Source organism: Alligator mississippiensis, chromosome 3 (genome assembly GCF_030867095.1).
Source record: "Alligator mississippiensis isolate rAllMis1 chromosome 3, rAllMis1, whole genome shotgun sequence".
NCBI classification, from domain to species: domain Eukaryota; kingdom Metazoa; phylum Chordata; order Crocodylia; family Alligatoridae; genus Alligator; species Alligator mississippiensis.
In genome coordinates, this window is record NC_081826.1 from 92121437 (window position 1) to 92409794 (window position 288358).

General features: G+C 41.4%; 3 protein-coding genes and 1 long non-coding RNA gene across 29 annotated transcripts; 1 reads left to right on the top strand and 3 right to left on the bottom strand.

Moving 5' to 3' along the window:
- Window positions 1-7011: 7011 nt before the first annotated feature.
- AKAIN1 (A-kinase anchor inhibitor 1) lies at window positions 7012-27649 on the bottom strand. Of its 2 annotated transcripts, none has more exons than XM_019490587.2 (2): window positions 26577-27649; window positions 7012-13273 (listed from the first exon to the last, which is right to left on the bottom strand). In XM_019490587.2, the coding sequence occupies exons 1-2, from the start codon at window positions 26590-26592 to the stop codon at window positions 13086-13088; spliced, it is 204 nt and encodes a 67-aa protein (XP_019346132.1). In that variant the 5' UTR covers window positions 26593-27649; the 3' UTR covers window positions 7012-13085. The 2 variants fall into 2 exon arrangements, 1 of the variants encoding a protein (XP_019346132.1); XR_009460766.1 differs by lacking the exon at window positions 26577-27649 and adding an exon at window positions 14013-18115 and having other exon boundaries at window positions 13202-13273.
- Window positions 27650-29778: 2129 nt separating this feature from the next.
- ZBTB14 (zinc finger and BTB domain containing 14) lies at window positions 29779-54311 on the bottom strand. 5 transcript variants are annotated; one of them, XM_059724202.1, is made up of 5 exons: window positions 54048-54311; window positions 47949-48032; window positions 46121-47486; window positions 35464-35550; window positions 29779-33649 (listed from the first exon to the last, which is right to left on the bottom strand). In XM_059724202.1, the coding sequence occupies exons 2-3, from the start codon at window positions 47949-47951 to the stop codon at window positions 46143-46145; spliced, it is 1347 nt and encodes a 448-aa protein (XP_059580185.1). In that variant the 5' UTR covers window positions 47952-48032; window positions 54048-54311; the 3' UTR covers window positions 29779-33649; window positions 35464-35550; window positions 46121-46142. The 5 variants fall into 5 exon arrangements, with proteins under 5 accessions (XP_059580185.1, XP_059580184.1, XP_059580183.1 ...); XM_059724201.1 differs by having other exon boundaries at window positions 37335-47486; XM_059724200.1 differs by having other exon boundaries at window positions 29779-30679; window positions 33620-33649; window positions 35464-47486.
- On the top strand, window positions 53768-63187 carry LOC132249340 (uncharacterized). Its single transcript, XR_009460767.1, has 3 exons — window positions 53768-53858; window positions 60615-60708; window positions 61762-63187. It is a non-coding gene; the product is annotated as an uncharacterized LOC132249340 (long non-coding RNA).
- Window positions 63188-89801: 26614 nt separating this feature from the next.
- EPB41L3 (erythrocyte membrane protein band 4.1 like 3) lies at window positions 89802-232166 on the bottom strand. 21 transcript variants are annotated; one of them, XM_059724218.1, is made up of 26 exons: window positions 232002-232166; window positions 188415-188614; window positions 175990-176181; window positions 142502-142606; window positions 140348-140390; window positions 134337-134412; window positions 132010-132228; window positions 131642-131729; window positions 128037-128189; window positions 124155-124252; window positions 121609-121784; window positions 118414-118634; window positions 112708-113271; window positions 108400-108453; window positions 105628-105663; window positions 104748-104939; window positions 101218-101292; window positions 100701-100802; window positions 99222-99950; window positions 98591-98713; window positions 97691-98095; window positions 96749-96880; window positions 95862-95960; window positions 94166-94246; window positions 93782-93899; window positions 89802-92438 (listed from the first exon to the last, which is right to left on the bottom strand). In XM_059724218.1, exons 2-25 carry the CDS (start codon window positions 188601-188603, stop codon window positions 93789-93791), a joined length of 4263 nt encoding a protein of 1420 aa, XP_059580201.1. In that variant the 5' UTR covers window positions 188604-188614; window positions 232002-232166; the 3' UTR covers window positions 89802-92438; window positions 93782-93788. The 21 variants fall into 21 exon arrangements, with proteins under 21 accessions (XP_059580201.1, XP_059580196.1, XP_059580197.1 ...); XM_059724213.1 differs by lacking the exon at window positions 112708-113271 and adding an exon at window positions 105395-105460 and having other exon boundaries at window positions 96749-96883; window positions 98018-98095; window positions 131642-131744; window positions 232002-232159; XM_059724214.1 differs by lacking the exon at window positions 112708-113271 and adding an exon at window positions 105395-105460 and having other exon boundaries at window positions 98018-98095; window positions 131642-131744; window positions 232002-232158.
- Between the last annotated feature and the right edge of the window lie 56192 nt (window positions 232167-288358).

Sequence of the window (288358 nt, forward strand, 5' to 3'; positions counted from 1 at the left end):
CAGGGAACTTTATTAGGGTTTGGGAAAGATCTTCTAAGTGAAGCATTTACAAACTCCACCATATTGCTTGGTACTCTGAAGAATTGACTACAGAGAAAACAGAGATGGGGAGATGGACTAGTGTTTTATTTCCAACTCTAACCAGTGATCTTGAGTATGCATGTGTTTCCAACCGTAAAGCACGTCAGTGAAATAATTTTTTGTAACAAAATATTATGTCACAGCTACAAATTAAGTCAAACCTGGGCGTACTGATTATAGCAGGAAATCTCATTTTAAGATTTTTATTTCATTTTCATTGACGTTAAGACATTACCTTAATGTGGGAAACAGGAAAATATCCTTTTCTTAAAACTGATTTCTTGATAAAGGTTATTTATAAAGGTTCTGTTCTACATCAATGCACAAGAGCAACATACTGCTGAATTACCATTTGAGTGACTTTTGAATAAGGTTGTGAGAAAATATTAACAGAAATATCCAACCTTTCATACATAGGCTGCTTGAAATGTTGAGTTGAGACCTTGAGTTGCAGTCTTAGTAAGAAAAATACATTCACTATTGACATGAGGGTCCCTGGGTAACTCAGGGATTCAGCTGAACTCTGTGTGTATTGTGGCCAATCCTTACTGCCAAGATAGAGACTATGACTTGCATAATGTCTCAATAGAGGATGGTTCATGCTTCCACTGAAGTCAGTGATAAGAGTTGTATTGGATAAAAGCCAACCCATTTGAATCAATGGGAGCTTTGCCAGTAACTTCAGCAGGGTAGAATTGCACCCATTAGCTTCAATTAGGTCCTGTACTAGACAGTGATGCTAAAACTTTTTCAGCTGCAAGTAACTGTTAACTGTATATCATTCAAAATATTCATTTGTTTAAGAAGGCAGTCTTGAATAAAAATTATATTTTGTAGGTTTCATAAAGGAAGTGAACTGGAGACAACATTCAGCAAGCTGCAGCTGCCATTCAAACAAAAACATCAGACGCCTGTAATACAATTAAAATGTAAACACATCTGATTTCTAAATCTCAGCCAGCATCTGTAACTTTTTCGGTCGGCCTTGATGGATACAGACTAATTAATGCATAATGGCTGACTTGGCAAATTGTCCGTTACAAAGGACAGGTACAACTTGCCTGTAGAAAGATTAATTGCAATCCTCTCGTGCCCTTGACAGAAAACAGCTACATATTGAATTGTTTCTGGAACATATCTTTTAGAGCATATGTAAAGTCAAGGAGTGCTTACATGTTTTAAGGATCACTGTGTATGAGAAAATGGAAGTTTAGCTTAATTATACATAAGATGCACATTTTTAGAGTAGAGCAAGCTGAAAATATTTCTTATTTGAAAATGTTTTCTTAAAGCCATCAATGGAGTGTGGACATAATATTCCACATTCAAGTGAAATACATTTTACCTCCATTCCAATTTTAGTCAGATTTGCCAGTCTTCATTTTGCATGATACTCTAACCATAAACAAATAAGAATATATCTTTAAAAAAATACAAACAGAGGAAACCATGTATACCCAGAATATAAAGTTGCTAACTTGCAATGTATGTGTATCACTTGTGTATCAACCTTCCAGATGAGCACTGCGGGGCCAGTCAGCAAGTCAGATCCCACATGTGGGGTCAGTCTGCAGGCCTTATCCAGTGTGGGGTCAGTGCACTGGAACTGGCCAGGCACACCAGCCCAGCCCCACATGCTGGATTTGGCTGTGTATATCAGTCTGGCCCCACATGTTAACCTTACCATGTACTGGCATGATCTGGGATGTCATCCAGCCTATGGGGCTCTCCAGACTTCTTGAAATTTGGCAGTAGAGGAAGCAGCAATTGACATTGCTGCTGCTCACCTGCTGCTAAATTTCCAGACCTACAGAACACCCTCTGCATAGATGAAATGGCCTCATGGGCCAGACTCAATTCATTTTGAGCACCACTGTTATACATGGTCAGGCTATATTGCATAGACAATAGATTTCACATATTGTAACTTGCCCACAACAACAAATGTATTGCCTTTACACATGAACATAGAAACTGATGAGACAACATCGAATGCACAGCTAGGATATAATTTTATGTGTATTTATGTATATATATGTGTGTGTGTGTGTGTATTAGGGCTTTATATGTATATATATATATGTGTGTGTGTACAACATCAAATGCACAGCTAGGATATAATTTTATTTGATATATATATAAATAACATTGTAATAAATATATATAATTCAATAAAATTATAATAAATTATATAAATATATATCATCAAATACAATTATAACTATATATTATATAAATATATCTATATCATATAATTAAATTATAATATATCTAATAATATTAAATTATACCTTAGCTGTGCATTTGATGTTGTGTACGTATATATACACATAAACACATATATAAAGTCCTAATTCTAAAATCAACCAGGCACTTACTTCCTGCAAAGCAAGGTATCAGAATCTGGACTGAACCCCCCTTGTTCACAAGGCAGTTGTCTTTGGACACAAATGCTGAATCCCCGAGTGTGGTTAGGCTCCATCACACCTCCCAGGGACAGACTCTATCCTTAGTCACTTTTAGAAAAAGGACCCTATGGGCCAGCTGTCCTGAGTGCCCAGGAACAGTGGTGGCTCCATGAGACACCCCAGTTACTCAGACACACACACTGCAGAGTTTTACTCCTTTGGGAACTCCATATTTCTTAGTTTAAAACCTTGAGATATGGTACTAGAGGCAAGTAACACTTGCAATTTACAAAGATTTTACTGTTAAATCCAGTGATACATCAATCTTAGAGGAGGGAGGGGAGGTGATCACACACCACACAACAGTAGGGGATTCTCTTCCTCAGACTTCCCCCAGAACTCAGTGATTCATTAGGTTTTGGTCAGTGCTTTCAGGTTTTTTTAAAGTTTCCTCCTCCCCAGCCTGTTTGTTCTGGTTAAAGAGCAAGTTACTAAGAGCAGAAGCAACCCAGGTCCTTTTATAACTTCCAGTCTCATCTGCCATGTGACATATCTGGTCATTTCCAATTACCCTATCAGGTAATTGGTTACTTGGGTCTCACCTGCCTGAAGTGCATACAAAAAAAAGGTTTCTTTTAGCTCTGCCCATATTTTTAGTATACATTGCCAATGAAAGTCATTAATTGCTAGTAACTCTAAATTGCTTATACTGTTCACTGTGCAGTAACCCGTTTTTGAATTTTAGTCCAAGATGGAAGCAAAAAGATGGTTCAGTGCAGTCTTACAATCAAAATGATGCTGAGTTTGTAGTTTGACATATACACCTCCAGACATGCTAAATTGCCACACAAGACTGAAACATCGTCTTTCCAGTGAGATGTATTGAAAATAAATTGTATGTCCTTGTCCCTCTGAAGAATGTTTGGCATCTACCTGAGCAATGACACATCTCTTGTCATAAACAATCTGAAAATTCATTCAGTGGAAGTGCTTTCTGTTTCTACTGATATGGGCACATGAGTGAAATAAAATTGATCTCGAAAGATTAAGGAACTGAACAATTACACAGAACTCATTCTTTATTGTCTGCCCTCAGCGGTGGTGGGAACCACAACATAATCATATGCATTCCCAAATGAAATGTGACAGGCATTTTTAGAGACTGAAGACTGACATTTACTGATAACAACATTTGCACACCAAATGTTGCTAATATACAGGACTAGCAGAGCCACCCTGATTTCATAGAAATTAGGTAATACTGTATAATTAACTAGACCATATTTCTCGGTCACACAGAACCATAAGAAATAAGCAATTAACCTTAAACTTTGTATGCACATTCGATCATCCTAATCTAGGACCCTAATTTCATAGATTTCATAGACATTAGGGCTGGAAGGGACCTCGGAAGATCATCAAGTCCAGCCCCCTGCCCAAAGGGCAGGAAGTCAGCTGGGGTCACAGGATCCCAGCAAGATAAAATTCTGGATCTGTAAACATGTCCCCCTGCATGCACATCAAAGCAACTCACTAGTAGTATGGGACTTGTAAAACAAGCATTTTTATGCGTACAACTAAAGTCAAAATTGATGGTAAATTTATCATTACCGGGGCAAATGTACCTGAGAGGCTCGGCCCCTCATGGCTGTCTATCAGAGGGAACTGCACTCTTTCCACGTGTGGGTTGGCTAGCTAGTGGGGGAGAAAGTGATGCTTTATTCCTTGAAGATTCTGCTGGCTCTATGTCTAAGTGCTTGGCTTCTGGTGCTGCTGCAGCTGCACTTCAGTGGTGTAAAAAGAGAAACAATTAAGAAAACTGGCTGTCAAAGGCCCAAGAGAATTGGAGGAGAAAGGACTACTGGGCCTGCCATGGTTTGGAACAGGAGGGTTTACTGGGCCCCAAGGATGGCCTGATAGTGAGGGAACAGATTTCTAAACTCACATAATAGATACAGTTATAGGGGAGCAGTATGGGGCCTATAGTAGTGGCATCTGAAATTGGGATATGTCAGGTAAAATTCTTAAGTAGGACTGGTGATTATGGTTTAGTCACTAAGTTCTTCAGAAATCAGAATACACAGAGGACAAGCAGATATCGAGAAGGGGAATTAAATAAAAACAACAATGTAGGCCAGCCTAGACCAGAGTCAACTATCCTGTTGCCCTACCCAACATCCTACAAATCTCACACTTTTTATATTGCATCACAAATATCTTTCACACAAGGTACCTCATCAGTGACTCTCAATTCACCCTGTAGGCTCTGTAGCCTTCTGTTGCAATGCTGCCACCATTTTCTCTATCCCTTTGCAAGGATGTGGCAGAAACATTCATCCACTACCCTTTCAAGAGTTCTGGCCTCTTTGGTAGCCGAAACATGCTTAGCAATTCCTGGCTCCGTTCTTAAATAGCCAGAAGGGATGGAGCCAGAACAGGCCCACAACATTAAAGGCCTGATCCTGCTCAAGCACCTTTGTAATGATGCTCATGATCATGGTTCACTGACATCTGGTATGATATAAGCTAACTGGATTGGTTAAGGAGACAGGTGACTGTCTTGGGCCCCAGTGAGAAAATCCTGATTCGACTGGGGAGTTTGGACAGGGTTCAGATCCAGATCTCTATTCAATGATCAGATTTTGTCTTTGTCCTTGATAGCAGAAAAACAGAGGTTTATGGGGTTCTGTGGGGCAGCCTTACATCTGCCATAGAATGGGGCTTTGGAACAGTCTTGATCTCTGGTAAACTATTACTTCAATGGGCAGTTTGGTCACTTAACATCTATGTATCCATGGTATACTAGGTCCACACAATGCAAGAACTGCAACCACAGGAATGATAAATATCTTGGTGCATACATTACAGGACAGGGTGCTGATAGAGGGAAACAGAGAGATGGAGATGCCAATTTGCCTTTCAAAGTTCATGGGAGGAAAAAGTAGCAAGAAGAAGGAAGAGGTGATAAAAGTTGTAGTTAAGGAACTAGTGGGAGAACATTGTTATAGGTACCTAAATGTTATGATTAAAAAGACATTATTAAATAACAAGTTGAATAAAAGGAAAGCAATATTAATGACGTACATAGAGGGAATGATTTAGAGCAGAGCTTTCCAAACTGTGTGCCGCGACACATTAGTGTGTCGCCGGCAGCGTGTAGGTGTGTTGCACGAAATGCAGAAAATTTTGCGGAAGGGCACCGCGGAGCTCCCTTACTCGCGTCTGCTTCCCTTGGCCCCTCCCCCGGAACTTCCTAAAGCAGCTAATGTTAAAGCAGCTAAGCCTTAGCAGCTAAGGCTTAGCTGCTTTAACATTAGCTGCTTTAGGATCGTGTGGTGTCTTGACGTAGGACGCACGTGATTGGCGGTGTCGGAGCGGTACGGCGAGGAGCGTGGAGAATTCGGAATTCTTGTTGGAGACTCCTTTAATGGAGCAATTAACGGAGCAATTAGTTGTGAGTTACACCACCCCCAACTCTCGGCTGTACTGAGCGGAGGAGTCCCCCGGAGGTCCTGGACTGGGACTGCACCGAGCGGGCCGTCCGCCATCTTGGCCAATCGGAACGGAGCTCAGTGGAGGCCAGAAGCCTTGGAATCAGCGTGCTCCCAATCACCCCAGCAAGCGCAGCTGCAGGCTGTCACCCAGTCAGCCCACCTGCTGCTGGCTGAAGGTAGGCCACCCTCCCAAACCCAATGTGGCAAACAGCAAGCCACTCACCACGTGGCACTTATAATTTGATTTCTGCCATTTATTTTTATTTTTACTCTGCTGTAATTGTGGATTGACCACCCACTGGCAGTGTACCACCGGAGAGTGCTGGAACTGGACTCTGGACATAGGCATTGCAAATATTTGCAGCAATATAGCCTTGTAGTGAGACATATATATTTACACCATTTTTGTTGGACTTTTGCTTCTCTACTTCATGTGTTTTTGCAGCTGAGCTCCTACCTGGACCTATGTGTCCTAATATGTATTGTAAATACTTTAGTTAATTTTGTTTATTTTTCACATTTTCTCCTGGTCCTGATTCCTATCTTTATCTCACTTTATCACTGTGGGAGTGGAGCGCAGGTGCTGTTATTTTCATAAGAAAAAACAGAGAAAGATAAGTGCTAAAAACAGTCCTGTTATTTTCATATTTAGTTAATGCTAAAACCTAAAAATAAATTTGCATAGATTTATTCATTAAATTGCAGTTGAATTACCCATAAAATGGATAAGTTTCTAATTAAGAAAAGAAAAGCTGGTGAAGATGACGTTTGCGATGAACAAAATCTAGCCGCTATAGAGGAAACTACGCAAGAATCAACTGTTGAACGGTCTGTATTAGTACCTAAGAAGTGTAAAGGAAAAATTTCCAAGCCTCGTTTATACAATAAAGATTATATGAAACTGGGGTTCACATTTCTGGTAATGAAAACAATCCTTGTCCTCAGTGTTTATTTTGTGGGGATATACTTGCAAATGAAAGTATGGTACCAAATAAATTAAAGCGTCATTTTACCTCAAAACACAGTCATTTGTCAGAAAAACCAGTAGAATACTTTATTGAGCTTTCAAAATCTATAAAGAAGCAGTCTGCATCATTCACAAAGAGAATAAAGACATCAGAGAAAGCTCAAAAGGCAAGTTACTTGGTTGCTCAAATAACTGCCAAAAACAAGGACCCACACACTATTGCCAAAACCACCATAAAGGAATCTTGCTGTGCTATTGTTTGAACAATGTTTGGGCCCGAATTTGAGATGGAAGTTAATAAAATCCCTTTGGCAGATAACACGATTGGAAGACGTATTCAAGACATGTCTGATGACATTAAGCAGCAAATGAAGGATATTTTTCAAGACGATAATATGATCTTTACATTGCAATTAGACGAAGCAACAGATGTCAGTGGGTTAGCACAATTATTGGTTTTTATACGTTTCATTCATACTGACAGAACTATTGAGCAATTCTTGTATTGTCTAGAACTTCCAATGAGAACTAGAGGTGAAGATATATTTAAAAATTTAGATTGTTTCATGAAGGAAAATAATTTGCAATGGTTAAATTGTGTAGGAATATGCACAGATGGCGCACCCTCAATGGTTGGTTCAACAAAAGGTTTTATAGCTTTAGCAAAGAAAGAGAATGAAAATATTATAATTACTCATTGCTTTTTACATCGCAAAGCACTAGTCGCGCAAACCATTGGAAATGAATTAAGAAAAGTTTTGGACAAAGTGGTTCAAATGGTCAATTACATTAAAAGTAGACCTCTTCAATCAAGATTATTTGCTCATATTTGTGAAGAAATGGGGGCATGGTTTAAAAAGCTTCTACTACACACAGAAGTTCGCTGGCTCTCAAGAGGTCGAGTGCTTTGTCGTGTATACGAATTGAGGGAAATGATGCTTAAACTTTTTGTGGAAAATCAGCAAAATGAATTCTGCAATCTAATTCAAAACAAACTTTGGTGCACAAAATTGGCATATCTTGCTGACATACTTGAACATTTGAATAAAATAAACACCAGTATGCAAGGAAAAGGAGAAAATATCTTAACAGCGGTAGATAAAATTTGTGCTATGAGAGACAAAATAGCAATTTGGAAAAGGAAAGTGAAAGAAGGAAATTTTGAAATGTTTTCCAAAACTGCTGAGTGTGAGCTAAAATGTGATCAGCTTGCTAATTGTTGACCATTTAACATTGCTCGGAGAGAAAATTCAGCATTACTTCCCAAATGTTGAAATCCAAAACTATGATTGGATCAGAAATCCATTTCTTTCAACTGCAATGAGGAACTTTTCACTTATTGAAGAAGAAGAATTAGCTGACATAAAAAAATGATCGAAATCTGTTAATGATGTATGAAGAGGGTGACTTAGACAGCTTTTGGATTCGCAATTCAAAAATGCACCCAAACATAGCTAAAAAAGCGTTAAAAATTCTTCTGCAGTTTTCTACTACATACATTTGTGAAGTATCCTTTGCAACAATGGCAAACTTAAAGACACTGAAACGTGGAAGCTTAAAAATGCTTGATGACGAAATGCGAGTGTCTTTATCTAATATTCCACCAAATATTCAGAAACTGTGTTCATCCCATCAACCTCATACATCCCATTAAAATGGTAAGTAGTTATTGGTGTTATTCAACTTTTTTTAATTCTTGCACATACTTACATACTGTTACTCATAAAAGACAACATTGTATGTTATTATCTTACAAATCATATATTTTTAAAAATATAAATGAAAGGTTTTCATGAGATATGTTGTGTCCCCATACATTTCGTTATTACAATTTATGTATGCGTCCATATCTCTTATAACGGGTTAGTTTAACCTCCGGCTTGCTAGTAAAACTGAATTACTGTGTCGTGAAATGATGCATGTCTAAAAAGTGTGTCACCAACATGAAAAGTTTGGAAAGCTCTGATTTGGATGATAAAAGGATATAGTAAAACCATAACACAGAATGGGCATGTCTTCATCTGGATTGGTTCTTACTGTTCTAATGTGTGTATGTGTATACTTTTTAGTTAAGACTTAAGGGCCATTATATATTTAGGGGTGTTCCTATAAGAATGTTGGCTTGTTTGATTTTACTAGATATGCATTTAGGAAGCTTAGCGTTGTTATGATTAACAACTTTGGAAACCTGTGGGCTAGGTTGGTTCTGTAGTGTGATACACAAGTGTCTCCTATGTCCCTTGTGATACAAAGTTTTACTAAAAGAAATCAGCAGATGTGCAGGAGGTCAATTATATGATTAAACACAGGAAGGGTTTGGCCATAACTTCCTTACAGGACCAGTTTCATTTTAACCAAGAGTTTATACGTTGCAATCAGTACCTTGAATTGAATCCAAGATCAGGCAGGGAACATGACAAGGCTTCAGTAGACTGATGTAATATTCTCCTTCCATCTCACAACACCAGCCAAACAGCTGCATTCTACATAAATTGTGAATTCTGTATGGTTTTCAGTTACAGATGCATGCAGAAAACATTTTATGGGTATGTTGATATTTCTGAATCAGCAGAGTCCATACGTATATTTTACAAATTTGCAGCTATCAGCTTACATCAGATTTTAAACTTCTCAGTACACAAAAAAGTTGTGTTTTTGCCGCTTTTACTTTCAGCTTTAGTCTTGAGCAAATGCAAATAGGTTGCATTGTTTTAAATGGTCTAATGTAAGTAAAGAGACCATCTGCCACACACCGTTGAAAAATGCTTCCTTTCTTTCATAACATTAATTTGTAGCTGCAGCTTGTTTTGCATAAATATTTAATGAACAGAAAAGGAAAAGTATGCTGTAAAGTCCCTGAAGTGCTAGTCAAATAAGTAAAAAACGTGAACTGGTATTTTTTTAGTCTTGGATTAGCAAGTCCATACATGAAACCCAATTAAATTCTAAAAGGACAAAAATTCTACGAAAGCAAGTATGAGGAGAATGAAACACTTCCATTTTTAAGCAAGCAAAACAGAACCACAACCTGACTAATGAGAATAACTTGAAAGGAAACTCTGCTTTTGATAGTCCCTTGCTACTGTGAGCAGGAATATATTACCAGAGGACCACTTCTTAACCCACTAAGCACCTGGTTGTACAAACAGCTGTGTGGTTATGGATCCCTGTACTTTCACAAAGATTAGTTTTGGTCAGTGAGGTGAGGCAAGAGCCTGTGGGTCTACTCTCATAGATTCTACCCCAAATCAGGGCATAAGTGGATAACCTGTGGTTTGTAGCAAGTGCCATATTTTTTTCAAGCACATATTCTATCCCGAGTGCTTTCATTTCCAAAATGTGAATAACCTTTGTCAGTTTAACTTAAAAAATCCTTTACTAGAGTGTATTAATTCATTGACAGTTGTATTTGATGTTACCACATACAAAAGGACACTAAGATAATTTGCATATGTTTATTATTGTGGATAGAAATTCCATTTTCAGGTGCTGTTGTGATATTGGAAAGCCAGTTAGACATTGAAAAAAAAGACTTGAATTAACATGTTGTCTGCCCAGCTTATGATTTTATAAACAATTATGCAAGATATTCTAACTCTAGCTGCAATATTCAGTTTAGGTCTTAATAAAATCTATATGCAATATAATTAGTGTGTTGCCAAATTATGAACAAATGTATGGATATATCTCACACCAGAAATTAAACATAACTTGTTGTCATATCTTAGTCTTAGGTTAAGTGCTTAGGTTGAGTTCTACATTTATCTTCCCCCGGTCTCTTTTCTAGCACTCCGAAAAAGTTGTCTAGGGAATCTGAACATTGCTTTCCTTTTTCCCATCCATTCAAGTTGTGCAACACAAAACATTTCTTCGTTAAAAAGACAATGTAAAAACAACTTTATAATAAATGGAAAATGACACCTTCAGTGCTAAAATCTTTCCAGCTTACCATCATATCATAAATAGTCCCTGCCTGCTCACAAACTTGGCCATTAACTCTTGAGCCAGCTCTTTAAACTTTCTGAGAGATTAGTAAGATATTGATTGCCTAGAAAGGAGCCATCCCTCAACCCAAGGCTAGCACTTGTGATCTACTAACTTGTGCCTTCTCTTAGGTTTTGGATGTTTCACTCGGAAAATGTACATGGTAAAATGCACTATGATATGAGCAAGAGAAGGCTGTTTAGCGTTTGTCCAATTTTTCATATTTTAAGAGCTAAGAAATACTAGTTTTATCATTTGGAATTATTTTTCTTTGCCTGTTGAAATAGATTAAAATAGATTAAGTTACCTAAGTAAAATAAGATATATTATTATCTGGTGTAAATAATCAGTTAAAGACATTACAACCATGCAGATTTAGGAGGTTAGCATTATAGCATGTGTGGATATTAAGAAGTTAAGACTTCAGCCACTAGAAAGACCCCTGAAGGTTTTCAGCACTAGCTGTGGGATGTGCTGTGTAATAGCCAATTCATCCATAAACCAAAAGATTCTCTAAGAAACTTATCCATGAGTAGCAAAGGCAGTTAGAAAAGCTAGTCTCCCCTTCTCCAAATGAAATCGTTCTACGTAGACTATGACTCGCAGCCATTGGCCGCATCCAGATGTGCCAGGGCATGCACCTGCAGTGGCACAAATACTAGCAGCACAAATATGGTGTGGGACACACTTTCCTGCTGTGGGCAAACTGCCCTTGTCCAGCTCCTCCTGACCCCTGGCATGCTGGAGTAGCTGGAGTAGAAATGGACTATAGAGTCACTCTGGATGGCAGCCAGAGTGTCTCACTGGAGGACCAAACCTCCATTTGTGCCAGTGCATGCTATTGTAGCATGTGCTGTGCCGCTTTTTTTCCTAGCACTTTTTTTTTGCTACCTGGAAATCCCAGTAGCAAATTTTGTCCTCACACTGCAAATTTGCAGCATGGGCCATGTTTTAACATTCCACACATGTAGTTTGTGGCTCCACAAATCACACACCCCTGCTTGTCATTGTGTCCACTAATATAGACATTTTGTTGAGGCAACTGTATAGGTCATTCCTTGACCTGAATAACCTGTTCTTCATGTCACCGGCACAAGAATACAACCTACATTTTAATTGCTGAGCATAAATTGAAAGTAGTATTGAATACATTTTTCCCATGGCTATTGTGCATTTCTACAGCAATTTGGTATTAGAATGTAAGGGAATTTAAGTACCAACCCCAACCAAGTGTACTGCCATTTAAGTGAATTTATGTGAAAATTGTACAGAACTGAAGTTATTTTAGACCCAGCAAATGGAAAATGACTATAATGCCCAGATTAATTCACAGCATATTTTCATCCACCAGAATTTTCATAAATTTTAAATTAAAAATCTTTAAATATTTTAGACATTAGTTTTAATTCTTATAAATCTAAGCATAGATATGTTTGCAAAATCAAAGGAAGAGTTAGGCACCTGTATAATACCTCCCCTGTCTTCTTTTAATATTGACAAAATGAAAAGGCACAAATGACTTTTGTGCAGATTAAATATTTAGATCAGCTTCAAGATACTTAAAAAAAAGGAAAACCCAGTAGTTCTAGATCATAGTTCTAGACCTTACACTTTCTTGGGTTGAAATCAGATTAGTTCTTGGAAGTTTCCAAATCCATTTTACTGCTCCTATTTTGTGCAGCCCAGCCTCAATGAAAAAAAATACGGACTCATGTTTCAAGCTCTTCTCCAGCACGCCACAACACATAGTTCAGTTGACACAGATAATCCTTGGGAAGCCCATAACTGTATGAAGATATTTGCCTGTTGAATAGACACAGATGAAGCACACAACATTCATACAGAAATGCAGTAACAACAAGCTTTTGAATATAAAACTACCTTTAGAGAAGATTGTGCTTGAAACTACTTGTATAGCTATAGTATTGTTTTCTGTTATGTTTAAGAGGCACTGCATAAATATGAAGTTAGTCACCTAATGCACTTAATATTTCTCAGCTGAGGACTATTGCAGTTTTACTCTAGGTCTAGGTGCTGATTATACTTTGGTTTGCTTTACAGTAGTAACATTGCACTGGCAACAACAGCTGATACTAAAAGGAAGGCTGGAATTACTTCAAACTGGAGGACCAGAACAAAGGGTTCATGCCTTTACTTCTTTTCATGTTTCTTGGTTAATTCCCCTCTTTCTAGCTGGAGGCTCACACTGCTGTTTATTTTCTTCTCCTTTTGCTGATTCTCCTGGGAGACTTGTTGTACAGCTTGTAGGATAGCAGCTTGCACTATCTGCTTGCTGGCATTCTGCAACCTCACTTCTTGTTCATTTCCAGGTTTCTCACCTATCAAGGAAAAAATGTAAATGTAAAAAAAATGCTCCTACAAACGAATTAAATGTGCAAGGAAAAACTTCTTAACAATCTGTTAATAGAAAGGTACCCCCTGCTTGCTCTGCCTTCTGCCCTAAAACTGATAGTGTCCCTTCCCATGTGTTTCCACTTGACTTGTTAAACTCTTGGCTGGCTCTGCAGCTATTCTTTATGAAGGGAACCTGCTAGTTGGTTTGGGGGAAAAATTGCAAATAGATAGGACTTCTTTAAGTTACAGCAATTAGTGTGGTTTCAGTCCAAGAGTAGCTTGTTTGGCACATGACAGATTCTCCATTGTGTTTCTTGAGCTTAGGGGGACACTTAGGAAAAATCCCTTAGAAAATCTGACGGTTACAGAAAGAAGAACTTCAGAGTGGATTAAATGAATAAAAATTGCATAAAAGCCTCCATCCCATGTGCAAACAGAAACTTTTGCATGCACACACCAGAGCTGTTTTATCCACCCCTGAACTTCAAAATTTTTGCATCTTGTGATCAAATCCCTCTCATTCTTTTTTGTTGCTAATGTCAGATTGCTACACACCAGCTTTAACAATGCTCATATGCCCCAGGAAGGAAGCATGTTCAAGGTTATCATACTACTGTAAATCTTTGAACCAATAATTCTCACTTGCTTTGTTCCCATATCCTTGCAAAAAAATGATGAGGTGTTATTGTAAAGCTAACCCACTAAATGCTTGATTCTGCTTACATTTAACGGATCTGAGTCAGTAGTTCCACTTAGGTCAATGAAGTTACACAGGTGTAAAATGGAGTTTAGTGAAAGTAGAATCAGATACTTGGCAGGAAACTGAAGCCACGTCTCTCATGAACTAAAGGAGAGCAATGGCAGCATGGTCAATAAGGTATATTGGAGGAAAATCTTAGACTGTGGAGAAAGTGTATTAGGTATCACTTGCCCTGAACTGTTTGCAGGGGGATAGGTTCAAGACACATACGAAAATGTTCCTTTCTAGATTATTTTTCTACAGCAACTATCCTTTTATTACTCAAATCACCACTTTTGCTTATTCACCTGAAAGAAATCACAGCACTGACAATATCTTAGGAAAATTTACCCAAGGAAGATTTTTTTAATCCCTCTCCCTCTCAGGACCTATGGTTGTTTTTAATTCTTCGATGGTGTCTTACAGTACACTACTTCTGTTTCTACCTAAAGACCCATGACTTTTCATTTTCATCTATGAAATTTTGACTACTATTTTGCAATGGATATTTTATATAGCAGCTGTACAAGTAGGTGCACAGCCTTTATCTTTAGGGTTCAACTTCATCTCCTCACACAGGTATGCAATCAAATGTGATGCATGTTGATACATGATCACATAACTTATGGGAGAACATCAGAGATTATAAGGACATGTTGCATAAATAAAGGCTATGCATTTTAAAGAAGAAAGGAAGTCAGGGGTTAAAAGTTTAAGGTTCTGGTTTACAAGGAGAGCAATTTCAGCAAACATAAATACAACATATGCTCTTTATAAGATGTTTTTGTTTGCCTTTTCATAAACAGTGTTTAACATAATCTTCTTAAGAAATGTCTGAGTATTAATTTAGAATTCTTGATTAAAGATACAAGGATTAATTTCTCAGATCTAAGTACAATTTTAATTTCTGTAAATATTTCTAAGGCTGAATTAACTTTCAAGCAAATTAGTATTTTTAAAATGCATATTGATAGTACTTAGGTATATTTTCCATCCAGAACATTTGTCATAGTTTTTATGAATACATATATTTGGATTAGAAGACTCAGCCTTTAATAGAAACATCTTTATTAACCTCTGTTCTAGTGTGTTAGATGATGTATTATGCTACTTATTTGCACAAGGTGGCACAACAGTTTTGATCTTCACATGATTTAGTCTGAATAGAGATGTGCATATGAACAAAATATTCTGCAGTGTAAAAAAAACAATTTAAATCATTTAATGACAAACACTAAAATGAGATTCAGAGATCAACAACTGAAAGCTCAAATTAAATTTGAAACCAGGATGGAAGTGTGGGTAAAAGAAACTATGATTAAATGAAAACTAACTTAACCTTTTCATGTATAATATTAATAGACGCAGAGAAGAGAATATGTAATTGAAGTATGGTTTAAAGTGGCACAATTGTTTTATATCTTTATGGAAACAGTTACAAGGTATTGACCGTACTGAACTTGTTAACAACCTCTTGACAAATGGGCTCCTACGTGAATATGAAGTTTGTTGCAGGATCAGGTCCTTAGTTTGCAACACTCTTGGTTTGCACTGATGGAAAAGGACTTAACAGGGATGTTATTTTCATTAACTCACTTTAAATTGCCCAGCCTGGGCCTGATGGTATGTGGCCATGCAGTGCACAGACTCGAAGGAGGAGTTTCAAGTTGTCGAGCACCAGTTCATTGTATCTTAAAGTTCAGTAAATAATTCATAATGTAGGAAAGCAAGAATGGGTATGACAGGCCAAAATAATTGTCAACCTTGAAGCTGAAATCCCTACTTAGTTGGGGGGGTATGCTGCAGGGGAGTTTGTCATGGCTTAAGAAACTGCAGCTAGATGCAAGCAACATTATGACAATTATTGAAGTAAAGGAAAGCTTTACTTGACCAGGACATAAAGAACAGTTACTTCAGACATCTCTTCTGCACATCTCTCTAATGTTACACCTTTGAGAGACATTGTACCCTTGGTTTTACTTCCCAGATTAGTGGCAGCCCTGCTTCAGTACATCATAGATAGGCAAAAGGATTTAATTTAGTCTTGATGAATTGTGTTTGGGGTATCACAGATAACCTAAATCATTTATAAATAGGCAAACTGAGTTATCATAACTGAATGCCACAAAACTATTTACCTTAGTTACTTAAAAGAGGCCATTAAAGGAGTTGCATTTAGTCAGGAAACTTAAAGCAGAAGTTAATCCCATCATTTCTCTGTTTGCCAAAGTTCAGCCTTTGGTTTTTCTTCATACTGCATATTCCAAATAATTTGGTGTTTATTAGGAAGAGATGTTAACTTTTTAACTTCAATAGTTTCCCCATAATATCAGAAAAATTAAACTAGTTCCATGGCGGCAGTGCTTTAGAATTTGGTCTCACCCATGAGTATCAGGAATGTTGTTGTAGTTTCATGCTGAAACAGCATGAAACTACAGTTGCCTTGTAGGGTTGTGTTGTAGCCTCTTTGCTCTTCTTTTTAGCAGTCAACTGCTTGCTTGAGTGGGTGAACCAAATACACTGTAAGGGGTGCTGTGAAGTGGCGGCTTTTTCTTTCTTTTTTTTGCTAAGAGGAGTGAAAGAGAACTGTCGTTTGTAAAAGCTTCTGGTTTCAGTAATGCTTCCTTGTATTCCTTTTTGCTTGTAACCCCAATTATAAAGAAATGGAAGGTATTTTACCTGTTTTAACATATTTTATAATTTTATCTCTGAAAAAGAAAGGCTACGTCTATACCAAACTCGTGATTTGTACAAAGAATTGTGTCCTGTGAGGAAACAGTCCTATTGATTAGAAATCATTTGATCAAAAGTCATACTCTCAATCTGCCTGCATAGTTCATTCACAACTTGAAGTGTATTCAAATAGTGTATAGTGAAATTGTATATAAAAAGCACAAATGCTAATATCTGATGCTTATATTCCAAAGTATAGCATAAAAAACAAGAGTATAAAGAATTAAAACAAAATGGAAGTGTTAAAAGTTTTGTTGAGTCTGTACACCTACATCGGGGGTTTTATGATCCAGGGTATTATCATTGCTGACACACATTCATAGTTGTTAGGGCCGGAGTGACCTCAGTAGGTCATCAAGTCCAACCCCTTACCCTGGGCAGGAAAGAGCACTCGGGTCAGATGACATGAGATGCATCAGATTCTTTCCTCAGGTAAGAAAGCAGAAAAACAGAAACCTCTTGAAATTTCTTTAATTAGCCAGAGCATCTCATTTAATAAAATAGCCAATACAAATAAGTTATATTCTTCAAACATCAAGAGTATAGAAATTAAGATATTTTTAAAACTGTAAGAGCCAGGTGAGTTTGTATTGATCTATCGTAATAACACAGTATAATTACAGAATAATTACAGTAATTATTAATGATTTTTGCATCAGTTCTGATGTCCCCCGTCCCCCTAATTCCTGAGAATGAAGAGCTGTGCTTTGGTTTCTAGGTTTGCAACAGCAGCTGGAAGAGTGATATTTTCGTCTACCCACCAGACTAATATTTGGAAAACCTTACTAAAGGCTCTTCCCTAGGGTATTTTGTAACGTGTATCATGATTCTGTAGACATAACTCCCAGCAAAAGATAAAAAAGCTTCTGCATTAATTGCAAATTTAATTTGTTTCAATACTGAAAACCCAACCAAAATTAGTAGATTTTGAGAAGAGATTTAAAGGTTTCCTGGAGTCATAAATCAGGGCATGGATTAGTCATGTTGACTGCTGACAGACATAGAAACCCCCCTCCCAAACAGCATTTTACTTCCAGCTTGGCATGCCCCTTCACCAGGGGTGGGCAATTATTTCGGGCAGAGGGCCACTTACTGAGTTTTGGCAAGCCTTCAAGGGCCGTATGACAAGCAGCCAGAGGCAGATAAATATTAATTTTCTAAATTTTTTACAGGTCCCATGGGCCAGATGGAATGGCCTGGGGGGCCACATCCAGCTCGCAGGCCACATTTTGCCCACCCCTGCCCGACACTGAGTACAGCGCATGCCCAGAAGAGGAACCACATCAGTTTGACCTGGCTCCCCAGCATCTGTGTATAGATGGCACACTTCAGCAGGGCCTTTTGGTGCTTTTATCTAATAGCTGATTCAGTGAGGCTTTTATCAATCAGCTATTAAAGAAAAGTGCCAAAAAGCCTCGGTGAAGTATGCAATCTATACAAACCCTTGGGAGGCAGGCCAAAGTGATGTGGTTCCTCTTCTGGCAAAGCGCTATTTTTTTTTCCCCCATGTTTATCAGTGCTCGTTGATTTTATATTATGACTGACTGTGGTAGTCACCAGTGTCCTAAACATACCAACGCGCACATGCATGCTTAACTTGACACATGAATAATCAATTCCATTAGGTTGCTTGCAGGAACAAGGGCAGATTTTAGCTAAATCTCTCTGTAGAAGCCAATAACAAGAGATCTAGTTGTAGGCTTTAGAGATAAAGTATAAATTATGTAGATACAGTAACAAATTTATTTTTCTTTTTATTAAAGGTCTGTCTAATATTGACTCTCTATTTTCTAGAGGGTCACAAAGCTATGACTTACTGTGGAATATCTTGGGACAAGGCTAGTTAATCTGATGCCCAGAGGAAGGGGAAAAAGATATTTAAGATATCAAAAATACTTACAAGTAGTTTCATAATGTGGGGCAATTATTTGTCCAAAAGAGTCCACAAGATCATCTACTCTGGCTGCTGTTAGACATAACAGCCACAAAGCACCCTAAAAATAAATCCTTCAAGCTAAGGAGAAGGGTACCACCAATGCCTTGGCTACTAAAACGGCAACAGATTGTGTTAGGTTAAAGTACGCTCTGATGATTCTAGATAGAGGAGGAAGTAAGAAAACCACTGTGATCCTTACCAGTTTGACATAGGAAAAAAATTCTTTCTGGTTTCAAACCTGGCAGTCAGACCAGCCAGTCAGACACCCAAGAGATTTTCGGCACACCACCGCCTTAAGTCATGTTGAGCTATGGCTAATATTCAGTGCTTCAAGGGAAGGTTGGAGGGTGGGGGAATCCACCACCACACAAACAGAAGCTACATAATAAATTTATGGAGGTAAAAAAATTATTGCTAGCCCCTAGCGGCAACCAGTAAAAAGCCTGAAACATGGGATTCTTCTGTGTTTACAATTAAGATTTATTGATGCATTTGTTCCTAATACTGTAATTTGGGGAAGTTTTAGCATTCCTTTTTATTAAAATATGTAGGGATATCATAACCTTAGCAAAGCCTTTGCCCTGACTTCCAGTTCTGCAACACACAGTGCAGCCAGCATGGGGAGGGGTGGTGGGGGGAGGTAATCTATGTCTATGAAAGGGCTGCTGCGCGTTACTTCCAGGAATGGGATTATGTCTCTGTGCTCCACTTCCAGAACAGAGATGGAAGTATAAGCCATCCAAAAATGTCTGATGTAATACTTTGTCATTCATATCTTTAAAAAAAGGATCTGAATGTTGAACCTTGAATGTTCAAGTTCTAAATAAGCCAAATACACCGTTTACTAAAAATAAAACTGAGAACTCTGTCATTAATTATTCATATCAAATGTGTTCTTACCAGAGAGTAACTAGCATAGAGAAAAATCTTATGGAAGAGAAGGATTATACTTATAATGGGTTAGGAAGTTGGAGTAAATGCCAAAAGAGGCTTGCTGGAGGCGTGACACCCTGACAAGTGGTGAATAAATACAATAATCAGCACGGATGATTTCATGTGTTCAACAGTTTTTCTGAATTAGGCATAGTCTTTTGAAATATGCATCTCACAAGAAAAAAAAAGTGTAGAGTAGATGATCGTAGGGTACTTCTTGTCTAACAGAGCTAGAAGAGAACTACTAGGCCTAATTCATCCCAGATTTCAGGGTTTCTCGTAGGTGGAGATAAAGGGTATCTTCCAATAACATTTCTACAGATACTTGTGAGGTCAGATAAAACAAAAATATAGCTTACCTACTTTGACTTTAGATAAAAACATCCTGCAGAAACCTCAAGTAGTCTACTACTAGTCAAACTTCATTTCTGCCAGTACTGATACACATCTTGTTCCAATTATAGGCTTATAACACACAATACATTCTTGAATTGTACAAATTACTAGAAGGAATGTTACGTTGCCTCAAATGAGACTATATATAGTTATGTGAAATATGACTATAGGCAGACTCCTAATTTGTAGTTTGACCCAATATTTTGACTAACTTATCTATATTCTTAACAGAATGGATAGCATCCCAAGTCAACAAGAAGAAAGGTATATTTTAAAAGTCCAGATGTCACTATTTCTCAGTAAGTTAATTTAATTCCCATTAATGGTGCAAAACCTGACTATTAAAAACTGAGGTATTATTTATCCCTAGAACAACTACAGTAGACATTAGCAGAGCCATTTCCTCTAGAACAAAAACCCTCATTACTGACCTGAAGGCAAAAAATTTAGAGGTCAAGCTAAGTCACTCTCTTTGCTTTTTCACTGCGTACTTTTGTGTTCAGTAGATGCAGAGCCAGTGCCAAGAAGTATGCTAAAGGTAGTGTAATTCAGATACAATAAGAAGACCTAAACACGTCTCGTTCTACAGAGTCCACTGAACTTTGAGCACCTGGCTAGGAGTTCCGGTAATAGATCACCTGAGGATTCAGCCTACTATTCCAGTAGAGAAAGGTTCCTTCTCCCAGTATTTTGATAAAATAGTTTTTTTTTCTCAAACTTGAAATATATTAACATATTTAGCACAGTACCTTGCAGTATTTGACTAAAACCATAAACAAGTTAAAACTAGGGCAGCTATTTTTGACTTGCTCTTTAGTTTTGTTGATTTCATTGCATACTTCAGTAGCTATACTATTAACCACTTACCAAGTAATCCTGTGTTGATGCAGTTCCACAGCTAGGGTAAAGCTCATAGACCACATCTACCCCAGAAAATATTTTATGAGCATGAGAAATGGATACATCCAACAAAGGGCTTAGGTTCCTGAAGTAGTTCTTAGGAGGGGCTGATGTAAGAAATATCTTCAAAACAATAGTTACAGATAAGAAATTTTCTCTGCCCTAACTAATGTCTTAAAGTCTTGAGTTATTCATTTAGGAATCAGGGCAGTCATTGCAATAATATATTTAAAAAGTAAAAGATCATGAACTGGTCACATCCTATTACATACCAGGCCTCAACCTCAGCTTTTCAATTAGATGAGACCAGGATTATTCAGACCAGTAAGCACATCTGCTTCAGCATGCAGCTGCTATGTCTTCAATTGCAGTTTAATTAGATTCCTAAAATTTGCTTCGTACAGGATGCACTTGTGATCTGCAGTGTCATTATGCAAGTTGGCTACACTATTAGCTTTAAACATTGTAAAAACAGCTGTGCTGATGAAAATCTAGTTGAAAATCTACCAGGGTTATTGCTTCAGGAACAAGGTGGAGAAGTGAACACTGTGAATTAAAAATCCACATTATAGAGGTTATAGGAATGTGCTTATACAATGAGCCTCTTATAAAAATACTGCCAGATCTAGCTAACCCCTACCTTACTTCTCTCTTTCTCAAGATTGCATGGTCAATGTTGCATTCTATACTTGCCTACAATAGGAAGCAAACACTAGTACCTAAAGGCCTTAATATAATGGAAAAAGGAATAATAACCAATGCCTGGAGCACAGTGTTATACAACATAAGAAATTAAACACAAATGTAATTATGAGAGTGGTTAACCTTTGGAAAAAGCTACTAAGTAGTGTATTCTTTTTGATGTCTTAAAATCAAAACTAGATGCCTTTTTGCAAAACAGGCTCTAGCCAAAACACAAATCCTACTTCTGTCAAAGAAGTATTAGGTCTATTGCAAGGGTAACTGCATAAAATGCGATGGCTATATTATACAGGAGGTCAGCCTAGGTGATCTGATGGTCTCATCTGACCTTAGATTCTATGAACCCATCAGAGCAGAATTCTTGGAAGTTACTAGAATTATCTCATAAAGTCGGTTCTGGTATGCAAAGATTTTTATCAATAAAAATATATAAACTATATATAATTCATAGCGTTAGAACTTTATTTTCAAATTCACTTCTGAAACTGAAGTAATTCTCTTGCAGGAATATACATGTTATATAACATACACACATACTGATGGTTTAAAACCAAATGGTTGGAGTGATTCAAGTGAAAAATACTGTCAGAAAATGTCCTTAAAGAATGAAAGGCACTTTTTCCCCCCTTGGTGCTTAAATAAATTAAACATGACTGATTGTTTTTCTTCAACCTTTCCACATGAAAAAAGTTACCATTGGATTAAGAATCAACATGGAAGGCTAAACCTTCAAAGGCAATTTTTTTGTGAAAGTGACTGAAATAGGAGTTTTAAAAGAAAGTGTAATTCTCAATAGTACTGTAGGGTACTTCTTGTTACGTGCTTGTTAGGAACATTTGAAGGATGTGATTAAATGTTTCTTTGTGAAGGTGAAATAACTAGCCACAGTTTTATAAAGTAACAGGTAGTGGAGTAGGAATGTCACTTTCCAAAACTCATTCCTCAGTGTGGAATGAATTACGTTTATGTCTTCTCACTGCATATAAATTATCACTATCTTTTCATAATTTGTGCCTTGTGCTTCAAAACAAGCACCTACTTTAACAATTTTGTAATTATTATCCTGCAAACAGAACTTTACATTGTGGAATTGCCATAATGATGGACTTCGTTGATCAGCTGTGTGTTTGCATGGATTTTTTTAAGTCTAGAGTTCATTATTTTTTTCAAAAACTCCTAAGAAAAACTGCTATTTGCATAGTGATGATGTAACATTCCCTTTTGACCTGGCCTGAGACTAAAAGCTTTTTCCTCCTCTCCAACAATCCCAATTTACCTAAGACAAAGAAATAGCCAGAATATGAAAATACATTCCTCTTAAAAAGGAAAATCTTCCAATAAGATAGGAGTGCCATAAAACATCTGCACCACATGTATGATGTCAAGTGGCTACAATGTGAACTTTCCGTGTAAACTGGCTTTACAGTTCCCATACACCAATGCATGGCATCTAAATGGTCAGCAGATCAAGGAATGTAGTAAATTGTAATGAAATGAAATTGTAATTCAACTTAGATTCAATTTAGATTCAAATCAAAACAAACGTGAAAGTGTTATATTAAAACATGCCCTTTTGTTATTGGACTCGCTCCTTCACTTTCTGACACTTTATATCATCATTTATATCTGTCTTAAGCAGAAGGCAGGGCAATGTGGCAACCTATAGACTAACTTGTTCAGAGGCGTGAGCTTTCATAGGCTACAGCCTGCTTTTTCAGATACTATGAACACACTGAGAGCAGGGGTACTAAAGAGGAACTGGATATAGAAAATACAGCTCTTTCCAGTAACAGACTACCTAACTCCTATTCTCACCAAGCCATCCAGCTTTGCAATGGACCCAGATGCTAGCTGCGTCTCATCAACACAGACTACAGTCACTGTGCCAAACAACATGGATTATAATATATAGGGTCATTCACTTGCTCCTCTACCAATGTCAAATATGTCATAACTGTTTTATATCATTCCTATATAGTGCTGTCTACCTTGGACAGTTGGGATAATCCCTACATGAAAGAATGAATGGATACCGATTTGACATCAGTTCTAGAAAAACACAAAGGCCTATTACAGAACTCTTGAACCTCCCTGGACGTTCCATCACTGATGCCAGAGTAGCTGTTCTTAACCAACAAAACTTTAAAAACGATCTTGAATGTGAAACTGCTGAACAAAAAAACCATCCACAGACTGGATGGTGTTAAGTATCATCTCAGCAAAGATTATGGATTCTTATTGTGTTACCTGGACCCACTTTTATAACCCCTATTTCCCTCAATGAGTTACCTGCTTTGTTTATCCCTGATGATCCCTTCAATCAGCTTCGCCTAACTCAGAAATGGCCCCTTCTTTCCTCTCTATGTCCCTAACCTTTGCATTTGAATGACATTATGTCTTTCTATTTCATACCTCCACTCTTTACAAGTCCATTCATAGCATCTGACAAAGTAGGTTGTAGCCAAGGAAAGCTCATGCCTTTCTAAATGTGTTAGTCTATCCAGTGCCACACTGCCCTGCCCTCTGTCTAACTTCACATTAACACAGCTAACTACATTTCTTTACTCATCTGTCTTAAGTAAATAAAAAATGGTGTAAAAAAAGACCATATCAGAAAGCTAGCATTTAAACCACTTTTCAGAGGTGTAAAGAAAGGATCAGGCCCATTTTCTTTTAAACACTTAATGTCGCTTCTCGTTAGGTCCAATGATAAATTCAATGTGTTTTGGTTGGACTGCGGCATGCGGGGTGCAATAGCTAGAGAGATGGTAAATACATGTATAGGCAATAGCAATTCTCCAGAAAATAACTGTTTAGTGAATAGTCAATTGAGTCTACATTTTAAAGGTTCTACTTAAACCTGAAATAATTCCTTCCAATGAATAGTTTATGGAGGAAAAAAAGACCCACAACCACAACACACTGGTAAGTCAAGTCAGTGCTGTGCAATAGTTTAGTCATCATCTCATTTTATTCATATGCAAAAATTTAGAGCCTTCAGCTAAACAAGATGTACTGTGTTTAAACCTATTATATATATTTTCCTGAGACCAGTGGCAACTGAATTATTACCATTTATGTTAAGCCTAAGGGAATCACCACATAACCACTTAGAGTGGTTTTTGTTTCACTGTGAAAGACAAATAAATGAAATAGAATACCAGCTAATACTTCACAATGAGATAAGAGCTGAAAGCTTGAATTGAAGAATGAAGCTCCTAGCAAAAACGTAGAATTCATATTTTGTGGCATAGCTAGTATTAAAAAGCTATAGATTTACAAAATAATTTCCGGCTCTTTTGTATCCACAATAGAAATAATACCAAGTCTGATTTCTGAGAAGAAAAACTGCATAAAAATGCAGTCCACTCAAGCTTGCTCTCTCTCCATTTAGGACACTGTCAAGTTTCCATGATTGATTTATAACCTCCTATAAATCCCTATTCACTATGCTATCTACAATATGACACCAGTGGCTATGAAAGAATATTAGCAAGGAAATTAATGACTCTCCTTTATGTAATAGTAGTTTGAAAAAGAGTGATTGCATAAAACAAGTTTTTTTTCATTATGGATTAGGACAGTGAAAAAAATGTTTTGTGTAGCAGAGTAATTATTAATGGAAGATTTGCTGTCAGTTTATTGCTATGCTTTAGAAAAAGAAAGCGGGTGTTTTCCTAATTTTAGTAATAATCTCTTTCAGCAGTGCTCCAGTCTTATGACACTTTTTAAAAAAAATACTGGCTATGCTTAATGGTGAGAGACAGCTGAACTGTCAGATAAAAGGAATTAAGAAGAGGGCCAGTGATATTGAAAGGTGTGCTACAATAAACAGAGTCTGGTTCAGGAAGATAAACAACTTGATTCCTTGGTTTTCTTCATGATCCAAGACCATCTGTGCAGGAAAGAATCTAATTAGCAAGTAACTGGGCAGCCTGAGATACAAGACATGTTGGGATGGCTGAAAATGGGTATTTATTTCTCAGAATGCTCAGCCTTTCAACTTAATGTTAACCAGTTCCACCATCAAAAATATTATTTTATGAGTGAATTACATCCCTTAGCATCTTGAACTCCAATCTTTTCACTAACCAGGCCACCGAGTTTCTGAAGGCGGCAAAATAAACTACAGACTAGGAACTAAAAACTTGAACAACTGAACAATCTCAAGGTACCTCTTTTACATCCCTTTCGCTGACCTGGCGTTTTTGCTATGTATCTTTAAGCATGAGGTGAGAAATGGAAAGTTCCCTCTCACAAAGGTTTATATTGAAGAAGAATGATATATGATATGATATGATATGTGGTGTGATACAATAAAAAATGATATCCTGAAGCTACCAAGTGGCCCATCCTTGTTCCTCCCCACACAAAATGGGCTGAGTTTAAGGCCACTCTAGAGCAGGGCATTGAACCAGGGTATCCACGACTCTGTGCATCTTAAGCTTACAGGGCCAGTCCTGCCAATCGGGGCTTAGTTTTGTGTTAGTGAGGCTTGATTGGAGAGAATCTCCTATCTAGCCGTCCCCTTGAAATGCTCCCAGACTCAAGCATGTCCTAAGCGTCTGGCTGGCTGTACACACTGCCAGGCAAAAACTTGGGCAACCGAAGTCGCTTTGAACACTGGGAGCCAGGCGCCCAAAGCACTTAGGCGCCTTTATGATGCATCTCCCTCTCTTCCCACACCCTGGGCACAGAAGGTGCAGTCCCAGAGGTGACCTGGGTCATCTTCGGAGTTGAAACATCCCTAGGACCAATCCGCTGCCCTTCCTTGGGGGGGGAAAAGACAGGGCGAGCTGCCCTCTGGGGCATGGCGCACAGCCGCAACCACAGCCGCAGCCTCCTCTGGAGTTGCGGCTGAGCCCTCTGGCAGGGAGCTGCAGCCCAGAGCCCCCGGGGGAAGGGGAGGACGGGAGCCAGGCGGGGCGAGCGGAGGGGAGCGCCTTACCTGGGACGAACACCATGGTGCTCCCGGCCGCGGGAGGGGGCGCCGAGGCGGCCGCGGGGAGGAGCAGGGCGGCCGCGGGGCGGGCGGGGGAGCTGCAGGGACTCGCGGTGCGGCAGCACCTTGGACAGGTCCCAGCGTCGCCGGCCGCCCTCCACAATGCACCGCTCCGGGAGCGCGAGGCGGGGGCGCGGAGCTGAGCTCGGCTCGTCCCTTCCGCCCCGCGCCCGCCGCCGCTCAGGGAAACAGCTCGGCCGCCGCCGCAGGCAGGGGGAAGGGAAGAGCAGGTCTTCCCAGCGGGGCCACGAGCTAATTGCTCCTGAAGAACTCGCGTGCAGCGCCCCGCGAAGTGCTGCCTGCCCCCCGCGGAGCCCCTGCTAATTGGGTCAGGCTGTAGCAGGGGCCCCCGGCTGCACGTGTGGCCTTGACATGTGGAAAGCTCAGGTTCAAATGAAAGCTGCCTGGGAACTAGCCCTACAGGTGATGCCCATTTCCAAGCAGTAACTTTTGAGCTGGTTGCCTCTTTTTTTGTGCAGTTGGACAGCCCCTATTGTCCAAATGACTTTGCACGTGGGGTGGCTCCAAATTTATTTACTGCGATTCACAGGGAAATGGTATGATTGCTACTTTGCACTGCCGCCAGCCTACATTTATTGTGCGATTCACCAATGAACGGGGCAATCTACTTTGCATGTGTGGCCAGGGTAAATTTATTGCAGGATTCACTAATGAATGGTGTGATCATTACTTTGCAGCTTGGCCAGTCTAAATTTACTATGGGATTCACTATGAATGGTGTGATCAGTACTTTGCACGTGTGACTGCACTAAATTTATTGTACGGTTCGCCAATGAATGGTGTGATTGTTACTTCGCACCTGTGACCAGTTTAAATTTATTGCATGATTTACCAGTGAATGGTGTGATCATTACTTTGCACATGTGACCGATCTAAATTTTTTGTGTAATTCACCAGCAAATTGCATAATATATGTAACTGATAGCAGGGGCCGTGGCCTGCCTAGTTTTGAGCAGTGCAGGCCATTTTAATTTAAGAGAAATAGGAAAAGCAGGAAAGAGGGAAAAAGATCCCCTCTCCCTGTCCTACCCTCACCAGCCCCTTGTTACCTCCCAGAAAATTGCTATTTGGTTTTTATGATCAGTCACACCGAGCAATGGAACAGGAGCCCAACTTTCTGCAGAACAACTTTGTCCCTAAAATAGAAATGGCCACCACAGGCAGATCATAACTGATGAAAAATGACTTGTTTCCAGGCAGGTTCCTTAATTCAAAGGAATTAGAAACCATTGATTTAAAAAAATCAATTTAAGAGCATTGCTATAATAAGCAATACACTTTGCAATCATAACAGTTACGCACTCAACCTTTCAGCCCTTGGGCCAGGTGAGTGGTGCAGAGCCTGTCTGCAGACCGGATTAGACCCTGGGGGCCTGGCACCACCCCTTTTTGCCCCCCATACATTGGAATTGGGACCGGGAGGGGCCAGTACTGCCACCTCTTGCCCCAGTGTGCTGGGATTGGGCCCTGGTGCAACTCCCATCAAACCCTGCATGCTGGGATCAGGCACTGGATTCAGCATGCAGGGCTTGCAGCTCCCAAATGTCTGGAGATTTGGCAGCAGGGGAGTGGTGCCACTGCTCCCCTACTAACAAATTTCCAGACCCATGGGCCAGATAACATGGTGCCACAGGCCAGATCTGGCTGGTGGCTAGAGGTTGAGCACTCCTGACTTATAGAGATCCTACAAATTTACAGTAACTCCCCTCCTATTCCACTTACCCATCTTACATACACTGAACATGACTGTTTTTATGTTATGTTGTGAGAAAAAGAAACCAAATCCAAATTATTTCTTGAAATTGGGGGGGGGGGGGTTAATTTACCATTCCACATCAAAAACTTCACACCCAATAGTAAATTAGAACACCAACTCATGTAAAACATCACCTTCAAACTCAAATACTGATATTTTGGCAATAACTAATCTTCCTCTTTTTGGAGTTTGTTCTCTTTCTCCATGTTGCTCACTGCCTGCTCTCTAGGTTCTTCATCTACCATCTCTCTTGTTGCAACTCTTATGACGTCCCTCTCATGCAAAATCTTACCATCAGCAGTTTCAGCTTCCCTATCACCACCTGCATCCTTACCCTGACTTCTCTTTTGCTTTCTCTTTTTCCAGATGGCCACTCACATAACCTAGTCTTGCCTAGATGCTGCCCCAACTTGACCCTGAACTCACTCTCTTTGACCATCACCAGTGCATCAGCTTCAGAACAACCAAATTCTCATTTTTCATCAGTTCATACTTCCAGATCTCAATACTCTACTATATGAACTTAATTAACCAACTCCTAGTTGATAAGCATCCACATCAAATACAAGCAAAGCATGATAGTTTATAATAATTCACACTCTTGTTAGTAAGTCTGGATGTGAAACATATATTCTATCATCCTGAACCAAAACAGGAGTCTCTATCAGTACAAAGGCATACTTTTTGTTTAGTGGAACAAAATTTGTAAAGGTACTTTGAATGTCATGTAGGCTGTCTGGACTCTTCCTTCAAGTATTCAGTGAAGACATACCCAGACGAAAGGCAAAAAGAAGCTAAAAATCTGCTTATTCTAAAATAAACCTATTAATCTGCATTGTTATTAACCAGGCTAATGACAAATTACTGTTTATCATGAGATAATAGATTTCCTGAAGCAAAAGGTTTCCAGGAAGCCATGTATTATCTTGTGACACCATCTCCCAGTGAATTCTGAGCAGAGGCCTTGCATTTACTGAAAAACCAGGGACTGAAGTGTTTGTTGAAGGATGTAGATAATGGTGTTTAAATATTTATATATATGCATAGTTCAATATCTTATTTGATTACTGGAATTTCATATTTAGCTTCCTACATTTTCCACATAAGGCATGTGGGCATTCCATTTTAGAATCTACTTAGCTGTTCTGGCTTATGTTCATTACTAATAAAAATCCAAATTTCTATGCTAAGATAAATTTAATATAAAAAGCATGCTAGGTTTCTGCTTATCTTATGGAAGGACTGTAGTGTTCCAAATTGTGTCACAACTTTAATGATAAAAATATGATAAATGTGGAGATCTAACACAATTCAGCACAAATCCTCCTTCAAATGAAATCAATAAGCACTAAAATAAATACAAAGGCATCATTCCACAGTGAACGGACAATTTATGTTTGCAAAGTGGAGTTTTAAAGGAGAGATTTATCACAACATATAACAGCCAGGGGCAGTATTCAGCTAACAAACAGAGTAGGCAAGGATTATAGTTGATACAGTACATTAACAAAGAGAAATAGCATTAAAATAATTGATTGCCCATTGAACTACAAGTCAGCTTTTTTCCATTATGTTTGCTTTCCATATTTATCCACAATTTGTTCAGTAAATTCCATTGTTGCTCTTATATATAGTCTCCAACCTTGGAAGTTTCCAAGAGCAGATTAGATAGACATATGTTTTTTAGTGAGGGGCTTGGGCAAAGGGCTGGACTACATGACCTCATGAAATCCTTCATAGCCCAACTTTCCTCTGATCACACAGAAGGCAGGGCAGAGTGGCACCTTCTACCTGACTTCAGACTAACATGGCTTATTACCTCTCTCTCTCTTTATATATCAGTTAGCTTCTCTCTGGCTAAAGAGACCCTTGGTACCATCGTTATATTTTAAAGAATATTTTTTTTAAGTCTCAATGTATTTAGAGACTGACCTCTCAGGAACTGTAATATTTAGAAACTAGTCAACTAAAAAGATCAAGTTGGCAATGTCCCTTTAAATCACAAATATTTCAGTAGATCTCCTGCTATTTAAGCCTCATGCCCAGTCATTTCAATGCTATACTTTTACTTGCAATGTAAACTCTTTCATTGTAACATTGAAATGTAATTATTTTGTTTCAAAAGTTCATCAACTTAATAAAATACCCATTAATCAAGAAAATCATATTACATTAAGAAACCTCAAGATGAAAAAAAAAGTAGTGTCAAACATTTTTGCTAAATCATACTAACTGGAACGTAAGAAATTCATGTGTTGGTATTGAAGAATATCTGAAAAGAATAACAGGAAAGAGCTTAATCCTTCCAGAAAGCTGAGAATCAGAATTGCAGATGGGAGAAATAATTTTTAGAGAGCAATCATACTTGACAGTAGACCATGGCACATAAAGTAGGTATACAGAGTTTTTCCTAAGTTGTTTGTGCCATACCAAAACACTGCAAAACATAAGGGAGAGGTTTCTGAATCATTTAACAGTAAATGAAAATATTTTATAATACTGGAAATACTTAAGCAATACAAGAAGAAAGACTTTATAGGTCACATATTCAATAATATTGAAAGGTTTTAGATTTCTATAACAAAGCTTCCTCCCAAAGACTGAGAATGAACCACATTTTTAAATATTCTCATATCTAAGATAATTTATCTTTCTATCCCAAATTATCCAAAGAAAACAAAGAGTAAATTCAATGCTAATTAGTTACATAATCAGTAAATTGGCTAAACCATTTTAGATGCTTCATAAGTCTGAATATAGGGTGACTTTTAATTTCTTTTTGAAGTTCAATGAATGACTCACTAAGACTCACAATGAAAGCCTTAACCAATCAAGGTGTTGGCGACAGCATGTGAAACTAAGAGGCTTTTGTGAAGAAACTGCTGGAACAGAGTGTATATTTGAGAGACTAAATAAGTACATAAATTAGTAAACAATTTACATGAATATGAAAAACTGCAAGCAGTAAAAGTTCCAAGAAGTAACTTTTATCTTCAGAAATCTACATTTAAGTCCTGCAAAGACAATGGATATACATCTGTATAACTTTCAGTGCTTTTGTATACCAATATAAATTACACTGGGATCAGGTATGGAAAGATATGCACCTGTTCCAGGGTAACTACATAAAGGGCGCATCTACATGTGTGCCCAATTGTGCAGGTGTTACTGTGCAGTCATTTAGTACTTGTTTAGTACTGATGGCGCATGGGTTGTTCCCAACCTTATTGCGCAGGAGCAACAAACTACTGCACAGTAGCAATGGTGCCACAGTTTGTGCCTACCTACGGTGACAATGCCATGTGTAGACGTGTCCAATATAGACAATTATTCTAGCACCTTGCTCATAGGAATGCAGATAAGTCTTAAGCAAATGGTTACTCCAGGTTATGCTGTAGAATGCTGATATTTATACCATCTACACATGCACACATTTACTGTGCAGTAAATTAGTCTACTGCACAGTTAGTTACTAGTCATAAATACAATTAGTAAACTTACTGTGCAGTAGGGCACATTTAAATGCTGGACGGGAGCAAATTTGCTCTCAGTCAGCCCCTACCCTAGGGGTTCACAAAGAACATGGAATTCCCCCAAGGAGCTAGGAACTGAGCAGCACCAGAAGAAAGCTCTCTGTCCCCACCCTCCCACAGGAGCTGGGAGCCAAGTAGCACTGGAACTAAGGAATTCCATCTCCCCACCCAGTGTGGAATTGGCTGGGAACTATCCTGCTTCTGGGGCAGGTCCCAGCCAGCTCTGGGCTGCCCAAGGAGTTCCCCACCCAGCCCAGGGATGGCTGGGAACTGTCCCATTCTGGGGCAGGTCCCAGCCAGCTGTGGACTGCACAAGTAGTTCCCTGCACAGCCCAGAGCTAGCCTAGGGCCTGCCCGTTCTGGGGCAGGTTCCAACTAGCTCTGCACTTCATGAAGATTTCTGCACCCGGTCTGCAGCTAGTTGGGAACTGCCCCATTCTGAGCTGCATGAGGAGTTCCCTGCCCAGCCTGGAGCTGGCCGGAAACTGTCCCATTCCTGGACAGGTCCCAACCAGCTCCGGGTTGCACAAGCAGTTTCCTACCCGGAACTGGCTGGGAAATTTGCATTCTGGGGTAGATCCCAGTCAGCTCCAGGTGGCCTAAGAATTTCCCCAAAATGGGGCAGGTTCCTCTAGGCTGGGCAGGGAAATCTCCACATAGCCCAGAGCTGGCTGGGACCTGACCCAGAATGGGACAGTTCCTGGCCAGTGCCAGGCTGCATGGGGAAGCCCTGCTGGGCACAGGGCTTGTCCTCATGTGCACAGGGTGGGAAAGCTCGGCAGCAGCAGCTGTCTCCCAGTCCTGCACATCAGGCCCCCTCCAAGTGTGTACAAGGTGAGGAGACAGCTGCTGCTGCAGCTGGCAGAGCTCTTCTGGCCCCGTGCATGTGGGAACCAGCCCCATGCTCCCTGCCATCCCCCAGCTTAGCGCCCAAGGGGAACTTGGACCTCCCGCTGGCTGCTGCAGGGGGGCAGAGCAAATCTCCTCCCAAAAGGGAACATGTGTAGATGTGCTCCCAGGTAACTTACTACACAGTATTTTTACTATGTAGTAAGCCTACTTTGAATTAATAGCACATGTAGAATAGAATAGATATCAGTGTCCCACTGTCAGTGTTTTAGTGATTTTTTTTCTTCTTTTCCTGTTTTTTTTTTCCAAATCTGTCAAACTAAGATCCCTGGACAAAAGTTCATCCAGAGAGATGAATTATTTGAGTCTAGGACAAGCAGCTTAATAGCTTTGAAGGTAAATGGAATAGGATAGAATAGGCCAAAAACTAGTTAAGTTCCATTTGAGCATATAAAGAGAAACAGGATTCTGTCCAAATTGTTGAACTTCAATATGTGCTTAAAAGCTTTTAAGTGTCAAGCCAGAATAGAAAAAGGGAAGATCAGGGCTTTTAGGATCCGAGACGCATAACTTTCAATTTTGGTGCTGGGGGGGCAGGGAGGGGGAATGATTACCCCTGCACAGGCTGTGGTGATGACAGATAATAGTCTTGAGTAAATGTTTACTCCAGGATATGCTATATAGCAGCAGTGGCACAAGCTCCCTGGGGGCTGCCATTCTGGTGGCCCTTCTGAATCAGCATCCAGGGCTTGTATCTTCGTCAACACTTCCCCCCGCCCCAATAAAGTTACCCTACTGTAACTTGTGAAACTGCAAGCCTGTGTGCTCACCTGTGTCCTCTTTCAAACTTGTGAAGGTTTCTGAAAGACAGCACAAATAAATGATTTCATTGTAATCATAAAGAAATTAATCAATAGTGTCTCAGGAAGCATAAACAAAAAAAATATTGAGTCAAATGTATAATGAAAACATACGGAAAAATAAAATAATTTTAGGTAACAAGCACATTTCCAAGTAATAATTTCCATGAGCTACTGATGACCTTAGAATGTTTGAGCAAAGAGGTAGAAATAAGACTGAGTTATGAAAGGTCAATAAAAAGTATATTCACAACATGCCTTTATATAATCAGCAGGATAGGGAGTACTGGAGAGCTTAAAGTAAAACAATCAAGCTGGGAAACCATGAGGAAAGAAAAAACATATTTAACATTTTAGCTTGTTTTATTTATGAAAATAAATATTGTGCAGCAGATAACAAACTTTGCTGAAAGAGAGAAAGTATATTCTCATTGGAGACTGGTTACTTCCCAAAACATTACTTTATTAGAATATTCTATGTCTTATATAAAACCCAATATGATGTTGTTTAGAAGTTTAAGAGATTCTAGAGCAGAAGCGTCAGACATACGGCCTTCATGGCTGTATCATCTGGTCCATCAGACTCCTAGAAGGGCCTTGCAATTTGGGGGTGGGGCCCAACACACAAGCCTGGGGTGTGAGCCCTGCTGGGGCTAGGGTGGTGGAGGAGGAGTTAGTGGTGGAGGAACAAACAACAGTTGCATTAATCCCCTGCAGGTCCCTGATGCTGCTCACCCTGCCATTGGAGGTGGGTCCAGATCCAGCCTCACAATCTGGATCTGTCTTAGGAACCTAGGTGAGTTTGACACACCTATTCTAGAGTACAACCTGCACCACCCACCTAAACTTAAGTTTTTTCCTCTAAACATTACTAAAAAGTAAGCAAACAGCAAAACTGTTTTTAGTACATTGAAATGTATTCTCTTATTGTTATGTCTTATTCCTTTTTAATGTCCTTATTTCTTATTGATTTAAATCATGCCAGCTGGGCGTAATTTATTAAAAATGTGAATACATGTGTTAAAGATTTTTGAATGATAGGATCATAGAAAAGTAGGGTTGAAAGAGACCTGAGGAAGACATCTAGTTCAACCTCCTGCTCAAAGCAGGACCATCCCCACCTATATCATCCTAGCCAAGGCTTTGTCTAGCTGGGTCTTTTGGTTTAATTTCCCCAGATAGCAATAATAAAAATCAGGCTGGCATATAAAGTACACAGGAGGAAGGTCCTGCTTTATCAGAACCTATTACCTCCATCTAAGCAGCATCTTTTTTTTATAGTCTTTAATCAAACTTATGACTGAGAGAAGCTGTTAGAGAGTCATACAAATGGGATAGGGGAAAAGTTTGAGAAACTCAACCATTTAACATTTTATATACTTTTGTTATCATTTCTGTTAGAACAGGTAGTTTATTTCTATTTAAACTTTAACACTTCCAGTAAACACTAATCATTCTGGAGTTTTCCTTTTGATTGTCTATATTGCCTCCACTTCGTTTCAGCTAAATGTTATTGTTAAAACAAGTTGTTTAAACCCACAAGTTGTTTATCAACAGCCTGTTGCATTCATATATACATTTTAATGTAGTACATAAACAACTATGTACAGGAAAGTGCTGACATTTTAAGATAAGTGTTCTTGCTATTTATATACTTTCAAACTGTCAGTCTTAGTCTTTGCTTTGTACACATCCAGAACCAACATTAGGGTTGGGGAATCATGGCAGGACTCAGGTCATGGGGAATGGCATGAGGCTGTTAGGTAATATCTATGTAGTCATCCAATGTGCAGGTGGGAAAGAGAGGCTCTCACCTTAGCATCTGCTTGGGCTCCACAGGTCTAAAGCTGCCTCTCTATGCATTTTCTTCTGAGCTTTAGTGTTTCACAACATCTGTAATGCTTAATCCAATAATAAGAAAAGACATTAGGTTTATCTTATTTACAATAACTCATTTGAAATAATATAGCAAATGTTCCAGTTATTTTTCACTATTCATCAGGGAATCTAGTTTGAAAATATTCTCTCCCTCCATCTGACCTAGTGACCAAGAAATCCTTATGCAATTGCTTTTTTTCCAGTTTAGAACGTTTCTCTCTCAACAACCAAGGGGAAACAAAACTAGTTGGACTTTCCTTAATAGAATGCAAAGCAGTATCTATTAAGATATAAAACAGCCTTCAAAAGTAGTTTTAAGCATCTTAAACTAGCACAACCAATGATTTTAAGGCACCTACCAGTGATTATAGTAAGTTTTATTCATGTGACTTAAGGTGGAAAGGTCAAGACCTCTAATTTATGTTCCTGTTATAAAGTGCTAGGTCTTAATTTCCTCTCTTGAACTTCTGAAGTCAGAACTTTACTATCATGATTGCAAACCATCTAAAGAAATGTACCTGGCCAATCTAAGACTAGATTATAACTGCAACTGTTGATAAAATAGTGGTACTATGTAATGGGGATGCCATAAATTGCAGTCTTTGAGAATAAATCATGTAAAAAATTCACCGTTTTAGTTACCCCAGTTTAGCTACTTTATATGTTTGCCTGTCTGTTTTCCTTTGGAAATGCAATTTCACCCCATTTCCATGATCTTGCTATAAATCAGACAGTCTTTGATTTTTATTACTCTCTATATTTTAAGAAATGTACCAGTTCATTTCTAGCTGTGTCAATTGGACTAGTGCTATTAGCTCCTGATGTTATGATGTTCTACATGCATTATTTTTTCAATTTTTGTTTAACTTCTCTATTAAAATAGTGATTTTAGCAATATATATAATATTTGTTTATGTCATACTATTTTAATGTTATCTAAATATAAGGACTCATTATTATCAAAATGAAATGTTTCAATGTTTCTGAATCAATATTGGTGGGGGAATTTCTGTTCTGCAATAAAGGTCAGCTTTTTAGAATAAAAATAAATGTTGTACTGAAATTTTCCATAGAACACAGATTTTGTTCTCTGATTGGCTGAACTACTGAACTACAATCACCATCAGGGATTCCCGTCTAAATGGAGAGGACATAGCATCAACTTCATTTTCCTGAATGGATGGTAAGACTAGGATAGAGTAATTATGCTATTTTTCTGCTCTTGATTCTGCCTTTTTTGCTGAATGTATATAACATAGGCAAAATACAAAATATAGTCTATATTATCATTACTTATGGTTTCAATTTTTCAAGTTGAAGAGCATAAAAGTAAATCTGGAAACATATATTTAGACACTTAAAAGTAGTTTGATCTTTGTATTTAAAAATACCTCTGACTGAAAGCAATGAGAGCTTCTAGGAGTCAGTGCCTACAAAAATCAGAATGAATTTATATAGGTGCCTTCCTTTGCATCTGTTTCTATTCCTGCAGACCTGGCAGTGTGTTTCTCCTCCCCCAACACACAAAGCTACAAGCCTAAACACAGTCCTAGCCACAGTAACAGTTTACAGTTCAAGATCCTAATAATACGCTTCTTAATAGATAAGAGTTATTATTCTTAATAGATGAGAGTCCCATTTAAGTCAATGAAACAACATACCTACACAGTACAGTTGTATAAATATTTTAAGGGTTAAGGCTTAACCCTCAAGAAAAGTAAGAAAGAAAGGTCAGGAATGAAGAATTCATTCCTGATTTATAACATTATTATATACTTTGTGTACACCTAACTTCCCCACAGCATACCCAGTTTCTTAATGGATTTCTTGTAGCTATCATGAGTCTTGCCTTCTGATATTTAGCAAAACCGATTCACGAATTCCTTGCTTCCTTTAAAAAATGAATAAGAAAATGATTATAATTTTATTATATCTGCAAGGAGACAAATGAAAGTCCAGATGGTGCAATGGAATTTTTAATGCAATTTACACACTTTAACGTCACTGCACGCTAGTAAGACCTACGGCTGAATTCTGTTAGAGAAAGACATATATTCCTTAGATGTTTCTTTATCTTTTATGCAGAAACATCCTATCCCATACTGTTATTAAAAGGTATATATTCCAAGAGGAATATACTTTACTTATCTAAGTCAGAAGAGAACATATATTAGAAAGGCTAGTAGGGAAGTAGGACGTGTGACTAGACCAGTAGTTCTCAACCTTTTTCTTAATCAAGGCACCCCTCGGAAAATGCCAGCTCTTAGTTTTCACTCATATTTTGGCTACAGGAAAATAATACAGCAATTTTTCTATTGCAAAGAACACAGGAAGACCGCAACAGATCATATTTTTTTTTTAGGACTGTGGGTTATTATTTGAAATTGTTGCGTTTATCTTGTGAATCATGTTTACACACCTAACAGTGCTAACATTGCATGGCATTCTGTGGCACTCCTAAAAGGATATCAAGGCACCCCAGTGTGCTGTGACACCCCAGTGGAGGACCACTGCTGTAGACAATGGTGAAGTTAAGCCAGAAAAGTTAGTGTCTCAGTCAAATAACACATGCAGTAGCAGGCAACTGAGCTAGGACAAAATGAGTACAGGAAGTCCTCAACTTCAGATGTTTTCAGTTACAATGAACAGCACTTACAATTTTTATAAATTGACACCCTGTTTTGACTTTCTGACATCAGTTTTGACTTTACAATGCTTGATCTCACGCCACATCACGCCATGCCAGAAAATAGGTTTGCTGCGTTGCCCAACTCCCTAGAAAACATCTGTTCAAACTTCCTTGGACACTTTCTTTAAGAAAGCAGACAAGGCTCCAGAAAAACCTGCAGTCAAGACTCCTGAGAAGACTCCATCCAAGAACCCTTCAAAAAGTCCAACCAAGAGCCCTTCAAAGAAGTCCTTCTATATCAATATGATTGCTATTTACAATATAAATATATTAATGTAGCTATATTACTCATCTATAATAGATTGAGTACAAAATTCTGGGTTATTTTTGGTGAAAATAGGGTATTAGGCCTTGATTCAGGAACCAATCCCCCATTTATTACATTGTTCCTATGAGAAAATCAGTTCCAAGTTACAATGTTTCAACTTAGGATGCAGTTTTCAGGAACTAATTGTCATAAGTCCAAGGACTGCTTGTATGTACTTCTATACAAATATTAGAAGCCTACAATATAAGATAGATGATCTAGAATACCTGGTATTAAAAGATGATTTTGACATAATAGGCATCTCAAAGACCTGGTAGAAAAGTGATAATAAATGAGATATTGTTATACCCGATTACAAACTACATAGGAAAGGCAGAGTAAGAAGTGTAAATGGGGGAGTTGTGCTGTAAGTTAAGGATAGTATAGACAGTAGCAGCATAAAACTCTCATCTTAAAGGGAATCTACCATAGAACTTCTGTGGGTAGAAATTCTGTAGTTAATTAAAAGGAACATAGGACTAGGATTATACTACCAACCACCTGATCAGGAGGGCAAAGGTGATTAGAAAAACGTTAAGGGAGATTACTTAGAGAAATTGCAAAAGTGGGACAAATTATAATAATGAGAAACTCCGATCCTCACACAGACTGGGCAAATCCTTCACCTGGACAAGAAGTAAGAGAGAAATTTTCTGAAGTGGCTGTTATGACTCAGGAAAGAGACACTGGAGTCACTGTAGACAGTTCTTTAAAAACAGCTCACTGTATAGTGGCATTCAAAAAAGTCAATAGAATGTGGGGTGGCATTAAGGAGAGAACTGAAAGCAAAATGGAAAAAATGCCATCTCAAGGCACCATGATTGAAAATCACTGCTCTCGACACACTGTTCATATACTTTACCGCTACAGCAAAGGTTGGCAGCTTTTTACTAGCATGGGGAACAACTCATGGGCCACTGCTTCTCTCTACCACTCCAGGGACAGTGAGCAGAGGCTTGTGAGGGAGAGCAGCCCTCTAGGAAGTCTGGAGCAGCTTGCTAAAACAGACAAAGGGGATGGGCATGCCATTAGCAAAACGCAGAACAGATTAAACAGCTTAGGATCAATGCACCCCTAGTAATATGCAGACTGGATTGAAACTTTACAGGCTGAATCTGACTCCCAGGCTTTAGGATCTAGCCCATGGGCCCTGCTCTAAAGCATCTATTACTGCCACTGTAGAAAACAGGATACTGGGCTAAATGGTAGGGGCATGCGAAATGGGTTGTATTCAATTCAGGACCCCAGGTGCCCCCCCACCGCTGACTCAGGAAGCACCAGTTGCCGAGCTGGGGGTCCTGAAGGGGGGGGGGGGGGAAGGGAGGCTTCTGATCACTTCCAGGTCTGCTGCTGAGCATGCTGGGGACCTCCCCCCCGCCCACGCTCCTGTGGGATGCTCAATCTGCCCCACCACCATCGCAGCATTCATGAACAGCCTGGTACCTTGAGATACGTAGAAAAACATTTAAAGCTGTGTCTATGTTCAAATCACCAAATTTTTCCAAAACTCTCCAAATCAATGCAGAGGGTCCTGATTCAATTTGGAGAAATTAACGGGTCTCCTGATTCGTTTTGGAGATTCAACTACTGAATTGGGCTGAATCTCTGCCAAATTGAATCTGGGACCAAAGCTTTGCAAAGCCCTACTAAATGGGCTACTGGTCTAACCTAGTATGGCATTATGTTCCTTATGTTCTTAAATTATTAAGAAAAGTTTATGGGACATACTTTTTTATATACCAATTACCAACCCATACAGAGTAATACGAGGAGCTTCATATATGCTGATGATCAATATATCACCTCACAAGAGGACTTTGCCGCTGCTGAGAACAGACTGACATGCATACTGAACAACCACTCAGATTACTACAATAACCAGCTTTGTGCCAACCCAACCAAGACACAGGTTACAGCTTTTCACCTACACCACAGAGAAGCCAAGCAGAAATTAAAACATTATCTTGGATGGAATCCCAACAACTAATCACCCAAACACTGTGTATTTTAGGGTTACACTGGACCAAACACTTACCTTCAAAGCACATGTAGAGAAGATGAAAGGGTAACTCAGCACCTACAACACCATACTTTGAAAGTTGGTCACTTCACAGTGGGTGGATCTACACATCTCCATACGGTGATGGTGCTATGGCGTCATGCTATACTACTTCCTTTTGGAAGTACTAAAGCACGGCACAGAACAGGTGGTTACTACACCATGCGTGCGGCGCAGTTAAACTTCACTTCTACTTCCCCACAGCAGCGCACTATACTGGGGAGCACGCCGCTACAGTGATGTAGTTGGCGATCACGTGTAAACCCACGTGATCGCTATGTCACTGTAGTGCGCCATATGCTGACATAGTGTATTGTTATGTAGCTGTAGAGCGATGTGTAAATGCGCCCAGTGAGGAGGAAGCCCAGCTACATTAGGAACCACTGCTATTGCCTTGTGTTACTCCACTGCAGAGTATGCATTTCCAGTATGGTAACAATCAGTTCATGCCAAGAAAACATACCCAGTTCTAAATGACATGTCATGAAATAACAGGACGTCAAAAGCAACACCAAAGGATAGCCTGTACTTACTGGCTGACATTGGACCACCTGATATCAGACGAAAGGTAGAGAGCCAAAAAGAAAAATCACAGCAGATAGAAGACCCCAGGCATCCACTGTATGGTCACACATAACTAAACAGCTTAAAATATAAAAGAGTTTTGTGATCAGTGTTGAGCCACTGGACACAACAGCGGACAGGTCATGGCTGAGGTTATTAAAGGAAAGCTTACATGCCATAAGGTGCTCTGAAATGGACCTGTAACCCCAGAAGGACCTTACAAGAGAAGCAGATCTAGACTGGCCAACATAGCAATGCCTGACTTGCCTCTGCACATAAACAGGAAGATCAAAAACAAACATGATCAAATGGGGTTACTATAATGACACAAATATATGCAAGCGTGGTGAGGTACAGACCATGGAGCACATGCTCATTTGCTGACTCCTTGGTGAGAACTGTATGAAGGAAGACCTCACTGCAGCAATGGAAAGAGCCATCACTTGTGCATGATTGTGGAAAAAACATCTAGTTTATGACAAGGAAACAAGAAGACAATGATGACAACAACTAGTGGAGCTCTGATGATTTACACCAAAATCAGTGGAACTATAACAGTTTATATCATTTCCTGATTCTCCCTAGTGTACACTAAGGTAAGGCAGGTTTACTTAATTTACATTTTATTCTGGATCCTTTACACATTAGCAGTTTAAATTCCCTTTCCCGTTGTTGGAATGAATATACATAGTCTTAAATTTTCAAGGCAGTTCTAAGCCTCAAATCATTATCAACATAAATACTTGCCCAAGGGACTGGACATGGAACAAATCAATATATTTTAAAGCTTTTTATAATGTCAATGTATTTATGTTTGTGGAAGAATCCCATTATGCTCCATCTATTATGCAGTTTAATTTCAAAGATACAACAACATTCTAAATGTTGGACAATACAAGCAAATATTGTTAAGTGAAAGTGCACTGCAATAAATCTGTGCGCTAAAGATAGACTAGTAAAAAAAAAAAAAAAAATCAACCCAGAGTATATCGTTTGGCCTTTTCTTTTTCCTTTGTAGAAAGCCTCAGTCTTAAATAGCAGGTGTCATTCATAATCTAGACCAAAGGACAGTAAAGGTCTGATTTTCAAGTATTTTTTCATTCCAATTCCTTCACTATAAATGTAAAATAAACTAGTTTTTAATAAAATTGTTGTTTTGCCTATTTAATAGCTATTCGTTATTTGAGAAGCTTTAGCTTACATTCCTACCAATATAAATCAACGTGGTTCCCATTATATCAATGGAAATGCATCATTTTACACCAGAAGTGGTTCTGGCCTATTGTGGTTAAAAGTAGTGAACCTGCAAACAAAGGTTATGTACACTCACTTAACCCTAAGCACTCAAGGATGTTCACTGAAACCATACAATTCACTCGTATAACCAAAATTAAGCACATTTTTCAAGATACAAACAAAAAAGAATAACTTCCAACTTTAGCTATCCTGTGCATAGCCCCTCAAATGCCCCACCTTTTTGCCATTGTTATGACTATTTTTTATTCTCTATGACTTGTTTGGGAACACTGGGTGATTACCTGGCCCAAAAGAAGTCTACAGCTAAACTCCCATTAACTTCAGTAAGCAAGGGTTTCATCCACTGTATATGAAATACAATGACTGCAATATTTGTGTGTACTTATAAAAAACCCCAGAATTATGCAGAGGGTTTACTACAGCCTATAACTTTGTCTACATTTCCTTTCCGAGATCCTTTCACCTTAACAGGCACAAATTTCCAAGCCTGAGTTGAATTATTTTGTAAGGTAGGAGAAAAACAGCACAGTTGTGAGATGTTTTTTTAGAAAGAATCAAGCAGAAAATACAAACTACTGATATTATAAACAACATCAAAAGCATTCAATATATTTGAAAAGATCTAGAAAGGAAAGTAGTGTGTACAAAATATTGAATTTTAAAGTGAAAACAGTCCTTAAGGAAGATAAGTGCCTTGTGTTAGGATTTTGTAAATGTATCTGAATTTGAAAGGCACAGTTCATGCATATATAACTTTTTTAATTGAATGCACTTTTATCCCCCAAATTCTAAAGGAAATCAAGCAAATAGAAAAGCATACAGAAAAGCTCTTGAACATCTCAGCAGATCCACTGCCTTCAATTAGAATCTAAGCGTTCTTAAAGTTTTGAAAAAATAGGTGGTGATATTTGCAATTTTGGTTAACGATTCAGAAAGAAAGCAGACTACATTACTGCTAATGACAGAGGTAACAAAATTTGAATTTGAATTATAGCTTTTCTGAAGAACCCCATCATTATTAATCTCTGGAAAATACAATTAATCTAAAAATTATGGAGCTGAACAAACAAACTAAAACATAACATATAGCTTTGCTCACAATTCTAGAGCACCTGTCAAGAAAGTAACCCTACTGCTTTCCCTGGATTATTCCTGTGAATGAGGAGCTGTAAAACCTGAGCTCCAAATGATTCATTTACTTTGTAAAAGTCACACAAGACAATACAGTTTTCCTGCCTATATAAATTTTAATTATTACCATATGTTTAAATGTTATTCTGTCATTGCAATACTAGATCATATTTGGAACTTATGTTAATACAAGGAATGTAGAAGGGAAAAAAATGACAACTTTTAAAAATATTTTCTAAAAGAGCACATAAAACATTGTTTTAATAAATTCCTGAAAATGTGAAACTAAGATCTTTCTGATCCCTTAAAATGAGATGCACAGCTTATGTGTATTGTCTTACAGGGGATGAATGGAATTGAAAATAATAAATCATAAAATAACTAATAAACTTCACAAACAAAAGCAAAGAAAAATACAGATCCAATTTTGGACCTTCTATCTTTATCTATCCTTATATACAGGAACCTGCCAAAACATGCGTCCCCTGTAGGAAGCTATAAAATTAAACAAGTACATATTCTCTGATATCATGCAAACATAAAAATAATTTACAAGCTAACAGCACTCAATGTAAATGAAACAATATTTTGAAAAATAGAAAGCCCAAAATCTGAAGTTTACATATTCTAAAATATCCAATTTCTGTTTTATTTACAGAACAGCTTTCAAACCACTAGTAGCATTTTAATATAAATTGCTAAACCCGCTGATTATGTGACATACACAATGAAACTGTAAAAAAGTCTATTATTAGAATAAAATTTCATTTTCAGTTACAAAAAATGTTTTTCATTTCTATTTAGAAATTGAAGAGGCAATACATCATGCAATAATTTATAAATACTTGGTCTAACAACTTTCATGTCATAGGCATCTTAAATGACCAATTTTACAACCTGAAGTGCAAGAGTGCATTTTGCCAGTTTTTAATTGAAATAAAACATAGATAATATTTGCATTATTTACACACTTCAAATAATGAAGTCTCTGTGTTCCTTAGGATCCCTTTAAGAACATCTATTGTGAAGCTCTGACTCTCTCTTTTCTTGTTAACCACATACAGAGAGCTGTTTGTAGGCTCTATAAATTTTGTCAAGACTGTGATAATTTAATGAACAGTTAAAAGTTCCCACCTAAGACTGCCTGGATAAAAGTTTGATTTAAAAAACAGACTACCAGCAATCACAGATTCTAAGCCAATGACAGAATCATTGCCCAAGATCACCCCTAACATGGAAAGAGTCCCAGAAGGTAGTATTTTTCACAAGGAGATCCTTCTACTCATCATCCTATTAGAGATACCCCAACCTGAAAGCTGCAGGCAAGGATGCGGCAGCCTACATCTCTGCACCAGTTCTAGGTCCTAGCACCATATCTTCAACCACTCAACTCCATGGCTAGTTCCAGTTATAATAAACACTGTCTTGCCTTACCTGTCTTAGGGAGGGTGATGATAAAGCAGCATGAAAAACATACAACTGCAGGTTATATTACCTACTGATTGCCAGGGGGTCAGATTCAGCACAACGGGTGCATCTACACAAGACATTTACTAATTATTAGCTACGCAGTAAACATCTCAGTGTCTATAAATGCACCCCTATTAGGCTGGAGTGAACTAATTTACTCTGCAGTAGCATAGTACTTGTCAATACAAGTACTACCCTGTCGTGGAGTGAAAAACTCCATAGCAACGCACATATAAATGCTGAAGGGGCTGGCTGAGGCCTGCTGGCTAGCCCTGCACTGAAGCACCCTCATGTCACAGCCAGCCTTTCTGCAGCACAGAGCTAGGAGCTGCTCTGCCCTGGTTCAACATGCTGCGACCCTGGGCACATGTGCAGACACACACCTGACACACTCTGGAGCTTATTGCTAGATTGTCCACTGCACTCCACAATTTATCCTATTTCTACCCCGTCCCTTGTGGGCTGTATGAAATGTGGCTGGAAATTATACTGAAGCAGCTGACACACAATCTAGGCCATTATGAATATGAAAGGTCTAACTTTCAGAGAAGCAAATATCTGCAACTTCACTATACCCCAAATCACCAGGTGGATTAAAAAGATGGCAACTGCAAGTAAAGGAAAAGGAAGAATTAAAAATTAGAGCAAGTCAACACATGTATTTTACCATGAATTCTAAATGTTTTATATGACACTTGCATAACTACACCCAAAAATTCTCTTTCTGAAAAATAAACACGTTGCTCCCACGTATTTTTCTACAAATGTTGACATTATTAGATATAACTTAATTTACTTCCTTGTTTTAATGTGTACAATGTACACCACATTTAGTCAGTGCAGAAAGGATTAAAACAGTATCCTTTTGTTTATAAAGGACTTGATCATTTTCCCAAATAAAAACATGAGTTAGTGCATTATACACTAATAACAGCAAAAATATTTCATACTCTAAGAATACATGTGTTCAAAATACTTTAAAATAACCAAGCACCATGGTATGTTTCTATGCAGCAGCATTCAACCCCTCTAAAAATATTTTTTCTTGAAAAAATGGTGATCAGGCTAAACATGTATCAACAATTAATTTTTGTTCAACCTAATTTTTTTAATTACTTTTTGGATAAAGTTTTCTGCTTTAACTGCAAGCAATAGTTTCAAGTTGCTGCTCTGCTTCAGCCGCCATAGCTGCTGCTTGTAACTGTTCTGTTTCACTCTGGATGGCACTGGCTGTTGTGACTTGTTTTCTTTCACTATGCATATTGTTCTCATGCCTTTTTAAATCAGATGCTTTAGCAAATGCTTTTGTGCAGGAGCTGCAGACAAAAGGTTTTTCTCCTCTGTGTCTTCTTTCATGGTCTTTTAGGTGGGACTTGTGCTTGAAAGCTTTATCACACATATGGCACGCAAATGGCCTCTCATTACTGTGAACTCGTTCATGTTTTTTCAAATCTGGAGCTCGAATAAAAGACTTCCCACACACCTCACAACTGTAAGGTTTGTAACCAGTGTGTATTTTCAAATGCTCTTTCAAATGAGCTTGGGTGGTAAACCCTTTAGTACACATTTCACAAACAAATGGCCTATCAGCAGTATGGAGCTTTTCATGCTTTCTCAATCGTGCTTCATCAGAAAATGTCTTACCGCATGCCTGACAGGCAATCTGTTCCCTGTGGCCATAAAGCAAATACTCAAACTTCATGTCACTAGCTGCTGTTGTCCATCCTGGTGTCTGTTCATCTTTCACTTCACTTATACCATCATTAAATGTTAATGCTTGGGGAGTTTGAGATCCTAAGTCTTTTGATTCAGATGTTTCCATGGGCTCTACTTCTTGGCCGTAACAGTTTACTTTTCGAACCTCTTCACTTCCCAACTCTTTCAGGATCGCTTCTTGAACTCTTAGCGTAGTGGTAGGTGACTTTCCATCTTCCTGACTAGGAGGAGTTCCTTCCACTGTCACATCTGATGGGCTGTCATCATGATCTCCTATTTCCTCAACCTCATCATCCTGGTTATCGTTGGAGTCTCCAATAGAACGATTTATTTTCAGACAGTATTTACTCTTGGATTGGGAATTTTCTTCAGGACTAGATACATCACGCTTCTGAGAACACAGTTTATCCAAAAACCTAATACCAAGAATCTGACCTGATGACATCATCAAATTTACATCTTCTTTCTTAACTGAAATCTTTGCAGTATACATATAATTTAAAACCTCCTCAAATATATCAGAACGAAGAAAATCTATCTCTATTACTGACGAGCTATCAACTTCCAGTTTCTTAAAAAGCTTTTTGAAGTATGTACTGCAGGCAGCAAGCACACACCTATGTGCTCTGAATTTCACGTCCTCTACCACAATAGCTATGTCACAAAATTCTCCTTCCAAACGTTGCTCGTTTAATGTTTTCAGAAACACAGTTTTGTGATCGTCGTCATTATATTTAATGGTTTCAGACATACTGATGAAAAACTCCTGTTAAATAAAAGAAAGAAAATCTTGATTTCTTAGTAAGTTCGTTTAAAACACCAACTCACAAAAGACAATTATAAAAAAATCCAAACAAAAACTTTGACATAAACTGATCAGAAATATCTTTCACATTAACCCTTCATATTATATAAATGCTCAAAGTTTATGTTTCACCTAGTACTGTGTATGTGCATGGTAGAAGAAATTGCTAATTTTTAAATGACAATATTTATTTTTAACGAAAATATAAATTTACTCAAATATTTAATGCTACAATCAGTCCACAAAACTGACTTTCTCTGTGAAGAAAATGCCTGATATTACTGCAACACTAGCATTTCTTATAACAAAAGAAACCATTAACAAACATTTATTACACATTTTACAAGTTCTAGAACACACACAATAGCAACATGTACCAGAATAACTCAAGCTATATGTATAATATCATATTTTGGACCATACCATGAACAACGCAGAAAATTTTCTGAATAATCGATCATCAAACTTTTGACAGCAGACTAAACCCTTATTCTGGCCACCCTAAACCTGAAAGAAAGAATGTTGAGGAAGGTAAGAACAGATTATTCTGTCTCCATCTGTTTCTCAAAATAAATGATGCTTTTAGCAAAACTTAAAAGTTATCCAGGAATTAAAAGTGTAATAATGCATTTTAAGTAGTAAAAGCAATTCAAAATGTATTAAGGTAAAACCAGGTGCAATTAAGTTTTGATTTATCCAAAAATCTGAAAATTATTTCATTTTACAAGTTATGATAAAGCTGCAGAATTATGTGCTACAGGCCTGATCCAGAGCCCACTGAAGTCATACTGCTCCTACCAGTTTATCTGGAGATTTGATCTAGTCCACAGTCCAAAAGGACATAATTGCCCCCAAATTATACAATAGTAAAATAATCAGTTACGAGAAGCATGACATTTGAAATGAATAATGCAACAAAGAATAACATTGTATTTTACACTGCTGTGTCACCTTTCATGCTAACCTCTTCATGAGCCACCTAAAAGAACTTTTAGAAGACTAGGGTCACGATGTCTACATGTGCGTTTTAATGTGCAGTAGCCTATTTTACTGCACATTAAAGTGTTGCATTAAAAATGTGCTAATACGCTAATGCACAGTAGAATTAGTTATTGTGCATTAAGCATCACTTTAAAAAGTGTGTGCTTTTGCTACTGTGTATTAGGGCATCCCAAGGTGCATTTAGTAGTACCTCACATTAGAGATACTAAATGTAATGTGCATTAGTTAAAGAACATGTAGACGCACCCTGTATTACGTAAATTATATTTTCTCATGTTCTGGACTAATGTTTGGACTCATTTAATGGCCTCTACCGCAGGGTCAGCAACTAGCACCCTTCTATCAAATTCTCTCTGAAATACTAGTAAATGTTTAGGATTGTGAATGCAAAGAGATGACAAAGCCAGTAGGGAAATACAAATCAGCCGAGAGAGGGACTAACATTAGAGGGATGGGGGTGAAGAGGGGAACACAACTAGGTTACAGAAAATACAATGTTAGCCAACTAAGCCTGAGGGTGGACTACACTAACATCAACTTCTAAATACTATGATCCACATCTGGGGTGGCACCCTACAAACTACTATAAATTAAAATCCCATAGACTTATATTCAGAGAACCAGCAATTATCCCAGTTATCTACAGTCATCCCTTCAAATACCACTGCATCTACCCATAACTCTCACTGCACCGATCTGGAAACTACCTTTACTCAGCAAGAACTCCTGTGGACATATAGGTTGCATCTTTGAACAAGTCACTGAAATTACTTGTATTAGATTATTGCAAGTACTGTGCTATTGCAATACAAAAAGAAACCCTACACTCATTGCACCCTTGGTTGTCACATACCACCACCATATGTTGAAACCTGTAAGAAAGCTCATCAAATATTTACAGCCTATACTTGAAGAGGATCAGACTTTGAGATAAATATGCCTACCCTGAATATTCCTGGCTTTCAAACAACCTCCAAACCTTGCCCAACTCATCATCAGAAACAAACTCGCCACTGACACCAAGTGGGTTACAACCCAGCCTCAACACTAAGTGCAAAACCTGGCAATGCATCTCCAATGCAACCAAAACCAACACCCCCAACAATGAAACCAGCAGAACCCACATCCTACACCATGGGCAACTGGTGCTTCGTAATACTGGGGGGGCGCCAGCAGCCAACTGCCAAGTGGGTGGGGAGGGGGGCTCCCCCAGCAGCTAATCGCCGACTGGGATCCTGGGGAGGAGGGGGATCAGGTGAGAAAACTTTGGGGGGGGGGGCAGCTGAGTCTGCGGGGGAAGGGGCAGGGGGAAAGAAAAGGGCCATGGGGAGGAGGGAGCGAGGCTGGGGCTGACACTGGGCAGGGATCAGGTCCAATGAACCCATGCAGCTGCCCCTTCGCCTGTGCCAGGGGTCATTGCCCAGCACCGGTGTCCACCGCCCCCCAGCCCTGCGCTGGCCCTCGCTGCCTCCCAGCACCAGCCCTGGTCCGGCCCCAGCCCCGTACCGCCTGGGGGGGCCTGAAGCTGGAGCAGGGCCAGCTTCAGCTGCACCACCAGGCCAGAGGAGATGGGGCCCCCGGGAGTCAGGACCCCCACCCCACCCCACCCTGTCTAGGTCATCCCTGGGAAGAGCCCGGCAGCTCCTGCAGAGTCACAGCACTGGGGAACCAAGCGGGGCACACGGCCCCCTTGATCTTTGCACAGGGCAAAGGCGAGCTGCAGCTGTGAGGCAAGCTAGGCTCTGCCTGCTCTGCTCCTAGTTGCAGCCTTTGAAAGCGGCGCACCGCCATGTGTGTTCTGCCGCTGGGCGGGCCTGGCAGCGAGGCACATGGCGCTGTGCCATGCCGGTTTCAAAGGCTGTAGCAAGCTACAGAGTGTGCGGGCCAGGAGCGGTCCGAGGCTTTTGGGGGCGCACGGCGGGCTGTGGCCAGCAGCCCCGGTACGTGGGTCGGGGAATGCAGGCCAGCGGACTAGAATTAGGCACGGACGCGTAGCGGTTGATTAAAGATTATTTTACTTATACCGTAGATGGTCGCGGTGCAGGCAGGATTAGCTTCGCTTAAGTTGCAGTTACAGATAAGAAAGAAGAAGAGCAGACAAGAGTTCTAACCGTGAACTCTAGTCCAAGGCCGGCTGAAAGCTATAGAATCGCGAGCCCGTCAAATCAACCAGAGAAAATAACTCGGAGAAGAGCTCTGGATACACACACACACGAAGTTTGCTAGGCTCCGTGGAACGAGCGCGCAGGGAAGGGTTCATCGGGGGATTAGGCGGCGATGGGGAGAGGCTAGAGGTTGATCAGGCCCCTATATCCTTCTTAAGGCACACGCTGGGTTTGTTAGGCTCCGCAGCGCTTAGAGTTCTTCACAAGATGTGAAGTTCTCCTTCTCCTCCTCCAGATAGTTGTGGAGTCCTCCAACTTGGGCGGAAACCGCTCAAGCCTCTTATACGGCTAGCAAGCCAATCACTAGCCGCCACGTGGGAATAATTTAGAACTGGCCAATAGTGGGACACAAATTTGCATGCGAATGGCGGGAACTCCTTTGCACCGGGGTTTTCTCCATGCAACTGAGAATTGCACTGTGCAAAGAAAGCTCCTCGTGGCAGGAAATAATTCTGCAGTGCCAAAGCACATACAAAATCATACCCATACACAGAGCAGGCAGAGCCCAGCTTGTCTCACAGCTGCAGCCTGTCCTTGCCCTGTGCAAAGATCGGGGGGGGGGGTCCATGTGCTCCCCTTGGCTCCCCAGTGCTGCAACTCTGCAGGAGCTGCCAAGCTCTGCTTGTTCTACAACTCGGCTCTGCTTGGGCTCCATTCACCATGAATGGGGCCCCGACTGGGCCAGGCCGTGGGGCAATCAGAGCCTAGCAGCTCGTCAAGGGATGTGGCACGTTGGAGCCAAGGGGTTGGGGGAATGTGTTGCCACTCCCCCGCAGTGCACACAGTGGCAGGACCCACCGGGCTCCAACTGCCCCATAACCCAGCCTGGCTGGGGCCCCATTTTCCTTGAATGGGGCCCCGGCCAGGCCAGGTCGTGGGACAATTCCCACAGTGCAGCAGGGGCAGGGGTGAATGATTTGGCCCTGCACCTACCCCGCTCCCTCCTGTACTATTGGGTCTTGATATCCCCCCACCCCAGCCCAGAAACTAAAGGAAGAAGAAACCTTACCTACCTGCCTGCTGTGCTGGGTTGGCTGTGACCCTGGCTCGTCCCTCCCCACTGCTGCAGCAGCCTGTGGCCAAGATGCCTCTGGTGCTTCTCTCGGGGGGGCAAGGCCAATCTCAGGGGGTGCACGTGCACCCCCTACATGCCACCAATGTCCTACACATTTCTATCACAGAATGAGGTAACTCTCATCCAATGAGCTAAATGCCCTTGTTGAAACTATGTAGGTGAAACTAATCAAAAACTACCAGTACGCTCCAGAATAAACTATCACAGGGAAGAGATAAAGAACAGAGACACAATCAGCAGGATGCTTTTCACAGAACGACTCAGTTTCCGACCTTGAAAGCCTTGTACTCAAAGGAAAGCTACAAAGCACCTCCAAAAGACAGGCCTAGGAACCAGAATTCATAACCTTACTGGACACTAGAAAAAATGGACTGTACACAAGCTTTATGACTTATTTCAACTACCTGCTATCTCTATTAAACCCTCTGTATTCCATAAGTAATAGAGGACCCTTTTCCTTCTTGGTCTTGCTCTTCTACAGAATCAGGTTATCCATTCAATTACATTTCCCTTGGTTTTAAGCAATCTCTGCTCGCTTTTTTTTTTTTTTTTTTTTTGCGCCTACTTCCCAGACTTCCCCCATTCCTTAAGGGTGCATACACATGTGCAAGCTCTCTGACAATTAAGCTGACTTCACTTTTTAAAGTCAACTTAACTGTCAGAGCATACACACTTATGTGGAGCAGAACTGACTTCACTAATGCAAATGGAGATAATACAATTTAGAAGTGTATTATTTGGCACCGCATTTGACTTAGTTCACAAGAAAGCTGCCACCACAGCAGAGCTGTACATGTACACATGGATGCTCAGACGTGGCTTAAATCATAGTGGACTTAATTAAGTTGATTTAGGTTGATTTAGTTGTCTTATTTTAAGTTGACTTAATATGTGTGTATGCACCCTAAATGCCTCTTTTAATTTGCTGAGTTGAACACCCCCCCCGCCCCCAACCAGGCAGTTTATTCAGCTTAGCCTATGCGTATTTTTTTCCCCAGACCTAAAGAGCACTGCTTTGGGCCTGAAAACCTGTTGCATTTCTCCCTCAAGTGTATCATGAGCCCAGTAAAAGATACCATCAAAAAATGTCCTCGCCTCATAGATTTCCTGGAGCGTGGCAGCTACAACAGCACTCAAACCCAATGACTTTTATGACAGGCTGAGTTGCTGCTGTCTGGGATGAGAGCGGCTACTACAGAGGCGTTCTGTAACGATCTGCGCCAACAGCCCCTTGCACCACAGGGAAGATTCAGGGTTTGTAACGAAGGGAAAAAAGGTGCTGTTTTGTGCCGTTTTATTTTTGTTTTTTCTTTTAATGGACAAACTCTGCCTTTAGGCGACATGTCCATCAGCCTTTTACATCCATATTTCCACCAGAGAGGGAGCAAAGGAGCTGGGGACCAGGCCAGGAGCTGTCCAGTGTCAGAGGGGAGGCTGCGAGCGCCCATTAAGAACACGTACATTATATAAAGCAATCCAGACTCCTAGTAGAGATGCTACCTTTTACTGGACCAACTATTTAGACTGTGGATCTAATCAAAAATATCATCTCTAGTATGAGTCCTGATTGCCTTTTCCTCTAGACCACTACAGCTACAACCCAGATACCTGTACATTACATAAAAACTACGCACAATAAAAATACATACATTAAAAAATATGCAGGGCAATTTTTCACTGGGGGCAACACATGGCCAAGGACCGCCCAATTAGCTCATTTCACTGCGACCTAACATCCATTCTGGCCTGGCGGCCACCCCCACAGGATTCGCCAGTTCAGATATTCGTCTAGGAGTGTTGTGATCCCAACATGTCGCGGGGAGACACCGATTTAAAAAAACACAGCAAACAAAACGGGGTGGAGAGGGAGCGGCGGTAGCGCGCTCTGGGCGAGTGCCCGGGCGCGGGGCTGCAGCGGGCGCGAGCTCCTGGCGACTCCTCCCCGCGCGCGCCGGTGCCGGGAGGGGGCGCGCGCGAGCGTGCGCGCGGGAGTCCCCGGGGCCGGGCCTGGGGCCTGGGCCTGGGCCTGGGCCCGGGCCCGCGCGCGCCGGGAGCAGCAGCCCCGCTTCGAGGCGGCCTCGAGCCGCTGGGGTGAGGGGTGGGAGCAAAGTTGCGGAGCCGGCGGCGCGCGCCCCCTTTGTGCAGGGCGGGGCGGGGCGGAGCGAGAGGGGCGCGGCCCCGGCGCGAGCCTGCCTGGATGGCGGCGGCCGCAGCGGCGAGAGCGCGCGCGCAGCGGCGGCCCGGCCATGGCGGGAGGGGGAGGCTCGCCCCCGCGCTTACCTGCTGGCGCCGCCGCCGCGCGCGGTGGGGGCGGGGGCGGGAGTGGGGGATGGGAGCGGGCGGGGGTTGGGGGCGCGGCGCGCGCGTGCGTCTGTCCGGCCGCCGCCGCCCTCTGGCACGAGCGCTCAGTGCGCGCGCGCGCGCGCGCGCCGGGGGGGGCGGGGGACGTGCATGCGCGGTGCGAGCCGGGCGCGCCTCCCGGCGCGGGGGAGCAAGGGAGAGGGGCATAGACCCGCCATCCCCGCCAGGCAGCGTTGGGGGTGGTCGGGGTGCGCGCGAAGCGCCGGCGCCGCGCCTGCGTGTGGGCGGGCAGCGCGCGGGCACCCGCCGCGCGGCCTACTGCGCGTGCGTGTCCCGCGGCCGCTCGGCCCCGCGGCGGGGCTTGGTGTTCCGCCCGCGACCGTTAGGCCGGGCGGGCTCGCGCCGCTCTGCTCTGCCCCGCCCCGCCGGGGCTCGCTCCCGCGGGACTCCCGCCTGATTCACACGCACGCGGGGCTGTATCGGGTCTGCGAGTCGCACACGTGCGCGTACCTCACACACGCATACACACACGCTCTCACACACGTACCAACAACCCTCACATGTGGGCATGGCTGTACCCGCTCCCCCCCACACACACATACGTGACTATTTGCCACACAGGCACACACAGCTGGACCCCTTGCTGCACACACATACGCTGACATTGTTGTACCTCCCCCAAACTCTCTCTCCCCCTCTCACACACGCACACACCTCTGTGCCCCCTCTCTTTATCTATGCATATGCACGTGCACATGCATGGCTATACTCCCCTTGCACACACATGGCTGTATCCCCCTCCCCCCACATACACAGACACAGTTGTACTTCATCCAAACTCTCTCTCACACACATACACATGGCTGTGCCCCCCTCCCACCATTTATTAGCTACACAATTCACATGTTTGGGGCTGCTTTTCCTGTCAACAGCTTCCATAGCCTTCACACACATCACACGCCCTGTAGACAGGACTGGATGAGGGCAGCAGGGAAAACCCTGGGATAACACTTCTAGATATGTGCCTGGCATGTAGAGAGACTAAATGCTGCAAGGATAATACATGCACTGAAGGGGGGAAAAAACACACACCAGTGTGTTGCTAATGTTGTCTCTATTTTTGTTTGAAAAAAAAAGCAATCTCCGAAAGAAAGGCCAGATGTGTTCAATGAGATAATTTGTAGGTAAATACACATGTGAAATGTTACAAAACAGCCTCTCCCTCTTGTAAAAGAATTGCTGCATTTGACTCTCAGACAAGATTAACTTTCTCAAGTAATGACAGTCTGACAGAGAAATCTTTTGCCAGAGAGCATTGCAATATAAATGCCTTACTCAAAAAGTCAAACTTCAGCTATGGAAGCAGTCAAACGACTTGACTTACGACTTACCTAACTTCTGCCTCTATCCAGGCAGGCCTCTTTTCCCCATGCTATTTTTATGTAATTCTATATATGTTTTCATTTATTATCACTCATTGATTTATTTCTGCCTTAAGTCTACAGTATTTTAGTCATCAGTGGAAGAGCTGTATCACTTAGTGTTCATTGGATTAGATTCAGAAATAATTCCTAGTGTAGTGGTGACTTGCTCTAATGATGGGCTTCTGGCTGTTACCACAGTATAAAAAATCGTGTGTTAAAGGACTTCCATAGAAAAAAACACAGTTGCACAGTTCAGTACTACAGAAAATGGTTTGACTTCCCCCCCCCCCCCCCCCATCAGCTTTCTTCTCTGCGGTGTAATACTGTTTATTCATTAAACATTTGCAATCGTATCTGGTGAAATTCCTATTATATTTATGATAATACAATGCATATAAAGTATCCAGAATAATTTAACAGAAGCTTTGAGGAATGGCCTATACCACGGATAGGTGACCAACCTGTGACACATGCAGCCAAGCAACTTCTGTGTTTGGCATGTGGAAGATTGTAGAGGCAATGTGCAGCACATCAGGAGATGGGGAAGGAAGCAGAAACCAGTGCATCAGACTGGGCAAGTAGCAGAAATCAGAAGAGCAGACAGGGCAGAGGAAGGAGATTGGAGTAGCACTTGGGAAGGGTGCAGGACCAATTTGTGGCACAGCTGCCCCCAAAAATTGGCTACTACTGGTCTATATTTTTAGTATCATACTTCGAGGCAGGGTCGACCAATTTCAAAGTGGCTGGGGGCCACATGCTCCACAGGCCATAGTAGCTGGGGCCACGCTGCAGGAACAGCACTAGTTGGGGAGCTATGGACCGAGGGTGCACATCCTGTGCAGGTAGAAGTATGGGGGAAAACCACAAACATGGCAGGGGGTAGTATCCTGCAGTGGTGATGCATAGAGGGTGCGTGGGGGTTCACATGCACCCCCTGAGAGTGCTGAAGCATCCTGTGACAGCCAGTGCTCCCTACTTAGGTGACAGGCGGGGGGGCAGGCAGGAGCGCCAGTCCCCCCCCCCCCCCCCGTGAGTGCCAGCTGGGAAATGGGGGTGCCAGGAGAAGCGCTGCTGGCACTTCTGGGTGCCCTGCTCACATTCCCGGCGCAGCACAATCGGCCGCAGGGGTACCCTTCTGGTTGCTGACTGGCCACTGGGGGGTACATGCCCTCCCCCCCGACTCAGGAGGCACCAGTCACCCATGGTACCCTAACTGAGGTAATGTATAGTTAGCTTCCCACTTTCGCATCCAGTGAGAAGATCTTGGCTATACGCTGACTTTATGGAAATGAAAGGCTTCTCCCTAGCTTGCTCCTACAGCCATACGGCTGAGGGCAAGTGGAAATTGGCGGCATCCAAACTAGGGCTGTGCAAAACAGCACCACTTAGTTTTGAATTCCGTTTTGCCGTTTCAACAGGACAGTGTTTTGTTTCTTTTTGAAAGCACTGTTCTGCTTTGTTTCGTCTAAACTGTTTCAACACCATTTCAATGTTTCGTCCATAGGTTATAAAGGGGAAGCACAAAACTGCCTATAACTTTGTCATTTATTTCCTGATTCAGATGAAACTTGCACGGATGAAGCCACAGAGCCTGTTAAGTTTCAAGGAGATAGTGCAGGGGTTTCTGGGAAACTGTACCTCAAGCTATTGACAGGCCAAACTTGTGACATGTGTCACTGTGTGTGTGCGCTGAAGTGCAGCTGTTTTTCCATCCCTCCCCCAGAGCACTGGGATTGGAAGGGACCTCAGGGAAGGATCACTGTCACTGGCCAGCTACACATGTCAATATGAGAGCACTCCTTCCCTCCACTTCCCCCTCCCTCTCCTTAATTTCTGTTTCCGTGTAAGCAAGCCCAGCTTTGAAACTCAAAACGTTTCTAGTGCCCCCGTTTTGTTTCAAGGCTGTTTCAAAGCCTTTCGTTTCATTTAGATTTCGCTATTTCGAGTTCGGGCCTGCATGTAGGATGCCTGCCAAAGGATTTGGAAGCATCTGAAGCCCCAGCCCCAGGGTGGAGGATGCTTGCTGGTAGCAGGGCCACATATGGTTCTTGAATGATTCACAGATTTGGAATTGATTTGGCTGACTTGACTTGGGACACAAAAAATTTTCCTGAAAAAAAAAAAAATCCTGTTCAGGTAGAAGCTCCCTCATCCCTACTAATCCAGGTGGATGGGTGCTCCCTGTGTTGGGCTGCATCCTGCCTTACCTTCATCTTCCTGCATACTCCCCAGTGGTACTGCACTACACGGGCACTTCAGGCTTGCCAGTTCCTTCACTATCTGTGCCATGTCATGCTGCCCCACCTCCTGGGGTAAGGGTATGCAGCAGAAGCTGAGGGAGTGAGGGGAAACCCCAGATGCAGCTGCAGCTGGGTGGGAGCCTATGCAGCTATTATCCCCTTGCAGACCACAGGTAGGCCATCAGTTGGACAGCCCTGTTTCAAGGTGATATATTCTTTCCAGTTATTGACAATACAACACAAAGTTGGCAATGATATGGTAAGCTTGCAAACTCAGATCCAAAGACAAAGACTTGCTTATTTGTATGCGACAGTGCTAAGTTAGTGCCTGATTTTAATAAAACAAGTTTATGCCTCGAAGGAATAGGACTGACTTTATTTAAATTTAGCAGCACTGAACAATGAATAAACAAATTATACAAGGTCAATCAGGTATCAAACAATAATTAACCTTCCACTTTCTGCTTGTGGCAGATAACTAATATTCCCATTGAAACTGAAAGAAAAGAAAGTATTTTACTGTATTAAATTTTTAGTGATTTGCAAACAGTGAATTTGGGAGATTTTTTTTACTGTGGGGTCAAAATTCCCGAAGATTTTATTTTCCAGTTTTTGTGACATTTGGTTAAGCAGTTGAGATGACCAACAAAATTGGCACAACTGTAGTATATCACAAGGCAAAACGAAATATTTCTGCTGAAACACCAGCATATAAAATATTCCTATGATGATTTTCAAGAACATAAACTAAAGAGAAAAGCAGAGGAGGAAATCATAGATACTCCTGTGTATAGGACTATCAACAATTGTATATGAAGTTAGACATGTTTAAGGATAATACAGGAATATGCAAACAAAAAAAGATAGTGCAACAGAAAATATAAGTAGGTTTGGGCATATTTACCTTCTCTGCCACCATTGAGGCCAAGATAGAAGCGACCATTTAAATCCATCTCTGTAGCACACCTGCAACAGGCAATTTAGGCATTTTGTCAGAAATGATACATTGTCCCTCTATGATAATTTATCTGTAAAAGAAAAGAATTCACAACAAAATTCATGAGCCAGAGATCTGACTGAAAAGACCTTATGGTATCATAAATTGGAATCACAAATTGCCCTTCAGGATTTGCTGCTTATCAACCTGAAGGATCAGATCTTGTAAGAACTTGTGGTTTGTTCTTTGGTGATACTTTAATCATATAGATGTCTGTAGAGAAAAACAGGATTTGAAGGAGAGACACTTGATCAATACAGTACGGGGCACAAGTGAAGAATGGCAGTGCCATTCTTTACAATCAGTTGTGAAATACTGAGAAAGCATAATGAATACATGGTTCACCAAAATGCTGCAAATATCATTTGACTCAAATATTTCTCAATGCCCACCCTTTTAAATTTAGAAATCGATTCCATTAAGATCTATACATCAATGGGAGTAAGTCAAGTTTGCTTTTTCATACATTTTGTACATTTTAGTTTTTCATAAACTAGTTTCCCCTCGTATGTTTAAATTTGCTTCCTTTGAACTGCAAAAGCATATTGTTGAAGTTTGTGCTCTGTTTTCTTGAGTCAAATGCTTCTACTATGCAGAGTAGCAACTGAATAGGAAACAAACACAAAAGCCCCATGATTCATGGAAGGGGGGAGCAGACTTTTCAGCATCTTCTCTTACCTCGCCACAGAAAATAATGTGTATTTGAGCCTGTGTGGAATGTAGTGAATATATTAGGAGAGAGGAAATCAGGTAGGGAACAGATACCTGATGCAGCATGCTCCCCTGCCACACTCCCCTAACACTTTTTGCAGTGTTATTTCCCTTTCATAGTTTCTAGCATCCTCAGAGATAAATGTGCATGCTTAGGAGACAAATTGAGGCATGTGGAGTGTAGATGATGTGGAATGTCAGCACTGCCCTTGGCAAAGCAGCTTTTACAAGAATCAGTGAAGCAAAGAGCAGAGCAGAGTGGTTGGAGGTGTATAGTTCAACAGGGCTAGAGGATCCTTGAACTCAGCATCACTAAAGGGTTGTACATCCTTCCATATCTATTAAGTGGCCAAAATTTTATCCTCCCAGAGACCCCGATCACTAGAATGGTATTTTAGCATCTGCATAACAAGTGCTACTTTTTAATATGGACTTATCAAAGATGTTTATGTACTCTTTGTACAACATAAATACAATGCTATACAGTAATCTAAAATGATACACACGTATCCACTGTTGGAGATTGTGTATTATAATGCTCATGTGAATTTAATAGTTACAATTTTTTTTCAGTTGGGATCTCATCCTTCCATTCCATTTCAGCATTCCCCAGCAAAGATTTTATCTTTAACAACTGTTCAGCTGTTGCCTGCCTATTCTCATACTATGTTTCTCTCTTTCCTTGCTTTTTGCAAAACCTGTCTTAGGGTTTTCCTCTCCGTTTTTTCTTCTCTTTTACTTCTCCCCATCTCTTTCCATCTGAGAAAACAGTGAAGGCTGTATCTCTTCTTTGATACCTCCTCTTCTCCTAAATAACCCAGAAGGGTTCTTTAGTTTGGTCTTCAAGTTCCAAGCCTTTCACTTTTCCCAGCTCAAAAGCTCCAATCCCATCTTTTATTATTTTTATTATTTTTAATTCTTTGCTTGTCCCTAGAGTCTGGCTCGTAATTGGTTGCTCCAATTTCCCTGGGTTTGGAAGGGACCACATGAGGTCATTTAGGCTGCTCAAGGCAGGATCACCCCTGACTAAACCATCCCAGTCAAGTGTCTGTCTAACATGTTCCTGAAAATATGCCGTTTCTGTTTCCTAACGTGCCAAGAACTCTTGCCCAACTGTTCTTTTACACTCCATCACACACCCTGTTATTTCTCTTTTCTTTTTCTGTTGAGATAGAGGCTTCAGGGAATAACATTCATGGTGTTGAAGACTGAGGAGGACACTAAGCAAGACCATACTGCCACAAGAAGAGAGAAGTGGAGAGAGCCAGGTACTATATGCTGAAAATCTTTGACCCAACCAACCGAGGAGGGCATCGCAACATGAACAGGGCCAGAATTAGGATTATACATTCAGTCTAAATTTTAGCATGGTTTGGCTTTCATGAACAAATTAATGGAGGATTATACTTATGTTTGATAAAACAGTTAATATTCTAAGGCATCTTACATTTTGGAAGTGTTGAATATGAATTGTTATCTCTGTGCTCAGCCTCTGATTTGCACGTTGAGTAAATCATGTTGTGCATGCACCGCATAAAGCAGCTGGCTCACAAGGGTGTAATAGCTTCTTTTTATGGCTGGACTATCAGCAAGAACAGATTCCTTATGCACAGGGTTAGATATGTTTCTGATTTATACTGCACTGTGCCATCTGGTCCTACAAAACTAATATTCAGATTTTAGTTCTATTCCTGATTCAATTTCAAGGGAGATTTTTTTCAGCACACAGTTAATAGAAGGAATTATTTACTCATTGATCAAACATTTACTTAATGCCTACTCAGTCTAGTAGTTTGATTTTAGGATTAGGGCAAGTTTTTGGATGTCATATGTTTGGGAGCGAGTTTGAGGGGAGTGAGCCAGTTTAGCTTTGCTTCAAGGCTGATATGTGGCTAGGAAGCAATGCAAGCTTCTCCAATAATATCAAGTAATCTCATTTCAGTTACAAAATAAAATATATAGTTTTGCAACCATAGTTTTTTTCCTCATTGCCTGAGAATAACCAAATCTGCCAAATTGATAAACAAGTGCCACTTAATTATTTGGTCTAGAAAGCAAGCAAAAGCAGTTTTTGTTTTGTGATATTAATCCACGACATATCACCATCAAAACATCCATATGAGAAATCAGATTACTATATTGCAGTAGGGCTTATCCATTCTTGTCCATTTTCATCAATTCTTTGTTAACCTCACATTATCTTAGGGCTTACATTAGACTCCAAACTCTTGAGAGCAAGAACAGTCTGCTAAATTCTCCATCTCCTTTTATTGTCATTTACACCGAATACAACCACTATTTCAATTGTTTTACATCCACAGGAATGGCTCCAGGAAGGGCAAGAAACCCACTGCAGAAATTGAATGCAAGACCACAGGATTTAGATATCTGACTTTTTTTAGTTTGAACTAAAAGACTAGGTCCCTCAGACTTATAAATTTATTTCCAAATCCAGCCAGTATAAAGGGATAAGAACAGTGGTTTAATATGGGTTACAGAAGGCTATGAAGAAGAATAAAGCTCCATGTATTTTTGTTAAATATGTGTTGTAATGTACCTTGGATATTTGTGTGATACAATTGTTTCTTGCACAATTGATTCAGAGCACTGAACCCCTCTTTGTGAAATTGCATGGCTTAACAGCCAGGGTATCACTTCTTTGGCTTTTAAACAAAAAGACCAGGCACCAGCACGTTCATCACACATGCATACACAAACACACACACACACACACAGAAGCATGATGCATTACAAACATTCAATTCAAAACAAAAAACCAGTGCAATGAAGGGACTCATTCCTCTCTCTTTTTTTGTTTTCTTGTCATTGTACAATCAACAGCATTTCATAAAGAAGTTTGAATTTGCAGATGTGGGAATTCTGGGGATTTCATAACTAATGTCAATACATTTACAGATTCTCCTCTGAGTAGTTGGGAAGAGTATTTGGGGAGGCATACACCAAAGAGAGATGGAGTGCTTCACACAGCTGCCAAGTTTTGTTCAGTTACATGTTCGACAGTTTATGCAAATTGAATAAGCTACTTTGCATATTTGCAAGTAATCATGAACTTGAGCTTTAAAAAACTGTGTGAGATTTAGTAGTGGTGAAAGACAAGTTTCCCATAAACACTCCCACCCATCATGCTCCTATTCTGACCTGATAGGGAACTTCTTTTCAGGGATAAAAGAAGTATTATAGGGTATAAACATATGTAGCCAAATGAAGTGGATCAGCTGTGTCAGGATGTCCTAGTACAGCTAATGTGCTTCATTGGGCAAAATAGATGTTGCCCATTGTCCCCATCTCATGTGGGGGCAACCAAATATCTTTTAGACCGAAATAAATTTCAGATGTTTCTGGATTGGCCTGGATTCAAAATATAGGCCAAAAGCTCTGTAGCCCGTCATCACTGTTAAAAATCACTGATTATAAACTGCTAAGGCGGTGGAAGAGTGCATATGTATTTGGGGAAAATCTTGTATTAATTTTAGTGGAATAAATGGGCCTGGGCCCAAAGAGTCAAAGTTGCTAACTTGACTTTTTTGCTGTATAACATTTAAGAGTTGAACAAAACAAAGGGCTGCTAGTAGAGAGATTTCAACCTGCTCAGTACTGTGACAAGCAGAAATAATTAAAATTTGTTTTAAAACTTTTTTTTTAAAGGCATTGAAAAAGAAGGTAAACCATTTGAAATGTAAAGTGTTAGGTAAAGGTTTCAGTTTAATAATGTTTCTTTTTCTCTATAGAGAGCTTTAATAAAGAAAAATATATATTTAACAGTCTTGTAATAGATTATTAAATATGGTAATAAACTTTCCTCGTTGTGGAAAGAAAAAAATATTTGAAAAGGCTGGTTATCTCTGATTGTTCTTGTTGTCTTCTGTTGCTTTGAAGATACCAGGAAACAGCAAACAAAGAAAATGCAGCCTCTGTTTCTGGTGCTAACACTTATTGCAACCTTACTGCTACAGAAAAAACAGGCGCAATCCACTGACTTAGCAGCCATCAAAACTAGCAAATGTGCTTCACTGTTGAGTTCTTTAAAACCTTGTTTTTAGCTAGCACGTCTTTTGCAACAGGCCTGTGAGTCCGTTCCCCACCCAGCTCTGCAATCATGTTGCTGAGCAGGGAACAGTCTCTCCAGCCCCCATCCCATGATCATGCAGCAGGGGCTGGGAACTGCCCTGGTTAGGGGTAGGTCCCAGCCCCATGCCCAGATTGGGTGATCAATGTGCAGGGCTTGGAAAGATCTCCAGGGTGGGGCAGGTCCCATCCCCCTGCCCCGATCTGCCATTGGGGCAGCTAGCAGTGAGCCCCCAGCTGAGCAGGGATTCCCATTTTGGGGCTTGCCGCTAGCTGCCCCAGCAGTGGATCAGGGCAAGACGCTGGGGCCTGCCCCTCCCCTGCAGCTCTTTCCAAGTCCCCTACCCTGATTGGGGAGCCAGGTCCAGGAGTTCCCTGTTGCTGGGGCAGGGGTACATTGTCCCCACCCCAGTAGCAGGCAGCTCCCCAGAGGCAGGGAGCAATGTCCTGGCCCCAGCCAGGAGACAGCTGGGGTGGCCCAGTGCCAGTCTCCTGGCCAGGAGACACCTGTCTCCTGGCTTGGTGCTCCCTGGCAGCCCCTGGGCTAGCATCGAGTGGAGCCCAGAGCTCCCCCTGGTGGCCTATTTCAGAAGTGGCCCATTTCAGGGTCCCAGGAAGTGGGAGCAGTTTGCTGCCATTAGCTGCAAATCTGCTCTCTCTTGTCTGCACGTGTGGATGTCTGCCTAGGAGTGATTACTCACGAGTAAACTGCTCCCAGATCTAATGCACATTTAGACACACCCACTGTGTACTCGCCCTTTTAGTGTGGGCCTCTAGATGGGCAGATCTAGAATTTTGAAATGGGGTGCAGATGGTGTGGTGTTTCATTACATATTTTTTCAGTTAAAAATTAAGTGGAAGCTTTACTAATATGGTAAGGGCCTATGGCTGTATTATTCAGTTTAAGACTGAACCAAAAACAAATATTACTTCACTGGAATGTTAGAAACAACCTGCAGAGATGGGAAATCAAAGTGCCATTACCAGAAGCAGCTAACAGACAGCAGCATTACAGAACAAATGGTAGCTTTATTGGTGGAACATCAGGATCTTTAAATAGAAGAGAGGCTCATTAACTCCCCTGGAATGAAAAGTTTAGAAGGGATCAGGTAGATTACAATGAGCCACAAAGTCAATTGACTTTGACTTCCTCAGCACTGCCTGATTAGAAATGCTGCTGCCACTATGAGGCAGTTGCCTTTAAACTTTGTGTGGAGCAGGAATCAAAAGTAGGGTGCGAGAGCATCAGTGCGCCCCCACAGATCCATCCCCGAGTGTTAATGTCCAATTAAGGAGCCCCAAAAGGTGTGATAGACAACAGAGCCCATCTTTACGTTTTTACCAATTAGGCCTAATTTCTAACACACTAATTTTGGTCCATGAATTTTCAGTCCTACACTTCTTTTGCCTACCCAAGTTTTTTGCTGTACTACTCATCTTGGAAGGCAATTCTAAACATTATCCTCTTATTACTAGAAAAAAACTCAAATCTTTTGCCTCTTCTGTCATTTCCAAATGACAGGCTCTCGGTAGATTTTTTGGGGATTAGTTTCTATGTGTCTTACTCTTTACTTTATGTTACTGATATTTATCCAATTTCTATTACTCTGGTCCTCAAGGTCAGTTGCTTCTTGTCTGATTTTCCAGTTCTCCTCTTTATTGAAATGCCTCCCAGTTTCATGTTATCAGGAAATTTCACTAGAAAACTCTTATATTTTGTGGGAAAATCATTAGTGAAAACAAGATTTATCCCTAGACTGATCCTTGAGCAACTTGAAAATATCTAATTAAATCTTTCCCCTACTGCAGATCATTAGCAGGTTTGAATCCAGGGACTTTATAATCACAGCATGATTCTCTGCCAGTTGAGCTAAGGAAAGAACAGGTGGCTCAGATAGGCCTTTATCTTCTTTATGTTCCCATCCTTAGGGATGCAACTAATTGTATAATATACTGACAAAGTGGAAGACAACAGCAGAGTCAAATATCAGCAATCCTCCCTCACTTATTTTAGGTCTGAAAGGAGTGTACATTCTATCTAAGTGTCAGAGATGGGTATATTATTCTGAAACGCCATGTGGATAGTAAGATAGTACATGTCTGTTGTATAAGCAACCAGAGATTTATTTACAAGTATGAATTTAAAGCCTTGGTCACAACTGAGTGCATAGTCCCTTGGGACTGCAATGTAGAGGAGCAGAATTCTGTTTCTTATACTTGTACATAACATTTTACCTTGGATGCAAGGAAGCATGACAGGGTTATCTAATGAGTATTATGTGAGACCCATGGCAATTGCTAAGTTTTTCTGCATTGCAAAGCAGTTTGCATTTAGGTTCTTTAATTCAAAGCAATAACATGCTTTATATGGGAAACTGGATACTCAAACCTTAAAAGTTCTTAGGCAGAAGTACAGAGAGTATAATTAGTTAAATGCATAGTTATAGTCAAACTTCTTTAAAATATTTTTTTTTAAGTTACTCCTCTTGAGCTATAGACTCAGACAGGAAATTTAAAAAAGATGCATATATATGTTTAGCCAGACCTCAAATTCTTGAGTTTGAAGTAAAATGGTTTTATAGATCTTTTTTTTCTTCCATTTGAACTTAAAACCTTCATGACTTTTCTGTCATAGCACTATGCCAGTATTGAGAAACAAAGGCTTGAATGACATTTTATTTATATATATAAAGAATGATGGTGGACTTGTCATTTCACAGCTCCCTGTCATGCAGACTTACAACACTATAGAACTGGGGGATCAAACATACAACCCACAGGCCAGATCTGGCCCACAGAGCTACTCTATCCAGTTTACCTGTGACCCACTGAAAGTGAGGAGGGTGTAGCCTGCCACATATTATTTAGAAGCCCTTTGGCCTCATTGGGCATGGCCATTGGTGGCTATCTCCCCTGGACTCCTACCCTATACCCATTACCACCTCCAAATGATTACTATTACTGCTGGGCTTTCATTGCCTCTGAACCATCCCCCACCTCTGAACTCCTCACTGCTGACAGACCCCCGCAAACTACTGCCAGTGTGGCTACTGCACCCACCTTCATGCCCTGGGCTGGATCTAGCCTGAATCTGGCCCACCAGAAGCGCTTCAGTCTGGATCAGGCTTGGGGCCCTAGGTAAGTTTGATGCCCTGCTGTAGAGTGACTTCCTGCTTTGGGGGGCTTGATCTAGTGTCGACCAGTGTCAATAGGAAAGACTCAGTGAGTCAGGGGCTGGCATAGGAGAGGGCTGGATGTGTACCTGAATGAATGAACCAGATACCCTACTTATCCATCAGATATGAATGATTTTGTTTTTACAAATCAAAGCTCATTACTGCTGATTAATTACTTGAAGCCTATTTTTTGTAATTGTCCTCCTTGCATCTCAGGATAAGTTGATTGCCCAGGAAAAATTGTGAAGTATTAAATGCCTTGCTGAAATCAAAATACAAAAGCATTGCTACTTGCTTTGTTCCTGCTCATTAAGGGCCAGACTCTCTAAGAGTGGTACTGAATCACAACAGTCCTATTTAATTAAGACTACTTGAATCCTTTAGAATTAGTCAGCGTAAGTGCTACAGAAAGCTTGCAGTAACTGTGCTGAAGATGGCTGTTATATCTGTGTAGCCTAAGTCAAGAAATGTCTATGAACAGGTTATGAGACTGAAGGTCTCCCAAATACCTCATAGGTATTAATCAGCTTTGCTTAATTGACTTTACCCAGGAGAAATAGCAGGTTAATTGCTTGGTAGTTTTGTGGTTCTTCCATCCTTACCTACTTAATTATGGTTACTTTACATCCCAACTTTACACTCATTAGGAAAGTAGGAAGGTAAAGGTTTTTTGAAGACTGAAAAGTGATGTCAGAACAATTTACGATGCTGAAAAGCTTACTCATGGTGTATTTATTTAAGGGATTAAAAGGGTACTGAGCAAATGTTTTCAGTCCCTTTGCATTATTTTAAACAATAAAATACAAAGGCATTACGGAGTAACACAGAGGGAGAACCTTTAGCTTTTTGGGGCTGGTAACTGCAGCTAGGGCCAAGCTGACAGACAGCAGTCAGTAAACATTATTTGTGTGGATGCGCACACGCTTGTTTCTGAAGTTATCACTTTCTTATTTTTCAGCACTGGGCAATGCCCTTAAACACCCAAAGGACAGCAGTAAGGCAAAAGAAGGGTTGATCCTTGATACTGATGAATGACATGGCTGATAATTTAAAACAGTGCCAGGTATGTATCTTAGAACCATTAGGTCAAAAAACTGTTAGTTAAAATGTGTTGTTTTATAGATTCATAGATTGGGTTGGAAGGGACCTCAACAGATCATCAAGTATGACCCTCTGCCTAGGCAGGAAAGAGTGCTGGGATCAGATGACCCCAGCCAAATGCCTATCCAGCCTTCTCTTAAAGACCCCCAAGGTAGGGGAGATCACTACCTCTCCTTGGAAGCCCATTCCAAGATTTGGCCACCCTTACTGTGAAAAAGTTTTTCCTGATGTCTAGCCTAAATCTGCTCTCTGTCAGTTTGTGACTCTTGTTCCTTGCTACCCAAAAGGCACCGTGGTGAACAAAGCATCTCCGATCCCTTGCTGTGTTCCCCTAATGAATTTGTAGGTGGCCACAAGATCACCTCTCAACCTTCTCTTGTGGAGGCTGAAGAGGTCCAGGTCCCTCAGTCTCTCCTCCAAAGGGCTTCTCTTGTAAGCCCCTAACCCTATGAGTGGTCCTCCTCTGGACCCTCTCGAGTCTATCAACATCCTTCTTGAAGTATGGCACCAAAAACTGGTTGCAGTACTCCAACTGCAGTCTGATCAATGCCACATAGAGGGGAAGTATCACCTCCTTGAATCTATTTGTTATGCATCTGCTGATGCATGATAAAGTGAGGTTAGCTTTGCTGATGATTTCGTCACACTGACGACTCATGTTCATCTTGGAGTCCACTATGATTACAAGATTCCTTTCTGCTTCTGTGCTGCTGAGAGGGTCACTTCCTAGCCAGTAGGTGTGCTGGATATTTTTGCACCCTAGGTGCAGCACTCTGCACTTGTCCTTGTTGTACTGCATCCTATTGTGTACTGCCCACTTTTCCAAACTGTACAGGTCTGCCTGCAATCGTTCCCTACCCTCCAGAGTGAGCACTTCACCCCACAATTTAGTATCTTCCACAAACTTGGACAGAGTACACTTCACACCCACATCCAAGTCATTGATGAAGATATTGAAGAGTACAGGTCCAAGGACCGAACCTTGCAAGACCCCACTACCCACATCCTTCCAAGTCAATACCAACTCATCTACTGTCATTCTTTGGGTGCAACTACTAAGCCAATTTGCCACTCAACCGGCCCATATAAACATCTACGTCACAGCCTCTTAATTTATTTATGAGAATAGGATGAGATACCGTATTGAAGGCCTTGCTAAAGCCCAAGAAAACGACATCCACCTCTACTCCTCCATCTAAGCATTTTGTGACCCTGTCATAAAACAAAACCAGATTGATCAGGCATAATCTACCTGCTACAAATCCATGCTGGTTGCCCTGCTGCATTATTTTTCCTGCTGGACTCCAACAAATATGACCCTTCATAATCTTTTCAAAGACCTTTCCAAGGATGGAGGTGAGACTGACTGGCCTATAATTACTCTGCTCTTCCTCCCTCCCCTTCTTGAAAATAGGGACCATATTGGCCCTTTCCCAGTCCTCCAGGACCTGACTCGAGTGCCATGAGTGCTCAAACAGCCATGCCACATGGTTCTGCTATGACACCAACCAATTCCTTCAGTGCCCTCGGATGCAGCACATCCGGGCCTGCTGACTTGAACACATCCAGTCTATCAAAGTGACTCTGCACCAAGTTAGCGTCGACATTTGGTAGGCTGGCGTCTCTCTGATGCCCATCTAAGAACCGATTAGGAGACTTATCTTGAGCCATGTTCAGGAACACTGAGGCAAAAAACTCACTGAATAGCTCCCTCCTGTCTGTCACTAATAGCTCCTCCTTGTTCAGCGCCTTCCTTTTATTCCGTACATACCTAAAAACAGACTTCTTATTGTCTTTAATTTGTGTTGCCAGCCTCAGCTCTGTAGTTGTTTTGGCCTTTCTGACTGCTTCCCTGCAAGTGCAGGCCAAGTAGGTATATTCCTCCTTGATAGCTTCCCCCTGCTTCCACTGCCTATATGCCTTCTTTTTTACCCTTTGGCTCCCCTGGATTTCCCTGTTTAGCCAAGGAAGTATTTTGGCTCCTTTCCCCCTTTTCCCTCGTACTGGGATAGTCTCCCTCTGCACCTGAAGGATCGCTTCTTTTAGGAACAACCACCCTTCCTGGACTCCCATCTCGCCAATACTCCTATCCTGCAGTGATTCATTGATTAGAGTCCTAAGCACACTGAAGTTAGCCTTCCTAAAGTCAGGCATTTCCACCCTACTAGTTATCTTACCTACCCTACACTGTATGGTGAATTCGATTGATTGGTGGTCACTGTCCCCAAGGTGACCATGAATCTGCAGCTTCCCTGCCAGGTCCTCCCTCGTAGCCAACACCAAGACCAGTAAAGCATTCCCCATAGTGGAACCGTATACCTTCTGCATTACATGAAGGTCCTGCATGCAGGTTAAGAACCTAAGTGAATGGTTGGATTTGGCTGACTCCTCCCAGCAGATGTCAGGGTAGTTTAGGTCCCCCATGACAACCACATCCCTAGACTGTACGGCCTCTGAGAGCTGCCATAAGAATTCCAAGTCTAGCTTTTCCTACTGGTATGGTGGTCTGTAGCAGACCCCTACCACCAAGTCCCTTTCCCCATGACCTCCATGTATCCTAACCCACAATGCCTCAACTTTCTCCTCCTCTGATCCCATTTTGATTAGGGTAGATACATAATGCTCTTTTACATAGAGTGTAACCCCACCCCCTTTCCTCCCTACTCTGTCCCTTCTGTACAACCTGTAGCCCTCAATGCGTACTGCCCAGTCATGGGTAGGGTCCCACCAGGTTTCTGTTAACCCCACTAAATCAAAGTTATTGTCTGCAAGCAGACATGCAAGTTCTTCCTGCTTGTTGCCCATGCTCCTAGCATTAGTATGCCCCCCCATTCTGATGCCCATAGGGCCCCTTGTTACTTACCTGGGGTGTACTGCTGCATGTCTCGCAGTTTGTGGACTCTCTCCATCTCCTGCCTCCCCGTCCCCCATTGTACTTAGTTTAAAGCCTGACGTAGGAGGTCAGCCAACCTGTAAGAAAAGAGACTCTTACCTTTTGTGGAGAGATGAAACCCATCATGTCCCAGGAGGTCCCTTGCATGGAAGTGCGGATCGTGGTCCAGGAAGCCAAACTTGCACGATGGCACCAACTCCGGACCCACGGGTTGACTTCCCTGACACAGGTGACATGATGCCTACTGTGACCCTGACCTGGAGGATTGACAAAAAGATCACCTGTGCCCGTGTCTTCCTAAGCTTGGTCCCCAGAGCCATTCATGATATGGTCTGGACTTCTCCTAGCCGCATCATTTGTTCCCACATGGATGAGGACTATGGGGTAGCTGTTGGAGGGCTGGATGAGGTTAGGAATTCTCGCCATGACATCCCTGATCCTGGCTTTGGGCAGCTGGCAGACCACATGCACCATGGGATCCGGACAACAGATGGGTCCCTCTGTTCCTCTCAGCAAAGAGTTGCCCACAATGATGATGCAGCGTCTCTTCTTCTGCTTACCTGGCCAGCACTCAGCTCACTTGGTGATGGTGACAGGCCCCTCCAGTGCACTTTCCCCACCACCGCACACTCCTTCAGTGCAACCAGGGCCTCATATTTGTTCCCCAACTGCACTGGGAGAGGTGTCTCTGCAGCGAGAGGTCTGGCCCCTGAGATGACTATCCTTCACTCACCAGCATCTGCTTCAGGGCATTTCCTTACACCTTCTCTGCCAGGAGTCTTGTCCTGCAGAGAATGAAAGTACCCATCAGTCTCTTCTTTGGTTGACCTGATCCCCCACAGCCAGCTCACCTCTGCCTGGAGTTCCCTCACCTGCCCCTTCAGGGTCTCAATCCAGGAACATGTGAGACAGGCAAGGGAACCCCCGGCCCCCACACTACCCCCAGGCCTCAGAGGTCCCTCCAGGTAGCAACTGCAGACCAGGGGGCCAGGGCACTGCCAACCCATCCAAAGGGCCTTTCTGAGTGGAGGCCTCACAGGAGCAATTGTGGTTGAACAACTGTGGTTGAACAATTCAATGGAAATACATTACAAGGAGCTCAATTTTTAATTGGTTTGAGAGAACAAGAAGTGTATATTATTGCTGAATACCTCATGCTGCAACAAGTGAGCTTTCAAAATTCACGGTGTTTGCAATATAAAAGTAAAGTTGGAAACCATTCATATGGTAATAGTGCTATAGGTACTCTTGGCAATGGTGGCTGATGGTACACATCTCTTAATAAAATGAAACTTAAATGGCTTTTGTGTACTTAGCAATAGTTTTGGCTGCTTAACCACAGGCTTTCGGGACATTAGTAAAACACTGCCAAAATGTGCATTTAATTACTAAGCTGTATTTTTAAAAGGTTAGCAAATAGAAGGACTGGCTCCTTAAACTCTCCAATATTCACTTTTCCAGATACATGTATTTGCAATAGAATGCCTCAGGATGTATCAGTTCAGCACTTGTGGGAAGAAACCCAAAGGAAGAATGTAGGCCCAGATACATTTGACTACCATAATTGCGTATAAACTTTATAAAGAGAACACTGTTAAAAGAACTACACATTGTGTATATTTTCAGCAAGTTATATTTTATAACCATACTCTACAAACAACAGAATCTTCAGAATCTACAGAACGTAGCCAAAGGCAAAATAAGACATTTCCAATAATCAAGATTTCTAGGCCATGGGGAACATGTTAACATAGCATAGCCAATTTTAAGTATAAAAAGAAATTTATCAAACTCCCACACTACTCACAGTCAGCTTTGCCTAATGAACACTTTGGCCCTAAAAAACTAATGACTTCCTAGCCAAACCATTACTCATAACTAGATCTTCCAAGTTTTTTTGCTTGCTGTAACTAATCATTCCAAAAGCAAGTAAGGTTGAATTACTTTTTTACAATCACTACATGATAATAATGTATGCAAATGCCATACATTATTATAAACATCAATGCTTTAACAACCAAACCATATTTATTGTCCAGTACCAATCTATTTTTCAGGCTACTTAAGCACAATTTCCTGTCTTCTTGCCTTCACAGTTCATCTGCAAATATTATTTTGACATGAATGTGGAGATAGACTCTGAAGAACACCGGGAAGACATGCATGCATTTTCCTTCCTTCTGGAAAGCCTACGAACTAAAGGGACTTGGGGGTCATAATTGACCACAAGATGAACATGAGCCATCAATGTGATGCTGCAGCTAGTAAAGCAAGCAAAACGCTGGCTTGCATCCATAGATGCCTCTCAAGCAAATCCCAGGATGTCATTCTCCCAGTGTACTCGGCCTTGGTGAGGCCGCAGCTGGAGTACTGCGTCCAGTTTTGGGCTCCACAATTCAAAAAGGATATGGAGAAGCTTGAGAGAGTGCAGAGGAGAGCCACGTGCATGATCAGAGGTCAGGAAAACAGTGGCCACCTCTAAGTTTATCGGGGTGCTCACCAGGATCTGAGGGAACGTCTGTTCACCAGAGCGCCCCAAGGGATGACAAGGTCGCACAGTCACAGACTCCTCCATGACTGTTTCAGGCTGGACATAAGGAAGAACTTCTTTACTGTCCGAGCCCCCAAGGTTTGGAATAGACTGCTGTCGAAGGTGGCTCAAGCACCTACTTTGAACATTTTCAAGAGACATTTGGATGTTTATCTTGCTGGGATCCTATGATCCCTGCTGACTTCCTGCCCCTGGGGCAGGAGACTGGACTTGATGATCCTCCAAGGTCCCTTCCAAGTCTAACGTCTATGAATCTAAGGAACATTTCACAAGTAGGAACAATGGCCACAAATTGACAGAGAGCAGATTTAGGTTGGAAATTAGAAAGAACTTCACAGTAAGGGTTGCCAGAATCTGGAACAGGTTTCCAAGGGAGGTGGTGCTCTCTCCTAACTTGAGGGTCTTCAAGAGGACAAGCACCTAGCTAGGGTCATCTGACCCCAGCACTTTTTCCTGCCTAGGGCAGGGGGTTGGATTTGATGACCTACTGAGGCCTCTTCTGACCCTAACATCTGTGAATCTGTGAACAAGCAGTTCACCTGTAAACTGAATAAAAATGAAGTGCTTCTCAAAATTAGCAAGTCCTTGGACCTCAATCACAAATATACATGTACCATTCAGCAACAATTATTCATAATACTTTCTCCCTATGTACAATATAAACATAGTTAAAAAACCACGCGTGGCCAAAGATCCATATTTTTTGTATTATTTGTATTAGTGGCTCAGGGTACAGTCAGCCAAATAATCCCACATCTGGGAAAGAACCCTTCCATCTTTAGTAAATTTGATTGTGGATTATAGAAATGGCATGACAGAAGTCAATCGAAAAACTCCTGCAGATTCTAAAAGAATTTCATACTTCCCTAAATCACACCTGGTCTTACTATTTCTGGTATCATTCAGTGAGGTGGTAATCAGGATGGGATATACCTATAGCCACACAGTTAGAGACCATAGGCATCAGACAAATAACAAGGTGTTTGAAATGTGATATATTTCAAGAAGGAATCTGTTTTGTGAGAAAAGCAACCCAATTGTTGCAAATCAAATGTATGCATATCCATGCATGAAACTATACCTTGCTATAACTGATAAGGTATAATGTATACAAGTTTAGAAGCATATTAAAGCAGCTCAAAGTGCTAAGATTGTTCTTGCTTTAAATATATTTATTTGACAAGCTGTTTCTGATGTTTCTGCTAGACCTTCCTGTTTAAATTTCTGCCACAGTGCCTGAGGGAATAGTTCTAATGTATTCTGAAAATAACAGTCTAGGTCAACCTGATTAGGTGTCTAAACAACAAGTAGTCTATTTCCAATAAAACTCTAATGGACGCAAATCTGGCAGAGGTAAAAGTGAGGTAGCTGCACCACAGATCTCATCAGCTGCAAACATTACAGCATATAGAAACCCCATGATTAGTGAATTATTTCACTATCATTTCAGTAGCACATACTGGATGTGTCTACACATTCCCTGCAGTACCATTGTTACTATGTTACTGTGCTGTGCTGATGGCTGGGTGGTTATCTTCAGCTGTTACGTTGCCGTAGTGATGCACTATAGTGAGGGAGTGTATCACTACAGCAACATAGCTGTGGCATTAACGGTTGTGCCTGTTGATGCTACGTCGCCATAGCGCGTTGCCACAGTGACGTAGCGTCTTGTGCAGATGTGCCCACAGATGTACAACATTAATGGTATATTTTATCCCTAAGAGCCCTCTAATATGTTTTCAAAAAAATCTTATTTGGAGTATATGGGCACTTGCAAGGTTTATATCAAATTAGGAAACCCTCCAGTGCTAGATAGCATAAACAGCTGTACGAGACTGGTTACACTAGAATCATAACACCATGTACCGTAACATTATGCAGATTTGGTTTAATGAACTCCTGACATTCCCTTTTTCCTGCTTCTACTTCTTTTTCTGCACAGAATGTCAACAAGTTCTTCCAGAAAAAGAGACTGCCAAAATATGAGGTAACGTTTCTTTGTAATTTGCTTCCTTTTCCTTCCCATCCCCTCTCTCCTCCTCATCCTCTCCACCATAGACTTAGAAATGTTTTGTCCTCTATCCTAATCCCTCCTTTTATTTCATTCCCTTTAATCTCTCTCACAACTGCTTCCATCCCATACTCTTCCCCTTAAAATCTCACTCTCCTGTAGCTCTTTCTTTCACAATGCAAACATTCATTAGTGAGGAAAGTGGGATCTACCACGTCTTAAGATGGGTGAGATCAAGTGCGGCCCCTTCTCCCTTTCTTCTCTTGCCTCATTGAATGAGTTAAATCCTGGTCTGGAGTTCTTCCCCTCAAAGTCTATCTTAGACCCTCTCCAATATAACTTCTGTCCCTTGCACTATAGTGAAACAAATCTTCCTAGCCAAAACTCACAGCCAGTACTCCACTTTCATCATCCATCTATCAGAAACCCTCAACAATGCTCTTTTGCTTAAAAACTTGTCCTTCCTTAGCTTCCAGTTCTTTTTACATCCCTCTGATTACGCCTTCATTTTTTCTTTGGAGAATCTCTTTTACTCCCCCTCCAGTTTTCTCAGAATTTCCAGAAGAGTCTGCTTTTAAATAACTTTCTTTCTTCTTCTTTGCTTCCTTGATCCCCTTCTCTTTTCCTAAAAAATGAATTGCAGAGGAAAATCTCATCTAGAAAAACAAACTCAGCTGTTATCTACTGAAGAGCTGTTCTTTGACATCTCCTGCTGAATATCTGGCTGCATTGACTGGTTAGCTGATACCTAAAACTCATGACCACTGTCTTTCCTACTATTACTCTTCTCAGTCATTGTGGATAACAGCTTCATCCAGCTTGTCACTGCTGACTGGTCTGTGGCTCCAAGGATTCATGCTTGAGCTTCCACCTGAAAGAAATGATTGGTCAGGGGCACAGGTATGACAGGAAATATGGTAAAGGCCTTAAGAAGTTGACGGAAAGGGGCCTGGGTCGCATCAGTGCAATGGGAAAGAGGGTTATCAAATTGGGCATAATCTTTAACACAAACCTCTCTGTATGTTTTTGTGCCTAGACCATCTCTAAATTTTGCAGCTTTTTTCTACGCAAGATATTTAAGATGTAGTTTTCCCTGCCCCTGGGAAAACCATCCATCCTACTAGAACTCTTGCCTGGGCTCTCATCACCTTCAGGTTTGATTACTGAAGCATTCTTTTTCTCTAACCCTAACCCACTCTTGCCTTGCTCATAGCTATTCAGAATCTGCAGACAAGGTAATTTTTCTAGATTTCATGACCTTTTTCTTTGCACCAGTTCATTGCCCCACCTTTTCTATTGTATTAAAAATAAGTTACTTGTCTTCACCCACAATGCTCTCCATTGCTTGTCCTCTCTTCTACCTTTCCTTTTTTCATATGAACCTTCAATTCCACTGCCAGCTTCTGTTACCCACTTCCTAATACTTAAATGAGCCCTTTCCTGATTTCTCTCAGTTTGCCCTTCATGTTGTGGAAGGTCTCAGTGTAACCAACTGCAAAGTTACCTCATTATCCTCATTTAAAATAGCATTTTCTGTGAGGTCTACAAAAATGCTGACAATGTATTGGCCAAAGATAAGATAAGGTGCCTGCCAATCACACTGGCCAATGCTGCCTCCTTGTAACCCTGTCTGTCAGTGTCTACAACCTGTTTTATGCCATGATTGCGAGTCTGTTGGGGAAGGGACCAGCATTTTATTACAAGTTTGTAGAGCATCCTACATAATGGGGCCCTGGTCTAGGGCTGACACTCCAAGGTATTATGGTAATTGGAATTATTACTTACTGCATTTGCCTGAATCCAAGATGACTTTGAATTTAAGATGACCCTCCCCATAATTAGATTCTATACATATAAAATTTATAGATTTGTTAAATTATAACAAATTTATATATTTTTTCATGTATTAAATCTAATTATTGAAGAATCATAAATTCACCCCCACCACTACCGCTACAGAGGAAAAAACAGTGTCAGGGAGTCAGGTGGTGGGGAGACAAGAGACCGGGTGGTAAGTGGCCTAGCCCCAGCACCTTGCTCCCTCCTTGCCGACTTGTCCTTCCTGTTGCCAGGCCCCAATGCCTGCACACTCCAGCACCTGCCCACTTGCCATGTTTGTATCCCCTGCCACCTGCCCCCCTGAATCTGCCCCTCAACTTGGCTCCCACAGCCTGCTTCTTGTCGTTTTATGTCTTTCATAGTTTCAGTCCAGTTCTGGCCTGGGGCACGGAGCATGTGATTGCTCCAACCCTGGCTCATCCACACAGCAAAAACTGCAGTGGTGGCAGCTCTGGCATCCTTGAAAGCCAGAACTGCTGCCACTGTCACTGCTGCTGCATGGCCTGGCCAGAGCTACCCTGTGCTGCATACCAGAGGCTGGAATGGGGCTGCAGCTGTGATGAGCAGTAAGTGGGGGTGGGAAGGGAGCAGAGGCTGTTGGGAGGCAGGGGGGCCAGAGGTAGAGGGAGGGATAGATGCAGGGAGAAGGCCAGGAGCTGCTGCACTTCCACCTTTGACCCTGACCCCAAGTCAGGGCCACAGCATTCACCTCCCCCCACCCCCACCCCACCTTGTACTCGGAACCAAGACAAGGGGTTTTTCCCTCCATGTTGAATAGGGGAAAACTCATCTTGGATTTGAGTAACAGTAATAATAAGGAACCTGCATTTCACACCTTTTCTGTTCCTTAGGAAATACTCTCAAGTTTTGGTCATGTACTCCATGCTTCATTTATAAGTTCAAGATGCCATGGTCACTGGCCCCATCTACATGTGCTCCTAGGGAGCTGTTGTTGCTTTGCTTTGGAAAGTACTAAATGATGGTGTAATAACAGACTGTACTATGCCATGCTGGTGGTGCACGGTGATTTTTAGCTGCTATGTCACCATAGCAACATGCTATGCTGAGGGAGTGCATTGCTACGGTGACATAGTGGTTTTTGTAGATGCGCCCACTGTGTTTTAAGAATACTTTTGAGTTCTGCAACTGTATCAAACTTTTTACTTTATTTTCCATTATTTCCATTCTTCCTCAGCATGTTTCCAGACATGTTCCCAACATAAAACATTTCATAGAATATTGAAACAGAGTACAGGATATACAACATCTGTTTGATCTTCCTTAACTTGATATCACTGCATTCATGGATCTGACAAGATTTTATTATTTTTTTCATTTCTCCTGTGGGGGAAAAATGATATTGCAGTTGAGAACATATGCATACCTAACATATGAATTTCACAAAAAGGAAGTGTAGACCTAGCCCCAATGCTGCCTCTAACATTTGCTTAGGATTGACTCTGCTTATGTTTGAAGCCTATACTGTACATATGCTACTAAAATATTATAATTCTTTGCTTTGGGTTACTGCCCCAGCTCAAATAAATAAATAGAAAAAGGTTACTATAGTGTTAAGTTAATTATTTTGTTTCATCAATCAAAGATGTTAACTGTGTGACTGTGAGAGCGATATTATGAGAAATTTGGAGACCTAGAGTCTGCAAGAACAATACAGGCTTTTCCAAAACATAATCATTATAACCAGGAACCTTACACAAAGTATAAATATAAAAGTGTTATCAGAAATTAATAGCCGAGAACAAACAATACAAGTAATAATTAAAAGGGCTTGCTTGCCATAGTGTTATTTAAGAGGCTAACCCCAAGTTTCTTCAGTTAAAATTATTCCAGAGTAGATTTCTATTTTCTCCTTTCTCTGACGTCCCAACTACTTTGTTCACTAAGTACTGGGTACACGTCTCCATATGGCAACATTGCTAGGATGCCATACGTTAGTACTTCCTTTTGGAAGTACTAAAGTACAGCACAGTACGGGCAATTACTGCACCACGTGGGCAGAGCATGCTTCCATTTCCCCACTACATCCCCCATTGTAGCAGTGTGCTATAACTGGGGAGCATGCTGTTACGATGATGTAGTTGGCAATCAAGTGTAGACCTGTGTGATCTCTACATCGCTGTAGCACACTGTACAGTGATGTAGCGTGTTGCTATGTTGTTGTAAGGCAACATGTAGATACGCCCAGTCTCCCAAAACTTTTGTTTGAAGTTAAATCCTAACTTCTTCCAGTCTAAGCAAACAATAAAGTTCAGTGCCAACCACCCTTTACTGCACTGTTTGATCCATAGAGGAACATGATCTGTGTTTTATGGAGTTTTTTTGTTTATTTGGTTGATTGGTTTTATTTTTTTATATATATTTTTTGAGTCTAAAACATACAGTAGCTTTTTCTATGTAGGTTTGAGCCCTATAGGTCAGGGCAAAACTAGAGGGTAACTTGTGTGCAGGTCAAATGTTTTCCCTGTAGCTGGGGTGAGAGAGATATTTTCTTCAAGTCCTATCTTTTCTTATCAATTTGCCAGCAAGAGTATATACATCCTATCATGCTCACATTTCACTATATGGGTATGCCAGGAACTAAAGTTTGCATTAAGTTTTTCTTACATTCTATTATACTTATGGTACCCAGTTTTCTGCTGCCTTGCCTTTTAGGTAGTTGTTTATTCCCGGGTACAGGGATACAGAGTCATACCAAATCTATAAGGTGAATTTTTTTACTTAATTGGCACTTACTAGACACAGGTATTAATGATGACATACAGTGCAAATGAATGAAGAATCAGGTCCCATGGCTTGTAGATCAGCTATGTCCATGCTCATGGGCTCCTATTGTGCTATGTGCACTCTCTGAACTGTCAAAATTTTTCACCAACTATGACTTTTAGTTTCAGGTCTAAAAGTCTGTACTTTTTCAGAACTACTTCTAGATTTGACAAGGTTCAGTTTGTTTTAGCTGTAAGAAATACACTGCTATTATATTTAGGGTAGAAGTGCATGAGTGAATATTGCTGAGCACAGGTGCATTCATTGTCATATTAATTGTGTTTAACATTAACTTACCTGCTTTACAGTGTTACTTGCACAGACAGTCAGGATATCAGTTAGCCAACAAAGCTGCCACCTAGCTGCCACTATAAGGTTTTCAATAGTGCTTGAAATGCATTGCATTCAAAAGTTTGTCTAAGTCTATTCCAACCATGCAGCTGGTCCAGTAAGATTTCACCCATGATAAGCCTTGCCTCTTGCTTTATAAGGAGCTGTTTAAGTCCTGGGGAGCAATTAGAAAAGAGACTATATAGGGTTACCAGTGATGGAGACCACAAGTATGCATAGTTTTGCATTTATGGCTATAGAAATCTGAGAGAGAGAGAGACAGGAATGGAGGACAGCCTGGAAAGTCTTCTAAGCCCAGAAATAGGGCTCCTAAAATGTCTAATCAAAGGACTCTCAGCGAATTTTATTCAGACACATTGTATTATTGGACTTTTTGTTTGCCTTTGTCTGAGCTGATTTGTAAGTACAGTCAAGCAGTGTTATGGCTATATAAAATGTTTGGGAGGTGGTGGTAGCCTTAAAATCTAGACCCTTGGGATTATTTAGGCACATAAAATGTGGCTAGATGGTGTGTCCATCATCAGTTTCATGTTATATGAAAGCTGTAATAAATACAGTAATTATAAAAAAACTATAGCCATCCTTTTTTCCAAAGTACAACTTCAGTCATACAAGTGGTAAAGCTAATTTTTACCAGCATGCTATAGATAGCGCTCAATTCCCAGTGGAAACCACACAACGTGACAAAGAAATACATCATTAGTAGTCTTAGAGCATTAACATTTTGTGTGCGTGTATAGTATTAGTGACATTATTATAGAAATTAATATTAATGAATCAGGTTCCTGTCATGACCCACTTATTTCTGATTGGAGTTATGAAAGCAGCTCTTGTGTGGCACACAGGGATAGGATGGCTGTTAGACAAAGAAAGAATCATACACTTCTAAAGTTTGCTCCACCAACTCTATCTAGCCTTCACAAATCTCCATTATAGGAGAAGACTCTGGAGCAAGGCAGGAATGAACCATATGAAATTCAATGAGGGCAACATCCTACATTTAGGATGGAAAAATCCCACATGCGCATACAGAATGGAAAATAACTGGCTAAACTGCAATACTGCAAGCAAGGACCTGAGGGTTACAGTGGAATAAAACCTAGTAAAAGTTAACAAAAAACCCAACTGCATAGTAGGAGCATTGCTTGAAAGGGGAGAACTGAGCATCAGCAGAGGGGGACCAAAGGGGAAAAACTTCCATTCTATTCAGCACTGATTTGGCCCCACATGTGCACTGTGCCCAGTTTTGAGACTTGCACTTCAAAAAAGATGTGGAGAAGTTGGAAAGCAGCCAGGGGAAAGCAACAAAAAATGATTAGAGGTCTAGGAAACATGACTTACTAGATGAAAGACAGTGGGATTATTTAGTTTGTAGAAGAGAAGACTGAGGAAGAATTTGGCAATAGTCTTTCAATATCTGAAAGGTGATTATAAAGAGGATGAAGATAAACTATTCTTTGTGGCAAAAGGGGACAGGACAAGGAACAATGATTTTAAATTGCAGCAAGGAAAATTGAGGTTGGATATTAGAAAAAAATAACTTTCTTTCTATAAGAAAGTATTGGAACAAGATACCTAGAGAGGTTTCATCCTTGGTAGTTTTTAAGAGCAGATTAGACAGACTCTTGATTGAGATGATTTAGACCTGGGGTGTCAAGCTCATCTGGTTCTGCGGCCTGGATGAGTAGCATGGGACCGATCTATAGGTCAGATGAATGCTATGGAGCTGGCCCAGGACTATTCCTCCTCACAGCCCAGAAATCTTTTGCCTCTGATGCTTCTCCTCTGCTCCTCTTGCTTATTCTGCCTCCTGGGGTTTTTGATGCTCAGAGAACAATGTCCTCATTAGTCTTTCCAGAGCTTCAGTCCTTCGTATATAGAGACAAATGTGAACTCACATATTGCTGCATAACACATTGAAATATCATTGTGGGTAGAAGTTGGCATTTGTTTGTGTTCTTTATCGAGAGCATCATTAGCAGTAGCTAGCACAAATAATCATTAGCAGTACCAAAAATGCTTTCAGCAGTAGCTGTGAGTGCATTGGATATTACAGTTATTTCCCCCAACATCTGCCTATTATGTTTCAGGAGCATCGCTGGATAATAAGATGATTAGCTTGTCAACATCAAAAGGTAAGAATAAACATACACTTCAGCAGTAAGCACAACAAAACTGTATAGACATCAGGACTTCAGGGATGTCCTTATGTATACTCATTTGATTCCTAGTAGTCATGACTTTGAAGTAATGTTCAGTTGCACCGAAATAATTTAATTTGAGATGGTTGGATGGGTTTTATTTAATCTAGAATTTTACTCTGCTTTTGCTACAGTAACCTATTTGAAAGTTATTAAAAACACAGACATAGCATAATAAAAGCTATTTCATTATAGGTGTTACTAGAATAGACTGCAGTTGAATTAATGTTTTATTATTCTAGCCTTGTTTGGACCATTTATGCTGATCATATAAATTGTACACAAGTGTCATTTAGCAGATATTGGCTAAGCTACCTTGAAGAGATTACAAAGATTATTTCCCCATAAATCCTAAAATTGATTCAGTGGAAACATACCTACCTGTATGACACATGCTCTATATTGCTCTGAGGAAGAGATGCTACAGTACTCTTTTGGTTTAGTAAAACAGCTTAGTTTTAAGGGCTCCCCCTGGCTCATCCAACATGATGGTTTTTTCTTAAACCTAGTAGTGACTGTTAACAGTGTTTAGCCTTTAAAGATGAACATAGGTCATCTAGTGCAGCCCCCTGCCTAAAGCAGGATCATCCCTATCCAAACCACCCGAAACCATCCTAACCCCTTATTAAATCTACACAGGCAACTCTTTTACACAGCCACAAAGCATAACACCCTACCCTGCCACAGGTAAAGCAGGGGGACAGTGGTGGCCAATGACCACATTCACAGTCACCCAAAGCATGTACAGGTTTCCCTCACCAACCAGTTTTGAGTATCCATGCTTAATATTCTTACACCGTTTTGGCTACCCTGGTATACAGTTTTGAGTAACAATGGTTTTCCGTGGCTGCGCATCAGCCAGCCACTTGCCATTTTTCCCATAAGCCAACCACAGTTTTGCCAACCACAGGAACTTTCAGGAACCTAACATCAGCGGTTGGCGAGGGAAACCAGTCATGTAACGCTACTAGTATTTCAGTAAGACTGACAGCCCCTGTCCAGTCCTGCTTTCAGCAGTTAGCACTGTCTGCAGTTATGGGGGCGGGAGGCGCGGGGGGGAGGGAATCTACAGTGTTTGTTTCAATGGTCCTTTCACTCTACTTTACACATCTTTTTGGTTTATGACTGCTCCAGACAGGCCACTAATAGCCTCTCTCTCAGGGCAGCAAGTAGTCTAGTGAATGGAGAGGTCTGCAGGTATCCAAGAAGCAAGTTTCAAGCCTAGTGATATTCAAGTTCTTTACCTCTGTGGCAACCCTTAATTCTGGCTGGTGGAGGAAACCTAACTTGCCATTCCTCTGGGTGCTAGCCTAGGGACTCTGCATAAGGCAAGTAAAACCAGTTCTTCCCAGTCTTCAACTGTTTCCTATTATGCCTCCTTAAACCTCTTTCTTGACTATCTAGCGGGAGTCTGTTACTGAAGGAGCTCTTCTCACTCCTGCCTCCTCCTCATGCCCTGCATTTCCTTTGAGCAGTGCCTTATCTCTTCAGTTGTTGCAGAGCCAGCAATCACTTTTTAGCTGAAGAGCAGTTCATCTCCCTGTTAACTCTTTTGTGGCTAGAATAGTTCAAGATAGGCTCCATTCAAAAGGCTTCCCTTGTTCCAGTTACTCTGCAAATAAAGTAAGAGACAGTCCTCGTCTCTAAGAGCTCGCAATCCAACATGTATTTTCATGAACAACAATGCTGTAAGGCTGGATTGTGAATTTAGGCACAGCTCAAAGCAAAAGGCAGTGTGGTAACTGTATCATCTCAAAAGAAATACCAGGAGGCAGCGACTCACATGTGCATCTGAGGCCAAACTCACTTGGTTTCCTCCAAGTCTGTGTTTAATGATAACTTATTGTTGGTTCATAAACAATCAGGTAATAAGTGTATTCTGCATCCAAGATATCACATCTACCCAAAGAACCTTGCCTGCCTCATGCATGCAATGGCTGAGATACTTTGGCAATCAGGTCAGGACCAGGCCATGTGCAATAAATAGAGGTCAGTGATGGAAGAATTCTACCCCACACCAGAAAAAATTGTATTTGACTTCTATGACTAAGTGCTGCTGGTTAAATATGAACATGTCATTCTTTGGTAATGTTAGAGATGATGTTGTAGCTGTGATGGTCTAGGAATTATTCAAGAGGCAAGACAGGGGTAGATTTCCCCTAGAAAAATCCTTGCCACTTACACATGTCATTCTATGCAATTAAGAAGCCTACTTTTGAAAGGTTTGTCTTGAGGACTGGAAGATGAATGAAGAGGTAGCTAGGAGGAAACAAGCCGCTTTAGATGCACTGTCAATGAAGCTGAAGTCACCGAGAATTAGAGAACCAATGGCCCAGATACACTCTGATCTAGGAGGTGAATGAGAGGGAAGACAAATGAACAAGAGTACCTAAAAAGGGTTGAAGAAAAACTTGGGGAGATACAGGATGCGACACTGGACAGAAGCCTCTTCCCAATGCTTGCAGTAACTGCCCCTGCTACCCTTATACTGCTGCTTCCCCCACAAAATGATGCACATAATGTTTCCATTCATCTGTATTCGTATTTTCCTACTGTATAGGCACTTTACACTTCCCTCTCTCCCCACCCACTACTATCCTTACTCCAGAGACCTGCTATGTCAGTTAGCACAAATTATATTTTTCCCTTATGCACCAGATGTTAGGTATTGAGAAGTGATTGTCCAATGGCCATTCCTAGAAGCCAGGCACTGCCAGAGGCCGAGTCACAATCCTGTGTTCTGTCAGTGCTGTATCAATGTCAGCAACGGAGTCAGGATCCTGCTACATACATACCTTTGACTAATAGTTAAGAGCGTTGGGGACCCATGACATGCTAAACTTTTGTTGGGTAGACAGGAAGTCCCACTTGACTGCTATAAAAACATTTACACTTGCTTGAATTACATACAGCCATGAACTTTCTGCACCAGACCTCCTGTGTGAAACTGGACAGAAAACTAGTGAACTGGGCTCCTTAAGTCCCTGGGAGAAGGACAGTTAGAAGAGAAGCATATTACCTGTACCAGTGTCACTCCTTGTACAAGGAGACAGCATATTGTTGGCTGTGCTCTCCGGACTGGAATAGGTTTGGAAGACTTGTTAATGTTTTGTTCCTTCTCACTATCAAACCCTCCCTGTTGGGAAGAACTCTGGTTCTCCATGGGTCCTTTATTGTATTTTTTCTAACTTTTATATTATAAATTGCCTTTTAAACAGGGTTGTTTCTTATCCATCAAGGAGGACAATGTAAATGTGTAACAGCAACGAACATGAAATTTGAAACTGAGAACTATAATTACAAAGTAGAAATAATATTGTAAAGTTTGCAAAGCAGAAGCAGTGCTGATGCTATTAAAAGGCTTTGAAATCCATACAGAATTTTGCAAAACAGAAAAAATATTGAGGTTGCCATCTCTGAACAAGCAGATGGAGGAGCTCAACTACCATACAAAAGTTCCTTGAATATATCACACTTTCTTAAAAGAAGGCCCAGAGGAATATTCACTGAAGAGAAATAGAATGCTTTCTACGAGGGTGTAATGGAGAAAACAGATGTGACAGAACATCTGGTGAACAGCAAATTAGTACTGAAAAAATGAAAATTTTGTCTTCATTACTTTATCTCTAAGTTCACCACTCTCTCCAGTATATCCCATTAATCCTAATTATGTAAGGTACTAGTTATGTTAGAGATGAGGATAAACCTATCATAATATAATGGTTATAGCTACACTCTGGGCTGTGAGATGAAAGCTGAGAGGGCACTGTATATTTTGTATAATGTAAGTTGACAGGCTTCCTTCAACTAGCATTTTTAAAATCCTGCTTCTAAAAGTCTCATAATGCATGTTAGTTTGGGTTGAGAAGAACTGAATTTGAAAAGGAGAAAGAAAAAGGAAATAAAACTAGATGTGAAAAAGCAGACTATAATTTTAAAAAATTACTAAATGATTACTATTATTTCTAATGCAACGCACCATTTAGTTTTCAGATAATGAACAGTAAAATTTTGTGTAAAATATTTTTATGTAAGAATAGGCAGAATTGTAACTCGCTTTACAATTCTACTTAAATCTCTAGCTTGAGATGGGACTGCAAGTTGCATAGCTAATAATGGACTTATTGGCTGAATAGCTGTTCTATACATCACAGTTCTCTTTTCAGATGTGCCATAACCAGTCCCAGAAGGCAGACTTTGTGCTCTCAACCCAACTGGCATTTGGAACAGAATTGTAGCAGATGAAGTGAGAGAAATGTAGCAATCACAGCTTATAAAAAAAAGTACTACTGAACCTGGGCCACACAGCACTTTCAGGTGAAGTATACACAGCTGCTTGCCACGCAATGCATACGGTCTCCAAAAGGGGGGAGAGAGAGAGGAGAGAGTCAGGGGGGTGTTTAGACAAGCGGGTGTTGCCCTTTTTAGAACCCCTTCATAGGTTTGCTGAATTTAAAAATACCTTAGTCTAGACCCACTGTTGTACTGCCTCAGCTTATCTGGTAATGCTCAGCTGGGGCTCTGCTGCTGTAGCCAGGTAAAAGTGTCCTGTGTGGAGCCCAGAAACTGGTGGTGCAGAGCCCTTGAAGGGGTTTTGCAACACTCCAGGGTGCCAGGACACCCCAGTTGAGAAGCACTGGTTTAGACGAACCAAACTGAAAAACATAAGCACCTTCCTCAACCAGTGTTTTTTTGTCTATGTTTGCCAAGGAGATTCCTTGCTGTAAATTCAACTGTGATCAATGTTGCAGACAACATCAAAATTGGAGGAATTCAACGAGGGAGGCAAAGCTAAGCCGCAAAAGACTCTGGAAGGGTTAGAGAAGGCAGAGCTGCAAAGAACATGACAATCTACAACCAAGCAGATAAAATGATAGGCCTAAGAAAATTGTAGGTTTTCATTTCATCCAATCAATACTCAACGGATATTTTACTTTTGCTTCATATAACCAAGCATGATAGTGGTTGCAAGAGAAAGTGGATTCAGTATAGAAAGGTGGGAAAGAAGAGTGGAAACCCACTGAGCAGTGATTCCCAAATCAGGGTGTGACACAAAATCCTTTCTAGCATGCAATGGTGCCTTGCCCATGCCAGGATGCAAGCCATCACTCTTCCTCTCTACCACTGCTGGGCACCTGTGGCCCAGAGACAAGCAGGGCCCACAGCTGTTCCTTTCCCCCCACTCTCACTGCTCCTGTGCCAGCCTCTGTGCTCCCAGCAGTACGCTTTGCATGTCTGTTTGTGGACAGACAGATGAGCAGCCATGTGGGGTACAATTTTCAGTTTGGATCACCCCTCATTTCTCCCTTTCATGTGCTCCTGGGGCTGGCAGGAAGTGCTGTGGGTGTATGTAGCTCTGGCTGCCAGCATTGGAGACCCTGGAGGAACAGTACATATCCCCTCTGATACAGAGCTGGGGCTGCAATGGGGAAGATAAGGAAAAAATCAGGGCACAGTGGGGTGAGGTCTTGTGCCCATCTCAGCTGGCACCAACTAGATTCTTGCTGTTCCCCAGCCTGTGAGACCTTGAATTCCAAAGATATTATGAAGGGGCAGCTTGAGGCAAAAAAAAACTGGAAACAACTGCATTAGAGGATCTAAAATCAGAATATGAAAAAGTCTTACACATCCAGTCCAATAAACTGTATATGGCTTGACGCTTACCTTACATGGACTTTCTTTTCTTTTTATATACCACCAAAATGACTTAGATTAGCTGAAGAGTCTTTCACGGTATCAGTAGATTTTTGAGGACTGAAGACAGGTTTTAGTGTAGGATTTGAAGGTCAAGGGTCTTGCAGTTTGCCAAACTCTTTGGTTACTGAAGTATTAAAGCATGATATCAGTTTTGACCAAGCATCTGCTTGACTAATTGAATTGGAGATGTAGAAAAGGGTCACTGGAAATGTTTGCTGTGCCTGTTGCTGGTGTCTTCAATTAATGTTTTACAAATAACTTATGGAATGCATAGATGTTAGAGTGCGTGCATAAACCATTTTTAAAAAATAGATTAGAACTGCATTCAAGAGGATGTAAAACTAAGGCACTGGATTTAAATCCCAAGAAGCAGGGTTTACTCCTTATGTCTGATATAGACTTCTGTTCCTCTCATACAATACATAGTCTATCTGGGTACATCCCAATGAGCGTGTATGTGTGGCATGCAGCACTGCAGACCCATCTGCGGTGTTGCAAACTGCAGACAGTACACATGCAGGTGTTCACTGTGCTGCTAATTTGCAGTACAGAAGGTTTTGAAAACTCGTGCCTGAAAAAAGCAGGGTGGTGCATGTGGCAGTAGTGTGCACCACACAAAACCGGAGTCTGGCCATTTTGAACTACACTCCAGCTGCTGGCCAGGCACCGGATTCCTGCTACTGGCGCTCTGGGAAGCTCCCAGGTCAGGCTGCTGGGGCCAGCCCAGGTGCTCACCCCAGCCTCCTTTACCCCAGGGCAACTTGCCACGTGCCAGAATGTACGTGTATGAGCATTCCCCAGGGACAAGTAGCAGCAGCACAACTATATGCTGTGGCGATTTGTCCACAGGGAAATTAATGTGCGTGCTTGTCTGAACATGCCCTCTGTGCCTTAAGTACCCATCTATAAAAGGAAAATAATATTTCTCCACTGCCCCTTCTGATAGGAAAGGATAAAATGGTTATTGGCATCAGGGAAAAGCCAATACATTAAATTAAATGAATTGCTGAAATTGTGATTGCCACAATCTAAACAATACTAACTTTTATGGAGCAATTTTCTTGACCTACAGGTTGGCCTCATTGTCTGATTTGCCAAATATGCTAACAAGGAAAAATATTTTAATAAGGACTGAATGAGGACTACTCTCACAGCCGTCTGACAGAGCTGTGACTTGAACCACAAGACCTAAAGATATCAAAATTATGCTGACCTTATATCTGAATTTGGAAGCCCATCTGAAAAATTCCGATGATGCCAGAACTTGGTCAATATCATTACTCATCATTACAATAACCTCAAAAAGCTTCAGAGGAATAAAAAACAATTCCAAAGGATGAATATATATGTATATTTATATATGAGAAGCTTCGTATAAACACTTTGTGTGTGTAGAATGAACATACTTGCTATGTAGCCTTACTGCCTGATATGCAAATTCCACTAACTTCCAGCTGTGCATCAAGGTCCCTTATCTTAATGATGCAGAACAGGCAGCTCCCATAGTACTGTACTGTCTGAAATTATGATCCCTGTTTCTCCTTGTATCGGTCTGTGTATTAGTGATGGTGTTTTCAAACAATGCTGGTCTTGTGGCTGTTTGTTTGTATGGATTGCTGCAGGCATGGAAACTGGAAAAGGACCAAAGTGAGAAGAGACTGAGACAAAAGATAGCTGGTAGAAACAGGCAGGTATTCTTTATTTCATGTGGCACAGCGTTAGACAGACAACCCAAGAAACAGTTTCTAACAAAAACCAAAGCTATTATTTCCTAGGAACCATGCCCAGGAATTACCCTAGGCAAAGGTCTGCTGCTAACAGTGACGCTAAGAGGTCATTCATTGCCCATCCACTCTAATCTCCCCTTAATCAGCACGTGCTCAGGCCATAATGTAGCCATGAGTATCCTTTCTAAAGAGACTAACCTCATAAAGTTACAGTACCTTTAGATGGCATACATGCTGTACAGAATCACCAAAGTACAATCTCCTCAAGCCATGCTAAAATATAATGCTAAGGGTAAGTCTGGACAGAAGGCAGTATAGTAGCCTGTCACATTTCTCTGAGGTAATATAATGCTGTTTTTTAGCTGACCAGGTAAGGGACACCTGAGGGGAGACCAATATGGCTTCAGTGTCTATTTTTAAACTCCTTGATGCAGAAGCATGATCCTGGAATGTAGTCTGCTGAAAAATAGGATGGAAGCCTTCCATGTACAGCCATAACCTGGGCAGGGATGGGACAGGTGTAGGTGGGAAAAATGTGATTCTAACTTCACTGGGAAGGAACAGAATATACAGAGATATTTTCTTGTACATCTGCACGATTAGAAAGAAGGACATGAATGGATAACTTGGAGACTATGAACGTAACAGCACAATCTTTGCATTATCTATCATGTAATACGTGAGAGATGACTGCTTCATTGGAAGGGGAAAGTTACACAGAGCAAGATCTTGAACAAAAGACATGAAAAATGGATGAAGAGGGCATTTTAAGAGACTAAGGGCAGATCTCTAAAAGCCTTAGAAGATTATTTTGAATTATCTACAGATTCTCTTTATATATATATATATATATATATATTTATATATATACTCATATTTCCTTTCTAATTTAAGAAAATAAATATTTGTAATAAATCATAGGGTCAAATCCAGCCCTGCACTGAAGCTATTTTCACTTAATCTGTGTACATAATCAAGAACAACATTTTGCCTTGAATATCCTGGAAATTTTGCCTGTATTTATTCCTTGCAGTCCTACCTGGGTTTATTATGTTGTGGGTGGGTGAGTTAGCCTCCATGGATCTCTCTTGAATCACCACCAAGATATGGTCAGGGGGTAAAAGCAAGAGGAAACAGAATAATGAGGACCATCTTAAATAAATAATTTAATCGTGATTTAGTGCAAACATAAATGAAACAGATATGGATCAATGCTATAGTTTCATTGCAAGTTTTTAGCCAATTGTAAAACCCTTCATTTACTTTAAGAGAAACAGAGTCTACAGCTACAGAAAACAGAAGAAATTGGCCATTCCTTTTGCCTTGCAATCATTTTACCCAAAGGCATACATTTTCATCTAATTATCCCTTTGGGCCCCCTGCTAACTAAAAATGTAGCATTTTCCACTGAAGACAGGATGTGTCTACTATCAGATGAATAAAGCCTTTGATATCACACAAGTGTTACTTAGGTATGGACTATATATATATATAAATAAAAGCACTAGATTCTTTTAAACACAGAACAATACAATTTTAGATGCATTTACCACTTTTATTTCACTATGCAGAAACATACATTCACCATGTGTTGTGATGCAGCTGACAGTGTAATGGAGACTATATCCTTTTAATGGATATTATGACTGAATACTAATGAGGGGATGTTCTGTACAATTTAAGGCTTGGCTCTGAACTAGATAGTAAATGTTGACCAGGTTCTGAAATGATTTTTTTTCCTTTGAGAATTAAAAGGGAAAATTCAATTAAAAAAAAATCAGGCTTATTTCAGATTAATAATTTTGTAATGCTACAAGCTAAGGAAAATACAGTTTTTCTCCAAAATAACTACAAAGAATTTACAGGGTTAAGAGTTGTAAGGGGGTGTCTGGTAGCTGACTGTAACTCTGAACAATGCTGACAAAAAAAATTAAAATTGAGTTAATAAGCTAAAATCATCACTACCTCATAAGGTATTTAGTCAGGTATACAAAGCACATTTTGTAAGCATTTAAATATTTTGATAAGATTAAAGATTCATCATTGTTGGGCAATAATAAAACCAGATGAAACAGACAGAAGATTCAAGTTGTTTACTGAATAAACTGTGTTATTGGTACATCTAATGTGTGGTAAAACATCATACACCGTACCTATACAGCTTCTAGCTTTTTTAGGGTAATCTTCATTTACAGTCTTCGTAAACAAAAGGTTTGCCACCTAACAAATTTAAAGTTGTTTAGACTTTTGTAAACTGTGAAAGGCATGAACTGTTTGTGTGTTACATAAGATCACTGTTTATACTGTTTATGAACGTGCAGGTATAGCTGAAAACTTAGACATTTTATGAAAATTAAAAATGCTGCTTTTTTGTAATTTTATCGTTGCTTCATGCAATAGTTTTACTGATGCGGATTCAGATTGCTTTCTATGGGAGGGTATCTCTGCCAGTGTCTTATTAGCAGTCAAGATCAATTCTTCTTTTCCATGGACAGACATAAGTCAGTCTGATTAGAACTGAGATTCCATATAGGCTCTGGTATTCCTAATGGTGTGGATTCATATGCAAGCTAAATTATTCCTGTAGGAAAGAGAACTGTGTTAATCGTATAAACCAGCTGCATTTGTGTCCAAATCAAAGCTGCAAAATGACTTATGTTCAATACTTCAGGGAACAAAAGACATTTAAAAAAAAGCTACATTCTAGTATAAGTAACTGCTAACCAGGCAACCTGATCCCAAGCCCATTGATGTCAATGGAAATATTCCTATCGACTTCCATGAGATTTGAACCAGGTCATGTTCTAACTGAAAGAACTAGCTGAATACCACAGTGGTTATTGGTACTCACTCCTTAAAGATTAGTTCCATCTTCCAAAGTAAATAGTAGTGAGCCACATTTACGTAAAGCTTATATTTTCTTATCTGAAGCAGAAGAAAGCAATAACTTTTCAAAAGATGCTATGCCTCATACCCTGTTACTTATACCAAATGCTAAAGAATACGTAGTGCTATGTATACATGCTTTCTACATAAGGAATATGTAATAAGATGCTGCTATGAATTCAAATAAATTCGACACGCAGCCATTTTTAGTTATTTTTCTTTTTTGCATAACAGCATTCAAAGCAACCTATGGGATGATGCTGGCATTAACAGTTCTTGCATAGCAAGTTAGTTAGTATGCATGATATGTTTTTGCATATACAGTAAATACAATACTACCAAGACACCTGTGTTTAGCCAAACACAGCTAAAGAACATGCCCTGACTGAAGAAAGCTAGACACAAGAAAAGCTGCATTATTATCTCATCCTGAGAAACAATGCCACTTTAAAGCATAAAAGGTCCTTTAAATATACACGGAAGCAAAGCATCCAAATACTGACACATTACAAAACCAAACAACTATATTTATACAAGTTGGGATTAGAAGCCTCAATTCTGACATAATTGTCCTTAAACATTGGAAAATGTTATCCAATTTGAATTCTGGTCATCTCCCTTGGCATTTTAAAAGTGTATTAAAATGCACACCTTTAAGAACAAAACACTTTTGTTCTTAAGTCATGTACAGACGGACAGCAGGATTCAGACTTGAGGGTTAGAAAGTACAGGAATACATAGCATGGATAAAGAATAATATTCAGAGAGCCAACCAAAGCAAATGACTAAGTTCCATTTCTCTAACTGGCATTATTAAACAAAGAAAAACATTTAGAACCACATGCATATTATTTAGATTTAAAGTAGATTTCAGAAGTAATTCTCATTTATATACCAGCACTCAAATAATATATTTCTATAATATACGCAAATGCCAGTGAGAGAAAGGAAAAAGCAAGAGGTGAATTATGGAAGGAGAATGACCTTTGTCACATGCTATCTTGTTAAGTACCTTGGAAAATCATCTAGTCTTCTTACCTGTGGGTCAATCCTCCCCATCTTCTGGTGTGATTTCTGTCTCTTTATGTACCACTACTTTGGTCACTGACATGTCAGGGTGCTGCTCTTTGGCCTCTTTAATTGCCTGAGCCAGCGCCTAAGCCCATGGAAACCACAGAAGGGCAAAAACAAAAAGGAGGTGGAACATGCATGATCAGTAGCAAGGTGAAGAGATTCATGATCAATTACACAATTTACAAATGAGGAAAGATGATTAAAATATGAAATATATTGTCATTGATTTAAACACTAAAATCAGCTTACTTTAAGATGTGTCAGTATGAACTGTGTCTTTTAAAGCATATGGTTACATATACTTTCTGATAGACTTTGGGGCACTACTTAGTACCTTAAATACCCCACCTGATCATGGTCAATGTCTGCATCTCCAGTGATGACTATTCGCTTTTCAATTCTTGTCTCTGAGATGCCTCCTTTCACAGTCTAAACAGAAAAAATAAATACAAATCAATGTCCGCACTTAGTAGTGCTGCTGCTTGTTCAAAGAAGAAACAGTTCAAGAATCCAGCAATAGTGGAACAGGGACAATTCACCTTGCAGGACTCTCAGAAGTGTTTCATACCCTTATACATATTATTTATTATACATCAGATATGTCAAAACGTTCAGCATCGATTGCAAGTCTACCACAAAAAGCAGGGCTGTCCATAAGTGGCTGAGGGCTGCATGTGCCATGGACTGCATGCTGCATACCCCCATCCATTGTAGCTTGTGTTGCCCTGCTGCAAAGTGTGCCTGGGTGCCTCTCCCCTCCCCTTCCCCCTCACCTGCTATACCATGTTCTTGGGTGTCGCCCCCAATCTGCACCACGTGAATGCTACATAACCCAGCCTCAGTCCCCACATGAATCCTAGTCTCCCCAGCCTCAGTTCCCACACTGAATCATTCCTCTCTGGTGCCATAGGCAATGCTGTCAGTTGTGCAATGCTGCATGGTCCTGCACCAACTGCCAGAGTGAAAGAGGGGGAGCCAGAGGAAGCCAAAGACTGGCTGCTTTTGTAGTTAGAGCAATGAAAAGAGTGACAGCCAGGTGGGAGCCCAAGGGCTACAATTTAACCCCTTGTGGGTTACCTGTGGACCACCCATTAGACATCCTTGACAAAGAATAGCAAGTATGTATATCGCATTTACACACACACAGCGAGTGAAGCACAAGGCCTTTGCTCCTCAACTACTCAAGCAGTGAATGGACCTTTGTGTGGTTCTCCTACAGCACTGGTCACCAACCAGTGGATCTCAATCCACTAGTAGATCTTAGAGCTTCTCGCGGTAGATCTCAGAGGCTCTTGAAGTTAATCCGAGACTGGGCTGGGGGGCTGAGTGCTCTCATGCATGAATGTGCATGCCCCAGCCCAGGAGGTCAGTCCATGGGGGAGGGAAGAGGTGGGGGCTAGACTGAGGTCCCTGCGGTGAGGTACAGTGCCACAGAGGCAGAAGCAGGGGTAAGTTGAGTGGAGCCCCGGCCAGGTGGGACTTACCTGCTGTGGAGGTTTGCCCCCAAATAATTTTTTGTCCCTCTGCCTCGATCTGCTCCCCCCCCCGCCCTTTCCCCCAGACTTATCTGCTGGGTTGGGGGGGAAGGGGGAGGGGCAGGGGCAGCAGTGCACGGTAGATCTTGGGTTACTTTTAAATGCCAAATGTGATCTCCTACTTAAAAAGGTTGGAGACCACTGTCCTACAGAGATGAATTCTGTTCCCCATTAGATTTAATTGAAGTTCTACCATTAGCTTAAATGGAAGGAAGTATGGTCCTAGGCATCAGGTTGCCAATCCAGGGCACAGGAGTTGTGGGTTCCATAATGTACTCTGCCACAGACTTCCCCTCTGTTGGCATGTTGCCAAACAATTCCTTTCCTCACAGAGATGTTGTGAGAAGCTTAAGCTACAGCAGCGGGAACTGAATTGGCACCTAAGATGGACAGGATTCCACCCAGAGAATAGCTATACTCTGAAATAAATACTGTTTTTGTATTGTCAAAATTGCAAAAATACATATTCTAGGAATAACCCCCCTCCCCACCATTTTTTGAAAACTTACTTTGGTGATATGTGTAGTAGTTGTAGTGCTGGTAGTTTCAGATGTGATAGTTTGTGCACTCATCAGTACACCTGGGTCTAAGTCGGCACCGGAATCCATCTAAAAAAAAAGTACCTCATGAAAAAATGTTCAAGCAGCAGAAAGTATTATCTATATTACAGTTTCCTATCTGTATAATTCTGGAGAAGGAGAGTGCCTAGCAATACAAAACTAATTGCTCTCAGACTATTTTAATAAAACTGATGGACTATTCTGTCAAAGATCTGTAATTCGCTCAAAGCACTTTACAAATACTACCCATTCAAGCCTTATTGTAGTGCTGTGAAACATTCAAGGGATAGGCAGAGATGTCTTTACCCACCACTGAAATATAGTATCTCCTAAGGAGGAGTACAGCAGTGTTACAAAATACATACACATTGCATATGACAATTTACAGCACAAAGATATGTATATGCATTTGGAATTTCACAGATAATTTGGATAGACAGGCAGAATATAGTTGTATTCTCCAGCTCCAGTAATCATGTTGCAGTTCCATGTAAACCTGAGGATTAACATCCTTAATCCTAGAAGTCAGGGATCTTGACCACAGTGCACCTTTCATAAAACTTAGATATTATTTCATGTTTTCATCCCAGTTTTTTCATTACATGGTATTGTATGTTTGACAGTACTTCCACTTGTATTACAATGCATCTTACTCAGTTTTTCTTGAGGCTATGTGCCTAACAGGCTCCAAAAATCTGTAGCCTAAACACCATTTACAAAAAGACAAATAAGGGTAAGACTACATTTATACCTACTTCAGGTTTACTATTGGCAACACTTATTTAACGGTGTAGTGACTTACACCAAGGTACTATTCAGCTTTTGCAGTTTCTTACCTGTGAAGATTCATATGTAATGGTTTTTGTTTCTGTATGAACTACTGGCACTTCCTTGGTAGAAACTTCAAGATTCTCCCCACCTGAGGAAACACTGCTAAAACTGATAGTCTCTGTCTTCACAACTGGTGACTGCTTGAACAGAAAAGCAATTGGAGCATTCATTAAAGCTTTCAAATTTATCACATAGATTTTTTCAAATGTTTTGGTTAGGAAGTAAAAAATAATAAAAAAAGTGCTCTGCACTATGGAAAGGGGAAAAACCTCATTATAAGGATACATACTCATACATATGTCAGCAGTACTCCAAGGCAGCGTATAAAGCTAATGAATTGGCCTAATGAAATCCACATTTAGAAAAGATGCTAATATTAAAAAAGGTTCAAAATGACAGGACAACAGATTTCTATTTAGGCTTGTTTTCTTGCAATTCTCTCTCAGAAAGTGAAGGTCATGTTAAACCCTTAGTATAAATACGTTTAGAAATCATCTTAATGGCATTAAAGTGTGAAATACAAAATCTGGGTAGTTAAGCTAAGGTAAATTATTTTCAGGGGTACCAAATAAGAGAAAACAGGTTATTTTCTGTTCCTTCTGGAAAAGCGAACTCCTACAAATATTAATGAACTTGCCAAAAGACAATGCAAACTGCTCCATCTCCTTATTGTTATGTAACCAACATTAAAGGCCAAATATAAGAAGTTGGTCATTAGCATGGGGAACACTGTTTGACAAAATTTTGCCAACAATGGAAACCAGCAACAAGCCTCATTAACTGCCATGCAAGGAGGGAACAAGAGGAGAAACAAACTGCTCACTGTAAAGACGTTGCAGAGTAATCTACATTTGTTTTATTTAACTCTTCATCAGTGAAGTTAATTTAATCCAATCCTGCAACCATTTTACTGTAATGAAGAAACAAGGGATTATTAAACGAATTACCTCAAAGTGAGGTTTTCTTTCCAATGAATCTGAAAGGTGGCCTGTCGCACTCTGCTCCTCCTCATGAGCATGAGAAGCAGAAGCAATTTCTTCCTGTTTGGTTACAGCTTTATCAGCCTCCTCCCTTTTTTCCTCCTCGGCCCCCACAGTCACTGCAGAGCCCTCTTTCCCTAGAAAACTAGCAGCAGCAGCAGCAGCAGCAGCAGAAACAGCAGGTACTGCCTGTTCTTTAGCATCCAGCTCATCTCCAGCCACTGTAGCAGTATCCCCACTTGCATGCACACTTTTCACATGTCTCTCCTCAACTATTACGGTCTCCTGCACAACCTTCTCCATTGCATCCAGATGCAGTTCCACCTCTTCTTTCACTTCATCTGCTTGTTGACTTATCTTTGTTTCCACTTTCTGTAGGAAGAAAACAAAATCTGAATGTCAGGTGTGGAGAATAAAACCTATCAGAGCTCTTACTGCCAACACACTAAATACAGGTAATAAAAGATTATTCAGCTTTGCCAACTGGTGTCTCCTGAAGAGTTTAGTTTTCCACTTTAAGGTAATTATAATGGCACATATGCAAAATAAAGCAAATTAGCATTTTAAAAGGAGAAGCTTTACAATATTCTCATTTGCATCAATGTCTTAATTTTCCAACAGTAAAAAAGACACCTTATAAAATGAGTTAAATGCAAACTTAAAGCTGACTAGAACTTGACTTTTTGATAAGGCTTCTGTTGGTGATCTAGCTTTAAAAGGCACATTAAGCATCTGCATTAATATTAACTGTGCAGATTCTAAATTCTCTGAGAGGTCAAATATTTATGTGCAAATATAGGGAAGAAAAGAAACCAAAAAATCAGCGGCGTGCAATTATTAAATTCATGGATGAAATCAAACGGCCACCTGAGCCCAGCTATGGGGAGCAGAAGTAACCCCTCCTATGAACTCAGTTGGTTTTCTGGCAGACTCTATTAAACTGAAGATATCTGAACCATCCAAGGTTTTTTCACCAGAAGACTGTTTAGTCTAAGTAGACAAAGAAATGTAGAGTCATACACAAAAGAAAGGCAGACATACAAACACAGATATGCTAACAGACAAAACTGGAGGCTGAGACAGAGGAAAAGAGGCGAAGGTCACAGGGACAGAAAGGTAGAAAACAGGAAAAGAATGGGAAAATAAATTAGCACACATTCGTTATGACTAGAAGCAGTTGTCTAAAAGCATAATTGTTAGCACTGGGATTTTGCTGGTTCAAGCAAACCTTTTTTCTTTATTATCAGCCACAGCAGCAATATTACATTTCAGTAATGTGACTCTTTAAATAAACTTGAAAGGTTTAAAGCCTGATAATGCCCGCTTTGACCGTGGTTCTGATTTAAATCATGAGGAAAAAAAATAAGCTTGGGTTGCCTGTTGTCAACATAAAACCAAGCAGCAAGAGAACTGAAAGGCAGGGTAGTGTGAGGGTATTGACTAAAGAAGTCATGCTTTAATTTTTAAACTGTGGCACAAACTCAAAGCCACTTGTTACCACTACTCTTGATGCAGACGAGTCAGTAACATAGTGAGCAGTAGCAATGGTAAATGGCTGTTCTCTGGAATATCTCCACTCAGACAGGCTCTTATCTTTCCGATCAAATGCCCCTGCTTTTAGGGCTTCACTGTCAAGGTGTTTTTCTGCTCTGCCAGTCTGAAAACTTCCCAGTGTACCATGCAACTGCAAATCCTGGTCCATCTTTTGTGCCTTCTTCAAAGTTTCTTCTTCAGGACTATGCAACTGAGATTCTGCTTCCTTTATGGGTGTCAAAGATTCAGACAGCTTCCTCTTCGTGCTTTGCACATCGGATACCCGCCTAGCTTTCTCATCGGTGCCAGGCTCTAGAAGTTCATATTCAGCCACTACTGGAATGATCTTCACAGATTCTTGCACTTCCCTCTCCAATTTCTGAAAGGCGTCTAGTGAAGATTGTATTGTTTTCTCTCCCTCTTTAGCTTTACTTGTCATGATTACAATTTTCCCGGATACTGTATCATACGACTTTCCTAAGGTGTACATTTTCTGTTTATTCTCCTCTTTGGATTGCATTTCACTTTCCAAGTCCTCAAAGCTCTGCATTAGAATGGTACTGGATTTTAATATCTCAGCTGGAATGTCACTTTTACGGCTCACAGTCATTACTTTGTATGGCACTTTTTTTTTCGATTCACCATCAACTACCTCAGAGGGTATTTTGTCTATAATAACCCAATCCTCAGTGCCCTATATTTGAAATATAAAAGCTAAATTAGAATATCTAATGGATTATCTTTGTTTCAGGAACACCAAAATATTAAATCTTTTAGGAAATGCATGGTGGGTATTTTGAAACATGTAATAACTTCTACCAAATATTTGGTAGAGACAATAAAGTAAACTTATAACAATTTGCACTTTTATTTAAAAACTTCTTTTTAATCCTTTGGAAAGGGCATTTACAATATGGGAACAAAAATACTTCACACTCCCTTTTATTGCATTCATTTTCAGTTGAACAGCATTTAAAATGTTTTGTATTTTAAAAATAATCTGATTGGCCATTTATGAATTTTTTAATAATCCTGGGTTTAAAGTCATATATCAACAACGTACCCATATTTCTATAAAATATTTACAAAATAATGTAAGCTAAGCAAGTAATTTATTCCCCAGTTAATACAAACACTTTTTAAATGAAATGTTTTGGGGTCTCAGAACAGTACATGTTTGTACACACCTGTAATGTCAGATAAATTTTCTGGTTCTTATTAAAAAATGAAGTTCCTTAACATGATATAAATGGAGTTCTACAATATACTAAATGCCTGAAGCATTACAACTATTATTTGAGAATAATGCAAAACTATCTTTTCTCTAAATACAAATATGCTATGTGACTTATTTCAAAAGCATACTCGTTTTACATGACCCTAGAATAGTTTTATATTTAACTAAACAAATGTGTTGGTTTAAATCAAATGAATTAAAAATAACCTCTAGGGATGATGGGACACTTTTCTGGATAATGATTTGATGAGAAGTAACCACAGTGCCAGCAGATTCTCCTTCCTGCAGCTTCTTCTCTATCTCCCTTGGCTAATGGAAAAATCAATAAGAATTCAAAATTCATCATCATTCAAGATAAGCTGAATTCACTTGACAGTATAAAGGAGATTCATTCTAATGACAACAGTGCCTTGCTTAGTGCAATGTTTTTAGTGAGACTCTGCAATGGCATGCAAAATGGGAAAGTAAAAAGCACAAAACCAAACAACCAACACACAAACAAAACCCAACTCTATGTGAGTAAATCTGTCAGTATAAGGAAATATTTTTCTATTAGCCAAAAATTTTAGATGATATCTCATTATCGCCAACATTCTATTCACAAAATTCATACTTACCTTTGGAACATTTATTTAAAAATTTAGGTTTTGAAAAGGAAAATGGTAAAAAAGGTAAATTTGTACCAGTCTATTTGATTGCTCTAGAAATCGTGCTTTGATTTTACCTGGGATTCAAGGAATGTGGTACTTCCCTTCTGCAAAAATATAAGTTTTCCAGATTTTTCCCTGTCTTCTTTGGTCTAATGAAAGAGAAAGAGCTGAGGAGATAGTTTTGATCTTATACCATATTAGTCAACAATATTTTAAACATACAAGTATAAGCAAACTGTTAATAGACAGGCTATATTTCATTTGAGAAACTAACAAAACAGGAATTAGTACAAGCAGAATTTTTTTCAGCAGAATCATTAAGAATCTCTTGAATCAGACCCTGCTGGTAAAACAGGACGTGGAGATGGATTTTATGTGGCAGGCTCCAAGTTTAATAACTTAATGGGTATCAGTAGCATGTATCCACCCCATTTCATATACCAGAAGTTAACTTGATCCAGTAAGAGGTTATGAGGCTCCACCATATAAACAGTATCTGGGAGCAGATCCTTCATCCTGCTCACTCTGCGCACACACACTTCATTTGGAGGGGCAGAATGAGAGGGGGTGGGGAGGACGAGAATGACAGATGGTACTCAGGAAACCTCAGACTGAAAACTTCAGGTCCCTCCCACCTACTCACCTTACAGGCACCAGGTCCATCACTAAAATGCCACATCTCATCTATCTCTGGGAGCCAGCTCTTAAACATTGGACTAGCAAAAGTTTCTTATAAAACGGAAAAATAAAAAGTCCTATTCTTTTTAACCCTAACGGTGCCTCCACAAAGAAAAGAGGCAATGCAAGGAGGACTGGCACATCACTGTAAATCTGGCCCAAAAGGAAAACATTTTGTATTAATACTGATTAGATATCCAGCATCATGGCAACACAACTTGTTCACGATAGCTACAGTGAGGCAGTGGGATGAGATGAAAGGGCAAGGTGCTCCTGCAGCCAAGAGGAAAGATTAAATTATTGGGAGAAAGTGAAGAGGCCAATCAGCTTGAAGTCCTCAAGGCCAACCAATGAATACAAGAACCTGAAGAAGCGGGGCCAGCTCCAGTATCCTCCTACCCCGTCACACCTAAGAGTGACACAAGCCCTCTTTTGGTTTGACCAACATCCTCTGCCTTTACTTGTTCACACTGGGTGAAGATATACTCTGCTGCCCTCCTCACTCCTGGGGCTGTCTACTCTTTTTGCAGTGAGACCAAGTATCTCCTCAGATTGGGGGACTGGGATTTTTGACAAACCTATCCACTCACTATAACAGTCATTTTTTTGTTTTTACAAGTAGTACTACAAAAGTGATAATATGTTAATCTCTCAATATTTACCATGATGTATGTTCTACATTATGCAATGAAAAAATGTGAATGCTGTCATTTTGCTTACAGACACGTAATATACAGAACTTCATAGAAAACTGGCAAAGGTGATGATGAGATCTGTAGCTTTTCTTCTGTAGGTTGCTAGGTCTGTCTTAATTCAGGTCAACAGTCAGTTATTATTTGGCTGCTTCTCATTAGCTCGAACATTAGCCCATGAGCCAGGGGTTGAGGTATTAAAAGCAATGTTTCCTGTTTTTTCCCCCTCACTGCATTGTGACACTGACTAATGACCTTTCAAGGGGATAAGAATGAAAACAACTGTACATAAAATGCTCAAAATACCCAAACTGACAAGAAATTCAGATATTACTTCCTCCACTCTTGTTTCATTACAGATATCTTAGGTGTTATAGGCAAACCTATCAAACATTTTAAAAAGGATGTGGGATTTAAAAAAAACAAAAAACAAAAACAAACAAACAAAAAAACCCCCAAAAAACACTGACCCCGTATTTTGGCCTTCTGGTTACAAATTCTGTTGCTTTCCTTCCATTGAGTCTCCTTTCAGAATGTAAGGTAGTGCTACTGACGTAGAAAAAGTCCGAAACCTCCCTGACAGACACTTGTCTCAGTGTCATACTTAAGCTGGTTGGTGAAGAGAGACAAGGTACTCTGCTGTGTTTAGGTATGCTGTTGTGTTTTGTGAGCCCATCAAAGTTTGGAATTCACCTATCCTCAGTCCAAAACAACACCAATCTTTAAGCATTTTGCTAAGATTCATATATGAGGATAAGATTTAGGAGTACAGCTTATGTTTATAAGGTTTGGGTAACGGGCTGACGTAATTTTGAGAGTGTTCTCTTATATCAAAAACAAAGAAAAGAAAAATACAGCCTCTTATCCCTGCAACTCATCTTTCCAAATGACTCATGTAGATGTACTTCTCTAGGACATTTTTTATAAAGTGCTTTGCTGCTTGTGAAAAGCATCCTATTATATATGAAATACAGAGAAAGTGAATTCAGGTGGTTACCAGATTGCTGCAAGCAGCTTTTCTTTGCTTCAGCCTCATTCACTCAGTCATTCAGCTAGATGCTCCCTAGGCAGTTCTCCTCATCTTTAACATGTTCAGTATAACCTGCTTTGTTGTTAGAATTTTAGTTCTGACACAGACAAGCCCAATCTTTAGCCACAATTAAAGACAGAGCATCACAGTTCACAAGGAGCAATGCAAAGGTATCTTCCTTTGCCCTTTGCCAAATCTTAGGTTATCTCTGTATTACGACTGCCTCCTTGCTTGTTTCAGAGTAGCCATGAAGTCTGTTTTAATTTATGTCAGTTGCTAATAGCACCAAAGGGCATGCTGGATAGGGAGATATTGCAAGAGAACAGGGAAGCAGAATCGCAAGAGACCAGGGTAGCTTTTTCTTGGTAGCATCCCTTCAAGTGGCACAGGTACTGCTGTGTTTTCTGTATGCCACTAAAGGATCTCCTTGAGTGGGGTGATCGCACCAGGAAGACTGTGTTTTCAGGGACAATTTGTGCTATGGTGGGAATGCTAAAGATAATTTTGGATAAACACACTGCAGCCAGTTCCCCTTGACATACTTAAGTCACAGCATTTTGCCATCACATAGGTGCTAATAAGGCAGGCAGAGTAGAGAAAAATGAGTGCTATCACACAGTTAATCCTGCCATAGTCTTAGTGCAGCGGCTTGGCTTTCAGTACTGGGTGTTTTATTGTGAAAGGCTAGCTATTGTACTTTATTCACGGTATAACAAAGTGGTGATTTCCAAAAGTTACCCAAAATGTCATATGCCCTAAGAATGTATACACACTAGTCACATGTAGTACTTAAAAACTAAGCTCTCTAGGTAAAAAATCTGCATGTTTAGAAGCCTCTACTTCTAAAAGATACTGTTTGACTATGTTGGAACTGGACTACCACCATATAATTACGTCTTTTAAAGATTGTTCTTAGCCATTTTCAGTGTACAAGCCACCATAATTTTGAAGTGCTCCATCTTCAATGTGTTAAATAACCTTGGGATTATCCCCTTCCAATTACTATTGACCCTCTCTCAAGCCTGAAATTATAGACAATTCAGAAACTTAGTCTAGATCACTCTTGGCAATGATAAAGAAGACCTGTGTCCTAGGTTGTTGAGAATCTGAGTTTCTCTTTAAGTATGTTGAATGTACCTAGCAATATAGGAGAGTTAAATAAAATACATAGTTAACTGTTTCAGATTAAAAGGTAGGTACTGACCTCTTCAGGCACAAGTGGTTCAATCATGGGAGCTTCCTCATGTCTTGCAGCAAGCCGGACTGGAGATGTGGAAAGCCTCTTTTCCCATTCGTTAGATACTGTGGTATCTGCAGAGGTTTCCAAGAAGGTTCGTTTCAGCTCGCTTATATTGGTCTGGTGTTTCATCAGGTCTTCTTGAGTTTTGTCTAGGTCCTTGAGAGTTTAAAAAAAAAAAATGCATACAGCACTTTATAACATTTACCTAAACCACCAACATTTAAAAATCAAAATATATAATGTTGTTAGTAAAGTAAATAACAAGTCATATTTTAGGGTATCAGGGAACACAGCATTGACACAACACTCTTGTGAAAATGTGATATTTTGAAAGATAACTGCACAGAAAATCTCATTTACGTGAGCATCAAAATAGCGTTTACCAACATCTCTGTAAGTTATACCTGATAAAGAGACTTCACACACACACATATGCACACAATTATAGAACACGGTAGAGAAAGTCATCATCATCTGAGAAAAAAAAAATCTATTTAATTTATTAGTACGTGGGACCACACAATTCATGCATCATAGTGCAGATCCACAAGTTTACCACTAAAACTGAACACACAAGTACAATACATGCACTGGTATATACCAATACCAACCTCTAACATTAGATTACTATGTTTGACATACACATTTTCACCCTTTATTCGCTTAATCAGACTATTCTGAAAGAAGTGAAAAAGAAAGGGAAAGGTAAGGGACACAATATTCAAAGGATACAAAATGCTGTTCTATGCATTTCTTCACAGAGAATTGACAAATTGCATGCTAAGAGTTATGAACACTGCACACACCCACAGTTTAATAAAATATGTGACCTTTCATTCTGTACCTGTGCTTTTAGATCTCCATCCTCCTCTTGATCCGACTGCCGGCATGAGAAAGATTTGAAAACAAAACCTTACGCACTTAAATTATTGCAAGGTTAAAAAAGCTGATCTGTATGGCTTGCTATGTTAACATCACATTATCTCTACATTGAGGACATTAGGAATTAGGAAGACATATTTGTCAACTTTTTACAGTTTTCAGATCTGAAAAAAGAGCATTCTTTTTAAAATGTGCTATGTTTGAATTTGTTATTCAATCTTCACTTCATATGAGTACCCTTGTATGATCCTCTCTCAATTTAGGAGATATCACGTAGATTTGCCTAGTATGGTTACTATTGCATTCTGCTTTATTGATAATAACAAGAGCTTTGTCTCTAAACAACACCAGGAGTTTAAAGAACACAAACACTGAAATACCAGTACAATCTCCTATCAACTTTGAAGGAAGGCAATAGTGTATAGGGCTATCTACAAAACAGAGCTATTCTCCAATTGCTTAAAAAGTATTTCACTAGCTTTACTCCCTTGCATGTATGATGGCATTATAATTTTTATACTTACTCTGTAGGAATCTTGAATGGCACAAATTCATTAGGGATTTAATTTTCAAAGTGACTGGTGGTTTTGGATATCATGTTTGCTAGAGGTGCACCAATACATAGGTCCATATCGTATCAGCATATCAGCACCGATAAAAGGAAAATTGACATTATCAGCAATCAGATTTTTTTGGCTGATGTGGCCGATAATGTTGCTGATAAATGCTGCACCAGCTGGATGCTGCTCCGCAGGCTGCTAAGTCTGTTGGTGTGGGGGGAGGGGGGAGAGAAGGTGGAGGGAGGGAAGGGGCATGGTGGGGAGGAAGATTGAGGCCCCTGCAGTGAGGGAGGGAATGGGGCTGGGGCAGGTGCTGTCCAACTGGGGTGGGATGTGGGACAGAGCTGTGTGGCTCATCTGGGGGGGAGGGACGGGAGAGCATGGATAGATTTTGCCACTAGGTGCACCCTGGGGGGAGTCATGGGGGCCTGTGTCCCTTGGAACTGTGTGCAGAGAAGGGTGGGCTGCCACTGCGGGTTGGGCCAGGGCTGCACTTGGGGCGGGCGGTGGCAGCATTATGAGGGGGGAGCTACAGCAAATTTGGGGTGGTTGTAACTCATCTTGTAGCCCCCTCCCTTCAACGCTGCCACCAGCCTGAGCGCAGCCCCGGCCCCCCAGGAAGAGTTCGGTGCTGCCCCTTTCCCCGGCCCACAGCAGCAGCCTGCCCTCGCCCTGCCCACAGATCCAAGGGGCACATGTGCCCTATGGTTCCCCTGGGGTATGCGTAGTGGTGGGGTCTGTTCCCCCCACCCCATGCCCCTCGGATGAGCCTCCATCCCACACCCTGCCCCACCCCAGCTGGGCAGCACCTGCTCCAGCCCCAGCCCCACTCCCTCCCTCACTGCAGGGGCTTCAATCTGCACCCCGCCCCCCAACGGACTTACCAGCCGGATGCTACTGTCTCAGCTGCTGGTCTGCACATCAGCAATCGGATCGGTATCGGCCGATATGGCTCATTAGTATTGGCCCAAAAAAATCTTTATCAGTGCACCCCTAATATTTGCTAAACATTAAACATTGGGAACCCCAAATCTCTTAATTACTACCAAAAATTTATGCATTGCATACTTTCAGTATTATGATTTTTATTAAAAGTCTAATAAAGATACAGATAAGAAGCACTTAGTACAGCCTTCTATTTTTCTGACTTGTCTCAATCTTGATAATTTCACTGTTTCATAATGTGTTCTTCTGTTGTTTGTGCACCTACTTAAATTGTTGATTTTTTTAATTTAGTCTTTCAATTATTCAAACAACTACAGATTCCGTATCTGCAGGTTACTTTATGTCTCAATTCAAATTTACTATAGTTAGGGCAAGATCCAAATATACTGACATGCTGTATAGAAAGATTAGTGTGTTGGTCATGAACATTACTCTAATTTACAAGTGACTGGACTGCTCTGCAAGTTACAATAGTGCGTATGGCTACACTGGCAGACCCCTACGGCTACACAGGGCAGCTTTATCAGCTACTAGACCAACTTTGGCCCTGATATATGCACCACCAATTCCATTAACTACAAGGGAGATGTACCCACTTCACTGGAATTATACTGGAGCTGAATCTGCATATACTGCGTACACACTTCATTATGTAAGTAATTATTTTTTCTTGTTTGTTTGAAGAAGAGGTCCTGGTTATTTACTATCATACTCTGAAAAGACATGTTTTTATTTTAGAGGGAATACGTCTTTCAAAAAATTACACATTAAACAGGTATGGCAAAGCCTCAAGTATGATTAAACCAACCTGAGATATACAATGTGCTCTCAGATGAGAAAAATTCTCTCTGTACAAACTTGTGAATACCCAGCTATTTTATATTCTACATATTTAATTCCCCTGAGCAAGCTACATCTCAAAACTTGGATAATATAACATCAATCAACACTGCAATCCCGGAAAAAAACATTTACCTTGCTTCCACCTGCTAGCTATACAGCACACCAACAAGCTTAGCTGAATTTCCAAACTGGACAGAAAAATAAAATGAATCTAGAATGGATATTTGAAACTGAAGTAATCAAAAAGCTTATCAACACACATACACAGAAGGGAATCTAAACTGTAGTAAAAGAGGTGCAGAGCAAGTACCAATGAACAAGAATCAGACCAAGATGAAGCTACACACTACATCCTTCGATAGCTACATGCTAATGACTGTACAAACCTCTGTGGCAGTGGTTTCACCATCAGCTGCAGTATCCGTCTGTTCACTGTCAGTCTATTTTGTTACACAAGTAACCAGGTTCCAATACGTAAGCAGGAATAAAGAATAAACCCAACTTGTCAGTAAATACAGGTCACATCTTGAATTGCTAAGTCTACACCCTTGTGAAATGCATCTGCATGGCTTTTTAAACCAGAGACATCTTAAAGCAGCAAAATAAAAACGCTATAGTTAATAAACAGAACAGACTCAGAGGAAGACTCAAGGCATACTGCACACAGTATATGGCTTTACTGTAACAACTTTATCAGCCAAACAAAACATTACCTGAAAAATGGTATTTGAATTGTAGGGTTTCCTTTTAAGAAAGCCAGGTGGCTTTTTAAAAAAGCAAAACCTTGTAAACATACATACACATACAAAAACAAACCTTTCCCCCACAGTGGAAAAGAAAAGCAAAAAAACAAAAAACTAAAATCTAGTTTATTAATTTATTCTAGTTGATATGGTCACTGTGGTGTTTCAATTTGTATTTGGAAGGGAAAAATGATACATTTAAAAAAAAAAATAAAAAGCTACTTTAAGTCACCTGACTTTCAGCCCCTCATTTGCACATATTTTATTATTTTTCCTGCATTTAAACATTATAAGGGTGTCTGCATTACCAAGGAACCCAAACATATACACAGCCATCTACAGTCTGCCTGTGTTACTTTCTTAGCGTCAAACTCCATTTGTTATTGGTAATGTAGAGTTGCTAGTAGTCACTAATAGTACAAATTTATCATTAATTTGAAGTTATTTTCTTTAACATTTTCATTCCAATTAAATACTGAAAAACTAGGAAAAGATTAAAAAACAACCCCCCTGCAGCATCCACTAGTTACAAACGGTGAAGATGAAACAAAGCACAGCATTATACAGTCTTGATCTGTCCCAATTTGTAGGCTTCATTAGTAGAACACCTACATAATCAAGACAAGCTTTGAAAAGACAATATGAATATCAAGATAAATATACAGGTAATCTAATTGAGTTTACATGTTGTTGGGGGAAGAGGTAGGTTCAAATGATTAAATAAGAGTGCAGATGGTCAAAATCATGACTCTAAGAACAATAAAGCTTCATAGGGAGCAAGTGCCACAGAATGGCCTGGATTTGCAAACACAACTTCATCTAGCATCTGTGAGAGTACCACTGACCAATAACCATATCTGATCATAATATAATAAAATAATAACTTTATATTATAGTAAATTTATAGATAAATCCCTCAGTCCCATTAATATGAAGTGATAGAGAAAAGGCAATAGAGTTTAAGATATAAGGTATATCAATCTAAACTGGATTTCCTGTTTTCTTCCCGCTTATAATAACTTTAATGTTGTTAGATTGATTTTAGCTATTTCCTTCATTGCCTTTTTCTCTATCCCTCCTTTAAAATAAAGTGTACAGAATGTGCATTTTTCATTTGGTAGCTGGAACAATAGGCAGACATTTTTATCTACTTCATGAATGCATACATCTGAATATTTACAATTTTGTAGTATGACCTGCTGACTGGACAGCAGGTCCTTTTTTTGTTGGTAAATGACTTATGCCATCATAATCCACAGATTTCATAAAAATATTTTTCCTATAAGCATTAAAAACTTTTTTCAAAAAGATTCTACCCAAGCTTTGTTAATAACTCACCCATTCATTTTCTTGATACATCATTGATATTATATAAAACACAAACTGCTATTGTGCTGTATCAGTATAACTATAATCTGCCTGTTTTATATCTGTAACTTAAAAACAGTTGGAACAATGAGGTCATGGATTGTTTTTAATAATAAATAAATACATGCATCTGGGGTCAAAATACTGTGATGCTAAATTTAGGCATCATGGTATTTTCAGCAATTAAATTAAGCAATTTAGCAATATATTTTTAGCAATTAAGAATCAAGGCATTCAGTGAAAAGGCTGTCAGAAAGCTTAGCTGCTAAGGCATGAATAGTGCAGCTAAGTGAAACAAAAAGGCACATATTCTGCATCTGGATGCACAGACAGCTTTTAGAAGGAGATGCCAATGCACTTCTGAGGGTAGAATGTGTCCAAGAAGTTTCTGAAGAATAAATTCCTTAGGTATGTGGCATTTACTGTAGTTTTTAAATATGCCTTGCAGAACATTGGGTTCACTGTCTTTAACCAAAAGTATGCTTTTATGTAGTTATTTATTTCTTCCTTAAGGTACTGAAATAATGAATATAAGATACATGAAATACAGAACACAGTTTATACCCAAGATGTACAAGTCTGCTAATAAGCCAAATCTCCAGGCACTAAAAGCCAGGCACTAAAATTCAATGTTACTGGATGCTTTGTCAAATAAGGATTTGAAGCTATTGCAGTGCAAGGAAATGTGGTCTGAAGAGGCTCAGAAAGGTAGGGTTCCTGTGAGTTATAAGGATGGCTGGTTAAAACCATGAAGGAACAGTGATGCTCTGAACAATATGCAGCTGCTAGAGCTAATTGGTTGGCTATGGGATTTGCCAGGAAATAAAGACTTCTATATCCTCATAAGTTTCAGTTACACATCCTATGACTTGAGACAATAACTGCTGTGATTTGTTTTTGCCAATGTAATGCAGACATGCCCAAGTTTAAGACATATTAACTTTCATGCAATATTTTGAACAAGAAATATACCCTGGATTAGGCACAAGTCTGTGTAGTTTACCACTGAGGTACTGCCAGGGTGATCAGCATCATAAAAGGAGTAAGCTGCACAATAAATATTTTACAATTTATTGTGATGACATAAGCTAACCCTAATACTAAGAGGTACTCATTACTGAGAGAAAAACAAGCAAGTGGGTTACATAAACACTGTCTTATTGTTGCCAATACACTGTGCCTCTAGGGATGCAATATATAAATATGCTATCTTGTTTTGAGATAATAAAACAGAATCCTGGATGCCTTTCTTAATTTATTATTTTTTAAGTATTAGAACCAAGAACATCTGAAGAAAATGCTGGTACAGTATGAACAGATATAATTTTGGCATTCCATCAAAAGGGAAGACTATCTTGATTCTGAATGTTGCTAAAAAACCCCCTTATCAGACATAGAAAAATGTTTAAATGCCTGGAATATGCACACTATACAAGTCAGATGCAATTTCTGCACATATCAGTGACTAATTCTAGTAATCTGTGAATGACATTGCTTGATTGCGTGCAAATACACTAGTCATGCAAGCAACAAAGGCACATTATTGTGCATATGACGTTTTTAAACCTTGTTCCGTGCCTTTACTCTGTCTGTCAGGAGTAAGGGAGGTACCAGAAGCAATACATGGTATTCATAAGGAGTGCTGTTTGAATACATGGTAGGGAAAATGTCCCTATGGAAAATGTTGTTAGCAAAGGACTGTTGCTATTATTAGGTGTTGCTGCAAAGAGGAATAAACCGTATAACTAAGTAGATTCCTTTTCTGCTTCTGATGAATTATTACATCACATACTGACTTTCTCAACAGCATTAAGGGCTCCTGTTTGCTAGTCCAGCTGTTTTATCAGCATGTTGCAATGCGTTATTCATCCTAGCAACAGGAAGAATTAATTCTGGTAGTGCTAATTTAATAATGCAATTGGTAGCTTGGAACAGTATCAATGGTGCAGTAGCAGCTGCAAAACTGGTACCAACTCAATTTTTCAATGGTAGCAATGTACTGAGTGGGAATTGCAAACAGTATTGACAAGGGGAGAGAGGACTGAGGCAAAAACTCCAGATCCAGATTTAAGGGGTATTAGAACATAAGGTTTTTGCTTGACTTGTTATGAAACCAAAGGGCATTTGAAAACTCCTGATTCTTGTTTGGATTCTGGACACCCACAGCATTTTTTACTATGCCCATAATTCACTGGTTGATATGCAACTAACTGGAAAGTTGCATCTAAGCTACTTGATATTTAGGAAACAATTTTACAGCTGTTAGTGTAAACTGGGGAAAAAAACCCGACTGGAAGAATGGGAAGCTAGGTACGGCACTTTAAAGTTGATTTGTCACAATCTGCAGCTCACTATGCCTCATCTGACAGTCTGAAAAAGCAAGACACTACCTTACTTACTTACACACAGTGTTGTGCCTAACCCTGGGGCCCAAGCTGCACTCCCAACACGAAAAAACTGTAACATATCAGCACAGACAGAAATGAGGCTCTGAAAGTAGGACTACTGCAGCATTCTAACACTGTTTAGGACTGAAGCACTGAACACAAAAAAAAAAAGTGTGTTCTATGCCGAGGTACACACCTCTTCCTCTGAACTGTCACTCAGGTCATTGTCAAGTGAGGCACTCAAGGAGGCCGCCTTGGGCTCCAGGTAGCAGAGGCACATAGCCAGAGGAAAGGAGAGAGTGAGGGCATATGGTACTGAGAAAGAGGCGGATAGCAGAAAGAAAAAGATGAAAAGGAAACAAGGCACAAGGGATGGTGATCGGATGGGAAGGTAATGCTGCAAACTTTCAGGCAGGAAGTTGGTTTCAGAGAAGTTAGGGAGGGAAAGGTAGCCATCATCATCCAGGAGAGAAGGAAATGACTCTGGAAGTTGCAAGGAGAAGGAAAACAAAGTTCCACCTTGACCAGCTTTTTGTTTATAGTTAAATTTCATATCTTGTTCAGCAGAGCAAACTCTTCCTTTTTTGTCAGAGTCCAAGTCAGACTCACCAGGGGTTTGAACACTGTCTTTAGGTGACTCGCAACCTACTGATTTTCGAGGATTCTCCTTACATCTCTTACGGAGCTTTGTTGAAGATACAGGGGGGGCGGATGGTGAGGATGGTGAGGAATGGAATGAATCAGTGCCAAGCAAAGATGGCTGATGAAAGAGAAAGAGCAGCAAACAAGGTGCAAAAGCAAAAGGACAAAAAGAAAACTGTAATTAGTTAATTTTCTTCTGCGTTTATAAATATAAAATTACAAACAGAACTTATAAACAAAGCTTTTTAGCTGAATTTAATGATGCAAATTTCCACACTTCATGCCACAGCTATTAGTGACTAAGGGTTACAGCTTACAAAAAGCATCTTTTTCATTCAACATCTCTTTTTTAAGTCAGTACATAATTTAAATAAACATCCTTTGAAGGAACTGTGTTCATATGCAATTTAAGATGCGGTGGATCGATCTTTTATCATAATCACTTCAAAATATTACAAGAACACCAACAAAAATATTTGGAAACAAGGAAAACATACCATTAACTATCCTGTTTATGAAAGCATATCCTGCAAGCTTTAGGCAAGTTAATCAGAGAATTGCCTGGGAAAGAACTGAGCACTAAATGGGAATTCTTCAGCAAAAATAGCAGGCAGGCAGCTTTCATACGTGCCTTCAAAAATCTCCTCCAAAATGACTTAGTCAAAGACTTTCAGTAATCTTTCCCTAGATTTCTGCACAGGTTGTCTAACAAAGTAAGATGTCCCAGAACTAAAGATGATCTAAGTGAACACTTTGGTTTTGAGAAGGATTTTCCTAGCTCAATTGTTACCTGGCTTTAGCTGATGGGAAGCCGAGGAAGAAAAAAATCATAGTTGAAGATGTTTAACATGGGAAGCCAGACCTTCAGCTAGCTCCACTTATTGATGTCATCTGAGGAACTGAGCAACATGCTTAAATTTCTACTCTCCCTTCTGTTTTTATGATTAAGGCTAGCAGATCAATCATCACTTTGTACAGAAAGAAGCCTTGCCTAATAATCTAGTAACTATTTATACTGACTATTTATAACTACTAAGGTGTCTCTGGTCATCCTATAACCCGCAAATGACTGGGCTATTTTGAAGGGTAATGGGGTATAGGAAGAATAACGAGATTTTCATACCTCCTGAGCTCCTGGGGAAAGGGATAATGTGCACTATCTCCAAATAGGATCAGATATACAGGAAGTTTTGCAATAGGCTGAAAGAAAGAAGCTGGGGGCTATGCAGCCGCAGTATCCTCACTGACAATGCAAAGGTACATTAGCCAGTAGGGCTGTGCAAAACTTTGGTCCCTGATTTGATTTGGCGGAGATTCAGCCTGATTCTGAAGCTGAATTTCTGAATCTGACTCAAATCAGAGGACCCTTTAATCTCTCCGAATCAAAACTGGAACCCTCTGAATCGATTCGGAGAGATTTGGACATAGTGACTGCTTTAAACATTTGTTTTTTTTACATACCTCTAGGGAGCACGGGCTCGTGAATGCTGTGATGCTGGGGTGCATAAAGGGTCCCAAAGAAGCGCAGGGGGCTCCTCAGAATGCTCAGCAACAGACCTGGAAGTGGATCAGAAGCACTTCCGGTCCACTTCCAGATTCGCGCATGCGGGACCCCCCCCCACCAATGACTGTTGCCTCCTGGGTCTGGGGGGGGCACCTGGGGTCCCCCTGTGGCTGACTGCTGAGCTGGGAAGATGCTGGGGGTCCCCCAGCACTTTTCTCAGCAGACCTAGAAGTGGACCAGAGGCACTTCCGGGTTGGCCACTGCACACATCAAAGGGCCCTCCGCACTCCTGTGGGACGCTCCATGCGCCTCAGTATTGCAGTGATCATGACCTGTGCCTGGTACCTCGAGGCATGTAGAAAAAACTTTTAAAGCTGTGCTTATGTCCGAATTGCTGATTCTCTGAATCAGCACTGAATCTTCAGATTCGGATTTGGCTGAATCAAATCAGGGACAGTGATCTGAATCAACGAACTGAATCACTGCCCCTGATTCGGGCCAAATCCAAATCAAATAGGGCCCGCTTTGCACACCCCTATTAGCTAGTATTCTACCCATGCTTTGGGGTTCTAACCAGGGAGATAACCATTGCAGCCTGGATGGTTCCAGTTGAATTCCATACAATGCCAGATTTCTCTAGTTTTGTTCTGGAAGGGTGAATTTTATCCTTTTTAAAGGGGCAAAATATACACTTGATATTTTTGATAGAAAGGCCACTGTAATTTACTATGAATGTCAGCTATCAACTTCTGCTATTGCTTCATATTAAGTTGCAATACTATTAGGAAGCCATTAAACAAATTAGGAAACAGGTGCAGGCTAGCACGAGAGTACACATACTAGCTCTTTGTGGAACTAAGGGCCCTGAGATGTTCATTTCAAGAAAGCATGGGATCTGATCTCCGATTCCAAAAATCATGCCTCCTTTCATGGCACACATGCATGCCAGAAGGCATGAGGGTCAGATCCTAATCACAACATTTCTTTTTGCCAGTACAGAGGGATCCCAGGATTATGACCCAGGCCTCCTTTGGCATGGACAAGTTGAAAGCTAGGTGCCTGCAGCCCTGTGTGACCCAGGGCTATGGCTGGCAATCAGCTGACTCTGTTGTCTGCCCCAGATAGCCCTGATGTGTGGATAGCCCACATGTTCAATTTAAAGCGACAGTCAAACCAGCCATAAAACCATTCTACATTATACGAGGAACATTTTTATGGCCTAGTTACCATTTTATGGTACTTTAAATTGGGTGCACCCATGTCACTCATAGTACAATCAACACAATCATGATATAAATAGAGGGGCCCCAACATGGTCCCTTGTGGTTTATTAGTATTCTAAACAATGGTAGCAGATTGATCACAGTGTTGATCTACAGTAAATACTTTTGGTCAAATTCAACAAGGCCAGTTATGAACTGACAAAACTGGTTCCATAGTCTGAATGTGACTACTTGAAGCACTCCATTAATCACTTGCCTCCTTAGCCCGCTTTTCTACATTTCAAATGCTTTCACGATTGCAGGCCCTGATACTGAAACTGGCTCCAGGCAGAAACAAGCATCTGTCTTAAAAAACCATGAAAGGATGAGGGCCTTAGAGACAGATTTTCTGAGCACAGTTATTACTAACCCTATTAGAAAAAGGACCAAGGTCTTAAACCAAATACGTATAGTTCCTGAGTTTCCTATTATGCTTCTTTTACCTATTTTCTAAGCAGAAAGCCTTGTTGATTTCAGTAATGTATTTAATTTACAACATTCTGTATTTCTTTTGAAAATAAGCAGACCCATGTTATAAAATTTAGAATCCTAGAATTAGTAAAAAAATAAAATTATGTTTTTAAACAGAAAGATGTTCCTATATAAAATCAATTCCTAGTGTAACCATCTGCCTGTACTTTCATATTAAAATACTATGCAAGGCCATACCTTGTGGTGCCAAAGAGATTTAAAGTTGGCATTATACTTAATTGAGAGATGCACAAAACACTCCTTTTATATTGTGAATTTCTGTAAATTCTTCCCTTTTCTACTATTTTATAACATTTGTATTTATTTATTTACAAGCCTGAGGCTTTAACATTTAGACCCTTCTTAATACCAGTAGTTAAAATTGCAGTGCTCATTCTCATGGCAGAATCTCTTCCTGGAAGAAATGAAGGAGTATAAATAAAAAAAAAAAAAAAAGAGAGATTTCTTTAAAACAGGAATTGTCCAGTAGTTTCTTCAGCCTGATCCTGTCCTCATTAAAACTAGAAACAAAGCTCCTGTTGGCATCAATGCAAACAAGTCTGCATGTCATTAATACCCTTTTTAGAACTTCAGACCTGTTAAATGACAATTTAAACACAATATTTGTATTTTTTTTAAAAAGATATATTCCGGAAGAGTTTAAGTACTATCAGAATGTCCTTCTTAAACTGTCTTCTGCATTTTCTAGCCATATGCCTCCTTTGAAGTGCAGCTGAGCCTCTACTGACCTTGACCTAAGCTAACAAGCCCCTTAGGATAGCATTTGCTAATCTTGGGTATTTTCTTTCTTTTTCCTTTTCATCTAATTTTCATTTAAAAACCCCAAAAAAGGCTTGAAGTAGTTTTCTCTCTTAAAAAAAAAAGCTAGAGCTAATGCCATATATTTACATGGATGGTCTCTTTTAGAGTTAAATTTGTGCCTACACATTTTGTTCCTGAATTTTTGTACCTGTAAATTAATTGTAGGTATTTGCTTAAGGACTCATTCCTTGGCTCAGGGCAAGCCTATAGCTCATGTAGCCAAAAGCTCAAGCTTTCAGCTTTGCATTCATAATCCTTTTTTGGTGGGTGTAAAAATGTGAAGCTGACTCCATCCCTTGTGAAAGCACACACTAGAGTGTGTAATGCTTAAGTTCAAGAACATCCCTTTGCATTTTGTTCTTGATGCAAATATTTCAAACAGTAATTAGTGATGTAGAAGAGAAGGAGGATTTATTTAGCTGCATCTTTCTGATTCCTCCTGCGCTTTCTTCAGTACTAATTGTTCAAGCTCAATACCTGCTCTTTTTCTGTCTAATTTACTCTTTTTCAGAAATGGAGCAAATTTAATTCCAGAGTTATTTATTATGGCAGGAAGACAGGATGTGGTAAGGGACACATTTATACCGTATGCCTGAGGAACAGAGAATTGGCAGGAAAAACAGACCTTCAAATGCAAAATTTCGTAAGAGGGAATGAAAAACCTTACTTAGTCAGAAAAAGCATTTTATAGCACAGTAGCAATCAGAAGTTAGTAGAATAAATGCCCACTTGGTACTAGGTAAGGGATATATGACCACAAAGGAAATAGGGTAAAGCCAGGTGATCCTCTAAAAGCCTGACCTATGCAAAAAAAGGTTGCTCAACCAAAACAAGTCAAACAAAAGGAAGAGAGGAAGAGAGAGCAGAAGTGTAAAATGTGTTACTTCTTTTAGACGCTTCCTTGAATAGCTCTAGGAAGTGGTATAAAATATAATCACATTCATTGTTAAACTTGAACAGCTTCCAGAGCCAAGCAGCAAACATAGGAATAAATTTTAAAAGCATTGTACACACACATACACACTTATATGCAAGGAGGTTACAGAGCACCATAAAAATATTGGCTACCAAAACATTTCACATGTAGTCTGCTTGTTCTTATTCTTATTGAATTTGGCTCTTTCTGCCTCTATAATAATTACTGTGCTTCTTCAAATGCTTTACAGTTGAGTCAGTTTAATAGAAATCCTGTAAACTATACCTTTGTGTCATGGCGTGCTGCTGAGACAGGAGTGACTTCTTCTTCTCTTTTCTTTTTGCCCTCTTCCTCATCTTTCTCTTCTTCTGCCTTTTTCTCTGGAGTCACAGTGGTTATCAAGTTGGTTTGAGAGATGCCTTTTGTTGTGGCGTACTGGCCAGTACCAACCTCTGTAGCAGACATAGAATCCTTCATGTACATTTCATGGTTTTCATTCACTGATGCTAAAAGCAAATATAATTTGAAGAGATAAAGTCTAAAATAAGCTTGTTCTGCAGGCCTGAATAAAATTAGAAGTTGGGTTAATAAAACTTGCTGAAAACATAAGAATGCCATGTTTCAGGAATCCAAAAACATGTGTGTGTGTGTGTGCACACACACACACTTAAATAAGATTTGCTGCATGTTTACTCAAAACTAAAGATATGGGTTGTGTATGCATAAACGCAGATGCACACATTATTTCTATGCACACTACATCCATAATGTGTGCATTTATGCATTATTATTCCATTAGCAAGCTGTTAAAATGCTTATAAATATTATTAGGCAGGGAACATAAGGAAAAAAACATTAATAACTTCAGCCATGGGTATAAGAGGAAGGGAAGTTTTGAAATCTGCCACAATAACTTAATGCAAAGCAAATGCTTTATAGATAGCTGTGTTGCATTACAGGAAATGGCAATTGTAATGTATTTAATGTAACACATGCTTAACATCTGAGGTTCAAGAAACAGATCCCCTGCACCTTTAAAAAACCTGCCAGTCAAGTATGTTCACTATCTAAAAAAATAATAGGTTAGAAAAATATTGTGTTCAGAACAATGGGACTATTTATAAAACTATGCCAATCAGGATATGGGCATGGTTGCGTGGCTTTCCTATTAGTACTTTTGGTCTTAAATGGTCAATAAATATCACGAGACATACTAATTAATCCAATGTAAAAAACGGATTAACCAATACACTACAAATATATCCCCATATCCAAATAATGAATAGCTGCATTACCATAAGTAGTTCCCAAATAAGTGTGATTATTCACCTGTATAAAGTTTCTCACATGCTTAACAGTTTACCAGATATGGGCTATAAAGTGATCACATATAATGCAGAATCACATATGCATTACTACAATATAAGTATGCAAATTTGAAAGAATACCAAAGAATCTTTTTGCTCCTCTATTATTTTTAAGCAAATTAACATATCTCTAACTTGCAGCTCCCAAAATATCACTGGAAAGGCACTCATATTTCTTGTCTCTTAGATGAACTTTTTGGGGGTGAGGGAAGGAGGCCCAGCTTAAAGATTACAAACAATTAACATAAAAGTAAAGCGGAAGGATAACATGTGCTTTGAGATACATGCACAGCAGGTGGGTCACTAGTTGCTTGGTAACAAGTATGAAGCATATTAAAAGGTTTAAAATTTATGCATGATAAGCAGCAATAGTATCAGTTTTGGAGAGGGAGATGGATTGTTATTAGTTTGTTTAGATTTTTCATCTCCTAACCTCAGAAATATTCATTGTATATCATTTCTGCAGCATTTTTGATACCTATGGCCCTGGCAATCCTTACACTTAATTTAATGAACTGGTTAATCATATCTTAAGGGTGCAATAAAACAAGGAATAAGCCACGAAGTAATTGCACAAAAAAGTTTAATAACCTTGTGACTGGTTCCCATCACAACACTAAGCAAATGTCTGGCTAGCCCCATGGGCTCAGATGTGCTCCTGGGGCTGGGAGTCTGGTCAGCTGATTGGGGTTCCTGTGACTGGAAGCCCTGATAAGCTGATCAGCTCTCCCAGCCCCTGGACCTCATGGAGTCCTTGGCCCAGGTGGGCTTCTGAAGGCTGGAGCTGGAACACCAGGCACCCAACCTGCTGCTACAGAGGGATCCCGGGATCATGATCCCAGACCTCCCCATCCCCTCCCCACACTAGCAATATGGCACCATTGGGATCCCACTATCATGCCTCCTGCTAGGTATGTGTGACATGGCAGATGTGATTGTTGGGACGGCGGTTCAGACCCCATGGTGCCTTTAACTGAACATCTGCCAGGGGCCTATTTGTCAGCATTCAGTTTTTAAAAATATTTAAACTTTCATAGAACACCACCACTTATTCATTTAAACCTTGGAGAAAAGTAGCCTGGTTTGCTATACAAGGCAGAAACATACCAACAGACATAACCCCTCCCCTCCCCCACCCCACCCAAAAAACCCAAACCAAACCACACCAAAACAAAAACAAACAAACAAACAAAAATCAACGTGAACCTTTCTGAGCAGCCCCCAAAAAAGACTTAATTACTGAGGAGGGTCTTTTGTAGTCTTTAAAACTAGGAATCTGGTTATTTCCCTTTTCTTCCTGGAAAAAGACTGATTACCAAAGAGGCCTTTGCTACATCTCTTTTCCTCTGATGGCCTAAAATCCAGCACCCAGCTGGAACATCAATCAGCCTGAGCTCTATGATGGATGATAAGGCCTGGCTTTGTACCAGAAGGCAAGAAGAGAGGAGCTGGGTTACACAGGTTGCTGTAGGGACTGCTCAGATTCTCACAACTGACATTGGCAGTAAGGAGCCAAAGTTAACGTGGGTAAAATTTCTGAGTCTTGTTTCCTCTGTGTGCCCTTTATGTTCCTAATATATAAGTGGACAGCAGTACTAGGTAGTACTACCTGAAGCAGCCAGCACACAGGGGTGCAAGTGGAAGCTGACCAGCTTCTTGGTCAGTCCATTAACTTCCCAGTCCAGAACTGACTGCAGACAAGAGATTATGGATGGTATTTTCAGAAGTGTTTTGGTGACAGGGAAGAACTAGTCCCTTTGAAAATGAGTGAGACTTGTGCTCTATGAAAGTCAGGAGCACTGAATACTTTACTTGGTCAGCTTCACTTGAGCAGGAGTTCTGGGGCGCTCTGTCCTAAATTACAACTTTAAAATCTGACTATTAATATATATAAAAAAAATATTAGTTCTCTTCCCAGATTGCGCAAGCTTATAAAAAGCAGCAGGAAGGGTATCTACTTACAATAAAGAGTTAGCATGCATATACTTACAGGTCTCATTCAGAAGAAGCTCAAGGGATATGAGATTACAAAAGGTTTATATCTATTTTCTGCCAACACTCATTTCAATTAGAATTTGTGAGCAAGTCCAAGAAACAATTAAAAGGACCTTACCCCCATCTAAGCTGCGAGACATAGTGTAACGTTTACTAGAAGAACGCTCAAAATAGGGTGCAGGTCGATCTATTAATGCACTGGCTCTTCTTGTCTGGGCTTGCGTTCTTCCACTGTAGCGGAATTTGGAACCCAATGTAAGGAATTTCTTTGGAGGTGCCTCTGGTAACAAGAGCCTAAAACACAGAATGGTGCACACATTTCACATACAAAGAATTGGGGGGGGGGGGGGGGGAAGGTAGAATGTTTCATGTCACCTCTTTAAGAGTGCAGAGAGAAGTAACTTCTGAAACGTTTCCAACCATAACGGGCTTGGAAACATTCCAAAAATGTACTGGTTGTATAAGATGCATATACAGCTCCCGTGGTGCCACCTGGCTGGAGCACTTCAAAACTACTGCAGTTGCATGTAGATGCGTCTCTCCAATCAGAGGACCCTACAGGAGGCTCTGCTGACCAGTAGATCTACTCCTGGCTTCTTGGGGGTGAAAATGGGAGAGCCAAGGATGTTTTGAGTGTCAGAGATTTGGAAGCAGGGGTTGTAGGGAAAGCTGGGGGTGCCCATGGTGTAAGAAGGGGCTCCCTGTCTCCCTGTTGCTGGGATTCTGACTCTCCAGCACCACATTCCCCAAAAACTCTCCTCTTCCCCTCTCTCCAGAACAGAGAGGTAGAGGGGACTGGGGCTGGACAGCCTGGCACTGGTGATAGAGGGGGGCCTAGGAGTCAGATGTCTGGCAAGGGGGAAACAGAGGAGCATGGGTGTCTCTGGTAGTCATGTAGGCATCAGAGCAGTGCCCTGGAACCCAGCAGTACCCTCAGTGCCAGCATGGCCAGGACCCAGGATGACCTGATAGCTGGACAATCTGCCAGACTGTGGTCTGCCAGACCATCAGTCAGGGTGTTGGTCCTGTCCTTCCTCCCTTGTGGAATGGGGACCGGGGATGAGAGGGGAGCACTACTATTCTGGAGGACATATGGGTTCTCAGTCCTTGTATGGACATATCAAGGGGTGAAATGCTTCAAAATAGTACCTTATTTCACGGGATTCTGTTTTGAAGCATTTCAGCCACCTTTGGAATGTTTCAAAGGACATGTACGTTTGTACAGCTGGTGTATTAAAGCAGTTCAAAGGTGTTTGAAACATTCCAAATGTTGCTTCTGTTCGCACCCAAAATCTGTATTCTGTAAAACCGGTTAAAGGGAAACACAGATCATGCTGTCAATATTACATTGCAAAATTACATAGTCATTAGGAAATGGAAAAGCAGTTTATCCTAAGGCCTTACAGGGAAAAAAAATAAAGTTAACCAATTAATATGTTCTTGTTTTAATATCAAGAGATACATTTTCCAGCATCAACTTTCTCCAGTCATCAAAATAGAGTTGCCACAGTTTCAGAAAATGTCAGCAATGCTGCCTGAAACCAAGACATGGGTAAATGGCCCCTGGATTTGAGCCTGATTCTCGATATAGAGAAGGCCCCACATGCTAGGTGTTAGAATACCTTGACTGGCAGAATTTGCTACAGAATGTTCCTCCCTTGCCATAGAATAATTTCCAAAATCCAATCATTCATTAAAAAACACCAACCAACCAACCAACCAACATTTCCAAACAACTGCAAACTATTTCCAAATATAAATTAAATGTAACCAATGAAGGAATTTCTGCCTAAGTCTGAAGAAAGCCTGAAGCAGAAGCTGAGGAAAAATGTGAAATGCTCCATTTATCTTAATTATATATGTCACAAAAGTACCCAAGGAAGGCAGGCAGGCAGCAGCTAATTGCTGATTGCCAATCAGAACTGGTTGCCTTTAGGCGATTTTGGACACACTACCTTCCTTTATTGACATAAATAAATACTGCCAATTAATCTCAAAAACCATCCAGGTAGTATACTTATCCTGCAATTCCAACCTTCCTTCCTTCACAGATACCAAAAACCCAGCTGTCACTCACAGCTGCCAACCTCAGATTCTCCTGGTACATTAAATGATGAAAATTATAGACACACTAAAATAAAACAACCCCAGGAACATAGCACTGATTAAATATTGTACTTTCACATTTAATTAAAAACAAAATCATATCTTCTTTAGGTTTACACATACATGTGAAAGGATTTTTCAAAACGTATGGCTTTACAAGCAAAAGGAGCTGATATTAAAGGCCAAATTTGTCACAATCCTTTAACTGCAGCTGTTAGACTCTAGTTGACAGTACTGTGGTGCAATTGAAGTGAATGATATCAAGATCATGATCTGAATCATGTGATATGCTTAAAAATTCAGTAGCTATTTGAAAGAGTATGAATAATTTTGGTTAATCACATATACTTTGTAAACAGCAACCTTTCCATTTTATTGTAATAGACCAGAGATCGAAATATAATGTAATCTGAAGCTGTTTGTCCCATTAAAAAAAAAAAAGGGGGCAGGGAGAGGGGAGTGCAGGGAAGGCAGACACTACTTTTTTTCCTATCATCCTTTACTCTACATGTATTAAAAAAACCCAACAAACAATCCCCCCCCCGCAAAACCACATACCTGAAAAATGTATGATGTTCCACACACACTTTCCATAAACGCTTTGCAGCACGATGATTTGGCAACTTAAACCCAATAGTGCTTTCAAACTGTTCAAACTAGGCACAAAAAAAGGAAAGAAAATCTGTATACTTATTTTAACTGTATATTTCTATATTTAGCTTATATGCTACATAAATTCGTGTTCATTTTAATAGGTATAAAACTTCATTATTAGGGTGTGTTTAAATGCACATCTCTGTACAGCCCTTCATACGTACACAGTATATTTTTCCTGATTTTTATCTGGTAAAACCAGTTAAGAGAGAAGCTTTTAGACCAGTGGGTGGCCAACCTTTTTGGCAGGTGTGACAAATTTAGCTGTGCACCCTCCTTAAGTACCACTCCAATCTCCTTTCCCTGTCCAATCTGTTGCTGTTTTCTGCTCCCTGCCTTATCTCCTGTTGTGATGCCTCCAGTGAATGTCCACCTGATGTAGGAGCCTCAAGATTGATTAAAGTTCTTAACGTTGAACTATAAGAATTTTTGTGTCTATACCAAATCGCTGAAGTGAGATTGGAAATTACGTGCTTTTCAAGCACTGGTGATGAGTAGGGGTGTGCTGCCTGAGATTGGCCATGTGGCCCCTGGAAGTGCTAGCAGAAGTGCGCTTCCAGTTTTGCCGGTCTTGCTGCTGGCTCAGCAATTGGCTGCTGGGGGATCCCCCATTGAAAATCTGGTGTCGCCCCAGACTTGTTTTCAAGGACTGGCGTGTTGCAGTTAAAATGCGACACTACCGTTTCCTATTAACAGCACTGAGTTCTTCCCAGGAAATTTGGTCTTTTGTAAACATTTGTCATACTATTTCTCTGATAACAATATTTGAATCAAATTATGAGACAGAGATCTAGAATGCAGACACATGACAAATATTAATTTACTATTAATTTTATTCTACCTACATTTACTCTATAATAAGGCATATGTATACACATGAACAGGTCTTCAAGGCATGCTGCTTGCCCTATAACAGCACATGTTCACCATGCAGCCGGGGTGGCGGCGGCACGCGCCGGGGGTGGGGGGGAAGGCGTGTTACACAGAGCAATGACTACCTCCAGATGTAACTGCCTAGGGAAGCAGACATGACCAGTATACCAGTGCATCGTTATATCTCATTTCCCTGCGTAGCAGGTTTACCTTGTACTGAAGTCACTTACACTATTTAAACCTGTCATGTGTTTGCTCCACTTCTACTACAATGAAAATTCAACTTACTGCACAACAGACCTGCTGTTTCTCTCCACCCATACATGGAGCATGTGCTAGAATACTTAATGAGCTTATGTACCATATTATCCTGCATATAACATGCCCCACACACCTTGTTTTTGGAAAGCAGGATGTAGGGGGAAAAAGATTTTTTCAAAGCCATGTCCAACTGTGTGACAGAGGAAGTCAGTGGGTTCTCAACCTTTTTGGATTTGGGGCACTCCTCACTGGACTCACAGTTTCATAGTTGGTAGGGTCGGAAGGGATCTGAGCAGATCATCAAGTCTGACCCCCTGCCATGGCAGGAAAGAGTACTGGGGGCAAACGACCCCAGCAAGATGTTCATCCAGCCTCCTCTTAAAGACCCCCAGGGTAGGAGAAGCACCACTTCTCTTGGAAGTTGGTTCCAGGTCCTAGCCGCCCTGACTGTGAAGTAGCGCCTCCTGATGTCTAGTCTGAATCTACCCTCTGCCAGCTTGTGACCGTTATTTCTAGTCACTCCTGGTAGTGCTCGGGGGAACAGGGACTCCCCCAATGCCTGCTGGTCCCCTCTGACTAGTTTGTAAACGGCCACTAGAACCCCCCTCAGCCTTCTCTTGTGGAGGCTGAACAAGTTCAGGTCCTTTAGCCTCTCCTCGTAGGGCCTGCCCTGCTGACCCCGATCATGCGAGTGGCTCTCCTCTGGACCCTTTCCATGTTGTCCACATCCCTCCCGAAGTGCGGCACCCAGAACTGGATGCAGTACTCCAACTGCAGCCTGACCAGTGCCGCATAGAGGGGGAGGATCACCTTGTTGGACCTGCTTGAGATGCATCTGTGGATGCATAACAAAGTGTGGTTGGCCTTCCTGACCGCATCCCCACACTGTTGGCCCATGCTCATTTTGGCATCAATAATGACTCCAAGATCCTTTTCTGCCTCTGCACTGATGAGAAGGGAGTTCCCCAGCCTGTAGGTATGTTACTGGTTCCTCTTCTCCAGGTACAGTACCTTGCACTTGTCAGTGTTGAAATTCATCCTGTTCTCATCCACCCACCCCTGTAACCTGTCCAGGTCCGACTGCAGCCTATTCCTTCCTTCTAGTGTGCCCACTTCCCTGCCACAACATAGTGCCGTCTGCGAATTTGAAAAGGTGCTTTTCACCCCCTTGTCCAAGTCGCTGATGAAGATGTTGAACAGTGCAGGCCTGAGGACTGAGCCCTGCGGAACCCCTCCAGGTCGAAAATGACCCATCCACCACCACTGTCTGGGTGCGGCCCTCCAGCCAGTTAGCGACCCATTTGACTGTGTAGGTGTTGACGCCACAGTCCCCTAGTTTTTTTAATGAGAATGGGGTGAGAGACCATGTTGAAGGCCTTCCTGAAGTCCAGAAAGACTACATCCACTGCTACCCCTGTGTCTAAGGATTTTGTGACCTGGTCATAGAAGGCCACCAGGTTGGCCTGACAGGACCTGCCTCTAATGAACCTGTGTTGGTTGGCCCTAAGCATAACCTCCTCTGCTGGCCCTTCGTGGACATGCGCTAGGATAATTCTCTCAAAAAGCTGACCCAGGATCAAGGTAAGACTAACTGGCCTATAGTTTCCTGGGTCTTCCTTCTTCCCTTTTTTCAAAATGGGAACCACACTGGCCCTTTTCCAGTCCTCAAGGCACTATCCCATACCTTATGTGAATAGTGGGACACTCGATTTCAAATATTAATTTATACGTTATAGTGCTTACCACCTTATACATGGGCTGGGTAGTAAAGGTGGGGGATGTCCAGGCAGGGATAAGCCTGAGCCAGGCTTATCTGCTTAGCTTACCTGCTTATCTCCTCACACCTTGCGGTACCCTTCAAAGGATATGGCAGGCCCTGATGATGCCCCATCAACCCGGTTGAAAATCACTGTAGTTAGTCGTAATGGAAACAGTGTATCCAAGAACTATGGCATGCCAGGACACAGTGTGGGTGAGGCAGCAGGCACTTCTTACCACACCAAGAAGTTCCTGCTGCCTCATCTTGGCAGTTGCATGGCAGCTCCAGACATGCTTCTTTTCCCGTGAAAACAGCTTCCCCACTTCATACAGACATCCCATTTTGGGGAAAAGGGTGTGTGCGCGTGATTATATACAAGCCATGCAAACTATTAAGGCACCAGAGAGCACTCTTTGTACAACAGTTCCTATTACCTTTAGGAACTACAGATGACAGGATTAACATGCTTAATTAACAATACCACTAATGGATGGGGTTTCCATTCCACCAATCTAGTCATATAGGGTATCTCCAAAGCCAAGAGTTTAGCCCGTATCTCTTATTAGGAAAAGCAAATAGATATAGATTTGGTCTCTGACCAACTATAATGGTAGGTACCCAATAAACTATGCTCACACTTTATGACTATATTCCTTATAGTCACACAATACATATAAATAAAAGTCAAATTTATCCTTCATGTTGCCCTACTGATGCTACCAGAATACCAACAAGTATGTAGTTTGGCCATTTTCCAGTAAGGTATTTAACTAACGTGTCCAGGTTAAAAGGTGTAAGTGAAGAATAATGCAACAAACTCCCAAACAAAAAATAAACTGATGAGCTGCAAGGCATTTTGAGAAGGTTCCCTTTATTAGTACGTTGGATCTTACCTCTCCTGGTCGGATTTTGATGTAGAAGTTGTTCCTCTTGTATGAAATTTTCAGAACCTTTGGCCAGGCAAATCTATTTATTCTAAGTCTGTCACGATATATTAATAGGCCACTTGCACAAACCCCTAACATGATTTCCACTCCTTCCGAATCCTGATAAAATAAGCAACAGAAAGAGTTAATCTCTTCTCTCCCATTCCAAATATTCTGTATAACATTATCTGATCTACACATTTCAACTGTATTATCTGTGGGTGATTCAGCATGTACAGTTTATTTACTTATTATTTAAATTTATGCAAAAAGATGTAAGGCTTATCTACGTAAAAAAAAACAAACCCCAAAATCCTGGGTGTTGAAGTGAAAAAGTTTTGATTTTGTTTCTAATTTAAATTAGCTGCGTCTAGGCCCAGTACTCTTACTACTACATTTCTCTACTACTGTAAGTGAAAACACAAGCAGCAAAAAGTAGAGTTCAAAACGGAATGGATGTCAAAGTATATTTACGGTACTTGTGCAATAGCTGTCATTCATTTGACATAAAAAGGAACAAAGCTGTAGTTCAAACTTTACCACCTTCCTTAAACAGATCTCAATGTTCAACTACAAAATTTTCAAAATACAGCTGCAATTAAGAGCAAATGTTTTATCCATTTTAAAAGATGGGAGGAACTTTTGGTCAGGAGTGTGCAGCCTTTATACTCTAAACGATGAGTCAGCATGAGCCTGTAGCAATACAAGTTAGTTAAATCACCCTAACTGGGACAATGAGTGAAGCAGGATTAAAGTTGGAGCAATTTTTATACTTTGTGTTGCTACAGAACAGACATGACATCTGTGTCGTAACAGTCTGTATTGGTATAATTTAATAACCATGCAATTATTATGTGTGCACGCCCTATTTCTTTTGAAGTAAGGTGCATACATTACTTTCTCCTATGAAAAACTCACAGAATATTCTAGAAACATCATTGCTAGCTATGATTACAGTTGTGTCTAATTAAATATTTACCAGCAGGTCTATTATCATTGCAATTATTTCATAAGAGGTTGGTAAATGCAATAAGAAACAAAGGCATTATCACCTTAAGCACAGAGCTATTTTGGAAATAGAATAAATTAGCTATAGCAGCATTACTACACAAATCACAAAAGTTTTATGCTAGCTAGACAATCATAAAATGAGTTCCCTGATTTCCTTTACTTTTACCAGCAAATCATCTTTTAAGTTTATACTCAAAATCTGGCTGCATTTTAAGATGAACAGAAAGATCCTGGGCATAGTTAATTTGGATAAAGAGGCCAAAGTGAACTTCGAAAATTCTCCTGCAATATAAAAACTGCTTATTCTAAACTTTAAGCTGAGATATACACCAAAGAACAAGATAGTACATAAAGGCTAGCACTGCATGAAAAAGACTTGAATATGGGGCACTGCAAGAGCATGAAGATTGTTCTTCAAAGGAAGATGACTTCAAATAAAACTCTTGCATTTTAGCATAGTGACGTACTTCAGGAAAATGAAATCTGGGATTTGTTATGTATTCTGATTTTACATCTTGCTCAGGAAAAAGTAATGGCTACACATGCTGAGCAAAATTTTTTACAAATAAAGGTCTGAAGTCTACATGCAACAAATGCACATGTAATAATCATAGTTCTATATGCAAAGGAATGTTTCAGAATACTTAATGTAAAGAAATGCAAGAGGCAAGAGTTTATTTTGAGTGATATCTTTTATTGGACCAACTGTAGTTGGGATAAAGTTTTGAATGCAAAGCACTGAACTTTATCTCAACTTGTACAGCTGATTCAACAAAAGATAACACCCCCAAAAAAATCTTGCCTTGCATAATTCCTGGACCATCAGAGCTACAACTTCACTCTAACACTACCGTATCTTTAAGAAAGCTGTGTTTTCTGACCCACAGGCTCTGTGGCAATATGAACTGCATTCACAGGTAGTTTCTGCCATCTTTACTCAGTTTGGCTACTGTCCTCCCACTGATTAAAGAAGGGAAGAAGTTTGACACAAGGATGGCAGAATTTGTCTCACTGTATTTCCACAAGAGAAGACTATTACATTAAGAACAGGAAGGCATAGAAGACATTTGAAGAGACAAGTTTACATGTTTAAAACAGTTTTGCCTGTATATGCTGACATATAAACACATATCTTAAAAATACTTTTTGTTTTGCTTTCACCCTTTCTATTTTTCACATACAGAACATTTTTGGACTCTTTGCACAGCCAGCTGCCCTGAAATATTACATGAAATTGGGAAAATAATCTGGCCCTATTGAAAGATGACTCTTGCATTTCATAATGAAACCTCTAAAGCTCACCACTCACCAACTCAGAAACTCACCATTTTAATTTGTTGACCTCTGTGTGTGGGAGGAAGGATATTAAACAACAAAAAAAAACACTACAGAGAGGACTGACATTTCCTATTTCAGTTTTAGGTTCAATCTAAATATGCCTCAAGATCTTGTGCATATATCCAAGAGACAGAAAAAGCAACAGCATGCCTTCTGGTAGAATGCTGCCTATTGAGCCATACACAGCTTTTATATTTTCAGTAGAGGCAATTAATAGAATACAAAAGACAGCCTTGAATTCTGCAATACACACAGTTCCTACAAAATGCCCCAGAGACATGGCTGAAGGCCCTTTCAAGATTCAAGGAGCACATTTATTTTAGTTCTTGAAAGGATCTGATGCAGAATGAGAAAGGGTCCACAGTAATTTGACCTCCAGAAAGAAGTGGTGCTCCTTTATAGCTTGAGCTCTTTTGTCCAGCATCCATTTGTCAAGGACATTTACCAACTTCACAGTTGCTAGAATCTATTAATCTTATTTTAAACACTGAAATAAAAAAAAGACTGACAACTATTAATTGACTGGAAATCTCTCAGCCAGGAGACTGTGAACATCTTTTGATCTGATACTTTAACTAGCTCATGATTTTTGGGACAGTTTCATCTTCCAGGATTGATTTCTGGAGAGTTACTGTTCTTTTGGGCTAACTGCAACACCTACTCTTTCTTCAAAGAGTGAAAGCCTTCAGGCCGTTTATCATCATCATCATCAACCTGACTGGGTGCCAATACAGTTAAAGAAGTTCTTCGAAGTGCTTCTGCAATGTTAGTAGTGTTCATTTGTGTCGTTGGGATACTGTAATTGATTTATAGAAACAAGAGAATCCAGCAGAGTGAGCCGACAGCTGACTGCTTCTCATGTCTTCTGATAAAAATATCCATACCTACTTTTCAGATAATTCTACTCAGCATTTTTGTGGCTCATTATGTTAATTGTCTATATATCACAGGCTTCCCAAAAAGATTTACATACTTAAACATAAATTTACTAGCTCTTCATAGAGCTGGAATTAACTGGCTGATTTGTACAACAGCTATAGGATGCAACTGTGTTTACATCTTATTCCCCTTGACTAATAACCCACTCCACAATTGTTCCACTGAAAGGAAAAAGAAACCTGAAATCAGCAGGTCTACTTGTAGAATAAAATACTGCCTGATTTGAGGAAGGGAATAGAAGTGGGCTCGTAACATAAAACAAAGATTTTAATTATAATTCATACCTTGGCATGATGTAGATCTACTCCATACATAGATAACTTTTTGGCATTCTCTAAGAAATGCATCTCAGCCTCTGCAGGTGTCATTCCCCTGAAGAAAAGCAAACTTTTCTAGTATCAACATCAAGACAATACTGTAGAGAGTAAACTTCAGCACAAGAAAGTATATCCTAGATGACATCTTTCATAATAATCCCTACCATTCCCCTTTTTCTTTTGTACTGAATAACAAATCTTGCTTTCCAACAGACCATTTCTGTCCACAATTATCAGGTCCCCTAGAAAAAACTCTCTCCAAATTCTGATATTTCCTTATTCCAAACTCCAAAGTTGAATACAGACTGAATTCTACATTCATTTCCTCTGCTCACCTGTGGCTCTTGTGCAGCTCAATTACTTTGTCTTCCAGTTCTTTAGTGTGATTTGGTGCAAAGCGGAATTCACTGACATAATCACTTCCATATTCATCAGGATCATAATCTCCAAGTTCAGACTGAACAGTGTAGGAGCCCAAAAGAGCAAGAGTAACAAACGAACAGGGCAGCCGTCCAGATACTATGTCATCTCTCAGCTGTAAACAGAGGTAGTACCTAGGACAGATAAGAGCAAGAGTTCTTTTAGCCCATAGAGAAGTGCTGCAGTGCAATAAGTAGTAAGAATTTCCACTTTTTCCTTGACTTTGCTGTGTGCTGATATGCTGTAAGCCATGGGGCAATGAAAGCAACCCCCCAATGACTGTATTTCTTCAAGTGTAAACTGGGATTTAAGACTTGCCTACCCAAAAAGTGAGTATTAACTCTTAAAATATTTGCAAAGTACCTTGAAAACCTTTGATAAAATAGTACGAGTATGCTACTATTAGCGCTCAATAACAAAGTCCTCCCTACAGAATATTAAGTATACTAAGATATCTTCCTTCATAAAGATATTTTGAGTAACTTCTTTTATCTCATTTATAAAAATAAGAACTGTCTGTAATAACTACTTGAGTAATAACAAATAATTGAGTAGCTTCTTTCCCAACCAAGAAAAGAAAATGAATTCGGTTTCCTAAAGGGGAAAAGGACTGCGCCAGTTTTGTATAGCAACTGGTAAGTTCAAAAGGTAAAACAGAAGTCTCATGATTAAATTGTGGCATTTTCTTAAAGATAACTTTAATGGCAAGTGACATTTCCTAGCTCTGCTGCTATAATTATGTCATTAATGATGTAATTGGGTGCCAGATGGGAAGAAGTGAAGTTTCAGAAGAACTAGGAAGGGCACGCAATGGGGAGCCAAAAGATCTGGATTGAAATGTTGGCTCTACCACAGGTTCATGGTTTGACCTTGGGCAAGTTGTTTAATTTCTCTATTTTGATCCTTGTTGATATGATAGGGAGAGTGGAACAAGCAAAGAACTACTGTTTGTGCTCTCTGTTTGACAGTGAGTTTTTTGAGGCTGTGTTGGTCTCATTCTGCATATAAACACACAGCTCAGCAGAGTAGGGCCTCAATCTGAGCATGACCTTTTAGTCAGTACTTTCAAACAGCAAAAAACTCAACACGTACACAACAAGAGTGAATAGCAGATTAAGGACTATAAAGCAGTAGCAGTGGAGGGTGACCATAATGAGAAACTGTTTTCCCTATCCATAGAGTCTTTTAAGGTTTTAGCACTGGGGTGAAGATAAGACTTTCTGGGATAGGGCACGAGTGTCTAAATAGACACAGTTAGACATGGGTGGGGAGGGAAATATAGGCACATAACAGTGAGGTGACTACCCCAAATCAGTCAGAGATCACATTTTTCCAAGCTGCTGTGTCATATCTATTAGATTACACTCTGTTTTAAAACACTGTCAATTCCAGCTAATAAAAACATCCACCATCCTAATCAAGCTCCCCTTCCCTGCCAGATTTACATACATCAGTGTTGTCCAACTGGCAGCTCATGGGCAACATGTGACCCTGGCTGTCCCTCCCCATATTACTCCAGCTGTAGTGGCAGCCAGAGTCTCCAGGCTTCCCTTCCTTCCCCCAGCTTTTCTTCCTGTTCCCATCCCAGGGGACAGCATGGCATAGCACATGGTGCTGGGGGATCCTGTGGCCAGTAAGCAGAGTGGTGAGGGGAGGGAGGGAGCGGGGAGGGAAGCTCCCACACTAGCACAGTCCCAACTGGTACAGCTGATAGGGCACATGGTTCTCAGTTTGAAGTTAGACATACATAGCCCTGACACACAGTCCCGGGGCACCAGGATGTTTATGAACTCCAAAGTTAGAATTAAGACTTATTCAAAATATGTATAGGGAAGCCTGATTTCAGCAGTGTAGTGGGGATATAGGGGAGGAGGCAACCTGGCCAGCATCCCCAGGTGCTGCCTTCGGGGCAGGGAGGGTGCAATAACAACTACTGATACAGCAGCAGCCAGTGCAGCCATTGCTCAGGGTACAAAGTGGTCCTACTACATCTCTAACCTGATTTTGATGTTACATTATTAAGCAGGAAAGCCTTGTAGTTGGGAAAGGATGAGGTCATAACTATAGTAAAACCATTAATATTTTCTCTGCTACTAGAGCATTGAGTATTTCCATCAGCTCATCACAAGAAGGCAGCTGAGAGCAATGCATGAAGTGTTTCATGCTTTCACTCATTTGGAGTGTGAGTGCTGTCAAAATTCATTCCAAAACACCTTTCCAAAGTATGTAATGTCTCAAGCACCTGGTAATGTCTTCAGAGAGCTGGGCAGGATCTGGAGGGTAGAATTTCACGTTAAATGCAAACTGCCAAGCACCACCTGGAACAAAACAAAAGTGTACAGAGTCTTTACAAGTACAAATGAAGCTACGTATAGCTTTATACTGCAAAATCATCCGAACGGTGAATTAGGAAATATTCCAGTCGAATAAAATGGTAATGATAGGATTTATAGTATATCACTTATACACAATATTGGAGATATTGTTTGTTTCTTTCAGTCTTCAATATTTCTTTCTTCTTAAAAATTACAGATTTCGTGCAGGCCTTTCATCATTTCTTCTATAGTAAGACTTTCTCCTAAGGAAGTGCTGCCAGACTTGGCTCTGTGTGAACGATAATTCATTTCTAATGCTCAGAAAATTCAGTGAGCAAATAGTATACTTAATGAGGTTAGCCACCAGAAAAACTAGTCTACCTGACTTTGAAAAAAGTGAACACCGGCAGCTAAAAATTAAAACAGGCTTCAAATATATGACCGCAGCGAAGTGCAAAGTACAGAACTCCATCAATTTATCTGTCTGCAGACCCCCATCAGCACTGTTTCAAAGTGCTATTTCAGCATATATTTTGCCCTTAGCAGGCATAAATTATTGAGCAAACGAAACTTCAAGGACAAATTTTGAGGACATTATTGCAAAATTCCACACCCTTAAATAAGGGAAGCATATTTAACACCCGGGAAGCTCTACTTAGCAATTTCAGTAATTTAAATGACCCACATGATCCACCATCTTAGATCACAGGTAATAACTTTACACATCTTATATGGTGTTTTCATAGGACCATAGTTTAAATGCTGTAGAAAAATATTACCAAGAATATTTCTTTAAACAAGGAAGACTCAAAGGGATAAGAATTCCTGGAAGTCAAACATCTGTCCCATACTTAAATCTGCCCAACAGACTTTAACAGTACAGTATTAGCTGAATTCTTCTCAAATACTGGAATGACACTCCTGTTGCTTGCAATGGACCTGTGCACCCCAGAAAGCATAATTTGTTCTATATTCTGACCAGTATGCAGTATGATTTTTGTTTTTTTACCATGCATAAGAGATTTCTAAGATAGGTCAACTGTTCTAAAATTCTATTTATTCCAACTGAACGAATTCTCTGAAGCCAACAAAGTCTTTTTTCCCTTTTACAAGTGCAACTGTGCCCAGCATCATATGTATGACTAGACTTCCCTGGTTAATCTCTTGCTGTCACAATCTTTCATTGTCTAACTCTTCACTAGGACATGCATTAAATATATTTCAATCAGCAGTGTGTATCTGAACTACTTTAATTGCACTGACAATCATTGTAACTTAGGTGCATAGCACTTCCTTCTCCTGAAATAATGTTCCAATATCCTTTTTAAGAAACAACAGGCATTAGGAGAAATATTTTACTTAGTCTTTACTGCGTATCATTTGTAGATTCTTTGTGGTACTGTTTGCACTGTTTACCAAGGGTGCAATTACAGTATTTTTTTTTCCAGAATAAGGACAGGAACATTTTCACTCAAGTTTAAATTAACCCTCAGAATGCTGGAAAGGGAAACTACAGTATTAGGACCTGATATTGCAAACACTTACTACTACATATTTAAATTGGCTGAAAAGGCTTGACAGCTGGAAGGAATTATTTTTAAGGTGTGTGGCAGAGACAACTACTGAAGTCTTCCTGTCAAAAGAACAAAATGTATGTATCTGCAAACTGTATACATTGTATCAGGTTTGCAAAGAGCTGTTGGAAGAAAAAAAAATGTGGTGACATTTTGAGCTCAGCAGTCCTGACATAGAGCCCCTTCAAGACATTTCTGAATTCCTAACATAGCATGCAGCTAAATTTAACAACCAAGCTTTTTAAAATGTTCACATGAAGCAGAAAATTGATTGATATGCTATGAAATAGTATGCCATCTTAATAACAGAGTTCAAGTTACAGGAAAACTCAGTGTTTGAAATGCAGGAGAGAGATCACGATGTTTTGAGGAAAGGGAAATCATTAAGGGCACAGTCACATGTTCTGGTGTGGGATAAAAGCAATGTTCCCAGACATGACCCTGATGACACTCATTCAAAGAAAATAGTTTATATCTATGGCACAGGACCCCAGGGTTATACTGATTAATGCCAAGTTTATACTTTTGCATCTCTGTAAAATGTCAAGTTGTTTTTAGTAATGAGACATTTATATTTTATGATTCTGACCAACTGATTGATCATCTTACAGGGCACAAAACATAACATGAAGGAAAGTGGTCTAATAATTCTTGTTTTGCAGAGTCAGACAAAGCCTATGAACTGATGGTATCCTTGTAGGAAGTCCCAGTGAATACTGCACTTTCTCCATTTTCTTGGTCTTCCATCTTCACCTTTTTTACATATAGTACCTTGAAGCTGGTGAAAATGCTTTTGAAATTTGGCAGGTTTGTACCACACTGGGAATCTCTGACTAGTAACTGAGGCTTAAAGCATGATGGTATGTAAATAACTAGATGCCTGATGAAGGAGTATTCTTACTCTATGGACAACCAGCTACAGTGTTTCACTTGAAGTATGCACGCTCCCCTAAAAAGGAATCTCTCACTTAGGCAGTATGTTATTTATGGCTCAGGGTTCATTTGTCCTTGGCTCTAGCTCTGTCTGGGTCTCCCTGACTTGCACAGTAGGTCAGAGTGAGGTCCCCTCTACATATTACAGGTATCATACAATTAACTGGTTAATTGTGTAATTACCTTGAGATGAGCTACATGCAAAGTACCTAAAAAGCCCCAACCAGACATAAAAGCCTCAACTAGCCTAAAAAGCCATAAAAAGCTCAAACCAGCTACAGACAGGCTTTGAACTAAATTTATAGCTAGTTGTACATGTAGCAGGGTCTCCCCTGTGGCTGGGAGCCCCATGTAGCTGTTGACTCTTGGTTCTGCAGCTGTGGATGCTGGGTTCCCACAACAACTGAGTACCAGCACCAAGACAGATATCTCCCAGCCCTGGGAGTGCCACAGGGGATGCAGCTGCTGCGATCTCCCAGCCTCAGGGGTTTATGAAAACCCTGGGGCTGAGAGATCACACCTGTCACAATCTGCCTGTCCCAAGGTTTTCACACACCCCGAGCCTGGGAGATAAAAGTAGTTGAGATCTCCTAGCCCTAGGAGCTTTGCACACTCCTGGGGCTGGCAGACAGCAGCAGCTACATCTAGCCACAGGGATGCACAGGGACCCCTCTAGGGCTGGGAATCCCTCAACTCAGGGGGCTCCCAGGTGTGGGAGCTTGCTTGTTGCTGGTGCAAAGGGAGCCTGGGATTGGGCTCCCCCCGCACCATCTATAAGGCACCAAGAGATCTAATGTTTGATCCCACAATAGCATCGTCTGTCATGCATGTGGCATGGCAGGAGGTACAACTGTGTTAATCACACATTAGATCCCATTATGCCTTTACCTGCATGTGCAGAGGGGCCCTGACTGTCATATTTATTTTCAGGGGGTAATTAACTTATCTATTCAGATTGGCTCAGCCTGCATAAGATTTCTGCCTTTCTCAATCTGTCCCTTTTGGTAGGTTTATGTATCCTGAGGACAAGCCAGGTACCTAGGACAGTGAACATAATAAAACAATTGATGCAGGAACCATGGGATAAGAGCATACGCTATCTGCTAGTCCTCATGTAATACTATCGCACCTTTGATGGTACAGATTCTGCAGTGGGATGCTACATGACTTGCACCAAGTATCCAAGTTCCAGTAACAGAGTACTTAACTAGAAAGGCTGGGTGAACTATTTGTAAGGCCTAAATGATGTGGGTTCTGATTACGGCAGAGACCATGACATCTGTAACCCTAAAACTACTGGCAGATTCCTGGCTTATAAAATAAGGCAGCTAGTGTCAAGACAGGTCTCACTGGGCAGCCTACTCAAGCAGGCCCATCCCACCCACTCCTGCTCTTCAAATGACAAAACCAGAAGTGAGGTAGTGAAGAATTCCTGGAAGGGGGGGGGAAGGTCCCTCCCTGCCACCATGTTCAGCATATTAAACAGGTATCTCAAGAATGATAATTAGGACCCCCACCCCTTCAGGGTAGCTTCCCCACCACAGATAGATACATTATCTATCTTTGAACTGCTGCTAAAAGCAGCACATGCTCAGTAATGGAAACCAACTATGAAGCTGATTAAATGCAGCCAACACTGAGCACAGCTTGGAAGTACATAACCCAAATTTTGGCAAACGTGCTGATGGGAAGAGTGTGTGTGTGGAAAGCCCTGACACCCTCCCCTTGGTGCCAAAAATGCTTTGCTCTTAGCCAAGATGCTGCAGGGAGCCTACCACAAGGATAAGTTAGTGTAGCCTTCTGAATGAAATATATGGTAGTGCCTATTGAGCACAGTCTCCTCAGCACTGACTCTTATTAAAGTCATGGTGAGCCACTACACTACATATATTTTGACTTCCTCATCATTTCTGCAGCTGAGCTGCACTTTTCTCTCCCATTTCCAATGATTCCTGTTTCTTCATCAACCTAAGTGTCTGGCAAACATCACCAAACAGACTCACAAACATTTCATGCAGAACCCCTCTGTCACCCCCTCTCTAAGCTTGTCACATATGATTAGTGTAACCCCACCCTCCATGAGGTGAAGCCAGACCAGGCTGCCTTGCACTCTACATATAAATTTTTGGAAGATCCCAGGACTTATGACAAGAACACCTGGTTCTAGTCATGAGGGGGGGAGTAATTAGCACATGGATCTTTTGCAAGGTATATCTGGAATACACACACACACACACACAAAATGAGCAGTGCTGAGCTGTAGGTCATCATGGCTTGAAATGCTGTTGACTCTGCTGTGGCCCAGCCCAATGAACTGTATAATAAATCATGAACTTTTGGCTTTGCACTAATATCATGGACATTTTGTACTATGTAAAAGTAGGTGCCAAAGTGCTACATAGAAATGTATGTATGGAGTATCTGTGCTAAAAGCTGCAGCAGTTTCAAAAAAGGTATAATGCATCAATTATGGATTAATGAAATCTTTAAGTATTATATACAAATTAATACAGCTATATTTTTTTCAGGGTCAGTGTTTTAAAATTTGCTCCTTACTTCTGTGTGCTCAGGGAGAGCAGGGTCTGGCAGTAAGGAAAGCAGGAAGGGGCTGCAGGAGAAGCAGGTATAAGGGCAGGGGGTAAAGAGGCTACCTGACCCCACCCAGATTTATTTTCCCTGCTGTAGCAGTGGGAGTGGGACAAGTTCAAGACACACCTTCAATAATTAGATTTTATACCTGGACAATTATATTGTTTATACATTTTCGAATTTAGAATCTAATTATTGGGGATTATTTTATAACCAGCATCATCTTATATTCACTTAAATATGGTAAATACATTTTTTTTTTCCACTCTCTAATCCTTCCAGAACATCAAGTATGATAAATGCATATATAAGACACATCCCTAAAGATATCAATGGACAGGCTCTTCAGTGTCTTTCACAAGAATGGGATCCTGGCAGACATGCAAACTGAAGATACTACATGCTTTCCCAGAGCTCATCAGATTGCAGGGTGAACTGTAAGGACTGACTGGTTGAGCAATATGTTAAGTATCAAGCTAACTTGATTAATAAATGATGTTAACAGGACTAGTTACACAGCATGTATAGGCTGTATCAGTATATATAGCACATCTTTTCTTTAGTGAAGCCTTCAATTCTTATTGCTGTTTCTTATATATGTATTGTATTGTAGGTTTTCTCTCTCTCTCTGTTTCTGTAGCTTTCTATGAGCTGTAGGATTCTACAGCCTTTTCTCGCACTATTTTCAATATGTCAGTTGTATGGAATAACAGGGAACATTGGATTTCAGAGTTTATAGAGACTTGGAAAACTATTTTACTTAAAACTAATTTCTATTGTCCAGGCTGCTCTCCTACTGCAAAAGTTTTCCATGCAACAAACAGTGACTGATTACAACTTACTTCGGATCTGCTTTTTGATTTCCTTCGCAGGGTCCAGCCAATTCTGTAAAAAAAAAAGTTTATTTTTTGAATCCGACTCAAAAAATACAACAAATATTATTTTTAAATATTTAATATTGACAGCAACTGAAATTACTTTTTAAAAGCTAGGAAATACCATTTTTACAGCTGTGTTAAAATGTGGCTTCACACTTTTTTTTAATATCAAATGTAGCAGCTGAAAGAGCAATTTGTGCAAGTGTACATGCATGCATGTACATGAGGTTTTTGCCGTATTAAAGTATTTTAGAAGTTAAAAATCACAGTAACCTATGTATTATGTTCCTAAGACAGACTGAAAGCTGAAGCCTGCTTAGTAGCATAAAGAGGAAATAAAAAGAACCTTCCTTAATAGCACCTCAGTGCAGGAATTGGTCACTAACCTCCAGAGCACAGGCACTGTCCCCAACTGGTATAACTGCCACTGCCAGTTCCCCCCCAAAATACAGGTGTTGCCTTTGCAGTCCTTTCATGTATACAGACATGAGCTGAGCTTGTCAGCTGTGAGGGAGAACAGTACAATATACTAGTTTAAAAAAAACAAAAAACCCCACAAAAAACAAGGAACTGCCCTTGCTGTATGTGATATCTGGCCAAGGAGGGTTGCTAGCTGATTTAACCAGATTCTTCTTGGGGCTCTCACTGCTGCCTGGCATCTCCAACAGTCTCTAACATTTCAGCAGCATAAATAGGAAAACTGGCCTGCTTTATAGCTGTTTCTTTTTCTCAAATATTGGGAGGCTATGTCCTAGCACTTCAATATTTTAATACAATCAAATTAATATTTTAAATGCATCATGGAGTTCACATAAAAACAGCTTATTTCCCCCAGGAAAAATTCCACTTTCTCCAAGAGAGGTAAACAAATGGAACAAAGGAGGGGAAAGAAAAAGAGAAAAAGAAAAACAGCCAGCTTGCAGCTACCCAGAATCAATACTGAAAAAATATGACACCAAAAGAGCATAATCTATTTACCAAGCATAATAGTGCTGTTTGCACGAATACAATTAAGACTTCATTATGGTTTCTATTTTAAATCCCTATCTGCAGATATTTATAACATCTTATGTGAACACATATAAAGAACTTCAGCCTGGAAGACACATATATATGTATGTTTGAGAGGAAGGGACATTTGTGTTTTTACATATTACCTGAATAATGACAAATAATGCCCCAAAACTTAACATTACTATAAAGTAACTTGAAATATGAAAATATTAAGCATTATGAATCTGACACAGGATCTTTAAGTAATATATTATTTTGATCTCAATTCAGGAAAGCATATTTGTTTAGGAATGCATTTAGGCATGTGCTTAAATTTTAACCTTGAAGTTAAATGCGCCTATCCATTTTCCTGAAGTGGGATACATTTAAGCAACTGCTCAAGTGCTTTTATGCATCTGGCCCCCAAATCTTTATTTTTGCACAGGGTGTCCTAAGAAAGTGAGAGCCACCACCTGCTGATTAAAACAAGCAAATAAGTGGAACAAAAAACAAAACACAGCTTTGTTACAGAATTCTTTTCTAACGCAGTTCTTAACTATCAACATATATTAAAAGGAATCAAAACAATTTGTGAAATACCTAGATGATCCTTTGAAATGATCTCCTAATGTGTGTGCAATTGCATTAGATTATCATTTAAAAACTGAGATAAAGTAATTCTGCCTGTGTCACAACCTTAACATTATATAAAGCATTTTTAGTGTTAATTTATTTATGCATATACAAATCAGACTTTGACCTATGGAAGGAATGGAAGAAAATAAAGCTAGAAATGAAACAGCTATATGATTTGCTTTTTTGGAATCATAAATTACCACAGCAAAAGAGAAGAGCTTCTGATTCATTTCACCAGAGGCATATATATATATATATATATATATATATATATATATATATATTTTAAAAGAGAGGTTGCTTGAACTATGGACATATTCTTTGAGAAGAAAAATATGAATAATTTCTGGATTGCTAGAAATGATGACAGGAATAAAATAATTCTGAAAGCCACATATTGTACACAAACTGGTTATTAAGCTGTCAGTTTTGTAGAGGTTATTTCTATTTCATTTTAGTCATTGAAAAAACAATTAATTTGTCTTTCACCTTTTGGTTTTCTGCGTCTCTGTAAGTTAGGCCAAAGTAGTCTTTTTCCAAAAGATTCAGATGTTCACACACTTTGTCAAACAGTACTTGACCTCTGGAGCGTTTCTACAGGAAACAAAAAAGAAAAATAAACCACCAGTTGCAATTTAAAAGTGTTCGTGCATGTACGATCACACTTTCCCCTTCCCTTTTAATATAATTCTTAAGACTAAAACAATATTGATTTATTTTAACCTATTCAGCTTTTATAATAATTGATTTGAGGCTGTATAAAATTCTGCTGAAATACGCAGATCTGCTTTTCATAAAAATTGATGTCTAAATGTGGATTTTAAAATAAATCAATCAATACACGTAATATGCATGGCTTTGATTAGCAGTTATTTTTCTGTCCCATAAAAGCTGGCATTTTATTTACATGAGCTTGTAAAATGGTTTATTCAAAACCTTTTTCTAAATGCAACACAAACAAACACCAGATCAATAAGCTTCCCTCTGTGAATTATTAAACATGTCAATCTTGAAGCAATCCCCCAGAGGCAAAAGCCTGGGTGTGGAGAGACCCCCTTCCTTACCGTTTTTCCTTTAAGGTCTGCCTTTAGGAGATCAGACCCAGAACCCAGTGGTCAATGAAAAGACATCCATTATTCCAGTGGGAGTTGGATCAAGTCAAGAAAGCAGAAATACAGAATTCTTCTGTAATATTTATCAGTTCTAACAACCTCCATGAGAAGACGGTTTTTTTGTTTGTTTTTTTTAGGGTTGATGGTAAACTTTCTCTAAGCCTGAAGAAGAGTGTTTGTGCCCAAATGCTTACAAAGAACCATTTTCCCAACTATTTAGTTGGTCTAATAAAAGTTATCACATCTACCTTAATATTTTTAGAACACTTAGGCAAGAACCTCTTACCAGGCAGGGTGTTTTAAGGTGGGTTTTTTTTTTGCATTAAGCCATAGGAATTCATGTTTTTGTCAGTGCTAAGTGTTACATGAAACACTGCGAAGATTTATAAGCAGAAAACCTCTTATGATCTGCCTGCATGGCATTTCATTGTTGTTAATTATCATAACTAAATTTCACACTACACAGGATTCAAACAGAATTCTGGCCATTTTTTCCATCAGGCACTACATTCCTCAGAGCCCGACCCTTCTGCCAAGTGCTCATATTATGAAAAAAAAAAATAAAAAAAAAATCACTTTTACAAAATATATATATCATGTTTCAGTTTCAGCTAGATGCAAGTGGAACAGTTTCATTAGTAACAACCTTCAACATCTATACAAGCATAATAGAAATACTCTGAAAATCTCCCTTGAAGCCATGACAGTGAAACATGAAACAAAAAGAGAGCTTGTTTAGAACCTCTCTTCATTAAAGAAATGCACATGGGGGGAAAAAGAGCACTACAGACATCATCATCTGAGTCTGTTTTGTATGGCAGCACATTGTGTTTGAGTTATACTGGGTAAAATCATTTACAGTCTGTCATTCCACAACAGCCTGTTGTTTCATTTACAGTTTCTAACAGTTTCAGATTTGTGGAAAAGCAAGCAAGCAAGCAAGCAAGCAAGCAAGCAGGCTGTTGTATATGGCATTATCTTGAAGAGAAGATTTTGAGAACATGGAAAGAATAGGCTGTACAATAACAATATAATGGTATGCTGAACTTAATAGGTTTAATTTCTTCTGATGTTCTTGGGACACTTCAGAGAAACAGGAAAATATCTGCATCCCCATTTTTATAGACGGTGAAAACAAAGCACATAGCTAATACAGTCACTTGTGCATAATCATACAGGAGTTCTGGAGCTGAGCTCAAAACAAACTGCAGGAATAAATTGTGGCACAAATTGATACAACTCCATTTTCTTTAGTGGAGCTCTGACATTTCAGGTTAACTGAGGAACCAGCTCCAGGGTTTTGTACTCGTCCCCAGCTTTAAACCCTACATTACATGAAGCTTTTACCTGGCAAAAGCCTCTGTTGCTGAACACTTTCAAACCAATATTAATCAGTTCTTTCAACCAAGAGATCTGTTCCCAAAATTTGGGATTTAATGGATAATAGAAACAGCTAGTTTTATTCTTAAAACTTCATGCAAATATTTAATTACATTCAACAAACAGAACCCACTACTGAAACACTGAGAAGAAAGGAAGCTTAAGACTTTCAAACCAAACACCTGTCATATAATGGCTAGAACCACTAAACAGAGATTTTCTTTTCCTAAATATTTGATTTTCTTCTTAATAGTCTACATGACAAAAATCAACAAGTGAAGAATTGATGAAATCCAAGTATTTAGCTTGAGAAAACTGAACTGAACTGAAATGTTACGTTCACATGCATTTGTATGTCGTGCAAGATCAAAACCAAAGCTGTTTTGGGTGGCTGATGAAGTTATACAAATGTCTGCTTTGAGAAATAATAGTAAGCAGCTGCAGGTTAAGATATTTTACTACAGACATAGCGGCCTTCAGTGTGGGGCTCCACTGCATAAAAAAAGAAAAAAAGATCAGAGGTATGGTAAAAAATTAAAGTAAAATGTCCAATCAGGTTTTTTAAGTCTGAGACATAATCCAAAACCCCCTTCATTTTGTGGCAGAAGATAACAGCAATAAGTCAACTATGTGCATAACTGGATGGTTCAAGTTCTATCCATCATAAAATCCCTCTTTCCGAGCTCTCTCTCTTTTTTTTAATTGTTGCAAGATTCTAGCTGCATCAGGCTCAGAAAAGAATATGGCACAATCTGCTACTTGTTCCTATGGCTGTTACTAATAAGATTTGGGGGGGGGGGGGGGGGGGCAAACATCCACCTACTTGCAAGAAGCTGAAACTGGAAACTTTTCTTATCCCTCTGCATTGGATGCAAGCCCTCGGTGAAGCAGACGTTAACAGAGGGTCTTTGCTATGATGATATTTTCCTACCTGCTCATTTAATTAATGCCTGTTGGTATCAGCACAGAACTTCGTGTTTCAACTCTTCAGAGATTGAGGTGGCCACAGTGAGGGAGGGAGTGAGACAGGGTTGGCAGCTGGGGGTGCTACCCAAATGAGTCAGGAATGCACGGCTGTGGGGCCCAAGTGGGGGAGCGGGGATGGAACCATGGGCGGCTTGTCTGAAACGTGGCAGGGGAGCTGGTTCCCTGCTGCTGCACACACTTCTGGGGAGGGGTCAGGCGTGAAAGGCAATGAATCAGGAGGGCATGTGACCTTCCAGCTTTGTGTGGGGCAAGGGAAGATGCGAGTTGCCCACTGCAGGGCTTCAGGCCTCCTGCCCTGCTGCTCTCCCCCAGGGGGTCTCCACAGCTCAGCAGGCGAGACCTGATGCAGGAGGGTGGAACAGGGTGGGGAGGCTCGGTGCTGCCACTGCCACCACTACCGGGACCCTTGTGCCAGCCATGTTGCCAAGGTGAGGCGCACCCTGTCTACCCAGGCACCAGTGGGGAGGCACAACTCCGTACCACTGCTGGGTGGGCAGGGGATGCCTGACTTTGGCAGTGTGGTGGCATGGGGGTCCCTGTGGTGGTAACACTGAGCCTCCCTGCCCCGCTCCCTACACTGGGTCCCACCCACTGGGCTGCAGAGGTCCCCAGGGAGGAAGGCAGCCGTCCAGGAAGCCCAGAGCCCTACAACAGGCATCCCGCATCCTTCCCCACCTCCCATGGGCTCTGCTCAGCTCCACTCCAACTATGCTGCCCATGGGGGTGGGGAACCAGGCTCCACACACTACTCCAGATGCAGTCCAGCAGAAGCAGCCACCACTACCACCACCCACATGTAGCAGCTGGGATTTTAGTGCTGCTGGCCTGCTGCCCATGGACCAGGGAGCAGGTAGGATGCACTTGTCAGGTCCCATAGCCCTTGCATCTGGACGAACACTTTGGCAGGGCTGGAAAGGGGCAGGGGGCTGCAAGTCAGGAGTAAGGCCCTGGTGGGAACAGGGGGGTGGGCTGCAGATTGGGAGCGAAGGGCACCGAAAGGGCTTGGGGATAGCCATCAGCATATCAGGGCTGCTCAGTGCCACAAAGCAACAGGGAGGACACCCACAGGTGGCCCGCATACTGGTGAGCTAAGGGGGCGGGGAGAGCTCTGATTTTCCATGATAAAAACACCAAAAATCAAATGCCAAGATATATAGGCATTTAGAATTTATTTTATTATAATTATTGAGGCACTGGTAGGCTTCTAAACTGCTTTAAAATTGTAAATATATCAATAAAACATTGTGTTCAACTGTTACATATATACACATACATTTACACATATATACACACACACACACACACAAAGATATAGTTCTATATATATCCCACTATATGGGATCTATATGTATCCCACTAATATATATGCGTGGCTTTTCATTTTAATAGTTGAAAAAACAACATGGATTTGGGGGGTTTTAATAAGAGAATTTTGTATTTTTTATCAAAGTTGGGATTTTTAAACAAAGAAAATTTTTACTTTTTACTACTCAGCCCTCCTCATATTATATTTGAGCAACTGCTGAAAGAGGTACCACAGGGTACTGTCGAACACTTCTTACTGCAAAGAAAAGGACAGATTATGCATGTGCACTTTCCACATCCTAAAACTGGACATAAGATTGTAGACCTGTATAATATATAGGTATACACGTATCATTAATTTTTAATTTTATTTAAAAAAAATACTGCACAGAACATGGGGAGAAAACTGCATGGGGTTACAAGACCCCAGCACTTTAGGCTGGAGTCACAGATAGATGGGATAGATAAACATAATTCTAAGAAACAAATAAAATTTCCAGGTACATATTAATTACTATTTTGTAGTGCCCAGAAGTGCACTAGGCACTGGTAATATGTTGTCTACTTTCTGCAAGAAGGATAGAATGGGAGTGGAAAGGAAAACAGACACAGGATAAGGAAAATTAGATTATGCACATGATCATTTTATGTCAAACTGTACCTAAGATGATTTGTATGATCTTTATTATGGTGTCAAGCAAGGAACTGGGGGGAAACAATTGCTGTTAGTAAGACTCAAAACCTGGAACTTTCTTACTTAATGCCAAGCCCTTCTTAACAATGTGGTTAGCATTGGATCAAAAAAGATGCAATTTCCTCAAGTTATAACGGTGTTTGCCTTCTAACCCCAGCCGACACTGCGAACAGACCGCTCCATAATTCTCTGATGCAATGAAGTAAATGAACAATAAAAACCAGCCTAGCTTGTGAGAAAAATGCAAATTTATTGTATTCTATTTGGATAATATGAATTGGAGGGAAAATGTCAAGGAGTTAAGCAGGTAATTCCTCAGCATTTCTGTGCCAGGGCTATTTCTAACTCTCTGAATTCATGTGAAACCTTTCGCTGCACTTGGAACTAGGACAGCATTACACAGGCCAAGCTTTCCTGTAGCAGGGGCCAAAGGAAGTAGCCTTGGCAAGTCTGCATGTCAGCTAATGCTACATGCCAAGGAATAGAACTTGTGTGTTTTCTTTGTTGACTTTTCTTGGATCTGCCACTTTCCCTTCCATGAGGCAAGGGGCTGTAAGAGGTTGTCTTAGCTCCTTCCCCCCAACCCAACTGTATTCCTCCATAGCCAGCCTCTCCCACTTTTCCCCTTAGTAGCTCTCATTTCTCCTTTGTCTCATCTCCCCCACCTACACCGAGTACCCTCTTTAACCTCTCTATCCCCCCCCCCCCCCCCCCCGATCACCTCCCTCCAGCCACTACACATCCATCAATTGCTACTCTTATTTCTCTGAATGTTCAAGAACATCCTAGGCTTCTGCAACCTAACACACTCTTTCCCCTACCCTAGTACTAGTAACACACTGCCTTTTTTTCCCACCACTGATTTCTTCACACTCCCCACAGTACTGAGAAGAATGGCAGGTGTGAAGCAGTTAATACTATTAAAAATAAAGGGTCCTATAAAACAATGCATTTCCGTAACTGCTATAATTACCTGGCTGGTAAAATAAATTTACCGTATTTGCTCAAATATAAAGACAACCCTGATAATAGGATGACCCCATAATAATTAGATTGTCTATATGGAAAATGTATAAATGTTCAAATTTTCCAGGTATATTAATCTAATTACTGGAGGCATGGCTTGAATTTATTCCCCTTCCACTGCAAAAAACAGGGAAAATAAATCTGGGGAGGTTATATAATTTCCTTGCCTTCTGCTCCCCCTCAGCTTCTTTCCACTCTCCTTATTGTCATATCGTGCTTTCCCTAAGCACATGGAAGTGAGGAACAAATCTGACAGCAATGACCTTGAAATAAACACACCTGTGATTTGCATATAGCACCCGTAAACTTAGTTCATTCAGAACTGATACTTTACCTTTTGTTGAAACTGCTGCAACTTTTAGCACAGGTACTCCATAAATACACTTTTAAGTAGCACTTCAGCATCTACTCATATATAGTACAGTACAAACTATACACAATATTATTTCAAGGCCAAAAGGCTCAGGCTTTACCATATAGCACATTGTCAACAGGATTTCAAGCCATGGTGACTCCATAGATCAGCACTTTTCAGTATGCTTGTGTACTCCAGACACCCTCTGACAAAGAATCCATGTGCTAATTAGCTCTCCACTCATGACTAGATCCAGATGTTCTTGTCATGATTCCTGAGATCCTCCAAAAATTTATATCCAGATGAGGTGCAGAGTAACTTGGCTCAGCTCCACCTCATGGAGGGTGAGATCATACTGATCATATACGACAGGCTGAGAGAGGGGACAACAGAGGGATTTTGAGTGAATTGTTTGGGACCCCATTTGGTGATGTCTGCCAGACACATTTAAGGCTAGTGAAGAAACAAGAGCACTGGGAATGAGAAAAAAGGCACAGTTTAACTGTGGGAATGAAGAAGTCTAAATGTATGCAATGTAGTAGTTCACCATGACTTGAAAAAGAGTTGGTACTGAGGGGGACTGCACTTAATGGGCACTACTCTGTATCTTATTCAGATGGGATGCATTAATCTATCCTTGTGGTACATGGAGACATGTCCATTGCACCAAGGCACCCCTATGAGACTCTACTACAGCCTCCCAATGGGAGGATCTCCACTACACAATGTATGTTGATGGGGATTGCTCTCAGACCCTCATTCTAGCTTGCCCCTATGACCTTTTGGCTACAGGCAAGTGAAATTAGGGGGCATCTGAACACCAAGGCCTCCGGGCTTGCACGTAGGATGCCTGCCATGGATTTGGGAGTACCTGATGCCCCAGGCAAAAGAGAATGGAGGGAGGATACATACCAGCGATTGTTACACAGACTTGAACAACTGAGCTCTGCTCAGCTGTACGTACATTACAAAAGGGTTTCCATGAGCATGTTTGCCCAGTGTGGGCCATATGTTTTATAGTTATGTTCAGTGTTGGCTGCATTTAATCAACTTCAGAGTTAGTTTCCATTATTGAACACATGATGATTTTCACAGCAGTTTAATGATAGCCAATGTATTTAAGGAGGTTTCCTTGTATGCAAATGTAAGATGAGGGGCATTTCCCCCCATGCTGATTGGACAAAAATCCTATATCTTGTATGCGAGAAAATATGGTAATCTTATTGCTGTATCAGTGTATTTTGGGACAGGGTCATACAGAGCTGAAGTCTTCTTCAGTCTCTCATACCACAGCCTTCATTCAATACAAAGGTGACCCACTGACTTGGACATGTGCCCTCCTAACCCACATATTTTGGAAATAAAATGCAAGTGAAAGAACACATTATACATCAGATGTGAAAGAGCAGTCTGAAAATTAACATGCTTCCACTTAACATTCCAAGGATAATGGGATTACTAAAAAGTCAATTATTTGTACTTGTTAACATCAGAATATAATATCCGATGTTTTGCAAAGACAGGAAATAATGAAAGCATTTCCCTTCACTTACACATTTGTGTTATGCATTGTGCTTGTTGAGATGAATGGATATAATAGAGACATTTAGGCTTTTGTTACATACAAATTTTCACTTCAGACACCAAAATAAATATTGTGCCTTTTTGTCTGCAAACATATATTAAGAAAGTATCTTATTTATCTGAATAAAACCCCCAAATCTGCAATTAAAATGAAACTATGCATGCATGCATGCATTTTATTGATATATTTACAATTTTAAAGCAATTTGGAAGCCTAACAGTGCCTCAATCATTATAAGAAAATAAATTCTAACTACCTATAAATGTTAGTATTTGATTTTGGGGGTTTTTTTAATGGAAAATCAGAGTTCCCCCATCACCCTTTGCTCACCAGGACACAGGTCCAGGCCCCTCATTCCCCACCCACAGCCCCCAGCCCCCCTAGCCCTGCCAAAGGGGGTCCCCAGCTGCTGGAGCTATGGAGCCAGGGTTCTGGGTCTGAAGGCCCCTGCCCCCCACAGCAATGCCCAAGCCCTGGCTGCTGCCTGTGGGAGGCAGCAGCTGCTGCAGCAGAGCTGGGTCTCCCTTCCCCCACAGGCAGCACAGTGTGAGCACAGCCCATCGGAGGTTGGTGGGGGGGCAGGTGTGGGCTGCCCACTGCAGACTTGGACTACTTGCCCTGCTGCCCACCCCCAGGGGCCTCCACAGCCCAGCAAGTGGGACTTGGTGTGGCATGGCAGAGCGGGGTCTGGGTGGGGAAGCTCACTGCCACCACTTGGAGCTCTGTGCCGCCATTGAGAGGCACCCCCTGCCCGCTCCACAACAGCAAGGAACACAATTCTGCGCTGCTGCTGCTGGGTGGGCAGAGGGTGCCTCACCAGGGCAGCATGCGGCTTGCAGCAGCAAAGAGCTTCTCTGCCTGGCCCCACTCTGCACTGCCACACTGGGTCTCTCCCGCTGGGCCGTGGAGGCCCTGGGGGGAGGGCAGCAGGGTATGGAGCCCTGAGCCTGCAGCAGCCAGCATGCATCTGCCCCATACACAGATCTGGGGGGCATTTGCCCCACCCCCTTCCCCAGTAGTGCAGTGGCAAGAAGCCAGCCCGCCCCCACCCCCTGGATGAACTACCCATGGCTCTATCCCACTCCATGCCAGGGCTCTGTAGCTGTTCATTCCAGCCCCGTGTCCCAAGCCTCATGCACCACCCCAGCTGGGCAGCAGCCCCAACCCCAGCCCAACTCCCTCCCTAAGCAGCCTTCGATTCCCCCCCACCTTACCTGCAGGAGCTGCTTCCTTGGCTGCCTGACGGCCAGGTGCATGCATACATGTGCAGATGCACATGGTGCCCCCTGCCTGACTGACCTCCCCCTGCTCCCCCCAGCCCCTTTCAGACTAGAATTATGCCAGCCTGCAGAGAGTTCTTTGCAAAACTCGAAAATCCATGCATTTCTCCGTTAAAATGAAAAATCTGAGGTTTTCTTGGTTAAAAGGGAAAATCCACAGTTTTCTCCCCATTTTCCCACAGGAAACAGAAAACCTGGATCCCTACTGATTAGTGATAGATTTGCCTCTGCAGGATTTACACAAGTACGTGGTGGTTCCCCTATCCAAGTCCTTTTTGTACTCTTCTCCTATGACAACCTATTCTGGGAATAGGACATGTCTGGCACAGATACCATCTCAGCAAGCTTTGTCCCAAAGGAGAATACCCCTGGGTTGAGGGAATTTCATGCCAGACCTTTTAAAACTGAATCCAGAGCTGTAAGTTTATCTGTCATGCATGATTCACACCTAAATGCATGCATCTACAATTACTAAAATGTCCATTACACTTCCCTATACATACCTGAGTAAATGGGAGAGTAGTAAACCCCTACTCTATTTTTAATCACAAGTTGATTACTTTCACCTTGCTGATGTACCAGACAAAAGCAGAGCAGGTGAAGATCACAAAACACTCATCTTCCAAGAAATTTAAGTGATTAGAGCAACTGAAATACCACACTTTACAGAGAAGCTATTTTTGTATGCAATACTGCAGTCTCATGAGTATATAAAATGCTGAACAAGGAAGAAAAAAAAAAGCCATAGCTGGCTGCAGCAGGCAAGGGTTGTCTCTGCTTTCCAAAAGCAATGATAAGAGATCATATTCAGCACAGGAACTGTGAACAGGGAAAAAAGAAAAGAGGAAAATACAAGCAGCTAGCTCCAAATGAATGTGTCACTGGTGCCCGTCTCTTCTCTCAATGTTAAGTACAAGGTCAGGATAGAAGAGTGAATGGAAACATTTTTCGCTTTCTAAATGAGAGAAGGAACATGGAAGTACAAGTTAAAATGATTGCCTCCAGCCATAATATTAACTTTAAAAGTTTTGTAAATTTGGCTTGTGTACCTATTTACATGCATCACATTTTGCTCTCCTCAGAACTGTTGCCAAGCTCCCAGTGAAGCCCCTAGACACATAACATTAGCACCAGCGCTTATCAGGCTGTTTAATTCAGTGCAATTTTTATACCAGCTCCAGTGGGTCTATTCAGACAAAGAGATTAATAACTTGTAACACTGATAGAAATAATTGAACCTTAAGTGAATTTGAGGTTAACTGGTTCACATTCCTAATTAGCATTTACACTTTCCATTGGATCTTAACAATATACCATATAAATGTACCATATAAATGCTTGCTCTAGTTTTGGATAGCGTAATGCATTTTGACATATTAGATAGCACAGATGTCTTCCATGACCTTTCTTCTTCTTTTTGGTGCAGCATTACTAGCTACTTCTCCTTTTGTGACAAAGTTAATATTTTACTCTAACAGCATCTGATCTAATAATTCTATCTAGTGGAATTTTGTCCAAGTCCAAATGGCAGGATATGGCTATACAAATGTTGTGGGGTATTTCTGTATACAGTTGTGTTTTACACTGCAAAAATCACAATGCAGTCATCTTTTCTACACTTGAAAGAGAGTGTGCAAGTCAGAGTAAACATGTACGTACAAATAAGCAGCATGCATAAGGATGTTTCCTATCCTCCATATTCTGAAATTATCTTTCCATCAGAAACAAACACAAGTCCTTAGCCGTTTGTCAGGAATAAGTTGCAGTTAACGCAACGAGCATTCTCTTTCCAATCAATATCTGAAATATTGATTCAATGGCACTGTGATGACAATGCAGTCACTACTCCTTTCCTTGTACAACAGAAGTCTAAGACAAAATTGACTCCAGCCTCATGCAAGTAGTTTTTACTCAAATAATTAGCTATATTGAAGTCAATGGAATGAATCAGATGTATACAAGTTTCTAGGATCAGGGTCATTACCTTTATTCGGTCTAAACTCTCCATTATGGTAGTATGCATCTTAGTGCCTCCCAAATACTTATTTATTAGAGCAAGACTATTTCCCACACAGTAGGAAAACCAGCCTGATAAGTTTAGGTTAGTTTGTTTTTTGCTTGCTTATTGTCACTGTTTACATGTGTGAAGCAACACATTTGGGATGTAGTTCCAAATGCAAATGAAGCCCACAGGCTCATCTCACATCTTTGAAATTGACTTCCTGAGTCTAATCAGACTTATAGATTCATAGATGCTAGGGTCAGAAGGGACCTCAATAGATCATCGAGTCCAACCCCCTGCATAGGCAGGAAAGAGTGCTGGGTTCAGATGACCCGAGCTAGATGCTTATCTAACCTCCTCTTGAACTTGTCCAATATGAAGCCCTAAAATCTGACCTTCTAGGACAGTGGGGCTCAACATGTTTGCCCACTAGGCTGGATGGGCAGTATCTGGTCCGTCTACAGGCTGGATCTGGCTGGTGGGCCTGATCTGGCACTCAGGACAGATGTGGCAGGGCCCATCTGGCTGTGCAGAGAGGGGTGGGGGGCAGCCCAGCCTCAATTAAGCCCCACAGGGGAGAGGGGCATGAGTCATCCCCAATTCAACTGTGAGGGAGAGGGGAAGGGGAGGGGGCATGGCCCGGCCCTGATCCAGCTGCAGGGAGGAAAGTAGGGGTAGGGGAGGAGGTGCAGCCTGGCTCCAACCCACCACATGGGGCTCAGAGTTTGGGAATTTGGTGGGGGGAGGTGGTCATATTATTTGAAATTGCTCCCCTGCCACCAAACGTCTTGACCCATAGGGAGCTCTGGGCCAGATGTGATGGTTCTGTGGGCCGCATTTGGCCTGCAGGCCAGAGGTTAAGCACTCCTGCTCTAAGACAACCATGCTAAAAACAACATTTGTATTTGACAGTCTATGATGCGTGGAATCAAGAAACTACTGCAGAAACCAAGATAAAAGTTTTGACCAGGAAGTTTCCAGTTGGAAGAGGTGGTTTAATTAAAATTAATTCTACTTATTCCCCCCCACAATTGACTGGAAAATTTGAAAGAGAAAAAAATCAATCATTTTGAATTGACTTAATGGTGGAAAAAATATGGTCTGCAGGCCAGACTCAGCCTGCCAAGGGATTCTATCTGGCCCATGGTGGGTCCCTTGAGCAGGCCTGACTGTGGCAAGTGCAGCCAGTCCCATTGCCCCTGGGTGTGCAGTGAGGTGGAGGCAGCCAGACTCAGCTTCCTGGCAGCTCCTGTGGTGGCAGCTCACTCTGCTCAGCTGCTGCTGCTATTCTACCCCATACCCACCTCTAGGGGTGCTGGACAGACCAGGCAGGGTCTCCATGTAGACAGACCCAGGACCTCCATGCGCAAGGTGCACTCAGTAAACGTGAATGGGACGGGGCCATGGGCATGAGGGGAGCAGCATCTGGGAGAGGGACCTTTGGACAGGGGCCAGGATCACAGGGTGGTGACAGCGTGAGGCCAGGGCCCAGGGCACAGCCGTGATCTACTCCCTGCATCTCCCTGCCCACGGAACCGATGTGCATTGCAGGGATGTGCGGGATGCAGATCACATCTCTGCCCTAGGCCTCACAATGTTACCACCTTGCAATCCCAGCTCCAGCCCCCAATCCTGTCCCGCTCCCAGACACCACTCCCTGTCCATTGGTGGCCCTATCCCATCCACCTGGCCAAGCATGCCCCGCCCAAGGGGATCCCAGGAGACCCCATCCACCCACCCACTCCATCCAGTGCCCCCCAGTAGTGGGTGCAAGTCAGATGGGTCCAAGCCTGGATACTATCAATTGCTTGCACTACTCATTCCTGCCCTCTGTACCAGGTCAAAATCCCTCACCCCTGGCTTGCAACAGCTCACCAAAGCTCCGTAAGTGGCCCTCCAGCCCAAATAATTGCCCACCCTGACAATATAATTTTATCTTCAGGTGATTTCCTCCCCAGTCTTTTACTTTCATCATTAAAAAAATGAAAAATAAAAGAAGTCCATGAAAGCAAGTTTCTCCTTATCCTACTGTTTTCTAGCTAGAATCCCCAGCAAGAAATTCATATGACTACAGTCCTGACACTTGAACAGCACAAAGGGAGCAAAACATGTTTGAGAAAATGCTCCCAACTGATTTCTTTACATTGACCTTTAAGATAAGATTTGGTCCCTAGGCTGAACAAAGTAATGACTTTATTACTCTATTTTCACGTCCTGTGAAAGCCCTGCCTCCTGTACTGATAAGTAGGTAGTCCTACTTATCTGTTCATACACAGGCAGCTTATGGTGGGAGACTAATATTACAGAAGGTTTTGAATATAAGAGCAGAGACCCTGAGCTGATGCAACATTCACATATACTACTCGTGCATCAAGTAGTGAAACAATTCTGTACATTATTAAAGGAAAGCCTTTTTTTAAATCTTATTATTGTGAAATAATAGACCAACACTATCAAAAATTAACATCTGAAACATGAAAGCAACAGGAACAAAGTCCTCTATTTCAATCAAGGTGCTGGTGGCCTGATCCTCAAATCATAAAATCATAGAAAATTAGGGTTGGAAGGGACTCCAAAAGGTCATGTAGTCCAATCCCCTGCTAAAAAGCAGGACCATCCCCAACGAGATCAACCCAGCGAAAGCTTCTTCTAGCTGGGTTTTGAAGACCTCCAAGGATCGAGATTCCATAACCTTTCTAGGTAACCTGTTTGAGTGATTTACTATCCTCTTAGTAAGAAAGTTTTTCCTAATATCCAACTTAAACCTACTTGCTGCAACGTGAGACCACTGCTCCTTGTTCTGTCACCTGCCACTGCTGAGAACGGTTTTTCTCCATCCTCTCTGGAATACCCATTCAGGTAGTTGAAGGCTGCTATTAAATTCCCCCCTCAGGCTTCTCTTCTCCAGACTAAAGAAGCCCAGTTCCCTCAGCCTTTCCTCAAAAGTCATGTGCCCCAGCCCCTGAACCATTTTTGCTGCCCTCTGCTGCATTCTCTCCAATTTGTTTACATCCTTTCTGTAGTGGGGGACCCAAAACTGGACATGGTACTCCAGATGTGGCCTCACTAGTGCCAAACAGAGGGGAAGAATCACTTCCCTTGATCTGCTGGCAATGCTCCTACCAATGTAGCTCAGTATGCCATTAGCCTTCTTGGCAACAAGGGCATACTGTTGCCTCATATCAACTTATTGCCCACTGTAACCCCCAGGTCCTTTCCCTGCAGAGCTGCTGCTTAGCCAGACAGTCCCCAGCCCATACTGGTGCAAGGGATTGTTCTGTCCCACATACAGGACTTTTCACTTGTCCTTATTGAACCTCATGAGATTACTTTTAGTCTAATCTTCCAATTTGTCTAGGTCTCACTGAATCCTAGCCCTACCCTCCAGCATATCTACTACTCCTCCCAGCTTGGTGTCATCTGCAAACTTGCTGAGGGTGCACTCTGTGCCATCTTCTAGATTGTTGATGAAGGTATTGAACAAAACCAGATGCTCGGCTGACCAGTGGGGTACTCTACTTGATACCGGCTGTCAACTAGAAAAAGTCATTCATTATTATCCTATGAGCCTGATGATCCAGACATTTTTCTCTGCAACTTCAGTCCATTCTTCTAACCTGTAGTTCCTTAGCTTGCAAGAATGTTGTGGGAGACCATATCTAAACCCTTGCTGAAGTCAAGGTATATCACGTCCACTGGTCTCCCCACATCCACAAAGCTAACTCTCTCATCACAGAAGGCAATCAGGTTGGTCAGGCATGACTTGCCCTTGATGAATCCATGCTGACTGCTCCTAATCACCTTCTCCAAATGCCTAGAAATGAATTCCTTAAGGTCCTGCTCCATGATTTTCCCAGGGACTGAGGTGAGGCTGAGAGTGTGCTAAGAACCTCAACTGCAAACTTGGTCAAGTGACACATCTTGGAGGTAGTTACATGTGAAAAAGCCAGCAAAGCTGGCTGACTATTGCAAGACTTGGCACCTCCAGTCAAACGTCAGTAAGACAATTTCCAGCTTTTTCCACCTACACAATACCAATGCTGCCTGGGAACTGAAGATCTACCTGAATGGTCATAGGCTGAGGCATGAAGCACAGCCCATGTAGCTGGGCATTATGCTAGACTGGACATTTAACTACCATGAACATCTGAAAGACAACAATGAAAGTGAAGACACACAACAACCTCCTTAACAAGCTGGCTGGGTCACCGTGGGGTACAAGAGCCTCAATCCTAAGGATGTCAGCTCTTACCATCTCATATTTTGTGGCAAAGTACTGCATGCCAGTCTGGAACCAGTCATCATACACCAAATTCGTTTATGTGCAGTTATATTCAATGATGCGTAGCATCTCAGAAACTCTTTGACTGACCCCTCTACCATGGCTCCCAGTCCTGAGCAACATTGTTCCCCCCTCACATCCAACAGGCAGTTGCAACTAGCAAGCTACTGGAGAATATCTACGCCAATCCAAGCCTGCTGGTGCACGATGGATGATCTCTTAAATGCACCTAGTGTACCTTATCACAATACCCACTGTGGTCCAAACTGCCGCACCAGGACTTCTCTGGTGGGAGGAAAGGAGGTTGACATTACCACCAAACAAGTTCCTTATCACAGATCTACAGTTTTCCCACCTGGCTTCAACCTGCCATGCTGTCAGTGGGTCTTGCTGAAAAGGTTCCAGACAGGGCAAGGTCCATGTGCAGCCAGCCTCCACTGCTGGGGTCTTTTCAACAATCCAGACTGTAGCTGTGACAAAACAAACACCATGTTGCATACTGTTGATGATAGCCCATTAAGTTCAGTGGCAGACTACAGGAACTGCACATGGACACTAAGAATGCAATCGTATGGCTTGGCAATTACGCGCACACTTGACTGACAATTTTTTACATATGTTAATTTTGCCTAAGATTTGACCAGCCTGAAGATGCAACAGCTTGACAGAAATATCTGCTGGATTGTACAAAACATTTTATAAAATTCCCATTCAGTTACCAAAAATTTAAATAGTTAAAAAAGTTACAAGTATTTTAAAAAGTTTTACAACAAAAAGGCTAAGATTTAGTAAATAAAAATTAGACTCCCATCCTGCAAAGATTTAGGCAGTAAGCTACAACTTTGCCCAAAGAAGTGTGGCTATTAAAGTCAGTTATCAATGACCTACCCAGCTCTTTACTCCAACTGCTTATTCTTTTTGGTTTTACAGAAAAAAAAAATCTGGTTTTAGTCAAAATAGATACAGACTACTATAAACAGATGTTTAGAAGGACATTGGTTAGACTAGCATAATACTCAAGGATCAGTTTACCAATTACATTGTATATGCACGCATGCGACATATCAAGAATTTACTGTCAATCTTTAAAGCTGCAAAAAATTTAGCCATAACATTAAAATGTTTCGAATAAATCAGTTTTGTGGTTCTTTAAAAAAAAATGATTAATTTTTGAGGGTATGGTATAAGCACAGCCTTATATAAATGTATGTTAAATGTTTGTGTTAAATTACAGTAGCCAATTTGCAAATGCCAGAATATAATCTATTTACTGTTAATACACGATTGGGTATGAGAAATCATTGAAGAAACTAAACATATATATTTAAAGTAATAAAAAATGAATAATAGGTTCAGAATTATTTTATATTAATATCCCAAATAGCAATTCAGTTTCTTTTAACTTGGATCTGTGCCTATTTGCAAAGTTCAATAAATGTCTTGAATGCTAAAAGAAAAAATGCAGTACAGATATATTTGTTAAATGAAAATTTCACTCTATTTTAAATTACTCCAGTGTTACACGTATGGTAAATAAGAAAAAAAATAACTCTTAGATTAGGAAGTAACCTGATGTACAATTAAGAGCCTTCGGTTTTTTTTTCATTTTTTTTTTTTTTGGTGCATTATGGTACTATACAATATAAGCTCCTTCATATTCATCTTTCATTCCTGAAAATACCTGCCTTGAAAGCTTTTAAAGCATTTAATTCATATAGGGAGATAAATACACAGTACTTTTTTTATACTACAGCAGCATAGATGCACCAAGTGTCAATGACATTGCATAACACGACATACTTTCTATTGGGGACAACCTTCTTTAATACTGTTTGAGCTCACAATCCTAAAAAGCCAGCACTAATCTAAAAAAGCCCAAGGGACTGCTAAATCCTGCTAAGAAGATTGGTGACCTAGTCCTGCTTCTGGAATCAGACCAAAGGATCCTTGCCTGCTGCATCAGCAGCCGAGATCATACCAGAACTAGCAGAATAGGAACATTACATTACTATGTTGGTTTGGGAACAGAATACTCATGTTTAGGTATGAAATATCCACCCGCCTAAAAGCTTTTGTTTCAGAAGTCAAAGGAATTATCATCTCCAGAAGGGAAATGTAGAAATAATAAAAACCATGTACTTAAAAGAGCGTGCGTCTTTTCACAAAAGAGCATGACAACATGCCACAGTTGCACTGGCAACATAAATGCATAGTAGCACAGAACTCCTACTTGTCAAACGCAATAATCATCAAGCACTTGGGCATTCCAAATATATCAAAATAATTTCGACCGTAAAAATACAGATCTGATAACAGTTTACAAGTACTATTCTCTAATAAGGAAGAAACAAATGGAAGTTATCCAGGGAATACTTCTGAGACATGGATTCTGTTTCTACTCTAGATATTATGCTCATGTATATCAAAAGATCACAACAGAAGAGAAAGTATTTGAGGTTTTTGAAGCTTTTGACATGGATAGTAGTTCCTGTATCCAGAGGTCTTGGGATCAGAGGATATTAATTATAAACACAATGTCAAAAAATTCCTTTGTTTTTGTATGCTGAAAATTCCTGTAAAAAGTCTGCAGCAATTAAATTTATCCACAAGGTCCATACACATCTACTGAAGCCTTTTAATGGGCGTAATAAATGTGGACATTTCTCTCATACCACATGTTCTCAAATGACATCAAGCTCTCTTCTTTCCTATGCGACTGCTAACTATCACCTTCCCACCTCCTGACATAGCTATATAGTTCTGCGGCAAGCGATGTACTGATATAAAATAAAATCATTTTACAACATGTAGAGTCAATCAAGCACTTATACCTCACGGATAGCTAATTGCATAGGTCTGCTATGTTGGCTATAAATGTTTTGCTTATTTTTAAGCAACTGCCATTGTCACTACAGACCAATATATTACATAATCTTGCCACGTGAACTGTCAGCTATCCCTGACCTACATACATTGTCATGTAGGAGGTAAGTCACAGCAAGCACAGCACAGAAAGACATTTTCTGCAATGGAGTGGGTGGCACTGAGAATTTCAGATTTAATGTAGATATAGGTAATCATCATCTAATCTTGGGGTTGTGAGGAAAAAAAATTGCCTGGCCTATTTGTTGGCTTTGAAATCTACAGTTTGCCTTTACTCAAGCTCTAACCTCATCATATCACTGTCACTTCATCAGCAGCTGAAAAAAAATCACTAAAGCCTGGTGTAGTGTATTTCTTCTATCAAAGCTTTACTTTACAGGTAGTACCTGTACCTCACCCAGTACCTTGGATGTGATATTTTGTAGTCATTTTATGAGCAGGTGGGGACACTGAAATATATGAGAAATCCAGAGAACTGTGCTTACCTGGAGAGTCACTCAAGTGAGGTACTAGGATTTCATGCATGGCAACTTCCTATTTTAGAAACTGGGATTTTTTTTGTGCGTCTCATTAAGCTCAGAGTAGCTGTTTTCACATGGACAATATCTGGAAAATGGGAGGAGCTGTCAATGAGGTGAAGGGTAATTTAGGTTGCTTAAGGGTAAGGTGGGATGGAGAATAGGACAGCTTAATAACTGGAAAGAAAATAGATTAGGACATGTGTCAAGAGACAGCAGGGAGACTCAGCACTGATGTTATTTGACTGGGCATCAAGAAAACTGGTCACACACCTCAAAGGTGAGATAAAGCAGCTATGGCTCGGAAAGATAGAAGAATGAATAGATTGCTCAGAAGTAGCAGGACCCTTCAGTATCTCATATTTAGTTCAAGTTCAGTTTTGGGTAGTAGGAAGAAAAAAAGGTGAAGCAGAACTTCCGAACATATTACTATGTTATTTATATATTCCAGTAGCATTGACCAAGACTGGGTCTCCATTGTATCATACACCGTTTTAGTATAGCACAACTCTTTGGAGTATATAAGACCGCCTCTTATCTCTATAAAGGCACCTACAGAGGTGGTGGAAGCGCCATCCTTGGAGGTTTTCAAAACACTGCTAGACAAAGCCTTGGCTGGGATGATCTATTTGAGGATGGTCCTGCTTTGAGTAGGGGGTTGAACTAGATAACCTCCTGAGGTCCCTTCCAACCCTAATTTTTCTATGATTCTGTGAAAGTATGAGTGGAAAGGGAAGCAGGGAGAGAAAAAAACCACAGCCTCAGATCAAGCTGGCAACAAGCAAAAAAGCCAGAATAGGGTCTATTTGAATGCCCTCCCTGAAAGGGGGTCATGGGTTACAGGAAATGTATCAGACAGGCAGAAAGTGCTTGCCTATACCACAAAGAGGAAATGGGCTCATCTGCAATGTTCTAAGGCAATGGCTCATGTGTGATTTATTTCTAAATAATTTTAAGAATCACCAGGGATCTACTGTAGTTTTTGGTCAGTCATTCCTGCAGTGTTCTATGGTGCTCAGAAGGATCATGCTGCCTGAAGCAACTTCTCAGACTATAAAACAACATGCGCTTCCCTACCCATGAAGCTCTTCTCACTGATGTAGACCAAGGGCGGAGTGGCACTGGTCTGTCCAATTCTACTCATGGTGACCACGGGGAGCTCCCAAAGGCAAAAGAGCAAGGAACAATTCTTATGTTCAGGGCAATAAGGGCTGCCCCGGCACAAGGAGAGGAGAGACTCAATGCGTTTTTCCAGTTTTATAAACAGCTTAATTACAAGCTGAACCATCAGAGCTGGGTTTCATTAAGCATCTTAAAGAAAAATGAACATTTCTTAGCAGGGATATTTGTCTCCTTCCCTACATCTTACTTCTAATTTGGTCCACTTAGGGTCTATTACAGTAATCTAACCCAACATTTTTCAGTCAAATTGAAACATTTATTATTTGCACAGCCCTATGGTTCTGATTACCTGAAGCATGGGAAAGCCCAGCTACTGATTTCTAGAATAGTCTGCTTCCCAACCTGCTAAATATTTCAACTTGGACACTAACTAAATTTAAACTAGAAAGCCATAAAAGCATCAAGGGTAACTATATTCCCTTAGAATATTCTCAAGCATGTAAGATTCCTACTGACGTGTCAAAATACAGCCTTAACTGAATTCCCTAGCTCATGTTAGCCTTCCTTGACTCAGGAGTTCAAAGATGACAATATTTCACAGTGAAGCACATTTTTCAAGGATACTATTGTAAAATGAAAGCTTGTTATGCTATGTGTTTTGTAAGCAGTGATCAGGTCAAAAGTAGTAGTAGGAAAAAAGCCTCTCTGTTTAAGGGTCACATAGGAAATGGTGTGAGGGAGACTAAGTTTGGAATTCATTAAATGATTAAAATATGCAATGGATTAACTGAAACTGTAGCCTTTAGATGCATTCTGCCTTCTTATTAAAGTCCCAGCTTTAATATTTTCCTCAGCACATGTGAGAAGTTCAACATAATTTCACTGCCCAATCAAAAGTAGGATTATAGTTTTCTGTTAAGGGTCTAAAAGTCAGAGCTATAATGAAGGATTACAGCATGTCGCTTAGGCAGAGCTCTACTCTGGGAGCGATACAAAGCTACAAGGAGACAAGCGTGTCTTCTGGACCTACTTATGCATGCAGCACATTCTTTTTCTTTCAAGATGACCAATCAGGTTTCCTTTTATGGTACCATAGTAGCAGCGTGCTCCACAATAGATTTGGAGCACTCAAAACACCACTGTGACACTAGGAAATAGTTACTTAAAGATGCACAACTTGGGTACAAGGCAATTTGAATTGTTTAGGATCACAGAAGCCTGTACTTGAGCCAGAAACTGAACCTTTCTCTCTTGAATCCCCACATCCAGGGTCCACCTACAGAAGAGCAACCTTCTTGCTTATAGCAACATATACTAGCACCAAAACAGCTTGTGATAATCATGTGAAAAGAAGGGAGTACAGTACAATGCTTTATCCAGGTCTTCCAGGGAATGGTCTGCATTCTTCCATTTACAGAACATTCTCTAAAAGCAAAGAAAGTTTTATAGGAAATAATATGTGATGCGAGAGGTTCCATGCATATGGCTTAAGTGCATCTCCAAAAGGGAATTTAGGTATACACTATTGCAAAGCAACACATTATTGGTTTATTCCAGTATACTGTTGTCTTTTTAGATTCCTTTTTAGAAGTGCCTGATATTTCATAAATACTGCAATCTGCCAGTCGTGTCTGGGCATAAAACTTCTAATTTAATTTAAATTAAGCATAAGAGTTCAACTAGGGAAAGACAGGGGAAACACTTGTAAGAGTAGCACTGTACTAAGAGTACAGTATCTTAATTGTCTTCTCATAAAATGTTCTTAATGAGTGTGTGGGGTTGGCCAGCTCTTCTGTTTAGTACAATTACCAATTATTATGCATCTCAGAATCACTGAAATAACAGGAAGAACTGAGTGAAAGATTCCAGAAATGTCTAAATCCCAGAAGAAAGTATACGCAGGGGGGGCATTAATAGAGATCTTGGGGTTATTCATTTTCTAAATTTTCTATTATATTGTAAGTTATATGGCATTATCTAGACTTGACTTAAATTAGCTCTAGAGATCCCATACATTGTTAGCATGGAAACTTGTCTTCCTTTCTTGTGACACTGTATGATACGAAATGAGACTAAAGATAATATATACTGTCGCAGAGCGCTGAGGTGCCCTGCTCCTAGAAAGGGGAAACTGCTAGAGAAAAGCCCTAGCAGGGAATAAGGAGCCCACCTGCGGGTTGCCAGGGCAACTGGAGGCAGCAAATGACCCACACCTGACAGCGGTCAGCTGGCTGTAAGGGGCAAGGCCTGGCTCTTATAAAGCCCAGGAGCTGAGGCCAGGGCAGTTCCCTGCCAGCAGCCAGAGACAGGAGCTCCCTCAGCCAGGATGCGGGAAGAAGCCTGATTGCAAGTACAGCTTATGGCAGCTCTAGAGGCTTGAGCAATGATGTTAAGTTATAGCCAGGTGGCTTATGTTTCAGTTGTAGCCAAGAGGCTTGAGTTTGTGTTGATGTTACATCGGTGGCTAGGGTGAGGCTATTAGGGGTTTGAGGAGGCCTCATTGGGGACTCACAACAAAGTGTGAGGACCCCAGTGCCAGAGCAGGCGCAGTATACTCATAGGGGACCCCACAGCAGCGTGAGGCCCCAGTGCCAGTAAGGGTGCAGCTTACGGGGTGCTTAGACCCCAGCCCCAGAGAGGGGTGTTTGAGAAGCCCCAGGGTAGGCGTGGTGAGCCCCAGGAGGGGGCACTATTGAGAAGCCCCAGTACGGGCGTGTTGAGGCCCTGAGAGAGAGGGCGATGGCGCAGAGAAGGCCAGCGTGGGCATAGCGAGCCCCAGGAGGGGACACTACTGAGAAGCCCTAGTGTGGGCGTGGCGAGCCCCAGAGGAGAGGGCAGCACTGCGGAGAAGGCCCCAGAGGAGAGGGCAGCACTGCGGAGAAGGCCCAGACTGGGCAGAGCCCGAGGAGGGGGCGGTGATATCGAGAAGGCCCGAGAAAAGGGCGGCAGTACAGAAGAGACCCGAGAAATGGGCGTGAGTGCAGACAGAGACAGACCAACGTCCATTCCAACTGTGAGGCTTGGGGTGTGGTATAAGGGGTGGTTGGAGCCACACATAGCCCCTAAGGCTAGGGTGCCCCTAAAGCACCCATCATACAGTGGGACCCACAAGGGGCCCGGGAGTCCACGGGGACAGAAGCCACAGTGAACCGTGACCAAGAGGGTGTAAGGCAGCCTTCCAACTTTATTTAAACATCAAAGATGTGGCGGGTGAGAAACCGAGGGTGCCCTTGGGCTGACTTGGCACGGAGGAGGGAGCCTTAAGGAGATCACGGCCCTCCTGTTGGACCCCGCCGTGACATATATATACATTCTCAATTGGTTTGGAGAGTTGAGCTTTTTGAGAATAAAATGTCAGGTATTTCATAAATAAAGCAGAAGATTAAGAGACTGTACTCTTAGTAGTGTTGCTCTTACAAATGTTTCCTGCCTCTTTACCTAGATGGAATCAGATGTTTGTGCTTGATTTACAATGAAATTAGAAGTTTTATGCTGAGACAAATGATTGGCAGGCTGTAGTATTTATTAAATACCTGGCACTTCTAAATATTCAGCCACATATTCAGAGTACACTGTAGCCCTCTGATCTCATGTGGGAAATCTTTTATCTAACAGTCTACCATTATCCACACTGATGTGGCTCGAACACGGATTCCAATCCATTTTCAGAAGGAACTCCATCCTACACAATATGGAAAGGACAGGCAGAGAGCTGGATACCTTTAAATCTTTTAACTTGCACTAGAAAACAAAAAGGAGGGGTGGTGAACAACAATCTAGAACAGGAAGTCTTGTACAAAAGCCCTTGGAAACTCCCTACTTGAAGAGGGAGTAGCTCAGAAGAAAAAGGGAAAAAAAAAAAGTTTATTTTCCATTCTCTTTGGAAAATTCTGTATTAGGCGATTCAACATCTATATTTCAGGAAATATGAAGTAAATGTGTCTTTAGAAAGTGCATCCCTTTGAAAACCTGTCTTTTTAAAAAGGAAAATTATACATATTTTTTTTGTTGATTTCTACACTGTTTGCATCATCGGTCACTTATATCTTCACTCCTTTACTTCAGAGGGATTACTGTGGATTCAAGCCTTGGCTGGGATTGTCTTCACCAGAGAAGACTTCTGATTGTTGCTGAGAGAAGGTCAAGAATGAATGGGGAAAAACAACTCTCACTGGGCTTGCAACAGGGACTGTAAATGATCCATATCAATGGTCCTTTTGAGTTGAAAAATAAATGAACTCTATCCCTGTGATTGGTCTTTCTCCTCTAGAAAGACCAAACACCAAGATTTCTTTTTGGTGTGGAATTCTCATACAGGAAATAAACAGGGGTTTCTAATTTTACTTTCATTTTACAGGCTAAGTGACAACTATGTTGCAGGTTTATGTTACAAAATATAGATACAGACTTAGGATCATATGGGCATAGGAAAGCAGGGCTGGATGGAACCTCACAAGGACATTTAATCCAGCCCTCTTCTCAAGGCAGAATGTCTGTCCAACATAAACCTTGGAAATTTACAAGAGTGAGTTTCCATGATGTCTCTAGTTAGCCTGTTCCAATGCTTGATCACCCTCATAAATCAGACAGTTCCTCCTAGCCTCCAAACTATGTTTCCTCTGCTGCAGCTTGAGGCCATTACTCCTAGAAAAGCCCATCCCCATCCTCTCTATAAATTTCCCTTCAAGTATATGAAGATGGTTATCATATCCCACCACAGTCGTCTTTTCTCCAGGCTAAAATAGCCCTAGTTCTTACAACCATTCCTCAAAAGTCTTGCTTCTCAAGTCCCTAACTATTTGTGTTGCTCTGTGCTGAATTCTTCCTAATCTGTCCACATCGTTCTTGAAGTGTGGGGTCCAAAACTAGACAAAGGAATCCAGGTGAGACCTTACCAGGGCTGAACAGACAGAATAATCACTCCCTTGATTTGCAAATGAAATTCTTATTGATAAAACCTGGTATTAGGGGTGTGTGAAACGGGCCATATTCGATTCAGATTTGGCCCAAATTGGGGACACGTGATAAGAGTAGTTGATTTGGATCACTGTTCCTGATTCGATTTGAATCTGAAGATTCGATGCTGATTCGGTTAATCAGCGATTCAGCCATAGACGCAGCTTTAAATGTTTCTTCTACATACCTCGAGGCACCAGGTGCGGTTCGTGAACGCTGCAATGGTGGGGCAGATGGAGCATCCCACTGGAGTGCAGGGGGCCCCCTGCTATGCTTGAAAACAAACGCAGAAGTACTTCTGGAAATAGTCCCCCCGCCAGCTCAGTGATCAGCCACGGGGGAACCTCAGGTGCCCCCCCACCCAGACCCAGGAGGCACTCCATCTAACTTGATGTCATCTGCCGATTTGTTAAGCGCATACTCAATCCCATCATCCAAATCATTTATGAAATGTTAAATAATACCAGACCCAGGATAGACCCCTGGAGAACCCCTCTTAACTCCTCCCAATAAGACACTGAGTCATCAATTACTACTTGATGAGCATGATGATCCAACCAGTAACCTATTCATGTTATAGTACTTTCATCTAGTCTGTATTTTCTTAGATTGTTAATGAGAATGACATGGGAGACAGTGTCAGAAGCCTTGCAAAAGTCAAGGTATATCACATCCACTGCTCTACCACCATCTATAGAGACTATCACTTGATGGTAGAAGGAAATCTGGTTTGTCAGGCACAACTTGCTCCTCGTGAATTCATGCTGCTCTTCCTGCTCATCTTGGTCTCTTCTAGGTACTTCATAATGGATTTCTAGAGGACCTACTCCATGATCTTTCCAGGCATCAAAGCCTGGTCGACTGGTCTGCAGTTCCCTGGATCTTTTTCCTCCCCTTTCATAAACATAAGCACTGTATTTGCCTTTTTCCAATCACCTGGGACCTCACCTGACCTCCATGACTTCTCAAAAAGTATAGCTAAGGGCTCTGAAATTACTTGAACCAACTGCTTCAGTAGCCTAGGATGCATGCCATCTGGCCCAACAGCTTAAAAGCAATTAACTTCTCTAAGTAATCCCTAACTGTTTTTTACCACTCTAGTGTGTTTGTCTCCTCCCTTATCTTTGCTGCCAACTGCAGCTGTCACTTGGTAGCTGTCCCAACTTCATAGATTCATAGATGTTAAGGTCGGAAGGGACCTCAATAGATCATCGAGTCCGACCCCCTGCATAAGCAGGAAAGAGTGCTGGGTCTAGATGACCCCAGCTAGATGCTTATCTAACCTCCTCTTGAAGACCCCCAGGGTAGGGGAGAGCACCACCTCCCTTGGGAGCCCATTCCAGACCTTGGCCACTCGAACTGTGAAGAAGTTCTTCCTACTGTCCAATCTAAATCTGCTCTCTGCTAGCTTGTGGCCATTATTTCTTGTAACCCCCGGGGGCGCCTTGGTGAATAAATCCTCACCAATTCCCTTCTGTGCCCCCGTGATGAACTTATAGGCAGCCACAAGGTCGCCTCTCAACCTTCTCTTGCGGAGGCTGAAAAGGTCCAGGTTCTCTAGTCTCTCCTTGTAGGGCTTGGTCTGTAGGCCCTTAACCATACGAGAGGACCTTCTCTGGATCCTCTCCAGGTTATCCGCATCCCTCTTGAAGTGCGGTGCTCAGAATTGCACGCAGTACTCCAACTGCGGTCTGACCAGCACCCGATAGAGGGGAAGTATCAACTCCTTGGACCTATTCGTCATGCATCTGCTGATGCACGGTAAAGTGCCATTGGCTTTTCTGATGGCTTCGTCACACTGCCGGCTCATGTTCATCTTGGAGTCCACTAGGACTCCAAGGTCCCTTTCCACTTCTGTGCCACCCAGCAAGTCATTCCCTAGGCTGTAGGTGTGCTGGACATTTTTCCTCCCTAGGTGCAGCACTTTGCATTTCTCCTTGTTGAACTGCATTCTGTTGTTTTCTGCCCGCTTGTCCAACCTGTCCAGGTCAGCTTGCAGCTGTTCCCTGCCCTCCGGCATGTCCACTTCTCCCCATAGCTTTGTGTCATCTGCAAACTTGGACAGAGTACATTTCACTCCCTCGTCCAAGTTGCTGATGAAGACATCCCACCCCATACTGGTGAACAAGTTAAGAGGCTGTGATGTGGATGACTGCACGGTCCGGTGGGTGGCAAATTGGCTAGAGGGTCGCACCCAAAGTGTCGTGGTAGATGGGTCGGTCTCGACCTGGAAGGGTGTGGGCAGTGGGGTCCCGCAGGGCTCGGTCCTTGGACCGATACTCTTTAATGTCTTCATCAGCGACTTGGACGAGGGAGTCAAATGTACTCTGTCCAAGTTTGCAGACGACACAAAGCTATGGGGAGAAGTGGACACGCCGGAGGGCAGGGAACAGCTGCAGGCAGACCTGGATAGGTTGGACAAGTGGGCAGAAAACAACAGAATGAAGTTCAACAAGGAGAAATGCAAAGTGCTGCACCTAGGGAGGAAAAATGTCCAGCACACCTACAGCCTAGGGAATGACCTGTTGGGTGGCACGGAGGTGGAAAGGGATCTTGGAGTCCTAGTGGACTCCAAGATGAACATGAGCCGGCAGTGTGACGAAGCCATCAGAAAAGCCAATGGCACTTTATCATGCATCAGCAGATGCATGACGAATAGGTCCAGGGAGGTGATACTTCCCCTCTATAGGGCGTTGGTCAGACCACAGTTGGAGTACTGCGTGCAATTCTGGGCGCCACACTTCAAGAAGGATGCGGATAACCTGTAGAGGGTCCAGAGAAGGGCCACTCATATGGTCAAGGGCCTGCAGACCAAGCCCTACGAGGAGAGACTAGAAAAACTGGACCTTTTCAGCCTCCGCAAGAGAAGGTTGAGAGGCGACCTTGTGGCTGCCTTTAAGTTCATCACGGGGGCACAGAAAGGAATTGGTGAGTATTTATTCACCAAGGCGCCCCCGGGGGTTACAAGAAACAATGGCCACAAGCTAGCAGAGAGCAGATTCAGATTGGACATTAGGAAGAACTTCTTCACAGTTCGAGTGGCCAAGGTCTGGAACAGGCTCCCAAGGGAGGTGGTGCTCTCCCCTACCCTGGGGGTCTTCAAGAGGAGGTTAGACGAGTATCTACCTGGGGTCATCTAGACCCAGCACTCTTTCCTTATGCAGGGGGTCGGACTTGATGATCTATTGAGGTCCCTTCCGACCCTAACATCTATGAACCTATGAACATTAAAGAGTATCGGTCCAAGGACCGAGCCCTGCGGGACCCCACTGCCCACACCCTTCCTGGTTGAAACCGACCCATCCACCACGACTCTCTGGGTGCGACCCTCTAGCCAATTCGCCACCCACCGGAACTTGTGAAAACTGAAGTAAAAAAGCCATTAAATCATTCAGCTTTGCCTTCATCTGTAAATGGATTGCCTTCTGCATTCTGTAAGGGACCTACACTTTCTTTGGTTTTCCTCTTACTCTTGACACACTCATACAATTTGTTTTGATGCTTTTTATATCCCCATGCCAGTTGCATCTGAAATTGTGCCTTGGCCACCTTAATTGAATGTCTGTGAGAGATCCTTATACTCTTCCCTAGTATTTTCCATCTTTTATAGGATTCAATTTTGAGTTTCAGCTCATTGAGATTGCTGCTGGCCTCCTGTTGCACTTTCCATTCTTCTATCACATTGGGATAGCTTGCTCCCATGCCCTTAAAAGGGCCTCCTTAAAGGTGCAATCATCACTTCTGGACTTTTTTCCCCTCAGACTTGTGTCCCAGGAGATCCTCTCCTGACACTTCTACTTGACCAACAGATGCCACGGTCAATGAATATAAATATACTTGATCACCCTCATCTAAAAGAAAGGAATTCCTAATTAATCCATTTGGTCCTATTAGTAGATTCAGATTACAGAAATGTCATGGAGTTACTGAATATTTTATGTTTTTTTCAGAAGGAAGAATAAGTAGATTTTATTGTCTATTTTAATTTCTTTCTGGTTTGGAATGCCTTTGTTCTATTAAATACATTTCTAAGTCAGATTATGTATAACCCAGATACTGGACAAAAGAAGAAGGAAGTTTTCAACTCAGTTTTGCAATGCCCATCTTGGAATTCACTCTCTGAATGGAAACATTACAGGTGTGCCCACCGTTATTGTCAAAGTGGGTTGTAAAGATTTAATATACAGTAGAACCAGGATTGTGCACATCTGGATGGCATGCAAGCCTCTTAATACACAGCAGGTTGCCAGAAATGAGGCCACTCATCTGTCTATTATTGTTTTTACCCATCAAGGGTCACTGGACATTCAGCTGGAGCTTATCAGCAATTTCATAAAGCTAATCAGACAAGTAGTACTCTTTGAAGTAAAAGCCATAGCAAATAGAGGGAGCACCTCAGCAGTTCTGCAAAGCTGTTTTATGTAGCTGTGTATACCTCCAGATTCTTTGCAACTGCTGCTCTCTGTAGAGAGAAGCACCTAACCTGTGACACATATCTGGGTTCTGCTGATTTAGATCTTCTGCAAATATGCCTCGATCACTAATTAAAAAGAAGGGGGGGGGTGCAATTAATGTCCTGGTGCAACATATTGGAAATCAGAGAAAAGACGACAGGAGGAGATGAAAATGGAAGAAGAGCGCCTGACTTAAGAAACAGAAGATGGGAGATAATGGGAGTAGAAAATTTACCCCTGGTGGATCTGAATTTAAGAATACCTGCAATTTATCTGTCAGTAAATGGATGAGCACATAACTGATAAGCTGTAGGTTGTTCTCTACCTGAGAACATGATTCTTTTATAAATGTTAATATGTTAAAGGTGTTTGCTATCTGCAAAGCAACTTACAGGCTCATTACTTGATTGTGTGTGGCAAGTACTAAAATATTCCTCAGTCTGTGAAATGAGGATAATAGAGATGCAATGGTAAAATGTTCTGTCCAGGTCCACAAAGGGCAAAGCTGGACTTCTAATTCAGGACTATGGGTGTGGACACACAGTATGTTGCTACAGAGTAGACTGACTTTACTCCCCAGTAAAACTGAAACAGATACAAGACAGCCTTACACTGGTAGAAGTTACTCCACTCTGGAGAAAAGTAGCCCTCAGAAAGTGAGGAGTAACTACAGGCTGGTGTAAATTACATTGATGCACCAATTGTACAGGGCTTTACCAGTCAATTTCATCCCAGGATAATCTTTTGCCCAAAGTAAACTGGTTCTCCTGCCACCTAGTGGCTGGGAGCTATAATAGCATCTCCTTGATGTTATTATATACCATGGAGTATTTACTATTTACCTTACTAAATAGTAATCAAGTTGTGTGTGTACCTTTGGATTTTAGCTTCCTCATTCTTGGCCACACATCACTCTATTAGATCATGCTCTCTCTCAGTCCATTTTGGGAGGAGTTATAAAGTATAACCTAATGGCACTAATGGGATATTAATGTGTAGCTAGCAACATTATTATCACCCAGCTGACAGTTTGACCCATTACATCTTGACTCACTGTACTTAATATGAAAAATTATCACTATTATAAGAGTAAATTAAGTGGTCAGAAGCATAAGGAGCTATAATATTTGATTTGCACGTGCCTTTAAAAAAAATGGGTGTCTGTTCTTCAGGACTTCACGTCACATTTATGCATAAGCTGTTAGGCCTCTCCCTAGACATCTTATTGCTCACCTCACTGAGATGAACATAGCACAACTGCATCCAGGGATATAATAAATTATCTTCTGAGGCTGTCCTTAAAATACTGATAGCACCTTTTTGGAGATGTGACAGATGACATTTTACATGTTATAGGATTCTGTCATAATCTCTTTTGATCATTCATATAAACACTACTACTAAGCAGAGCTGCTATATAAGAAGCTATTCCCTCAAGCTTCTATATGATCTCCTGAAATCTCTTCATCTTCTTTCCAGATACTTAGTCTCTATGGCCTGCTGAACTTCCTCTGGACTTTTTTTCCCTAGAGGTCAGTATACAGAGTGTAAAAGGAATCATTCCTCTTGACAAAACATGGTTCCCTTCATTTGCAACTGAGCCTTCTGCAGAGCTATTTGATGTTCTATTGAGGTATATTACATGTTCTCGTGTCCCATACAGTAGCCTGCACCTCTATACAAAAGGCACATAGGCAAGAAAGCCTGGAACAGAATTGCAATACAAGTATCAGTTATATCATAGCATACACAGCTACACATGCCACCCCAATAGCATCTGGGTCTCCTCTAATATGCTTAAATTTTGCCTTTCCACTGTGGACCTTTGTTTTGGTGCATGCAAGTGCTTCCTGGTCATCATATTAAGATCTACCCCAGTGGTTCTCACCCCTCATTACACATGAGGCATCCTTCAGAAAATGCCAGGTCTTAAGAGGTCAGATTTTTTTTTTTTTTTTTTAACACTATGAAATCCTATTTGAAATCTCCAGATTCATCATGCGACCCATGTTTACAAACCTAACAATGCTAACACTGAGTGGCACACCACGATGCCTTGAAAGGATCTCAAGGAACCCCAAGATGCTGTGGCACCCTGGTTGCGAATCATAGATTGATTCTGAAGATGGCCAAAAAAACACAGACAAACCCACTTTTACACTACAGTTACCACTATGAACTAAAGGATATTTTAGTAATCTGAATAGATAAAAACAGTGCAATTCATTCTGTACATTCTGAATTACTGTTCACACAAGTCAGACAGAACTTGAGAGAGAAATATGACACACAATAAATCAGTGACATCTACTATATATGCTAGCACTTTCAACACTTCAGCTCAAGCACAGTAGAAGGCTGAAAAAAAAAGTGTGCAATATAGAAGGAAGCATAATTCAAAGTATTTCACTTGCATAAATAAAAACCTAACTTAATAAATCTCTCTTTGTGCTCGATGTAATGCCTTCGTAAAAACTTGTCTTGTCAGCTAATATTTCCACAAAACCTCTATTCAGCAAAACTTGCTTGACTGTACTCCAGTGACTTATATTTTCCAACTAAGTGACTAAAACTGAAAAAGGTTCGAGTTTTCCCAAAGCCAGTATAGTAATTCTTCCAGTGACTACGTTTTTAGTTAACAGTGCCTTCAAGACTACCTCTAGGTAGCTAGTGTAGTATGTCATTATTATCATGAATGTCAGTTTTTTACTATTTTGGCTTCCAGCACCAATTTTCTTTTATCTGACACTGGAGTTGTGTTGAAACATTCTCAACCACCAAAAGTAAAAATGTACTTAACTGCATAGTTGCCAAATGACTAAATACATAATAAAATTGCATCTGCCATGTAAACCTAAGCTCTTGGCACTGTAAAAACACATTTGCTCCAAAAAGTACAGAGCAAAGTCATTGGACAAAACTTGGAAGTCCTTGCCCTGCCCTCCCTGATGAAGTTGTTGGGATTGTTGATTGAGCTCCACAGAAACTGATTAGATGTTTAGGATTTGGCCTCAAATGCAGTGATTTTTTTACCTTTTAAAGGCAAACTTCCCACTATTTGGGATTACAGCTGACACGTTTGGAATGGTGCAAGGACTCTTTTTCCACTTAGAATCTCCCTCCGTCATCTCACCTTCCCTTTTCCTCCTTTCCTTCTCTGGTCTTGTCATTTTTTAAATTCTTTTCTCCAAAACTCATGTTTCCTTTATGTACTTTTCCTAGTTCATTTTTTTGTCCTCATCTATCCTTAACTCTTCCACCACACCTTTCACCTTCTACCCTAATTTTGCTCTTTCAGTTTCTTCCCCTCCTCTTCTGGTGGCCCCCCTTTTTTGCCATATACTCCTTAATTATCGAAAGGATCCACTGGTAGAGAATCCATTGGTTTCCCTGTGAGACCTGGATGCTGCTATGTCATTAAAGCCTGTCATGTCAAAGATCATCATGCCTAGATAGTGCCTGAAAGGAAGACTGACTGCCTAAAGGAAGCTGCCAACGCTACTAAGATTTAGACACAACTAGGGCAAACTCCTCTAGAGGCAAAGCATACGATCAATTCTGCCCCACCCCCAAATTACACACAGGCCAACATTATCTTGAGAAAAGACTGAACTGCTCTGTGAGTAACCACCAAGTCTGGGAACTGGGAAGCCTTTGGACATAGGAAACTCTTTTTCTTGGATGTCCTTCATTGTCAGCATTCCTGGTGGTACTGTTACACCCCCCATGGCCCTTGAATAATGCACATGTTCTTGCCTGGGGTAAATCTGTGTTCAATCTCCTACACAGGACAGTGGAAGGTGGTTCATGTTTGGCACTTTTGAAAAAGAACAGACTCCTTAATTGATGCTTATGGGTTTATAAGTTTAGATTCAGGCTTGTCTTTTTGAAAGTTTTAGCCTATGAATCCTTTGAAGTTTAAAAACAGATTTTTCCTCCAGATTATAATGAATTAGGATATACAGGTAACAGAACATAGAGCAAAATAAAAGATATAGAGTGACAAAACAATGCAAAAATAGAAGTAAAAATTTACCTCCACATCACATGCATATTCAGAGCCATCCAGGAGAGTCACCTTACACTGCATACTTTTGGGTCTTTTGACAATCTTTAAAGGAGATCTGGAGAGTTTGCTAGATGATGATTTTTGGGATAGCTTATCCTCCTCCAACTGCTGGTACTCCAGTTGTTTTGCAACAGCAAGTTCCTGTTCTTTGTCAGTTGCCTGTAAAGAGAAATTAAAAGAATATGTTTCAATTTCAGATAAAGAAAACAGTGTTGTACAAGACAACCATTTAGAGTCACAAAACACAACTGAACTCCCACGTGGAAAGAGACAACTTACCAGCAAAGGTTTTAACTGCTATATAAATGATGGACATTAGATACAGATTTAGAGATATAGATGTCATCATTTAATGATATTGATATCTATATACCTCTATACATATATAACTAATGTCTTTTTTGGTGTTTGGGAACAATAAAACAAGAATTTGCCTACTCAATTGTTCCTCTTTTCATAACTCTCTGTATTCACTAGCATGTCCTAATCAAACGGCAGACAGATGCATAGACAGATACAAGCAGGAAGCCAAAACTTTATTAACTTACACTGAGAGGAGATACTTCATAACCCCATCAACCAGAAACCAGACTTTTTAGTGTATTCAACATGGGGGTTACAAGGCTCTCCCCCTCAACCAGGGTTAGACTCTCTTAAGCCTTGCCATTTAGTTCAGTCTTCTAATTCCTCTAGTCTTCCCTTCCCTTCTCTCTCTTACCAGGGGGATAGAGGGAATCTCCTTCCTCCCCAGGTAGGCGCAAGCTCCACCAGTGACACTGAACTACTGCTAGCTCTTAGGTCTTTTACCCAAGTTATCACAAATTAAACAATCTTATAAATTTGCTAATATTACTTTTCAAAACCCTACACCTCTTCCACCACATGGTGCTTCCATGATAATGTGAAGAAGGTGAGAAACCCATTAGGCCTGCAAAACATGGGCTCCAAAAGGAAAAAATTCTCCAGCTCTTGAACAGGAGACTGATCAGCCCAGATCATAAAATGGACCTCTAAGGAGGTAAAGAACTTGCAAGCAACATAGGAACTGCTAAAGAACACGATATTGAAGGCACAAAGCAAATGCATACAAACTTCAAGTAAAGAAAAGTAAAGTGGACCAAAAGAAGGCTGGCATGGCTCTATAGCAGAATTAAAGGCAGTAAGCAGAAAAAAAGGTTTCTTTCAAAAAGCGGAAGTCAAATCTTAATGAGGAAAACAAAAAAGAGCATAAACTCTGGCAAACCTGATATAAAACTGCAGTAACACAAGCCAGAGTTTAAGGAGATACTTGCTAGAGACGCAGAAGATAGCAATAACAATTTATTTAAGTACATTAGAAGCCAGAGACCTGCCAGGGAGTCAGTTGGACCTCTGGATGCAAAACGGGTGCAAAGAGATGACAGGGCTATTGACAAAAAATTAAATGCATTCTTTGCATCCGTCTTCCCTGTGGAAGTTGTTAGGGAAATTCCATCTCCAGATACACTCCTCTCTAGGGACAAGATAGTGGAGCTGACCCAAACTGAGATTTGCTGGCATTCACTGTAGGGTCTTAAAGATGCTCAGATCAGAAAATGCCAAATTCCCAACCGTAGTATGCAACCTATCATTAAAAAGAACCTCAGTACCAGAGTACTGGAGGGTTGCCAATGTGACTCCCATATTCTAAAAAAGCTCTAGGGGGGAACACAGGGAACTACAGGCTGGTGAGCCCAACTTCTGTTCCTAGAAAATTGGTAGAAACAATAATAATAAATAAATAATAAAAAAAATAATTGTTCAGCACATGGATGAATATGACTTACTGGGGAGGAACAAACATGGCTTTGTCAAAAGGGAAATCATGCCTCATCAACCTACTAGGGGTCTTTAAGGGGGTCAATAAGTGGGTAGATTGGGGGGATACATCCATGGTGCTTAAAAAAACACAGGGTGTCCACACCTTAAATACAGTGCCCAGTTCTGGTCCCCACACCTCAAAAAGGATATAGGAGAACTAAAGAAGGTCCAGAGAAGGATGACAAGGATGGGATGGAGGGGCTGGGCCTATTCAGTTTTAAAAAAAGGGGATGCTTGAATAAGGGACACGATAAGAGTTTACAAAATACTAAGCGATGAAGGGCAAAGAGAAAGTAAACAGGGATTTAATATTTACTGGTCTCACAAAATAAGGACTAGGAGTCACAAAATGAAACTAGTAGGCAGTAAGTTTAAAACTAACAAATAAAAAGTTCTTTTTCACACAGCATGCAATTAAAGTGTGGAATTCATTGTCACCAGATGTGGAAGCTGACATTTTAGCCAGATTCAAAAAGGGGTTGAACATATTTTTGGAGGAAAGGGGCATCAGTAGCTATTGGGCATGGGAGTCAGTCTCTGAATTATAACTTCCTAAACTTAAATGCTGGATGCTGCAAATGATAGAGGAACAGTGGAAAAAAACCCTTGTCCTATTCAGTTTACTCCCTTCTAGCATCCACTCTCTGCCACTGTGAGACACAGGATACTGGGCAAGTTACCTATGTTCTGACCCAGAAAATGGCACTTTTTATGTTCTTATGAAAAAAGTTATACCACCTCTCCTACAATGACAGGCAGGGAGAGTGTGGCATACAGAAAGATAGATTATAAAAATTTCAAGCAAAAGGTTTAATTCATGGAGACAGAGAGCAAAGGGTCAATTGCCATCTGCTAGCCAATGGGCAATGGCAAGCCCTTGGAAGAGAAGGGACCTCAACCCCAGCTGTTCACGCCGCATGTTCCCCACCTCCCTGTCTGTCACCATGCCAGTGTGATCAAAAACATTGTAGCAGTTCTATTTTGGGCTTATCCAATAGTCAGAGCTTGAGAAAAAAAAGAGCTGTTACCATGCTAATATTGATTGTGGTTCTTCCTAGAACAGATGACAGTCAAAGCAGATCCATCTAAAAAGACTATGCACTCTTCAGAGCATCTGCATTCCTGTAACGGTTATCTCTATTTCCAGTTATGTCCCTGCTAGTTCCCAAACAACATTTCAGTGATGAAAATGCAGTAATACTGAAATAAAGCTTTAAAAAAAAAAATATTAAACTTTTAATCGTCTCACTGCAATGCAAAAAACAAAACAAAAACAAATAACTGATTTGGCTCTTAAATATTTCCATATAAATAGCAGCAAGCAGCACTGACATTCATCACAAATTAATCCTTCAAGTCTGTTTTCATCCATTGCAATGAGCCTTCATGAGAGTGGATCAAAGTTATCCAAAAGCTTTAATCTGCTTTCAGACAAAACAGCCCTGCACCATACAACTAGCGAACATCAGTACAGCACAAATGCAGGGATCTTTCCTGAGAGAAATCATGTAAGAGTTCTCCAGTGCTAGTTTTCCTGGGCCAAAGAGAGGTAAAATAGCTTATACTTGAAAATGTATGCCGTTATGTTCCCTCCTTGCTACTCCAGGGAGGTAATACTGTAGATGAGAAATACAACTGGCTTCTATTACTTCCCCAATTCAGATCTTGTACATCTCCTCCTACTGGTCACAACATAAGAAACAAGAGAAGTCAGGTCTCCACACCGAACCAGAACTCATAGTGCAAGTGCCTTACAACTCCTACTCCCTATGTAGAAGCACTGAAAGGTTCACAGTCTGATCTTGGAGCAGAAGACAAGAAGGAAGTGAGCCTAAAAGACAAAAGGAACAGAAACTGTTTTTTAAAGCCAACATAGCCTCTTCACCAGCTATAACCCGCTGGAGAGAAAAGGGGAAATTCACTTCCTGCTACCTCAGCTGTGGCCTTCTCAGCCCAGCAATGCTAGTTGAGCACTTTCCCTTTGAAGCATTTAGGGCTTGGTGTTAAGATATCAAGAACCTGACCTATCACAGAAGTGGTAATGGGAGATGAAGACCCTTCATGTCACAGATTAGGTGCCTGTCAAGTTAATGATCAAAGCAGCTCTGAGTCAGGCCTTATTCTTTTAAGGCAGGGATGGGAAAATATGGCCCACAGGGCAGATCCAGTCTGCCAGGCAATTCCACCTGGCCCGCAGGGCCCCTCTGTGAGACCCCTGTAAGCCTTGGCTAAGCAACCACCCCCCACATCCCAGGCAGGCCTAACCCACCTCAGCCCCAAGCTAGGAGGTGCCTCTGCCTGGCAGAGGCTTTTGCTGGCCACCCCGTGGCTGTTTCCAGTCTTCTTGCCTGTGAGCCTGGAAATGCAGGTATGAGCACCCACCGGGCGAGCCAGGGACTCCTACTGGGGGAGAGGGGACAGGTGTATGCAGAGTTGTGCACTGTGGGGCCAGGCCAGGCTGGCCCTGCACGTTGCAGCAGCACAGGAGCTGAGCGGGACTGGTGCCACACGCTGCCACCACGTGCAGACGGGGACTGGGGTCGGAGTGCAGGAGCTGCGCGTTATGGGGTTAGGCTGGCCCTGCATGCTGCCACCTTGTGCAGCTGGGGACTTGGGCAGGACCGCTACTAGGCTGCATGGGGCTGGCCCTGCAGGCTACCACCATGTGCAGCCAGGGACTTGGGCGGGAGCTGAGTGTTATGGGGCCCGGTGGGGCTGGCCCCACACGCTGCTACCACCTGCAGCTGGGGACTTGGCAAGAGTGCAGGAGTTGTGTGCTATGGGGCCAGGGAGGGCTAGCCCCGCTCACTGCCACCACCTGCAGCTTCAGGGACTTGCACACTCTGGGGACTCTGAGGACCACCCTCCCCCTGGCACACACACACCCCACCTTCCACCGTACACCCACCCCACACCCACACACTCTCACCCCCCCACCCCACACACAATATACAAGACTAAGACTGTATTTTGAGCTATTACACAAACATCTCTAGATACACTATGCAAACATGCAATAATCAGGACAAAAATACATTTTTAAATAAAATTAAAAATAAGTTTTAGTAAATGTTTGATTTATTTATTTATTTAAAGTATATGGTTTGTTTATTTCCACTGGTTTCAAGATGGCAGTGGCCCCTCCCAAAAGGAGTACTTCTAGGGGAAGGGGAAGCAATTCAGGTGTCAAAGATCAGGGGTTAGGGTCAGGACTTCTGGTCCCAAGATGGCGACTAGGGGGTGGGGCACCTGTCAAGGGGCAGGGCTATCCTTGCAGCCCTTGACAGCTTTCCAAAACCCGTTAACCTGAAATAATTGCAAAACCCCTGCTTTAAGGGTTTGGGGCTTGCAGCCAGCCAGCCCTATATAATTATCAGCCCCATCTGGCAAGTAATGAGGTATGTAGCCTCTTCCAGGACTGAAGAAGGTAGGCGACGTTTTCTAGCAGACCTGGACGAAGCGGGGTTGAAGTGAAGAAGCCTCTGGGAGTGGAAGCTGGGTGGGAAGCGGGTAGTGTTTTGATTGTTTTTCAGAATTATTACAAATGTAACTCTGCCCTGAAAAAGAACTGGGGATGGCAGCAACCTTTCCTAGACTTGGAAGCAGGACAGGTGCTTTACATACAGGGAGGCAAAACCGTAGCAATAGTCAGGCTATGGAGGATTAGAAACATCACTGGTTAAAAAAAAAAAGCATTCGAGAACCTGGGAAAATCCCTCAACTAAGGGAGGGACTGAGGTACCCAGCTGAGATTTCTATTTAAGGATAGGAGGCATCTTGGGCATCTATGCAAGTACTCCGGGAAGGGGGGAGCAGAGCACTCTCAGAGCTGCTCTAATTAAAGTGCTTGCAGCATCACTTGTATTCAGTGTCCTGTGCTTCAAAATGGCAGTGGGGCTGCTTTAACTAAAGCTTGTTCAACAAGCTTTAGTTAAAGTGCCCCAGACCCCCATTTTGAAATGTGGGGATGTTGAATGTGTGTGACATGGAGGCTGCTGGATTGTGCTAATTAGCGCACTCAAGCTGACTCGATTAATCAAGTCTGCTCTGACACATGCTCATTAGCGCATGTTGGAGCAAAGCTCTGTCATGTGTATAGGTGCCCCTTCAATCTGCAACAACTTCTAAGACACTTTCTGGGATATTCTGCTTCACTGAAACCTCCGTTACCAAACAGTTGCAACTGCAGTACTCTGCAAGAGTTCATAAAAGAAGTGTGCTGCAATTATTCTATTAGACTAAGGAAGTAGGCCAATGTAAGTTTAATGGAATTTTTCTAGGCTACAATCACACATGTTTTTCTGTAGTTCAGAGCCCAGAAACATGCCAAGAAAGATTAGTGAGGGCCCCAAAACCATCATGATATGTTCATGCACTGAGACAGTTTCAAAATTAATTAAGTCTCATCTTCTTAAAAAAACAGGACATTCTGTTGGTGCAGTTATCTAAGAGAAAAGTGACCACTGAGAAGCAACTGCTATAAAATTCAGAGCAAGCCTATAGAATACATGCATTTTTTCCAGAAACTTATTTTTCCTTATGCCTGTTTCTTATCTATTTTTTTGCAGTATTTCAATTCCACGGCCTACAAATCAATCTCAAATGGAGGGGAAAAAAACAATTGTTTCAGGCTTGTTCTTGGAACATGACTCCTACAGATGTACAAATATAGATTTAAAAACTTAGTAACTGCAGGACTGTCTTATGATCATGCAATTTGAGTGGTCTGAGCCATTTAATAATTCTCAATCTTCTGATTAGCCATAGATAAGCAAGGGGTTCTGTACTATAATGTTTTCTTTCTGTTGTCTTACAGGGTGAAGCACATATCCACTGTCTGGCTTGATTTTGTTTTGTTTCTTCATTTCATTTCAGCTTATTGGCTTCGGAAACTGAGGAAAGACTGTCAAATCCCAGATATCTTTCAGATATTTGTGTCGGAAAATTATAGCAAGTTTCAGAAGTCTAATCACTTTTTCCAGGGCCTTGGCTGATTTGCCAAATGCAATTCATTCTGAAGGGAAGAAAGTTCTGAAATCATGAAACACACAGGTAAAGCAGCAGTAGCACAGTCTATGAAGTCAGGAAGAATATAGGGCCATTATCTATGAAAGGGTCATCAACATAGGTGATAAAGTCACCTCACCTAAAGGGTGAAGTCTGAGCCTGTGGACATTTATACCAGGAGAAACTCCTTTCTCCCAGCACAAAACGTAGCATTTGGTGTTCAAGGAGGTGTTCAAGGAGTTTTTCGCAGAACAAAACCAGGGGGACTGAGACGGATCAGTGTCCCAGAGAACTCTGGAGTCCCAGTTTGCCCACAGGGGCAAGTGGGAGAAGAGCATGCCCCCTTCCCTCCCGCCTTCCTGCCTGTGGGCAAACTGGGGCTATATGCCCAGTCCCAGATACTGTGCTGGGACACTAACCATTTTCAGAGCAGCAACCAGGGTTGTTAAACACAGCCTGCAGTGAGTGGGTGGCTGAACACAACCCTGGTTGCTGTTCTGGGACTGGTCATGGTCTCAGGTCAGCAACTGGCGCTGCAAGCACAACCCCAATTCATGGAGGAGGGGGGGAGCCTGGGCATGGAGCTTCTACCATTCTGCCCCCGCCCCCCCCCTTCCACTGGTGGTAGGCATCTTCCTCCCCTCTGCAGCCACCTCCAGCTTAAACCCTTCTGGCAAGAGGATGGTGGAAGCAAAGGAGCAGCTCTTTATAGCACCCTGGCCAGATAGCTTGGGATTTAAGGTGACTTTACTCTCCAAGACCAGCGGCTGGATGTCCCCTCTCACTACATTTTCCTGCATTACAAATTCCCTTGAAAGATGCAATGCTGGAATCAAACTATGAGGAGGATCTAGTGGGAAGGCAACTGGAAAGCACTTCATAAAAGACAGAGATGGGAGAGGTGGTGAGAGACAGGCACAATTCCATCGCCAAGGATGTGGGAAGAGAAGAAATGCTCTTTCACGGATAAGCCAGCTGTAGTGGAGGATTCGGAGAGTATGTTTTTGTAAAAGCCAGGACGTGTAGAGAGATATCATGAACTTTATGCTTAGAAAACTGATGGTAGCATTTGGATGTTGAGAAGGGGCCTGCTTACTCAGGCAATTAAAATAAAAACATCTGAATAAACACTTTGCCATGGTTATTTGAATGGGCAACTGCCACACTCAGGGAGGTTCATAGATTCATAGATGTTAGGGTCGGAAGGGACCTCAATAGATCATCGAGTCCGACCCCCTGCAGAGGCAGGAAAGAGTGCTGGGTTTAGATGACCCCAGCTAGATACTCGTCTAACCTCCTCTTGAAGACCCCCAGGGTAGGGGAGAGCACCACCTCCCTTGGGAGCCCGTTTCAGACCCTGGCCACTCAAACTGTGAAGAAGTTCTTCCTAATGTCCAGTCTAAATCTGCTCTCTGCTAGCTTGCGGCCATTATTTCTTGTAACCCCCGGGGGTGCCTTGGTGAATAAAACCTCACCAATTCCCTTCTGTGCCCCCGTCATGAACTTATAGGCAGCCACAACGTCGCCTCTCAACTTTCTCTTGCGGAGGCTGAAAAGGTCCAGGTTCTCTAGTCTCTCCTCACAGAGCTTGGCCCGCAAGCCCTTAACCATACGAGTGGCCCTTCTCTGGACCCTCTCCAGGTTATCTGCATCCCTCTTGAAGTGTGGCGCCCAAAATTGCACACAGTATTCCAACTGCGGTCTGACCAGTGCCCGATAGAGGGGAAGTATCACCTCCTTGGATCTGTTTGTCATGCATCTGCTGATGCACGATAAAGTGCCATTAGCTTTTCTGATGGCTTCATCACACTGCCGATCCATGTTCATCTTGGAGTCCACTAGGACTCCAAGATCCCTTTCCGCTTCCGTGCCACCAAGCAGGTCATTTCCTAGGCAGTAGGTATGCTAGACATTTTTCCTCCCTAGGTGCAGTACTTTGCATTTCTCCTTGTTGAATTGCATTCTGTTGTTTTCTGCCCATTTGTCCAACCTGTCCAGGTCTGCTTGTGTCTGGGAAAAAAGTATTAAGCCATGTATTAAGGCAAACAAAGTACTGTATATTCTAAATTGGTTTTTATTTAAGGAAGACAAGGTACAGACCAAGCTAGAAGTTTATGAAAGGATTTTATGTAAAAAATGGGGGGCAAAAGTACCTTACCATTCTGACTAAGATCCAGCAATGCCTTCTTATAGCTGCTTTACAGAGTCTATGTCCCCTTTTTTGGTTTAAATTTCTGCTACCCATGCCAGGTTAAGCTTATACTAAGAAATGTATTTGGGAATGGGAAGAAGTTCCCCCCCCCAAGCTGGAAGACTGAAGTGATTGGCCCAAAATTCATCAGTGAAGAATAAGCTTCACTTGTTGGCAGGAGCATTGTGGGACAGGAAGGGAGAAAAATCTCAATGAAGTGAAAGATACTGGGGACTCCTTCACACAACCATTTAGGGAAGACCTCAGATATATTTGTGCAAAAATGTCCTTGAAACATTCAAAACCCTTTGTGTCTGACTTTCAATACAGTCTAAACTATTTAGATCCCCCTATGTTAAAATGCAGATGCCTATAGCCTTTGAAGCACTTTAGAAACTTCAACTGTAATTAAAATAGTAGATCATTGGGTTTGGAGTTTAAATAGGAATTTCAAATAGTCTGAGCATATCAGCTTTAAATTCTGAAGTCCTGACCAGGTTATAACATTGTAATAGCTGACTTGGTAATTTATATATAGTATGAGGTCTGTCTCCTGCAAATCAGACTGCAGAGAAGAATGCACTTCAGAGCAGGAAGTCTCGACTCCTATAAACGGGCTTAATAAAAACAGGGTTTTTTGTTGCATGAAAGTACAACTTGACAATGCTAATATTTGCTATCAGTAACTCTTCATAGAAAAACTGGAAACAACTGCTTTAGCTGCAGATAAAAGCTAAAGGCAGGCTATTTAAGTCTTAATTACATTGTTTTTTTCCAAAAGTATTTCAAAGTGATCTACTTCCGGTTTGTGAACTTTGAATTATTTCCACAATATAAAAATGATGGCATCGCAACGTATAAGGATAGAAAGAAAAAAAGCTGAAAACAGGTAACTAGGCTGTAAAATATGTACACTAGCATATATCAGAATTAGACAATGAGCACATACAAAAGAGGGTTGCCTTTGCTTTCCACTTCACAATTCATTAGCAGTGAAAAAGCCTCACATGTCCTCTTATGTGAATTAAATCAGGTATTTCTTCCACTTGTGCCTGTTTTGGCTCAGTTTTAGAAGCATGCCAACTTTAGTTCTCAACGTTTAACTTTCCTCAATTAATTATGAGCACAAACTGAATATTCCTTGATAACTTAAAGAAAAATCCCTTGAAAAAAAAGAACAAGTAAAATCAGATTAAATTACTGTCTGATCCCTGGCTTGTTTATAATTACACTGTAATAAAAAGTTTCAACTACAACCCAGCAGGTGCACATATTATATTGCATCTGAACATATCTCCATATTTTAAGGAAAACCAAATCACTCCTGTAGGGAGTTATATCCAGATAGGAACATAAGTTAATGTTGCAAAATACATAACTTGTAATGTTCTATGAAGGCAATACAACATATTTGTGACACTAGGCTTACATCTTTTCCCTTCTAAGAATAGAAGCTTCTCTAATGTAATATGCTTTCTACCCTTCTTAAGCTGGAATCCCATTTGATAAAAAGGAGTCTTCAGAGATGCACAATCCAGCAATAATAGATGCTGAAACTTTGAAGACATGAAATGAAAATACTAGATCAGAATTTAAATTCCTTGCATTTAAGATAGGAGATGTTAGGGCTTTCTGCTTGCATTAAGGAGGAGATATGTAGATTTGAATTCATTCTTGCGCAAGTCCCACCTTCAAGGTGTGCTTATAGAATTATTTTATTCTTCTGGATAAAATGACAATTGAGAAAAAAAAGGAAGGATTTTCTCAGCATGCACTTCTTTACTCTGACTGGGTATTCTACTTTTAACACTGAGGAACTTCAGGTAGGAGTAAAATGAAAAAAAGTTCACTGCTTCTTTGATTTTTGCCCTTTTTATTGAAAATCCCAACAGCGCGGCTGATTAGTGACAAGATTTAATGAAGTTTTTGTGAAGTGAACACTTACCTGCTTTAAAATATATTAAATGTAACATTTCACATAGGTTGTACAGCCACTTCAAAATAATCATTTTTAAATTCAAATTAGTGACTTAATTGTGAAAGGTCCCATAATTAATTATCAATCTACTGGAAAATCAAATTTGTCTGCAAAAAAGTTAAGACTGTATCTGTTCACCGCTGTTCTTGAGGACTGGCAATGGAATTAAACATTGTATGAGAACATATCAGGACTCCAATATCCTAGGGAAAGGAAACCCATATGGTAGAAATGCTTTGAAGAAGAAAAGTTGGGGACAGTATCTAGGACAAAGGGATCAGAGATGTGACCAGCTTTTCTAGTATTGCGTGCACAGCTGTTTGCTGTTAGAAGATGACAGTGTGGCTATGCCACTTTATTAACATACTCAACACCAGGTAGACATTGAAATGGTATAATTTGCACCCAAAATTACTTCTAGCTGCAATTTTTTCTTCTACAGTAGCTTGAGGCTGCAATACTGCACATCATATTTAAGAGCCAAAAACAAAGCTTGCAAATGTAGTTGCGGGTCAGACAGAATGTTTGACATGTATTTTCTGTTTCTCTCTGCCTTGTAAGCATAAGTCGTTTTCCCCAGTTAAAAAGAATCAGTCCTCACTTAAAAGTTCCTAAGCTTGTCAGAGGGTAGAGTGCAAGAGGACTTAAACTGACTTATTTCACAGTTCAAAGGTGAATAAGAAAGATTAGACATGGGTCACTAACCCTTTGACACCAAAAGCTTTTGACTGCCAGGCCCCCTGTGCTAATGGAGTGCTACTTATCTAGTAATACTAAATGTTGACCCTTCATGACCTATTGATTAGAAAGGGTTAAAAATCAATGCTAAATGCATCATTTTTACATATATAATAAAAAAATTAATACAAGAAAAATGAAAAGCCACCACTTAGTAAATCCTAAAAGCAAAGAAGTAAGGTTTAAAAAGTAATTACAGTACCAACAATTTAGAACTAAGGGAACTTTTAAAACCTCAGATGTTATGGTACATGTCAGACTAGGACACATGAAATGAGCTTTCAGCAAGCGTCAGAGTGGAAGCAAACCTCCTAAACACTGGCAGCTTTTCAAAATTAGCACTCTAATGTAAAGAAAAGCTTAAAGAATGCTTTTCTGCTTATAATACTGGCCTCCAAAATTAAGCACATCTAACATTAATTCCAGAAGATTGTGCATAAAGGTATACTAACACATTATTGTCAAGTCCCAAGGACCTGAGCCAAATCAGTATATTTTTGCGATGTCATTAAAAAAGCCCTTCAAATCAAACAAAGCTTTAAGGTAGACAAGACTTTTATTCAGACGCTTTTACTTGCAAAGAGCTTATAAAAGTGTGTAATCCACTGTGTCCAGCAATTGTATAAACAGTTCACTTGCCTGCTCTTTTTTCACAGGTGTACTGTGAGCTGCCACACCAGAAAACTGTTCTAATCCGTTCTGATGTTCTTCACTTAGCTGCTGCTGGTCTGGAGGTTGTGCCCCTGCTGTCCCTTGCTGAGCAGGGTCTTCTTGCTGATCTTGTTCTTTGTCCTTCGACTCGGAATCTGATCCAGATTCGGTAGTCATGGTTGATTATTCTGTAAAACAAGATGGTCAAACTTACTCCAGACAATTCTTGCATCTAATTTTTTTTTTTTTTTAAATTACATTGCAAAATGGAAAAAGACTATCACTAAGTTTTAGTCTCATTAATCCTGGCTTGGAAACCAATCAAAGTATATATTCATTATTCATCAGTGACCCATTCTGAATTCTTAGAAAATAACTTGAGGCAAAAGAGCAGGGCTAAATACATTAATAAATCCCAAGGAATTTTATGCTCCATAAAATGTAATTCTGCACTGCCATTTATTAAGCATATTGTAGCAAAAGTATGGTAATGAGAAATACAAAAATAAAATTCAGGAGGAGTGTTATAGCCAATGAGTAATGTTTTCACAAGAACCTAAATGAGCTGGAGTATGTCTATATTACTTCCTCAGTGTTTCTGTGTGTCATTTAGAAGCATGGCACTACCTACACCTCCTCCCACCAACCATATATGAAGCCTAGAAGCGAATCCAGGGACATTCGCCCTATCACAGCTCTTAAACTCTGTCTCCTGGATGCTTGTAAGTGGGGACACTCACTCATTTCCAGGTTTGGTGCAAGCAAATGGGCAAGCTAGTACTTCTCAGTGGAGTACTCTGCAACTCCAGAGACATGGTAGAGACCTACCTTCAGGCTCTTAAAATTCCAATGACTTTCATTGGACTTAAGTGTTTTTGGACATGTTTAACTGTAGGCTCCCTAGTGTCATTTAAAGACCCAAGCCCTTTTTGAAAATGAGTTGTAGGAACTTTGGAAAGTTTTACATAATATCTTTAATGTTAATACTTAGCCAACAGAGACAGTAGTGGGGAAGGGGAAGAGAGAAAGAGGGAGAGAGATGTGCGAATTGAACAGAAACATTTTCATACAATCAGCTCTTATGAGACACGGTCAGCTTTTAAGAAAGATGATGCTATGAGCCAAATTCTGCTCAGTGACTGCACATCAAAATTTCATTCTGGCTGTAGCAGCATTCTATAATTTCAAAAGAGGGAATGTCTCTGAAATCCAAAAGCACTCTAAACCAAAGGCAACATATATAAAGTCCTGTTTATATCTATGAGGTTGCCTGCATGCATGAAGCACACTGAATTTGGCTCTGTGTTTTATTCTGCACCCATTAGATTCAGCTATACTTCCAAAATTTCCCTTAATAAAATTAAAAGGCCTTTAAATTGAAGTTAAAGTTTAGATGCTTGGAAATTTAAGGAACTGAAATAAGTAACGGTTTGAATATGAAAACAGATGTTTGTTTGTGCTATGCTTCATTTGGTCCTAAATCAACATGAGATTGTTAGCAAGGCTATACAGTTGAATATTGTGGTCAAAACTGCTTGTTAACAGACCCCTCCAGCAAGAAAATGTTTTGTAAAAGGGGACCAAAGAAAAAAAAAAAAAGGTATTGTCAGCACTCCATCTGATACTGCAGAAAGACCATCCAACATGAAGACACTATGTCACTCCACATTAAACAAGGATTTGAAAGAACAGATTCTATTTAGCACAGTAAATCCTTTTGCATATTATTTTCAGTATTTACAACTTATTAGCCATCACTGTCTCATATACATGCATCTTGATTTAAGCTATTTTAAACAAAACTAAACTAAAATCAGACTGTAACAATCTAATTCTGTTCATCAAAACCTAATTCCTTTAACCTGGTAACCATAGTTACTATGCGATTACAAGCAATTCCCCAGAATATGAATCTGTTTATAGTTTGGAATGAGTCCACTCAATTCTTAACCAACTAACATGCTTGCTACTACAGCAGGATTCATTAGCTGTATTCTCTCTCTCTTTTTTGCAGTCTAATGGAATAGTCTTTCCCTAACTAGGGATTCATTATTTAATGGAAAATGTTTTGGTGGAGTATTTGAATGTACCATTTAACAAGCATTTTATCTATTGGTTGACACTTTCTATACACTGAAGACCAAATTTTCCAAGGAGCTCATATTTGTGCATGCAGTTTTGCATGTATATTTTTATTTTCACTTGTGCACATACATAGCGAGAAAATTAATAACACTTAGTGTTCAATTTGAGACGTGTGTAAGCAAAATTCATAAATGACAAAAAAAATGGGCAATGGGCAAAACCTGTGCAAGCAAATCACTAATAACCACACACTGAAAGTCTAGCCTCAAATGTCAATCTCTCAATTTAGTAATGTATCACCTAGCTTTAGAAGGATATAATACATTTCTGTACACACCTTGGGATGGCTATTTGGGTTTATTTATTTTAACAATTTTTTTTACCATAGATACAGACAGGAGAATTAAGAGATGGAAAGAGGATTATCTGGAGTCATTTAAAATGTGATGATCATTGTTGAGAGTTCAATTCTATTAAGCCATTCTTTGTTGTACGCTTGAAAAATAAAATGGCAAAATAAGGTTAATCTCTTGTAGTTTTGCAGTGTCCATCTGTCACATCCACGTGCAACAGAACTAGCTCCCATCTGATAATGCTACAGCAGCCATAATAAGACATTTTAAAATGAGTTTTGCACGTTTTCTGTCCATGCTCCTCCCCCACTGTCCCACTGATAACGTTTCTCCCCCTAGTCCCAAACCTTGTTTTGCACCACTATGACAAGAGATAATTTTTCTAAGTAGCCAAACATTCATTCAACAGCAGATTCAATAACAAACAACTGGGTTTAGGGTTTAGTCAGTAATAGAAAATTTAATTGCAACTACCAAGACAGCAACAAAATAACTCCCAATAGTGTAGGATTACCAAGGAGTATGATTTTTCACAAAACAATATAATGCACAAAGGTTTTGTGCGGGCCGGGCCCCGATCCCACGCCCCTCGCCATGTGCGGTGGCGACTGCGATCCCTGGAGCGTTGCCATGGGCAAGCCGGGGGCGAACCGGACCCGTCTTCGGTGCACACGGGCTGTGGCCGTCAGCCCGGGCACGCGGGGTCCGAGAAAACAGGCGTACGAGCTAGAATTAGGCACGGTACACGTAGCGGTAGATTTTAAGATTGTTTGCTTACACCGAAGATGGTCGCGGTGCAGGCAGAAAAACTTGCTTGAGTTACAGTTGCAGATAGAAAAGGAGAGAGGCAGACTAGAGTTCCTCCGGGAACACTCTTCTAGCCTATCCGGGTGGAGGCTCTAAACCGCGAGCCTGTCGGACCAACCGGAGAAAATCCGTCCGGTAAAAAACTCTGAATAGACTCACTCACACGAAGTTTGCTAGGCTCTGTGGATCTGTCTCTTTGGCGCGCAGGGAAGGATACGTCTAGGATCGTACGGCGACGGGGAGAGGCTACAGGCTGATCAGACCTCTGTTGCCTGCTTAAAATGTGTTGGGTCCATGAGGATCCACAGCGCTTAGAGATCTTCACACAGCACAAAGTCTCCTTCTCCTGGTGTTCATGGAGTCCTCCAACTAGGGCGGAAACCACACAAGCCTTTTATACGGCTAGCAGGCCAATCGCTAGCTGCCACGTGTGAATAATTTAATGTAAACCAATAATGGGGCTCAAATTAGAATACAAATGGCGGGAACTCTTTGCAACGTGCATCACTGTGCTGCAACTTAGAAATGCACACTGCAAAGAAGCTGCAAAGTGGCGGGAACTTCTTTTCCACCCGGGGTTCTCTGTTGCAGCAGAAAACTCCACCGTGCAAAGAAGCTGTACTTTGGCAGGAACAATTTAGCGGGGAGCAATTTAGCTGTGCTGAAGCTCACAAAACAAAAACTCACAACTTGGGTTGTGACAGGTTTTAGTAGCAGAGGCCCATTTCTCTTATTAGTGATACCAGTATCATTTTGTAACATTTACTTACCAGTAGCAGACCAGACTATCAACTAGTAAAATAAGATATTTATTTGTACTTCGATTTTAGGTTGGGAGCTTTTTTCTCCCTAACAGCTCTTTAATGAAGATATTTATTATGGCTTTTAGTGGAAGTGGAAGCATTTTAAATTTGTAAAACTTTTACCTGAAACAATGCTACAAAGCTCTCCTGGACTGGATGTTATCTCCAGCTATGTTTAAGCCCCTATCTTCTGGAAGAATGCTGTTAGTACAGGCTCAAATCTTCTTCCTTCCTTGTTTTTTTGTTTTGTTTTTGTTTTTGAGTTATCAGTGATTCCTTGGATTCTCCTGTAGTTGCTCAGGTCCCTGATGGATTTAATTAACCCAAAATTCACCATTTCCAAATGCCTTCTTTACTTGCCCATACAATTTCAATGCTTACTAAATACTAAGACGAACAGTCCTAATCTTATATAATCATCATCTAGATATAAATGAAAGGAAAACTCCAAATTCAATTTCTTAATAAAAACTTCTGCTACTGACATATTTAGGATTTGTCCTTTTTCTTTCAACAAAGGTTGAAAATACCCTCAAAGAATACTGTCGCAGAGCACCAAGGTGCCCTGCTCCTAAAGAGGAGAAACTGCTAGAGGAAAAGCTCTAGCAGGGAATAAGGAGCCCAGCTGGTGGTTGCCAGGACGACGGGAGGCAGCAAATGACCCACACTTGCCAGCGGTCAGCTGGCTACAAGGGGCAAGGCCTGGCTTCTTATAAGGCCCAGGAGCTGAAGCCAGAGGCAGTTCCCTGCCAGCAGCCAGAGAGGCAGGAGCTCCTGGAGTAATGATGCGAGAAGCAGCGAGAACCGCAGGTACCGCTTAAGCAGAGATATAGATGGCAGCTCTAGGGCGTTTGTGCAACATGGTTTAGCCAGGTGGCTCATGTTTAAGTTGTAGCCAAGAGGCTTGAGTTTATGTTGCAGTTTGTTTAACACTGGTAGTTTGGGTAAGGCTATAAGGGGATGGAGGAGGCCTCATAGAGGACTCACGGCAGAGCGAGGACCCCAGCCCCAGTGAGGGCACGGAGTTTGGGGGTACAGGCCCAGCTGCAGGGGGAAGAGTCCGAGGAGGGGGCAGCAGTACAGAGGAGGCCCTAGTGAGAAGGGTGGCATACAGAGAAGGCCCTCAAGGCTTAGATACGCAGAACACCCGGGGCAGGAGAACTGTGGCCAAGTGGAGGACAGGTAGCCTTCCTATAGCAACACACATCATCAAAGTTGTGGCAGGCGAGAATAAGAGGATGCAAGTCCGAAGCTTGGCACAGTAGAGGAGGTGGCAAGGGCTAGCACGGCGACCCTGCTGTCCCTCCTGTTTCAAATACAATGTAAGATAAAAAGTTAACAATTCTTGGATGCCCAAACTAGATGGTCATCTACTTTCCCTAGCAAATAAAGTTAATTAAAAATTAGTTGGCAATCACTTATATTTAATAAATATCATTGTCCTAGGGAAAAGGTCATCAAAAGTATGAAATAAATACAACTTCACTTTTGTTTATAGAATTGCCTTATATAATTCCATTGACTGACATAGCTCCTTTACCTGTATTTTACTGCTGTCTTTCTAGTTAATCCACAGGGTTCAAAAGTATGCCTGATCAGAAGACATATCAGTAGCTAGGAAAAAACTCTAAGGTACTTGTAACTTGTAAGGAAGGCACACTTAATCTGTGTCAAAATTTTCCTAAACTTAGTACAAACTTGGGGCCATATTCTTCCTCTCCCAAAATGAAGAGTTTTTAAGAACACTATTTTATACAAGTTGTACGAGGCATGATTCAACACACATTCATACTTGGGCATCTAATAGAGTTTTGCCTAACAATTCCATATTCGAACATTTAAAAAAAAAAATAGATTACTCACATCCCCAACAAAAATGTTGGTACAGTACTGGATAGTCCAAGACTACTCCAGCTAAACTCAACATGCTTGCTGATTTCAACTACATTAGGATTTGGGTCTGTCTCAAAAAAATCGGAGACTTTGCTGACTTTAAAGGTGACTACTTATCACTTAAGTTAAAAATGAATTTATATTAAGAAATGTTATGTATATAAAGATGGGTCTGAAAGCATTAGTGATGAAGAGTTAAGTGAAGATTAATATACATTCACGTCTTTCCAAAGGTAATATGATATTTTAACATACACATGCAAAATGCCATATAGCATACCCTAGTCTTAATTCTCTCCTCTATATTCCTGCCTAGCGCCACAGTTTATAGAAAATGTATCTTTTTAAACACCTTTCCATTATGCACCACAGTTATTTAATATAAACTATAAAACCCTGAAGACCAACACCCAACATAACAAATTATTCTCCTGTTTACCCAATCATTGTTAAGAGATATAAATCTTACTTTCTATATACAGGCCAGGGACTTAACCCTCTCCATTCCCAATTACCTGTTACAGCTCAGCGTAAACATATTACCTCCTGGTCCCCATATACCTTATTTATACCATGGCTCAACTTTTTCCCTAAAATTTAACAACCAATAGTTGGGAGTGGGTGTCTTAAATGTGGAAATGGTTTTGAACAATTTTGTTAAAGAGAAAATTCATTTTTTCTTCAAATTTATCATCCCAAAACAAGATGCACATGTCATTTAAGGGTGTTTGGTGTGCAGATACTGTTCATCATTCCGTTATGAGGCAAAGCACAAATCAATCCCTTAATATCGACTGAAAATGTCATACTTTACCCATTCATATGCTTGCATTATCCTTTCATTACAACTCATCCATTAATTTAGCACTCTGCCTTCCAGTTCTAGAACCTAGATCTTCTTTTACTAAACATATATAGAATGTTCTGCTCGGAATCAGTAGCCAGCACTGCCTGTGACAACCTGCCATTAGTACAGGTTTCCCATGCTTTATGCTGTACATGCGTTTGTGGAAAATGGTGCATAACTTGAATTCACATAAAGGGAACCCACTTTACAGTCGAGATCTTGGCCCCTCTTCCTATTTGGCACATTGTACTCACCCCCAGGCCCATTTCTACCGCTTCTATAAGACAATTTTGGTATTTGCCAACAGCAGACAGTACACACAAGCACAGGGTGGTGGTGAATGTTACCATAATGGGGATGACAACTACAGAAACACGTGACACAGACAACAAGTGAGGAGCACAGATCCACACAGGAGACTATTTTGCTGTATGTCATTCCCACAATGCACTGTGCAAAACAGCTGACTGTGGGCTTCCACAGCATACTGATCACAGAGTGAATTGACCTTGCATATAATTTAGGTTACATGGGGGGCAAGAAGAAAGGGATTTGGTGGTAGGGGTCTGCTACAGACCCCCACACCAAGGGGAAGAACTAGACTTGGGGCTCCTGAGGCAGCTCTCGGAGACCATAAAAGCAAAGGAGGAGGTAGTCATGGGGGACCTAAACAACCCAGACATCTGTTGGGAGACACAGACAGCAAAGTCCCACCGTTCACACAGGTTTCTAACCTGTGTACAGGACCTCCACCTGACACAGGAGGTACACGGTCCCACTAGGGGGAATGCCTTACTGGATCTGGTATTGGCAACGGGGGATGACATGGTAGGGGACCTACAGATCGGTAGCCATCTGGGGGACAGTGATCACCTAATAATAGAATTCTTCATAAGACGTTGAGTGGGTAAGGTAACTAGTAGGGTGAAAGTGCTAGACTTTAGAAAAGCGGATTTCAATGAACTCAGGCGACTAGTCAAGGACGCACTGCAGAGTAGGAGTTTTGAAGTGATGGGAGCCCCAAGAAGGGTGGCTGTGCCTTAAGGAAACGATCCTTCGGGCACAAAGGGAGACAATCCCGATGGGAGGAAAGAGAGGGAAAGGGGCCAGGAGGCTTCCTTGGCTGACCAGAGAAATCCAGGGCAGCCTAAGGGCCAAAAGGGGAGCACATAAAAAGTGGAAACAGGGAGAGATCACCAAAGAGGAGTATACCTTCTTTGCTCGCGCTTGTAGGGAGGCAGTTAGATGGGCCAAAGCTACCATGGAGCTGAGGATGGCATCCCAAGTTAAGGATAACAAGAAATTGTTTTTTTAGATATATAGGGAGTAAAAGGAAGGCCCAGGGAGGAATAGGACCCCTACTAAATGGGCAGAAGCAATTGGTGACAGACAGGGGGGACAAGGCTGAACTCCTCAACGAGTTCTTTGCCTCAGTGTTCCTAAGAGAGGGGCAAGACAAGTCTCTCACTGGGGTTGTAGAGAGGCAGCAGCAAGGCGCCAGACTACCATGCGTAGACCCTGAGATGGTGCAGAGTCACTTGGAGGAACTGGATGCCTTTAAGTCAGCAGGACCAGATGAGCTCCATCCGAGGGTGCTGAAGGCACTGGCCGACGTCATTGCACAGCCACTGGCAGGAATATTTGAACGCTCATGGCGCACAGGCCAAGTCCCAGAGGACTGGAAAAGGGCCAGTGTGGTCCCCATTTTCAAGAAGGGGAGGAAGGAGGACCCGGGCAACTATAGGTCAGTCAGTCTCACCTCCATCCTTGGCAAAGTCTTTGAAAAAATTATCAAGACTCACATTTGTGAGAGCCCAGCAGAAAAAATTATGCTGAGGGGAAACCAGCACGGGTTCGTGGCAGGCAGATCATGCCTGACTAATCTAGTATCTTTCTATGACCAGGTTACAAAACGCCTGGAGACAGGAGTAGGGGTGGATGTTGTATACTTAGACTTCAGGAAGGCCTTCGATACAGTATCCCACCCCATACTGGTGAACAAGTTAAGAGGCTGTGACTTGGATGTCTACACAGTCCGGTGGGTGGCGAATTGGCTGGAGGGTCGCACCCAGAGAGTCGTGGTGGATGGGTCGGTTTCGACCTGGAAGAGTGTGGGCAGTGGGGTCCCGCAGGACTCAGTCCTTGGACCGATACTCTTTAATGTCTTCATCAGCAACTTGGACGAGGGAGTGAAGTGTACTCTGTCCAAGTTTGCAGATGACACAAAGCTATGGGGAGAAGTGGACACGCTGGAGGGCAGGGAACAGCTGCAAGCAGACCTGGACAGGTTGGACAAGCGGGCAGAAAACAACAGAATGCAGTTCAACAAGGAGAAATGCAAAGTGCTGCACCTAGGGAAGAAAAATGTCCAGCACACCTACTGCCTAGGAAATGACCTGCTGGGTGGCACAGAGGTGGAAAGGGATCTTGGAGTCCTAGTGGACTCCAAGATGAACATGAGTCAGCAGTGTGACGAAGCCATTAGAAAAGCTAATGGCACTTTATCGTGCATCAGCAGATGCATGACGAACAGATCCAAGGAGGTGATACTTCCCCTCTATCGGGCGCTGGTCAGACCGCAGTTGGAGTACTGCGTGCAATTCTGGGCACCGCACTTCAAGAGGGATGCGGATAACCTGGAGAGGGTCCAGAGAAGGGCCACTCGTATGGTTAAGGGCCTGCAGACCAAGCCCTACGAGGAGAGACTAGAGAACCTGGACCTTTTCAGCCTCCGCAAGAGAAGGTTGAGAGGCAACCTTGTGGCTGCCTATAAGTTCATCAAGGGGGCACAGAAGGGAATTGGTGAGGATTTATTCACCAAGGCGCCCCCGGGGGTTACAAGAAATAATGGCCACAAGCTAGCAGAGAGCAGATTTAGATTGGACATTAGGAAGAACTTCTTCACAGTTCGAGTGGCCAAGGTCTGGAACGGGCTCCCAAGGGAGGTGGTGCTCTCCCCTACCCTGGGGGTCTTCAAGAGGAGGTTATATGCATCTAGCTGGGGTCATCTAGACCCAACACTCTTTCTTGCCTATGCAGGGGGTCGGACTTGATGATCTATTGAGGTCCCTTCCGACCCTAACATCTATGAATAATGAATTTTTGGTATAAAAAGGGTCATAACATAGGAGTAAATTTGTGTATACAGAACCCGCATAAAGCTAGGGAAACCTGTATCTAATAATAACACTTCATTTATTTTCACTGATAAAAAGAGTCTACTTATTATAAATAAAACAAATTAAAGGAGAAATTGCAAATCAATTCCAAAATAAATAGCAATGAAAATGACAAACCAACTACTGAGCCAGCTGTAATTGAATGAACCAGCCACTATTTCCTGTAATGTAAGGATTAAAGTTTCATATTTAAAAAAAGTCTATGATCTAATTAATTTTCTTTGTGGAAAGTTCTCTTTTAAATTATAATCACATCTAAAGATTATTATAAATCACTGTTGAGAGCCAGCTTTGCAAATGATATAATAATGATTTCTATTTTTAAATTTTTGTTCCAAATAAGGGACATTATATAGCAATGACCTCTGAGGAGGAGGGCATTTCTCCAGATTATGGATAATCTTGCTACTAAAAACAATACAATAATGTAACTATATACTATAAAAGGACAATGGGGCATCAGATCATGATACTTTCTTCCCTTTAACTGTTACCACAAAATACCATGAGTTTTATCCCCATTAGTTCACATTCCAAAAAAGAATAGTTCTTTTTATTTCACACCTTAAAGTTAACGTGATTTTTCCCTCATGTTTTTGAAAGTCTTAATGCTGACTACAAATCCTACATGCAAAACACCAAAAAAGTCTTTGCATATGGTGTTTGACAGCGTAAGCCCTTCACGAACAGAAGAATAAAAAAGGACTGGCATGGGGATTAGGTAGTTCATGCTAGGTAATCTTCTCTTACTCATCACCCCCCTGAAGGACTGGACTGGAGAGGATGTTTTGATATAAATCTTTTCTCTTCTCAAACACGTGGATCAGAAACACTGCTGCCACATCTTTAGGTCCAGGAAGGTTGAGGGGTTGTGTCTGTATTTCCCTATGATTGTGTAGTACGCGTACAGTTAACTCTAAGCTCACCAGCTCGTCAGCACGGCTCCTGCTGGAACAGCCACTTTGGCATAGCTTCCAAACCCTGGGGGTTACCTCGATGCTCCCCCTAGCCTCTTTATCCCTTGCTGACAAACTCAACACCAGGCAGTGTGGAGGGCAAGTGGTAGTGGCACCCACTGTATGTGCGCCACAGCCTCAGAGGCCATGCACCTATGCCTCCCTCCTAGATCTCCCCATCTCTTTAGGTTACATTTGTTAGGTAGATCCCAACGACTCAATGCTAACTTTTCACATTCACCACCTTTTGTTCCCCTGTATACTGATTATTTTATTTTAAATTTAGCGTATTAGTTGTGCATTATATAGTCTGAGATGACAGCTGAATTAATACATTCAAAGAAAAGAAAGAATAGTACGTAAAATGCAAGGGAAAACACATACGGCAAAAAGTTCAGGAGATGCAGCAGTTTCCAAATAGACAATATTAAAATAATACACAGTGACACACTATGCAAGGGGTGCTCATCCCCCCATCTATGGGCCAGATCCAGCCCTTTGTGCTATGTCATCCAGACTGTAGAGCTCCTGACTGGTCCGAAAAATGAACAGCCCTGGGCTTTCATATTTCCAGATCTGTACAGAGCCCCGAGAGCCAGACAATATGCCCCTGCAGGACAGGGCAAGGACAATCGTGGCACATGGGGAAAAGGAGGCGGCGAGACGGAGCCCTGGGGCCCAATCCACGTATATAGGGACTAGCCAAGACCGACTGGGATGAGGCAGAGAGCCTGATCTTGGCATGGGGGCCCAATCAGGCCTGTGGGGTCAAAAGGTTGAATATGACCTGGGGCTGCATGGGGCAGATAACAGCAGTGAGGAGACCCCTGGCCCAGATCTCTGCTCTCTGAAGAGCCAGGTCGCACGACAGGGCAGCCCTGCTCCCTGCCACACAACTTGGCTCCGCAGGGAGCAGAGGTCCAGGGCAACGTGGGGTGAGCAGCGGTGGGGAGGAGACCCAGCACAGAACTCTGCTCCCTGCAGAGCCAGGTCATACGGCAGGGACCAGCAGGTTTGCTCACCACTCTGCGCTGCTTCCCTGTCCCATGACCTGGTATGATAGGGATCAGAGATTGGCGCAAGGGGCTCCTCACCTGCAAGGAGAGCAGCAGCCCTCTCCCTCTCCTGGATGAGCCACCCATGGCCCCAGCCTACTCCCCACTGGGGCCCCAGGCCCCACCCGGCTGGGTAGGGCTGTGCAAAGCTTCCCTTGCAGCCCATTCAAAACAGATTCAGAGGAGATTCAGCCAAAATGAAACAGGACAGTGGTCTGAAACACCGAAACAAATCACTGTCCTCCAAAATGGCCGAATCCGAAACCAAATCAAAATACAGCCATTTCACATAGCCCTACTACGTATGTATATCTATCTATATTTAAGACATAATTCATTTTGCACCTTAGCTCCTCCTGATAGCGCATGATTGTGTATATATGTGTAAATATGTATGCATATATGTATGCACAATCATGCATGAGGAGGAGGAGCTAAGGTGCAAAATAATTTACGTTTTAGAAAGCACCTAAAAGACAAGACGGAAAAGCTTTATAAAAAGATCAGAAAGGTGAAGAGGAAAAAAAAAGTCTCTCTCTCTAACTTAAAGCTAAGAATATTCTTCAAGAGACGCTGAAATAATAGACATATTTCCTTACAAAAAAAGCTAATTATGTCCAGATGCTTAACACACATTAACAATGAGGCTATAGGAACACGGGCCAGAATAAGGAAAAAAGAATAGGTTAGAAAATATTTAGAGAAGTTAAACATATTCACATTATTAGGATCCAATTAAATTTACCTTAGACAACTACCCAAAATAATTTCTACAGAATTAGGAATTATATTACAAAATTCATGGAGGAAAATAAGGTCTTAGAGGACCGGAGGACTGAAAACATAGTACCAATCTTTAAAAAGTCGGAAAAGAGACTGCAGAATAATAGCCTACTTCCAAACTCTTCCATTTGTAAGCATCAAGAGGATAATAGTAGTAGTAAGGAACAGCCAGCATGGATTTGTCAAGAAGAAGCGATGTCAAACTAATCTAATTTCCTTCGCTGTCAGAGCAAATAGCCTCCTAGATAGAGAAGCAATATGTTTGGTATTTTGGCTTTATAGAGGCTTTTACAACAGTCCTACATGACACTCTCATAAAACTAAGAAGGAAAATATGGTCTTGATGAAATCATAAAAGTTCAAAAACTATATTCAGAGATTATTTATCAACTGACTGCTGTCAAACTGGGAAGGCTTTTTAAGTGGTGGCCATAGGTGTGTGCCTGGGTCCAGTTGCATATTTCTATGAAAAATGTTGATGATGGAAAAGAAAGTATATTCCACAAATTTGCTGATGACACTAAGCCAAGAGGGCTGTGGTAGCAGTTTTGAGAGCAGGTTGAGAATTCAAAGTTACCTTGGTAAATTGAAGAAATGGTCTGAATAAATAAGGTGAAATTCAGAGAGACAAGTGCAAAGTACTCCCACATTTAGGAAGGAAAAATCAAATCCACAAATATAAAAATGAGGAGTTACCTTTACAGAAAAAGATTTGTATTACAGTGGAATGCCATCTGAACATGTTAGTAAAATGATGCCAATGTGTCATTCTAGAGTCTGTCAAGAGAAATGTTGTATATAAAACACAGGAGGTAATACTTGCATTCTGATGGGCACTGGTTTTATATATCTACATCTATAGATATAGATATTGGTTTTGAGCACTATACTTGAAAAAGATACAGGCAATTTGGAGAGATCCTCCTCTCCTCTGAGGGGGTTAACAAAAAATGATTAAGAGATTTAGAAAATATGACTTAATTTAGAAAAAAAGAGAAAATGGAGAAAGTCTTTCACTCTGTAAAACATACCGTTATAAAGAGAATAGGATTCTCCACATCCACTGAGGGTAGGACAAGAGAAAAGAAGCTTAAAATTTGAAGCAAGAAAAATATATTACATGTAAGGGGCAATCCAACCAATCAAAAACCATTTTAGCTGCAAGTATAGTTAGGTACTGGAATGAGCCACCAAGATGAAGGCTGTATCATTAGAGGTTTTTAAGAACAGATTAAACTAAACACCTGTCAGGGATGGTCGATCTATATTTGACTCTGCCTCTGCACAAGTGTAGGAGCAAAATGACTTCTTAAAGTCACCTCCATACCTACTGTTTTTGTGACTGGGAAACTACCCGCATTTGTTTTGCTGAAGATTCTCTGAGAGAGAAGCAGAAAGAGTAAAAAGAACCTCCTGAAGTCTGTTTGGTGTAGATTTGTAAAGGGAACAAAGACAGCAGTGATCCAAGTACAGCTTGCACTAGCTATACCCAGGTGATAGATACCTTGAAGATATTGCTACTGGCTGGCACGGGTTATTTTCACCCCCAACTTGCTACAAACCTGGAAGTAAGGCAAGACGAGAATCAGAGGGCCAAGAAAAAGACATAACCAGGTTCTGACAGCACTTCCTTAAGCTGTATTGAACAGATCTCACTTGCAGCAGAAATTCTCAAAAAATATTAGGACCTTCCCACTCTCCCCAAAATGCTGCAGTTGTCATTCACAGCAATAACTAAACCAAAACGTTAAATCTATAGCTTGACAAATGAGTGCATTCCAGAGAACTCTGAATTCAACTACAGAAAACTGCAAAGAATGTTACAAAGCTTTTACTATTATTTCATTCAATATAAACAATAAAACATGTTGGAAAACCTGAGAAACTGCTGTTTATAATAGTGACTAACAAAGCCACCTATCACTGAAAAGCTTTAATCCACAAACTGAACTGCAATCTTAATAAGGTACTGTAGGTTGGTATAATAATAGATTGCATGAAAAAAAAAAAAAAGAAATTGAAAAAAATGCTGAGGAAGAGGAGGATAAAGTTTATTTTAATATATTAATTTGTATTCACAGTAAGAATAGTAGTTTTGCTGCAGGGTTTTACATTCATTTTTGTTACACACATGTTGTAATTGAAACCAGAAATGGTTGAAGTCATTGTAGGGAATCCTAGTTTTTTCTGTTTACAGCCCCCCCCCCCTCCCCCCCCCCAAAATTATATTAAAAACCCCAAATCCTTGTTTTTCTGCAACTGAAATGAAATGCTTCTCTCTCTCTCTTTGTTTTATTGATATATTTGCAACTTTAAAGCAGTCTGGAAACCTACCAGTGCCTCAATCATTATTATAAAATACATTCTAAATACCTACATATTTTTGCATTTGATTTTAGTTTTTATCAAGGGGGAAAAAAGAAATAATCAATCAGAACTTCCCTTGCCCCCTCCGCTCACCAGGACACAGGTCCAGCTGTGACTGCCCCCACCCTACTTCGTGGTGCCCTTATATGGCAGTGTTCCTCACTCCCAAACCACAGCTCTCCACCCCACAAAGCCCCGTCAGTGCCCCTCACTGCCAACCCACAGTCCCCTACCCCTGCTGATGCCTCCCACTCCCAAATCCACAGGCCCTGAATCCCCCAGCTCTGCCAGTGCCCCTCACTCCCGACCTACAGCCTCCTGCCCCCGCCCCTGCCAAGAGGGCTTCCAGCTGCCAAGGCTACAGGACCATCCTCACTTTGGCAGCTAGGTGGGTAGCTCCAAGCCCCTCAGAGAGCAGCCCACATCCTCCCTCACCCCAAGCACAAATCTGAATAGGCATGTGGCCCCACCCTGCCCCAGTGATGCATAGTCTGTGGCATGTGACCCCTCCCCAGGAATATTTACAGTGGCAGAAATCCAGCCCCGCCAGCTCCCTGGATGAGCCGCCTGTGCCGCCATCCCGTTCCCCTGACTTGGCCTTGTAGCTATGCATTTCCACCCCAGCTGGACAGCACTCCCAGGCTCAGGCACCAACCCCCACCCACTCCCTCCCTCCCCATAGGTGCCACTGCCTCAATCTGCCCCTCCCACTTCACCTATGCCCCACCCCTATAGATTTACCTGCAGGCAGCTGGGGGAGCTACTCTCCTCCGCTGACTGACTCTATTGCTGGCCACGTGCATATATGCACATGCAGACATGTACGTAGTGCTTTCTGTATCTCATTCCCTCCAGCCCCAAGCAGCTCCTTGCAGGTTAAAAAACTCAGTTTCCCATGTTTTTCTCCTTTAAAGGAGAAAAACTGTGTTTTTCCAAAGCAAATGGAAAACCTGGATCCCTGGTCATCAGTGTCTACCAGTGTTTAAGTCCCATACCTAACCATCTCTTGATCACTTTCTGCAGGACTCATTATATATAAAAATTATTATGAGCCCCTCGCCCTCCCTCAGCTGGGGTCTGCCTGGAAGGGGCGCAACAGCCCCTGCTAGGCTTTTCCCTGCTCCCTACTCGAGCAGAGAGGGAGAGGGCATGGCCAGATACTGGCCCCAAGGAAGGAGGGAGAGGGTGTTTAAACCCCCCGCGCCTCAGCGTGCCAGCCTGGGGCTGCTTTTGCCCTCCCCCACAGGAACACCCTGGCTGGGGTCCATTCAGGCCAGATTGGGGGGTTTAAACACCCTCTCCCCAATCATACTCAGCAGGCCTGCCAGAGCCTGGCCATGTGTCCAGTCCCATCCCCGCCCTCACCCCCAGCTCATACAGGGAGTGGAGAAAAGCCTGGAGGGCTTCTCTCCCAGCTTCCCAACCACTGCGGAAGGAAGGGGAAGGCTTGCTGTTGTACCTGCCAGCTTCTAGCCTGAACCACTGCATTGATTCTTGGTTCAGTCTACACAATTTAAATTAACCTGTAAAGATTGAATCAATTTAGCTTTGGGCTTTTTGACTGTCTGTACTTAGCCCTGGACACCAGAGGCTGAGAGGCATTCCTGCTTTCCAGCCCCATTGCTAGAGGGCACCACTGCTGCATGGTCTTATAGGCATTTTGAAACACTTGGTGTGAGGGGGGAACATGTGCAGCTTCATACTGCTGAACTGTACTGTCCATACACTTAGAAACTAAAATTCAGTAAAGAATCTAGCTGCTTCTGCTTCACATTATGTAGTGAAGTATGCAAAGTTATCCACAGATCGCCATTCACTACTGTCTTCTGTCCAGTCCATTGCATTAGGGGGAAATAAATGCAATTTTGAAAACTTGTGCTTTTACAGTGTATGAAGGATTCCTTTTTTTTTTTTTTTTTAAACTGATTTTATTTCCCTATCTTTCACCTTTTGATGAGCAAACAAGGAAGAAGAAAAGAAATCCGAAGCAGAGAAGGGGAAGGTTTCAAGGTCAGCTAGCTAATGCTTGATATTATCAGTACTTGCCTTTTCCTTTATTAGATGCAGTTATACACCAAGAACTAATGAGTTATTACTGAAAATAGCTTTGTACATAATGTACTGCTGTAAAGAAGACTAGGTGGGTAGTAACATTTAGTGCCCATTTTGAAACCAATCCCAGGAGGTGCCAATTTTGTAAACCTTCCCAAAACAAAAACATTTTTAAAATCAATCAATCATTAAGCCTACAAATGTTGTGGGGAGACAGCTGGCAGAGCAGATCCATGAGGCGGTTCTACACAACTACTCTCACATGCACATTGAACTTGTTGCACCAGCATACAGTTGTTAGAAATTCATTGGGATTATTCAAGTACTCCCAATTTTAAATACAATTTTCAAGAATAGAACATGATATTTTGGGATGGCTGAAATAAGGTAATTGCACCAAAATGACCACCAGTGAAACTCCACTGACCTCAGTAAAAGGCATGCACACAAATAACATTCAAATGTTAGTTGAGCAGAAAGACATGAGTGTCCGTCATGGTACTCAAGTGTGTAGGGCAACCAGCTGGGTTACTTATTCCTTTTGGTAATCAACAGTTAAGAGGTACAGAGCTGAGAACCCCAGTTCCATTAGGTTGTGTAAATCTCGCACTATTTTTGCTGGGAATAGGGCTTCAACTCCTCCAAAGGCAAGATAGAGGCTATAAATGAAGCAAAGGGGTCAGAGAGAAAACAAGGAAGTGATGTTAATACAGATTTTGTTAGTGACATACCAATCTTTGCTGACTGTCCCACATCCCCCCAAAGATCTTCCTTTGCTGCAATAACCCACAAGAAGAAAGGGAGTGAGGCCATTAGATCATTAGCTAACTGGAAGATAACTTAGCTAGGGCAATGTTTCCCAAACTTTTCTGTACCACGGCACATTGGCTGAACGTGAAGCGGGAGGAGAGGGTGGCGAGCAGCTGAATGTAGAGGGGAGAGACGAGGGGGACCTATCAGCACAGGGCCAGCCAGGACACAGTGGCAGTGCGGGGCAGCGGTGGCAGCACTGGCTGTAGCCACGCCCCCCCAAGATTCCACGGCACACCTGGACATGTCCGACGGCACACCAGTGTGCCGTGGCGCACTGGTTGGGAAATGCTGCTCTAGGGGTTCAATCCTGCAAGTTAATTCACAATTCCCTGCACCCAGGTTGGGCCCCACTGAAATATATGGGACATTTATTTCAAGGGTCTACCCAAAGAGGTTCTCTAGAAAGCACGGGGCCTAAAGTAGCTCTACTTTATTGCTACTGATTTTCCAAATGCCCAATTTCTCCTCCCTCCACTCTAGTTTAAACCTTCTAAGGAACTAAGTGGGACAATGGGACCAAGGCTGGAACATTAGGCTTTATAGCATAGTTGGCAGTAAAAATGTTTCTGTTTCTTTAAAATGCATTGTTCAAAGATAGATTTTAACCCCTCGGGCAGTTATATTAGGAAATATTAATTTAAAATATTCTCTGCCAAGTCAAAGGACAGCATTTCCAATTTTGAGCACTACTTCAGAAAACAATGTAAACAGTTGGAAACAATCAAAATTTTATATTTTAACTTTTCCAGGGGTCCATTGCTCCTTTATAGCTCAATCCCTTGCTACAAACTATAGGAATCCTGTTTATTCAGTACAAACAGCTGGGGCATAATTTGTGCTCCAAGTTACATTTTTAATAATGGCACACTCAAAACATTCCTTCAGCTCTAACAAGATGACAGTTTGCCAGCTGATCAAACTGGAAGATACTTCCAGCTGTGAAAATACATTTCAGCAATATCCTTAAAACTCAAATATACACTGCAAGACCACCCAATGTGGTACATGTGGTGTCAAATAAAGAACTCCCCCCATTCAACTCCTCAAATTTACCAGCTGTTGAACAGTTTTGCTGGATTCAAACCAATTTCTACAGATGGTGTGGGAGCAAAGACTTTACTGAACTAAGCAGTTAGAATAGAAATGCATTATTTACAGAAACATTTTTGATGGACTCATGGAGCTGCATATTAGAGTAATCCAATTTAAAATGGTTAGGTAAATGGCACTCCATCCTAGCTTCCAGAATAGGTCCGTTTGGTTCAATTATTTGCTGAAGATGCCTTCAAAACATGGAATACTAATACACATCGTTTGAATGCACAGGGGTTCTGTTCTTGGCTAAGTTTCTTCATATCCTCAGCCTCGCAGTTAACTTGCTAACAGTGCTGTTCATGAATTTTACATTTGACAATCACTTGCATAAAAAGAAACAAAATAAGACTGTTAACAGAGACCAGAACCCAGGACACACCAAGATCAAGTGCATGTCCTAACTACATGACTATGGAAGCCAATGCTTCCTTATTTTCCTTCTGGTCCCATGGATCTTGTATTCTTGCCTGCTTAGTGACTTATTTTCAACAGATGGAGGGAAAGAAGATGTTTGCTTGTAGTTTATTCCACGGTCTGGTAATTATGGAGATATGGGTTCAGATATCCTCAGCATGACAGAGACCTAGGTCTCCCATATTTTGAGTGAATGTTTTAATAAGTAGCCTATCGGGGAAAAGATGTCACCATGATATTTGGAGTCATGTGCTAATCCATGTGAGTTATGGGGACTGACCACTTAATGGCAGGATGTAAGCGCAGCATAACCACTTTCCTGCCAGACCTTAATATAAACATGTGATCGGGATCAGAGAACTTTTATACCTGATCCCAAATATACTGTTTCCTGCCATGCCAGATAGTCACAGCAGGATACACAATTTATGGGATTGGGCATAAGATTTCTCTGATCCCTAATTCACAACTGCTGGTGCAGGAAGTCCAGCATTGGGACCCGGCCCCTGATTCTAGGCTCTCTGTCAGCAACTTGAAAAGTGAGCTGTGCCGCTTGGCGTGGGGGAAATTAGCTCTTCCATGCTTAGCTGCATGCCTGTTTTTTAAAGCTCTTATTATGGCATGAGCTAACATTGGGAAAAGGATCCCCAGGCCTGAGACTTAAAAGACTTGGTACAGCCCAGAAACACCACTGCTGCCATTTTCAAATAGTGCTCATGCAGTGCTCATGTGGGCTACACATGACTCTCCTAGATGTCTATACGCCACATGCTCAAAATTAAGTGCTATATAAAACTAGGCACAAAAACATTCCATGTTTAGGGTGCTGGCATCAGCTGCCATATAATGTGGAACATATTTCTGGCTGGTTTAACTTTTCATCGTATCTTGAATATCTTGCATGTGTGGCATGTTGCTGTTTATCATATGATTATGGTATTAATCACACAATAAATGTAATGTCTACCAGGGCCCTGAATTACTCTGGAGTTTCAGGATGAGTTAGCCACTTAAGAATAAGACCCAGTTCATTTCTGTGCAGAAGTATACAGCTAAAATATGGCTGCCTAGGAGCCTTTTGCTGTCCGAAAGGGAGGTGAAAAGTTTCAGAGTGCAGGCACCAGGCCAATTTGAAATATTCTTTAGTATTTAGGCCTCCAACCATTGCTTAAGTCCTACTTAAGCACCTACTGAGACAATTGAAACTGACACCTAATTTGTGCATCCGAAATTAGTTGAGACATGAGATGGACAATGAGACCTTCATACATGGCAATATCAGGCTTGATGAAAAAAATAATTATAAAGCCCAGTAACAAAGTTTAAAATTCCATTTTTATGTCATCTGAACTATGTTTTTGTTTTTGATCATTTCAAATGAAATCTAAATTAATACATGTTAAAGCCTAAACCCTAAACTTATTATCACTTAAAACATAATTGCTTAAAAAACCTATGTTGTTAAACCATCTGCAATAGCAGGAAAAAGTACCATATCTAATGTACATTTTATTTTTTTTCAGAATTATACTGAGTATACTCGAAGTGTATGAGTCACCAAATTTGGTGCCATTTCAACATGCTTTCTGTTAACTCATGTTAAGCATGTTCTAAACCAGAGGTGGGCAAAGTCCAGTCCACAGGCTGGATTGGGCCTACAGTGGACTCCATTTCCCAACAGCCCCTGCAGTGGGATGTTCTGGTTGCCACCACCAGACCTAGCCCCACTGCCTGGGTACCCCAACCCACCCACCCTGCACCTACTGCCAGGTGTGGGACCCACATGACCAGGAAACACAGCCAGGATGGCACCACCACTGGGAGAGTTACAGGTAGGAGGGCCTGGGGAGACCCTGGGATCTTGGGGTAGTGACAACGTGGGGCCTGGGCTGGGGTAGAGGCAGGATCTGGTACCCACAGGTTCCATGGGTAGGGGTGTGCAGGGAGTAGATCGTGACTCTGCCCTGGCCCCACCTCATGCTGTCACAGCCACAAGATCCTGCCCCAGAGCGGCTCCCCACCGAGCCATGCACCCTGCCAACGTGGCTCCCGTGGCTCTGTGAAGGCTCCACGGAGACCCCAGGAGCGCAAGGCTGTGACGTGAGACCAGCCCAGGCAAGAACCCCAGTTCTGCAGCCCCACACTGTCTCAGCCCTGTGTTCCTGGGGTCTCCATGGAGACCAGCAAGGAGCCGCACAGGCAGGGGCTGCTGGGAAATGGTGTCTGTCTTTTTGCCCACCCCTGTTCTACACCCAATTTACTTTGGTTTTCTCTGCTACTTCATAGCGTTTTATATGCAATGGAAAGTTTAAAAAAAAGCTAAAGGCCATCTGGCAATGCTCTGAATTGTGACAGTCCCCTATACAAACCAGACTGTCCATCCAGAGAAGTATATATAGACAAATGGAAAGATTTCTTCTTTGCTTAATTGAGAGAGAGTCAACATACCTGGAAGGGCAAGCTAGTTTATATAGGGGACTGTCTCAATTCAAAATATTGCTATACATTTTTTAATTTGTTTTTATATCTTGTTTGTTTATGAAATGTTATTTATTTCTGCACGCACACGTTTTAATAATGTAGCATATATGGACAGCCGGAGTGAGAAAGACTAAGAAATCCAATTGTTGAAGCCCATTCAAGTAGTGGGGCTCTGGCTTGCCTCTACTTATGTATTAACAAACATGACATAATAATGGATTTATTTGAAAATAATTATAATCCTTCCTTCCCATTATTAGCTTTTGATATAGCAGTACTATAAGAACTAACTGCCTGAGCATCTGGCAGCAGTATATTAATAATTGTTTAGCCAGTTCAATGCCTCAGTACACTTGGGGGTGAGGAGGGAGAAAAGGAAGAAGGGAGGGAGGGACAAAGATGGCACAGGAAAAGCTCTTAATATTTTAAAAAACACTGTCTGGTTTTAAGAGCTCTTGGGACATAAGGTGACCAGGGCTATAATGCTGTCAGTTTCATAATTTATTAATAATTAGGGAGTAAAAACACATCCTTTGCTTTTTACAGTGGAAAAGTCTATTCTATTTGCTGGTCTCTAGCTGAGTCTACCACATTAAAATACGCATTACTTCTGTCTACCTGTCACTTTTTGTAACATGCTTAAATGAACTGATCTGCAAGCCAGAGTTCAAACTACTGCAGGATCAGATGGGCTTTTAGAGAAAACTTATAAACAGTCATCAGCTACCCTTGAATATGCTAGCAAATGTAACCTTTTCTGAATGGTAATATTCAACCCTTGCTGAAACAAGGATTAGAATGGTGAATAAAGATAGACTGCAAGTTATTCTGTTTGTGTTACAAATCAACATACTAAGCCCCGAAAATAGAAAAGAAAACGCTCAATCAAGTATTTTTTTTCTTCCTGCTCTCTTTTCCAAGACCAATACGCAATGATTTTGAGTTCTTATTTTTATCGTGTGCTACAAAAAAATGTCAGATGCAGTGTACAAAGAAGGTCACATTACAGTGATTACAATTTTGAAGACCAAGCATGGTAGACTTAGTGCACTCTCAATGCACTAAGAGAGAAGCTTAGAAAAATTCAGGAAGTCAAGCAAGAGGACTGTCCTATGCATTTTCCAGGAGAGGGGTTCAGAACAAGGCAAAGCAAGAGGGGCAAAAAACATCAAGCCAGAGTATGCAACACTAATTAGATTCTACAATCTTTCCACTGCTACAAAACAAGCACACAGGAGGCTTAGGAACTTGTATACCCTGGGGCTACATTAGCAGCTATAGGCTTGGCTCCTTTTCCACACAGACGGAGAATCCTTTCCTCCTAGTCCCTGCTTCCAGTAATAAAATATCTTAAGTGGACAGGAGACCTTCAGAAACAATTGGCCAAAAGATTCACAGTTTCACTGAAAAGTGCAGAGGGAAGGGTAATATTTGTTATCCCCAGCAACTGTGTCATTTGGGTGAAATGCCAAGTAACTGTCTGATGCACACTCTCATGAAACTATGCCAGTAAGCTGGCACACCACTTGCTAGACAGTGCCCAGCATTCAAAAGATTCTTTTACTGAAAGCTTACAGAAAGGTTACCTCATGCTGACAACTAGATGCTAGTCTGGATTCAGATGTTTGCAAGTTCTTAAAAGGAACAGCAGCTTGAGTATTTTTAAGGGTATGGACAGGATACCTGTATAATCCAAATTCATTAATATGGATAAAATGAGAATAAGTTGAATCCAGACATCTTATCACCATCAGAACTACAACTGTAAATCAACATAATTTTCTAAGTAGAAGGAAAAGAGAATTAATAAAAAAACTGCCTAAGCAAGCAAGCAAGCAAGCAAAACCACAATAAAACAGAACAAAACCAAAATACACACATTAATATACTTGTATATCCTACACACACCAAGATATACACACACCAAAAGACAAAGTAAATAAAAACCTGTGGACTTGGGACTCTTCCCTATTTTAAGACAGATTCCTACTATTTTAAATTCTAGTACAAATAGATTTCATTGCCAATAGGGGAAGGAAGGGAGAAAACAGGGCTCACTTTTCTAAGCATCACTTGACTTAGATTAATCTATCTGCTGGAATAAGAACATGAAATTCTTTCTTTAAGAAAGAGTTTGAAGTGGAAAACTTTTCACCCTACTCAAGAGTGCACTGTATTTGTTTGCTTTTGTTCATTCACACTTCAGAAAGACAGGAAATTCCTGTGGTGAATTCTTGTCCAGCATTTTAAATACCAAGTAAAGTGCTTTCTTTCCATTGCCAGACAGTTCACTAAGGCACATAAGCACTTTAAGAAAGAGAGGTGTAAATACCGTTGTCCTTTTCTGTCCAGTGGAAGGCAGTTGGTCTAGACCCATTGCCAACAATCATTCATTGCTGCAATACTGCTTTAGTTTTGGATATCCACCAAGTTCGTACAATCCTTACTCACACGAGTAGTTTCTGGGCAGAGGGGGCAAATCTGTTAGCATAAGAGATGCAGGAAGAGTCAGCTACATGGCTACAAAAAACTAACTGCACTAGCTACAAGTACAATACAGAAATATGAAAACTATAACAAAATCTTTTTCTACAAGTCAATTTGACTGATTATGTGCTAGCTGTATATTTAATACCATTATTTATTTTGAATGATATAAGAGGAAGATTATTCATCATGTTGCAACAACATAATTATTAATACCCAGACTCTCATACATCATATTGTTTATAGCTCCTGGAGGTGGACTGGTTCTTTTTCAGTTAAAATATATATATTTTAATCAAACAAAAATGTGCAATTTTAAAATATATTTAAAAAAACAATGGTTATGTGTGGCATCTCTACTATACAATTTATACATTAGTTGAAGGAGTAAAAGTTTTCACACCAAGGTACCAAGGTCACTGTAACAGATCTAAACGGAGAAGCAGTAGGTCTGTTATGTTGCTCATTGAATCCAACAACTGAAACCTTAATATATATGTTATTTACCAAGAAAAACCACCATATTCACTTACATAAACCTTTTTTTCCAAAAATAAGCTGCTGGAAATTGTGGTGCATCTTAAATGAGGAAGTGTGGGGAGCAGAGTCTGATCCTGCTGAAGCTGAACTGCCCAGCCCTGCTTTTTGAGCTAGGCAGACATCACATCCTGCAAAGAGCAACCACAGGTTTTTGCTCCTCCCCTACTGCAGCTACTACCACACTTGTTGGTATTTGCAAAGAAATACTATAATTTACTCCAATACAAGATGAGGCTAAAGAGTCTGGGGGGTAAGATGCCGGCCAGTGGTAACACCACACACACTTGAATGACTCAGTGGATAGAATTTGGAACCGATTTGACTAATTTGGCTTGAGACACAAAATTCAAAAAACCAAACAAATAAACATGAGTGCCAAAGTGCTGTTCAAAAGTGTGTTTATGGAGTACCTGTGCTAAAACGTGCAGAAGTATAAAAAAAGATAACATGCATCAGTTCTGGATAAACCAAGTGTATGGGTACTATAAGCAAATTGCTACAGACATGTTTAATTTCAAGTCTATTGTTTTCAAAATTTGCTCCTCAGTTCCATGTGCTCAGAGACAGCAGAATCTCACAGTAAAGAAAAGGGGAAGAGGCTGCCAGGGGAAAAAGCTGGGGGAAAAGCAGAGAGCAAAGAGGTTCCCTGACCCCCCACATTTATTTTCCCTGCTGTAAAAGTGGGAAGGGGGCCAATTCATCACAAACCTCCAATGATTAGATTCTATACTTGGAAAATTATGACACATTTATAAATCTTCCATATATAGAATCTAATTATTGTGGGGGTTGTCTTATAATCAGGATCATCTTGTATTCAAGTAAATACAGTATTTTTTCCTCTTCTTTCCACCTTTCAAAAACAAGGTGCATGTCTTATTCAGGGACATGTGTTATATAAGAAAATACAGTATAACAATGCTTTTACTGCCCTCAATCTTTACTGCATTTAGTAAAAAAAAAAAATCCTAAATAAATAACTGCCTCAAGTCTATCATAACCACTCATCAAAATTAAGTAACCTTCTCCCTTTCTTCTCCTGAAAGAATCAGCCATGGTGATTAAAGTATATTAAATAAATAACTTGCCTTTTTAAAAACAAAAGTTGTACTATTATGGATTCCACCCCCCAGCAAAACTCATTTTGGGACAAAATACAATTAAGTAGTAAAAAAATAAGATGAATTTCAAGACAGGCCAAATATTTTTTTAACCATTAACCCCAGCCCCCAAGAAAAATGACACTAAGAATACTGACCCAGCCTTAGCTGCAAAATGGTGCTAGTGACTGCTATTATTAGCAGCAAGGGGATTTTCCAAGCCACATGCTGCCAAAGGCAGCAGAGTTTGAAATGTCCAAATTCTAACCTTTATGCAAATTCCCAGCACAACTGCAATTATAATTAGTGTTTCAGTAACCAAATTCTGAAGGGCAAAATACTTGCCTTCTAGCTTGTATTTATCCCTGCACACATGCAGGTGCTGTCATGTAGTTCCCTGCTTTATTCTCATGGAGGGAGTAAGCCATGACCTAGTTGTAAAAGGAACACGTGTATTTTTCTCTTGCATACATACCTTATTGTGCCTAAGCTAATAAAATGATTTTGTAGGAATCAGCTGCATACATCAATAAACAAGTTAGGCTTTTAAAATGTTTAAAGCAAACATACATTGAACACTAGACTTCATTTTATTCCACGTGTACTTTGCCACTTGGGGGCCTAGGGCAAACAGCTGTCATTAACATCTACCCCTTCTGCTAACACTTTCCTTAATCTCTGAAGGGCTTCCCAGTCTATAATTAAACTTTCCAGCTGCCACACTCAGAGATGGCACCAGTACACATCACTTGTTTCATAGTGTTCCCTAAAAAGCCCTCTTTGTAATGTCCACGACGATGCACTAGAACCCCAGCCCAATTCAGATTTGGTGCCAATTTTCTCATTTTTTTCCCCCCTCAAGTGATGTCAACCTTTCCTAAGAAGTGTGGTTTTTTTTCTTCCTTAAAAAAAAACAACAAAGAACACACACACCAAAAGTGAATTATTAATAAGCAAAGCACAAAAAACTAAAAAAAGGTGTATGAAAGTGAGTAAATTCTTCCATGTGGTACATGGTGAAATAGACTGGAAAGAACTGTCCATCTACAGTCACTTCCAAAAACGTTCAGTTTAAAGCCCAAAACTGTGTCTAGAAATAGCAGAGATCTAGAAGGATATTCTTCAGAAATTTCAAGGAGAAGCCAAACATCTCATTTTGTCCTAGCAAGAAACTTCCAATTCAGAGTAGGATCCTGCACACCAACACCTGGAAAGACCGCTTTTCACAGTTTTGTAAAGATCCTGTCTTCTTAGCAGAGAGATGAGCATATTTGCTTGATATTGAGCCAATTTAAACAGTCTGCCTCAACATTTTGACTTAATACAACATGAGTGGTTTCACAAATGGAGAGAAATGCGCTTTGTTTATACACCCATAACTAATCAACCTCCAACCTGTTACAGCTTAGCTTGCTGGTGAGGAGTGGCAAGCTTTCCCTTTCATGCCTTTACACAGCACGTACTTCTGAAGAAAAACTATTCCAGCAATTCATAGATAAAACACTCCACAACCTCGTTTGTTTTGTGAAAATACACATTGAAGAGTTTAGCCACCCCTGCATGATGGAAATTAGCCTAGGCAATATCATTTATGTATTCCATGCAGACAGCCCAACAGGACACTCAGTGCATTATCACTTTCAAAATACAAATAAACAGCATTTGCTCTACTACCAAAGTGTTGCCGTTACCAGTATCATGCGGATGCCATTCATAACTGGAACTGGCAAACGTCCATCAAGCATCCCAATAATGTTATTTAGCCCGAAGCGCTTGCGCAGCCCATTGACGGAAGATACTGCAACATTCTGTCAGTTGCTCCCTATTAAAACGCCTCCTCTTAAAATGTTTAGAGGTCACCATATGCTTTGGCTTCACATTTTGCCCAGCGTGTCAAAGATAAACCGAATACTTTGATCTAGCTTTCATACGGCTGAAAATACAGAATGGCTGAGGAGGAGATTAAGGCTGCACCCTTTCTTTGAGTTATCTGCTCTTTAAACAAGGGGAAGAGGGCACAGGGAAGAATGAATTAACTTTCAATTTAGTCCACTGCTGAGACTGTCGATTTTCTCCTTTTGTTCCTGTAAAATGCCTCATACTATGAATGCCATGGAATATTTTATAAAAGTTACATGCTCACTCTTAACCTTAATGATTAAAAAAATTTTCATCTGTAGTGAGCCAGGTTTTTGTTTTAAGTAGACTACTAAAAAAAAGTTGTGCTTTAGGCATCTCAGGCTAATAAAAAAGAAAGAAAGAAAAGAAAAAGCTTTCTTTTTGGGTACAGGGAACAAGACATAAACCTAGGGTTACCATATATCCAGGTTTTCTTGAACATGTCTTCTTTTTGAGTCCTCTGATCTCCGTCCAGGCAGTTTTTTAAAATCTGAACCGATATCCAAGATTTTGCGTAACTTCACCGGTGAGAGTGGGGGGCGGGGGGGGGGGGGGGGGGGGGGGGACTGAAGGCAGGGAGCACCACATGTCAGCACACGCACACACGTGTATGGCATGAAGCCTTGAAAGCTGAATGCAGGTAAATCTGTGGGAAGTGGAGGTGGGAGGACCAGGGCTTGGGGGGTGTGTGATGGGTGCTTTGCAGTTCTGGGGGGGGGGGGGGGGAAGGGGTGGCCAGGCTGGGGCTGGGCAGAGGAAGGTGGGCGAGGGGACCCCTTAGGGCAGTGGGGAACTCCGGGAGACACTGCCTGGGAGGGGGACCGGGGGGGGGGGCTGTGGCCAGGCTGCCTGGCATGGTGCAGGAGCTCCAATCCAGGGCAGGGCATGCCACAGGCCTCCCCTCTTTTCTCCCACCTGTGCCAGGACTGGACTTGCTTTGCTGCCACCCACATGAATTGGGTTGCCATGCTCCAGCCCAGTTGGGACAGGGGCAGCTGAGGCCCCCTCTGGCAGGGCTAAGGGAGCAGGGGACTGTGGGTTGGGAGCGAGGGGCTGACAGGTTATCTTTGACCGGCAGGGCTGCGGGGCTGTGGCTTGGGAATGAAGGCATGGGAGGGGTGGGGGCCTACAGATTGGGAGTGAGGGGCAGCAGCAGGGATGGGGAGCTGTGGGTTGGAAGCGAGGTGTTCCCTCAACAGGTGTCCTTTTTTTTTTAGAACTGGAAATATGGTAACCCTACACAAACAATGATAAAAGTGTGTCCAGGAATGACTTAACCTTGGACAAGGCGGTGGGATGGGGAAGAAGATTTTACAGCGGGGAAATAATGCTTTTCTATTCTAAAAAAACCCCAACCAGTTAAAAACTATCCTCTTTTCTCCCCCTTTAAAAATATTTTCTCTTTTATAAATCAATGTAGGGTAGAGGCCATGAAAATGTTTAGACTTCAAATGAGAACTGTTCTGGAAAAGTTTGAGAATGCGAGAACAAGGATCTCTCACCCAAACCTTTGTCATTCATAATTATAGGGTAACTGCTAGTCTTGTGACTGATATAGTCTAATTATTCCAACAACAGAGAAAAATGTTAATATTGTAGTAGTCTACCAAAAATAAATTTAGCTCATTCTACCTGATGCTTTTTGTATAGTGACTACAGCAACTACTAAATTTAAAGAAAGGGCATTTGCCTTATTACATGGTACCCAGAGGGACCTGAGGTAGCAAACAGAATCCACGTGGAGTCTCTATGATACCTCTCATCCGTCCGGTCCCTGGCCATATGACTCCATATTGCTGGACCCATATTGCAGTACACTCCCTGGCCTCTTCCACCAACCCCAGCTCTTTCCCACAAAAGACCCAATCATGGTCCTGTTCCTGGCAGGATTAAATGGCAAGATGAATTTGACTGTTAGCCAACTACAGAATTTCTGATCTTTGTGATTTGCCAGGTCTGCATAGGAGGTTACAAGGGGAACAGTACTGATGAAATGAAACTTGGTTTCAGAAAACAGTGATAGGGCCTCTGTAAGTTTAAACTACAGGTCAGTCGCATCATACGCGCATTTAACTTACGCAAATTCAACTATACACCCGGGGGGGCGGGGCTTGAGTCTGCCGCTTACCTGGAGGCCAAGCCACCACCACACTGCCAGAGGTGACTGCCTCTGCCTCCAAAACCTCCTGCCACCGCCATGGAGCTGTGCGGCCAGCCATCAGGCGGCAGCGGCAATGTGGTGGTGGCCGGGTGGCACACAGCCATCCCCACCACCACCCCGTGCTATGCCGCTGCCACCAGCCGCACAGCTCTAAACATGGCTCCGCCGCAGCGGCGGCGGGAGGTTTTGGACGCAGAGACAGTCACCACTAGTCAAATCACTGGCACAGTAATACACGATTTGACTATACAAGATTTTCACCTTACACACTGACTTCAGAACATAACCCCTGCGTAAGATGCGACTGACCTGTACGTAGCTGACATTGTTATCCCACCTTGTACACACAGTCCTTGGGCTGACCCCTGAAAACATCATGTACTCCATCCAGGAAGAGCACGTAGCAACTGCTGCAGCGTCCTTAGCCTGACGAAGGGTTTTTGAACCCGAAAGCTTGCTTAATAACTATTCTCCAACCATTTGGGTTGGTCTAATAAAAGATATCAAATTCACCCAAGGAACCTTGTCTGCCATGTACTCAAACACCTTTAACCAACAGTGGGATAGGAAAAAAGGCTTGAACAAGCTGTGCCTTAACAATACAGACACTCCAGACTGGAGTTTTCCACAAGATAAACTGTAAATCTGTACCACAATCCACATACACACCAATGCCTCCCCTGTATTTTGCTCATGCATGAATAAGTGCCTTGCCTGTATTTTCCTCAATTGCTTCATCTCCCCATGGAGCCTGGCATATTAGAAGTAGCCTGAACAAGACTCAAATGGTTTTGTGGCATGGTGTGCGATTTTGGGATGGCTCAATTATGTATGCAATTCACTCACAGGGTGCAGATCCTCCCAAATGAATATCAAAAACATTGATTCTGTGCTATATTGTCAGACCTCCTGCATTTGCTATATATTTTGATACAAGTTTTAACACTGTATTACATTATAATTCTTTGGTATCGATCGTTGGTTACACACACACACACACACACACAGTGGGACATGATAACAAGCCCTCCTGACTTTACAGTCCCATGTAAAAAGCATTCAAAATCAGGCAAAGGGAGATGTGCACTCAGCTGACCTGGTTTTGTTTGGGAAATTTGTAGACAATGCATCTCCTTGGCAGAGACCTTGATCCATTTGCCAAGTTCCATCCTGCAATGTTTTCTTCTTGTTACAACAACTTTATAGGCATAGAGGACATTAGTAAGGAAACAAATCCTCAATTTTAAGCTGATAAAAACAGTGAAACTTAGCCCAATATTTGCTTAAAAGGAATGCAGCCAGGCATTTTTAATAATCTAAATATATCTACTTTAATAGTTTATAACTTCTTGGAAGCTAAAAAGTGACAGATGTTTTCTTACTGAAATTTATACCCCTATGGCGCGCACACACTTGGATACTGCTATAACATCCAACGCATGCTGGCATTCATGCTCAACCCCCTCCCCCCCAGCATTGAAACATCTTTCAATTCTACTGGGAAAACAAACATTTGCACAGATTTTTGCAAACTTGTTAGACAGGCCATCAAATTGGGGGCCAAGCAACCTTGATGGCATTCTTTTTAAGTAATGTCACTAAGTCAGTGGTGTATCGAGCATCTTCATTCTCATAACAGCTTTAGCTTTAAGACATAATAAACACTAAAAAGATTATGAAAATCTTGTCTTGGTGGAGAAAAAAATGGGCCAGGACAAACAGCAAAACTAAGGAATGGTACAGCTGCTTCTTTGATGATACACTGAAGTTATTTAGAACACAAAGGAGTTGAGGAATTTATTTAAAAGTTGAGGAAAGTATACCACTCATGTCTATACAGCAGGTATTTAAGAACAAAATAAGAGGTATGGAGCAACTGAATATAAGGAGACAAAAAAAAAAACTGCTTTGGAAGAGAGGTACTTGTTAAGTAGCCTACACACATATTTGCATAACATTTAAATGGGTAGTCCATTTAAAAAGCATTCCAGGTATAATATAAAATCAAAAAGCAAAAGCAAAACATGTTTTTGAGATACCTCAGAGATGTAGATGTTCCCATATCAAGAGTCTGGGAATGCAAAATTAGTATTTAAGCAATGTATATGGAATATATGGAAATCTTTTTAAATGGACTACCTAGTTAATGTTTTATGCAAATGTCTGTGTAGGCTACTTAACAAGTACCTCTCTACCAAAGCAGATTTTTTGTTGTCTGTTCTTATATGCAGTAGCCACATACCTCCTATGTTGTTCTTAAATACCCACTGTGTAGACATGAGTGGTATACTTTCCTCAACTCCTTTGTGTCTCAAAGTAGCAGCTGTACTGTTCCTCTTGGTTCTGCCATTTGCCCCTGCCCTTTGTTTTTTTAACATATATAAGCATGTGTAAAACACATACATGCAGCTCCCGCTAGTGCTCCCCCTGTACCAGCAAGAAGGCATAATGGGCTCTAATACATGATACCACAATTGAGCCTTGTGCCGCGCACACGTGGCACAGCAGGAGACGTGATTGCGTGAGTTGCGGCTTAGAGCCCACCATGCATTTACTTGCATGTGTACAGGAGGCCCCCGGGTACATCTACACTGGAGTCATCACTGTGCAGATATCAGAGCTCACTTCAAACTAGCTAGGCTCAGGAACTAGGGATGTAAATATTATTTTTAAAATTATCTGTTTAACCTCCTCTAATTATATTGGTTAAACGATTAACCAATAACACATATACCTAGTCCTGGCTGGGGGGCACCACCTGCCCAGAGCAGCACAGGAAGCTAGGGGCTGTGCACAGACCCACTTGGACACAGCTGCTGCTGGAAGCTGCTCGAGGCCTTCGACAGCAGAACAAGCCCCAGACAACACGGCCCATGTGAAGCGGTGGGTGGCTACAGCAAGCAAGAGACTTTCCCAGCCCGCTGTAGTTGCCAAGACACTGGGAGGAAAGAAACAGACTAGCTATGAGTACTAGTACCCCCTTGCCCCTCTCCTTCCCTTCCCTCCTCCTCCTCGATCCTTCCTGCCTGCCCTGCCGCCTTCCTGTTCACGAGGCACCCCACAGTTTCTCTTCCCCACTGGACTGCAGCACATGCTAAACATTAACTGGTAATGCATTACCAATATAAATATATTTATCGCTTAAATGTTTAACCTTTCACATCCCTATCAAGAACCAGTAATCCTCTCACTGCAGCAGTCCAGGGGTCAGCTAACCCTTTTCCCCACAAGTACTTACAAAACTATCCCAGCAGGTACCTCTCAGTTAAGCCTCCATTACACTTGACTCGCTGTAGTGAACCATGTTGGAATGCAGTTATGAGCATCTTAACTTTTACTAAGTTAAGGCAGTGGCAGAAACTCCTTGGGTTTAAAACACACATATAAAATTCTCCCAATACCTCCAGACTTAGCCACTCTTCTCACCCAGACCAATGCATACATAAGACTTTTGAGGATAAACTCTTTTGAGCTCTGACAGAGAATTAAATGCAGCACAGAAATAATAGAAAGTATCATAAAAATATTGATTCTCAATGGAAAACTTTTCTGCTGGTTCTTTGCTTCCTGCTCATACAGAATAAAACTGGAAAGATTCTGAGATGAGGGAGCGATTGATCCTACTAACGCAAGCACTGCGTTACTAAAACAGCATTGATGAAGTAGTCTGTTGCCTACAAAAAGCTTATGCCTTTCTGAATGAGTTAGTCTCTAAGGTGCCACTCTGCCCTACCTTCTGCATCACTACAAATAGGTAAAGATGGGGTCTTCACTATAGTCAATGGACCTGTTGTTTGGCTTTCTTAGTCCAAACATGATAGCCAGATCCTGTTAAGAACTTGGTGGCAGGCTGAAAAAGGCAAGGTACAGGTACTCAAATGAAAAGGGACCCTGACAAGAAAAAGTTAAGTGAAGTCCTACTATATCCTGCCAATGGAGTAAGAGAAATTCCATCTAGGTTTGCAAAAATTTGTGGAACTGTAGGTAGCTTAGTTTAGATCTGCAGAAGTTAACATCAGTGAAGATGGGGGGGGGAGGAGAGGGCAGAGCCCAACCCAAAACCAAAAGACACCCCAAAAATGCAACCCCTCCCCCTCAAAAACAGACAAAAGAAATTAATAGCTGTTTTTTATGTGACTTTGAAGAGCTCAGCCTCTTTTCACAACATGAGTATTCAAATCTATGATACATTTAAAGTATGCACATAGAGAAGTAGACATGCTTAATACATGCAAAGAAAACATCCAAGTGGATGGGGGCTCTCTTTTTCCTTCTTTAATCAACAAGGTCTTTCCAATGGGGATGTTTTGTGATGTCTTTTTTTATTTTTTATTTTTTTTGCTGAAATGCCACCCGAGCAAAGGAATCTGCAAGCATTAAACATCATACATAGTTCCTAATTAATGAAAGCAACCAGACTGTCTTGCAATAGACAAGAAGGTTGTTTTGTTTTGTTATGTTTTAATGCCTTACAACAGCCAGGATGCAACTGAACACAGTATCTGAACCAATATAAATATGAGTTCTAAATTGAACTGGAAATCCCTGTCTGATATAGCAGTCTGCTGCAGTGGAGAGACTTATCCACATTAATCACACCACTGTACAACTAAGTGATCAAAAACAACAGTGTTGGCACAATGTTAAAAAAAAAAAAATCTTTATAATTGCCATGTCTCAAATTCCATTTAGAAGCCCTCTTGCAGAAGGTCTGCAAAACTCTTTAATAAATCATAGAAATCAGAGAGGGAAATTAGGTCATCGCGTCCACACCTCCTGCCTGCCTCACAAGATGGTTTCCTCACATTATAATGTCGAGCACTGTCTAGACAACTTTTAAATCATTCAAGTGATGGGGTCATTCACTAGTTCCCGGGGGGGGGGGGGGGGGGGGGGGGGGGGGGAGAGGAAGAAACTGGTGAACAGTCCAGAAAGGCCCACTAATTGCAAATAGACTATCCAACCTAGTTTTTCTTTTGTCCAGTTGTATTATAATGTTCCTATTTCTAACCCCTTGCTTTCTTCTAAATCTTCTCATAATACTGCATCAACTACTGTTCAACTAAATTTGTTGCTCAGGAAACATTCTTTGGTCTCTCCTGTAAGCCCACTATGGTGTGCTTCTATTTTTAGGAGGAAAAGAGTGGGGGGGAGGGGGAGGGGGGGGAAAAGTAGAAAAGGAATGAAAAGCTATCAATCACAGCTGTAGAAGAATAAAGCTCCAATAATTAAAAATACATTATAATGTTTTCTTTTATTCATTTACAATTAGTCATAATGTGCAGGGTTCTAGAGTGATCCATAAAATGATACAAGTTACAACATAAAACAAATAACATCACTACATCTCAGGTCTGATGGGCCACTGCCTTCTTCCAAATTTTACAGCAGCATTTATCCATTGACATGAAGGGGTTACATTAGCTTTATGCAGAAGTACTGTAATATGACAGGCAATCTAGCCCCTCATACAAAATAATACTGGCTGAGAGGTAGCTTAGTCTTATGCACACAGCAGTGGTATGGGAGTCAGGATACATGGGTTCTAGTCCCAGCTTTCCTATCAACTTTGGACACATCAGTTCTACTCTGTTTCTCTTCCCAGCCTCTCTCTCTCGTCTATACAGATCATAGGTTCTTTACAGAGATTACCTCTTACTCTGCATGCAACGCCTAAGCACATGGAGTTGCTAGTCGCACAGAGAGACAAATTAATACTAATAACACTGTCACTATTCTGACAGGACACATTTTTATACTTCTTCTAATTATGCCTTTTATTAAACCTATTTTTATTTATACTACAACATGAAACACTCCATTATAAGAAAGAGAACTCTTAGTTTTCCTTTGTTCACATAAATATTTTCCAAGCAAATGGTGAAGTTAACATACATCTCTTTTACAAATAGACCAGAGAGTTTCAGCCAACAGAGTACAGGAATTAATCATTTTAACAATGCCTGAGATGTGCAAAGAGTTTTCCTCCATTTTGGATGAGGGCCAAAAACTAACCATTTGTTCTACATTAATGATCCTTTTCATTAAACGCATATATATATATCTGCAGAAAGGAAGAAAAGGTAAACATTATAGCATAGCACGCACTATACAATGTACATTACCTACCAAGTGAACTGTTAGATTTTTAGGAGATAGTGACAGCAGTAATACCACCCTCCCAGCACAAAAAAATAAAATAAAAAAAATCCTAATGATTACAACATTTAAACCAATGAATTTATCACCTGCAGATTCCTCAAGGATGTTTACAACACAGATAACAGAATAGGGTCAGATTCTGGAGACTCTACAGAAGCCAAGCCCCATACACAGGATTGCCAATTTCTGCAGGGCTATTTGCAGATTGAGATACTACCTTGCACAAGTGAGCCTTTAGGCAGCATTCACATATTTCCTGAAGCTTCCTAGTGAGGTTGCTGGTGCTGTCTATTTAAGCAAAGTCTTGTTTGCAATCCACTATGCTCTAGGAATGTTTCTCAACCAGGGTGCTGCAGGACCCTGGGGTGCCTTGAGAACCTTTCAAGAGTGTCACAGGGTGCCAGGCATTGTTAACTGTGCAAACATGATTTGTATGATAAACCCAGAGATTTCAGATAGGAATCCAGAGTGCTAAAAATATTCTGACCTGCTGTGATCTCTCTCAGTTCTCTGCAACAGAACAACTGCTGTATTATTTTTCTGTAGTCAACTAAGTGAAAACTAAGAGCTGGCATTCCCCAAGGTGTGCCTTAAGTCTAAAAACCTTGAGAACCACTGCTCTAGGAAATGGGGAGATGTCACACAGAGTTGTGTCTAGCTTTATAAGAGGCAAACAACCTAGCTTTGCCCAGGGACTAACAAGATGAATCCCTGCCAATTATGTCACAGCTGTGTAGCATGACTGATACACAGCTGAGTCCTCTACCCACCTGCAGCCACTGGGGAACTGCTGAAGCTGGAGTTGCTCCAGTCCACTAAGGGTACAATATACATGGCTTCCACCAGGGATTTCTTGGCAAGTAGAGAGCAGATAAGCAGTAGAATGAGGCGGCACATAGCAGGGAATACAAGCTTCTGTGGGGCTTTCTCCCTGCTGCCCCTGAACCTGTCATTCTAGCCCATGATAAGTAGGAAGGCTTTCTCAGATGGTAGCAAGAGAGTTAACCTTGGTGGTATTCCATGTGCTGGGGAAAGAGACTGAGGACTGTGAGGTATAGCGCTGAGAAGTTCGAAACTGTGGAGAGGTTAAGTAAGAAAGATAAAAGGAGGGTACTCAGGCTGAGAATGAGGGAGAAGGGTGGAAACAGAACCGTATCTTAGGCAACAGGGTTTTTGCTCACAAGGTTCTCAGACAGAATGGACTGGCATAGCTCACACAGAGATAAAGGAAGTCAAATGATGAATGAAGTTGTGGATGAACTTGTGATGCAACAGGGAGGGCCAAGGGTGAGCAAGTGCAATAAGATAGGTTTGAGGGGAGGAGTTTGGACCTAGACAGGGACAATTCAGGAGAGAACAGGGTATTTGTCACTCCTGTAATTCTGAACAGAAAAGGAGTGGGGGAGAGGAGGGGAAGAGAGAAAATAAAAAAGCGTCCTTATCTTTCCATTTCCATACCAACTTAATCATCCTTCAACAAAACAGTTTTCCCTGTGGCCCATCTCCAAAGACCATGGAGATGTGGCTTTTCCCACTTTAACAGTATTATCCCCTTTCCCCAGGAGGTTGGTAAGATAAGACTGCCCCACTTTTTACCCTGGGTACCAGCATCAACTTCCACTTTTAGTAACTGGAACACTGTCCTAACACCAAAACCTTTCACAATACATATACCACATGTACCCAATTACAAGACAACTTTGAAATTAAGACAACCCCACCCCCAGCAGGAGCTAGCAGCAGTAAGGAATAAGTGGTGAGGGGCCAGGGGGTGGACAGAATCAAGTGGCCTGATCACTGTCCCTTGTCTCCTGCAACTTGTCCCTCCTACCACTTGCCCTGCCTGTGCCCCCTCCTTAGTACCCATACCCCCTGACACCTGTCCCCTGCTGCATGCACCACCCTGCACCTTGGCCTCTGCCACCTACCCCCCACCACTTTGACACCTTCCACCTGTCTCCCCTTATGCCTGAAACCCCTGGTGCCTGCCCTCTACAACTTGCCCCCTGTTGCTGGTGTCTGCCCCACTGCCATGTGCCCTCTGAACCTGCTTTCACCTGCTGCTGCTTACCTTCCCATTGCAGCTCCAGCTCTCACCCCACTCCCACCCAGGGCATAGAGCACATGCTAGTCCTGGCCCCAACCCTGCCACACACTGGTGGCTGCAGCTCCAACCCTGGGTTAAAGCTGGAGCTGGCCAATGGGAGAGCTGGAGCCAGTATGTGCTCTATTCCCTGTATCATGGGCTGGAGCCAGGACTGCAACTGGAGGGTATGTGGCAGTAAGGGGTGCTGGCAGGGAACTGAGGAGATGGGGAGGGAAGGAAGGGATCTAGTGGCTGCAACTCTTGGCATCAGCCAAAGATGGAGTCAGGGCTGCAGCTCCTGCTCCTTCCCCCCAGCTTGTACTCAGATCCAAGACTTTTTTCCCTTATGTTGAATGGTGGTGGGGGAAACCCTGTCTTAGATTCCAGTAAATACAGTATATTTTTGTATGAGACAGAGACAGACAGAATATTATAACCTCATCACTAAAAGTAGCTTAACAGAGGTAAAAGCTAAAAACAGAAAATTTGGCCTTTTTCCATTCTGTGCAAGACCTGCATAGCTCTACTTCTGATGAATCATGGCTCTGTTACCACTCCTGGATTCTATTATGTTTATCAGTAATTTTATAATGCAAACACATACAAATGTTATGTATGTTTATGATTATACATGCCCATTTTCCCCCTTTCTACCCTGAAAACTCGTACGCTGCTCACATATGCTTTTGATTTCTCTTAGTTCTTGCCTCCCCCACCCCATTTTAAGTCCCGTTTCCGCATTCTTTTTTTAACCCTATAAAAACTAAACCCTTTTCACAGTAGGATCAGACATCTGGTAGGCAATTCCGCTCTCGCTCTCTCTCGTATGGATTAAAAACTGAAAAATTATTGTTAAGTACTGAGGGCTTTCAAGATGAACAATCTGCGAAGAAGAGCGTGACAGGAGAAGGAGAAAGATTTTATTTGGAAAAAATTTTTTTTTGCATAAGCACCTTATAGACAGGCAACTCTCATCAGGTTTTACTTTTATTTATATAGTGCCTCAGACAATGAACCTCACAAGTATTCAGAAGGTTAAAATTCCTTTTTTTTTCCCCCAAAACTATTCTGTATAATCACTCTGCCAGTACAGTAAGAAGCACAGTAAACCACTACCAGCTAAAATGTGAACATTTCATTTTAATTTAGGTTAAAAGATAAAAACAGCCAATTATTTGAGTCACATTATCCAGTTATTCATAGAGGAAAATGCAATTTGCATTCACATAGCCATGATATGATCTTCAAAGTAATTTGCTTGTCCCAAATACTGACCCCATTTCTGGTTTTCCTTAGTTCTTTACATTCCTCCTGAGGTTCCTCTGCTCTACTGCCTATAGTGACAGACATTAGTAATGGCAGGAGCAATAATCGTGCTGGGCTTCTCACTGACAAGTTACCCATTATTTTGAGTTTGCTACCTGAGATATTCTTTCCAAAATGGCAGATTTGGAAAAATAGTCACTTTGCTGTTACGTGCAAATATCCTCCCTAGATCAGAGATGTGCTAGCTCCATTACTAGGAAGAAAAGAAATGGAAACACGGATAAAGGAAATATACACTTCCATAGTAGTACTAACCAAATATGGATCTTTCAATTTTACTTTCTGTGCACAGTTGCTGGGGGTAACCTACACATGATTCCTCTTAGTTACAAGCACAAGGGTCAGAACTATAATCAGGTCATTTGTTTTTAAACAAGTGACCATAAGTGCATATTAAATACCCTCATTTAGAAATTAATCTGTCAGCACTGCCCTCATTACTAAACTACATAAAGACAGGAGTTTAAAAGGACTAGAAAATCTTCAAGTTTGTTTGTAGCAGCTCATTTCAAAAGTTTACCAGTAACTCAAACCTGCTTACTGCAATTACTGCCTTTTTCTAAAGCTAATTTCATGTCACTTTCTTACTCAATTATTCTCCCTTAACTTACACTATTTGTGTGTATTTGACAACTTGTCCACCTGATGTAAACAATCCATACCATAGCAGGAAACTAGCATATCCCTCTAACTTAATTCTCAGCACAGCTGGGTGGTATTAATATTTTCACAGTTGCACTCACATATTACCTCCAATTGATGCCATTAATGAGAGTTCAAACACTTGTTATCACACGATATTTTGCCAATTTAAAGCACAGCAAGCAAGATCCTAAAAGAAAATAGCCCATGAAAATATCATCTTCCTTTAAAACAAACCTTGTCCTGCAAATTGACAAAAGCTTTCTGTATGCTGTCTAATTGGAAAAGATATCATAGCTGTAATAGCACTTGCTTATTAACTAAGTATGCCATGACTAACAGATAAGACTATTAAATCTTATGTATTATAAAAGAATATTTATTTCAACTATAAAATGCTTTAATTTCTTCTTCCCAGCCATCACACATTTTCTGGAACAAGAGATTTGCATGAGCCAGGTTTAATCATCATCCATTTTCAAGAACTTTTCTATTTGTTAATTCAATATCATATTTGTAATACAAAGAGGATACCTTACATTAATTTTAAGAAGTAATAACCTTCTGAAAGGAATACATTTCCAATGCACAAAAAAGATCAAATATACCCAACAAAAATATATTTGTTATGTACCAAACTAACTGTAAATGTGTATATTGTTCATAAACAATGAAGCCCTCAAATACCTGTAATAAGAAGTTTTGTTCACTGAAGGTAATTATTTAACCATTTTCTGCTACAGATAACCTGCACATCACCTTGTTTCATCTGAAAGTATAAACAAGCATTAATTTCACCTCTGCTTGCCCCTCTTTCAGAAGCACGGTTCTCCGTAGTCACCAAGATGAGGCTAACCTCAGTCTCGTTCATTTAGCAGGCACAAAGTTATACCAACAAAGCTAGTCCAGACAGTTTGATTTGTGGTGCCCCACCCTCATTTCCTTGAGCCAGAGTGATGTCACAACATAAGGCAGCGCAATGACTTCACTGCTACAGTTCTCGTTGCTTCTGGGCACACACCCCTTCTTGCCATGACAAAGGCAAAACCTCTACAGCACAGCAGCAAACAGAGGCAAACACTCATGAAACGAGCTCCTAATTTATCCAAGGTTCCAGTAATACTGGCTAACCTTTTAAAACACACCAAAACAAAAAAAATACCATCAGCTGCATCATGAAACAGTACTTTAATGAGGTGGTACCACCATAAGAAATGACTTGAGGGGAGGAGTCATAGTTGACTACATTAGTCTGATTAAAGTAAAATATTATATATTTTAACATTTTCACAGTGCATTTAGGCTGGTGCTTTCTGCAGTTAATTATTCATCACTGCAGTGAACAGAAGCGTAGCAGAACAGAAGCTCAAGGAGCCTTTCTGCTCACACAGAATAAACTTGCAGTTGCTCCTCACTCCAATGCAGTGTTCTCCCTCCCTCCATCAAGTACATCATTACTGAAGTGCGGATTTCAGCCTCACACCAGAGTTGCAAATCCCATCCAAGCAAACTGGTGTGACAGTATTAAAAAAAAAAAAAAAGACCAATGCAGCATGTCTGCCATATTCTGAATTTAACCAATTAAATGACAAGGGAAGATGCAACACAACGATGAGCCTGACTTGTTACATTCCATGTAAAGGTTATCCTCCATATTTGTAGAAGGCAAGCTTATAATTAATTACTTCCATTTGCTCCAGATTTACTAGGCACTTTTTTTTTTTAAACATGTTTTACTTATTGGTCTACTGATTATAAACCAACTATGCAACTTCATATCACAATCAAATAAAAGCCTAAGAACAATAATTTAAGCACGAGAAAAGTATTTTATTTCTAGGATACAAAACTATAAAAGCCTGACAATGTATGAGATGTAGCTACTTGTACAAGCTCACTGATTGCACTGACTTCTGACCTGTAATTCTTCAATTCTTTTCACTCAAGACTACAAGTGAAGGCAGCAGCTTTTCTCCTTACTGCTTGAAAGGGATGCAATACCCAAGTGTGTGCAATCTTCTTCTCAAGTATAAGGAACATTTATGCATCTATTGAAAAAAAAATCCTATTCCGAGCAATGAGTACTTTATTGAAAAAACAGAACAACCCAGAAGTTTATGATGCTGCCAGAATAAAAAAAAAAAAAAAAAAAGCAGCGCTTGAAAACTAGTGCAACTACAAGGTGCTTTCCTGTCTTTAACGATTAGGGAAAGGCAAATTTTCCAGTTTCGTACAAATCTGTTGAAAGAAAAGTTTCAAGTGAAAACGTAAAAGCCCTCGTCACAGCTATGCCTGCTGCCCACCAGAGATGCTGGTCTCAGCTGGAACACAAGACCCAGGTCAAGGGGGCTAGCAAGAGGTTTTATGACAGAGCCACACCCTCATTTTCTTTTGGAGACCTTGGGAAAATCCCCGCAAAGGCCCAGGCCCACTGTTAGCAGCTGACAGAACAGGCAAGGCTCTGACAAGGCCCGCAACCAAGGTAGAACCAAACCCAACTCTCCCTGGCTTCAGAGCAGCACGAAGGTGTGTGCCCTGCCCGCTCACAGGCAGCATCTTAAGAGTGAGCCAGACCCCAGCCCACTAGAGTTCCCCACAGAGCCCCTCTGCCTGGAAGCGACCGACCCTCTCTTCTCCTCCTCAGTGCCCTTCCCCACCCTGCCCGCCTGATTCATGCCATCTGCTCCTCTCCATCTTCCCCACAAGGACTTCTCCTTGCCCTGGCCAAAACCCCGCGCTGCAGCTGAAGGAGAAGTGGGGTGGGGAAAGCAGCAGCCCCTGAGGGGACCTGGGCGCCTGCGAATGGAAGGAGCAGAAGAGGATAGAGCGCTGCCACTGCAGCGGTTCCGAGCCAGGAGTGACTACGTGACCACACCCACCGCATTGCAGAACCCGCGGCCGGGCCGGGCCGGGCCGGGCCGGGGAGCGGGGGGGGGCCAAAACACGCACACCAAGACCCTGGTCCTGCCCCGCTGCACCCCCGCACCAGTGCGTGCACTGAACCCCACCCCTCACACACACAAGCACAGGGAGTGCAGTGCACGCGGGCAGGCACCCCCATACGCGCTGCTGGATCCTGAGGCGAGGTGGGGAGGGGGCACGGGGATGCTACACACACACGCGCCCCCACTTAAAAATGGCTCCTGCTCGCTAGCGATGGATGTGGGAGCCTCCCCCCCCCGGAGGTACCTCGGCGGCGCGGCGCGGCGGCGGCGGCGGCAGCGGGTCCCCGCGTCAGCAGCAGCCCCGCGGAGCTCTGCCCAGGACTAGTCCTCCGCCAGCTCCCAGCAAATCAGGGCTGCGGAGGCTCCTCGGGAGAGGGAGGGGGAGGAGGGGGGAGCCGGATGCGGAGCGCGAGGGACCCGGCGCCGGGGGGGGGCGGACACGCCCGCTCTGCGCACACCCGCCCGGGTCGGGAGGCAGCGGCACTCAAGTGCCCGGATCTCCACCTGTGTCCTCTCCCCGCTGCCAGGCCAACCGCCCGGCTCGTCCGGCACAGAGAGGACAACTTCCCGTGGGCCAAAACGCCAAGAAAATAACCCCCCTCTAGGGAGCCAACATCTGGATCTGCCTCCTCCAGCCTTTCTGCCCCGCTTCTCCGTAGTCTAATGGCTTCTGCCTAGAGATCCTTTCCAAGGGTGCCCTGGGGTGTCACGCTGGGCCAGCAGACCTGGTGGAGATTTCAAAGAGGTGTTAAAAACCTTCTCGACCTGGTGCCATCCAAGCTCTCTGCACCAGCAAAACTGGTCTGATGTCTTTCAGGCGAGCTGGGGGGAAATGTCCTTTGCAAGCTGTGGGGCACAGTCGCCCTTTGTTGGGCATGGGGAGTCTCTGCTGGTCTGAGAGGCCAAGGAATGAGAGAAGCTAAACGTGTAGAGGGATGTCAGTGAGAATGTAAAGAGGGAACATATTTTCCTGGTATTTTTCTGCAGTTGAAAAATCCCGCAAAAAGGAAGAGCCGGCATCTTCTGAGTCTAATGAGGGGTGCCTCAAGCTTGCCTCCAGTCTAAAAAGGTCAAGAACCGCTGATCTAACCAGAGGCCAAGTGTTCCCTAAACTATTCCTCAAGTATTCCATGATCAGGGCCGGATTGACCTGTTGGCAAACAAGGCACATGCCCTAAGGCCTGAAGTGAAGAATGGGCCTAGTTGGGCTTATTTTACATATAATTATTGAGTAAAAAAGTAATATAAATATACTGTATTAAGTAGGGGCCCACAAGTTTGTTCGCCTAAAGTGTTGATCCAGCCCTGTCCATAATACTTTGAACCCCCTGGTGTTCTCCCCCCCAGCTCAACCACATCACAGAAATGCAGATCCAGAATCCTGCCAAATTTGGGCCTAAGCCCACAAGAGACAGAGTAACTTTTACTTCCCTTACTGACCATCCAAATAATCCTAGAACCCAATACAAGGAAGTACAGAAAACCACTTTGGGAACCTGCTGGGTTTTGGCTTCATTCTCCTACTCCTACCTGTTGAGTCTGGTACAAGTGCAGCTTCTTTGAGTACACGAAAATAAACTATCCCATTTGACTTGGTACAATGTAGGTTCTGGGAAACTCTGATATAGATTTTTTTTAATAGGTGCAGAACCAAATAAACTTGTTCTTATTTTAGGTATATTTTACCTAATTCAGTGAAAGGAGGACCTAGATGAATAGTGATCCATGCACTAGATCTGACCAACTACAGTGCTGCCATGGGGATGACGTGCTGCACAAGCAGCTAGACAGCAGATTTCAAGACAGAAGGTCCCAAAAAGAAGGACCCAGTTTTAACTCAAGCTCCCAATTATGGAAATTTTTCTTCTCCGGGACTTGCAAGTGGAGGGGGATTTTGAGTTTTGACAGTTTACAATGACCAGTTTCCCTGAACTGGTAATACAGGCTGCTTCATATTTAATGCAGAATAATCAGGGGTGGCTCCCTGATTACTTAGAATCAATAAGCATCAATAATAATAATGGGAACAGAACTAAGGGAGAAGTGAACTGAAATATTTAAGACTCATCTTACATTTGAAAGCTACTTAAATTTGCCTATGTTAAAATTTTGCAGCTACTCTAGATATACAGAAACTTTTTAAACCTGGTAACTTTTGAAACATCAGTACCTCAAACTATTAAAAACTGTGCATGAGAACCGCCACAAATGAACTGGGCTCACCATCACGGGGTGCGCCTCCACAAGCAGGAATATGCGTTTCCCTGGGGACAATTAGCAGTGGCACTGCTACGTGTCCCTGGGGAATGCCCCTGCGTGCTTGCTCTGGTGCACAGCAAGGTGCCCTTGGTAGGGTAGGGGAGGCTGCCTTGCCTGGGCTCCTGGGGGCCTCTCAGGACTGCAGCAGCGGTGATCCAGGTGCACAGACCATAGCCAGCCAGGCTCTAGTTTTGTGTGGCCCATACTGCTGCCATGTGCACCACCCCACTTCTTTTCAGTGCAGGTTTTTTTGACACTGGGATCTCCCAAGTGTCTGCAGCACTGGGAGACCGCACATGCACTCATGGGGACGCACCCATAGTGTATACCGCCATTGAAGTGGTATTTAAGAACAGTGAATTTACCATCTTCTATCTGAACTCTGAGGGCTTTATGAACACTTATTTAGCCCCATAATTGAACCATGCTAGACATGGAAAATGTTGACAGGAAACATCAAGTGGCTAGCATCTTGAATGACAAATCTGAGAGCTCTGTCTGGGCCTGAGTTTCAAAGTTGTTGAGTATCCACAGCAGTGGCAGCCAGTGAGATCTTCAATTGTTTGACATCCCAGAAGATCAGGTGCACAAAGGCTCAAAATTTTGCATGAAAAAAACCCTCAAAGAACAAAACAAAAGTACAAAAACTATAGTACACTACAGCCACTATGTCACTTGGCCACTTTTGAAAGTGCTGATCTTGATGCCAGTCATAAAAGAAGCCTACGAGACTATGAAAAGTTTTGTTCTTCAAAATCTGAACTGGGCTGGTTGGCCAGCCTGCGCGGTTTCTATTGCAATTATGAACAGAACAGGCACTTGAATCCATTGAATCAGCGGTTACTAAATGAAACAGTTCTGTCAGAACATATTCAGCCAACTCTAATCCATTACACACAGGTGTAGAACATGAATAACTCCATTGTACTTCTTAGTTATAGGAACGTGAAAGGAGAATCAGACCTAAAATCTTTCAGAATACTAAGAAACCCTAGCAACTCCACCTTTAACACAAAGATGTACCTTCTTTCACTACCCCTCCTTTTCCTTCTGGAGACTGGCTTTCAAATGTCAATGTCCGTAGCAAATTAAAATTAGTTAAATGGTTTTATCTTAGTTTCTGTGCACTTCCAAAAAACACTCTACAACCTGGTAAAATGGTCATAATTGTCAATTTCTGCTTAAAATAGAACCGTGAGTTGGCAAGAAAGAAAAACATGTTTCTGAGTTTCTCCCTAATCTTGCAGCTATTTACATATGTGCATAACTTCAAATATGCAAATAAACCTATTAATGGCAAAGCTATGTAGATGCTTGTTTTGAGCATCAGAAACTTAATACCTGAATGTACAGTTTGGCTCAAGCAAATGCTATAACAGAACATTAATAATCACAGTGATACAAAACATTTCCGTTCCATTTTCATGGGAAACAGCTGGGAGTTACTCAACCAACTTTTTTATTCTCTCCCCCCTGCCTCCAAACTCCTGCTGTTGAAAACAGTAAGAACTCCATGTTGCATGCTTTGTGGCTCTCCCTACAACCCCTGGCTAAGCTTGTTAGCATTACCTGCAACTCCACGCATCCCTCTGTTCCTACCACCAGCCCGTTTTATGCCACCTTTGCATCTCCTGTACAACCCTCCCCACCGCCACTGGAGAGACTTCCTGCAACTTCTCCCAATTTGCCCTTTCAGGATATGCATGTGACCCATATCCTCCTTCAGCCACACCAGGCTCTCCTTTTTCCTTCATGCCAGTGGCTCTGCATCTCCTAATCCAAGGTCCGTCAATCACACTCCAATGGCAGGAACTGTTTATGCCTCTATATCAGGCACAGAGATACCATGTGTTCCCCCTCCCCTACAGGACTGCTCTATTCACTCACAATGTCAAGGACTTTGAATGCACCCTCTAATCCCCATTATTTCTATTACAGTCATGTCAACAGTATCCCTTTCCTCTCTCACCCCCATGTATGATGGGTGCTGTCTGCCTCTTCTTCCTATATCCATCAATTTCCCCCTCCAACAGGGGATCCAGGTACACCTATTGTTCCTCCTCATTCTATCCCAGGACCCTTATCCTCTCACATGGCAGGGGCCATGTGCATACCCTCATTCCCCATTCTGGCCCACCATCATCGTTATTTGTTTAAGATGCAAGTAATTTTTCATGTCATTTTTTTTGAGGCGAGCAAGACCTCTATTATCCAGGCATTTGATTCACAAATAATTGCAGAGGTGCTGAAGAAACAGCTTCTTTCTTCCCTCTTTTTGTTACTCCAATTTTCCCTCAAATCAATAGGGTGCAGAGAAGCGCTGCACTGCCTAGAATGTTCTTAACATTTTGGAACTGATTGGATGCAGCATTCAACATTTATCTCATCAGAGAGAGTCAAAGCAGAGAGAAATGCCATCAAGTTGAGTGCAAGGTCTTCTCAAAGTTCAGCCAACAATGAATTAGGTTGGATACAGCATTTTGAAAAATGAGAAGTACTACGAGGGTCGTAGTATTATTAGAGTAGTATCAATATGATACTTTTCAGCAGACACCAGTTGGGCATTACATGTCTAGACAGTTAGATGATTTTAGATTTACACTGATTTTTTATTACTATATCCACTTCAATTTATTAAAAGCAAACTGTTCTGCCCATGACTCATTCCACTTAACCTTCTGCATGGCAATGAAACAAAATTTTAGTAATTAAGAATGATCACTGTGCAGCAATCAAGATAAGACGTTGGAAATTAGACTGCATCTTCCATTTCTTTCTATACAAATATAAAACCTGTACATCTATGTTCAGCCAAGGTTGGGATTTTCATAACAAAAAATGTTTTAAAAAAGAACACAAACTTTTGAGAGAGATGAATTCTGAATATCAAACCATTGTGCTCTCCTTATATGTATGGCTCTGGAATGTAGATACATCTAGCAGGTTTGGTAATTAAATAGATCTAATTCACCTAGCATAAATTTGCTGCCTTCAGTGGAATTATAACAGAGTTTATTTGGTCCACTTGAAAAAGGGTTTGCTTTCCCACCCAGAGTTAAAGTCATCTATTTTTGTCCAAGTCAGCTCAACCACTAGCCTGGAGCACAGAGGTACTGTAAGCTGAAATGCACTGTAAACAATGGTTTACTACAATTAATTCAGCATTGTCCTTCACCACTTCTCTACCTATAGCAACTCCTGGAATGACCACAATAGCAGGGTTATTTAGCCATGCAGCTATTATCTACCGGTTCACTTCTTCAGCCTCTTTAAACAAATCGGGACTGGGGAACTCTACTCACCCGGGACCACATGAATCTAATGCATTTTGGGTGGTATCTGAAGACCATGCAAAAGAAATATACATTTCTCTTCATTCAGGGTTTTAAAGAGAGTATTTTTATAGCATAGTTGTTTAGATTAAAATTGTGTGTGCATATGCATCAATATTAATTCAACCTAACCATGCTCCCTGTTTTTAAACATTATTTTACAAGTTAAAGCAAATAAAAAAAGTGACAGATAAAAGGTCTGGAAAGGAGTCATCTAGTACAAGATCAGCTATGCTTAAACCATTTACGGAAAAAAATAAATAAAAATAATCTCTATGTCTAGATAGATATAGATATCCACATACACACACATATATATACATACATACATACACTTCTTACATCCAAGAATGTAAAAGCTAATCTAGATATAAATCTAATCTATTCTTAAAAATCCAATGCTGGAGAGTCTTCCACCTCTCTAGGTAATGTACTTCAATGCTTAACTACCCTTAGAGTTCAAGTTCATAATGTTAAGCCTTAAACTGTCCTTGCTGCAATTTAAATCCAACATGTCCTGTCCAATTCCCAGGAAACAGAGATCAGTTCATTCCATTGTTCTTTATATAGCTCAAGACTGCTTTCAGATATTCTGTCAGTTCCCTCTTCTCTAAACTAAACCAAATGAATTCTTTCCATCTTTTCTTAAGCCATGTTTTGTAGACCTCTGATCATTTCTGTCGCTGTGCCCTGCACTCCCTCCAGTTGGTCAACACAAGTGATTTTCAAGCAGGTTGCCACAGGACCCTTGGGTGCTCTGAAATTCTTTCAAAGGTGCTGCAGGATGCCACACAAGGTTAGCACCATTTTTACAAACACGTTTTATAAGACAAACCTAGAGATTTCAAACAGAAATCCATAGTTGTAGCCTTTCTGAGGTCTTTGCAATAGAAAAACTGTCCTATTATTTGTCTGTATGCCAAAAGAGTTAAAAGTAAGAGCTGGCATTTTCTGAGGGATTCCTCAAGTCTATCCAAGGGTGCCTTGAGGTGTGGTGTAGTGCCCCAAGCCAGACACAATACTCCAGCTGAAACCTTGTCAGTGTTGAGCTGAGTGGAAGAATTACTTTATACATTTTATGTACAACACTCCTGTGTCCAGATTGCAGCATCATCATTATTTTTTTTAACAACAGTATGACACTATTTGTCATGACCCAAAGGTCTGATTTTTTTGTGTGTGCTTCGGCACTAAGAATTATCCCCGTGGGTTTACAGCTTCATCGCACGGAGGAGTTCTGCTGCACAGAGAACCCGCGTGCAAAGGAGTGTTCCCGCCACTTTTCAGCGGTCTTTGCAGGGTGCATTTTCTTTGCAACACAGAAATGCACGGTGCAAAGGAGTTCCCGCTCTTCGCATGCAAATTCGTGCCCCGCAATTGGCTAGTGCTAAATTATTCCCACGTGGCGGCTAGCGATTGGCCTGCTAGCCATATAAGAGGCTTGAGCAGTTTCCGCCCAAGCCGAAAAGGACTCCACATCCATCTCGTGGGGACTCTGGGTGTGCGCGGCAGGGTAATAGAAACCCTGTGTGTTGCTCAGAGGAGTTTGGCGGCCTGATCCACTGCCCACCTCTTCCCGTCTTCGAACGGAACCTTCTATAAGACGTATCGACGAGTTTTATGTGCGCTTGTCCTGGACATCCGGAGTTCTGTCTGCGTGGAGCCTAGCAAACTCCACGTGTGTTCATGTTTTCTGTTGTAACCCCAACTCAAGCAAGTTCTCAGCCTACACCGCGACCATCTCGGTGTAAGTAAACAATCTTAAAATCAACCGTTACGTGTCTGTGCCTAATTCTAGCTCGGTGCCCGCCCTCTCCGACCCGGCCTGCCTGGGCTGCCGGCCACAGCCCGCGTGCAGAGCTATGAAAAGGGGCCTGACCCGGCCCGCACACTATTAATCCATGATCTATTTGAGATCCATTATTACCCCCATGTTCTTTTTCAGCCAAACTGCTGCCTTGTCCATTGCCCTCCCTCTTGGATTTGTGCAAAAAAATATTCCTAAATATAGTACTTTGCACTTGTCTTTTTTAAATTGCACCCTGTTTATTTCAAAACATTCCTCCAATCTATCATGATAATTTTGAATTCTAATCCTGTCCTACAATGTGCTTATGAAGCCGCAGCAGGTGAAATCACTGCTCCCCGCACTGCCTTATAATGGAAGCCAAGATGAAGAGTTTCCCTTGTACCATGTTGAATGGGGGAAAACCTTCTCTTGAATTAGAATAAATACAGTAGTAGACATCCCAATACCTATTTGACAATAAGTATACAATTATACAAGCACTGTTTATTTTAGTGCAGTTAACTAAATCCTAAATTGCAACCAAGCCACAAACAAGTTTGTGTATGCAATTAATGAGTGTATCTTCCATTCCATGTCCCGAGTCAAGGCTGTCCAACTTTGGTGTGATGGCAGGACACTATACCCCCTCCCTAACCTCAACATGTGGGTTTTGCCAGCAGCACAAAGACCTCTGGGTCCTCCCCACCTTCATGGCAGTGGAAGAAGCAGCCACCAGGCCCATGGACAGCATGTTAACTGCTTGCAGGCTGTGTGCAGGTCACTTGGCTTGCTCCCATCAGCTGCGTGTGGCTGCAGGCCACCAATTGGACAGCTTTGATCAAAATCATTAATATAAATATTCACTGGTACTGGACCTAGGACAGGCTTTGTGGAAGCCCATTCCAACTTTCTACTGTGATGATAAACTGCTCACTACTCTACATTTTTCTAACCAGTCATGCACATACCTTCCAGTGGTTTCACCAAGATCATATTTCCCTAGCTTGCTTGTTCAAGATTATTGTGTTAGACCATTTAAACCATTATACTAGCTAAGAAACTTCACATTTATTGCTTCTTCCCTATCCACAAAGTCCCTTACTCCAAAGGAAATAAGTTGGTTTGTTATGATTTTGTCAAATCCACATTGCCTGTTATCTATTTGTTATTACCCAAGTGCTTTCAAGTAAGTTGTTTTAACTGCAAGATTATATTGGGCCTGCACATCCTTCAAAAGTACAGCACTCATAAAATACTGACTATGGATATGACAGCGGATGAATAATAGTTCTACCGATTGCTCAAAATGATGTTTGGCTCTGTGTGTATCAGTGATTTCCCATTATGAACCTCCCAAAGTAAAAGAAACCCCAGTGACCTATCTGACAAGAAGTATATAATTACACAAGCATTTTTTGTACAGTTGCTAAGTCCTAAACTGCAAACAAAAATAATCACGGTAATCATGTATGAGAACCCCCATGCTTGAAATTTACAACAGACCTCATACTCAAAGACTCGGTGTCAATCATCATGCCTATGGCTCTGCTCAAAAGTATTTACATATGCCTAAGCATTTGCATGATCAAGCTTAGAGTATCTAACCTTCCTCCCACTGAAATCAACTGAAAGACTGTCACTGACCACAATAAGAGTTTTACTGCATTGTTATGTTTACAGCTCCCTTGATTCTCTCAAGTTAATACCTTTTAAACCTACACCCCTACCTTTTAAATTCACATTCTTGCCTGAATTAATTCAATTTATATTTTAAGTTTCACTATCTAGTTCACATTTGCTGACAGGAAGGAATGCTAACAGGATGCAAGGGACAGTTCAAACATAAAATGAGGCAAGGGGAACAAAGCAAAACACAATTGCACTCTCCTCCACTTAGATCATTTATTATTAAAGTTTATCCTCCTTTTTTGGTACTGAAGGAGAATTAGAGATACTGACTAAGGCTTAGGTCTCTTTCTCCAGGCTTCATTCAATCCAAATAGTACTCAAATTCCTTAATATTAAATACTGTAGCTACTATGTATTTAAAAAGAAGAACATGCTAAAAGCAGGGACCATCTTTCTGCCCCATATTTGTATAGCAGCTAGCACAATCTGGTCCTAATCCGTAACTAGAATTCTTACGGTGGTGTCACATGTTCAACTTGGCACTTATTAAGAGCAGTTAAAACACAAGCAGATGTACATTTGAGCAGTTCAGTATGTATTAAGTGCTATCATGGCATTTCAAAGTTGCTCCCTTACAGGCATGAAGTATGAATGTGTACTAGCTTCAATATATTACAGCACTCCCATGATTTGCACCCACTTTAATTGAACATGCGACTACACCCTATTAGGTGCTACAGTATAAATAATAAAATAGAAATTCAGTATGGCAACACATCAGTCATGTTCCTTGAGTCACTTTCTAACTGAATTACAGCTAGAACTTAAACCTACTAATGGTCATGGACCTTGTTGAGAGTGCAGTGGACCTCTTGCCTCTCTTTTTCTCTCCCTCATTCCAGGAGCAGAAGAAATAATACATTTGCAGGAAATAAATCTAAGGAGTGTCATCATTACTTAACAGAACAAAAGTAAGTTTAGCATAACAACCTACAATCTAAAACCTCATGTTTCCCAAATTGACAGGCATCTTAACAGTGGCTTGTAACCAATGAACCTACAGAATTGAGAGTCCCCAATGCTCCTTTAAAAAACAAAACAAAACAAAACCCTGACTCATGCTTCAAATAATAATGGCAAGCATGAACTGCTTTGTACAATGCAAATGTTTAAACTGTGATCATTTATCCCAACCAAGAAGCCAGATAATTTCAGCAGGCCAGCTATAGGTCAGTTTGTATGCAAAGACCCTGCTGACTGGTGTGGGATAGTAACACACATAGCACAGTGCTGCCAAGCAACAACCAACAACTAAAACAGCAGTTCAGTTTAAGTTTGCTTCAGTTTCCCTTGCCCTACTACTACCTGCAGAGGTCTCAGAAGTAGGGCAAATGTGCGTACTGCACAAGCCATTCAAAACCAAACTTAAGAGTTTCACATGAGCTGGTGCATTCTGAATACATATAAAAGGCATTTTAAGTGTCTAATAATCACTGTTAAAATAATCACCCTATTTTATTAATACCATAAAAAGACAAATCTCTGTTCTTGGTAGAGAACAGAATTTAAGAAAAATAGCATTCAAGTTACAAAATAAAGTTAAGCATATGTTTAAGTACTTTACTGCAGCGAGATCAGACGCGCACACACAATTAAAACCTGACAATTTCTTTTAAAAAGCTTACCAAAAAGAAGGAAAGAACGAACGAACAAAAGGAAGAATGAAAGAAAGAAAGAAAGAAAAAAGACTAAGGCTGTATGTGGAAAAAATGAGAACTGCTTTTGAGGGAGATGAATTGAGTCTCCTCTCAAACCACTTACATTTCTGTGGATACTCCTAATTACACAATACCAACAGAGGTCCATGGCTTGCAAAATTATAACACGATTACTAGAAATACAGTTAGCTTTTACTGTTTCTGCACAATGGAAGCATGCTTTAATGGTACTTGGGGTAACAATCAGTGGTATAACCAAATATTCTAATGTGTTTGCACACTTAGGGCAGAAAGGACCAAAATCCCATGCAACCCTAATGTTTATCAGGTGGTCACATTTATCTCAGTCCTCATCAGGTATCCGGACCCATGATGTTGCCTAGAAAGAAAGCAACAGTTGCTATGGTCTCTTGTAGGTGCTAACAGAATGTTTGTGTGCATCTAACAAACATCTATTAAAGATAAGAATACCCAATTACCTGTGGGGACATACTTCTCTCAAGAAAACCACTCTCTCTCCAGTCTCTCAATTCTAATCCTCAAAGGGAATTTACAGAATACTTCACAGATGAGCCTATGAACTTTACTTCATCAACCTCCTGGATACAAAAAATTATGGACTAAATATACACACTGGATTTATGATACATTATAACCTGCTTGACATCCGACTCCCCACGTACTTGTCCATTATCTACCTGCTACACTTATCCTCCTTCCCCTCCCACCCCCAGCCTGTCTCTCACCCACTGACTCCTCAATTTACATCATCACTGACTGCCTTTCTTGCATGCATACCAGCCTCTGGTCTCTTTACTATTCATTCCATCCAGGAAGAACGCACACCAACTGCACATGCTTTCTCAGCCTGATGAAGGGTTTTTAAAAAAAATTATTTAGTTGGTCTAATAAAAGATACCAGATTTACCCAAAGAACGTCTGCCTATGTCCTTAGACCGACACGGCTACAACCTACACCCCTCTAACAAACAAAAAGCACTCCAGTTCCTGACATTTCCAAGGCTAGAAATTCATTAACATGTGAAGTGCTGAGATAATATAAATATATTTAAGTGGCCAAATGACCTGGTGCCTGTAGCATGGAGGGCGAGAGGGAGAGAAAGAGAGGATATATATATACACATATACATATACACATGCAACTTGTTAAAGACTTTTTTACTTCAGACTTTTGAAAGAATATATGAATTGGAACAATAATGAAAACTTGTTTCCCTTTTGCAAGGAAAGCATGGTAACATGGATTCAAACTGAAACTTTTCTTTTGATGCAGCATTCCATATGGAAAGTAAGATTACCTGAGTTTAAATTCCCAGGATTAATTTTTTGTACATGTACAAGAAAATTCAATTAATCATTTAAAGTATCAACACTTGGAGAGTTTCACTTATTTTCACTGTGCATCTTTTCATACAATGGTTAATGCATAGCTTTAAGAATTATGCCTAGTTTGTTTCTCAAAGGCCCCTTTAAAATTGTAAGAGAGCAAATTTGTGGAAAGAGATGCAGAAGGCTCAGGTGGACCGAGAAGTCAACCATCAGTGCTGTTCCATCAACATTTCTAGTGCGTGTGCTCCTGCTTGTCACTTCACAGAAGGCTTCTTGAAAGAAAAAAAAAGGTATAAAAAACCCCAATTGGCCTATTTCTCCTGTTGCACAGACAGAAACTGATAAAGAAAAAACAAATCCATGTGATGTGCCCTAAGGTAGCATTAAACAATGGAAGACTAGGAAAGTATGGTCTCTTTGATAGGGATGTTCCACAGAGGACAGTCTGAGAGCTGGTGGATAATAACTGCTGCTTTATCAATGCAGCTACACAAATCTCAGCTTTTGTAATAATGTATTCTCTTCCAGGTGCTGTTTTGCTGAAAGGGCTATCATAAAACACTTTCCAGATCAAATATTCTGCTTAGCATTAAGAAAAGGCATATTTCAATGTTTAAGACATGTTTGCACCAAATGTTGAAAAGATGGTCTCCAAAGCCTTTCCTTCAGCTTTACACTAAGAAGTCTAGCCTCACCTCTTTTTGCTTTAAGGACTTGGAATGTGACTGTAGAGATGAATAATGAAACCTGAACTGGAGCTTTCTGTCCCTTCCTAAATGAATGAGGGCAGCTACAGGGGGAAGAGGTCTTATGCTTGGGAGCTATATCTCAAGTTTCCACCTCCAGCTGTGATGTCACACTCCAGATGCTTCAAAGCTCTTCAAAAGTAAAAAACAATCTTTCTGTACCCTTCATGTATCTCAGAAGAAAAAAAAAAGGCAGTGGTGCTTGCAGTTCCTCAGTAATAGTCTATTATTAGTAATTAAAAAAAACAACAACCAACAATGATGCATTTACTTAAAAATATTATTTACAATGAATTTTTTTCTTAAAACAACTCAACAGTTTAGCCTTTCTGGGAAATAAAAATATTTTCTCTATTCTCTGCAAGCTCAATAAGAGATAACATTCTGATGCAAGTATCTGATATCCATATCAGATATCCTCAATTTGTTTTTTCAATCAAACCAAAAGATCTACATTTATGTTATTGTTCTAACAGTCTTTATGATGTTTGGATTCATGTAAATTATGACCTTTTTTTAAAGCCCATATCAGCCACATGATAATTTTATTCAGTTATCTCCTTAAAAGCCATTTAGAGCTAAAATTAAGTTTCCTGTTGTCATTTAGTGATATGTTAACTGATCTCTCAGGTTTCTTTAGACTAGGCATGTAAAATTCTCTCTCTGCCATTTTCCAGCCATTCCGTTCTGGCACATCTAGAGTTAGTTCAGAATTTATCAACAAGCATATTTAGCAGGACAGGGAACGGTTGTCACAGAATTCCCATAATCAGAAGACTTTTTTATCCTTGTCAGTAAAATAGAACTTAACATGAACAAGAGAGATGAAAAATATTGTTACAACATCTTATTCCTTATTATTAACTTCTGCTTAGCGGTTATCATTTGGGTTGCCTTGTCATCAGACACACAGGGCAGTTCTTTAACAAAACTTAATCTACTCAAGGGACTGGTTTTTAAGCTGTACTTGTTTGATTTACTTTTAAAAAAAAAAACCAACAAAAAACTACACTGGCTTATATGAGAGTTGCACTTCTAAGTGACTGATTGAATGTGCTACAGAAATAGGAAAAAAAGAGCAAGCATTTGATTAAAGCTGAAGGTAGAATAAAAGCTTATCTGCCTGGAGAAGACAGCATGCAGTACCAGTTGGGTGACTTTACAGCACATTAGCTACCCCACAGGAATTACCACGTGGGGTCTTAGCTTACTCCCATTCAAGGAACAGACATGCAACCTATTTACAACTGTGTAATAGGGCGCAGACACACAACTGATTTATAGATATGCAATATGCCCTTACATTGGTGTCAATGTGGAATGGATACATAATGTACATCCCTACAGCAATGTAAATCAGACTACTCAGAGGTGAATTTCACGCATCCGCAGCTTTAGGAAATTCCATTCTGGAAGCCCCATTTGCTCAAGGCAAAACAGACTACTACTGGATCACCTGCCATCTAGTGGCAAGGCACTGTAACAACACCTATTGTGGACTGGCATCTGTGGAGAACCTGTTTTCTTTCCAATCCAGATGCTGCTTAATTTACACTAAATTTGTATATTGATGTAAATTATAGCAGTGTTAGGATATTCTGCGTCACTAGCCTTGGTACATGCTGTTTCATACTCACAGGGCAATAAAGGCAACTACATGGGAACTAATGCAGAATAGGGAGTGCTCTATAAATTCACATGCATCAGTTAGCTTGGTTAATAACTGCTTGGTCTTTAGTCCAAAATTAGACTAGGCAAAATAAATATATTTGTATGTAAACAACTGATACCAAAACTACCCATTTCATTTATGTAGGACTCACTGCCTGGCTGAATGAGAGAGCAGTAATATTACCAACTCTTGGAGGCAATCTGGAAATAAGATTGAAACAAAAAGGCCACAAATTGCCAGGAGAAGAGAGAATGGACAGAGGTGGTTTTGGGGGCAAATTGTGCTGGGATGTATGGAGTTTATCACTCAATTTATTTTTGGTTTGCCTGAACAACCCAGGATTTTATAAATCCTTTTTTTCCCCAATGAGTAAAGTCTCAGTACACAACCAAGGAAAGCCAGTATATTAGAACTGCTCTTACCTAAACTCTTTGGGGGCATACAGTCCCTTTCTGAACACTTGCAGAACATTTAGGACAATGCAGCCCTGGTCAGGTTGGACCGCTGGGAATTCCACACAATAAATGATATAAGAATAATACCTGGAAAATGCTTGGAAGAGTGCATTTTGTCCCCTACGCTAGCTTATTATTTGGATAAAGTTTGTGTCCTCCATTTAATGATTGTTGGCCCTTTTCCTTGCTCACAGGGAAAAGATTTTAACTAAATGTCAACACAAACCTTAATGATTTCTACTTCACTCTGGTGTCTATTTCAGTACTTAAAGTATTTACTACTATCTTGAAATTCTGTTTCAACATCCCCTTGAGATGAACAGACCATTTTATAATTCCTTTTTTCATAACTGCTATTTGATAATTCCCTGCTACAGCTTCTAAGATGTGGAACAAACAGATAACAGACCACTAGTAAGGGTTTAACTAAAATGGTTCATCACGCTTTCGCTTCAACTTAATTTGCCTTGCTAATATAATGTTGAGAGAGAGAAACAAAATGCACGCTAATTAGAATGAAGGGCTGATAGGATGGTGGAGAGCAGAGACTGTGCATGCTTCTCCAAACACATCTCCCAAAACATGTTCTACTCTACTGTCTAGCAGGAACTGATAATTACAGTGGGTTTAAAAACACTGTCTATCCTAAAACAGGAATTAAAGTAAGTAAAGTAAAACTATGGTATCTCAATTATTAAATATTTCTTGGTAGCGTTAGCAACCAAGATAAACTAGCTTTAATGCAAAATCCTTCATGGAAAAGAAGGCAAACATTTCTGAATAGCAGGGGAGTTCTGGTCCTCTGTTTGGTGATCTTGTTGTTCCATTACTAACTCAGCAAGAGATTGATCCAAAGTCCACTGAAGTTAATGAGAGTTTGAACAAGGATGCTCAAATGCAACATCCATCAAAATGATGTTTCACAAGCAACACACAATAGTTTTATACAAGCAAACAGAACCCTTCCTCTTGCAGAAGAATAGGTCAAATTTCGACAATTCAGTGATTGAAGTCAAGGACTCTGTGTAGTTCTTGGGAGCATTCTTGTTAAATCTAAGCAAGGCCAGGATTTCATCCATTGGGTATGTCCATCTATGGGTAGAAACAAATACCACCTCTGTGCTGCCATAAACATTTTCATAGTGGCACAAAAGTCAAGCAAATAGATGTCCATATCCCTTGTCACAACACACATGCCCAAAATTCGTGGCCATGACAAAGGTGCCATTTTATTGTAGTAGACAGGTGTATCTGCTTTATGACACAAGAGCTTGGGCAGCTCCAGCTGACCCAGGCAGGCTTGAGCCCAAATCCTGCACATCGTAGGAATTCCCATGCAGGATCGAGTCCCTCAAGCCCAGGGAGGCTTTCATTCTTAACAGAGCCTGGATTCCCCATAGATTGCCTGGGGCACGTCTCTGCAACTTCTGTTTTCCCTTCTTATAGAGCCATGCCCTGGGGAATGTCTGAGGCGCATCTCGATAAGCAAGGAAAGCTGGGGTTCCCTGCTTAGAGATGCATCTCAGCGATTTCCTGGGGCACATCTCTGTAAGCTGGAAACTCCAGCTTTTCCAATTACAAAGACGCACCTTGAGGATTCCCTGGGGAACATGCCTCTAAGTAGAGAATATGTTGCCCTTTGTTCTCCAAGACTGGGCCCCAGCCTGATGTAGGGCAAGGGGTGATTCGTGTTTCTTCCAGTCATAGAATCATAGAAAATTAAGGTTGGAAGAGACCTCAGAAGGTCATCCAACCCCATGCTCAAAGTAGGACATCCCCAAATAGATCACATGTGAATGAATGAACCAGACAGTCTGTGGTGGGAGACATTCTGCCACAGCTGATCTGCTTCATTTGATGCCATCTATGTGGCATTCTGCAGTGTCACAAAGATACCCAAGATAGCTCTGAATATGGCTTCTGGTACCTGAACTCACTCAGAGCTGGGCTGGGCATTTCTCAGTGGCACTGCATAGGTCTACATGGCCCAGCTCATAGTGCCTTCATGAGAATATATGTTAGAACACTATTTAGCACAAGTTTACACTGAATAATAGGCAATACCAGTTACAGATTCCAAAGCACTCTTCCTTCTGCCACTCCAAACATAAAATAGAAATGTGTTTTAAACAGTCTTTTGTTCGCATAGGAAACGCCCCGGCCTCCTACACCCACACATACCCACCATGGACTAACTTGCACTTTTGACTTCTAAAGTTCTGTTCACTAATCCATTGTTTCACCACTGCCAACTCCATCATCTCAGAACTGTTTACAAACCATGATCTTTTTTTTTCCCAAATGAATAAAAAGTGAATACTTACAACAAGAAATGACCACTTCACAACTCATTCGTCTAATTGTTTCTTTATCCCAAATTTATTCTAACACCAAAAGTGAGAAGCACCCAATCATTTTACATATAATAAGCAATTATAATATTATATCTTTAAAACATTTGGTACATGAACACTGCACCATACAGTCTTGTAGAAGTGCAACTCTATACTTCAAGTATGGGCGTTACTGCAATGGAATGTGACTAGCAATACCTGGGCAAGAGACCACTTAAGTCGAGGCGGGCAAAATGCAGCCCGGCAGGCCATTCTATCCGGCCCGTGGGGCCCCTAAAAAATTTAGAAAATTAATAGTTATCTGCCCCTGGCTGCCTGTCATGCGGCCCTTGATGGCTTGCCAAAGCATAGTAAGTGGCCCTCTGCCTGAAATAATTGCCCGCCCCTGACTTAAGTGGCTAACATGCTACTTACATATGGAAATAATGCATGCAAACAATTGCAGCAAGTTATGTGCATTAATTCATGTGTATATTTCTGTTCATAATTCTCAGTGTTAGGTCCTCTGTACTTCCCCTTTGGCCCCCAAAGTGCCACATGAAGGTCAATTACTTTACTAGCAGAAATGTAGTAAAAGACCCTAGCTTGTTATTAAATTGGCACCGTTTTTAGTCAGTTCAGCTCTCAGCTCCCTGGCAAACAGAACAAGAAAATTAATCTAAAACAGTTTGAGGCACAAAGCAATTGGGTACATCAGCAAATCTAATGTCAATTTAAATGGCTGGTATACAATTAGACCCAAAGCATAACATAGTCCTGTATCTTCCTTTACATCAGCATCGTCTTTGCAAACATAAAAAGAAGTTTTACAACAGGCCAGTCCATGTCACTTCTACATTTTGGGTGTAGGAGTCACGCTCATTCAGGCTAGGAACAATAACTGCATTTGTTCCTGAACAATGCAATCTGCGTAACAGCCGGGTGTCACTGCAGTCTCTGAGTACATCCGCACAAGTGTGCACATGTGCTTTGCGGTGCCTCAAAGGATTTTGAGGCACCATAAAATGCACCCTGTGCATAGGATTTCATTCTCCACGCTGCATATTTGCAGTGTGGAGCTCAAATTTGAATATTGAGAAATGCCAGTATAAAAAAAAGTGTGCAGAAAAAAAGCACCGTGGCACACGTGGCAGCAGCATGTGCCACCTGAAACCAGAGCCTGGATGACCAGAGCCATGCTCCAGCTGCCAGGCAGGTTCCACATGCCCAGACTGCTGCAGCCCTGGGAGGCTCCCAGGACTCCAGGTAAAGATGTTGGGGCCAGCCCAGGTACTGGCCCCAGTCTCCCCTACTCCACCTGGGGCAATATGCCCTGCGCCAGAACACAGATTCAGGGTTCTTCCCCAGGGACAACTAGCACTGGCACAAATATGTGCCGCTGCTATTCGTCCCCAGGGAAATGCATGTGTGCGCTTGTTTGGATGCACCCTCACAAATCCAGATGCAAGACCACTGTGTTTCCTCCTTCCCCAAGAGTGCACAGCATTGTGAGAGAAGCTGGTACTGGGGCTCTGGCCTTCACTAATCCCTCCAAACTAAGCCCTACAGCAAAAGTGGTCACCCCATCATGGGAAACTGTAGGGAAGAATTCAGCTATGCACTGTGTAACTTCATATTTTTCCCCTACCCCTTCCCCCAGCAGGGTCTGCTTAAATAGGACACTGTCCTTGACTTTTTATGTCTGCATATTTGAGGAGCAAGAATATCTCATTCCTTCCCTTTGTTACCACTTTTAAGTACTATATTTAGTTGTAACTTGAGAAAATTAACTGTATCCAAGAGAAATAAATCCAGGTTAGTCTTATCAAATCACATATGTGGTTAAGGAGAAGGGACATAGCAAACAGCAGATACGTGTTACATTATATTGCACTTCTGTGCATTTGTATGAAATTCGTAGAACAGCTGTGATTGTGCATCTGCACTGGACTAAACAACATAATCCATCCATACCATTAATAAACTTCTATTCCTGGAGCTCTTGCTTAGGTAAAAATGTCATCAATCCAATGTTTGAATAGCCCATTTTGTTTAATTTTAGCTTGAAAGCATTTGCTTTTCCAGGCTAAATGGAAACAGGTGGTCTCAGAATTATCCCTGAACCTACCACATCTCTACTTTCAAAAGTAAAGTATAAAAAAGCAAAAATGTGTCCTTAGGGATGATTCTGATTTCTAGAAGTCAGCATCATAGCCAGCACAATAAAAATTACTAATAATCAGAGGATTGTTTTTTCAGCATGAAGATAGGCACTAGCACAGACCCACTAGGTAAAAATCTTTTTCTTTTTAGCCCCTACTATCGTATGGAATTATTTACACTTTAGACCACCTCTAATAGATAAATGCTTCTCTGTTTCCAGTGGTATTGGATAAACGGTTTTTACTACTGACTGAAATATGCATGGGCTGTTATGCTTTATTTATCATAACACCTAGGAACTGCTAGATAAGGGCACAGTAAACTGCACAGTACAAACAAGTAATGGATACTCTAGATTGTCTGGGACATGGTTAACAGAAACAACATTTAAAAAAAAGGTATGCCAAAGCTTGAAAACTTCTCAAAGTAGATCTAAAATTCATTTCTCATTCCTTACATAGAATTTTGTTTTTTGGAGTATCTGGTGTCTAGAGCAAGTGTGACTTGGCATAAGTGCAGTAAGCCATAGACACATACCGCATAAAAGGAAGAGGATAGTAACATTCTAAAAATAAAAGGTTGCTCAGGGTATCATAAAGAAGAGTTATGCATGTGAACAAAGCAACTTCACATATGGAAGATATGCATATTTAGTACTGAGGTGGTGTAAAGGTCCTTCATGTACTATCAAATAGGATTTTGGCTTTTGATTTAAAACAGAATGCAAAACCTAACCTCATTGCCCCCCTTTTTATGCAGGCATTATGATACAGCTTTAAGTTACAAGATGACATACTATTTTTCCCCACAGGAACCCCGCCTCATCTACTGCACAGGTCAGACAGCATTCAATGAACAGGCAGCTGTTCAATATTTTGTTTTATCCTTATTGCACAATATGCCCCTGGGTCTTATTTCCTCCATGCTGATGAAATCCTGCTATGAAGACAAGAGTATTCATTTTCTCATGGGCTTTTCTGTGTAATATCCCAGTGTTCCACAAAGTCTTCACAATCAACCTGTGAAATGAGGTGGTGGTGCTCTCACCATTTTGCAGATGGGGAATTGAGGCACAGGAAAATTAAAGTCAATAGTGGCTGCAAGTCTACACGAGATGCTGACTGCACAGTAGCTCGTTACTACTGTGCAGTAGCATCACGTCATGCTTTGTGCCACGCGACACTACTGCGCAGTAGTAACAAGCTACTGAACAGTCAACATCGCCAAAAAACCTTTTGGGGACACTAATGTTCAGTAACACTGGTTACTGTGCAATCATTCAGTACTTGTGTATGCAAGTACTAAATAACTACACAGTAACAACTGCGTAGTCAGCCTCTTGTGCAGACGTGGCCAGGATCCAATAATTTTGGATGTCCCGATTTTGAGATACCTAGGCTCTTATACAGCCCTTTATATATTCAATTACAATTTAAATCTGTTTTGGTTGCAGCTGCAAGCGCTTAGCACTTCTGGATCCAGGGTCTCAAATGGGACATCCAGAAAAAAAGTAATATACGTTTAACTCTGAAAAAATGAAAGTGTCTTGATCTGTGTTAATGGCACAGACAGGATCCAGTTCTCTAGGAAGCATTGTATTGCTTTAAACATGAACCTACTGTTTCACTCCAAGGAAAAAAAACATAACAAAAGAAGTGTCATACTGAATCAGACGAATGGTTCAGGTAACCTAGCATGCCGTCTCTCAGAGCAGCAGGAATGAATGTCTTAGAGGGAAAACGGTATATCTAGTGTGATCTCTCCCCCTTTTCATTACCCTCTCTGGCATCTACCATTCGTGGTTTAGTGATGCCAGAGGATATTTCCCTGAATGCTCTGGGATTAATGCATCTATCATCCATGATTTTGTCTAGTGCCTTTTTAACCTAGCTATATGATCTGCCTCTACAACTTCCTGTGATAACAAGTTCCACCAAAAAAAAGGGACAACATGTAATTACAGACTGTGTCATAATACAGAGGCGGGAGGGGGTGAGGGGTGGGGATTAAGTTTACCTACGTAACCTAAATTTATTCCTAATTTCTAATATTTGAACTTGCAACTTTATAGTCTCTTTAGGAATATATAACTTGAGGAGGATACTGACCTCCTAAATTCCCTGCCAGCCCTACTTTTCTATGAACCTATGATCCCAAGGTGTTCAAAAAAGTAAGCTAAACAAAGCAGAAAATCTATTATGAAATCCCGTATTGTCACCTATCTGGTTCATCTGCAGGGTTAAAACCTTAAGATCTGTCAGCAATAATAGGCTGTCATCCTCTCTGTAGACTCGCACTGAAGGTGTGCAAGACCAGTTTGCCACTGGGTTCTGATACATGCTGACAGCAAAAAATGTTGAGACTCAGGAACTTTGGGTTGCATTTTAGGCTCTGACCTAAGATGTTTCTGCCCAAGCCTAATCGCTTCTGATTAGTGCCGCAGTCTGTTCCTGGAAAAATCATCTCTTCCCTATCCCTCATTTCCTTTTATAGTCCCAAACTTTTTGCCTACCTAGTCCCGTGCTCTATTTCTTCTAATGCCAGTCCTCATGTTTGTCTCACCATTCTTGGTTTCGTCCACCACATTTGCTGTTCAACTCATAATTAGCCCCTCAACAACTCTAAACATCATCCTTTCTCCATACCTAGTCTCAGTCTCTTAGCCAGCCAGCCCCACATCCCACTTATCCTGACTTCTTGTCCCCAGTCTCCTTACCCAATCAGCTCGATGTCCCCTCCTACTCCTACTCCTCCCCCTCCCCACACACACTGTCTTCCCAAGTATCCCATTCTTTTCACTGAATCAATCATTCCCCCATCACATCTGTCCCAGACTCTCTGCCTAAACAGTCTCAGCCTATTCTCTCCTTTCAGCTCCCAGCCCCCATCTCACCTTACAACTCCAACCAGTTTCCCTCCAAGTACCAGACCTCCTTGCCATAGCCTACGCTTTTTCCATCCCAACACACCCATCTTCCCCCCCACCCTTTTCCATTAAAGACTTCTTTATTAAAATTCTTGATTAAGCATGTGCAACCTGATCATGTTTTCCAAGTCATGCCTTCAGCTTGTACAGCTGACGTTGAGAACAAACTAACATAGATCCTGTTCCTTCCCAGTTAAAATCTCCCTACTCTATTGTCAAGGGCAGGTGACCTAACATAGGGCTAGATATTTCCAAACTAACACACAACTTATAGAATTTCTGACCTCAGATTATAGAGAGCAAAGAAAACTGATGGTGGTAGGTCCACTCTGAGTGCACCATTTGCAGAGTTGGTTGCAAAGAACTTGGGATAACCCGTCTGCCACTGCATTTGCCAGCAGAAGCAGCATGACCCACTACCACCACCACTACTGCTGCTGTGAGGAACAGCTTCCATGTAAGGAAAAGGAAACGAGAAGCTATGTGGATGATGAAGTAATAGGCTAGATGAGAAAAATAGGGGGGTTGACTGATGTTCTGTGAACAGGTGAAATGTAAGGAATTGACAGATTTTATTTCATTGAAAAAATGGATTTTTGAGCGAAATCGTGTTAGCTTTGGTAACATGTGACTAACAATTAGAGGCTACTAAGTCATTTAGAATAACTGTGTCTGAAAGAACTGAAACATGAAAGATGAAGTGAAAGCAGCTGGAGAAAAATGGAACAGCCTTTTTTATTTTTACTTAACTGACCTGTATTTCTGACAAGTCTGTTTCATGACTTAGATCAAAAAAAGCAGCACCCATCTTACTTCTTTCCCATCCCCCAACACTGGAGTTGTAATCTTTTCCAAAATCAAAATTAATATTAGAGTGGAAGGTCAATCACTTAATCTTTATACTATTGTTAAATTCTGATGCTGCAATTATAGTGGCCATCCAAAGCTGCGTGTATACTACAATTTTAAAATTTAATTTATAGCTAGTGAATGACATGGTTAGCTCTCAACATGGCTATACTCTGTAAGGTTTATAATCAGTGGTCCAAAAAGGTAGTTCCTATGACCTTGAATTGGCACATAATGATCTTCCTGTAACTAGGTCGTACTAGTGATTTTGCTTTTCATACCAAACCTGTTAACTCTACCTGCATATCTGATCTGGCCAGACTTGCTTCCTCTCAGTACCCCATGCAGCCTCAGAGTACACTGCTGGGCAGTTCAGTGTGTCGGTCATCCAGGTGCTCTAGACCTCTCATAACAGTATGGGAAGAACTGCTCAAATTTCCCCAAATAAAACAGTTACGCAGTTAAGTATGGCCTTGTTACACATTACACTTTTTGCTGCTCAAATGCTGATTGGTGTCAGGGCTAGCTTGAGTTTCACAGTCGCACCTAAAGCAATCTCAAACCATCTCTGTTTGAAGCAGTTTAAAATCCTCTCTGATTATCCCCCATCTGCCCAGCTGCAATTTGCCACTAGAGGGCTGATGAGCAGGCTGGACTAGGAGATATAGTCATGAGTTGCCACAACAGGGCTGGTGAACCAGGACAGGCTTGTCTCCCTGCTCTAGGTGGGGCAGGTGGGACATGAAGCTGAGAGGCTAAAAGTTAAAAGGATGGGGGTGGGTAATGAAATGAAAGGTGGAAAGGAAGCGGGGGTGAAGGAAAGGTGATAAAATGAAGTCAGCCACTGAAGAAAAAAACTAAGAGGTAAAAGGAAAAAAAAGAAAAGGAAATAAAGAGGAAATAAATCAAAGGTCTCATGTTTTAATAAACATGAGACTGGGTTGTGGGGTGCTGGTCATGCTTCCCAGGGTGGCTGGGACGTAGTAGTGGTGAAAGAAGGCACTTTTGAGGGAGCTACTGCCCCTGCACTGGGAAAGAAGCCCTAGCTCACGGAGAGCAGATCTGCCCTCCTACACCACCTAGACCCCACTCCTGGACCCATCCATGCCCTGCATCCTGGCTAGCTGCTAGCTTTGAAATGTGGGCTTTTTGCCCAGGGTTGCACCCGGGGGCAGAAGGGGAAGTTGGCTTGTTACCAAAACTGCCCCCTGGACAGTAAGTTCAGAGTGTGGAAAGTTTGTCCACACAGAACACGAGTATGGGGGAGTGGACACTACATCCTGGGAAGCTGGAGGACTACAACCTGGGCAGCTCATCTGTGGGAAGTGGCCACACATTAATGAAACATGATCTCGGTAACACAGATCAGAGAGAAACCTGCCCTGGAGTGGCATAACTTTAAGCTGCGTAAAGTGTGCTTAAAAGTAGTTTTGTTAATGTGGAGACAGTCCAGGGATTAAGAGCCTCAGGAGCCGCTGAAAAGTAACATGCAACAAGCCCTTCATATGGATGCTCAGACACATTTGACACACATGGTTGCCCTGTGAAAGAGGTACTGTTGGCAAGTGGTTTAACTATGTTTGTAGTAACTCAGTTATAAGACAGGGCCAAACACTATGTAAAAATGCTGGCTCTGTTGCTAGCATAGTTCCAGGCCAAAAATCTGGCCCATAGTGTAAATGGATCCTTAAATGGGGTCTCCACTTCCTTTTCTAGGTGTGAAGTAACTTAAGTTTAGCAACTACTGATTGAAACTCTACCTTTGAGTTTAGGAGCAAATTATTGAACTGAATTGTTAAATTATGGTTCATTACCACTTAGGACAGGGATGCTCAATCCTGGCTGCTGGCCAGATACAGTCCACGAAGCCACATTATCCAGCCTGTGGGGCTTCCCATGAGCTGAAAGATTGGGCAGCTGGGGAGAGGTGGCAGCTAATTGCTGTTCCCCTGCTGCCAAAATTTCTGGACCCAGGGGCAGGACTGTACCCTGGACAGCATGGATCTACATGCTAGATTGACTGCACAGGGCCAACTGGGGTAGCACAGGGCAGCATGGAGGTTGAGCAGAATGGGGCAGCAGAGCGGGGGGGCAGGCTAAGCCAGGTGGCACAAGGGCCAAGTGGAAGTGGCATGCAGTTCAACCCTGGGGTACAGGGCCCTGTGCTGCTGATTAAGCACCAACCTGGCACATTTACAGTTGCACTGTTTTTGTGACATCTTATTTGAGCCTTCACTTTGTTCTTGTCACGTTTTTCTTTGTTAGACTACTTTAGAGTTCAATTTTCTAAAGCAAATTATTCTGAAATGTTGTGCAAAAAGTAGCAGGAGCAGAGACAGACTAATGACTTTCTATCAGAATTTGTATACTAAATCAAAGCCTCTAGAAGACTCAGCCCAATGTTCCTCAATGTCTCCATATACAAAATGTAAAAAGCATTTTCTCTCAAGTCAAAACTCAAAGCCCCAGGGGACATCAAAACCAAATGTAAGTTGTTGAGGAACCTCAGTGAGTTCAATTAACCATGCATCCCAGGAAGGCTGCCAGCAAAGCAGAAAAGAATAAGGAAAAAAAGAGGGGGCAGGGAAGAAAGGCAGAGATTCATCATCAGAGTAATGAAAGAAAGACAGCTGACTCACAACTAGTAATCACTGGCTTTATCTTTACTCTGAATCAGCTCATACCTGGAACCTGTATTTCAGTTCTCCTCAGAACCAGATATACATGTATATGTGAAACCTTAAGCAATCTGACATCGTTATGGTATACTTCACAAGTGATACAAGGCTTTACAACCTGGACAGCCTAAGAAAGAAAAAATTTCAAGGAGTATCTCAGAAAAGGTGTTCAATGTAACCTATCAAATATTACTTAAATTTGTTATGCAGATCTTTTTCAAATGCAATAGTGACCAATATCTTTCCACATATTCCCAGATATATTTTGGCGTAGGCAAAGCTAACAAGATTTGCATCCTGGGAGAAAAAAAAAAAAACAAAAAACTGTGCATCCTGGGGGAAAGCAGGGCTGGTGAAGAATAGTCAGCCTTGCCTGCCCCAGGGACTCAATGGCCCAAGCTGCTGCTGCTACTGCTGCATTGCGGTCTGCTTATATAGCAGCAGCAGCTGCCATGGGGTGTCCCACACCCAGCTGCTACTGGCACAGTGCAGGGCTGGCACTGCACAGCACAGGACTGCTGTTGCTGGGGCAAAGACTCCTGGGGAGAGGGCATTTGGGCACCTTCTCTGAATCTGCAACTGGGAACCCACCCCAATTTATGATACTGCAGTTTAATGATAAATTTCCATCTACAACAGGGAAAGAGAGTTTAATTGTTCACTTCAGATATGATTAACCTAGATTGGTTGAACAGCTTCAAGATTAGAAAGCTACAATGCACTAAGTGGAGCCACGCCTTAAGGTTACTCAGTAATTCATATGAAATGCAGCTGCCCAACTGTTGAGCTGAGTTTCATGATAGACTTTACAAAGCCATTGCTCAGGGAATAGTTCAGCTTTTGAGGGTAATTCAAGAAGTTGAATAAGCAGGTCTGAAAACAGGGAAATCTCAAACGGAACGATACCAATGAGAGCTCTTTGTCCTCCATGCTGCACCGCCATAACTGAGAGAAAGGGAACACTCAGGCTGGAACTCTTGGCTTGAAGTGAGAGGCCAGGCAGGGTGTTCCCCATAAAAGCCCTTTTCCATTTCAATTTGTTAGCACCTAGGTTTAATTTACATTCCAAGAATACTCAAAAGCTCATCTTCTTTTTAAGAATCATAGAATCATAGAAGTAGACCTTGTAGATCTTCAAGTCCGACCCCCTGCCTGGGCAGGAGGGAAACTGGGCTCAAATGACCCCAGCCAGGTAGGCATCAAGCCTCTTCTTAAAGACCCCCAGGGTAGGAGCCAGCACCACTTCCCTTGGAAGTTGGTTCCAGATCCTAGCCACCCTAACTGTGAAGTAGTTCCTATGGATGTCTAATCTAAACCTACTCTCCAACAACTTGTGGCCGTTATTCCTTGTTATCCCGGGGGGCGCTAGGGGAAACAAGGTCTCCCCCAAGCCCTTCTGGTCTCCCCTAGTGAGTTTATAGACGGTCACCAGGTCCCCCCTCAGCCTTCTCTCGTGAAGCCTGAACAGGTTCAGGTCCCGTAGCCTCTCATTGTAGGGTCTGCCCTGCTGTTTCTGGATCATGCGGGTGGCCCTCCTCTGGACCCTCTCAATGTTGTCCACATCCCTCTTGAAGTGGGGTGCCCAGAACTGGACACAGTACTCCAGCTGTGGCCTGACCAGCGTCACGTAGAGGGGGAGGATCACCTCCTTGGACCTACTTGAGATGCACCTGTGGATGCACGATAAGGTCCGGTTAGCCATGCCGACCGTGACCTCGCACTGTCAGCCCATGTTCGTCTTTGAGTCAATGATGACTCAAAGATCCCTTTCTGCCTCCGTGCTCTCAAGAAGGGAGTTTCCCATCTTATAAGTGTGCTGCTGGTTACTACTGCCCAAGTACAGCACACTGCACTTGTCAGTATTGAAACGCGTCCTGTTTTTGTTAGCCCATCCCTGCAACCTATCCAGGTCTTTCTGCAGTCTTTCCCTCCCTGCTAACGTGCCCACCTCTCCCCAAATTTTGGTATCAGCTGCAAATTTGAACAGGTTGCTTTTCACTCCGTCGTCCAAATCGCTGATAAAGAAACAGTGAACAGTACAGGCCCAAGGACCGAGCCCTGGGGGACTCCGCTGCTCACTGCCCCCCAGGTCGAATATGACCCGCCCACCACCACCCTCTGAGTACGACCCTTCAGCCAATTTGCAATCCATCTAACTGTGTAGGCATTGATGCCACGGTCGCCTAGTTTTTTAATGAGGATGGGGTATTAAGAAGTATTAATTGATCTTGAAACTGTACTGGCTTTTGTATACTGTAGGCTTTTGAGTATTAAATTGTAATACTGAACACTGAATAGATCTTAATATATTTATCTCTGATTGTTCAGTAAGAATAAAAAGCTAAGCTATCACCTGCTAAACACTGGCATACAGTTTAAAAATACAATTAAAGGGGGCAGGATGGGGAAGAGCGTTTTAAATTATGGGTGATAAGGTGACAAAATGCCATGCAGTTCATAACTACAGGATGTGAAGATGCGGAAGCATAAGGCTGCATGTCAACATCGCTGCAAGAAACAAATAAGGTTTTCTATGGAAGAAACACTACAGACAGAGGTATGCAAGGCAAAATGAATTCATGACCCTTCCTCTTCAACTTGCATGTCTGGCCCGGCCTCAAGTGTGCATGCAGTATACTTTTAGAGGATGCTGGAGCCTCTGTTCTACTACATGGCACCCTAGAACCACAAAGCAATTATTTTTGGGTCATCGCTAGTTTTGCTTCAGACTCCTGCAGCTGCGTAGAAGAGGAAATATATTTCTAGAGAATTAGAATCTGGATCCATCCTTACCATCATTGGTATTATATGTACTGTTTGCCATGGGTCTAAGAGGGAGCATCCAGACCTCCATGTTTTTGGGGGTTTTGTTCCTTTTTTTTTTTTTTTTTTTTTTAAACACAGGCTTCACTATATCATATCTCTATATATCATATCCACTACATCTTGCTCAGCTAAGTGTTTTACTGATTCAGTAATTAATTACCATTTAGAATTTAATTCAGTGCTTGAGATGAGCATTTCTAACCGTATACTTACAAAACAAAACACCAAAATGGGACCGCTCTTAAAAATGGTTTGTGCCTCAAGCAATAAAAGTATTTCCCAGTTGTCTATGCTAATGATGCCATTAGAAAAAGGAGGTATTTTGATAGCTAAAATATTTGCTTCTAATGTCATGAGGAAAAAGAATGCTACTACCTACTGGTGGAAAAAGCTTTTCCAATAGCCAAGTATACTACTGGAAACTTGAGGGTATTTATACACATGCTCAGGGAGGTGGGGGGCATTAATTAGAGTGGTTTCGAGAGCTGCTCTAACTAAAGCACCCGGAGAATCATGTGCATCAGCATCCCTGTGCTGAACAAAGGTGGCACAGGCGCTTTAACTAAAGCTTGTTGAACAAGCTTAAATTAAAGCGCCCCTGTACTGAACAATGCTGTCTGGGGCGCTGATACACATAATGCTGGAGTCTGCTGGAGCACAATAATTACCATGCTTCAGCACACTCAATCAATCGAGTCTGCTCCGATGCGCTGTAATTACGGCACATCAGAGCAGCCTCAGTGCACATGTACAGGCACTATGAGGTACCATCTCCCAAAATAAATCAGCTTCTCCACTTGTAAACATATTTCCCACTGCACCAAATTGTTCCTAGCAAAATACAATCCTTGTCTGCATGTTTGGGTCTCAGTACAAATAAATAATATATAGCTCAAACCATTTAGCAAACAAAATTAAGGCCTAATTGATAAATAATTCAAATAAAAGCTTTTATGATTAGCTACAACCAGTGCTCAAGATTTTTTTCTGTCCAAAGATGAATGGTTTACAACACATAGGGAGGGTTGAGAGGAGGGAACAATTAAGAAAAATAAGAAACCTTCATAAATGCTAGCTGCCCCAGACATAGATTCATAGATTCATGTATGTTAGGGTCGGAAGGGACCTCAATAGATCATCGAGTCCGACCCCCTGCATAGGCAGGAAAGAGTGCTGGGTCTAGATGACCCCAGCTGGATACTCATCTAACCTCCTCTTGAAGACCCCCAGGGTAGGGGAGAGCACCACCTCCCTTGGGAGCCCGTTCCAGACCTTGGCCACTCGAACTGTGAAGAAGTTCTTCCTAATGTCCAATCTAAATCTGCTCTCTGCTAGCTTGTGGCCATTGTTTCTTGTAACCCCCGGGGGCGCCTTGGTGAATAAATACTCACCAATTCCCTTCTGTGCCCCCGTGATGAACTTAAAGGCAGCCACAAGGTCGCCTCTCAACCTTCTCTTGCGGAGGCTGAAAAGGTCCAGTTTCTCTAGTCTTTCCTCATAGGGCTTGGTCTGCAGGCCCTTGACCATACGAGTTGCCCTTCTCTGGGCCCTCTCCAGGTTATCCGCATCCTTCTTGAAGTGTGGCGCCCAGAATTGCATGCAGTACTCCAACTGTGGTCTGACCAGCACCCTATAGAGGGGAAGTATCACCTCCTTGGACCTATTCGTCATGCATCTGCTGATGCACGATAAAGTGCCATTGGCTTTTCTGATGGCTTCATCACACTGCCGGCTCATGTTCATCATGGAGTCCACTAGGACTCCAAGATCCCTTTCCACCTCTGTGCCACCCAGCAGGTCATTCCCTAGGCTGTAGGTGTGCTGGACATTTTTCCTCCCTAGGTGCAGCACTTTGCATTTCTCCTTGTTGAACTGCATCCTGTTGTTTTCTGCCCACTTGTGCAACCTATCCAGGTCTGCCTGCAGCTGTTCCCTGCCCTCCGGCGTGTCCACTTCTCCCCATAGCTTTGTGTCATCTGCAAACTTGGACAGAGTACATTTCACTCCCTCGTTCAAGTCGCTGATGAAGACATTAAAGAGTATCGGTCCAAGGACCGAGCCCTGCGGGACCCCACTGCCCACATCCTTCCAGGTCGAGACCGACCCATCCACCACGACTCTCTGGGTGCGACCCTCCAGCCAATTCGCCACCCACCGGACTGTGCAGTCATCCACATCACAGCCTCTTAACTTGTTCACCAGTATGGGGTGGGATACCGTATCGAAGGCCTTCCTGAAGTCTAAGTATACGACATCCACCCCTCCTCCTGTGTCCAGGCGTTTCATAACCTGGTCATAGAAAGAGACTAGATTGGTCAGGCACGATCTGCCTGCCACAAACCCGTGCTGGTTTCCCCTCAGCATAATTTGCCCTGCCGGGCTCTCACAAATGTGAGCCTTGATAATTTTTTCAAAGACTTATGTCTTTGAAAAGACATGATGTAGTCATACAGGATGCAGCATGTTTCTCAGTAATACTATGATTATGAACACATGCAACAATACGTATGCATTTGATGGTCAATGTGAAGAAAGCAATTTCTGGCTACAGTAAGATAGGTCTACAAAAAGGCTCTGATGTCATGAAGAGTAGAGTAAATGTTAGGCTGGTTAGTTTCTTACTTATAGGAACTCTTCTCTTCACACAAGTCATATGAGATTACAAGTACAGTACAACCGTTTCAAGATGACTATCTGGCAGCTTAGGTCCTCTGTGATACAGAAATACAGAATCCAGCTACATTATGACCCATTTCAAGACAGATAATGGATGAACAGACTAAGTATTTGAAGTGTGCAGCTTTGGGTAATGAGGAACTACAGTTCCAGTCCTAGAAATTTTATCTGTAATTACTGTAAGCTGAGAACACTTTTTAACTCACTACCACCTAAGTGCAGAGCACATTAACATTCAAATAAAATACTGCTTTGTGATTATCATTACTTAAGGAGAAGAAGAGATTATTTTGAGGTAGTATGGTTTAGAAGACTGAGCCCAGATCTCTTGAGTCCCAGGCTGCATACCTTAGCCAATCTTCCACACCAGCTACTTTTGTTTTTCTTCTACCACTAATCCAGTGAGTACAATGGTGAAAGAAATACACCCCCAGTATTATGCAACTGAATTAGTTCTTGTGCATGAAGAAGCAAACTAGACAAAAATTATGCAATTGCCAACTATGGGAGTACCTGGATCCTTACTACAATTGCTTTCTACAGGTGTAAAAGCAAATGGGAGCTAAGGAATTTTGGGGGTTATTCTGTGATGACTGGAAAAACTGCAGTTCAAGGCTCAACACCTTTTCCCTTTCCCCGTCCTGAATAAAGAGCAGATCCAAGTTCAAGCAAGCAAAAGTGTCTAGGTGATATAGATATACAGATATATATATATATACATACATACACACATACACTAGGGGTGCACTGATAGAGATTTGGGGGGCCAATACCGATAGCCGATTTTTAAGGAGGCATATCAGCAAATTCCAATACAGCTGCATGCAGCTGGTAAGTCTGTTGTGGCGGACAGGGAGCAGGGAGGGAAGGGGCATTGTGGGGCAGATCAAGGCCCCTGCTGTGAAGGAGGGAGTGGGGTTGGGGCAGGCACTGCTCAGCTGGGGTGGGGCCCAGGATGGAGCTGTGGCTCATCCGGGGGATGGCTCCCACCGCTGCATGCAACCTGTGAAGGCATGGGGAAGGTGGGGGGGGGAGCATGTGCCCCCAGATCTGTGGGAAAGGCTGAAGCTGTGGGCTGCGGCTGGGGGCTGCACCGGGCTCTTCCTGCTCTGTGGAGGGCGGCAGTTTGAGCCAGGACTGTGCTTGGGGTGGAAGGCAGCAAAAATTCAATTGCCATCCCAATGCAGAGTATCACCCACATATTCTTCTCCATCCCAGACCTGTGTCCTTCTGTCTAAACTGAAGTCATAGCCAAAAAAGAAACATTTAGGAAATTATTTTAGCATATTTATATATTTGGTAGAAAAAATGCACAGAAGATGCTAAATCAACAGTAAACTGGGCAGTTACTATTTAATGGTATTGAACTTCACTGAGGAATACAGAAATGAATGCTTGAAAAATGGCAAGTGAGTTCTAGTAGTTGATTATTTTATATAGGCAAGAAAGCTACATTAATTTAAACTATTTTGGACACATTGTAGGGAATGTTAGATCTTTTAGAGGCCTGATTCCTTGACTATGTCTGGTTATTTAAAAAAGATATTAGCTTCTTAATGTAAATTCACACCAAAATATCATAATTTAAGGTAAAACAGTATAGCATTTAATTTGCATTAGTTCTAAGTTACCCTTCCCTGAACTATTTTTTCCTATGTGTATGTTCCCTCATGGAGAAATAGTGGCCTAAACTCTCTCTCAGTGTAAATTGCTTTTCTGTCATGAGGTCAATGAAGCTGCGACAATTTGCATTAGCAGAGAATCTGGCTCGTTATTCATTTTCTCAGCTATATTCTGACCAGGGATTCTAGTTTTCCCTGATTTAAAAAAATTGCAAATTCTCTGATAAAAAACCCCAAATCCATGATTAAAATTAAAGGCCCCCCACAGACCCCCCCCAACCCAACTGGTGCCCCTCACTCCCCCTAAAGCTTCCCTACTCACTCCCCCCCCCACCCTACCCCTGCTGGAGGGGGCCCCCAGCTGCCAGGGCTATGAGGCCAGGGCCCTGGGTCCGCAGCCCTCTGCCCCCCACAGAAGGCAGTGGCTGCTGCAGCAGAAGCAACACCAAGATGGCTCTCCCACTGCTGCTGCCTGCTGTGGGCTTGGGGGTGGGACAGGGATGGGTCTGGCTCCTGGCTCTCCAAGTCCTGCCAGAGAGGTCCCCAGGCTCCTGCAAGCTCCACTTACTGCACAGGCTTCAGGAGCATAGAGTCCTCTTGAGCCGAGTGGATTAGTGGCTGACTGAGAGCCTCAAGCCCCACGCTTCCCCCTCCCCTCAGGGCCGGGTTGAGGGTTTCCTGCCCCTTTTGCAATCAGCTGTTTCAGGCTGGAGCTCTGCTACCTGCACAGCTCTTTGCAAAAGTGGGAAATCTTTGGGTTTCCCTGCTAAAAGGGAAAATTCTTTTTTTTCCCCTGATAAAACAGGGAAATCTGTGGTTTTCTCTGTTTTTCTGTGGGAAATGGAAAACCCGGATCTCTGGTGCTGACTATCTAGGACAGATAATAAATGGTAAGACTAGCACAGAATTTCATAGGAAGAGTAAACTGTCAGCATCCATTGTTCCCTTTCCATGAGTCATCTGTGAAGGTGAGCTGCCAGCTGACTCCTCTCCCTCTCTTCCTGCTTCATATATGTGTGTGTGTGTACACACACCTATATATGCATGTGTGTGTATAAATGTGTGTGTGTATATTAGAGGTAATATAATATATATTAGAGGTGTACACACACACACACACACACACAATATATATATATTAGAGGTGCACTGATACATCGGTCCAATATTGTATTGGCACTGATATAAAGAAAATTGATTGTTTTTGAAATTGTCCTGATGTGGCCAATAACTTGGCCGATAAATGGCTGTGTGTACACACAGTTGCAATGCAGCATGCAGGTGGCAAGGAGCACAGCCGGCAGAGCTTGGAGAACTGCATGCAGTTGGTAGTCCTGCTGTGGTGGAAGGGGGAGGGAAGGAGCATAGGGGGGCAGATCAATGCCCCCATGGTAAGGGAGGGAGTGGGGCAGGGGCTGGGGCAGGTGATGTCCAGGTGGGGTGGGGAACGGGATGGAGCTGCAGCTTGTCCTGGGGGTGTGGGGAGGTGGACGGGGTAGCTTCCGCCATTGCACACACCAAATTTTTGTTTGTGATGAAGTAGAGCATAGATGGAGAAAAGATGGGAACTGAAGACAGAATTCTGTGGAAACCCTAGATATGGTGCTAGTGATTGGAAGATGTTCTGAAGAAGCAATTAGAGTTAGAAGTCAAGAGAGGACAAGATTTCAGGAAAGAGGGCATCATTTCAGTGTCCATGGGCATTTATACACATACATTCGTCTGTTCCAACATGCCAGAGTCTGCTCCTGCATGTGAGGTTGCTCCACACACGAGCTGATGCACCCCAGGCTGCGTCACATGCATGAAAATGGCGGCGGTGCGCTTTTGAACTAAAATGTCTTTGAAGTGCTTTAGTATAAAAGCATACCGCCACCATTCTCGCAGCACTGACATGCATTTTGTCATTTGTACAAATGTATAAGCCACAGTGGCAGGAGCTTTTAAAAGCACCTGGCGCTGCAGTGCAAGTATGTGTACAAATATCCAAAGACAGTTGACAGGTCAAAGAGAAGGAATATATCAAACTGGACAGCATGTTACTTGAAGGACAGGAATTCTAGACACAGAGAGTAACAAAGCCTGATGAATGAGGTTAGAAATTAAAAGAAGATGAGGTGGTAGGTGGATTTGAGAATTTTTTTAATAAAATGCAAGAGATTAAAGCATGCCTTTATTGCAGGGTGGAAGAGAAAGGCTAACTAGTAAGGGGCAGATGATAATAGCACAAGGTAGATCAAGTAGCATGGGTTCATAGGGCAAACAGAAAAGGAGAAAGCTAGAAAGGTGGAGGAAAGAATAAATTTATAGGAGGTCAGCCAGGTCATATAGTTTCTGCGAGAGAAGCTCTGCACTGTATTAAAGCCACTATTTCTAGTAGCAGAAAAACCAAATACACCATAACATCATTTCAATTGTCACTGTATTGTCATTACTCCATACCTTGCTAGAGTAGTTAAGACAAAACTTCAATTTACTTTCCAAAAGGAAATTGGCACAGCAAGAGTAAATAAAGATTGAGAGTTCCTTTTGAAGAAAAGAAAAGCTTTTAATCACGACTCATGAGATGCTTACTGCAGTAATTCTTCATCCTGAGTCAAAAAGTAATTCTTGTTACAATACATGGTACCTCTACCAAGAACTGAAGAGGAATGTCTAATCTACATATATAAAAATACTAAATATTCCTAACAAATTGCACTTCAGGGATCAGAGCTTTCAGTTTTCTTAATAATTTAAAAGATGGACAGATTTGGCAAAGAATATATTAACGTTGAAATATGACACAAATATGTGATGATTCATAGGAACAGGACATAAATCTAAAATGTATTTAAGCGATTTAATTCAGATTGCTCCCTACAAATACTAAGATAGTAAATTGTACAGTTAAAGTGGTACAGTTAAAGTGCTTTATTTGAAGAAAACAGATTGTGCAATTAAAGTGCACAGTTTAGTTTGTGCTACTGCTTCACTTCTGCCACAAGATATAACAATTCCTATGCCTATAATGTTAGGAGAATGAGACATTCATTACAAACAAAGCACCAAAGGTTTCAAAGGTAACCTAATGAAGATTATCTTCTATGACTACTCAAGAAACTACCAAAGCAATGATCTGAAATAATCTAGTAAAGAGAAAGGAAACCACACTCAGTGATTTGCGCTGATTTCACAGATTAAGTCGATTATAGGGAAGTCTTTTGTACGGGGTTCATTGTATTTAAAGGATAAGCATACCAGTTCAAGAATTAGTGCCAAAGATATTTCTGGCAAGGTACTCGCATCCAATAAAACATAGGTGAATGGTACCCTAATAGGCCTAGGACTGGGGCTTTCTTTTCTATCTGAAGATTTCAACAGGAGATGCAGCAGGTCTCCAGTCCACTTGCTTGGTCTCAGGGTAGTCAAAGCCTGAACTGTGTAAAACCTACAAACCTTCTCTGCAATGGAGGGGCAGAAGAGAAAAGTTGAACTGATTAGTGGAAGAAAGGAAGTTTCGGTTAAGCCTCCAGGTGTTTATCTGGCTCCACAAACGGAAGCTATAACCTCTTCCTTGTAGTATTAAATTGTACCAAGATGTAATCTTAGACTGAAGAGATATGACTTCTAGAGAGGGTGCATGTTCTAGAGCAGGGGTTGTCATGTACCCCTGGGGTATTTGGAAAGGTGCTAGGTGGTACGCGCACATAGGTGGGCACAGAGTACCACCCCCCACCATTCCACGGTGCCACCTCCCAGGAGCAGAAGTGGGGCAGGGCAAGGGCAGCTGCTCCCCTCTGCGGGCCGCACAGGCACGGACCACACAGGCACTGGCCAACTGGCCAGACACGGGCCATCTACCACCCTGTGCCACCATGTGCAAGCTACCCCCAACTCCGCGTCCAGCTGCTGCAACCCCACCCACCTCCCGCCATTCCTCCCTCACTCTGCATCCGGCTGTTGCCACCAGAAGGGGTACAATCCTTTATTAAGCTTGAAAACCCCTGCTCTAGAGTACATGTTCTAGAACTGGACTTTAAGAGAAAGAGTCAAATGGCAGCTGTCAGGGGAGAGAGGCAAAAATGGGGGGGAATAAATAAATCAAAGCTATATTGTCACCTGCAAAAAGGGCTCGGTAGAACAGTGAAAGAAAACGGTGACTAAGGATCATACAGCACAGGATAGGGGCTCAAGTATAGGGCAAGAGCTGAAGGGAGTGGGCAAATGCCAGATGTGGTTGCTACAGAGGTGAGGATAAAAAGATTGATTATTAAGTATGTGGAGACCCTGTGAGAAGGTCTTGCTTTACAAACATATTCTTTATTTTATGCAAAACTTATTGCTTTTTTCCTAACAAAATGAACTTTTAATATAGTTAATGGTGGCAATTTGATTTTTACTACTATTCTGGATGTTGATATTACTATAACTCTCTTCCACTTTAGAAGGTAGCCTGAATAGCTAACTTTCTAAATTGTGTTTTTTTCAATAATGAATAAATGAAGCTAAATGGTGCTTGTCATCTGTGACGAGCTGGATACAATTCCACAGAGGATGTTATAGATGCAGATTGGATTGAGCCAACAAAACATTTACAATGAACCTTTTACTGATTAGCCCTAGCCATTTTTAAATTGAGATGTAGTAATAGGATTCTAATGCAAGGTGGCGGAGATCAGCTAGAGAAGAAATGACATCAATTACAACCAGTAAATTTCTACTGAATGAATAACTAGAAATTGGATAAAAAATTTAAAAAACCATTTATAGTATGGAAGGCAAGTAACTTCACAATGGGGAATTTTAGGTAGTGTGGCCAAAGAGCATGCGGCTGTTTGATTATCATCTACTATTTCTTGGAGGTATGTTGAGAGCAAAGCATTGTGGCAAACTCTCCTGTATACTCAAAACTATTAATTCAAGTTTAAAGAACCCCGCCCCCCTCCCCAAAAAACCCCCAACAACAACCCAATCCTCCCCAACTTAAAGGTAATAGTTTTACCTTACTAAATTGCAACTTTAATGCTCTAGGGCTAAAATACTTGCCTTTTGGCATTTCATTTCTAAACCGTATAGCTTTAATGTCACTTGTTATGATGGCACAGACTTAAGATGTTTTGCAGCCATCGAAAGGATCCTCATTGCTTAAGGATCAAATGCATCTTTTTTCCCCAAATCAGGAAACTAAGGGGGGAAAAATAAATATTGATTAATCTTCATTTTCAAGCCAGCAGGTATGTGTACATGTTACTGACTAATGCTGGCAATTTTAGCATAAACAGTAAAAAATTAACGCTTAATAAATCCATTGCAATAAGACTGTATGTTCATCTCACACACACATGCACACCCCCACGCACACTCCCAGGAGCAGACTATATGGCCCATAAGGCCTGCTGTCATAAACACAAGAGCACAGATTTACATTAAGGATCTTGTCATCTTAACACCAATAATCTAATTAGTGTATTAGTGTATTTTCTTTTCTTCTCAACCCCCTGAAACAGTATGTCTAGAGCCGAAACAAACTGCCTGCCTTTAACAATCTGTTATATATTCTTGATACTTCAACTATAGGACAAATTCTGGCTGGAAGATTCATGCACTCTTTCACTCCTTCATTTTAATTCATGAATATGGGACTGTGATTTAGTAGTTTTTCTTTATTCCATCCCGCCCCCATCCCCACCCCCCACCCGTTCACACCATTTATTTATGCCCTCCATTTTAGTTTAGGATAAACAGGTCAACATTAACTACATTTTCTTCATTCTTTATATGTTCTCTACTTTCTGGGAGTGTCTACATGTGCCCATCACGGCACCGTTGTTACTGTACATCACTTAGTACTTGCTTTAGAAAGTACTAAATGATGGCACATGATTATTTTTAGCAGCTACATCACCATAGTGACACACTCTAGCAAGATAGCTCATTGCTACAGCGACATAGCATTGGCATCACAGTTTGTGCCTGCCAATGCTATGCCTCTGTAGCATGCCACTATGGCAACAGTGTAACGTGTAGATGTGCCCTGTCTCAATTCCAGTTGTTTCCTTTCTTAGAAAGGGTGATAAGAACTGTGAAGAAAGCTCCAAATCCAATTTCCTTCTGCCAGAATAATCTTTTCAATTTCACATTCCCAAGTTCATTTGCTTTTCCTTTTAATTACTGCCATAAACTGTTTAATTTCACTTGGAAAGTCATTCCACATCTCTTTTCCAGATTATCTTCAGTGTTACCCTTTTGCAAGTTAGACTGATTATTTGGCATTTGTTTAACTTTATACTTCTCTTTCCCTTGAACTAATTCTTGTACAGTACAAAGTCCTAACGTAACATTATTTTAGGTTTTCCATTCAGTTCACTGCATCTTTACAAATGCCCAAATGGGGCAGATAGAAAGTGCACATTGAGCAGTAATACCAGACAGGCTCATAGATCTGAAAGTTGATATCTGACACCATAAGAGAGATTTTCTGGTTTTTAGGGTAGGTTTGTTTTTGGTTATTTGGGTGGTGGGGGGGTGCTCTTTACCTACAATTAGGATACTGATTCACTTCAGCCTTTTTTAAAATTCTACTTCTTTCATGGCCTTATGTACCAATGAAAACAAACTAACTCCAAATCGAGAGCTATCTAGGACAGACACATACTCTAAACTGCTCCAGGGCTACAGTCAAGTTATTTTTAATATCACCATCTGCTGCAAATATTTTTCTTTTTCATTAGAACTTATGCTTTTAAAGGCCTGATATTTTAAGTAGCAATGTAAAGTGTTGATGAATAAATTCTTTGAAAAATGCAGCTTCAGCTAATTCAGAAAATAGTTTCAGACAAATTTAAAAAAAAGGCGGGAGAAGGGAGCAAAGAAAAACTGTTTTTACATTTCCAAATTAAGTCACTCCAGCTCGGGTGGGGATGAGGTCATCTCTGTTTGACTCCCTAATTTTACCCAGTTGATTATTGGTTAGAGTCCATAAGACTTGGAGGGCCCTCATCATGGGGTCATCTAGTCCAGTCCCTTTCTCAAGGCAGGATTACGCCTGACTAAATCATCCCAGTCAACTCTGAATGTCTTTACATGTGCTTTGGGGGGGCTTTAATTAGAGTAGCTCCTGAAAGCTGCTCCAATTAAAGCGCTCACGGCGTCTCGTGTATTCACTGTTCCACACTTCAGAATACTAATTAACATGCCCTAGCAGACTTAATTAATAATGTCTGCTCCAATGTGTTCTAATCAGAACGTGCTCAAGCAGGAGTCAGGCACATGTATAGGTGCTATCTAACCTGCTCTTGAAATTTTTCAGGGACACTCATCTGAGAAGTGAAAGACCTGTCCAATTCAGACCAGGGATTTGAACCGAGTTTTCCTCATCTCTCAAGATACACATCCACTGGGCTACTCGGTATTTGAGTGGGACTTTCTCCTACTGAGGTTTTTCTACTTTGTATACAGTATTTAAATCTTAACTGAAACAAGTAAAATAACCCCAGCTTCACAGCTCCCAAATGAGTGCCTTAACCCTCTTATTATATGTTTTAATTGGGAAAATGAGCCTAAATATATGTTATAGTATATGAACTGGTTCATCCACAGAAACTGAAGGAGAACCATGCAAGGATACCTTATATAGCCCAACAGTCAGAGGACCCTCCTGAGTTAAGAGACTTAGCCTCAAGTGTCTGAATTAGGTACACAAGAGATTTAAAGCAAATTAATGAGTTTATCCAACCTTACATGAATTGTTGCAGTTTACAATTCCATTTTTTAAAAATTATTTGTACTGCTATAGCATGAATTTCCCATGGTCAAAGTTCCCCTAGTACCTATTGTCTCGGACGGCCAAAGCCAACTCGAGGTGATTCAATAATTACTCGTTCGTCAGGGCGGGCTGGTGAATAGAGAGGCCGAGAAAGCTTTATGGTTGTAAAACTTTACTTATGCCGCTTGCTGTTGCAACGGAAAATGGTCCGGTTGTCTGAACAACTACGTTAGTTGTTCCAGCTGGCAGGGCTCAGGCCAGCACGTCCGTCTACAAATTGGGCTGGCAGGGAAAAGGATACGTCTGGGATTGCGCTCGGCGACGGGGAGACGAATCGATAGGTGATCAGTCTATTGATCAGCTCAGCCACGAGTCAGATCTCTTCAGAGGCACTCTGCAGCGTGCTCAAAGTTCTCCGACTTGGGCGGAAGTCGCGCTAATTTTTAAACGGCCAGCAAGCCAATTACTAGCCGCCACGTGTGCATAATTTAGAACTGGCCAATAGCGGGACACAAATTTACATCCGAATGGCGGGAACTCTCTTGCACTGGGGGTTTTCTGCAGCAACAGAAAGCCTTTACTTTTGCAAGAGGCTCTCATGTGGCGGGAAAAATTCCACCGTGCCGAGGCACCAAAACCACTGGGTTGTGACACCTATCAGCCCAATAAAAAGTATTCGTTTTTAGAGCCAATGGCACATCAGAGCGTAACACACAATCTGACCATAGTTTACTCCTCAGCCAATCTTAGCCCCCAGCCTGAATGAGCAGATACTTGTTTACAGCTGAATGGACTCAAAATAATCTTCAGAGTGAGGTTCAAACTCATACATCTAGATCAATAGCAAGGCATTTAACTGTTCTGCTGCCATGACCCATGTCCCTATGGACTCGGTAAATTTCATTTTTAAATAAATTATACTGATAGTTCCTATGCAAACTGTTTTGCGGGCAATATATTTTGAGAGTCAACTGAACTGTACTCTCAAGACATTTTAAGCACAGAGTAGCTTCCCACACAGTCTTAAAAATATTTTAAAATGGACATTGACAACATACACTTGGTCCAATATTTAGATTTTGATCACAGAAAATCTTTTCCATAATTGGAAATAGAAATGTTTTCAAAGTTCTGCTTTGAAACTCAAACAGAACTGCTGTATGGTAAATCAATAAATAATCTTAAGAAATGCACACAATTTAGAAGTCTAAAAATAAAATAGATTATTTCAGCTCATTGCCCAAGTTAGGAAAAATACCAAGCACAGATATAAATCCAGTTTACTTTTTATTAAATGAAATTTTAACATATTATTAAGAAAAAAAAGAAATTGCAGTTGTTTACAAAATATAGTACTCAAATGCCAATGAAAATACTGGATCTTTTGGGGGATTTATTCTTTGAAAAAGCTGGTAAATTAGATTTCCACTTGCAGCATCTTCTTCCAATATGATATAGGAAAGAGAGGTTAATATATGAATGTCTGAATGACAACATTTTGTTATGAAAATTTTCATTGACAGAGTTACTGGTTTATTTAAATTGAAATTTCTAAGTTTTTCACCCTCCCTAAATAATTACTAACTCTAGGACCATTGTTGTTTGAAGAAAAACCTACCTATGGTACTGGAAACCTTTGCAGAATTATGTACATATTATTCCATGAAGAAATGGCATGAGGTTGCTTGCCCTTTTGCCACATCTGAAGCAACAGAGCTTCTGGAGACCAAACCCTGGTTTTCACTCTGTATCTAAGTAAGTACCTGCCAAAATTCCCTGGACACATATCCTATTTTTGACACTACCACTGAACCCTTTGTCCTTCTGGAGGGATCCCAGAGACTGGAAGGGGGTGCAAACAAGGAATTAATAGTAAATGAATCTTGTCTTCCTAGGTCTGCTGTTGGCCTCTTTGGCTAGGGACAGAAGTTACACACAAACTGGTTTAAATGATCAGAAACTGGTTTAAACCTGCAACAGAACACAAGTTCAGCGCACATAAACAAGTTTCAAAATGGCCCAAACTGGTTTAGGATAAACCTGGTTGAATGCAGTATCAAATTTAACTGATTTGGGTCAAACCAGTTTATGAAACTTCTGTTCCAGACTCTTTCCTAGTTCAAGTTAAATCAACGCACCCCCGTCCCCCATCCCAGCATGCTTTTCAGTCCTGGGCTGAGCTGTACTGTCACCTCCAGATAGCAGAGCTGGCCCCACCCCTCTACTCTCTAGCCAGAGTAGGGGTAGGGCATGGCTAGATGCTGTCCCAACATGCCCACCACCCCGCCCCAGGCAAAGGGAGCAGGGAGGGGGCTTATTCCCCACTTTCTCCTCCCTCCCACCAGGGAACTGCAGTCAGGCCTCCTCCCTGTCCGCAGCCTGAAACAAATGGGAAGAGAAAGGGGGATTTAATTTCCCCCTCCATCCCTTGTCCCACTGGCAGCCTGAATCTGCCTGGCCAGGGCAGAGCAGCCCGTGTCAGCCATCCCCCTGCTCCCCACTCCAGTGGCACGGGAGGGAGCATGGCCAGAGCTGGCAGGCATGGCCCCAACCTTGTGCCTGCCTAGCCAGCGGCTGGGGCTGGGGCTGAGCCAGGCCGGCCTGTGGGTGCTGCTGAGCGGAGGCAGAAGGTCCAGCCCATGCTGGGCTTTGGTGGCTGAGCTGTTTCCAGTGGGCTGCAGCTTGGGTTGGGGCCCCAGGGGCTATGCAGCCAGATTACTCCCAGCTCCCCTCACCCAGGCTGGGCAGGGCTCTCATGTAGCCACAGCAAGCTGGGAACGGTCCTTTGCAGCGGCTGTGGCTCTGAGACAGCCTGACCTGGCAGCACAGGTGGGAGCTGGCCGGGTAGCGGACTACCCAGACAGGTTAGAGGTGCCAACAAGCCCCAAGCCCAGCAGCCACCACCGCACCTTCTGTCCTGTGAAGCACCTGGCAACTACAGCCGAACGGGCTGTTCTACCCCCTTTGCCTCCAGCTGCCACTGCCACTGCTGCCCCTACCCTGGCCGCACCACACCACTCTGGCTGGGTGGGTAGAAAGCTTCAGCCCAGTGGCTTCTGCCCAGCACGTGGAGGCCTGGCTCCAGCTCTGGCTGCTTTCCATCTGCTGTGCCCACTCACAGGGGACGTTTATAGTGCTGGGCAGGCAGAGTGGGTGGAAGGCAGCTGAGAGCTGGAGCTACGGGGAAGCTGGCTTGACCCAGCAGGGCTGTTCCGTGCTCCCCTCACCTCCAGTTGTAGCTCCTGCCACCCCATGCAGCACCACTCAGGGCACTCAAACTCTGGCTCCTGCTCCAGCTGCCTTCCATCCCCTCTGCCCGCCCCGCACAATGAGCAGTCCCTGAGGGCAGGCACAGCAGGTGGAAGGTAGCCGGAGCTCTATGTGCTGGGCAGAACCTGCCAGACTGAAGTTTCCTGCCTGCCCGCTCAAAGTGGCATGGTGCAGCGCAGCAGGGTCAGAGATGTCAGCAGCAGCAGCCACGGGAGCAGCAGCTGGAGGCAAGGGAGGCAGAACAGCCCACCCAGCCTCAGCCAACCTGCAGCTGGTGATGTGGATGCAACCACTGGGTGCTGTACAGGACGGGGGCATGGCAGCAGCTGTAGTGGCAGCGGCTGGGCTTGGGGCCTGCCAGCGCCTCTGAGCTGCCCAAGCACCCCACTACCCAGCCAGCACCCACCCATGCTGCTGGGCCAGGCAATGAGAGACAAAGCCTCTGGGAAGGGTCCTTCCCAGCTGACTGTGGCTCCATGACAGCCCTGCCCAGCCTGGGCATGGAGAGTTTTGAGCCATCTGGCTACACAGCCCCCATGACCCCAGCCCAAGCCACAGCTTGCTGGAAAGGCCCCCCATGACCCAGCTGAGGCTGGCCCTTCCACATACGCCTTCATCAGCACCCACAGGCTGGCTCGGCTCAGCCCCACAACCCTAGCTCTGCAGCTCTGCAGCCCCAACCCCGAGCAGATAACAGAGCCATGCTGGCTAGCTCTGGCCAGGCTCCCCGCCACCTGAGCAGGACCAAGGGGGAAAGCTGGGCAGACCCAGACTGGGGTCTCATGCCTGCCTGGAGACATGGGAGTTTAATCTCCACCCCTCTTCCCTCTTTTGCCTGAGACACTGCCCTGGCTGGTGTCTAGCCTCAGCAACATTTGGGGATTTTAACTCCTCCTCAATCACTTAGGCCCTCCTGGGGGCCCAGCCATGACCGCTGGTGAGCTTCCTCCTACCCTTGAGGGTGCTGCCGAAGGGAAGGGAGGGCTGCTCTAGTACCCCCCCGCCTTCTAGCCTGAGCCACTGCAGGCATGTGCCTGCATTTCTGGAATCAAAAGTGAATATCTCTTCACTTGCAATTCGGTGTAATCTTTGCAGGTTAGACTAATCTGCAAAGACTGAATCAATTCAGGCTCCAGCTTTCTGAATATCTATCTCTAGCCTTTGGGTATACATTTTCATTTCTAAAAAGAAGTATGTCTGTATTGGATAGGGTTAGAATGATGGTGCAAACCAGGGCTATCCAAATTCAGAGTAGCTGAGGGCTGCACACTGCATAGGGCTGCGTGTCGCAGGAACTGCTTGGACTTCTTGGAATGCCCTGCTACATAAGCAGCATGAACTCCCACCCCTCTCCCTCCACCATTTCCATATGGGTGATGCTCCCCGCACCGCTGCCAGATGACCAATACAAGGCCTTTCTTTCCTGGCTTGCGCAAGCCCTCCTCTCCTACCAATACGCCCACATGGGCAATCTTCCCCCTGCCACTGCTGCTGTGCTAGCTGCCTCCTTCTCTCTCCTTCCCTGCCCCTGACATGCAAGCTCCCCACCCAGGCTTCACAGCTGGTGGTGTTGCATGGGTAACAAGCTCACCAGGCCTCGTACCATGCTATCTTACCCCAGAGAATCCAGCTACCACTGCTGCCACTGCCACAACAATGGGCACAGAAGCAGCCAGGCAGGACTCTTGGGGCTACGTGTTAACCCCATGCAGGCTGGGTGCAGCCCACGAGCCACTAGTTGGACAGTCCTGCTGAGGGCAGAGTCTACCCTACACTCCAAATTCTATCCCCAAGCAGGAATCCATGTTATTAGTTATCATTCCTTCCACTGAGGCAAGAGAGTTAAAGGCTGCATGGTACAAAAAGTCAATATTTTAGTGCAATATAGCTTAGTGCTTGGCACACTAAGCCACCACAACAGCAACACTTCATTCTTTTAAAAACAACTACAATACCAAGTGTACATTTTTGTACAACTTGTAGACACCAGACAGTTTGTATTATTGTTATTGATTAAGTAAGGACACACTCAAAACTGGAAAGTGTAAGCTTTAAGTAGTTTACAAATGAAATAACTGTGGGCTTAATGCCAAAGTTAGGGTGCTGGATCCTTACTCCCATTCTGTATTATTCAGTACCATTATATTGGATACTATGTTTTTGCCTTTTTAACAGTCCAGCTGGGGATTCTTCCAATACAGGGGTGCCACAAGTGATGTACAGAGCATACCCAGCTCTGTACAGAGCATCTCCCAGTCTCCCCGTCTCCCACCCCTGGGGTGGGGATCTGTTGAGGGCCCTTGTCAAAATAGTATGGTACCATGGCATCCTCTGAATGTTACAACACTAGGGGCTGTTGCAACCAGGAGTAACTCCAAGTAATCCTAAAACTGCTGTACCAGGGCAGAATGAGCCCTGGACAAGATTGTTGTGTGCATCTATAAGGAGAAAGGTGGCTTCTTACTAGAGTACAATGAAGAATTCAGCTTGCTTGGATTGAAGGTTTACCCAAAATCTCTTTCCTCTTTAATCTCAAAAGCTAAGATCAAAGAGAATGGTTATAAGAAAACATTAAAAAAAACCCAACTTTCCTAAACTTAGACTAAAAATCACTAACAGACTTTCCAAAACTCAAGAAAACACTGACACTCACTAAAAGGTCCAAACTGTAATAAACACATGTCCTTAACCCCTTCAAAATGGAGTAAAAGCCCACATGCTAATAATTAACTAGCTATAAAAAACCACACGCCTCCAGAGAAAAGAAAATTCCTTGCTCCATCCTTACAAGCATTCTCCCCCAAAGTGTCTTGTACATTTTCCAAACTTTTCCTCTTCAGTTTAAAGCATGGAAAGTGGGTGGAGAGGATGAGTATATTTTCATACACATAGATATATCTGAAACAGTTCCAAATTTTATAAAAATAGAAGCCATTTGGATGAGTCATCACCATATTGAAACAATATAAAGTGATAAAGGCAACATGCAATAAAAATTATGCTATTATTGATCACCATAGAATAGGAGGAGTGATACTTGGGTAAATCATCAAAAATACTTCAAGTGAAAAAAAAAAAATCACAGTACATTATTTAAGGTGGGTCTAGAATACAGGAATCTTTCTAACCAGCGATAAATAGCTCTCACTTAATAATTTTGATTTGGATAACACTGCCAAAGAAATAAATGGCAAAAGGCTTATGTGTTACTGAATAAGTCTTGTGCACCTAATACCTATTTTATGAATAGGTAAATATATATTACATATTTTCATGCCTCTTTTAAAACTGATATAAAAGCCTGATTGCAGCTTTTTTTTTTTTAATTGACACTCATGCTGTTTTCTAATATTCTACTTCAAATTGTATGGTAATCAACCACAACATATCAAGGATCATATTATTGCCATACTATTTTAATTTCTTTTTAAATGCATGCCATTTAATATCAAACAGAGATAATGTATTTTCTCTGAAACAAATATAGCATTTAGGTTATCATTAGCATATTGACTATCTGTAAAAACTTCCCTTTTAGATAGGTATCATTTTCAGGGAGGATTAGCTCAACCAGCTTATGTCTCCTTTATCTGTATCTCAAGGGCATTCAAGAAAATAAACGTGAGACTTTTTAATCCTACAGTTTTAACACTAGGTGGAGCCCATTTCCCAAACCTTAAAACTCTCCTTCAACCAACTTCTTATAAACCTAGTACAGTATTCAGTCATGAATAAACACGATAAATATCAAGCAGCTGTAGTCATTGTCATCACATCCACAGGGCACACTAGCTAACCATAATTTTTCTGCATAAAACAGGTTTCAATACTGGGCAATGGCAAAGGGAGTATCTGGAAAGAAGCATTCAAATTCTTCTGCAGATATTGTATATTAGATGTGGGGGGGGGACGCTACTATAATAAACTAAAAATATACAGACTTCTAATGTTATATGACAAACAATGTTGTATTGAGACAGTTGAGAGAGTAAAAATCGTTTAGTAGATATCCACATATTTTGACAGCAGTTTTGACTCAGTCTATGCTAGTATTTTTTTAGTTCCAATCTAATCAATTTTTCCTCAGCTTTCACTAGTTCTAATAAAAAGCTAAAATATTTTGGAATGTCTTTGAAAACACGTCAGCTGTCTCATCCCAGCTGAACAACTGATTAACTATAGGTAAGTGATCTCTGTTGTTGGTGCTACACAGAGCACAGCACAGCACTATTCTTAAGAAAGACAGAGAAATGCTAAAATACCAGTATCCAAGTTGGCTCTCACTCACTGCTACTGGATAAATCAAGTTACTGGTATCTCTGGCTCCATTACAAAAGCTTGCTAATTCAGCTAGACACTGCATCTGTCTAAAAATGCAAAGGGAAGAGGTTGGCAACCCTTGTCTACTGCTTAGCTGGTTTTGCTAATATACCTTTATCAATCTATCAACTTAGTACACAAAGTTGTGCAAAAGCTCACATGAAATACTAGGCCATATGAAGTTCAATTTTGCTGACAGCTGAACTATTGTTGATTACTTCACCCTTTGAACAGTACAGCCTATTGACCTCACCTAACTCTTTCCCCAACAAGTCTGTGATAATGGCTTAATCAAGGTTAAGATAAGCATGAAGGCAGTTCACAAGAGACTTCATTTTGTTCATAATCAGTGATCCATCCAGTTCAGCTAAATTAATCATAGAAGCTATATTTTGCATTTGTCATATTCCTCCATACTTTTCACGAGGGCACTGGTCTTGCTTGAGGAAATTATTACTAATCCAAATTAACTGTTGGCTCCTCAACACTACTTCCAGAGGCAGAAATGAACCATCTCTAAAGACAGGTGCAAATATTGCAAGAAACAATCTGCTTATTTATTATAAAGTGCTAAAATGTTCTACAGTAATCCTGACCGTACATCCTGGTTAAGGAAAGGAGCCACAAGTAATTTATGGACTACAGCTGTTGCATTAGCTAGTACAGACAGCGGCTGAAATAAACCAAAGATTTTTATATGAAGGATATACATAGATAACGCCTCTCATTCACCGTCATAAAAGTTTCTTAGGAGCAACAGCCCTGATATTGCCAAGGAATATGTGGGGGTTGATCCCATGTGTTTGCATTTTTTTCCAGGTTCACGGACAATAGGATTTTTGTCTTTAATAATATAAAAACAGTTCCAATTAAAGCTTTCAAATATTTGTATTTTAAAGTACAAATGCAAGGTTTGCAGAGACACCAAAATTAGCATGGGTACTTCAGTGATATTCTGCCTGTACCAGTTTACCCTGCTTCTCAGCAATGATAATTTCACGAGCAGGGGCTTAGATGAGCAGGGTTGGCATGCAGTAGGTCAGCAGTTTTACCAATCCCAGAAACTAAGCAGTCCCTGGCTGAGTTGATGCTGCTATCGCCATGTGCTCTGCCTGCCCCAGCTGTTGTTCTTAAAACAGCAGCAAACAGGTACTGTTGAGGAGTTCCTGGCAGGGGTATGCTGCTGGAGTGAAGACACTATAGCAGCGAGGAACAATTCTGGCACCCCTCCTAACCTGGCCACCAGGGTGGGTGCCCCTCTCATCCACACTTAGTTATGTGTCTCTTGCCCAGGCAGACATCATGCTAATGTGGCTACACTAGTTACAATAACCAAGCTAGCTTAATATCTTTACACAACGCTGCACTACACCATATAGACATATCCCCACATTACAATTCTGTGCATACTTGAATTTTTTTTTAAATCCTCCTCTGCCTGCCAAACTGGCATAACAACTGATATGCTTTCTATTTAAAATATGAATGCTATTAAAATATACAATCTGAGATGTATTTTTAAGCAAACATGAAAATAATTTGTACTTATACTTCAAGGCCTGATCCAGATCACTTTGAAAGCAACAACATTATTTGACTTCAATGGTCTCTCATTCTGACCCTTACTGCAACAGAGCAGTTATTTTATTAGTATATTATTAGCATATTGACCTTATGAATCAATTGTTTCCTCATTTTGCTGACACCTAAAATAGACCACAGAAGCAGTTTTTTTCTAAACAGTAATGTTTAACTACTTCCTTATCGTGAACACTTTCCTGTACACGTATAATTTAGAAACCTTTGCCACTGTAATTTTCTCTGCTTCATTTTCTTTACAGCTAAGCCTTTGTGTGTCAGACTAAATGTGTTCATCAGCACTATTATCCTTGCAACAACTGAAAAAGAACAGCTATGATAAAAAAAAAGAAAAGAATCAAAGGCTTTGCATATATATATAAAAGAAATTAAAATAAAAGGCAAATTCTTCAGCTTGATCTGTCTGCATTGTAGATGAGGCCAATAGAAAGTGAATATTAAGACAATTGTTCTTTAAATACAACTATGAGGACAGTCACTGTTCACTGACATGTGAGGTGACTCAAGTGGAGGGAAACCTCAGGGCTTTAGCTTTTCATAGCCAAGGATGCTGGGAATTTTCTGGCCATTGCACTTTCCGCCTCTGGAATGGAAGGATGCAGCATGCACTATTTTTAACCTCGGCCACTGATTTCAGCTGGTTATGATCAGATGAAATCAGGGTCAAGCACACCAAATTCTGATGTTAGGTATGCTGGGATAACAGTATAAAAATGAGCACCAAGAAAGGGGTGGATGAGATGTTTCAAAATCTCATTTGGAGTTGTGAAATCAATACTCTAGTCCTTGTCTTGAGAACACATGTAACCAAGGTAAGTGAGGCAGTGGAAAGACTACTTGAAGATTATCTTAATTCTTCATAACATAACAAATATTGAGCAAAATCTGTTTTATTCATGCAAATCACACACACACACACACACACTGCTAAACTAATATTAAGTATCTGCCTATTGTTTTACTGCTTTAGAAAAAGAGAAAAAAAAGAAAATGTTAATGTGCGTCTTGCTTCTTATTACAGGTTAACCTTGAACATTTCAAGGTTATATTTTATTAAATTTTGGCTAAATTCAGATAACTAAATTATTTACGGTACTTGAGGAAAGCAAGACTGAAGATAAAAATTAGATGACGCAAAGTTCATTCACTTTGATAACATCTAGTTATACCACATTGAGGTACATGAAGTACAATATTCAAGTCTGCCCTACAAACATGACACAGTAGTAAACATGGCATCTCTATATAGATACAACACATATGTTTATTATATTTTTGTATTATAAAATACTAAATACAACTACAGCAACCAAAAACAGAATGACATACCTGCTAAAGTTAAACAATACAAAGTGAGTTTCAGTAATTTTCTGACTTAAGAGATTTTATTTGTGTATATGGCAGAGTAAACATGCCACACATGTATTTCCGGGCACAGGACCATTACTCTCTCAAGCTGATCAAGACTTCTTAGCGCATCAAAGAATAGAAATCTGAAGCTGCTCACTGCGACTCAGTTATGAAATTACCTTGCACCAGTCATGCAGAAGGCCTCTTAAGTGCATTTCTAGCTACACTTCCAAGCAATAACAGATATCTAGGAGGAACTAAGAAATGAGAAAAATGCAATAGAGCAACATACATGTTCACCCAGCATGAAAGTTCATATGAAAAATGATTATGATCACTTACCATCCAGGACCTTGATATTATATTATTGCCTGAGACAAAGGCTCTCATGGCATGAATCATGTCAATAAAAAGGATTAAGAGACTTCACCCTGCAGATATTTATTTTTATTCAAGAGTTCTTTATAACTATGCTCCAGAAAGCAAAACATCAAGTTTGGGTCCCATCATTCACTCTTCTGCCACCAGGTGAGCACCCTGGGTGTGCCATGGTTTGAATATGTCTAGCCAGTGACAAGAATAGATACCTTAAAAGGTTCTTGAGCAATCTCTCAGCTTCAGTTAGATGCTTTGACAGAAGAAACTGCGAGGATAAACAGGTGAGTTTATTGGGAGTGTTGCAAATAAATCTATCCCAGCTCTGTGAAAGCAACGTATCTGAAAAGTTCAAGAGAGCACCCTTTCTCCCCCTCTTTTTTTCTGATTTTTAGCTGGCATGCAGAAGGGATGTCCTTGATCACCACAAACTAATTACTAAATCCAACTACAAAACACCAAAAGTCAGCTAATGGCACAGCCCATGCATACCTGAAAAAACATTTTACAGAGAATTAAAGCACTGGAAGACAAACCGACTCACATTTTTCCAACTATTTGCAGTTCTGTGGCTAATCTAGAAAACACCACTCTTAAATTTGAAGCTACATTTTATAGCTCTGGTTTAGATTAAGCATGTATGTTCATCAGTGTACAGATATCATAAAAAGCCAGACGATTTCCCAAACTGATCCTACTAGTCATAAAGAGCCATTTTAATCCGTGAGCCCTAAATAAAAGATTCATGCTGTTTGTATCATAATGACTGTCAAACATAAAAGTTAAACTGTTAATTTAAAAAAATTGTGTATGGTTTTTCAAAACTAAAAACATTTGAAGAGCTTTTTCAGGAAGGCAACATGATGCTTATAACAATTCTAATGGAATATTAACATTTCCCTGCATCTTTCTGGAATGGGCGTCTTGGTTGATACGTCTGCAACAAATAGTATCATCTGCAGCAGTCTAGCCAGTGTTAGCTGGAAGTCTAAAATGCTAGTTTCATCTGCAGGCAACAATAGTATTTATCCTGACACTGGTATTCTACCTTCAATTTGTGTGCATGCCAGTGTAACACAGCTATGCTGCTTTACTTTAAAGTATCTTACTCAGGGCTACTTGCACTAGAAATTCTATTCATACCAACTTACAGTACAATACCTACTGCAAATGCTCCATCACCATATAACTTGTAGTGGCTCACATAGAAGCTGACATCTATGTTATGAAAAATAAACTGCTTCATACAGTACATTTCTGAAGACACATAATAAGTTAATGGTTTTTGATCTGAATGATTTACAGAAGCAATTGAATTAAGTGCAATAAATTGTTGCTTTGCAGGATAGTTTAGAAATTATTTTCTTGTAAACAGCAATGGACACATTAAGAATTAATTCTCATAATGTTAAATTTCTTCATCTTAATATCAAAACAGAACTTGGGGGTGGAGGAGGGAGGAATGACACAAACAATAAGGGACAGATTCAATAAAACCCTCCTTTATTAAATCTTTTCATAAATTACCAATGCTTCCATCCACTGACAAAACATAAGCAAGGAAATGATTAGAATCCTTTTCAAGACTCACCAAAATTATGCACATCCCAAGAGCCAGCATTTGATCCAGCATTTCACATCCATGTTGAAGCAGTCAATTACAATAATTCATAGAAAAAGAAGAGAAAAATTAAAACAGTTTAGTATTTCAATAAACAATGTTATTGTTTATATTTTAAAAATGAACATTTTATATTTTATAAAAATTTTCTACCAATTGACTAAAAGGATTGAACTCAGAAAAACCTCACTTTATAATTTCTTATAGTGACAGTAAAAAACCCGGTAAGAGTGTGGTGTGTGGTTAAAAAATTAGGATTTGGTAGCAGTCTAAGATTATCCTGTAATAAGGGCTTGACAAGTTTACACAGGAATGACTAGGCATTTCCACCATGCACAGAAAAGGAATATTGTTTTTACACAGAATAAGCATTTCATATAAAATATCACTGTTAATTGTGATATATGTAATTTGGTAAGTTGTAATAAAACAAAGAGAGAGAGAAAATAATTTAAGGCCACACAGAGGTAATTCTTAGGATTCTAATGCATATGATTAGGTTTACTGGGAAATAGGAACAACTTTGTGTGATTAAGAGCTAGGTTAGCCACCCCATGACTAGCTTCCCCAAAGTCTCAGAAATGTAACTGCCAGAACCAAGGTAATGAAGGTTTTCCATAAACCAGAGCTATCAAGTACCATTTCTATAGCCAAAAATGATCCAGAAAATAATTTCTGCCTTACAGATTCACATGACACAGATTTTCCCAACCTTCCCCATGTCAACAATGATCTTATAAATAATCAATACAACTCTTCCATGAAGTGAAGTATATTGCAGTATTTATTTTTTAAAATCCTTATATAACTACTTGCATTTTGTTTCCAGTTTGGATAGGGGGGTTAAGGGAGGGGGGGGCGAAATTTCTTTTTAGACATGTATTCTTATTTCTAGATGCCTCTGACTAACCTGTATATATTGTGTGTGCATGTGTAACAGCACATCACAGGTCCCATTGCCCCCCTCACCACCTCCCTTTACTAGAGAATCTGACTGTTCCAGGAAGGCAAAATGAGCGGTACAACAATGACGGTATTGAACAGTACTGAGCCAGATAAAGAGAGCATAATGGCCTGCAGAGGATAAAGAAGGAAATGAAGGAAATACTAGCTATATATACTGGGATTGTCTCATCATCAGATTTAACTGCAGCATTAAAAGTGCCACAACTGAGTATGTGCCAAGAAACCAAAGTGCATTACGAGTGCCTCACAGCAGACTGGGCAGTCTTCCCATCTGATACTTCTGGACCGTCTAGAATCTCCAAAACAACTACCCTCAGGAAATACTCAGCACTACTCTAAAAATTTTAAAGACCACATTGCCTCCCTGTTGGGGTGGCTTCTCCTTAGCTAAGCAGAAACCGACTGAATCAGTATTCAAATGTCTGGAAAACATAAGGCACTTTGAGCAGCAGTGCTGGCACCACAGAAGATGAGGGTTTTTTGTTTTTTGTTTTTACTCTGGGTCAGTGCTGAACCAAGTCTTTAATATGGTGTGACATATACTAATAAATAAGTGAGAAAGTTCACACTTCTGGGAAGTAAGTGAGCATGTGTCTGCCAGCTTGCTAGCCAGAAGATTTTTCTTGCAGTACATTTCAGAAGGGAAGCAGTATTGCCAACTCTTAAGAATCATATGATTATTTTGTAAAGGGTTTTCACAAATTTCAACATCTACCAATACGGCTAGATGACTGAAGCAACAGGCAACACTCAGCACGAATAACTGTCATGTCTCTTCACTACAGGCTGGCCCAGAAATGGCCATCATCCTCTACTGTTTCCCAATAAGGCTGATGCCACATGCTCTCAGGGAACATGGTGGCCATTATCACCAGAAAGGACTAAACAAGGGGCATGAGAACATAGAAGTACAAGGAATGAGACTATGGGCAGCAGCAGGTAGGGGATTTCTGCTGGAAATCTGTCAGGAAAGAATGAGAAATCAAGAGATTATGAAGTAGTATGTTAACTAGGTTGAGATGCAGGGAAGTGTGGCATGACAGTGAAAGAGAATGAGAGGAGAAAGCAAGGGAAATTGAGAAGGAAGGAGTAAATGACTATGTGAAGAACATGATTAGGGAAGGTGCTTATTTTGTATAGGTACAGTGAGAGAAAAGCAGATAGTGGCAGCTTCTCACACCCTCAGGGACAGAAAAGGGTGACTGAAATGGTGAACAGAACAGCTTGCATTTCTGAGTATGTATTTAAGGCTTAATTTCAAACCTTAGTGATAATAACACATGAGCTGTAGGTGGGCTGACTCTCACTAACAGCTCAAAAATCAAAAGGTATGTGAAAAACCAAGTGGTTTATATATCAGGATTTTTAGGCTAACCTTACAATTTTTGGAGCATCTGACTCATGGTTCTTGAATACTCAGAGTTGGTAGGACTGGGGAAGTGAAAGGAAGTGGGAAATTAAAATGTGGGAAATCGCCTTAGACTGCTACATGCTAGCTACTTGATTTAGGGTGAGAAGGGCAAAACATGTCTACAGAAACATTTTTATTCCCAATGCTCTCCATCACATGTGCTCTTAAACCCTGCTCTCTTCATTTGTGCATGACCCCAGTCACAAAACTGAAAATGTTGGACCAGCTTCAGGCAGCAATTTTAGGGTCAATTGCTTCTTCACCAGACACTGAAATCACAATTTTTCAGGCATCAAATTAACTGTGAATGTTTTCTATGAGAGCGAAGTGGTGTGGGTGTGCACATGTATGCATATGTCTGTGTGTGCACATGTGTACATTGAAAGACAACATCTTTTTAAGTTAGAAACATCGATTTATGTTTGTTTGGTTGGGATCTAACACCAGTTTGTGTTTTATAACAGATTGGGAATGACATTTCTAGTCGGCCTATTTGGTGCTCACAGCAGTAATTCACACTTCACTCCACAAATCCTACATGGAGTAGGCTTAGAAGTGTAGTGCAGGATTTTAGCTATTTATTTTTTAGTTACATTAGTAAATCTTGCAGCTTAACTGCCTTTGAAAGTTACCTTTGAAAGAATTGTCTGATTTTATCTTTGGATTAGGATGAATTCAAAATTAAGACTCAAAACAGGATCATATAATGCCACTGCACTGAAAAAAATTACACATAAACACACTGCCTTATCAGTCTTAGTAAAGTCATCTGCTCACATTAAAATAATAATTTAAAAGATCATACTTAAAAAAAAAAAATTGAAAGCCTTAATGCTGAAAATGTTTTCGTGCTTATCCAGTTACAGAATCTGACTACGTGTAGTGAATACTCATTTGTTACAGTTTGCATGTTTGTACA

Coding starts and splice junctions, on each gene's coding strand:
- EPB41L3 (XM_059724218.1), bottom strand. CDS start 188,603: ATGACTACCGAATCTGGATCAGATTCCGAGTCGAAGGACAAAGAACAA. Junction 95,961..96,748: donor TTACATATGAATCTTCACAG/GTAAGAAACTGC, acceptor CTTTTTTTTTAG/ATGGATTCCGGTGCCGACTT. Junction 93,900..94,165: donor CAGACATTGACCATGATCAG/GTGGGGTATTTA, acceptor CCATGGGCTTAG/GCGCTGGCTCAGGCAATTAA.